Source organism: Narcine bancroftii, chromosome 14, assembly GCF_036971445.1.
Source record: "Narcine bancroftii isolate sNarBan1 chromosome 14, sNarBan1.hap1, whole genome shotgun sequence".
In the NCBI taxonomy this organism is placed as follows: domain Eukaryota; kingdom Metazoa; phylum Chordata; class Chondrichthyes; order Torpediniformes; family Narcinidae; genus Narcine; species Narcine bancroftii.
In genome coordinates this window covers 12,649,905-12,880,987 of record NC_091482.1, presented here as the reverse complement: position 1 = coordinate 12,880,987, position 231,083 = coordinate 12,649,905, and the positions used below count along the sequence as shown (strand labels likewise).

Sequence of the window (231,083 nt, the reverse complement as noted above, 5' to 3'; positions counted from 1 at the left end):
CTGGGGAACTCACCAGGTCACGCATCATTCACGGAAAGCGCAGGCAAACCATTTTTTTGGTGCACCTGAAGAAGGGCAGGGGCCTGAAACATTGACTGCCTGTCGTTTTCCATGGATGCTGTGCGACCTGCAGATTTGAGACACACTCCCATCTGTTTCCAATGTCTGGATATGATTGAAGTTATCAATTCTTTTGCCATTGCACTCTTTATGGTCATCTTTTATACCCAGCTTCACTCGTTTCTATTTAATTCACTCAGATGCCTCTTTTGGAAGTCACTCCATGCCTCCAATATCCTCGAGCTGGGTTTAAGCAGTCTTTTATTATTTGAGATTTATTATTTATTTGCTTGTACTGATAAAGTTATCCTCTGCTTTAGACCCTGGTATTATTTATCCTGATTATTTAGCAGGAACCTTAAACATGTTGAATTTTCAGTGGCTGTTTGTCCACGATTCCACTCAAACCTAATTGTTGGCTTCTCAGTGATTTTCCATCCTTCGTCAAGACATTCACACTGAAAGTAGGCTGCGCCAGATTTAATCATTACAGTAAATCTGGGGAAAGTGCTTTATATGAATGGTGGTTTATATAAATGTTATACAAATCATATAAACGGTGGCATTGTGAAGCCTCTGCCAAACAACACAATTTTTTGACTTGTTCACGACGATAAATTCTGATTCTCTTCCTGAGGGTCCATCTATGTGATTTGTCATTATCCCAGATCAAGATAGTTCATGGTATCTGTGGAAGGAAACATGACTTTAATCAAGACAGAAGGGGGGTGAGGGAGTAACTCACACAAAGTTGTTGGAATGTGATAAGGATGCGTCCTTATCTGTCTTGAAACCATACTGTGTGAGAGGGAGTACATATCCTGTAGCAATTGATTGAAGACTTGTTTGTTTCGGGTTATAAAAGCTTGTTCTCTGCCTGATACGGGCAGAGTCTCTGTTGTGGACTGTCCAAGGTTAATCTTGTCAATAAACTCTTCTGAAACAATCTCCCGGGCTGTGTTTTCTATTTAAATAATTATAGACTCCCGAAGAAATTGGCGACAATATCTCATCAAAACTGAGGGTAACATCCGTTGGCCCCAAACTGAACAGTGAAAGCTTTGGACATTCCAGCAGAATCTCAAGTGCAATGTCCATCATGAAGTCAGCTTTACAAAGCCAGGTTATAGATCAAAGCCCATGAATATTTTCTGGTTAAACCCCCCCCTCCATTATGTGATCACTTGGATTCCCAACAGTTCACTTCACAGCTTCTTGCTGGAAAATTCAACTTCTTCCAATCATTTTCTTTTTATCTAAATGGCCACCTGAGTCTTTGGGATCCGGCAAGGGGAACGTTCTCTGGGCCCACTGAGTCCACGCCCAACAGTAAACAACCATTCTTGCACTAATCCGAGCCACCCCCATGCACCCCAACCCCACCCCCTCCCGCCCAGACTCCGCCACTCGCAGGAAGGAGTAAACTAACATGCTAACCCACACATCCTTCGGATGTGGGAGTAAACTAGAAACAACCTGACTGTCACAGGGAGAACGTGCAAACACCACACAGGCAGCACCAGGGGCCAGGAAGAAAACTGGGTAACTGCCGAAGAGAGGTGGTGTGGCGTGACGTGTGCTCATCATCTCACTGTTCCAGCTGTCCCTCACATTCACTCCTCCCTGTGTGTCATCCTAAATGTCCCGACACTACCAGCACTTCTGTTACAATCTCCTTATTATTAACCTGCAAAGAGTGACAAAGCGGGCATTTTCATTCATTGGCAAATCATCATATCTTTATCAAATTCATTAGTGCGGATCTTACATCCATTGAAGCCTTTTAATTGTGTCACAGCACTGTGAAACTTGGATTCCACTGTTCATGAAGGTCTGTACCTGAAACTTTAACCAGTTCAGTCTCAGAAGCTGACAGATTTTCCAGGACTCAGTAAACCTATTCAATTATTTGCAAATGCAGCACAGAAAAGATGTACTGAATGAAAAACTACATCAATCTCACAAAATATCGTGAGGTTGAAAAATCACACGTCTTATTTTGAAACCCCTCTTCACCAGTGAAATGTTTTCTTCTGAAAAATCCCTTGGAGGAGTGATCCTGAGATGAAACTTCAGATGTTCAAATTCCAAATACACTGCTGCCCTTCCCCACAAATCTAGCCTTGCATTTCTAACCATGAGCTCCCATCCCCAGCATGGGATGACAACAATGGCCTTGTCGAGAGCTAGGTCACAAACTATCCATTTCAAACGGTGCCCCAACTCTTGATAAAATAATTCGGTATTGCAAAATCCACTGCTTTCTGCGTGGTTGAAGGATGTTACAAGGTCAAATGGATTTACCCAGTACTCTACAAAATAATATTCAGCTACAGGTCACACAACACCCTTTTAACCATCTGCAATATTAAACCCTATCACACATAGTAATAATTGTCAATCCACAATTAATACAAGCCATTCATCATTCCAGGGGACAAACTATCAGATACTTAACATCAATGAAATGAGGTTCCATGGGTCTCGTTGTTAAAATTACATTTAAACATGCATATCAGGCAGAACGAATTGAAGAAAAAAAAATTGGACCTTTCTCTGTTTCTCATTCCTTGGTCTGTTCGGAAGAGTTCACTGCGTGTCAGATCACATGGACAGTCACAGTATAAACAGAACGAGCAGAATTCTCGTCACAGGAAGCTCCAGCGCATCTCATTGCATTGCGGGATCTACCTATCTTGAAGTACAGAACCAATGGAATCCTGCTGAGCATTTGGGATCTAGATTTTTAAGGAAACATTGATGGCAAAAAAAATTTAAATTACGAAGTGTGTGAGTGAGAGAGAGAGGGAGGGAGGGAGGGAGGGGCTGAGGAATTGATGTAAAGGTAGAGAGAATAAAAACTGGGATTCATGTAGGATTGTCTATGTAAATGGACAATGGTAGGCTCAGACTTGTTAGGCTGAAGGGTCTGTCTCCCATGCTGTATGCCTCCAGGCCCATAATAATTCCATCTTTAACCACACATCGTTTTTTTCCCCCCACTTTTTAATGATTGAATACATGTCAATATTCGGCAGATTTAACCCCCACCCCGAGTTCCCCTTCCCTTGAGATGTAATGTCATCTTTTAAAGCCGTACACTCTAGTCTTGTGGAAATGGGAGTGTTGAACAATTAGAAAGCTTGGTTAAAATTGTTCTCTCCCCAACTCTGCATATTCTGTGATGTGACTCATAATGCAGGAGGAAGATCAAACAGAATATTTAATGACATCACTAGATAATAAAATATTCAGATCTTTTATGGAGTTTTTCCCAAAATAAGTACTTTGAGAAGTACAAACAAAATAGAATAAGAAAGGGAACATTTTAAAACTGATGCAATCCTCCCTGTTGGGTGTGGCTACTCTCACGTTATACTTCCAGTTCCTTGGTAATGTTACTGTGTCTGGCCAGTTGAAGGAGATGAGAATGGTGCAGATGAGTCTATACTCTGATAGACAATGTCATCAGGAACATCCTACCTGCAACAATTCTATCCAGCCATGTCTTAAAATTAGTGAATATTCACCCAATCATTTCTAATACTTCAGACCTAAAATGCTAACCTTCATGGCACTCTCTCCATTTTGCAAAAAAAATGCCCTTCCTCAGATAAGGAGACCAGAATCGCACTCAAATACTCAAAAGCAAAGTTCAAATTTATAGTCCGAGTACGTACATGACATCACATACAACCCTGAGATTCTTTTTCCTGAGAGCCAGCAGAATTTCTACTTACTGGTAGTACAAAAAAAGAAAAATTCTATGCAAAAGAGAGAAATGTCAACAGAAAGAAATGTTATCAAACTAACTGTGCAGTATCGAAAATAATATATAGTAATAAATAATGAGCTAAGTTAGAGTCCATAAATGAGCCTGTGATGGGTCTGTTGTTTAGGAGGGGTAGCAGTTGTTTCTGGGCCTGGATGTATGAGTCTTGTGGCACCCATGCGTCTTTCCTGATGGCAGCAGTGAGAACAGATCATGTCATAGGTGGTGTGGATCCTTGATCTCTGCTCTCTGACCGAACCATTCCATGTAGATGCTCTCACTGGTGGGGAGAGATTTGCCTGAAGGTCTTACAAGATCCTGTCTTTTCTTTCTTTCTTTTTAAAATATTTTATTCATGTTTATATTAAGCACAATTAAAGAGTATGGTTATATATTGTATTGTAACATTTTTAAAAAAAACATATAATTCAGGACCCTATCATTAAGCAAGGTTAAAAGTTGACATGTAGGAATCAAGTGACAACTACCTGGAGATGGGCAACACCAAAGCTTCAGAATAACCCAAATTCTTTAGATTTATGGTAATAGTTCCATAAATGGGCCCCACGTCTGGAGGTTAATATTTGACTCTTTAATAACATCTAATGTTTTCTAAACTTAAACAAGACATAATATCACTTAACCATTGTGCGTGGGTAGGTGGAGTGCTGTCTTTCCATTTAATCAAAATTGTATGTCTGGCTATCAATGAATTAAAAAATAAAATTCGGGTTTGAGTTGGAGTCAGTAAAACATCATCATCTTGACATGATCCAAATAGAGCAATTAAAGGGCAATTAAAATCTTTCCAAAATTTTTCTAAACTAGGGCTAGTCCAAAATATGTAAACCAAAGAAGCATCACCAATTTTACATTTGTCACATAGAGGATAAAAATGAGCCAATTTAACTTTTGACATATGTACTCTATGGACCACTTTAAAAGGCAACAAACAGTGTCATGAACAAAAAGAGGTCACATTAATCAGATTGCAAATAGAACCCTGGACCTCGTGAGAATGAAAGATTCAAATCCTGTTCCTAATCGTTCTTGATTTTATATAATGAGGCTATCCTAAAATCAAGCAAATTATTATAAATAAGAGATATGAAACCTTTATGAGAAAGTTGTGAATCAAAAAATGTATCATGGATGTTTGTCTGTGGTTCATTGTCTGTTCAGAAATCTGATGGCAGAGGGGAAGAAGCTGTCATTGCGCCATTGGGTGCTCGTCCTCAGACTCCTGTACCTCCTTTCCAATGGTAGCATTGTGAAGAGGACCTGTCCTGGGCGGTGAGGGTCCTGGAGGATAGATGCTGCTTTCTTAAAAACCACCTCCTGTCGATATCCTGATGGAGTGGAGACTGATGCCTGTGATGGTGCAGGCCGAGTTTACAACACTGTATTTTTTTTTTCTTGACTTGTGCATTGATACCTCCGTATCCAACGGTGATGCAACCGGCCCTTGGTGACATGCCACATCTCCTCAAACTCCTCACGAAGTATAGCCACTGGGAAGCTTTATTCATGACTGCATTGACGTGGAGGCTCCAGGACAGATCCTCAGAGATGTTGACACCCAGGAATTTGAAGATCTTGACACTCTCCGCTGCTGGCCCCTCATTGAGGACTGGGTCGTGTTCTGATTTCCTCCTGAAGTCCACAATCAGCTCCTTGGTTTTGCTAATATTTTGAGCACAAGGTTGTTGTTGTGACACCACTCAACAAGCTGATCTATATTCCTCCTGTACGCTTCCACATTGCCGTTTGTGATTCTTCGGACAATCGTGGCGTCATTGGCACATTTGTCGATGGCATTTGAATTGTACCTGGCCACAGTCATGGGTGCATCGTGAGTAGAGCAGTGGGCTAAGCACGCAGCCTTGAGGCTGCGTTGATCATCAGCGAGGAGACGCTATTTCCGATTCATACTGACTGTGGTCCTCCAGTGAGGAAATCAAGGATGCAGTTGCAGAGATGGGAGCAGAGGCCCAAGTTTTGGAGCTTGTTGGCCATCACTGAGGGAAAGCTGAGCTGTAGTCGATGGGCCTGACGTACATGTTGCTGTAAGACGAGGTGATCCAGAGCTGAGCGGAGAGCCAGTTTTATTGCATCTATTGAGGACCGATTGTGATGGTAGGCGAATTGCAGTGGGTCCAGATCATTACTTAGGCTCAAGTTCATTCTGGCCACGACCAACCTCTCAAAGCATTTCATCACAGTAGATGTGGGTGTTACTGGGTGATGGGTCATCGAGGCAGGTCACACTGCTCTTCTTGGGCACCACGATGATTGATGCCCTTTTGAAGCAGGCAGGAACGTCTAACTGCTGCAATGAGAATGAAAATGTCCGTGAACACTCTGGCACAGATTTTCAGTACACTGTCAAGTATTCCATCAGGGCCTGACACCTTCTGAGGTTTCATCCTCGTGAAGGACGTCCGAGTGTTGGCATCAAGAGTCGAACATCACAGGGTTGTTCACTTCTGCAGGGATTGTCATAGGTATCAGTTGAGTTCTCCTTCTCAAAGCATAAGTGGTGTTCAGCTCATCAGGTAGTGAAGCATCACAGGCATTTACAGTTTTTGGCCTTGCCTTGTAGGATGTCATGGTCTGCCATCCCAGCCATAACTGGTGAGAATCTGACTATTTCTAGCTTTACCTCAGAATTTCCTCTTTTTGCTGCTGAATTATCACTGAATAAGGATAAATTGTGAAAATATATTTCCGGTGGTCGCAAACCTATTGCAGTTCTATGGGTTACTGTAACTATCTTGTAAGCAATCAAGCTGATTTGACTCCCCTGACCTTGAAAGTTGAAGCTATAATATTTTTATGAGTTTTTTTTATTGTTATGTGAAATAGGCTGTATACAAGAAGGTGGACCGATTTATTGGCAGCCTTACAAGGGAATACTTTGCCGTATCGAGATTTGAAGAATATATCAGCATTTTCATATGAAATAATAAATCTCAAAGGTACCGTTAAACTTTTGAACTTTTGTTTTGACGATTGTAAAATAAAAACCTGTGAAGTCCTGAACAACATCACCAAGGAATGATAACCTTAGGCTCTTCATCAAGAGCGATAAACTCAGGGCTTGAACCCAGATGTGTTTGAACCCAAATTCTACCTTAACTTTGTAAGCTGTCTTAGTTGAATTAAGAGTTGCATGGCATTAATGCAATTAATAAATTCCCTAACAATTCACTGACTCCATTCTTTCCCTGCTGAGGCATTGGTAACAAAAATCCGGGTGCTGACCTGCAGCATATTTTGATCTGTCATGTTTTAATGGAGCAATGTTATCAGCTGAAACATGGGACGTGACGAAGCAGCTCTGACCATGTCCTGTCCCTTCACCCTATATCTCATTTTGGCATTCAACAAGGCATCAAACATGGAATTATTGCACAACACCTAATGGGGCTGAAGTCAACAATACTAGCATAGCCAGGGGATTAGTTAATGACTAAAACACAGCCACCAGCTTCAACTATTGATGATTTATGTGAATAGGTTGGATTAAAGGATCAATTCCATTGAAGGAAGAGCAAACTGTTGGAGGAGTATTACTATTCCAAACAACTCGCAAAAGGAAAGAAATAAATGATTTGAAATAAAAACCTAAATATTGTAAAATGGAACAGAACAAATAAATCAGATTTTTTGCAATTTTGTACATGGAAGTTATTGTCATGGCAACTCAATTTAAACTTTGGGGTTAAGGGCAACGCTATTACAGTACCAGTGACCCGGGTTCTGATCACGTGCTGTCTGTAAGGAGTTTGTACCTTCTCCCCATCTCTACGTGGGTTTCCTCCGGGTGCTCCAGTTTCCACCCAACTTCCAAAAACCTAAGCAGGTTGTAGGTGAATTGGGTAGCATGGGCTCGTGGGCCAGAATGGTCTGTTACTGTGCTAGTAATTGTATATCTTGAAGTGGCGCCTTTACAGTGGGTATTACATAATTCAATAACATTCGGAGAATTCAATTGATGTTATTGAACTGAGTTCACCAGCTGAAACATTTCATAAACCCTGGTCTATCCTGATTAACCTCCACAGTTATGTCTATGTATATCAGAATATACACACTTCCCAACTTATCCAGATTGAGAAGGTTATTGTTTAAAGGTGTATATGATCAGCACACACTTAACATTTACTGTTCAATGAGTTTTAGAGATATCGTATTTCAATTCCATCATGGTCCATTAAAGAGCAGCCAATTCACCAGATCACAAGATGGAGGAGCAGATGTAGACCAAGGGAGTCCTCACCATTCTATCACGAGATGGCCCATCCTCCCGCTCACCCCCACTCCCCAGCCTTCTCTCCTTAACCCTTGATGCCCTGACAAATCAAATACATGTTGATCTCTTGCTTAAATACACCCAATGACCGCACTTACACAGCTGCCTGTAGCAACAAGTTCCACAGACTTGGGGGGAGGGGGAGGGAGGAGGGGAGGGGAGTGGGGGGAGAGGGAGGAGGGGAGAGGGGGGAGAGGGAGGAGGGGAGAGGGGGGAGAGGGAGGAGGGGAGAGGGGGGAGAGGGAGGAGGGGAGTGGGGGGAGTGGGAGGGAGTGGGGGAGGGAGGGGAGGGGAGGGAGAGGAGGGGAGGGAGAGGAGGGGAGGGAGAGGGAGGGGAGGAGAGGGAGAGGGAGGAGGGAAGAGGGGGGAGAGGGAGGAGGGAAGAGGGGGGAGAGGGAGGAGGGAAGAGGGGGGAGAGGGAGGAGGGGAGAGGGGGGAGTGGGAGGGAGTGGGGGAGGGAGGGGAGGGAGAGGAGGGGAGGGAGAGGGAGGGGAGGAGAGGGAGAGGGAGGAGGAGGGAGGAGGGGAGTGGGGGGAGTGGGAGGGGAGGGGAGGGAGAGGGAGGGGAGGGAGAGGAGGGGAGGGGAGGGGAGGGGAGGGGAGGGGAAGGGAAGGGAGGGGGAAATGCCACTCTGGAGCATTGCTGTCGGCCTCCTGCTCGCCGCCCCTCCGCTCTTTCTCCTGGCGCTGCATTTGTGGGGACGTCCCGCCGCTTCCCGGGATGGGAGAGGCGAGGGGGCCCCGAGGCTCGTCTGCAAACAGTTCGCCCTTGCCACCTACCTGCTGAGAAGGTGCCCGAGCTTCTCCCTGGACTGCGGCTGGTGTGGGGAGGCTGGCCGCACCTGCACACGCTGGGGGGGGGGGGGGCTCCCGGCCCGTGGTGCCGCTCACCACCTGCAGGCTGCCCCCCACCCCCCTTCCCCCGACGGCCAGCGAGAGGTCGGGCTCGGCGCTGCTGCTCTCCTACCTGGGCCACATCAGGGCGGCCGCTGGCATCTCTCCTGTCTTCAGGTTCCGGGCTTGGTTGGAAGCCGAGCCCCTCGGTCTCTTGTACCGCAAAAGCCCCCCTGAGCAGGTAAGGAGCGACTCTGAGAATTGGATTCCTTCTGGGGGATGGTTTCTCCAACTGGGGGAAGACCTGCCGGACACAGACCTTTAGGACAGTGGTTCGCCACCTCCTCCATCCCACTCGAAGTGATCCCTCTGCCATCGGTGCTCTGTCAGTGGGGGGGTTGAGAATCACTGCTCTAGACCCAATTGTTCCTGAAGTATTCTGCATGATCCTTGGCCCCTTTCCTTTGGAGCGATGAAACCGTGCACATAACGAGTCAATGAGCTATGATGAAAACCGGGGTCTTCAAACTTTTGTCCACCCACATCCCATCCTAAACAATCCCTTACTAAACGCAGAGCACCCATGACATGGGAATACTTACGGGGGTCTGTGGCTGTTTTCATCGTCCCTCATTGACTCGTTATGTGCACGGTTTCATCACTCCAAAGGAAATGGGCCAATGACCATTTTTCTCAAGCAAGATAGTTCAGGAACAATTGGGTGTAGAGCAGAGGTTCTCAACTTCCTTTCCCACCTTAAGCAATCACAGAGCACCGATGGCATAGGGACACAGCACCCCACCCTGAGCACCCCTCTACCCAGTTCGTGGCAGCGACACATCATGGCACCCCTCCCCCCCTCCCACAGATCAAGGCAGCACCGCAAGAGCATCCTGTATTAAGCCAGCCAGGGGTTTCCCTGTGACGCACGCAAGCACAGGGGTCAGAGGAACGGGGTCCACCATTTCCCCTTTCAAATCACAGGAGCAGGCACCAGGGTAAGTTTTATTGGGTTCCCTGCCCACTTCTGAGGTAGGTCAGGAACCCGGTTGGACCCTTTCAAATAGCCATGTACCTGGGTTGTCAACCAAGTAAATTGCCCAGTTAACCCCATTTTAAATGGCAGTTTGAAAGGGCCTACTGGTGTCTCCTTAAACTTCCCTCCCTTCACTTTATGTAAAGATGTCCCCTGGTGTTTTTTATTCCTGTTCTGGGAAAAGAGCGCTGGGTGTCAACGTAAGGTCTCAGGATCTTGTAGATCTCTATTAAGTCTCCTCTCACCCTTCTTCACCCAAGAGGCAAGTGCCAACTCTGCTAACCTTGTCTCATAAAACAAATTTTCCAATCCAAGCAACATCCAGGTAAATCTCCTCTTTATCCTCTCCATCGCTTCCACATCCTTCCAATAGATCAGAAGTGAACACAGTATTCTATGTGTGGTCTCACCATCGATTTTTTTTAAGAGTTGCAACGTGACCTCTGGCCTCTTGAACTCAGTTCCCCCCATTAATGAAGTCCCACATCCCATAGGCCTTCTTGATTATCCTATCAACCTGCGCGGCCACCTTGAGAGATGTATGGATTTGGACCCAAAGGTCCCTCTGTTCCTCCACGCTGTTAAGTGTCCAACCATTAATCCTGTACTCAGCCTTCTCATTTGACCTTTCAAAGTGCATTACTTCACACTTAGCCTGTAAAGAAAAGCTGTCAACTAATTAAGAAACAATCAATGCAAAGATAAATGTATAAAATACATAAGATTAATCCTAGTGCAAAAAAGTGACTTGCCATCATGCAGTCCTTTTGTGATGTCTGAGTGATATACGATTGGCGAGCCAAAGGCAGTGCCGTGGGAGTTCAAATGAAGTTGCAAGTAGTGGTGGAGATCATCTGGTAGAGAGGAGGGTCCTTCCTTTCTCAGGTAACGCAAAGTGGCTCAATCAGAATGCAACCTGAAACGTCCACTCTTCTTCGTTTTCCTCCGGGGCACGGCCGTCTGGCTTGCTGAATGTTTCCTCACATTTGGTTTGTTTTTTTTTAAATTTCAGATTTACAGCATCTGCTATTTTCTTATTGCTTTTAGAGCAGAATTTGCTGAGATAAACTTGAGTTGATTAATTGACATTGATAATTGATCTTGACGAGAGACAAGTTTCTGATTTGAGCACATCACCGAGGCACTCCACTGTGGTGTCGTCCCGCAATTGTCTCAGATTCAAATCTGCTCACGCTGTTGGGTTGCGATGAAAAGATCCGAAGTTAGTCCCTGCTGGCATGGAACTTGCTGCGGTGGGCAAACCTGTTAACCAGAGAGCAAGAGGCTTCTCCTTTGACACTGCTAATTTGAAATCGGGCAATCCTGGTCATGCCATGCTTCATGAGGCTTTTGCGCATTGAATCTTTGGGAAAGCACAAAGACTTCAGGATGCCCAAGATTATTCTCTCATACCTTGTTGGATCTGCTGAAGGGTGAATAATAGCAAGTTTCCTCCAGCAGGTGGCTTCGTGTCTGACACGGTGTCCAGTCTGTACATTGGTCAGGCAGACCACAAATCCATTTTTTCCATCTGCAAATCCCCTCTTGTTTTTCATGACCAAATGACCAAAGCCCTCTGGAATACAGGAACAAACGCCAATGGTAACACAAGGGGATCACTTTCACATAGTAAATACATGTGCCCTGAATTCACTGCATGAAAAGGTTCTTGAAGACTATTGATAATTATGTCTTAAAACTGAATTAGTGAAGTGCTTTTGGAGAAAATACACGGCCATTTTGACATTGTCTTTTTTTTAAGGAAACGATCTTCAGAGTGTTATTCACAAAAATCTGTAGACACAGTGGTTGAAGTAAAAACATAAAATGCTGGAGAAACTCATCTCAGTGTCCTTTATGTAGCAAAGATAAAAATACATGACTGACATTTCAGGCTTGAGCCCTTCATCAAGGTATGAGAAAATGTTGGCAGGCGTCCAATCAAAAAGATGGCGGGGGGGGGGTGTGGTTGGCAAAAGTAGATGATAGTTTCCACCAACATATTACAAACCCTCTATCTCCCACAACTACCTTGACTACACTTCCTCACACCCTGTTCACTGCAAGCATTCCATTCCCTTCTCTCAATTTCTGTCTCCGCCACAGCTGTTCCCAAGATTAGGTCTTCCAGTCCAGATCTTCCGAAATGTCTGCCTTCCTCCACAAACGTGACTTCCAACCTGCATCTCCTCCATTTACTGGTCATCTGTCCCCAGATACACACGGAATCCCCCTTATCCTCAGTTACCATCTCACCAGCCTCCTCATCCAACACATTATCCACTGGAATTTCCAGCACTTACTACAGGATCCCACCACCAGACACATTTTTCCTTCTCCTCCCCTCTCGGCCTTCTGTAGGGACTTCTTTCTCCATGATTTCCTCATGCACTCATCTCTCCCCCATCACGGTCCAAGGCCCCAAACAGGCCTTTCAAGTGAAGCAAGACTTCACTTGCATTATCGACAGGAATGACTTACTGCATCTGGTACTCCCTTTGTGGCCGCCTCTACACCGGAGAGACCAGTCACAGATTTGGAGAATGCTTCAATGAGCAGACCACCCAGTAGCCAACCATTTCAATTCTGGGTCACACTCTCACACTCATGGCTTTGTGTACTATCCCAAACTGACCACCGCAGGTTGGAGAAACACCATCTTATTTTCTGTCTGGGCACTTCAGCCAGGTGACATTAACACCGACTTCTTTGCTAACTTGCTCACCTTTTATTTCCTCTCCCTTCCCCCTCCACCAACCTAGCCATCCCTCCTCCGCAATTGCTGCTGCCCCCTCCCTACCTCCTTATCATCTCCTGCCTTTGACACCCATCCTTTTGTTCAGATGCCTGCCAACATTCTCTCAGACCTTGAAGGACTCAAGCCCGAAACGTCAGTTATGTATTTTTACCGTTGCTACATAAAGGACACTGTTTGACCAGCTGAGTTTCTCCAGCAATTTGTGTTTTTACTTTAGAGTTTCTGGACTTGCCCTAAAACACAATCTGCTTCCAAAATTAATTTTCTGATTTTTATATTCTCTCAATGCGCTGAATGTTTCATTTTGGTTCCTTAGATTTTCTCTAATAGTTTTCAATGAAATCTGGCAAGGACGGTACTGCAGATTATCGAGCTTGTACTAAAAAGGTATGTCATGGCGGAGTTTGGCTTTATTACAAATTCAGTGTCACATCATTTCATTTTCCTTTCCAACTTGCCCTCAACTGAAAAGAAACACACTCATTTTCAATGCTACAAAATGCACCATTCTGGTCATGAATCTGTTATTTTTTGTTTTTATTTCCAGATACGCCACGGTCCTTGGAGAAAAAATAGATATGGATAAGTTATTCAGGAGCTGTTCACTCAGGGAGTCAGAGGAAGTGCTATTTCGTCAGCCCAGTAATTTGAGTTGGGTATCCTACTGGGAAAAGAATGATCCATTGAGGGATGTGGACGAGGTCACAGTTCCCCTCTTGTGTATTTGCAGCACTGATAATCCGTGCAGAGACAATTCAGCGACCTCAGTGCCCTTTGATTTATTTGAAACTAACCCCTATTTCTTTCTCTTGTTAACCAAACATGGAGGACATTGTGGCTTTTTGACAAGCAGATCCTCCTTCTGGAGCCATGAAGCTTTGCTTGAATACTTCAAATCAGTCACCAAATTTTTCAGGACGGAGGAAAGGACGAAAAGTATTGATAATATATCCCATAAACACAAAGGTATTGTAATTCACAAAAAGGAATTCACTTGTTCTCATAATAGTCATGAGATTTTTAACTGGCAAAGGTCATACATAAGATGAAAACTGCTTTTGGTAGCAATACTCGACTATAAATCGGATCAGAATTACTATATTTACAGGACAGTTGTGGTATCAACTTCTAATGAACTGTATAAAAATTAATTCAAAGCATCTGCAAAATTGGAAATACAAGCGGTACGTTACTTTCTACCAGATTTGCAAACAAGCATTTTTATGTGTACTTGTACTGCTTGCGGATAATTTATAGGTACTAAAGACAACGTGTAAAATGTGTTTCTAAACCTTGCAGTTATTACCAGCTAAACAATCAAGTTTTAGACTGGTGAATAAGTGCAGTTGATGTGACATATATGGACTTCCAAGACATGAGATAAAGTGTCACATGTTATCAACATTGAAGATAATAGAATAGGAAGGATCGCAGCAGCTAGCATTAAAAAAAAATTAAAAGAGATAACAGATTGCTGTAGAGATTTTGCTTCTGGGAGTGGAAGCATACAGCAGAATTCTCCATGGGCCAGTATTCACTGTATTGATTTTGACAGAGCATGACTTCTATATTTGCAATGGACCAAACTTGGTGCACGGTTAGCAACAATTATGCAAACGTAGGCATCAAGAAGATACCCATGCCATGCCAGTGTGGATGATGAAATTTAATGGTAAAATTTTGAATTGGGATTTCACTGGTGTCAACATCACATGTGTAATTTAAGTCATTCGAAATAAGGAAAAATACTCAATTTGTACTAAAATTACTTTATTACAGTTGATTTTAACATTTCCTTTGTAACGATGCAAAGGATAATTACAAACAAAATATTACATATGACCCTATTCTCTTTTTCTGACACTTGGTAACAGCTTAACTTCACAATCTATACAATTAATACAGGTTATATATGAGCTAATGTATGTTGAACCAGAAGTTACCAGAATACTGACATTTTTACTGTACAATTTTTAAAAGAAATACCAATAAGTGAAGGAACTTACTGGTAACCGGCTATGAACAACTCGAATAACATTGCTAAAAAATCGATTAAAGCAGATTTGGTTGTTAAAATTTAAAATACAGAATTTCTATCATATGTGTGCAAATAAGATTCAGAATTAGACAGAAAAAAAAACAATAGAATAGAAATGTAAGGATAAAAGCTGAAGAAGCTCAAACATACTGATTTTTTTTTAAACCAGCCACTTGCTCTAAGTTAGATTAGGTTATACATTCATGATGTGTTCTTTTCACCCCATGGGACTAATGTTAAAACATTTTTAATATTTATGTTAGAAATCTCAAGTTTTTGTCACAATTTCTGCAAGCTATTTAAAATGTACAATATTAACATTTCTCACAGTCCCTCATCCATTACTAATGCACATTAAACTATTTTTTGTTGCATACTAAAACAAAAGGGATTCTGATAGTAGCATTGTTAGTAATGAACATTTTAGTACAAATATCCTTTTCAAGTACTGCGTGGGTTTAGTGGTTTTCTGTAACTCTTTACACCATATAAATATTTTACTGCAAAGAATTTGTTAATAAAATTATGCATTTACAAAGATGTCATGTCATCAGGCCATCTTTCATTCTATGCAGTCTATAGAATAGTTTTAAAAACTGGAATTGCATTAATTTATTTGAACCCCCGGTTAAGAGCTGTGATTTTTCATTTTTGTTCAGCAAAAACTATAGCGAGAGAAAAAGGACTTTATATAACTAAGGACATTAGATGAGCTTACCAAACAGCATGAGGTCATTCCCTACCTCAGTGGTGGGTAAAGCTCAGTACTACACTTTAACAGATTTCTCCTATACCATTATAATCTACAGATGAATAGTCCACAGATTAGGTAGCACTCGTTTACTCTTGGTGAGCTCACTTTCCTTCTGTCCTGACTGGCGGGCAGTAATATAAGCCAATTATTGATTTCCCTCTAATAATGCATCAAGGCAAGGGGCAAACCAAAGGTTAAGGAAAGTTTATTGACAGTAGTCCGAAAAATTTACAATGGGTCGGGGTGGGAAGAGCTAAGAAATTTTGAAATTTAGGCCTGACTTATTCAAGGTGGAAGCTCATTTCTGTTTATTCACCTTCCCTGTTTATTTACTTCTTTCATTCATAACTTAATTTTCCACATTGTCCTCAGCTTGGAGTGCAGGTAAATCATCTTGTAGCCTTCTGTCGAACACATTATCCAAAGTTACATATAATCAAATATGGATTCTCAATTGGCAAAAATGGAAATACGATTTGTAAATAAAAATGTTAACACATACAGCCATTGCACCTGATCACAATATTCATTCAGATAGTCAATGCAAACATTTTGCATTTTAATGGTGAAATAGAGAATTCATGTTGCGAATATTTTTGATCATTGTATTTTACTTCCTTGGTTATTTAAAGTGGTAGATATGAATTATTTATAAATGTTAAGTATATTTTTCTACTAACTGTATGCAAGCCGTTTTCACCTATAAGCAGAGGAATTGGGCCTCAACCAAGACATGTCTGTACCTAGTCAGCCATTTCTATTGGAGACGAATAATCCATAGAACCAATCACAGCCTTGCTTCAATCTTATTATGTTCAAAAATCATACAAGGTCTAATGTTCCCAGCTAATATCTTGTGTGAAAACCAACAAAGCCAATCACGAACACTGCAGTATAAATCAATTGCAGCTAATTAAGATTGTGAAGTCACTGTATAAAACCCAATGTTACAATACCACACTGTAACATTCTTAATTTGTAATTCTACCATTCCTTCAAAAACCTTGCCAATTTTTTAAAAAAGCAACACTTGGCACACTTCTATTCTTGCTTCTCAAAACAAATAACATCCATGGCAATGACTATTTTAAGCTGTTTTCATTCTTGGTTTTGTTGTAGGATTTTGCACTATCACCTAACTTCTACTTAAAACATGCAGTCAAAATTTTGGAGAGAGCAATCTTGGGCAATTTCTACTTTCAAATGAAGTATTTAGTTCAGTGCAGTTTTTTTTTAAAAATGATATGATTCACTAAATTCAGTAGAAAGTTAAGGAGTTCAATATTTTTGTAACCTGTTACCAAAGCAGAAGTTACTTGAAAACCAGGTTTCCAATGAGAATTTTCATTAACAAAAATTAGAGTTAAGCAGTCAGAAACTTTTGCTTAAAAATCCTTACCAAATGGAAAACTGGATTTTCACACATTCATCTTAACTTCCACATAAAAGGGTGATATTTTCTTCTTTGCAAACCTATGTATATCTCGATCACACATTAACATTAACCATTACAGCACACTGCTCTACAAGTTTATGTTCCAAAAGCAAATACAGGGAGATAAAAGTAGATCACACAGATTCTGGAAACCAATTTTACATAATGAGTGGGTATGACTATTTAACAAAGAAAGTTGGCAGGTGCCATGTGTGTGTGTGAGAGAGAGAGAGAGAGAGAGAAAATGCTAGCAAATTGAACAAATAAAATGTTTTCTAAATAAGTTTTAGTATGTGTATTGAACTACACAGATCCAGAGGAGAAAATGAAAGAATCTGATAATGCACGAATGTTAATATTTATCATTGTTCTCAATCCTGAATCTTCTAACTTGTAAATGAATTAGTAAAGTCCGAGGAAGATGAAACATTTTCAGTTACTGTGCATAATGAATTTTAACAATCTCATTACAATAATTTTTCTCTGCATTTTTGCTCAATTTAAATTTCTAATTCATCAAAAGGGCAGAGGTAGCATATCAATGAGTAAAATGGAAAATAAAACAAATGGTTATATGACTTCATTCTGATCGCTCAGTCGGCTTAAAATTGCATCCATTAAGAGCCTGATAATGTGCAATATTTCAACATACAGTATGGCAGTTGCCAGTTAATCTCCCAGTGAAGTTGTTTTGATTCAAACTTTGCAATCAGATAGAGAATTAAGTGGGAACAAAGTACTTATTGCTTAGGGAATCGAAAGGGCCGCTAAATGGGGATTGAATCATTTTGGCACACTCTCACAAGCCTTCGAGAAGTTGGTCACAGAGAACTGGTAAAAGGCATTGAAAAGTTCACACTTTGCACAACAGGCAAGATTCCCAAATGATGTGCCAAGACCAAAAATTACAATTATAGATCTATAAATAAGTAACAAGTCGATCACTTTTTTTTAAAAAAGGGACATGTTCACAAAATAATGAAGGTGAATGATAAATTAAAATACCTTTGTAACAAATACTAAACCAGCACTATTTTAAAATGCATTTCACGGTGGAAGATGTTTAATATTGCAACTAAACTCTAACCTTAAATTCAATTTACAAATAAACATTCCTCACGTTTAATAAACATCAATATTTCCACGGCTGTTAAATAAGCTAAAAGCCAAATAAGCCTGTGACAGCGTCGCAAATTCTGATTTTGAGCCATGGATGTCTGAATAGGATTTGCAATTCTTTCACAGTGTAGCTAATCACAGAATAGAGGATATTCCTCAAAAATCTTAATCATTATTCTCCACCAAAGAGTATATAAATACAAGGGTCGGTATCTCACCGCCTGTGCAAATAAAACAAGGATATTTGAACCAGTGTGTTATCGCAGGAAACTGTTCTTGACCATTAAAGTATAGAATACTTATGGATTGCCTTTAAACAGTATTGACTATATCCATAATTTTGATATCAGTTTCCATCTCAAAATCATTCAAGCACCCTGGTGCTAATAATGGCACTACATTCTCTTTTTTTTGCTGAAAGAACCTAAATTTGGATTTTAAAAAGTAATTCAAGCACCCTGAAAAGTGATCTGTGTGAACACTGTCATCTCTCAAATGAAGAAACATGCTCAATTCTCAGCACTTAGTCATATATTGTATCGTTTGCCATTTCTTAATAGGGTGCAAACACCAAGCTACAGGTCAGGAATCCAGTATTAAATAAACAAGAGTAAAACAAATCAATCACAGAAGGTGATGAGGGAAACAATTCCAACTTTGCCCAAGTAACACTGAAGTCCAACATATGGAAACATTTAACCAACCTGCCTTGCTACTTAGATTACTGATTTTGGCAAAGTAATGACAACTAAAATTATTCTGTGACAAGTTACACAATGCAGCATGAAGGTAAAAAGATTATTGGCAAAATTTAATGTCACTTCAACATAAGTTTATACCAAATGTAATTTTTATATGGAATGCAGTATATACACGGAATTTTCTACTGCCCAGTCAGTCAGCACTGGAAGGATGCGAAGCAAGCATAGTTTTCAGATGTATTTTCTTGTCTGTTCAACACATTTAAGACTTGTTATATTATACTACAGAGTAGTAACAGTGATACAGAGAATGCTAAAACATCATAGGCATGCTCACTGGTGCTAATAATGGCACTAAGTTCTTTTTGTTGTTGATGAAAGAACCTAAATTCAGTATATAAAAAAAAAAGGTCAGGAACTAGGCCAGCAGCTCAGCAAGTCCAATTTACTACATATTTACAGAATCATACATTCCTCAATTAAAAAAAACTTTTCTGATGCAACCTGAATTTTAGGAAGATGTTTTACTTACTGCAGTGTATTTTGTGAAGGGACAATAATGTTCACAGCATAATGGCAATAGATTATTGTACAACTCATAGACCTGCACATTGTAACTTTCTTTCTGACACGTGCCCAAGGTCAGAGCACATTGTACAACAGCCTATTACAAAAACACTCTAATTTTTACTTATTAAAAAATTATACTATCTGTATAATTTAAAAATAGTGTTCTGTATCGAAACTGTTTAAGAACCATACATATGGGTTTCACTGATGGTAATGTGTTGTTAATTTTCATTTGTAGAGTTTAAAACCATTTTCCATGGTAGCTTGTAAATAGCTTAAATTTGGAGCATGTTTGCTATGGTCTAGTGTCACCATTTTGAGTCATGTAACATGCTCAGTAGAAAGTGTTGAAGTTCACCAAATAAAGTATGCTGCACTTTAATGAATTAAGTCCGAAAATTATGGAGCGGGAAAAATCAAAACATTTAGCAGAAGGCAATTTTTCCTTTCATCTATTTGGCGATTTATTTATGGCATCATTATTATGCATTAGTTAAAATTAATATTTTTCCTATTAACTAGTGTCCATATTTTGGACATGTTAGTGGCTAAATATTTCACAGATAAGGTAGCAAAGGGTTAATGCCAGATGAGTAACTGACCTGTGTTCACTAAACAAATGCAGGTTTGAGACTGTTGATAAATACCAAATGCTGTACCAGACTATAATTCGGTCCCATTTTCAAACGCAGCCCAACTTCCAGTCTGTTCACTGTGTTCATTTTCTGCTCATAGAGTCTAAACCTCTTCTCTTTTTTCCCATATATACCTATTTCAGCAATATAAATGCCTCAGGCAAACAAATATAACGTTGGTTAGCAGCTGGTGAGATTACCAGTTCAGCCCTTGAAAAGTCTATGGTATAATGGCCAGCAGAAATTAATGGCAATTAATTTTTTTGTTTTAAAAAGTAAAATTACTAATGCTTCAAACTAAAGCCACAATTAGGAAGTATGCTACCAAGGATGTGAAAGGGGATGTCACCGTGCCACATTACTACCAGCTGGAGAGAACCAGCCTCAGCAAGGATTTTCTTTTGGCCTTTGTTCACATTTTTCAAGGACTGATCAAATGAATACAGTATGAAATGTTGACAAATGAAAAATTCCATATAACACAAAAGACTTGTTTTTTTTTTCCTGAAATGCTAAACAAACATGCCTACACTCTGCATCGCAACCACAGTACCAATAGAAGGCTTTAATATGATGCAAATGGGCGGTTTCTGCAGAGCATGGAGGCATGACAGCAGTAACACATCTGTTCCCCAGCCAATTAAAATTATGTGTAAGACATATGTGAACCATTTGAAATTTGCGATGTGACGCTTGTACTTCTGCTCATGCCTTGCTCAGATCTGCCCCCGGAAGCTGTCCGCCTGAGAGCTTGGGGACTGTTGCGGACCCCCATACCACCTCCTCTGGGAACAGCAACAACTGGGCCAGCAGGATGTCCCCACGGCTGGGATACACCTGACATTGGGTGACCCCAGGCTGGATGGTGGCCACCCATAGGGTGACCCCAGTGATGTCCAGCTCCACCAGAAGGGTGATGAGACCAACTGGTGGCTCCAGGGTAACTATGGCTGAAAGCCTCTGGAGACAGATTAGAAAGGACCATATTGCTGAAGCCAAGTCTCATGCTCTCAGAGTCAAAAGCCTCTATTTCTCGTGCTTGACGTTCCAGTAAGCTTCGTATTCTCTCAGTGCGTTCATTCTGTAGTGCCAGCATCTCCTCTTCAATCTGGGAAAGGAAGAAACTAATGATGAATCCTTGAAAACAGTTGTCTGTTTGCTGCTATGAATCTTAAAAGCATTTCATATCCTTAAGGATTAACAGACTTACAAAAATCTCTCTCAAATAGTACAACTTTGAAGATCTATTTTTACATATACAAAATTTATATTTTGGCTATCACGATCTTCAGTTGATGTATCTTTAGCCTCCACACTGGTTTGAATGATTCAGCAGTTTCCAACTATTTATTCTGATTCGGAACATGAAGTCGTGATGTAAAATGTGACATTATAATATTGTTGCTGATGGATGCAATATCAGAACCATTTGTTCAATGGTGCAGCCAGGGAATACTTCCATCAACAAATATTTCCGTGAACATTACAACAGAGATTCTTGTACACATGCTGAAGCACCTGCTCTGCTGCCAGTACATGTTCGATTGTACAGTGGTTAAGACAGCCAAGCCTTTTCAACTAAAGATACATACTTCCAATTGGTTAATCCGGAGAAATCACCTACACAGCGATCAAAAACAAATCTTTAATCAACAAAGTCTCAGCGCTCCTCCACAGAGTCTATCTGCTCAGTCCAACTGCCGTCGGCTTTGCAGGCTTGAAATGGAGCAGACAGTGGTTTATTTTAAAATATGCTAATAAAATTAAAACCTTTTACAGGTTATTAAAATATTGTGATTTTCTTTTAACATTGGTGAGTGGTAAAAAGTGCCAGATTTGTTTTTTTGGGGGGGGGGGGTGGGGGGGGCAGGGTCATCTCACTCAAACCCTACATTTTAGGTGGAAATTCCAGGAACCATCGTCTACAGTCATCTACATGCTGGCATATACAGTTCAATTTGTTTTTTCTTTACAATACAGATAGAGGAGATTTGTACTGAGAGGATTTACTCACTTCCTCCGATTATATGGTTTTGCATGTCCTTGTATATTACACCACCCTCATGGTCCACGCATTAAACATTGCTATTTCTGGCAACTCAACTGGAATGCTGGCATATCTTCCTGGACTGTGTCACATTTTAGCACTGCAGCGCAACTATTATCGGTGACACCCGGATTTCATAATTATTTCACAGGGTACCTGCCTGTGCACGCAAAAGGTATAACACCTCTGGCACTTTCACCATAAAGGGGTTTAAATTCTTCTTCCAGATGAATTCTTTACAATTTATTATCCTCCAATGGGGAGACCAAACGTTTGTTGGGTAACTTTACTACTACTGTTCCGTCTGCAATTCTGACCTTTTGCTCCAGTAGGGCTCTGCGTAGCGAGACTCTCTGCTCCAATTCCTTGCGTTCACGCTCATGTTGTGCCTCAGTTTGCATTTTTATTTTGCTCTGGTATGCATTAAGCAGCTCAAGTTCCTGTTGCAATTGCATTTTCAGCACCTGGCATTCAGCCTCCTGTGCTTCATCTAGGCGCAGCTGTAATTTTTTTAAAAAGAACAGAAAAAATTGAATTAATATTTGGAATAAGGATGATCGCTCCAATTTGTTAACTAATAACATTGGAATGTACAAATGAAAGATATAAACCTTTGTGCAAACCATCTTCCTTTCATCTGTACCATCAGGAAAGCTGTCAATATATTAAAAGGGTCACGTTCTTCTCTCCCCTCTTCCTTCAGGCTGAAATAATTGAGCTTGAAAACATGAACCTCCAGCTTCAATGACAGTTTCTTTCCTGCTGTTAATACTTTTGATCAACCTCTCAAAAGATGATATTGCTGGACACGCGACCAGGTGTTTGAGGAGATTCGGTAGGTCACCGAAGACTCTCAAAAACTTCTACAGGTGTACCATGGAGAACATTCTGGCTGTTTGTACCTCTGTCTGGTATGGAGGTGCCAAATCTCAGGACAAGGAAAAACTCCAGAGGGTTATTAACTTGGCCTGCGACATCATAGGCACCAGACTCCATTGCATCACGGACATCCAGATTGAGGCGGTGTCTTAAAAAAGCAGCCTCTATCCTCAAAGACCCTCACCACCCAGGCTATACTCTCTTCATTCTGTTACCATTGGGAACAAGGTACAGGAGCCGAAAGACGAGCAGTTAGCGGCATAAGGACAGCTTCTTTGCCGCTGCCATCAGGTTCCTGAATAATCAATGAACTAAAGACACTGCCTTACTTTTTGTGCACTAGTATTTTTATATTATTGTTGTAAGATAGTTTATAATATGAATGATTGCCCTGTGATGCTGCCACAAAACACCGAATTTCGTGACTTGTTCATGACAATAAATTCTGATTCTGAGTGCCCAGGTGGAATATTAGGCATTATACCTCTAATTTTCAGGTAGCCTTGGTTTGTCAGTGCATGAGGTCATGGATAGAAATGTCAGAGTGGAAATGGTTTGTGGAATTAAAATGGTTGGCCACTAGGAGGTCCTAATTATTGCAGCAGACAGAATGAAGGTGCTCAACAGAATGATCTCCCAGTCTGTGTCCATTCTCTACAATGAGAGCACTGGATGCAGTAGACTACCCCTGCTGATACACAAAGCTCTGCAATTCTTCCTCCGCTGCATTGCCAACTAAATTAGTGCTGCCTCCTATACCCATGATGAGCTTTCAACTTTATCCACTTTGTTGCTAACTTTCACCTCGATCTCAAATTCATTTGGTCCATCTCTCGCAACACTCTCCCTTTTCTCGATCTCTTTGCTTCACCTCTGAAAACAAACTCCCCAGATATTTTCTGCAAACCCATCAACTCCCCCAGTTACTTCTTCCCACCCTGTCTCCTACAAGAATTCTATTCCATTTTCTCAATTCCTCCGCTTCCATGACATCTCTCCCATTGATGAGGTCTTCAATTCCAGAACATCCATGATGCCTTCCATCAAAAAACATGGCTTTCCTTCTATTGCCATCAACTCAGCTGTTAGTCTCATCTCCTCTATTTCCCATATATCTGCAGTGGACCCCTCTGCAACAAGGCCAGGATTCCTATTGTCCTCACCTACCACCCCACCTGCCTCATCATTCAACATATTTTCCACAATTTCCGCCACCTACGACCTGATCCCACCACCTTCCTCAAGGTCCTTTCCCTCTGGTACTCCCTCACCACTCATCCCTTCCAACTAATTGCTCTCTTGGTACCTATCCCTGTGACTGCAGGAAATGATCCACTTGAGCCTTCACCTCCTCCTCGCCACCATTCAGGCTCCAAACAGTTTTTCCAAGTGAAGCAATACTTCACTTGTGAATTTGTAGGGTTCATCTACTACATCCAGTGCTCCTGTTGCGGCCTCCTCTTCATCAGAGAAAGTGGACGCAGAGTGGGAGAACACTTGTTGAGCACCTTCACACTGTCCACAATAGTAACAGGGACCTCCAAGTGGCCAACCATTTTAATTGCACACACCACACCTGCAAATTGGCGGAACCACTCCTAATGATCCATGTGGGCACTCCAACAACATCAACTTCTCCAATTTCTATTAACTCTCTTCCTGAGGTCTCTCTCTCTTTCTCTATCCCTCTGTCTCCTTTCCTCCAGTTGTCCAGCCCCTTCCCTATCCGCATCACCTCAGCTTTTTTCTCTTCTACCTTCCCACTAATATCCATAAGAATTGGTTAGAGCTGAAGAATTTGAAATTGTGCTGTCTTCTGCTGCTTGCAAACATTACTGAGAATACAATGGTTAAAAAAGGAAATGATAACTTCCTGAGACTTCTGTAAACCAAAGACATTAGAGAATTTCAAAGCATAATCATTGAACTTGAAATTACAACTTTTGTTAGAATAAATTACATGTCCTTAATGCTTTAGATTGCTTAAATATCAACTTAAGTACTGAAATACAACCTTAAATCAGAGCCCAGTTATTTCTAAGACTCAATTTTGCAAAATTATCCTCCATTTTATTTTTGTGAAAAAAATTGGTATAACATTTCACAAATTAAACTTATATTTATGGATATTATCTCTGTGTGAATTAAAATGGTTGAGTTAACATTTGATGAAAACCCACAGTTAATCACTCAACTGAAAATTACAGATTACTGGTTTTTAGAGAAAAAAACCCAGCATTCGATTGATAAGAAATTTAAGACTGTCTCACCACTAATCATGTCCATGAAATTTCATGGCATGGCTTTTCATCTTTCTAATGCAACCGTGGGATCTAGCCATCCCCTCACAAAAGGCAGAAGAAATAATTGTAGATTCTGAGCAGCCAGTAATAGTGAGATGAAGTCTGAAAATTATCTGAAGAAATTGAACAGGAAGATCATTTCTGCATAACTCGTATCTTATATTTGTGTTTTAACTACACAAGGTACACACCCAGGTGTTGCCAGATATTTCAAAATTATTCTCAACTTGAATAATTTTGCACGTATTGCTCCATCCTGATAGGGTTTTCTTTGAGACAAATTAGATCATTCAGCCTGCCATCCAAACCCACTGTTTGCAGCCCCTGCCCACATTCAATCTGTCTGTCCTCCCGTTACGGCCCATGAGCAATCACCAGATCTCAAGAACAGCATCGCACAAGAACAAGGCTTTTGGGCATCAACATTTACAACAAACATAATGCCCAAATTAGATTAAACTCTGCTGTTTGCACATGACACATCTCCCTATTCTCCTTTCATATTCATGTATCTATCTAGAAGGTTCTTAAATGCAATTCAGTACCAGGTCACTCATCTGAGGGCTACTGGTACCATGTAATTCAGTACTGCCTATTGCATGGTTGGGATGTCTGCGATTAAACCGGCTCCCCCACCAAACTTGCCTGGCGAGGAGGGTGGCTAGATATCCTGCAGGATGAAAAAGAAGACCTGTCAAAGGGCAGACGAACCCTCTTGTAGGATTAACGCTCATTTAGCAAACACGTGGCATGTGAAGCACCAAAAGGGAATCCCTTGCACCAAAGCTGGGTCTGGCCATTCAGTGCAACAGGATTTCCCCCAGCCGTCTTGGACCTCACCATGCCATTGGATGCAGGAGGGAATGTTGAGGGGGTGGGTCTGGACCTGTCCAAACCCTGCTCACCTAAATCCATTCATGCATATGCTGTTCTTTTCTGAAGAGTGGGGTAACCTCATACCAAACCTCCACAAACTGACTGAAAGGAATCATCATCATCCTATGGGATGGAGAGGCAGAAGGAAGGAAATGGAATTAATGCACAGGCTTCCCGCACTACCTCTGGCAGATTATTCCAGGTACTAAACTTAACCCCTCATTTTAAACACATATAGTCTGCCTATCTATACCTCTCTTCATTTTATTAAACTTCTACCAGGTTCCCCCTCAGCCTCCAATACTCTTGCTTAGGTTTCAAATCATAGGTGAATAAGTTACACACAATGACTTGTGGGAAGGACCTCAGCAGCAATTCTCAACAAAAAATGCTTGTTTGAGGAAAGTATCATTTGAAAGACAGACTAGATTTTAAAACTTTTTTGAAAAGAATCAGCACTTGTGTGACTGACAAATCTATCCATCATGCCACAGCTGTCTCGATCACTAGATGATGGAAGTGGAAAAATTACACTTAATTGTAGAAGATTTTTACAAAACGATTGGACTGAACGGATTGGAGGTTTCAGCAGTTTCTCTCTACTGCAGGTCAAATTGCTTTTTGGAAGTTAACGCAATAAGGCCATAGATGGAGCAGAGTTTATGTGTCGTTCTGTCTTATTACAACACAGGAGGCCATTCTGCTCATCATGTCTCAGCAGAACAAACCCATTGCCTTCCTTAATTTTCCACAGCCACATTTTTCCTTAAACCATCTCAGAAGATGCCAGTTTGATTCATTTTGCCACATGGCTACTTTCAGGGGTAAATTACAGTGCCAATTAACATCACCACATCTTTCTACTTAGCTATGATCATTTCTCCAATTATTATGGTATTTCTTCATGAAAAAGATTGCTGGAAACAGAACTCCAGTGAGTTTAAATGGAACACAGGAAAGAGGGTCCCAGTGAGTTTAATGGAGCATAGGAAACAGGACCTGCATGAGTTTAAATGAGCACAGAAAACGTGCCCCACTGAGCCTGATAAGAACCATCACATGCTAGATTACCAAAGTTCTGTTGCAAAATACAGTAGTCATTTTTCTAATGCTTAAATATAAGAAATTAACATGTTCCACTTTTGCAAATGTTAATCTAGATTCTGCAACTATAATATGCTCTTTGTACCACAAAACTGGCATCAACTTAGTAACCTACAGACATGGATATTTTAAAATGGAACCTTGAAAGAAGATAAACAAGAAACACACGTGCAGGAATCTATGAGCACATAATGAGAAGTTGAAGGGACACAGGCCAGGCAGTATCCATGGAGAAAAATTATCAGTCAACATTTTTGGTTGGAACCCTTTTATTTTAAGACTTGATAAAGGTTCCCAACCTAATGAGTTATCTGACCATTTCTCTGCATGGATGCCATCTGACTTGTTGAGTCCCTCCTGTTATTCATTAGCCGTTTTCACACCACAGGTGAGTGGTGACCCTATTTTGCCCAGGTGAAATTCCCACGAATTCAGGACCTCCCAGGCCTTCTACACCACGGTCCAAATTCCTGGGAATTTGCCCTCCTCGGCAATTTAGGGGAGTCCCGCCCCAACACTCACAAGAGTAAGAGCAAGTTCACCCTCCTCCCCGTCTGTCGGTCAGTCACTCGCTCGTCCGTCAGCTCCCTCCCCGCACTGTGGGATGAATGGCCGACTTCACTTTCCATAATCCCTCATGCACCTGGATTTTCCAGAGCGGTTCCAGCTGCATGAGGGATCATGGTTGATGACAGCCATTCAACCCGCATTGTGCTGAAGCGGTTCGTTGTTTCAGGAGGTAGGTATCTTTTAATTCCCTATGTGACACAGCACGTAAACACTGACATCACAAAACTGCCCCTGCTTGGCCATCATAGGGAGAGGGTGGTCTGGAAAAATTACCCGGGACCCCAGCCTTACCTACGAGGAAGGGCCAAGGACTCGTTTAAAATTCCCAGGCCGACCTTTTCACACCACAGGTTCGTGGGGGGGATTCCCGGGAAAATTTCCTGAGAATTTTCATTTTTAGTGCAATGTGAAAAGGCATATTGTTTGTTCCTCCAAAATTATTATTTATGATTCAGTACTCCTTCATAATCTGTGCTGTCCTTTACCACACTCAAGAGAAATAGGTTGAAGTTTCACTGCACAATACCCTAACAACATTATTTTTTGCTGTTTCAGGCTTGAATGAGATTTATAGCAAAGTGAATTATACCTACTGCTTAACAAACTATTTGGCCCGTAAAAACTAATTTTGGGATGGGTATCTTTCTCATTGGAAGCCTTTTCTTCCAAACTGAATGGAATGTTGAACCATCAAGTTAGAAAATTATATAATTAGAACTCCAGTTAAATGCTTTCTTGCTAATGTGAATTAGTACACATCTAGAAATATACAATATTCTACTTTAGCAATAATTAATATCATTTTACAGCATATCATGAGATAATAAATATATGATGTGCTTCAGACAGGGAAAGGAATATTTTGGAACCCTGATCTTTGCATTCAAGACAGAATGTTGTACATGAATATGTCAAAAGTTAACAAAACGGATGTAGCAAGACTCACAATAATTGCATTGTTACTTTATTACAAAATCAAATTATAACCAAAAAAATGAGAGCATTGGTTGAACCAGTATTGGAGCAATTAGCAACTTTATTATTATAAATATATGCTTCAAAGATATTCACCATCATCATTCTGAAGCCAATCCTTGGTGGGCTGCTTCTATCAAGTGAAGAAGTCGAATAAAATTGGATTAAAAATACAAAATTTTTACTCACCGCTTGTGTTGACAACATTTCATTTATACTGTGATCATACTGTTCTGCAAGTATGGCTAGTTTCCGTGTCTGCTCATCCTTCAGTCGTTTCAATACAGCTTTATGTTCACTCTTAGGCGTAGTTTCCAACAAGTGGTTGCGAAGTGCCTTGTACTGTCGTGTTTGGATCTTGCAAGTATCCTGGAATTGCTTCTTGATTTGTAATTCTTTTGACTACAAAACATATAAATTCATTTCAAACATCTCATTCATTTCAAGTGTCCACAGAACAAAATTTTATATTTATATTTTGCTATTCATTTTTAAAACATCTTCAGAAGCACACAAGTTCAGCATAATTAAAATGCAGACAGGCCAATAAACATTGTGCACAACGTTATTGCTTTTGGACACGCATATCTTTACTCCACAATGGCTCAGGATTGCTGATCTTGGGAGAGAGATGCCTGGGAGTGAACAGAGAGATGGGATGTGGGAACTCAGCTGTCCAGCTGCAGGGTTTGCCACAGGATACTGGAGCATGATCAGGTCTTATGGTGGGGAGCTCGAAGCAGACCTGGTGAGTAGCGGGTGCTGTGTCGAAGGAATCAGGTTAAAATCTTCAAAAGGATCAGTTTAGTCCGTGGTGATGGACCAAGCAAGCTTAATACTTTTTAATAAGCAGAAGGCAACATCTAATCCAATGTGATTAGATTAGAGTGTACACATTAAATACCCATAAATGAACTTTGAGTAGAGTGCTGTTCAAATATGCATAAAAGCTGTCTGAAACCACCAAGACCAAGGGAAGCCTGATTAACTTGGCTTCAATTCCATGTCACAAAAGTTCAGTAGCAAACAGAATTGCTTTGAATTTACATGAATAACCATTCCACATGCAGAAACTTTAAAAAGTTTCAATAATTGAAAACTAATTCACAAAAATGGAAAGATCTTCTATTGCTGACCAGCAACTTTTGTTCTCTTTCTTTAGAAATTTGCTTGTAATAGTCATGTCTGCTAGTGAATTGGCGTGTTGGAACTGTCTGTCAGCAAATTTTAAGTTCAAATCCCTTCACTGGGATTTCTTGAGGAAGGGATGCTGACTTCGAAAGAAAAAGTTAAACACTGTTCAACATTTATCTTTTAGGATATTAGTAACACATTGTAAAGATAAATCTTATGTAAATGACAATTGCATGTTAGAATTTGAGATTTATTTCCTTTGGTGCAAATATTTTAAATGTGCAATCTTTTGATAAGCTCAATTGTTCCCACAATAGACTAGGGGGGGTATAAACACATGACCCACGGATATTTTACAATTGATAAACTGGATTATTGCGGCTTTGAATCTGGAAACAACGAAGACCCCTCCCAAATCGTAACCCCTGACAATTATAAAAACAGCATAATAAACCCCTGAAGACTATCAACACTAACCTTAAATTTAGAATGCAAAGCGAATAACTTAAATCGTAAGTAAGACAATATCAAGTTAAATCAGTCAAGTTTACATAGATAAGACAAAATTAATGTTGCAAGCTTATAAGAGATGGAAACAAAAATCTGCTTTCTACACCCCATCAGATCGCCAGTGAAGAGTGAAATCACAATGAGGTCATGGAGTGATCTTCTAAAGTGCAGAAAAGGTTACCCAAAAGCAGCAAGGATATTGAAAGCAGAATCCTTTTATAGCCATCCTCCATACCTTCAGGCTCTTGGGTTGCTGCCGGACTTCCATTCCATGTTTGCGCCGCAGCTCTCGCTCTCGACGTTTGTTGTACTCCAGTTGATTTGTGAGCTCGGTTTGATGCTGCAGCCTGATGAGCTCGCTGCGCATACGCTGAATGGTATTGAGATGGCGGAATTCCAGTTCCTGCATGGATTCATGATGACGCAGTAACATGGCATGTTCCAGATCTTTCTGTGTTTGTTTTTTGTTCAGCTCCTAGGAGGAAGATCATATCTACAGTAAAAACCCAAGGCACAGCCATGTACGATGAAATCCAACAATTTCTTTTTGATTAAAGATCAGTGACCGGTAGTTGGTTTGATTGCTTTTCCTTCTACAACTGTCACCTGGCATTAGTATTCCCAGCCTTTTCAGCTGAGCATTTGCTCAGTCTTTGTGGCAATCAAAGAATTCTGCCTTAAGCTTTTAATGAATCAGAACTATGGCAGAGCATGGCAGAATTTCTGTTCCTCCTGACCCTGGGTACTCATGCAATGCTTTTTACCTCTGACCAAAGAACTGAATAAGCCTGAGTTCTGATGAGCACCGAACATTTGACCATTCACATACTAAGAACATGATGACATTTAACTTTTTACTGGAACAGCCACTGTCAATCGAGCAGCGTACCTCTCGTGCTAGATCCTGCTCAAGGTTGTGACGTGAAAGCAACATTCTCCGCTTGAAGCGCCGACATTCCAGCTCTAAGTATTGGCGTTGGCGCCGCAGTAAGTTAGCTTCTTCTTCAGCCTGAAAATGCTGGAAATTTTCCTTCTGCTTTGACAACCATTCTTGTTTTTCCTTCTTTGGGGTACTCTGATTTTCACTCAGTTCCTGTCAAAAAGAATCACAAGTCATACAGCAGTGAAACAGCCTCTTTGGCACAACCCGCCGATGTCATCCAAACTAGTCTCTGATCTGATCATATCCATCCACTCTTTTCTTAAACATTCCAATAGTACCTGCCTCAACCAACCTCCTTTGGCGAACACACAATGGTTAGCAACCATTGCCTCTAAAAACCTGATCAGCACCTTCCCTCACAGGTAGTCTCTCTACACTGGCCCACACAAAACTGCTAAGGGAAGACCAGTGTCACAGCAGAAAAAAGCAATGGAGTGGGCAGGAGCTCATAGCAGGTTCCCGAAACAAAAAAAAGTCATTAATGCATCTCTGAACATAATGCTTTTAACATTCGTTTCCATTAGCGCTCACATTCCTGAGAGCCAATGTAAGGTTACAGTGTAAAGCAGGTAAGTGACCGAGAAATATAGTGCAGAATTAATAGCTGCTTCATTTTGGTTATGTTACATGGAACAGTCTATTCAAGTATAGAAAAGATAATTAAAGCACTAACTTTAGAAATTGGATAAAGAGTCCAGGGTAGGCTTAGTTTGAAAAATGTCAAGTGGGAAAAGTAGTTATCTTTTAGGTCTAAGAAGAACAAGTTTTTTTTAAAGTCCTTTAATATTGAAGAAATGGTGATAAATGAGGAGAATATAGTGGGGTGGGTGGAATTATAGGTTAATATGGTCACAACTTGCTTGACTGTTCTAGAAAGTTGCTGAGAAGCTTGAAAGTTTAATTGAGACAAAAAAATCTGTACAATTTAGTTAAAAATTACAATGTGGCCTAAATTACAATGGGTGCTGAACAAGAACAATACAGCACAGTACAGGCTCTACAGCCCTCGATGTTGTGCTGGCCCATATATTCCTTCCTAAAAGTTGCAATATGGCTGTAATGTGCTGACAAGCTTACACACATCTTTGGAAAATTACCAAGGAATTTCTTGCAGCAAACATGAAATTTGATCATGATGTTTCAAGCTCAGAATCTCTTCTGCACCTTTTAACAGTTGAAATGAAACAGTTTGGCGTACCAGAAGAAAATAAGTGCAAAATAGGTCATATGAAAACCTGAATGTAAAATAAATTCCAGAACGTTTATACAACTTTTGAAAAGAACCTTTGAACTGCAAAGTAACATTGAAATATAACTAACAGTATAAATAATTTTACTTTCTGGTAGAAGTATATCACAACTTGTAACAGTGTAAAGTAAAATGCTATAAAGCAATATTATTAAAGTTATCAAAATGGTGATATCAGAGAAATTGACCCAGTCAAGATTTTCAATGAACACAGGCTCTTTATAGACCTAATGTTTTTTTTTTGTAGAGGTTTTGCTTAATATCGCTACAGGCAATGCTGCAATAAATATTACTATTTCAATACTGCTAATAGAGCGGAGAATGCTTTAAGAACTGACAGAGTGTATTCAAAAGTCCCACAAAGTTATTTTTTCTTGAAAAGGATCCTTTAACAGCTTTAGCATTCACCATTAAGGAAGAAACTAATCTACTTTTACCTCTTTCAGTTGTTCTTTGCGTAGTTTATATTCTCTTTTTTGGGATTCTAGAAAGCTGCTCAATTCCTTCTTCTGCTGTGCTTGTATGTGTTGTTGAAATTTCTTTTCTTCAGTAGAAACTGCTTTGGTCTAACCACACAAATTAAAATATTTGAAACGAGCACATATACTAGCTTAAAAAATGCAGAACAAGTCTAGCATGCAGAAAGCTGGCATTCCACGAATATTTTGCAACACCTGCTGGCAATGTAACATTTTCTTATATGATATTTTCACGCTACCTTCCCAAACATCTACTTTAGTTGGGTTTTTTTAAATTATCTCTCTATTTTGCCAGGTCTTCTAATACAATTCCTAATGTTTTATCTGAGAATCCAGTTTTTTTTGGTTGATTGCACTATTTATTTTACGGTTCCAAAACTGTTGGTTGACCTATCCAACATTCAGTGCAGAAACTACCTCTAATTAAATCTCAGGTCCCTTAACTGGCAACTGCAGAACTGTCCACTTGCAATATTCTTGATTTTCCCCCATAACACCTCAATTCTACAAATTCAGTTATTTGAATAAGAGGAAGTGAACGTATAACACCTGGAGTTTGTGTTATCACAGTGCTCCAGATCACATGTGGTTCGGCAGGATGTGTGTTCATCTTGGACTGGAGAAAAGATGTTTCATGTACAGTCAGATGATAATATACTTGATAGTGGTCATGTTAGTGGATTGGCAAATCAGGGATCTACCCTAATGGTCTGGAGACCAAGGTTCTAATTACACCATAGCAGAAATAGAATTTAAAGGTTAGTCACAAATAGCATCTAAAAAAACTAGCAGAAATGTTGCAAGAAAATGTCCTTTAAATGAAGGACTATCTATCCTTATGTGACTTGATTCTTAAATGGTCTCTGAAATAGCCTAGCAAGCCAAATAACTGAATGGTGGCCTAAAACTAAACCTTCCAATCAATGAATTACTAAAAAAAGTTAATTTGTTTTGTTATTAACTTAGAAAAATAATTGCAATTCCTAGGAAAAACAGACCATGTTACAAATCCACTACATCTGAAAAAAATACCTCTTTTTCCATAATACCCAGATGTTTCTTAATGAGTTTCTCCATCTCAGCAGCAAAACTGTTGCGCTGTGTTTCTAGCTCCTTATCAAGACGTAGCCGGTGTTCATCCATCTCCGCTTTCAATTTGTTTTCCAGTGCCATGAGCTGCTTTTGATGCTGGCGTCGCATGCGCTTGTAACCAGACATCTGCTCTCGAAGTTCAGAATCTTGTTCATGCTCTTGAATTTGCCTTGTAACCTGCATATGTGATCATAGCGTAACACACCAAGTCAAAACCTGCGAACCACCAGGAAGTGGTCAAATTATCCTTGGAAAATTGTTGATCATACTGTATCTTTACAGATCATCAACAAGGCAATAACCAGTATATTTATTTCATGCAAATTTTAGATAAGGTTATTAAGATGAGTGCATCAGAGCATGAGAAATAAAAGCCATAGTTGGGACCCTCTTGCCTAATTCACCATTCATTAAGAGCACAACTTCATTTTCAATCTGAGCACCACTTTCCTACATGAGGCTTATATTCCCACATGTCCTGAATATCCAAAACCCAATCTCTGACTTTCAAAGTCCTCTTGGGTAGTGAACTCTGAAAATTCACACTGGGTGCGAATACATTTCATCTCACCTCTGCAGCTAACTCCTTATTGTCTGAACAACACACATGTATTGCACTAGATCTCTCACTTCATGAAGTGATTTCTGCAACCATCTGCTGGTCACGGCCATTTAATCTGAAAGTGACCCATTTATCCCTGTTCTCTTTTCTGTACATTAACCAATCCTCACTCCACATTTGAACTTTAACTATGATATTGTGTTCTAATTTTAACGGTTTCTTGTATGGCACTGGCCTCATGAAAGTCCAAATGAACATCAGTTGGCTTGTCCTCATTGACATAGCTAGTGAAATAATTTCAAATGTATATTGTTCACGGTGTAAAGCAGGGGTAGCCAAACCTTTTTGGTTGTGGACCACATACAGAAAAATACAAGGAGTCACAGGCCAAACAATAGTAAGCCCGGCAGTGTGAGTCTGCTGGTTGGGTATACTGCGTCCTGTGCTCCCGGTGTGGTCTTCTGTATATTGGCGAGACCCGACGCAGACTGGTAGACTGTTTCGTTGAGCACCTACGCTCTGTCCGCCTGAGGAAATGCGATCACCCAGTGGCCACACATTTCAATTCTACATCCCATTCCCAGTCTGATTAGTCCATCTACGGCCTCCTCTTCTGTTGAGATGAGGCCATACTCAGGTTGGAAGATCACCTTATATTCTGTCTGGGTAGCCTCCAACCAGATGGCATGAACATTGATTTCTCCAACTTCTGTTAACAACCCCCCCATCCTTTTTTCCCCATCTCACCCTATCCTCCCCTCTCTCCTTTTCCCCTTGCCTATTCTCCATATACCTCCTAACCTCCTCTCCCCCTCCAATAGGCTCTCTAAGCATTCCTTCCTATTATACGTCTTTCAGCCTATTACAGATACCCCCATTCTCTTCCTTTAGCCATCACCAGTCTCCCCCTCCTTCAAATCTCTGAACATCCTTTTCTTTCACCAGTCTTGACAAAGGGTCCCAACCCGAAATGTTGATTTACTGCTTCTACTAGATGCTGCCTGGCCTGCTGTGTTCTTCCAGCATTTGTGTATTTTAATTTTATTTATTCTAATTTGGAATGGTTTTAAAAAAGCAAGATGCATGTTGAAGACAGTGGAAAAGTTTGAATATCCAAGAGGATTAAGAAAATGGATGAAATCATCCCAGAAATCATCCTTCTCTTGGGGACAGAAAGCAATTGTGTTGGACTGTGCACATGCAAGCCTCTGTGTGAAATTAGAAGTTTGATTGCTATGGAAGAGGGAACATTCAAGCTACAAGAATTCCTTATCATACCACCTAACAAAAAAAGGAAAAGGAAGAGTGATGACAAAGAAGCAGAATTATTGGGGGTGGGGGGGGGGAGGGTGGGGGGGGAAGAGAAGAAGGCAGAAGAGGGGACAGAGAAAGACCAAGATAGGCAAGACACTCTAATTAACTGTATGCACCTGAACTTAGTGGAACAATAGACAATAGGAGCTGGAGTAGGGCATTTGGCCCGTCGGGCCAGCACCGCCATTTTAGATCATGGCTGATCATTACCATCAGTACCCCTTTCCAGCCTTATCCCCATAACCCTTAACTCTGTCACCCACAAGAGCATCATAATATTTAACTATGCAGAATGCATGACTTTAAAATGAGACAAATCCATTTGAAAGTCCAGATAATGCTACATATGCCTATCCAACCTCCTGTCTCAATTTTGTGTCATTATGTTATATTAAAACTTCCAGTTCCGAACAGAAATCTTGTCAAGTTCCTTTCGTGCTGGTCAGTAGGTGGTGCTGTGGGGTGAGATTTGAAATCTTTCCATTTCACTACCATTAATTCGTTAAGAGCAGTGTATATGGGACATTTAACAGAGATCCAAGCCATAGATATCTGCCAGAAAGGAATTTTAAAAGCAAAGCTAAATAAACAAAGGGTGGGGGGGCTTTGATACATCCAAATTTGAGTATTCTCACTTTGGTGAATAACCTGAAAATTATTTTAAATACTTCTTGAAAGTACACGCAGGAATGGATACCAAACCCACCACACTGCAGCCACCTGGTCCTCAAGTTACCAGGCTAGTCAGAGTTCAATCAGATTCATACAAGCATGGTTTTCACAGGAATAACTTTATATAAGGCCATAGCCAGTTTTCAACTAAATAAAAGTACTCACCAAGGAAGCTGTACGTATTGTGGCAAAATGTTCTCGATTCCGGTAGTGTGATTTATGCCGTGAAACTGGTGGTGGTGACTGTGGTTCTGAGCACCTGGGTCTGTGCTCAACCTCTTCGCCATAGTGATCGTGATCCTGACAAGTAGAATACAAAAAAATTAGGGTCAAAAAGTAAATACAAAAGTTGGTTTTGAACCAGGTGTTCTTTTCAAAATGAATTCCAAACATAATGTGGCAGGTACATCCTTGTTTCTTAATTCTAATTCTTACCTGATAACAATAATTGAGCCAAGCCAGCACAAAACTAACTTATCTATACGTATAAATGCTTATGGATCTACAAATGAGGGTTACATAATGTACTTTTTTGGACGGACATGCAATGTTCAAAACTGTGCAATGTACTCAAACAATTTTCCTTTAAAGGGTTACTTTACTGGAAGTCAGAACAGACAGAATATTAGAATATATATCTAGCACTTTTAAGACCAGACTCAACAAACTCTTCAACTCATTTTTGCTGCACTGAAACCAGGAAGTCCAATTGTTCTGCAATTTTAAGCTTGCACAGGGTGTGTACCAATCAAAAAGACCAAAATAAAGATCCACGTGCTCATATGACATGGGAGGCCACTACAAACTACCAAAACAAAGTCAATAGAACACAATTGAATTAAAGAGGCAATAAATATAAAGATAGATCATAAATATTCACTGTTTTCCTATGCAAAAAAGTGACTCATCAATAGTGCAGACAGTCCTTTTGTGGTGGTGGAGCAGTCCAAGATTCGTGTAAATTTGCCCTTTAATTAAATGCATTATTTAACTATGCCATTCACCTCAATTATATTTTTGAACTCTAACAGTAGCTAATGTTCCCCTTTTCCTTCTGTAAGTGCTTTGAAAATTTGTACTGTATTTGAAATCTTAAAATTCTACTTCTAACAAATAATAAATGGATAGATATAATTGCAAATAAATTAAGATTCAATAACTGACTGCTTAAACTTCAAAGTTTATTTCTCAAGCTGGACAGTGAAATGAATAAAAAGATGTAAAGATGACTCAATAAATCAACTAATAGAAGTAGCAACCCCAACCAGTTTCCAAAACAGCCACAAGATGGAATACTTTCAGTGAAAGAAGGAAAAATTAGTAAGGAGCATTCCCACTTCACATCATGAGTAATTATCGAAACAAGTCCAATTTACAGCACATACTAATGAAGGATGGTGGACATACCAAATTAGTTGACATGGGAAGAAAATAGAGAAAAGTATAAAAGAACCAGCTATAATCCAAAGGGCAGAGGTTTGGGGATGCAAATCAACCAGGCTGACAAGATAAGTTTTTATGAAGGCTCAAAAGAGAAAGAGGAATGAAAAGATGGACACATAATCAGAGAATCTTGGAATAGACGTGGAAGTGACAGAGGATGCACAAAACCTGGGACCACTGAAGGGTGACAGGAAGTTGGAGGAGTTGGTCAAAATAAGGTAGAACAAATTGATGGAGACATTCAAATATCGAGTACTGCTCAGGATAAACTTCTTCAGACAAGCAGAAGCTAGAACGTGGAACTTGCTACACAAGAGAAGTGAAGACAAATAACGTGCAAAGAGAAGCTAGATAAAAAAGTAGGAGAGAGGATTATGCCGATCGGCTTGGAGGAGTGGCTGCAAGGATGGGAGCAAGAACAACAGAAATGACTAACCAACTGCACAGAGAGAGGCTATGTAGTTCACCCACTACTGTGTACAAGTTGTCATGATGTGGCATTTCTCACATTAAGAATAAGGCAATGAAGAAGCAACACAAGTTGATCCTGGTTATGAAGGAAAAGAGGTTAGAATTAGAGGATGGGACAAAAAGGAATAGCTTCTAGAATTATTCTGAAACAACTGCAATATTGTATGCAAATTCAAAAGCAAAGAATTCCCACTGGAAGAGAAAGCAACAATTAGTGGTCTATAAAAGAATTACCAAGAGCACAGAGGGATGCAAAGAGGAATATGGATAACTACTAAGTAATTTTGAATATAAGGACAAAGGTTCTGAAACTGCCGGTGAAAAGCAAGGGCATCCCAGCAGATATAAATATATGATTTTGAGTGAGCAGCTATATAGTCAAGTCACCTTTATTTATTGTTCATACCATGTTCGCAGAGGGCAAGATCGTGTTTCTCCAGGACCATGGAGCATATTTATATAAATATACGTTAGAATAGAAGTTAAACACATTTAAAATATTAAGACTTGTTCATTAACAGTCCACAGAACCCTATCCCAAAATGTTCTGGGAGTTCGGGAGTCTGATGGCTTGGGGGGGGGGGGGGGGGGGGTGGGGGGATAAAGCTCTTGCCCAATCTGGATACAAGGACCAAATTGCTGTGGTATCTCCTATCAGATGGCAGAAGGGAGAACAGTTTACGTGAGGGGTGTGTGGAGTCCTTCACAGTGTTTATTGCCTTTCGTCAACATTGAGTGTTGTAAATGTCCTTCAAGGTAGGAAGAGAGCCCCCAATGATCTTTTCTACTGATTTCACTATCCTTTGTAGGGTCTTGCGGTCCAAGGTGGTACAGCTTCCAAACCATGCGGTAATGCAGTTGCACAGTATGCTCTTGATACATCCTCGGTGGATTATAGCCAGGATAGAGGGTGGAAGATGAACTTTCCTCAGCCTTCACAGGAAGTAGAGGCACTGTTGGGCTTTCTTGGCTATGGATCTTGTGTTAAGGGGATCATATGAGGTTCTCCACCAAGTACACTCCAAGGAACTTGATATTCTTGACGACCTCAATGGTAGAGCCATCAATGGTCAGGGAAGCCTGGTCCCCCTGGGTTCTCCTGAAGTCAATAACCATCCATGATGTTTTTTTTAATGTTCAGATACAGGTTGTTGGCAGTGCACAAGTGACTGCACTTCATCTCTTGTACGATGACTCGTCATTCTTACTGATCAGACCCTCCATGGTTGGGTTGTCAGTGAATTTGATGATATGGTTTCAGCTGTGTTTAGCTGCACAGTCATGGGTCAGCAGAGTGAACAGCAGTGGACTTGGAGATGCTGTTACCGATCCGGACTGCCTGAGGTCTCCCTGACAGGAAGTCAAGAATCCAATTGCAGAGGGACGTGTTTAGACCCAGCAGGCTCATCTTCCTTACCACATATGGTTTGATTGTGTTGAATGCTGAGCTGAATAAACAGCATTTGAAAATACAAGTCCTTGTTTTCCAGGTGGGTGAAGGCTAGACGGAGGGCAGTGGCGATGGCATCGTCCATAGAGCGGTTGGGTCTGTATGCAAACTGCAGAGGGTGCGGTGGCGGGGAGAAACAGTTGAAGCATGATAGATGGCTGGAAAAGAGAATGAACTGGATAGATAGGAAAATAAAGAAATAGATAGAATGAGGATGGGACTAAAGGAAACCAGCTTTTGAGTGGTAACTGAGAGGAACGATTGTTGGATAACAATGACTTTGAAAGCAGCACAAAGAATGGAATAAACTGCTGACAAAGGGCATTGAAAGAGTGATAAATGGCATCACAAGCAAGTAATATTGAGGATGAACTTTGACAAAGTATTTGTGGTCAAGGATGTATCCACGATCTCTGGCAGAGCACTAATGTGTGGCCAAGTAGCAATCAGATTAGAGCTTCAAACATGGATAAGTGGGGAAATGGTGAAGCAACAATTCATTTCAAGACTAGAGATGAGTAGAATGGGCTGAAGGCCATTCTAAAATTCTTTTGAGATGTTAGTGGATGAAGTAATAATGCTGGGCACAGGTGAAGGTTAAGGGGTGAACAACTCAAAACGAAGCATTCAAATACAAGCAAGAACAGACAATTTAAAATTGAGATGGGAATCACATTTAGAGAGAAGTGCAAAAAAAATTATTTATACATTGGTGCACACAGTACTTGCAATAAAATAGAAAGCTATACATTGCAAGGAACCAGGTGTAATGGGAATTATTGAGACACGGTTGAAGTAAAATCTTGGTTGTTAAATAAACACGGCAGTGTACCGGATACTTAGAAGAGCCAGAGAAGACAAAAGGGGTAGAGCAGCCATTTCAAAAGAAAATAAACCACAGACAGAAATGACAATTCTAACAAGAAAGACAAGAAGAATTAATGTTGCTAAAAACAGAACTGCATAAAGCATCAGACTATCAACCTGATTGTGTAAGGGAAGTGGAGTAAGAAATGCACAAAAGAGTAAAAAGCAAAATTATCGATGTGGATTTCAGCTAGCATAAAATAAGTAAGAGGACAGGAGCAATGGGTAAAGGGGAATGAAAGAATGAAGCTCATGGATATCCAAAATTTATTTTGAACCATTCAATTGGAGAGGACTTTGGTAATCAGGAATTACAGTTCAAAAGATCAGTAAAACTGGAGGAACATTTAAGAGAAAGTAACCATTAGAGTACAATCTGGGGAAATAATTTAGACAAGTCTTTCAAAGGCAAGTGGAAAGTATTTTATCCCACTCCTGAGATAACTAGTAGAGGATGAAAGTGACTAACCTGGTTTTGTAGCCATGGTGATTGTAACTGGTCCACCTAGGTTTCTGGTCATTGATGGATCCCAGCTCATTTCTTGTAGGTTATATAATCTCTTGGTGCCTGCCACATTGACCACCGCCAGTGGGCTGATCTCGCCTCAAACCGTGCATCTTGGCGCCTCACAGTTCGGCGGGCAGCAACCTCCTTTGAAGAAGACCGCAGAGCCCACCTCACTGACAAAAGACAAAGGAGGAAAAACCCAACACCCAACCCCAACCCACCAATTTTCCCCAGCAACCGTGTCTGCCTGTCCCGCATTGGACGTCAGCCACAAACGAGCCTGCAGCTGACGTGGACGTTACCCCTCCATAAATCTTCGTCCGTGAAGCCAAGCCAAAGAAAGAAAAATATAATGAAGGGAATGCATTGAATATCAAGAGCAGAAGCATTTGTCCGTCTTGTGAGAGATGGCCATTGCCTGTCACTTCTGTGGCACAAAGGCTACTTGCAACTTTATCAGACCATGTCCAAAGTGAACTAATGCTGAACATGGGCAAAGACTGCTTCATTTTATGAGTTTTTTAAAAAAAAAAGAATTGAACATTACCCAATCTTCAACAAACATTTCTACATGACTTTATGATGAAGGAAAGTCATTCATGAAACTCTTGACGGTAGTTTGCCCTGAGGATCTTTACGATATCAACCAGAGAAGTGCTTGCTTCTTGATATCCATTAACTTCAGTTTTACAGGATTCCCTGATGTCATACTTAGTTACATTTGGCTTTGATGTCAAGAGTAGCCACTCTAATCTCACCTCTGGAATGTAGTTCTTAGGTGTACATTTGGAGTAAGGCTGTGAAGAAGTTTGTAACTGTGTAATCCTGCTTAAACACAAACTAGCTTTGGTTAGCAAGTTATTGGTAAGTATTACTTGATAGCATTATTGATGATACAATCTATCACTTTGCTGATGAATGAAAGGTTAACTGATTTTGTCCATGGTCATTCACTTTGGACTTGGAAAAAAAATAGAATAGGCACTTGATAAAAGGTAAAAAGACAGAATAGCAGAAATCAGAATTAGCCTGAGGGCCGAGTTTGGAAAATATTAAAATTGGAATGCTGGCCTTTACAAGGTTGGGAAACAAGGCGAATGATGCTATAGCTAACCAATATCCGAGGCAGATCACACCTGCAATTACATGGGGGGGGGGGGGGGACAATTTTGTGCAATCCACGTCAGAAGGGAAGGATATACAAAATATATTTGTGTTTTTCATAAATCTATACAAATAGACAAATTTGGCTGCAAATTCTCTCAGTGGTGAAAGGTCTGTGTGTTAATTAACTTTATCTAAACCCAACTGTGAAATGTGACAGGACCTTTCATTCGCCATAATGCACATATAGAAATTTGATTTGAAGGGGTTGAGCGAGTTATTGCTCTGGCGTCCAGCCGACTTGTCATCACCTGTATAAAATTTTTTTTTGGCCCAGCTGTCAGCATCATTAGCCCCTGGTTTTGATTGAGGTGCACATGATTTTAATGAGTTTGGATATGGTAAATGGGAGGAGGCCAGTCACAAAGCCAATGGCTGAAAGTCTTGGTGTATAGGTTTGAAATGCGAGGTGATTTTTGTTTTAAACGTGGAACACCTCATCTTCCAACTGGGCTCCCTCCAACTGGATGGTATTAATATCGACTTCTCTGACTTTCGTTAACCACCCCCCCCAACCCCCTTGCTCCCCCCCAACCCCCTTGCTCCCCCCCACCCCCACCCTCCCCCCCTCGCCGTCTCTCCATTCCCTATCTCCTTTCACAGAGACATGATAAATTCTACCTCGTCCCCTATCATATCCAATTAACATCTTTTCTTGGTCGGGATTCCTCCCCCAGCCATCATTGTTTGAATTCTGAGACTTTCTGCTACATTCTGCTTCTCCCTTTTTTGATTTTTCCTTGAAGAAGGACTCAGGCCCAAATCAGTGGTAATAAATCTTTGTCTCCTATTGATGCTGAAAAGACCATCTGAGTTCCTCTAGTATCTTCAGACTATTGAGTTTCACTCATGGCTTTGAAGAATCTGGAACTCAGATGATGGAATAAGGTCTTTCTAAAAGATAGCTGAGTAAACTTTGGGTAGTCACAGAGAAACAATGGGGAAAGGAACGGTTGAGATTACTCTCCAGGGACCTAACATGGCCTCAATAGGACAACTGGACTTCTCTAATGCTATAACAATTCTTCAATTTAAAAGGAAATTGCATGAACTAATTGTTTTATTCCCCGTATTCACAAGGCTGAGGGGCAAGTTGAGTGAAGTCTTCAAGATATTAAACTGGATTGATATGATAGAAAAAAATACACCCATTGAATGAGCAGTCTAAACTACTGTATAAAAAATAGAGTGGGGTCTTTCAGGAGTGAAGTTTTTAAAATTATTCGTTATAAAAGCCTTTAAGGGATATTGGAAAAGAGGCAGACATTTGGACTTGGATCACAGATGAGTGTGAGCTCATAAATAATAGAATAGGCTTGAAGGGCTTGGAAACAATACATCAGTTAGCTGGAAACTGCTAATCGGCAAAATAATAAAATCCTGTCAAAAGGAGAGAGAAAAAAATAAAGAAATCTTTTGAGAGGGTAAATGTCACTCGACCAACCTCCGGTGAATTCTTTGAAGAGGTAACAATGTAAACACGGATGGAAACAATCAAATCACGCTGAGTTAGAAGAGAAGTGGCAGAATGGACAGCAGGTTAGCAGCCAGATAAAAAGCAGAAAGAGGTGAAGGGTAGCAATCAGTGTGACAGGAAATGGAAGTGGTTCCAAAAGAATCAATGCTGCTCACAAATGAAAACAATTTAGATATTGGTGCCAGAAATGTGATTATTGGATTTGGAGCTGGGCAGAAAAATACTGCTATAAATTATAAGGTAATATTAATAAAATTGTAGAATTGGTAAATTAATCTTAATTTGAAAAATAATTATATTTCTTGCCAAAATCTACAATACTGAGGCAAAGTTAAAAACAAAAAAAATGATAATAATCAGGAAAATAAGGCAATTTTAAAAAATTCTAAAGGGACATATTTTTTACATTGTAGTCAAATGTAAAAATGAACAAAGGATGCAAAGTTTTACAAGGATGACACAGAAATTAAGACTTTATGCCTCAGGAAGAAGATTCACATGTGCACATGCATGAGAGAGCGTGAGGGTAAAGGGGCAGCACTTTCTTTTAAAAAAGAGAAAGCCAAAGAATCCATTAACAGAGAACAGTAGAACTAGGAGCTATTAACATAATTCAGGTCACCAAAAAAAAAACAAATAAAGAACTCAGAAGGAAAAGTGAGAATGTGGAATTTCATTTTAGGCAATGGTTGACCTGAACCACATGATAAGCATATGAGGAGTGTGTAAGGATAGAAAATAGATGAGGAAGGACACCAAGGCATTCCAGTAAAGAATAAATTCCACCATGGCTTGGTCAAGCTGAATTATCTGTTCCTGTGATAAACGATGTAATATATTTTTTTTTAAATGAGCTCTTGTATATTCAGGTTGCCTTTGCAAACTGTTAGCACTAAGTTCCATCAACCTTAGTGACATAAGTAACATCAGTCTTATAGAAAACTTCAAATGCAGTATTTATCTTAGCCAAGACACAAGGCACACACGACATAGTGCATACTGCCATCATTAGACACAGCAATTGGAGATGCATCTTATGACACAACCTACTTCTACTGTTTACCAAAAACTAGCTACACAGAGGTATTTTTTTAACCATGTACACAGTTATTACAATGCCAGCGATCCATGTTCAAATCGGCTGTAAGGAGATGTTACGTTCTCCCTGCATATGCGTGGGTTTCCTTTGGGTGCTCCAGTTACCTTGCACCCTCCAAAAACTTATGGGGTCTATAGATTAATTGGCCACATGGGTATATTTGGACAGCACAGGCTTGTGGGCCAGAAGGCCGTGCTACTGTACTGTTTCTCTCAATTAAAAATTAAAATCTTAAATAAGTAACCTTGCTTATGAATTCCTCATTTCATTTCTTGCTGACTTTAATGAAGCAACATGATTAAAGCATTGTTGAAGACATCATCCAAATGGGCCTCTCTCAGTAATACATGCTTGCACATATTCAGTTTGGGTTTTACAGAACCATTTCACTTCAAACCTCATCACAGTCTTTGGCAAAATATGGATCAGTAAGTTGAATTTCAGGGGTGAAGTGAGTGTCCACTCTGCATCAAGGAACTTCTGTACAACTAAAGTCAACAGTCATCAAACATGAAGCATTCAAATTGCTGGAGTCATATCTTGCACAACAAAGAATGGCTGTGGCTGATGGAGACAGATAATCCCAGCCCAGGGTTATTAATACAAGGATTCCTCAGGACAGTGTCCTCAGCTCAGCCATCTTCAGCTGTTTCATCAATGGTTTTCCTTTGATCATAAGGTCATAAATGGGGATAGTTGTTGATGTTTGCATAATGTTAAACTTCATTTGCCACTCTCCCATAGTTACCTCGATTACACCTCTTCCCACCCTGTCCCCTGTAAGGATTTCATTCCATTCTCTCAATTCCTCTGTCTCCGTTGCATCTGCACCCAGGATGAGGACTTCCATGCTAGATCATCAGAGATGTCCTCCTTCTTCAAACAACATAGTTTTCCCTCTACCACCGTCAACTCGACACTCAACTGCATATCCTCCATTACCCGCACATTTGCCCTGGACCCATCACCCCTACTTGCAACAAGGACAGAATTCCTTATCCTCACCTACCACCCCACCAGCCTCCGCATCCAACACATCCTCCTCCGCCATCTACTACATGATCCCACCACTAAACACACATTCCCTTCTCCGCCTTCCGCAGGGACCACTCCCTCCCTGACTCCCTTGTTCACTTCTTCCTCCAGACCAATCTTCCCCTTGGGACCTATCCCTGTGATCATAGGAGATGCTCCATTTACACCCACACCTCCTCCCTCAGCACTATTCGGGGACCCAAGCAGTGCTTCCAAATGAAGCAACGTTTCACTTGTGAATCTGCAGGGGTCATCTACTGCATCCAGTACTCCCGCTGCCTCTCCGCTACATTGGAGACTGAATGCAGACTGGGAGATTGCTTTGTTGAGCACCTCAGGTCTGTCCACCACAATAATGTGGATTTCCCAGTAGCCACCCATCTGAATCCACCCGTAAATTGGAGGAACAACCTCATCTTCCGACTGAGATTTCCCCAACTGGATGGCATTAATATCAAATTTTCTGGCTTTCATTAGAACAACCCCCCCACCCCCTTGTTTTCCCCGTCATCTCTCCACTCCTTGTCTCCTTTCACACAAACATAAATTCTACCTAGTCCAGTGGTTCTCAACCTTTTTTCTTTCCACTCACATACCACTTTAAGTATTCCCTATGCCATAAGGGTGGAAAGAAAAAGTTTGAAAACCTCAGTTTTAATCATACCTAATTGACTCGTTATGTGCATGGTTTCATAACTCCAAAGGAAATGGGCCAATGACAAATTTTCTCAAGCAAAATATTTCAGTCACAATTGGGTCTGGAGCAGTGATTCTCAACCGTCCCTTCCCATTCACATCCCACCTTAAGCAATCCCTTACTAATCACAGAGCACCGATGGCATAGAGATTACATAAAGTGGTACGTGAGTGGAAAGAGAAAGGTTGAAAACCATTGACCTAGTCCCTTATCACATCCAATTAACACCTCTTGTTGATCTGGACTCCTCCCCCAGTTATCATCGCTTGAATTCTGAGACTTTCTGACATATCCTGCCTCTACCTTTTCTGATTTTTCCTTGAGGAAGGGCTCAGGCACAAAATGTTGGCCATATATCTTTGTCTCCTATAGATACTGAATAGACCAGCATCTGCAGCCTATTGTGTTTCTCTCTATAGCTTCCATAAGACAAGACCTAAACAGCCTGGCTGAGAAGTGGCAAGTAATAAATACCACAAACTTCCAGGCAATGACCATCTCCATCAATAGAGTATTTACTTACATTTGAGAGCATTACTATTTACCAAGTTCCCTGATATCAACATCCTGGGTGCTCACCAGTGATGGGAAACTCAAGTCGACCAGGCTACAAGAACGTACAGGTAATGCTGCGGTGAGCAACCCATTTTCTGCCATTCCAACATCTTTTCATCATCCACAAGGAATAAATCAAGAGTTTGATGGAATATGCTTCATCCATCTCAGAGGCACAGCGATGGCGCTGTTAGCAGTCCACTTAGCTGGCATCCTGCCAACCGAAAATATATGCACCAGTGCAGATTGGCTGCAATATCTGCAAAGTGCCATATACATCATCTACAAAATTATTTGCTCAGGCTACTCTCTCAACATCTCACAAACCTAGGATTTCTACCACCAAGGACAGGGGTGGTGGATGCAGCCACCCACTGCCTTGCCAAAGTGAATTCGGGATGGGCAAATGCAGGTCTTGTCAGAAGCTGAAAAATTAAAAGAAATTTTAAAAAAGCACCAGGTTTTGTGATGCTCAATGGATTAAACTCTATCAATTCCATCAAAGCCTTTAATTATTTTGAAGAACTGTGTTCTCAGCCTTGATGAGAAAAGAGCCTCGTTCCAACATTACACCGACAGCATTTCAGCTCTGATATTCCTGATGGATACACCCTCAACCATTTGGCTTCAGCTTTGACCACAATGATCGTTCAACACAAAAGGCAAACTTATGCAAACTATTTCTCGGTCTCATGCATTTGATTGCACATTGATCGATCAGCATTGGGCCTGCAATTGTTCAGTTTACACAGATTATTTACACAGTAGCACATCTTGTATCTTATCCAAGTTAGCTGATGATGGCATACAAAGTTAGATTTTAAAAAATGAGCTGTGAGGAGAAGGCAGTGTCGGCAAGGACAGAAGTTTAGCGACTACGCAAGCAGGTGGTTGCTGACGTGAGGCGTGAGGAAAAACAACATTGTACATCTTGGTAGGAGAAATAGGGCCAGAGATCTTTATCTTTATCCAGCTGCTCAGGAAACAAGTAGCAAATATTTGGTACAGCAACCATCTGAAAGGCAAATGTACAATGGCACTGGTTCAAAGGAATGAAGCACATATTTACAGGAGCGTCGATTACCTTATTTTGAGCTTCGGGAACATTTTGATGACTCTGGGACATTTTTGGCCTCCATACCCAAGAAAAGATAAACTGGACTTGGAACCAGTTTAGTGAAGATTTAAAAATTTGACCCTGGATTGGGGTTCCTACAATTTAGGAGAATGTAATGAATCTCATTGAGACATACAGTTTTCTGAAAAGGACCAACCAACTGTTTCCTCTTTATGAAAGCCCAGAGCCAGGAGATTTAGTTTGAGGGTATGGGTCAGCAATTGAAATGAGCAAAGATTTATTTATTCATGAGCTGAAAATCTTGCTACCTAAAATGCTGTGAATGCTCATCCTGGAAATACATTTGAGGATGCAATTATGAATTTCTGACAATGAAAGAATGGAGGCAAAATGGATTAGAAACACCAAATTGCCATGATATTGGGCAGGATCCAAGGACTTCATTCAGTATATTTTATGTTCTTATGAAATTGCTTTACAGCAAAAAGATGTTCATTTGTGTTCTCCTTTCCCTAGTGGTTAAAATTATTGAAATACATTGAATTTCCCTTTAAAAACATTTTCAATTTACTATACTAGATATGTCCAAAATAATAGAAACTTGCATTTTTCAATAAAACCAAAAATTCTGTGCTTCCATAGAACCCACAAACCCTAAATTCTTTGGCTTGGCTTGGCGGACGAAGATTTATGGAGGGGTACGTCCACGTCTGCTGCAGGCTCGTTGGTGACTGTCTGATGCGGGACACGCAGGCACGGTCGCAAGGGAAAATTGGAGGGTTGGGGTTGGGTGTTTCCCTCCTTTGTCTTTTGACCGTGAGGTGGGCTCTGCGGTCTTCTTCCAAGGAGGTTGCAGCCCGCCGAACTGTGAGGCGCCAAGATGCACGGTTGGAGGCGAGATCAGCCCACTGGCGGTGGTCAAACAAATTACAAACAAATGAAAAAGCACAAGGAGACTTACTGGCTTTAGGTGGATAACAGAGCTGTTTGACATCACCGTGTGATCTCCCTCCTGCATCATGGCAATCTCACTATTATCATCTGAGGTGTCTGGAAGACTATTGACACTGCTGCTTTGGCTACTAGCACTGATCGACATGCTTGGTATAGACTGATTACTGCCCACGCTGTTAACAGTGCCCGTTCTACCAACACTGTGCTCAGGTTCCTTTCAAATAAATCACAAGAACATCACAAGAAAGCCATTTTGTACCTGCTATATGAGAAAGGTAGAATAGTTAAAAAATTTTTCTTTGTCAATGTTTACAACGAACATCTGATGTTTATTATTTTAAGTATGAAGTTTATATTTAAAGAATATTTCCACAGCCCAGAATTTAATATACTTAAGAACATCCAGATTATTGCTGCAAACTGCCTTGCTACATTAGTTTAGCAAAAGAAAAGCAAAACCAAAAATTACAACTAAATTAACAAAATTACTCAACTTCTCCAAGGTGTAAAAAAATGAACACACAAAATTAACTAGAACACAATTAAAATGTAATTAGGATGAACAACAGCCCTCTTACCTCTTCTTCCTCTTGTGCCTCAACTGCAGGGCCATTATGTGCTTCCTGAAAAAGGATTTTCTTCATCTTTCTATACTGGAGATTATCAAGCTCTCTGACAGCATCTTTTGTCCTCTGTATTAAATCTATTAACACTGTTTCAGGGCGCTCTCTAATAACGAAAGCATGCTGTAAGTGAAGCAAATTAGCTAAGTTTATACTTGAATACATAACGAACAATTTTTCCACATGAGACTATTTTCTTACACAAACTTTGTATTCACATTTAAAGCAAAACTTGCAAAATAAACACTCACAATAAACCCATCCAATTGTTTCAGAATGAAACTAGCAGCATGTATATTAGTTGGAGGACAATCACACAATAAAGATCTCAAAGTTTCATCCTTGAATTTAGCTTTGTGACTAATTTGCAGATGATACCAAAATCGGTGGTGCCGAGGATAATGAAAGACTGCAAAGAGACTTGGATAGATTAGGGGTGGGAGATGAAATACAATGTCAGAAAGTGGATGGTCATGCACTTCAGTTGCAGATAGATGGGCAGATTATTATTCAGATGGGGAAAAAAAATGTTTCCACTTTTACATAAAAAATATAAATAGCGTGCACAAAATTTATTTTATACTTCAAAAAAATGTAGTGTTCAAGTTAATTTTTTCTTCATGACATAAACACTAATAAGAAGCATGATAAATCAAACCTGAATTCTGCACCTTGTAAATTCAAATAAGCATGATTAAGAAAAATGGAATAGAGAATTCTACTGACTTTCAGAAGTTCCTCTGAAGTAGGCCTATCTTGAGGAATTTTCTGGAGGCAGGAGTCTACAAAGTTGCGAAAATAGTCAGACCTAAGCAAATTACAGAGAGAGGGAAACCACAGAATAAGTATTAAAGGGAAACATGACTAATGGTTTCACAATAAAGTTAAACCATGGCATTCCGATCTGAAATTGACAATTCACAGTACTTGGAGAAAATTAATAGAATTGTGAAAATAAAATCAAGGCACAAGATACAAATATTTACCAAATCATAAAAGTGGAGTTTAGGCTATTTTATATTGGCGAACTAGTTTTCAGTTAATTGCCGTGATCAAATGCCATAAATATGATGTAAATAAGACTCTTGCAGTTGGCACTTCTGGAGACTTTGCTACACATGACTAAAATGATATACATGTGGCTAACCAATTGGTATTCAGTGAAAAAAATGTAATCTATGGAAATTTCAGTCACGATATTAAAACCATTTTCTAGCTAGCATTTTCGTGTGTGTCAGAGAGCTATGAATTCAAATTTCTCTGTAGAGATCAGATTCCAAAATTTAACCTGGAACTTCAGAACAAAACTGAGTGCATTTTCTGTAATACCATCTTTCTCATGCAACATTAAAATTTTGACACTTCATTTGCTCCCCTCCCTCTCAAATGGATATTAAATATCCCTGAAAGAAAGGAGATTTCTCATCATTATCATTTTGGGGATCTTTGTGTTTGTAAATTGTTGGCTACACTTGCTACATGACAAAAATGACAATGCATCTAAAGTAACTTACTGGCTACAGAACAGCTTTAACACTAAGTGCTTAGGGAGGCGTATAACATCTTTGTTAATATCATTAATGGCTAGAAGTTCATGGATGAAGTAGAGTTTTCAGTTACTCATTCTTTGGAAGATTAATGTGGAAAGATTGTTATTTGGATTGTGTGGTTCTATTTTTTGGGGAAAATACGGTGCTTGTGGAAAATTAGTGAAGATGGCCTCTAATGCGATTTTAATTAGGAGCTCAGTGGTACACCTTACTATGACTTAGTTACCCACTAACTTTCTATCCACATTTCCACTCAAGACTAGGCAAGTGTTACAAGAAATGTTAGTAAACATCTCACATCTTCCAAAGCTCTCTCCTGTACTATATACTTTCCTAAATTTTGATATACTGGATAAAATTCACTCTCACAGATAAAAGTGGTTTTGCATTGCGGAAAACTGAGATACAGCCATAATACCAGGGTCACCTGTGTATCCATTAAGGGGTTGTTTACAGAAGTCATTCTCAACAGGGGTCATATAGTTCCTTCCAGGGGCCGCACCACATTTAAGGGCTGGCCACAGAATAAGCACCTATTTTTTATGTAGTCGGTAGGAAAAAGGAGCAAAGGAAACCAAGTAAACCTGGCTGCTTCACAGGGAAGGGGGCTCATAACCTTTGAGCAGAGTCCTAAGGGGCTGGCAGGTAATACATTTGAAAATTATCGCATTATATAGAGAAAACATGGAAATTGTTCCTTTTTCCAAAAATGGTGAAGAATTCATTTTAATCAAAGGTACATTCTCTTTTATGTTAAAAATCCAATCCCACAAATTGAAAATACAAAATTTCAATTTTTTTGTTTGTAAATCATGTCAGAAGTACTTCTGAGAGGAGGGGTTGAGGGGGGAGGCATTGCAACATTAAAGCCAAATAAGAAGCACAAAGGTAAACTGAAATAAAATATTTAGATGAAGACACTTTGGACTGTATAATGAAGCCATCTGAGACATCCCCTTTTTAATTCAATCTTTTCCAATATATTCAACGAGTACTATTAGGGACCAATTTTATACAATGTAAATTGCATTGGTGGCCCATTGAGTGCATTTTGTTTGCGCAATCTTTAGCCTCATAAAAATGGACATGGAAAGCAGTAACTTTTCACAGGTGACAAAGATCACAAAGTATAATTGTCCTTCCTGTTGAAACTGAATTGGTTTTTAAATCTCAATGTTTAATGGATTTATGTTAAATAAACAAGCAAACTGAGAGACGTTGAAATAAGATACTTTGACATGTGGACAGCATAATGGTGCAGCAGGTAATTCAGCAGATGTTATACACATCTGCATCATCCATCAAATACTTACTGCACATTCCACAATGACTGTATTTGCTGATGCCAAAACTGTACCTGATGGCTGATGAATTACTGATTGAACGATGATTGTTTAAATATCTATCCTTACGACACTACCAAGATAGTTAATATTTACAGCCACTCCTGTTATCCAGTAGATGAAGGTGCCAAACCACCGTCTTCACCTCATGCAGTCTGCAAAATTAAGGGATTCCCATCTTGCTGTATGTAAGGTGGAGAGTTACAGAAATTTGACCCCAAATGTGAAGGTCTGTGACTTGGAGGGAAACTTGTTCATCGCTTCATTTGATGGAGTTCACAGATTTATTTAATTGAACAAGTCTTGATAAATTACTGCAGTGCATTCTCTGGGCAGTTTACAAAGAAGCTACCATGCAGTTTCAGAATGAATGGATGTTTAGGGTGATGGAAGAAGTACTGGACAGTCTAATTGTCTGAGATTTACTGCAGCTGCTTTCAACTATCTCATTATTTGACAAATGATCAGTACATGGTCATTACTTTATTGAGGTGGCCAAGGAGTGCCCAGCCTTTGACCTTTATATTACTTAAGTGGCTGGTGTAGTTGAGCTTCTGGCTGGAGAATTCTCCAAAGTTCAACAGAGTAGCATAAATTTGCAGGCCCTGAGAATGGGATATGTGCCCAAAGTAACAAGTACAGGATTCCCATTAAAATAATTTATAATTTTTAATCTAGATATACAGCACGGTAACAGGCCATTTTGGCTCACAAGTTTGTGCTGCCCAATTTACCTACACCCCCAACAGTGGTAGTAAACTGAAGCCCCTGGGGAGAATGTACAAACTCCTTACAGACAGCACGGGATTTGAACCTCGGTCCCAATCGCTGGTGCTGTAAAGCAGTTGCCCTACACCAAGTGTTCCGCCACAATGAATGGGAGAAATCTGACAGGAGAAAGGTGAATTCGCTCAGTTTAATTTGTTTTATGTGGTTGTTGAAAATCTTGCTCCCATAAGTTCTTAATACACCCAGGGAACTATCCTTAGATCTTAAAAGTAGTTCATAAAGGGCAGAAAGCAATTCTTTATGATTAGGCTTAAAATTATATACTTCCCAAATAAGGATAAAATTTAAATCCTGGGGAAGCTTCTAAATTAAAGAATTTAAGAAGTTCCTAATGTGTAAATAATGAAAAATTTGATATTTAGGTATTGTTACAAGCCTGGAGGATCCCAAAACACAGCAGCAATAGATATTCACCAAGACAAATGGTTACTTAAACAAAAGTTGCTTTTAATTATCTTTAAACATGAAAACAGAATCACACTTTAACTTATCGCTATTAACTTAACCTCCTTCTAATTCTAAGCGCATGTGTATGTAATGTGTGTATAAGTTCAGAAAAGTTCTTTGATTCACAGTCCAAACTCACTTCTCATTCCTCCAAGTTTACTGGTTGCAGGCAATTCTTATACTGAGCACAGAAAAGTAAATGGTTACCGCTCAGGAAGGTTCTTGTCAGTTTTCAGAGAGAGATTTGTTGTTCGCTGGACACCCACAACTGATTCCTTTTAATCAGCCACTTCAGTGTCTTGCTGAAGAAACTTGCCCCATCAGCATTTTCCAGATAACCTCTTTCTTTCAGGTCACCACAGAGTTCCTTTTTGTTTCTCTTATTTCAAGTAAAACATTAGGCAGCCAGTCCTCTCCTCAGGTATGAACCTCAAGGGCTTTGACCAGGCTGAACTAAGCACTCACAACCAGTCTTCAAAATGGGGTTTTTCCACAAGCTTGCCCTGTTTCAGTCCCAGCTGTTTCTGCTGACTGTAGAACTGCAGAACTGATCTCTCTCTCTCTCTCACACACACACACACACAGAAAAGCTTGTTTGACTCCCACTCTGCTTGCAAAAAAAACACATGACCCTCTTAGAACAGCAAGCAGCCCTCCCAGAGAGCCTGTGGCTCCAAACCTACTCCTCCGAGTTATTTCATCTGTTGCTTTACAAAACAGCAATCCATTAGTGAAGTCTCTTGGGCAAAGACTCTTGGAGTCACCCTGTTTAGCTTGAGCAGAGCTCCAGTATTTTAAATGAGATGTTTTGAAGTGTTTGTATATGACCTACACTAAAAAGCCTGTCCCAATTTATCTCTCAAAAACATATCTATAATCTGTCACAGTATTTTAAAATTTAATAGATAATTGTTCAAAAGAAGCCAAATTTTGGTCAATATATAGATCTAGAAAACATTGGATACCCAAGCTTAGCCACTGAGTGTAAATGTTTTCTAAATTGAAACCAAATTCTCAGAGCGTGTCTGACTACCAAATTATCAGTTAACTTAGAAGCCAAAAAAAGGCAAGGGTGCTCCAAGTATCGAAAGGAGAGAATACCTTTTGCCGAAACTACATGGGATACTATTTTGAAACGTGTTCACTCATCTTCTCTTTGTGTTAGGCATTCATTAATTCAATTTAAAGTAGTCCATTGAGTACACTTTTCTAAGGTTCAGTTAGCTAAATTTTAGCCTAATATTTCCTCTAAATGTGATAAATACATAACTGATGAAGATATATTGTATCATATGTTTTGGGTATGTCCCTCTCTCTTTAATTTCTGGCAAGGGGCATTTCACATCTTATCGTTAGTTCTTAATATTAATTTGACCCTTAACCCTTTCATTGTTATTTTTGGAGTGAGTGGGCCAATGGGTTTACTATAGACTTTTTCACAATTCAATATAGGGACTTTTGCTTCCCTTATTACTAGAAGGGCTATTTTGCTGAGATGGAAAGATGCTGTCCCTCCCACTCATACTCAATTGGTGTCAGATGTGAGGGCACGTCTGTCTCTAGACAAAAGAATAGGTGTTCTTCAACTGCAATGGATCTTAACTTACTTTCTCTTTGAGGTTCTTTTCTCAATTACTTTCAAAATCTGTAGATTAATTATCTTTTTTTTAATGACCCCATAGTTATTATCATGGACTTCTTAACTTGGCCAGCAACCCTCATAGGGTGGGATTTGATTCTTAGTTTAGGAATATATTTTTTTTTTCTCTTTTATTTTTCTCAATTTAATAACATAGTTCATATGAACCTTGTACATTGTTATTTGATACTTCTAACTTGATATTAATTTACTTTATTATTATTACCATTTATGCATTTTGCATATGCTAAAACCAATAAAAAGATTGAAAAAGAAATACATTAATTTATTTCAATAGTTACCGAGTGTTTTCAAATGACAGGAATTTCGCAGTACCCTGCCATTCCAATGTGCTATCAGTCTGTCTCCCACTGGAAGAAGACTGCACCTTGCACCATGCAAGAAGATCCACTGCAGGGCCTGGATAGGCTAATGTCAAACTTAGGACAGTAGAGGATAAATTTTGTGATTTTATTTTGCAATTTCTTTCCTTGATGCTGGCTTGATGCCAGTGATAATTTTGAAAAATTATAAGATTGTGGGAGTAACTTGAACATTATCCCAACTAATTTCATCCTGTATTCTTGAAGGCAGCAACTCTTGATTTTATATCAAATGTTATGATATTTTCATGCTTCCCTTTGCGATTTTACTTCATTCTTGGTAGCATCAGCTGATTCTAGCATACCCATCCCACCTGTCCTATCATCTTAACTCATTAGATTTCACCAGCTAATGCCTGCAATATTCTCCATCTTTATACCATTACCACATTAGCTCGTAACTGACTTCTTCTAGATTCCACTCCTTAAGGGTCCCATAATCTACCTGAATCCAGTTTCTTTAACTTGCTACATCTTTAAAACCGTTTTGTAATGTGGAATCAAGTTAGCTATCTTTTGTCAGGATAAGGAACAAGATAGCTTTGTGCTTTTTATTAAAGCTCCTTCAACTGTAGTATTGATGTAATCATTAATTACATCAACTCAAAAACTATTGCACATATATTCCTCATGGTTGAAATTTGCTGCTTAAATAAGTTCCTTTAAAAAAACAAAAATATGTATGGCTCATAATAAATAGGAAAGCCTGTTCCACCATTCACTAAGATCATGCATGATCTGGCCCCATTACCCTTTATTCAAAAATGTAACTGTGTCTTAATACAATTAATGAGGCAAGCATGCACTGCTTCATTGGGCAGAGAATTCCACAGATATTTAAAGAGTCAACAATCAATACTTCTATTTCACTGCGTCTGCAGAAATCCAAACGTTTCTTTTTAAAGGCTCAGGCTCAAAATATTGACCGCTTTTTACTTTCTATGCATGCTGCGTGACCTACTGAGTTTCCCCAGCCACGTAATGAACTGCACAAAACCCTAGGATTTTCAGATTTTCTTGCTTGCATCTATCATAGTCTACCCATTTATCATGGGTAAATCGAAGGGTCAAATTAATATTAAGAACTAACGATAAGATGTGAAATGCCCCTTGCCAGAAATTAAAGAGAGAGGGGCATACCCAAAACATATGATACAATATATCTTCATCAGTTATGTATTTATCACATTTAGAGGAAATATTAGGCTAAAATTTAGCTAACTGAACCTTAGAAAAGTTGTTTTTAAATGAATATGGTTCTCTAATATTTTCTTCTATCACCTTCTGATCCAGAAATAAAGAAAGGAGCAATTTTCTAACCAGGGAAGAATCTCAGTAAAAATATCTAAAATAGAAGTCACAATAAATTATTATTGCTGAAGATGAAATGTAATGGTATGAATATGTATATTAGAAAACCATCAGGAACTTGGTGCGTTGAAAATTAAGTGTGAACTATGCTTGGAAATTACCCAAATTCACTGATAAACAGAGAAATTAGTTTGAATCTCCCACAGAATATGTATTAATTAGGATATCAAGGTTGATGAATTGAAGTTACTGGTCTCATTCAAAATAATAAAAATATCAAGTATTTTTTAAAAGAGTTGAAAAGCTTAATTTTGTCTTCTGCCATTATCCAATATTAAAACTGATGGAGAGACAGATTATTAAATGCAAAATTGTCTGTTTAGAAATATCATGTCCACCTCAGGTGATTGTGAAGAGATCAGTTGAAAAGCAACCAGGTTATAAACATGATTAAAATTACAAATGCTGTCTCACAATAAAAACACATCTGACTTCCCATATAACTGATAACAAAATATTTATTTCCCCAGATAAGGTGTCTTGCACCTTACATTTTAATATGTTTATTTCCATATCTTTTTTTTAATCCTTGTCCTGAAAATAACTGAAAGCTCAATGTGATTTTGATATTAAAATTTAACCTGCAAAAATGATTTGGTATTAGTTGATCTTCCTTCCTCTTGGGAGGCAGCAGAAAGGAAATTATAGGCTGGTTAGCCTGATGTCAATAGTTGGAAGATGTTGGAGTCAATTGAAAAGGATGAGGTTATGGAGTACTTGGAGACACATAACAGGATCCAAAGCCAGCATAATTTCCTGGAGGGAAAACCTTGCTCGACAAACCATTTGGAATTCTTTGAGGAAGTGACAAGTAGGCTGGATAAGGGAATTCAGAGGATTTTGGGTATTTGGATTTTCAGAAGGCATTTGACAAGATGCTGCACATGAGGCTACTTAACAAGATGAGAGGCAATGGTATAACAGGAAACATACTATCATGGGTAAAACATTGGCTGATTGGCAGAAAGCAGAGAATTGGAGACAAGCATCATATTCTGATTGGCTGCCCGTTGCTAGTGGTATTTCAGAGGTCAGTGTTGGAACTACTTCTTTTTATGCTGTATATTAATGATTTGGATTATGGAATGAATGCCTTTGTGGCCAAGTTTATGGATGATATGAAGGTAGGTGGAGGAGCAGGTAGTGTTGAGGAAACATCAAGGCTGCAGAAGGACAGACAGATTAGGAGAATGAGCAGAGAAGTGGCAAATGAAATAGAACGTCGAACAGTGTACACTCATGCATTTTTGTGGAAAAAAAATAAACAGGCAAATCATTTTTTAAATGAGGAGAAAATTGAAAATACTCAGATGCAAAGGGACCTGAGCATCCTCGTGCAGGATAGTCTGAAGGTAAACTTGGATGTTAGGTGGAGTGAAGGCAGAAAATGCAATGCTGGTATTTATTTCAAGGAGAATATTATAAAGAGCAGGGGTGTGATGTTGAGGCTTTGTAAGGCACTCGTGAGACCTGAGCATATAGATATGTTTTTGGGAGATAAATTGGGAAAGGTTTGTTAGAGTAGGTCACATACAAACACTTTAAAACAGATCTTATTTAAAATATTAGAGCTCTGCCGCATAGTAGATGTATCAGCTCCAGAGCTTTTGCAAGAGTATTTGAAGAGTGCTCAAGAGACTTCACTAATGGATTGATGTTTACAAAAGGCAACAGATGTCAGAGTTGCTATGTCTGGAAGAGAACTTGCTGCTCTGAGACGATCATGTAGGAGAGAGAGAGAGAGAGCGAGAGAGAGATCACTTGCACAGTGTTATAGCCCGCAGAAGTAGCTAAGACTAGAATAGAACAAGCTGGCAATCCCGTTTGGAAGACAGCCTGGTCAAAACCCTTGAGGAGAGGACTGGCTGTCTAATGTTTCACTTGGAATAAGTGAAATAAAAAGGAACTCCGTGATGACCTGAAAGAAAGAGGTTATCATCTGGGGAACCCTGAAGGGGCAGGTTTTGTCAGCAAGACAATGGAGAGGCTGATGGAAGTACATCAGTTGTGGATGTCCTGGAACAACAAATATCTCTCTGAAAACCAACAAGTTCCTTCCTAAGCGGTAACCATTTACCTTTCAAGCCCCAAAGCCTAGTGAACTTTATAAATGTAAAATTCTGTGCACAGCATAAGAATTGCCTGCAACCAGTCAACTTGGAGGAATGAGAAGTGAAACTGGACTGTGAACCAAAGAATTTTTCTGAACTTACACACACATTACATACACGTGCGCTTAGAATTAGAAAGGGGTGAAGTTAAGTCAAGTAAGTTAATAGCGATAAGTTAAAGTTTGATTGTATTTTCAAGTTTAAAGATAATTAAAAGCAACATTTGTTTAAGTAACCATTTGTCTTGGTGAATATCTATTGCTGCTGGGTTTGGGGTCCTCTGGGCTCGTAACAGACCTCACTTGGAGTATTGTGAGCAGTTTTGGGCTCCTCATTTTAGAAAAGATGTGTTGAAGTTTGAGAGGGTTCAGAGGAGGTTCATGAGAATGATTTGGGGAATGAAAGGGTCATCATATGAGGAGTGTTTGACACCTCTTGGCCTGCATTTGTAGGAATTTTGGAGAATGGGGATCTCATTGAATTTTCCATTGTCGAAAGGCATGGACAGAGTATTTGTTGAAAGGCTGTTTTCCATGGTGAGAGAGTCTTGGACAAGCGGGCACAACTTCAGCATTGAAGAGTGTCCACTTAGAACAGAATTACATAGGAATTTCTTCAGTCAGTGGATGGTAAATCTGTGGAATTTGCCGCAGGCAGTTGGGTGTAGTTAAGAGATTGATAGGTTTTTGATGAGCCAAGGCATCAAAGGTTATGGGGAGAAGGCTGGTCAGTGGGGCTGAATAGCATATTTCTCCTCTTATGTCTTATGGTCTCTCATTTTTTTGGGTACTGCAGAGTCTAAAGTATTATTCTCCTATTCAGCTATTAAGTTGCTTATTAATTTAAACTGCTCTAATTAGATAAATCCAGGTATCTGAACCTACTTATAACCTACTGAGTTCAGTTGAAGGGCAGCTGAGCTGCTTAAAAGATTTAGATTTCCCCTTGTATTATGAGACAAAATTCTTGGAGAGTGATCATTATGCTGGAAGACATTTTTTCCTTATGCTAGTTAAACATGCATAGATTAGGAGAGGGATATGAATTTGAAACATTGTAGCTTACAATATATATTCTTGATTATAAGATGCCAAAGTACACATAAAATGAATGCATTTCCTGCAGCTTAGATAATATGAAGAATTGCCTGCATATAAAATTCAAATCAAACAAGCTATTACAGGATATTCTCTGATAATGAAAAAGAAACCAAATACATGTATGAATACTTTATATTTAATATGAATAAAATGTTTACTTTGGATCTCAATTATCACTGTGATATATTTGAAGCTTTAAAGTCTACTAAACTACTGTCCGCACACATAAATAAATCTTAAGCAACACGCTTCAGTACTATAAAAACAGTTTTTCAACACTGAAAATACTGAAAAATATATAACTCCTATTTTAGATTTTGGAATACATTTTACGATAATCATTTTAAACACTCAGGATTAGGTACAAACCTTTTATTGACAAGTATTTCTTAAAGTAGCAGTTATTTATAATTTAGAAACATCTGTTTCCATACAAATCTCGGGATTTCAAATATATACTTACCATTCATTAGACTGAAGAGCAGGTGACTCATTCTGCGCTATGTGGTATAAGGCACTCATTGCATTCATATTAAACAAAGGAGGCTTTCGCTCCGCTGTGGGCAAAGTAACAGTAATCAGATTTCAGAACTGATAACAATGAAATGATAATATTTAGTGTGTTACTTAAGATTTCATTCATGGTATAATTGCAGTTTTGAAATTCATTAAAATAAAAATGATTAAATCATATTTATTACATTTTATGGTGAAAAACTACAGCATCATGACAAAACTACATTAACCATTTCACATCCCTTAGGAACAGCAATGCCTTACCTAATTCAATGCATGTAATTCCTAAGGACCAAACATCAACTTTGCCATCATACTGTCCTTCATCCATGGCAAGAATCACTTCAGGGGCCATCCTATTTCAATCAAATGTGTAACACATCTTTATCAAGGTATGCAAGTTTTACTTTGTATTAGAAATGCAAAAATACCTCCAAAATCTAGATCAGTTGGCAAAGTGGGCCAAGGAGTGGCAAATGGAATTTAATTCTGATATTTGTGAGGTGTTGCACTTTGGCAGGGCTCTTTTGTGAAACAGAGAGACCCAGGAATAAAGGTGCCTAGTTCCATGAAACTGCCAACTCAGATGCACAGAGTGGTGATACAGGTGACATTTGGAACATTTGCCTTCATTGGTGGGATATTGAGTACAGCTGAATTATTGAGATGGGACCACATGGTACAGTTCTACAAGGCAATGGTGAGGCCACTCTTGGAGTATGGTGTGCAGTTCTGGTTGCCGAAAGGATGGAAGCAGTGCAGATGAGATTTGCCAGGATTTGTTGGGACTGGAGGGCCTAAAATTAATGAAGAGGTTACATAGGCTGAGTCTTTATTCTTTGAGCGTAAGAGGTTGAAGGATGACCTTGACAAGGTAGAGGTATATACAATCATGAGGAGTATGGCTAAAGTGAATCCTCACAGTTCTTTCCCCCAAATTAGACAATTCAGGAATTAGAGGGCATAGTTTTAAGTAAGGATGAGAGATTTAAGAGAGACTTGAGGCGTAACATTTTCAGACAGTATTTTGTGTGGAACGAGATACCAGATGAAGCTACAGGAGTGGCTAAATTGTTATATTCAAAATACATTTGGAGAGATAGGAGGATGTGGATCAAGCAGGTAAATAAGACTAGTCTCGAATGCCAACTTGGCCAGCATAGACAAGTTGGCTGAAGGACCTGTTCCGTGCTATACTGCTCTTTGATTCTAATCCTCCACTAATCCCTTTTATTCTCGCCACATTCTCATCCACAATCCCAGATACCACTCACCTACACAGTATGGACAATTTACAGCAACCAATTAACCAGCATGTCTTTGAGTTATGGGAAGAAGCCAGAGCACCAAGGAACCCACATAGTCACAGGGAGGTCGTGCAAACTCTACACATACAGCACTGGATGTCAGGATGACTGGAGCTGTGAGGCTGCAGCTTACCATCTGTACCACTTAATACACGCTGACATTCAATGTAGCCATCCACATCTGTAAACTCTGGTAGGTCCACCACATGAATTAGCAAAATCAATTTATTTACATCTTCACTATTCTCAATCATGAAAAGTGTATAAATGTCAAAATGACAAAGTGATAATTGACATCTTTCATGCTTTTAAAAAATAAATTCATACACCTTATAATGAAGAATAATTACTAGAAAGGAAAAATGCTTTCTGAAACTTGCCAAAGGGACTATGCCAGATTATTAAATCAATGCGATTTCTTCTCTTATGAATGTAACTGTATAACCCATTATTCAGAAGAATACATAATTAAAAAAATATATTTATTAACGTAACAACCAAATAACTTCCTCTGGCATCTGCTTCTGATAATAAAGAACATTAAAGAAGGCGCCTGCTTCTTGAGTAAAAAGATTTCTTACCAGTACGGTGTTCCAACAAATGAATTAGCAGGAGAAACTATGGAAGCAGATCCAAAATCAGCTAGTTTTACTTGGCCTGGCTCTGTCAGGAGGATATTACCTGCCTTGATGTCCCTGGTTACAAAATAAATAAATGGTATCCAATTGTCATCAAATTTAAACTTTAAATATTATTCATAATCAGTATGTAAATTCAAGCAAATATAAATTACTTAATGCTAATATTTCTTAAAATAGTACATGGTCAAAGAAAGTACTAGCCAAGACAGTACTTTGGCTGTGCAGTTTACACGAAATTCTGCCAAATTATTGTCTGTGAACATTTATGTCATAAAATGTATAAAATAAGAATAATAGGGAAAGTTATTGGAATAAAGGGAGACAGGATAAATCTGCAGTTGGAAAGGCAGCACTAGGGATAGTCAACAAGGCTTTGTTGGTGAGGGATCCTCTCTGACTAATTTAATTGTTTTATTTTTAAAAAGTAATATACTGATGACGTTCTCTACAAAGATTTCTGTAAGGCAAGATTCCCCATGGAAGGCAGGTCCAAAAGGTTATGGGATTCAAGGCAAGTTAGCAAAGTCACTGAGACAGAGGGCAATGGTGGAAGGGTGTTTTTTGACCAGTGATGCACCATTACATTTAGAACTAGGATTCTTAGGGTTTCGTGTACGGGAATGTAGAAAGTATGATTAGTAAGTTAACAGGTCGTGTAAGTATTGGTGATGGTGTTGATAGTGATAGTGGTAGTTTTCGATTGCAGAATCAAACTGATCAGCTCGTAAATCAGGGAAGCAAAAGCGTTTGGAATTTAATCCCAATAAATTCTAGGTTGATGCATTTTGGAGGTGTTTTAAGGTTAGGTATGGGCATAGGAAGAATTAAGAACGAGCCTTTGAATCACCAAAGCACAGAAGACTATGAGCCAATTACTGGTAAATGACATTTGCACAAATAGGGACTTGATGGTTAGCAGAGATAAAACTAACAACACATCAAGAGTAACTAATTATCAAATATTAGGCTGTTCTGGTTAAAGAAAAAGACACAAGTAAAGATATAATACTAAAAACCATTGTGGTTTATCCTTGGTTAGCTCATTTTGTAGCTTTCAGTAACGATGGAAATACATTAGATAGATAGATCTTGGCAAAGAATGTAGATATTCAGACCTTATAAGGGAAGCAATTTTCCGTACAAAATTTCAATTTCCGTGAATAGAATAATTTGCACAATCCATTGAGAACAAGTGCATGAAACCACTTTTACTCAGTTATTGACTTCAGGGACATTAAATTATCCAGTATGTATTCATGATTTTTTTTTTTCATTTCATCCCGATTGTTTCATAAGAGCATCTAATTTAAAATTTTACTAGTTGCATCTAGTCTGGTATAACACATTCTTCATCTTAGATAGTGGAAACAGAGACTTCCAACTGATGTTCATTTTTTGGATTTTGGGATCTACAATAGTCTGAGTCATGTTAGGCTACCAGAAGTGCTATTGTACATCAACTCCTACATCATGCTCTTGTGATAATCTTGCTTCAGTGATCACTTTCAATGCAAACAAACAGTACTGAAATATATGCAACAATATTTTCATGTAAGGCATCGATCCTTTGAACAGGCATACCTGTGAATCATGTTGTGAGAATGCAAATAAGCTAATCCCAACAAAGCTCCATGTGTAATGGCTGCAATCTCAATTTCTTGAAGTGGTTTCTTATGAACTGATTGGGGGGAAAAAAACAAACTTTTATACGAATATATAAGGTTGTAAACCACAACATATAAAAAAGTGACAAAAGCATTATGATAAACTTTATTTCAATGGTTCCTCAGGATGTGCGTGAGGTTGGCACCCATAACTGCCTCCTAGAAAAATAGGGTCAGATGCTTCCATGAACTGATTTAGTCTGTGCAATGAAGCGTAACAAGATGTTTCAGGAGAAGGGAGTTCCCAGAATCAGACCTGTCAATGAATTAGGACCAGGTGTGATGTGGAGCAAACTTTCCGACTGGCAATGTTCCCATACTGTGTGGTTAACAGTGTATTCATCAAATCACCAGGATGTGACTGGGCCATCAGTTGTAGAGAGAGGCTGGGTCTTCATTCCCAAGAATGTAAAATCCTGAGGGGCATGGATAAAATGAATGCTGACTGTTGGTTTTCCAGGGATGGATGATTCGAGATCAAGGTGACAGGTAACAAGTTTAAGAGGGACATGAAGGGCAACATTTTCAGAGGGTGGTCTCTATATTGCAAAAGGAGCCAGAAGAAGCTGCAGAAGTGGGTACAATCACAAAATTCAAAAGATATTTGGGCAGATAGATGAACAATGTTTCTAAGAGCATGGTCCCAATGCGACTAGCCAAGAATATCAACTTCGCCATCATGGAGTTAGGCCAAAGGGCCTGCTCTGCATGGCTCTGAGTATTTAATCTGAAAAATATTGAGTTGCTTAAGTGTTTATTACAGCTAGTCTAAGACGGATTTACACAGGGAAGTCTGCAGATGCTGTGATAGCAATACTATACACAAAAGTGCTGAAGAAACGCAGCAGGTAATGTAGCATTTATAGAACATAAAGGGTTGCTGAAGGGCTCAGCCCAGAAACTTTGGTTACCCTTTTCTTCCAAAAGATGCTGCGTTACCAGTACTTTTGTGTATTGCTCATACAGATTTAATGGTCCAAGTTGGAAGTGAAACTGAGCACTACATGATCAAAAGTAAACCTGCTTTTTTGATAATAGAAGACCCATTAATGCATCAGCTGGAGATGGTTTGGTCTAACATGATCAATTTTGAAGGATTGTTCGTCTTTACCAGCTTGATGAATCACTTCTGCTATCCACACCCTGGCCCATCGTTGTCCAGGCCAAGAGACTTGTAAAGCTAATTTCAATTTTACCAGAACTCCATTATTTCAATGGCTGCCCTGAAATCAAATCCAGTGTTCACTCTCACAACCATGGGAATTCTGCTCTTTTGCCAAACATATTATCTGATGTACAAACCAAGCAATCATAAGCGGATTAGTGACGCTCGTTTAATTCTTGTCGACAACGCCTTTCTTCAATACTCCAATTATCAAAAGTAATCTGATAAGGGTTTTTTTTTTTATTTTTCACACCATAAACCACATTAACCATGATACAAACATTTTCCTTTTCAAATATATACAGTGCCATTTTCTCCCCTCTCCCTCCTCCCATCCCACCCTCCCTACCTCCCTCCCCGTCCATTTAAAGTACAAAATCTAAGATACATTAAACCCGTCAAACAATGTAGTCATTCAATAAAAATAAACAAGAAATTCCACTGAGTCAATTCTTTTCATTTCCTTCTCCTTTCGTTAATTTAGGTAGTGAATGTCCCCGGTAGGTTTTCTCTATTGTGTTTCATGTAAGGCTCCCATATTTGTTCAAATATTTCAATATTATTTCTTAAACTATATGTTATTTTTTCTAGTGGAATACATTTATTCATTTCTATGTACCATTGTTGTATTTTCAAATTATCTTCCGATTTCCAGGTTGACATAATACATTTTTTTGCTACGGCTAGAGCTATCTTAACAAATCTTTTTTGTGCACCATCCAAATCAAGTCCAAATTCTTTGTTTTTTATGTTACTTAGGAGGAAGATCTCTGGATTTTTTGGTATATTGTTTTCTGTAATTTTATTTAATATCTGGTTTAGATCTTCCCAAAATTTTTCTACTTTCTCACATGTCCAGATTGCATGAATTGTTGTTCCCATTTCTTTTTTACATCGAAAACATCTATCAGATACTGTTGGGTCCCATTTATTTAACTTTTGAGGTGTAATGTATAGCCTGTGTATCCAGTTATATTGTATCATATGTAACCTCGTATTTATTGTATTTCTCATCATTCCAGAACATAATTTCTCCCATGTTTCCTTTTTTATCTTTATATTTAAATCTTGTTCCCATTTTTGTTTAGTTTTACCATTTGTTTCCTCATTCTCCTTTTCTTGCAGTTTAATATATATATTTGTTATAAATCTTTTGATTATCATTGTATCTGTAATCACATATTCAAAGTTACTTCCCTCTGGTAACCTCAGACTGCTTCCTAATTTGTCCTTCAAGTAGGATCTCAATTGGTAATATGCCAGCACTGTATCTTGAGTTATTTTCAGTTGGTTGTTTTTCCAGACTCTTTTGTGTAGTCTTCCAAAGGCGCTATTTGCCTTGGCGAGTCTGTTGTCTATCTCATTGTCGATCCTTGCATCTGATGAAATGGTGCAGCCGAGATAGGTAAACTGGTTGACCGTTTTGAGTTTTGTGTGCCCGATGGAGATGTGGGGGGGCTGGTAGTCATGGTGGGGAGCTGGCTGATGGAGGACCTCAGTTTTCTTCAGGCTGACTTCCAGGCCAAACATTTTGGCAGTTTCCGCAAAGCAGGACGTCAAGCGCTGAAGAGCCGTTGTCATACCCACACTCCTGTTCGGCTCCGAATCATGGGTCCTCTACCGGCACCACCTACGGCTCCTAGAACGCTTCCACCAGCGTTGTCTCCGCTCCATCCTCAACATCCATTGGAGCGCTCACACCCCTAACGTCGAGGTACTCGAGATGGCAGAGGTCGACAGCATCGAGTCCACGCTGCTGAAGATCCAGCTGCGCTGGATGGGTCACGTCTCCAGAATGGAGGACCATCGCCTTCCCAAGATCGTATTATATGGCGAGCTCTCCACTGGCCACCGTGACAGAGGTGCACCAAAGAAAAGGTACAAGGACTGCCTAAAGAAATCTCTTGGTGCCTGCCACATTGACCACCGCCAGTGGGCTGATAACGCCTCAAACCGTGCATCTTGGCGCCTCACAGTTTGGCGGGCAGCAGCCTCCTTTGAAGAAGACCGCAGAGCCCACCTCACTGACAAAAGGCAAAGGAGGAAAAACCCAACACCCAACCCCAACCAACCAATTTTCCCTTGCAACCGCTGCAATCGTGTCTGCCTGTCCCGCATCGGACTGGTCAGCCACAAACGAGCCTGCAGCTGACGTGGACTTTTTACCCCCTCCATAAATCTTCGTCCGCGAAGCCAAGCCAAAGAAGATCTTGAGTTATATTGTATTTATCTTTCATTTGTTCAAAGGATAATAATCTATTTCCTGAAAAACAATTTTCTATTCTTTTGATCCCTTTTTTCTCCCATTCTCTAAAGGAAAGGTTATCTATTGTAAAAGGGAGTAACTTATTTTGCGTCAATATTAGTTTCGGTAATTGGTAATTTGTTTTAGTCCTTTCTACATGAATCTTTTTCCAAATATTGAGTAAATGATGTAATACTGGAGAACTCCTACGTTGTACCAATTTTTCATCCCATTTATATAATATGTGTTCAGGTATCTTTTCCCCTATTTTATCTAATTCTAATCTAGTCCAATCTGGCTTTTCCCTTGTTTGATAAAAATCTGATAGGTATCTTAATTTTGCGGCTCTATAATAATTTTTAAAGTTTGGCAGTTGTAAGCCTCCTTGTTTATACCATTCTGTTAATTTATCTAGTGCTATCCTCGGTTTCCCCCCTTTCCATAAAAATTTCCTTATTATTTTCTTTAACTCCTTGAAGAATTTCTTTGTCAAGTGTATTGGCAATGCCTGAAATAGGTATAATATCCTTGGGAAAATGTTCATTTTAATACAGTTTATCCTTCCTATTAGTGTTAATGGTAAATCTTTCCAATGCTCTAAATCGTCCTGTAATTTTTTTCATTAGTGGATAATAATTGAGTTTATATAGATGGCCGAGATTTTTATTTATTTGTATACCTAGGTATCTTATTGCTTGCATTTGCCATCTGAATGGTGATTCCTTCTTAAATTTTGAGAAATCCGCATTATTCATTGGCATTGCTTCACTTTTATTTATGTTAATCTTGTAACCCGACACTTCTCCATATTCCTTCAATTTCTTATATAATTCTTTTATTGATATTTCTGGTTCTGTTAAGAATACTATAACATCATCCGCAAATAAACTGGTTTTATATTCCTTGTCTTTTTTTTTTATCCCTTTTATATTATTTTCTGTTCTTATCAAAGTAATCTGATGGTTTGATGATAATTAGATTGGATACGTCCTGGTTTTAATGGACAGGAAATGCCTGGTATGTCTTTTTTTTACAGTATCAGGCCAGTGCCACAATTTTAGAGAAGTGAAAAATTGACTATTTCTTGATTTTTACCCAATATTACACAAATGTTATATTCCCTATTCAAGAAACAATAATGGTTCATGCAGATAATGATTTTTTTTTTTACCTTCCAGAAGATCTGAAGCTGACCCTAAACAATATTCCATAACCAGCTGCAAAAGAAAACAGTTGATAAATCCAGATGCAAACATAACATTTTCCTCATAAACTGATTTTGTATTAGAAACCTAACATGGTTTCTGAAACTATAATTCTGCACTTTTTTAATAAAAGACTATTTTTGATAAAATATTCAATCGTTCGACCACCTTCATTGCTAATCACTGAAATCCAATGCGTTTCGGATTCATTGGATGATTTAAATTTTAAAGAGTCTTCTGGATCATTGTTAGATCTTTATGAACATATCTCCTACACATATCTATAATTTAATCAAGTCATCACTTCTGAATCTATCAAGCTCCTATCACATTGGTGGCTCACACAATGAGGCTTAGATTAACATGCCAATTATTAAATGTTAAAGGCTTCAACAATTGAAGACTGAAGCAAAAGCTGGATGAAATTATTAAAGTTCTTGAAAATTTTTTTGATCGTAAACAAGTTCAATTTCTTACCCATGCTGTATGTTCTCGCAGATAGCAACCTTTGTATTCAATACTATTTGGATGTCTTAACTTCTGTAGGAATTTGACTTCTTTGATAATGTCTTGCCATTTCTATAAGAAATATAACAGTTTATACTGTGAAAACAGTATTTTGAACATGATATAAAAGGCCTTCTGTCAGCATGCAAGATATCATTCAGGCAAATAAATACATATTTTAATCACTTTTTAGAAATGCTACAACATAGTGTAATGTTTGGTCTTTAAATAAATGAGCAATTATTTTGAAATTCTGGAATTTTCAAATGCAGTTCTGAATGGAATGACAAACCACAAATATAAAATTAGTTTTTCAGGACCAGAGCAGATGCACTGCAGAAATTAAATCTTAATATACTCAGTTAAATCTTGTGGAACAAAAAGCAAGTTGTCAGTACTTGCTGCACAAGTTGAAGTCTATGCAAAATCATTGGTTTACTTTTGAAAACATTAAACGCAAAAGTACATTCCATGGAAATGCAGAATATCTCCAACGGCAATCTTCCTTTTTTTTTATTGTGCACTTGCAAGTGTTAAGAGGTGCAATCAGCTTAACACTGCAGTATTATCTAGTCCGCCAACACTATGACAACCACAAATTCTGAACCAAAGATATTATCTAACCTTATGCTTAAATCCACCCTTAGTCATTCCCCTCCCTAACATGATAAGAATCTTTTTCTTTCGTAAATAAATATTTCCAAGCAATCGTTCGACCATCTTTCATTTCTGTTTCTCTATGGATGAGAGTTCATTCTTTCTTCATATTGTTTAGACCTCAAGATGCTTTTTCCCCATTAACAATTTGATACAAATTGAAAATAGTGAATAAACAATATTAAGACAATCAGTTGAAACAAAGCAAGAGGCTCAAAGGAAGTGAGGTGCTGAAGGTTTAGGGTAATAGACCAAGATGTGACTTTGTAGTTAGTTATGCCTCCTCTGTGTTTAGTGGATTTGGTAAGTAGTGGAGGGTAGAGCAAATAGTTGGGTATCAATTCATCAGCCATCAGCTAAATTTCAGTAAAGGTCAAAATATTGATGTTATTGTCAATTGTCCTTGTGGACAATATTCTGGTGTGAGATACGAAAGAAGGACAATGAAGGTCCATAAATCAGCACTGGGTCAAGTAAATGGGAAAGGAAAAAAGTTCTTCAGATTAGTTTCAAAGGCAGTGCAGGGAAGAAAACAAGGCAAAAACAAGTCATTTAACCTAAATTTTAAACAGAAAACAGGATTCTTCTAATTTATTTATGCCCAGAAAATTCAGTTCTCAAAGTGTTTTATAAATACACTATCTGAAATTTTACAGAGTAATGCAAGGTTTTTTTGTAAAAAGGAACACATTACAGGCTGTGATTTGAACAAAGAGTACATCGTCACTGCTCCTTCACTCAATCAGCTCTCCGAAAGTGATGCCAAAATCACACCTCTATCCACTTGCATATTGGTAAATTGAACAAGGTGATTTTTTAACCGATACATCCAAAGAGTTATCCTCCAGAAACCAGATTCTGGTCCATAGGACGATGTTATTTTTAAAAAGTCACAGGATGCCAACATTGAACAACAATGACAAAGGCAATAGAATCTTTAGCAGTGTACCAGAGAATATACTTGCATACAAAGTGCATTCAGCAAAACAAAATGTCCTGATGTAGAAAAAACAAAGTTATATACAAAACAATGTAAAAGCTAACTAAGATTATAATGAATAAATGAAGACTTATTTATTGAACTGTGCTAAATTGTTCTCGATCTACACAATAAAATACATTTAGGGAATAGCATCAACAAGAGAGAAATATCAATGTTTCTAGAAGTCCAAAGATGCTAAATGATGTTTAACACGAGATCACAAAGCATTATTTTCTCTTGAAAAGCATAATCAGCGACAGGATACTGGTCCAAGTACAAGATCCTTGTCAGCTGGTCACAGCTTCAAGCTGAATCAATGCTTGAATCCAATGAGGAATGACATTTCATTGCCATTTATAGGAAACACTGCATTTTCTGGAAACATTAGAGAATTATGGGACCTTCACATTCAATCAAGGCTACTTGGTCAGATGGAAGTGAAAGAACCAGAGCAGAAGCCTAGTCCTCTAACACCTATTTCTCAAGCAAATTGGTTATCTATTTTACTTGTCATGTAAAATGGCTGCTCTTTTTGGCTAGATTATATTATTCTTCAAATATATTAACTGGGTAGAAAGTACAATGGAATCCAAAAGGATGCCAAATTCCTTTAACCTACCCTGTCATTATTACACCATTGACATCCGGATATCATATTAAAAGTCTGAAAACTAGTCTGCAATTTATTGAATCAAAGATAAATGCAAAATCAGACTTTAACAGAAAATTTAACAGCAGTGATAAAGTTTCACTCTGGATAAAGTGTATCAGTGCATTTGACTAAACTGTGAGTTTTAAATTTCAAACAATAATTTGAAGAGATTAGAAAGTGTATCAAAATTAATCACATGAATTTGTTGCATATTTTGAGCACCAAGTACTGTGTTTCTCCATCTTTCACATTTCGGGGGGTATTTCATAACAGGACAAGCAGAGGGAATTGCAACAAACATTTCAGAATACCACCATCGGATGAAAAAGTTCAAAAATCCTTCTTGGGCTCTAACAACTCACCAATATCAAATGATATTCCTAATAAAATAAAGAATTTTAAAAAAATACAAAGAGGAGAAGCTTACTGAATTCTAACTTGGAGGCCTAAGCAAGAAACCCAAGCACCTATGGATATTATTGGCAGGTTCCGACACAAGATGAAAGCACCCCAAATCTTCCAGAATCTCCATCAATGTTTATGACTTCACTTTGGATTTTCTTTTCAACCCTTCTCCACAGTTTCACGATTTTGCAGATTTTTTTATCATATGGACACATATCTTGTTCTTAATTGATTACATGCCAACACATATATCCTCATTTCTTTCAATGCCCTTACCTCATTGGATTGTTTTCCACTATAGGACATTTTCTTGATAGCCACCACTTCATTAGTGCGAACATCTCGTGCCTATAAAATTTCATATCATATATTAGCATGTTTGCTGATAAACTAATTTTAATCACTGAGACAATTACTGTTGCAGTTAAAAATATACCACAATCCAAATTAAACTTTTGAGTATACACAAGTTGCTCTTTAAAACTACAATATTTAAAGTTGCCCCAATTTTCTGTTTAAAATCCAAAATCAAGTGCATTACTCATTTTATTATCATTTAAGTGTATATTTCTCAACTTAATTTTGATACTTTGATGAGAACTTTTGAATTCTTATATTTTATTTTGCAATCTTTAATGCAAAACTTCAAAAACAGCAAGTTATGAATATATCACATAATCTCAAAGAACGGTTATGCGACTTGAATGTGGCTGAAGAACAAGGACCAAAACACAAAAAGGATACTATTAAGAAAAATCTCAGAATTTTTTCCTCAAAATGAGAACAGGAAAAAACAATACAATTATTCAAATCCATTGAATTACAAAACTGTATACAGACCAATAAAATTCTCCTGCCAAATAATTAGCATGACATTGTTAGAGATGGTGGCTTCGCAGAGGAAGCATGATAACTACTGTGGGTTGGTTCCAAAATCACAAACAAATTGGATTGCAAAAAAGACAAGTATTTACATTAAAACGCCAAGATTATAGCTCGTAATCCATCAATAAAGCTGCAATGATGATGCATTTATTCATTGTAGTCGCTGCTGTTTATTGATTTTAAACATGGCAAAAAAAACCTGCTGGAGGAATGCAGCAGGTCAGGCAGCATTTGTTAAGGGTTTGATGCAGGGCCTCCAGTCAAAGTGTTAACAGTCCCTTGACCTCCACAAATGCTGCCTGACCCTCCATCTGGAAGATCGTTGAATACTCTCCCATGTCTTGAAACTGAATACCAAACAATACAAAACAAACCATTTGATTTGCACCTTGTGCATCGCCCTAAAGATTCACTTCCTCCCAATTCATCGCCTTCCCAAGATCGTGTTATATGGCGAGCTCTCCACTGGCCACCGTGACAGAGGTGCACCAAAGAAAAGGTACAAGGACTGCCTAAAGAAATCTCTTGGTGCCTGCCACATTGACCACCGCCAGTGGGCTGATAACGCCTCAAACCGTGCATCTTGGCGCCTCACAGTTTGGCGGGCAGCAGCCTCCTTTGAAGAAGACCGCAGAGCCCACCTCACTGACAAAAGGCAAAGGAGGAAAAACCCAACACCCAACCCCAACCAACCAATTTTCCCCTGCAACCACTGCAATCGTGTCTGCCTGTCCCGCATCGGACTTGTCAGCCACAAACGAGCCTGCAGCTGACGTGGACTTTTTACCCCCTCCATAAATCTTCGTCCGCGAAGCCAAGCCAAAGAAAGAAGAAAACATGTACAAGATGCAATGTGGAAACTTGCCAAGATTTTTACAACACCTTCACACTCATAAATCTGAATCACCTGAAAGGAAAGGGCTGCAGTGCCAATCCCACAGTCAACTCATCGCAAGGCCTACATTTACTTCCCTTCACTTCCAATTCAAAATCTTGGAAAATCCTAACAGCATTATAGGTTTACCTACACCACAAAACTGCAGTTCAGGAAAGCAAATCTAACCAATTACACATTGGCATTAATGCAATACCCTGTAGTTGGGGGAAAAAAATCTTTTTTTTTTCCAGGAACCATCCCATCACCTACTTTTCTGCAAGGTTCTTCCAAGTAACTTCACAGATTTGAAAAAAATCAAGTGTGTCTGGAGTTTGTTTTTTTACTTGTGTTTGCCCAAGAATTGGAAACACAAAGTTGGAAGTTGACTAAATCTACTGCATTCTGTGCTAATTTTGACAAATCTGCTCCACCCTCTGGTTTTCCAGAACTGAATTCATTCAAATAAACCCCAAACCCATAACCACTTTTACATGGAAAAAATAAATATTAATCTTCAATTTTAAATGTTGTCCTTGTCACGTGAATCGTACTGCACCATTTTAGCTTGGATGATGTGTTTATTTGACAAGGAAATAACTTCCTTAAAGTGCTTTTCCAAGGGTCTGCAAAAGGACCAAAAGGAAAGGTTTACTGAATACCATTGAAATCCATCAGTAATAAAGCATTAAAATTTGACAAAAAGAAACATGAACCTTCATAATAAATTACATAACAGCTAGTTTTAGTAAAGATGACTAAAGAAGGAGAGCTGCAAAATCCACCTTGTTCATTCAAGAGAGGAAGTATCATAATAAAGGAATCTTTCTACAAGTGCAGCTGAGTCCACTCAGATACTGATTGAAGGAGTAGATTCGATGGGCCAGATGGCCTACTGCTCCTCCTATTTTATGTTTTTGCATTCCCAGGTTTGGCATATATACTACTCCAAGCCCACAGCTGTGTAGTTAACTCTTAATTGCCAACTCTCATATCCATTGAAAACATGCTTGGGCTGTACCCATTACTTTGAAAGAAAAATTGATACAACTGGAAAAACATAGAACACTATAGCACGGTACAGGCCCTTCAGCCCTCGATGTTGTTCCAACCCATATATTCCTTAAAAAAAAGTAAAAGACCCTCCCTACCCCGTATCCATCTATTTTTCTTCCATCCATCTGCCTGTCTCGGAGTCTCTGCAAGGCATTCCAGGCACCCACAACTCTGTGTAAAAATCTTACCCCTGATCTCACCCCTAAACTTCACTTTGTATTCATGTCCTCTGGTGTTTTCTGCTCTAGGAAACAGGCACTGGCTCTCCACCCTAGCTATGTCTCTGATAATCTTGTAGACCTCTATTAGGTCTCCTTTCATCCATCTAAGCTTCAGCGAAAAGCCCCAGCTCTGCTAACCTTGGCTCATAAGATTTATTTTCCAATCCAGATAATGTCCTGATAAATCTGCTCTGCACCCTCTCCATAGCTTCGACATCCTTCTTGCAACGAGGTGACCAGAAATGAACACAATACTCTAAATATGGTCTCACCAGAGATTTGTAGAATTGCAATATGACCTCTCTACTCTTGAACTCAATCCCCTTATTAATGAAACTCAGCATCCATTGGCTATCTTAACTATCCTATCAACCTTGCGGCAATCTTGAGGATTGTATGGACTTACACCCCAAGGTCTCTCTGTTCATCCACACTCTTAAATAACTGACCATTAACCCTGTACTCTGCCTTCTGGTTTGTCCTTCCAAAATGCATCACCTCACACTTACCCGGATTAAACTCCATCTGGCACTTTTCTGCCCAACTCTGCAACCTCTTTTAACCTTTGGCAACCTTCAGCTCCATCCACAAGTCCTCCAACCTTCATATCATCCGTACACTTATTGACCCATCTTTCCACCTCTTCATCCAGGTCACTTATAAAAATTACAAAGAGTAGGGGTCCCAGAACAGATCTTTGCAGTACTCCACTAGTCACTGTCTTCCAGGAAGAACTTTCCTTCCTCTACTACTCTCTGGTTTCTACCTGCAAGCCAATTAATTTTAGCTCACAGCCAAGGTTCTATGAATCCCAGTCCTCAAGACTTTCTGAACTGGTCTCTCATGGAGGACCATGTCAAATGCCTTACTAAAATCTATGTAGACCACATCTATTGCCTTGCTCTCATCAATTTCTTTTGTTACCTTCTCAAAATCGTACTTCTCCAAATGTTCTTAGATTCTATCCTTAAGAATCCTCTCCAATAGTATGCACACCACTGACGCAAGACTTGCCAGTCTGTAGTTCCCAGGATTCTCCCTATTACCTTTTTTCAAACAAGGGGACTACATTTACCATTCTCCAATCCTCCAGCATCTCCCTTGCAGCTAAAAAGAACTTAAAGATCATAGCTACTGTCCCAACTATCTCTTCTCTCACTTGTCACTGTCAATTCAGCTAACATTGCAAAGGGCATCTCACAAACCTCGGGGGGGGGGGGGGGGGGGGGGCGGTGCTTAAATTGTGAGAGCCATTCCACAGATTAGTCAAGCTATAACATAATAAAATCATACTCACAGATTCATATATGGCAGACAATGAAACTGAAACTTAAGACAATGTACACCAAATAGCAAAAGTAGAATGAATTATCAGTCCTCATCAATTCCAATACCAGTAGACCATGTCAATACTGCAGTCCTTTCACATCTAGTTGTGAATTGTGGTAGATGAACAGCAACTGGAGGAGGCAAATCCAACTATGTTCCCATCTGTGATGGATCCCAGTACACGTGTTGAAGACAGGCCCCAGAACATTACATGCAGGAATTCCTCAACATTGATCTTGACTGCATCAATGAGTTTTCCTTCTATCTTAAGGTCAGAAGTGGGAACATTTGCTGATTCAATTCCATTCACAACTACAATAAATGAAGCACTCTGCAATACCAAAAGATCAGACAGTCACAAATACCAGAATCTCTAATGAGAGAAATTTTAACCACCCACTCTTGATATTTAATAGCATTACCTTTGCAAAGTTCCCTCTTATCAACATTCTGGGGTTCACCAACAACCATAAACTCGCCTGTACCAGCCACAAAAATATAGCGACTACATCAGCATAGGGCATGCTGCTGTGAGTGGCTCACTGCATGACACCCCAAAAGCCTTTTCATCATCTTCAAGGAACAAGTCAGGAATGGTCTTCATTTGCATGGACAACCACTGCCCTACCTTAAGGAGCTCATTCCATCCAGATCTAAACAGTCAGCTTGATTAGTAAGCCATCTGTAACATCAGCAATCAGTCCCTCCAACAGCAGTGCAATGTGGCTGCAGTATGTACCATCTATAAATTACACTACAGATATGGTAGTTATCCCACAACCCCTCCCAAAGAAGAAATGTCCACAAGGGAGACTGAGACACAGGAACAATGCCATTTACCCGATTCAGACCCTCCTAACTTGGAAGTGTATTACAAGCCCTTCAGGTCCAGGTCTAAATGGTGCAACTCCTCATTAGTATCAGAAAAATTTCACTCTTTCAAAGTGATGGCTCTTCACCAATAAATGGATAACAAATGCTGGACATGCCTGTATACCTACAACTAAATAAACAAATTAACACTGAAGATCTAGAAATGACAAAACTATATTGCAAAGGCCACTCATTGATCATCCAAAATAAACACTGTCACTGATGTACCTGAACAATGGAAACTGAACAGTTAATAAATTAAAGGTTTTTTTCCACCTGAGGATCAAGGTAAACTCCAATCTAATTTTGCTGTACAAGTAAATTTGGTACAAGTGAAATCTTAACGCATAGATTAATGCAATTTTAATATTGAATTGTAAACTTTGACAAAGAGCAAAATAGAAGAATTGCAAAATTCACTGTCATTTTGAAATCACCTGAAACTTGTGCACCAGCCACAAATGCTATCCAGAAAGATAAACAAATTGTATACTCACAAAATAAACAGCTCCAAAGCTGCCATGGCCAATTTCTCGCAAATCCACAAACAACTTTTCAGGATCTTCTCTATAGAATAGTTCAGCTATCTCCGGGTCCTTTAGACTTCCTGCTCGACTGGTTGACGGCATTCTACTGTGTGGTCAGCCGTCTATCTGGGTTCACGTTGTCTTAATTCTTGCATCGGCATGAATAGGGGCAACTATGAAAGAAATAGTACTTGTTATTACATATTCATCTTAATAAATATCAAGAAAATTATAGAAAAAACTGCACATAGAACTACAGAAATAAATTCCTTCCCCTATCAACTACGTCAAAATGACAATACTTAATAGGATCCAATAATAAAGCTGCAACCCATTACAGAGATTCCACATCAGAATTTTGGAGTTTAAACATGTGTCTTCAACCAAATACAGTAAAACCCCTGGTATTCAGCACTTATGTTGATTGGTAAATGCCAGGTGAGTGAATTTTCTGGTTGCTTGAGATTGCCGGTTGCATGATTGGAAAACTAATGGAGAGGCACGCCAATTTTAACTTACACATTTTTAACTTTTTTTATTTTCTGCAATTGTTTTATGCCAGTTGCTTGAGGTTACAGATTGTTGGAATTCTGGACAACAGGGGTTTTACTTTAGCTTAAAATAGTGTAGAACCATGCTGGAAAAAGGATGTATGGTAACTGAGGGCAGGAATGATCTTCCAAGACACTTTCTTTGACATGAAAGTGGAAGGAGATTAAAAAAAAGAGAAACAGACAACAAGACAGTGTAACCACTTCTGCTACATGTCCAAGAAAAAAACAATTTATCTTCACAAATGACATGAATTTAAATGAACCTAAGTCTTTGAATGCAGAATCTTCCATGATTTAGTCAACTTACAAATGAATTTTTAAATATAAATTACGTACATATTCATGCTTATGAGAATTTTGCTCATATTTTGTACCGCAAAATGAAATTTTTGATCTATTTATCGAGGCGAGGAACCTACATAGGCTGTGGGTTGCTGTCAGGGGGACTCACGCCGGACTGTGGACTGCTAGAGACTGGCTGGAAGCTGGCTGAAGGAGTACCAAGTATTGGAACTGGGATGTGAGGGAGTGCCGAAAGCACTGAAGGGTTTCTGACCATGTCGGAGGTTTGGATCTGGAGCTCGGGTTGTCAGTGGTTTGGACTGTACTCTGTGTGGCCATGGAGGCTGCGGAAGCGCTGATGGCAAATCTTACGGACAATCGGTGACTCTGGGGGGGGGGGGGGGGACACACACACAATAAGAACCACTTCAGGCAATTGCCTTACAGCAGGCAAAAGCAATTTTGCATTCTATGACGCTGTTTTATTACATGTCAATAAATCTTAAAATCTTTTTTAATGTTGAACAATGAAGGCTGTCCGTTAGTCACTCAAGCATTTCTTGCCTTTCTCTAGATCCCTTTCTTTCCAACATAAAATAATCATGATCTTTTGAGGTTATCACTTGCTGCATCTCCCATTAAAAGTCTTGTCTCATGTAATTTAGTAAGTTTAGCTTTGGATGTTCTCAACTATTCTGACAGGACATCTCGCCTGCAATTTAGTTTGAGGTTATTGGGTCAGGTCGATTAAATCATTTTCTGCGCAAGATATCAGCAAATGTTAAAGATTTTGGTTTCAACTCATTCTAAATAACATCATGTTAAATGTTGCCCATTTGCTTCCAAAGCCAAAATTCATCTTCAAAATTAAATTTCAAAAACTGCCACTATATTGGAAATGAAATTTGTTCTTCATAGGCAGATTCTCAGGATCGAGGATGACAGGCCTTCACTTTTTGAGTGCTTGATGAGGCTAATGTGAGAACTGTGGACTCGTCCACAGAATGTGACAGGAGTTCCTCAACAAGGAAACTTGGCAGGTAGCTAAGTGGTAGAAAGTAAAGTGAACCTATTGAGATTTTGTGTGTTCTCAAAGACATTCTGAATGCTCCTCCTCCTCCTCTTTTGCAAAGTCACAGGGCAGGGATTCCCAAGAGTCAGTGGGATGCTGGATTTTTTCCCAGAGGCTTTGAATATTTTCCTAATTATTAGGCAATCACTTCCCACACCAGAGCTCAGAATAGAATTTGCTTTGAGTGTCTAGTGTTGGGCATGCAAATGCTTTATGACGAACTTTGTTCTATTGAAGATCCAAACTTCTAACCTGGCACATAAATGGTCCTCAATCCTTCATCCACTTCCTTAATTTTACAACCTGTGCAAGAGTTCTGAATTTTTTAAAATCACTTTTTATGCCTGAAAGATATATTTAAAGGCCAGAATCCACTATTAATCTTTTATTATTTATCCCAATGCCTTGTGCTTCCGGTTTTGATTATACAGACAATTATACACACAACTATTATTCCCATCCATCTAGAAAAATGTTATATATTGAGTGAAATTCAGTAGACATGTTGGCAGTTGAATAGGCCAAGGTCAACAAAGGCTGACTTATCTATTCCAGATTCTAAATACTTTATTTGTAGACTTGCCTTAATGTAAATGAAATTGGTACTGGTAATACAATAAAAAGACAGTTCCATTTGAATAAAAATTCCTGATTTGACTCTTGTTCAGTCCATATTCTGCTGACAGCAGAGATTGATTGGATTCAATTCTACAGCTGACACTCTAAGCACCCACAGCTTATGACATCAACGTCATGAAATTCAGTGTCTTGCAAGTAACCTTCTGGATTCAACCCTCATCTAATTTTGCTGTAAACAAACCATGCAATTCATTTTGATGAAAGTTGCATCAAAATTTCTACTTTCATAGCAGTGTCATCCAACAAAATAAAATAGTCTCTTTGTATTTCAAATATTTTGTATTTGAACCGTACATTTTTGCCCATCTCTGAAAATTTAAAAATAATGAAATATGACATTCCCAATAAATCAGCAAATTCAATCACCAACCACTAGACTCACTTAACTAATTACTTATGCAAATTTTCTTTTCATTTAAGAAGAATTTGGATTAGTACATGAATGGGAGAGGTATGGAGGGCTATGGATTGGGTGCAGATCAATGGGACTAGGGGAAAAAAAAGGTTTGGCACAGACCAGAAGGCCAGAGGCGGCCTGTTAATGTGCTGTAATTGTTCTATGGTTCTATAACAAGAAACAAAATGGTGCAGCAGTTAGTGCAATGACCTTACAGCACCAGTGATCAAGACGGTTCGAATCCCGTGTCTGCATGGGTTTCCCAAGGGGCTCCGGTTTCCTCCCACTATTTGTAACGTACAAGGGCTGTAGGCTCATTGGGTGGCATGGGCTTGTGGGCCGAAATGGCCTGATACTGTGCTGCATGTCTAAATGTAAACTGAAAATTTAATGCCACCAGATTTTGCCTCACTTTGGGTCAGTTATGCTTTAGATGGGGTCAATTTCACCTGAATTAGAAAGATGTCTATTCAAGTTGCACGCCTGGAGATTTTGCAACAAAAAAAACAATTGCAGTACTTCAAATGGAATACCGTATGAGTGCTGGTTTTTCAGAAATGCTACGGCTAGTCATTAAATCAAGGGCCAATCTGTTTTTTTTCAGGTATTTTAAAAAAGGTGTTTGAATCTTCCTGAATAGCACCAATTTCCGGATGTCTTCCTTTGTTTCCTATTTATATTAGATATGCAAGTTTGCCTTTTTTAGAGGGATGGGTTTGATGATTAGGGCTTTTTCTTTTTTTGAGTTTTTTTTAAAATATTTTGATTTGAAAGGGTGAACACAATTTATACCATGTATAAATCAAGGTTTTATTTAAAATGTACATCTTTTTTGTCTTTTCTTATATTCCAGCATATCTATTGGATCTATATGTGTGCATTTTTTAATTTAACTCAATAAAAATATTTTAAAAAGGTTCAATGATATTATTTCTATACTCAAGTGGTGTTGTTCCCATTGTTTGGGCCAATATTTGCGCATGGGTGTTTGTTGTATGCAATTTCACGGCTGCATTTCTACATTAAAGCAGTGAATACATTGGAAAAGTGCTCAATTGGTTGTGTATTGGCACTTTGATATCTTACAATCAGGAAGATGCGGTATTAATGCAAGTCTATTGTTTGATTCAAAAATAATGACTTCCAAATAGCTTGCAGTTTTACTCTCCTGATGCACCAAAACACCTAAAAACAAGCACTTTGGAGCTCTCCTGCTTCATAAAATCTACCTAAACCCACTCCCTAGCCAAGTGCATGTCTTTGCCCAGTTCCCTCTGGTCCTCAGCCAACTCGATTAAACACTTTCCAATACAACAGCTGTGCAATGTTTCTTAAATTGCTGGCATTCAACTGAATTGAACAGTCTACAGGTGAATATTATTACTGCCAGCCAATTAGTGTCCGACTGATCTAATATCTGTTTTTGCTTTAAAAATCTAAATAAAAATTAAACCAAGTTCCATTTCTCTAATATGTACTTGTGGAAAATTGGTCAATGAAATATTAAAATACAACAGTACCACCTCATCATACATTCTGTCAGTCAAGAGAAAGCTTCACAGTCGTGCCCAAATTAGTCTTGAGCTTCATCCATGTGCATCATTTATTCAAGTCTCACTGGAAAAGTTCAGTGTACTTTCTCTTGCTGTAAAAGGTTATTAATGACAAATACTCAACTTCACAACTGCACATCAATAACAGTTAACCACTGAGTGCATTCTAACCACTTCATTTAATTCAAAATAACTAGCTCTTTAACACAGCTCTGTGTGGAAGACCTCAGTTAGTGCAAATTGGAAACAATGTCAACTCACTGACTATCAACACAAGTGCACCCCAAGGATGCGTGCTTAGCCCCCTGCTCTACTCATTATACACCACCACTGTGGCCAGGCACAATTCCAATGCCATCTACAAGTTTGTCAATGACATCACAGTTGTCAGCAGAATCACAAACGGCAATGAGAAAGCGTACATGAGAGAGATCGACAACAACCTTGCACTCAACATCAGCAAAAACTAAGGAGATGACTGTGGAATTCAGGAGGAAGTTAGGAGAACACGACCCAGTCCTCATCAAGGGCTCAGTAGTGGACAGGATCAAGAACTTCAAATTCACGGGTGTCAACATCTCCGAGGATCTGTTCTGGAGCCTCCACGTTGATGCAATCACAAAGAAGTCTCGCCAGTGGCTATACTTTGTGAACTGTCTGAGGTGGTTCAGTATGTCACCGAAGACTTCCATAAACTTCTAGAGATGGAGAGCATTCTGGCTGTTTGCATCACTGCCTGGTATAGAGGTGCCAACTCTCTGGACAAGAATAAACTCCAGAGGGTTGTTAACGCAACTGTCATCACAGGCACCAGACTTCGCTCCATGAGGCGGTGTCTTTAAAAAAAAAGCAGCCTCTATCCTTAAAGGCCCCTACTGCCCAGGCCATGCCCTCTTCACTCTGCTACCACTGAGAAAAGGTACAGGATCCTAAAAACAAGCACACAGCAGCACAAGAACAACTTTTTCCACACTGCCATCAGATTCCTGAATAATCAATCACTTCTCATACACTATTATTGTTGGGTTTTATACAGATATATATATATATATATATATAGCGAGCGCCTTTGGAAGACTACACAAAAGAGTCTGGAAAAACAACCAACTGAAAAACCTCACAAAGATAAGCCTACGGCTCCTAGAACGCTTCCACCAGCGTTGTCTCCGCTCCATCCTCAACATCCATTGGAGCGCTTTCATCCCTAACGTCGAAGTACTCGAGATGGCAGAGGTCGACAGCATCGAGTCCACGCTGCTGAAGATCCAGCTGCGCTGGGTGGGTCACGTCTCCAGAATGGAGAACCATCGCCTTCCCAAGATCGTGTTATATGGCGAGCTCTCCACTGGCCACCGTGACAGAGGTGCACCAAAGAAAAGGTACAAGGACTGCCTAAAGAAATCTCTTGGTGCCTGCCCCATTGACCACCGCCAGTGGGCTGATATCGCCTCAAACCGTGCATCTTGGCGCCTCACCATTCGGCGGGCAGCAACCTCCTTTGAAGAAGACTGCAGAGCCCACCTCACTGATAAAAGACAAAGGAGGAAAAACCCAACACCCAACCCCGACCAACCAATTTTCCCTCGCAACCGCTGCAACCGTGTCTGCCTGTCCCGCATCGGACTTGTCAGCCACAAACGAGCCTGCAGCTGACGTGGACTTTTACCCCCTCCATAAATCTTCGTCCGCGAAGCCAAGCCAAAGAGAAAGAAGAAAGATATCTATATAGTAATGCCGTAAGATGGTTATAATATGAATGTCTGCACTGTGACGCTGTCACAAAAGACCAAATTTTATGACTTGTTCATGACAATAAATCCTAATTCCAAAAAAAACTGGATTGACAATTCATTGTTATTAAACAGCACTGCTTTATCACACATGACAAATGTCCCTTCATTTTCTTCCCATGAAAGTTTGAAAACGGATCACACTATAATGTATTGGATTTAGTTGCATCTTTTATTAAAGAAAATTTAATAGGCATTTAACCAAGTGAAGTTATCCAAGTCTGCAGAACTTTGAATTTCTGCAACTCGGATTCAGTAAACTCCAATTGACTGGCGCAGAAAGCAATGTGCTTACATACCATTCAACCATTGAAAACATTATCAATGGTTAAAGTGTTCTCGGCACATACAAAAATAAGAATTAGAATGGATTTCTAGAGAGCTCATTTGTTTCTGAAAAATGATCAATTATACATTTTTAAACTGAAGCTCAAAATTGACTGAATTTTACTGAACCACAAAATGCTTATAAAATGGCGATAAGTTGCACCCACAGATTCCAATAATAAAAAAATACTGAAATTACTTCGTCCTTTTGCTGAACAATGGACAATATTATCACAGTCTGAATTTGGAACGATGGGGGAGGGAAAGTCTTAAACACAGTAAACCAAGAACAGTAAAGGAATGTTCCTGAACTAGGATGATGTCATACTGTGATATCTTTTCACAGCATTGCTTTCTACAAAAGGACACTGTTGTTTAAGAACAACTGCTGCTCTCCCAATATGCAGTTCTCCATACATCTGTTGATTTGGCTAGGAAAGCGAGCTACTAGAATGATATGAAGTCACATGGCACTAGGAGAAAGACAGCTGAGGGGATTATTCTTTGGCTTCCTCAGTGACTTCACTTGTGTTTGGCTTTATTGTTTGGCAAATGACTCCACAATGTCATCAGTGAGCGCAAGCTTTACTCACGGTAGAATGTCCACTCTGCTGATCCTGCGATTTGCACAGCGTGACATGTGACCCACTGCTGTTCATTGCTTCAATGCTATACTTAAAAAAATTCTCTACAGTGATCATATAGTTTGCATTTTGCTTCTCCTTTACAAGTCATTAAGTTTCTATGATATACATGTTTTGTAAAATTATTGTTCATTTGAAACAAAATACACAATAAAAATGGTTATGACAAATGAAAAGTCAAGTCCAGAATGACTCTTGTTCTCAGTGGCAAATACTAAAACAATGCCAATTAGTAAACTTAGACAAACTAAATGCAATTAAATACTGAAAAACATTCTTTTTACGCTGGTTATTCAAACTTTTTTTTAAACAAATCAAACAGTGCATGTCAACTAATTTCAATTTAAATGGTCTTTCAATACACAGAAAAATCAGATTTGCGAGCAAATTACTTCTAACATTTGACAGAAATTATTTGGAAGGGTAGGGAAAATATGATAAACCTAGATGAACTATATTTGAGATACTTTGATTTTTAAAAAATGTAGAATTAGTTTGGGCAACAGTTGAAAGATAGTTACACTGATGGAAGTTTTTGGCCAATGTGATATTGTAGGTCAAAGCAGAAATAGGTATTGTTAAACAATTCATTGATAATCTTATAATAAGTGGCCAACAAGGAAGAGTAATCATTATTTTGAGATGATCTAATGTAAAGATTGAATTAAATTATTCTCAGTCAGAATCAATCTTAAAACTAAACCCAAGATGTGCATAACTGTGGCAGATTGGGAAGCGATATTGAAAGGACTGGTTGCAAACAAGAACAGCTAATAATATAAAGAAAACAATACATATTCCTTTTGTGTGTAAAAATGAAAAAAGGTAGTCCAGATGTAGTTAACAATACAGTAGTAAAGTTGAAAACTGGGACGATTTCACAATTCAGAAAAATGCATTAAATTGATAAGGAAAAGAAAAGCAAAATACAAGAATGATCTAGTAAACAAAAAGGAATTATAATACTTTCTACTGATTGTGGAAAGGAAAAGATGAGCAGAAGTTAATGTGAGAAATTATATTGGAGAATAAGGAAGTGGCAGTGAAACAAGACAAATATTTTATGCTAGTCTTCAGAGAAAATGACACCACAATCTCAAAAATAATGGAAAATAACATGGCCAGTATATGTGATAAAAGAAATTGCTAATAGTTAATAAAATAACAACATTGGGATTAAAAGTCAATAAACATCTGAAATGCAATACCAGAGGAATTAATGGATGCAGATATGATAGCGATGTTTATGAAGTATTTAAATAGGGTGTGGCCCATTTCCCATTTTTAAGTGGGCCATTAGAACAGTCTCTAACAATTAAATTGCACTGTATGCACTTCTTAGTCTCCACACTAGATGCCGCTGCCATTTTGAACAATACGAGGCTACAATTTTATACTTCGTTTCAACGCGAGATGTTGATGCCATTTTGAGTCTCCACTCTTTCCTATTCCCTCTGTGCAAATGGATTCAGGGTTGGAGAGGGGGGGGGGGGGGGTTTCTCCTGTCTCTTTAAGTAGGCTTAATCTTGAGCTCAGCAGGCCACAGCTCTGTAGTTCACCTGTAGCTGTGGTGGGGTAACCCAGCTCAAGGAAGGACAGGGCTTGACTTCCTGTGTGTCAACCTGATGTTGGCCAGGACCCAGATCCAAGGCAGTTGTGATGTCTTCCCCATCTGAACGGTTCACTGGTATTCTCTGCCTGGGCTCTCACAGAGAGGAACAACTTTGTTTATTTGGGCTGGGCGAAGAGGATGAGAAGGGCAAAGTGGGAGGTCCTCCTCAACTCACCCTAGTCCAACTCTCATTCCAACGATCACCTGCTCTCCCATCCCGGGGACTGCAGTGGGATGAAACCAGAGGTTTTGAGATTGTAATTGTGCAATGCCAGATCTGGACATGATGAGCTAGGAAGCTCCAGCTGGTTCAGCATGTAGGTGCTCAAGAGGGCAACTTGTGAGAGGAACAGCCCGTGTACTTCTCCCCAAATCTCCCAAGGTGCCCTGTAATCCATACTCACCAGACATGGGGAAGCATAGAGTGTGTGACACCATGAGGTAACTGTGGGGTACCATTAGACCAGAAGGTATTTGGCCCGTATCTGCAGTAAACCTGTGGGATCTTGATATGTGCAGATTCGCCATACATTGGTGACCAGAACTGTGAGGTGTCGGAGGCAGCCGGGGTACACTGTCTGCTCTATCTATAGTTCAAACCCCACTCCATCCAGATCTTGGGGGATGTTGGCCTGGGCAGTTCCACATCTCTCAGTCTGCAAGACCTCCATCTTTGTGCTCGACCTATCGATGGCTACAGCACCTCTCTGTCAGTGGGTTCAACAACTCCAACCCAGTCCCTCTTGCCTCCTGCAGCTAACTGCACAACAAGATTCCAAAAACTAGATGGCCAAATAATCTTTCTGGCATTAATGAGGGTAGATACTGGGTAAGACAAGGCAACTTCCCCACATGGTGTCACACGAGACAACCTGCACAGTTGCAGAGAGAAGTAACATTGCAGTGGTTTGGCAGCCCTCTGACATCTCCAGTGATGAAGCCTCAGCCAGTAGTGCAGTTCTCCCTCGCCACAGGTCTGGGGTTTTCTTGTAGTGTAACTGGTTGAAAACTGCTAAGTTTAATATTGTTTGACCCGTGACTCCTATATTTTTCTGTATGTGGCCCACAACCAAAACAGTTTGGCCATCCCTAATTTAAATGGACACATGCAATCAGAAGAGTACTTTAAATTGGCATCATGGACAAGCCTATACCCATGTTGTATTGTTCAATGTTATTATAGGAGATAAATCCTGGACCTTTTATTTAAGCCGTAATAGGTCACTTAGATAAAAAAAAGATCAAAATCAAATAAAAGGGAAATTGCTTGTTAAATCTAGGGGGTTTCTTAGTATCTCAGCCAGAAAAAAATACCTTTATTCCCACTCTGGCTTCTGCCAGTCAATCTTCTATCCTAGCACCTTTAGTACCTTTCCTTGAATACCACAGGCTCCTACTTGTTTTGTAGCCTCATGTGGAGCACTTCTGAAAGCCTCTGAAAATCTAAGTTCACGGTTGTTTCATCAGTGAAACCCTGCCATCATCAGGACACAAGCGAAGATGCAAAATGTTTGCAAAGAATGTGCAATTCCACTTTTAACCTTTCTATTGAAGACTTGTATACCTATAGATATACACCTATAATTACAGTCATAAAAACTGGCATAGGGTGGTAGTTGCTCTCTGGCTTTTGTTACACTCGCCCCCCCCCTCCCACCTGAGTGAATTCTCACCCTCTTATATCCAATTAACACCTTTTGTTGGTCTGGATTCCTCCCTCAGCCAGCATTGTCTGAATTCTGAGATTTTCTGCTCTTGGTTAAGAAGGGCTCAGGCCAATATATCTTGGTTAAATCGTATGAATGCTGACAGACTGGCTGAGTTCCTACAATCACAGCAGACTTTTGATTCTCACTCTCATCAAGTAACATTTCACACGTGTCCACAAATTAGCATTTCCAACAAGAGAAAATCTAATTGCCCCTCAACAGTCTTATAATCATTCTGGAAATCAAAAACTTGACTGAACCAGCAACATCATGATTGCAGCCAGAAGCAGTGGTCAGCAGCTGGGTATTCTACTGGTTGTAACCCTTATTTCAGATTTATTGTCAAGAGTACAGTATCCATGCACACAAATAAAGAAATGTAAACCAACTGACTGTGCAATACAGAGAAAATAAAAATCAATAAAGTGCACAAGTCAGAGTCCTTAAATGAGTCCTTGATTGAGTTTGTTGTCGAGGAGTCTGATGATGGAGGGGCAGCTGTTCCTGAACTTACTGGTGCGAGTCTTTTGGCACCTAAACCTCTTTCCTGATGGCAAGAACAGAGCGTGTGCAGGGTGGTGTGGATCCTTGATGATTGCTGCTGCTTTCTGACAACACCGTTCCCTGTCGAATTCTTGATGGTAGGGATGGCTTTTACTGGAAATATCCACCATCTTTTGATATTTGTGTCCCCATACCAAACTGTGAGGCAGTCAGTCAGCACATTTGCACTATACTTCTGTAGAAATTTGCCAGGGTTTCCAATGTTATACAAAACCTCTACAAACACTTGAGAAAAGTGAGGCACTGACATGCTTTCTTCACAATGCCATTTGTGTGTTGGGTCCAGAAAGATCCTCCAAAATAGTGACTCCCAAAAACCTAAATTTGCTCACTCTCTCCACCTCCCCACTCCTCAAAAAAATGATCACTGGATCACACACCTCTGGTTTTCCTTTCAAGTCCCAACTTCACATGAATGATAGAGCACACTCCAATTGCTTAAATGGGTACTGCACCATCCGATTAGTTAAATGCCAATGAGATCAAATCAAGAGAAGGGAGGCCAAGCTGACCTAAGAAAAATGCAAATTCCAATCAATAAAACTAGCTGATTCAGACACAAGCTCAGGTTACTGAGATTGGGGCAAGAATATGTACCATTGACCACATGAAGACTCTTTAATTAGTGGATAGAACTTTCAACTAAATAGTAGGAGTGGATTCAACAGATTGGAGAAGGATGGATAAAGAGAAAGAGTGTGGATAAGGAAAAAGCAAAGATTTTAAAAAGTAGAGTGTATAAATGATTTTTCCCCCCTTTCCTATTCCTAATCTCTATCCAAATGGATTCAACATTTCATTCCTTAGATCTTGTATCACCTTTCTCTATTGCCCTGATAGATCTTGTATTATGTTTCACTACTTCCTTAATATCACCCTTAACTAAGAGCACCACTTCACTTCCCTTGCCTTTCTGTCCATCCTTCTGAATTCATGGTGGAGGATGTGTCTACCATGCCAAAGACAGAGTTATGGAGGCGATGGGAGGTGAGGACCTGGATAAAATTGCTATCACTAAAGAGGAAGTGCTGAGCAAACTTGTGGGCCTAAAGATAGACAAGTCCCCTGGTCCTGATGGAATGCATCCCAGAGTACTGAATGAAATGGCAGAAGTTATAGTGGAAGCTTCGGTGATAATTCACCAAAATTCTCTTGATGGGGAATTGGAAGATGGTGAATTTCACCTACTTTTCAAAAAAGGATGTAGACAAAAGGCAGGTAAGTATAAGCAGTTAGTTAACATCTGTGGTTGGAAAAATGCTTGAAGCTATCATTAAAGAAGAAATGGCAAGGCATTAAGGTTGGCTGCTCTCTTTTCCCAGAGTAGTGAATCTACACAATTCTCTGACCATTGAAGCAGTGGAAACTACCTCAGTAAATATATTTAAGACAAGGTTGGATAGATGTTTACATTATAAAGGAATTAAGGGATATGGAGAAAAGGCAAATAGTTGATGAGCCCATCATCAGATCCACCATGATGCTATTGAATGACAGAGCAGGCCCAACAGGCCAGATGGCCTCCACATGCTCCAACTTCTCATGTTCTTATTTAACACAATTATACTGTAGGTTCAGGAAGAGAGAAATACAGAGGAAGACTGAATGGGGCCTTGGATTCTTGCTCCTATATTGTCTATAGGGTTGTATTCAGGCTTGCCCCTAAACTCATTATCTTTTGCAGTGAATAAAAGTGGCCGCCCACCTTACCATCCAATTGGTCAAGTCAAGAGAAGTTTCCAGAAGGCTGCAGGATAGAACTGACCCTCCATGAACAAGCAAGAGAGTACAATAATTCTGCCCTGTTAGTCAGAAAACATCAGAGCCAGCCTATTCCAAACTACTGCAGGGTACGCAGAGAGCATCCAGCCTACTAAAAAATCCAACCAACCTTCATGAGGAGCAGTGAACAACAGATTTCAAGAGTGATTGAGATAGTTAGAGCCTAAGGTTTGTGTTTCTGTGACTACTGACGCATCGCAACTTCCCTTTTTGAGATTTACAAAGATCAATGCAAAAACCTACCAAATTTTCTCTGACAGCCTCTCCCAAACTGGAGTTGTCCATCTTCCAAAAGCAAAATATTGGAGAAACTTCCAATTGAACTAAGATTCAACTATCTTGCTGAAGCTATAAATAGTCATATAAAAGAGGTGCAGCAGTAGGCCATTCAGTCATTCAAGCCTGCATCACTTCCAACATAACTATGGCTGATCACATGACTTTAGAACCTATTCCTCCCTTCTCCCCGATCTCTCTTTTTTTTAAACTTTATTTATTCGTTCAAAAAACAAATAATATGAAATATACAATTAACCATAAACATGAACGTTATTTTCTATATATAAAAAGAGAAAAAAAAAAGAAAAGAACCCCCCTCCTTCAGCCAACTCTCCTAAGGAGAGCCATAAAGAAAGATAAAAGAAAAAATATTAAAGAAAAATTAAATATACACATTATGATCTAATCAATGTAAATATTCTGAATTTAACAACCACTTATTAATTAAAAAAATTATAATTATCACACGAAACATATGTAATTTTTTCCATTATTAAACAATATTTCATCTCATTATGCCATCTATAAATATCAATCATATTTGTATCTTTCCACGTACTAGCAATACATTTTTTCGCTACGGATAAAGCTAAATATACAAAAGCAAGCTGAAACTTATTTAATCCCAAACCTTTCAGAGGTTGAAAACTACCCAATAAAAATACTGTTGGATCGAAAACTATTTTAATCTTATACAGATATTCTAAAAACGATTGAATTTTCTTCCAAACAGATTGTATACATGTCATTATACATGACTCCCCTGATCTCTTTAACCATAAAACCATATTCAACTCATTTTTGAATACATCTAATGAATTGACCTTAACAATTTTCCATGGTAGGTAGTTATATAAATTCCCAACTCTCTCTGAGTGAAATTTTTCGACATCAGATCTAAATGGCTTACCCCTTATCCTTTGACTATGATCCCTTGTTCTGGACTTCCCAAATATCATGAACATTCTTCCTGCATCTAACATGTCTAGTACTGTCAGAATTTTATTCATCTTAATGCAATGCTCTCTCACCATTTTAAATTCCAATGAAATATAATCCAAATCTATCTTCATAAGTTAGTTCTGAAATTCCAGGAATCAATCTGGCGAACCTGTGGTAGTCTCCCTCAATGACAACCATATCCTTCTTCAGATTTCGAGGCCAAAGTGTCAAATGAAAAAGTTAAAATTATTACCTTTACATTGTATTTTACACTTTCAATGGAAGAAATTTATTTCAAGTTTCATTGGTTAAGAGGACTCTACAAGAACAAAATTATTTCAAATTTAACATTGGTGACAAAGAATGATCCTGTATGTAATTGATTTACAACTTCAAAGCAAGAACAGAAACCATGTAGTGTATGTTTTGCACTGTACATTAAAAACATCTTTGTGTTGATACTTGCCAAGTTCTCAGTGGCTCAACAGGTTAAGCAAGGTGTACATTAACACGCTGAGCTGTAGCTCAGCTAAACATCTGTGGAGATTGATTATATGCAAAACTTGGAGATAAAGTGCAAAGTATTCTTGTTTCTCACTAAAATAATTTGTCAATTTTTAAAAATTAATTGCAAGACTTGTCCTTTGAATATTATGTTGGGCTAATCTTCAAAACATATTTTTGGTCTTATGAAACCAATGTAATCTAGAGGAAATCATGCATAGGCTTCTACTGATCCTCCAAAAAAATTCCAGTGGAAGCAAATCATCCTTGAGATGGAGGGAATACCCAAGATGATTGATTGGATGAAGAGAGGTGCCAATAAGATTCCCAACAGAATTAAAAGGGATGAGAGGATAAAGTTGAGGCAATCAGTTTGATTTTATGAAAATGGTTTAAATACATTGTCCAGAAAAATAAAATTCAGATATTTTCTTTGGTTTTACTTCCTCGTTGTATAATAATTCAGTCAATAGCCATTCACATTATACAAAAACAACAAGGATTTTAAACTTTATTTCAGAAATACTTTGTTATTTTAAAAGATACAGCAAAACAAATTCCACCCTAACATTAGGCCTTTTCTTTTGAATAGGATATTTAAAATGCTTGGTTAAAAGTTGATAAACCAAGTTCATAGCCAAACAATCTGTATTTTCAAATCAACAGGAAAATTAGAATCTTAGATTTATATACTTTTTTTTAAAAATCAAGACATACAGCATGGTAACAAGGCCATTTTGGCCCATTAGACTGTGCCGTCCAATTACACCCAATTAACCTTTCAAATTATGGGAGGAAACTGCTGCTCCCAGAGGAAACCCATGCAGACACATGGAGAACATACAACCTCTTTATAGACAGCGCAGGATTTGAACTCCAGTCCCAATCACTAGTGCTGTCACCACGTTGCACGAAACACTACATTAACCATATGCCTAATGAAGATGCATCAATTACTGCAATTAATATATTAAGCAAACAAACTTCAGTTATAGTTTATCTAATGACACTGAATGATGATTTATTCCTCAGAAGTGCAATTCCATGGGCTGGAAAAGTCTTGCAAAAGATTTAAGAGAATTTAGTTTTTTTCTATAAACACAAATGACTTCAGGTTGAAGAACTGAATTGCCTCATACTCAAAGATAAATAAATGGAAAAACTGTATATGCCTGAGATGCAAGGTAAAGTTAGTCATTTTCAATTATTATTCTTTTTCTCTTTGGCTTGGCTTCGTGGACGAAGATTTATGGAGGGGGTAAAAGTCCACGTCAGCTGCAGGCTCGTTTGTGGCTAACAAGTCCGATGCGGGACAGGCAGACACGATTGCAGCGGTTGCAAGGGAAAATTGGTTGGTTGGGGTTAGGTGTTGGGTTTTTCCTCCTTTGCCTTTTGTCAGTGAGGTGGGCTCTGCGGTCTTCTTCAAAGGAGGTTGCTGCCCGCCAAACTGTGAGGCGCCAAGATGCACGGTTTGAGGCGATATCAGCCCACTGGCGGTGGTCAATGTGGCAGGCACCAAGAGATTTCTTTAGGCAGTCCTTGTACCTTTTCTTTGGTGCACCTCTGTCACGGTGGCCAGTGGAGAGCTCGCCATATAACACGATCTTGGGAAGGCTATGGTCCTCCATTCTGGAGACGTGACCCACCCAGCGCAGCTGGATCTTCAGCAGCGTGGACTCGATGCTGTCGACCTCTGCCATCTCGAGTACTTCGACGTTAGGGATGAAAGCGCTCCAATGGATGTTGAGGATGGAGCGGAGACAACGCTGGTGGAAGCGTTCTAGGAGCCGTAGGTGATGCCGGTAGAGGACCCATGATTCGGAGCCGAACAGGAGTGTGGGTATGACAACGGCTCTGTATACGCTTATCTTTGTGAGGTTTTTCAGTTGGTTGTTTTTCCAGACTCTTTTGTGTAGTCTTCCAAAGGCGCTATTTGCCTTGGCGAGTCTGTTGTCTATCTCATTGTCGATCCTTGCATCTGATGAAATGGTGCAGCCGAGATAGGTAAACTGGTTGACCGTTTTGAGTTTTGTGTGCCCGATGGAGATGTGGGGGGGCTGGTAGTCATGGTGGGGAGCTGGCTGATGGAGGACCTCAGTTTTCTTCAGGCTGACTTCCAGGCCAAACACTTTGGCAGTTTCCGCAAAGCAGGACGTCAAGCGCTGAAGAGCTGGCTCTGTATACAACTAAATCAACATCAGAAACTACCCAGTAAACATTGAAGTTTATTTCAATTGAATACCCTATGTAAAAACTAATGTCTTTTTCAGAAACTCCTCCATCATAAATGCCCTTTGCTTTGTTTCCATTCTGGTCAGCAGTTGCAAACAAGTAGGCCTCTCATAATATATTGAGACAACACAAATGATACCTTAAATCAGGCACTACCTTGCTTAGTGATAAATCATGGTGTTGAAGGGCCTATGCAGGATTTCTACAACAATTTTATTACAAAAAGATTACTATTATTTAATCACATAATCATTTACTAGGCAGAACCATCTACGTTGAAGATAAATTCTTAGTTTTTAAACATGAACAATTCATCAAATTCCACACCAAATGAGTACAGCAATTAAGAGAGTCTGTGAAAGTTCATCCAATCCCGACCACAGTACTTTTACTCTATTTCTAAAATCAATTAAATTTCAATACAGCAAAACACTAATGCTCAAATAGTCTTCATGATTGGCATTTCATGGCTTACTTCTGTCAACTTACTAGTTGCACATGCATTGCAATTTGACTTGGTACGGTGTCAATTTGTCATACTCTTATTAGATATTCAATATGCACATATATTAAAATATCAATGAGCTGCTAAAATTTTACTTTTAAAAATTCCTCAACTCTCACTTAGTGGGTAAATGCATTATGGGATGGAATCTTTCTTCTTTGGCTTGGCTTCGCGGACGAAGATTTATGGAGGGGGTAAAAAGTCCACGTCAGCTGCAGGCTCGTTTGTGGCTGACAAGTCCGATGCGGGACAGGCAGACACGATTGCAGCGGTTGCAAGGGAAAATTGGTTGGTTGGGGTTAGGTGTTGGGTTTTTCCTCCTTTGCCTTTTGTCAGTGAGGTGGGCTCTGTGGTCTTCTTCAAAGGAGGTTGCTGCCCGCCAAACTGTGAGGCGCCAAGATGCACGGTTTGAGGCGTTATCAGCCCACTGGCGGTGGTCAATGTGGCAGGCACCAAGAGATTTCTTTAGGCAGTCCTTGTACCTTTTCTTTGGTGCACCTCTGTCACGGTGGCCAGTGGAGAGCTCGCCATATAACACGATCTTGGGAAGGCGATGGTCCTCCATTCTGGAGACGTGACCCATCCAGCGCAGCTGGATCTTCAGCAGCGTGGACTCGATGCTGTCGACCTCTGCCATCTCGAGTACTTCGACGTTAGGGGTGTAAGCGCTCCAATGGATGTTGAGGATGGAGCGGAGACAACGCTGGTGGAAGCGTTCTAGGAGCCGTAGGTGGTGTCGGTAGAGGACCCATGATTCGGAGCCGAACAGGAGTGTGGGTATGACCCACACTCCTGGATGGAATATAAAGTCAATAAAAATCAAGGATCAATCTCATGCAGGACTCATTATGCATTTTCATTGTCCCAGATTTCCAGCTTCTTCCAGAATTTCTGATACGAATTCATCAAAGAGATGTGTAATAATTCTGGACCAAGGGCACACGGAGAAGAAAATCAGCATTGGCTCCTATTCTTTAGTGACTCAAAGTTCCTCTGAGATCAAACCATTTTAAACGAACTTGATGAGTATGTCAAGAGTCATTTACCAATGATTGAGCTAAAGGTACCAAATTTTGAATTTGCTTCTTATTGGTGAACTACAAGGTTATGATCATTCTTTAGAAAATTTACATCCTGTGCCGAGGCCTTGTTTTGTTTAATTTCACCTTGTTGATTCTTCTGTATAACTTTTGATTTGATGATCATCTTGAAGACCATATCTCTGCCAGTGGCGAATCTGTCTGCCTTGAAGCAGGCAAAAAGAAATTTTATGTAATATGACAGTTTTATTACTAATGATAATAAAGTGAATCTTGAAAGAGTATGCAAAAATGCAGGGTTACTCTTTCAAAATATCTGAGTAGCTTGGATCAAAAGTCGAGGAAAGTGTGCTGTTAGTGATGGAGCGCCAAGTTACAAAGTAGCATTGGCTTGTACAGAGTAGGAAAAACAACGAACACCTCGCTCAATGGGGAGGGAGGTGAACCAAAAAGACAAGAATATTTCCCAAAAGATGAGAGAACTGGAATTTTGGAGAACCAACAAGATTTGGGACTGTGCCTATTGTTGAAAGCAATAAAATAATTACAAAATAATAACCAAATGTCATTTACCTCAAAAAGATTGGAAATTGAAATATTTATTTACTGGCACTTTAATCAGACCCTAAAATACTTCAGAGTTTTGGACAAAAAATGCTAAAAAAAGAATTCATTGGTCTTGAGAGGTGTTCAGAGAATAATGTCAAGGCCTAAATTTAAATTATACATTAAGTTTCATGAAGCTTTATTTGTGCTCAATTTTATAAACAGGATTATCGAGTTTGGAATGTTTTATAAAAATTACATTGGTATTTAAAAAGCACAGAAAAGCACATTTTCTTTGGTTGTGGTATCTACATCACAGGGTCCTACAGTTAGAACAAGACCAGTAAAGTTCAAGTCATGAGATTTACACCCATCTTCTTCCTTCCCCACCTCCAAAATTAGTCTATCAATAGTGGGTAAAATTGATTTTAAGAATGGTGCCATATAGAGATAATCATTTTGTTAAGGTATGGCAAAAATATAGGGAGATAAAATTTTCAAAATGAATAAATTCACACTAATTTATAAAAAATATAAGCAAAAGAAACAACTGATTTGGTGATTTAGGATTCTACTACTATCTGACAAGTAACCCAAAGATATTCTTAACACATTTGTAATCACCCCTGATGCTACTTTATCTGGAAAAAAAACCCAAAACATTTTAAAATGAAATTTACAGAAATCAACAGAACTTTGACATGTTATTTATCATTTGTGGAGTACTAATTGCAAACCACTCATATTCCGGCTCTTGTTTCTATTCCGTGCTTTGCTTTCTTAAATTCCAGATTAGATACCTTGGGTTTACTGATTTTTACTTAACATCCTACATGCCACCTGTTGCGCATTCATGTGTTATGTGTTTCAGAAATAAGCTGAACCAGAGTAGAAACTTTCCTGGCCCGTGACCATTAATAGATTTTGGAAAATATGTGTTCTGATCTACTTTTTAAATGATGTATACATCATCATCTAGCAAATGACTGGCCATTTAAAACAAATTCCTCCTATCTTTGTTTCTCACTGAGCTAGGAACTTCTTACTAATCTGCACATTATTTAATAAAGTTGTAACATTTTAAAGAGGTCAAACTTATTTATAAAACTATACTGATTTCTTCTGACCTGGTGCTATAAAATTGTACGTACCTGTAAATCACTCAATAACAAAATTAACTCAGGATTTATTACAACCAGCCTTGGAAACTTTAAAAAGCATAGGTCAAGTGAAACTCGATGATATAATCTTGTCATCTTAAAAAACCACAGGCCAAGCCAAAAAAAATTCCAATAAAACTGAAGGGAATTTGGCTACCAAAATGATTTTCATCCAAGTTAATTCTATATAGCGTTATATCCTGATTTTGGGGGGAAATTATTAAAAGCATTCACGAACTGGAGCTTGATTTTGTCCCTTAATTCCATATGATCTTTCATTTTTGAAAGATTTTATGTCATTTGGAGAGCTTAAAGTTTTTTTTTTAAAAGTGTTGCATCAAACAGAATGCAGAAAATAGAGAAACAGAAAAAATGGAAAGATTAATGACTTACAGCCTTTCATAACATTTTAAAAACATAGCAGCTAATGAAATACTTTTTCAGAGTTCTTTTGTATGAAGGAAACATGGGAACAAATCTGCAAAGAAAATGATCCCACAAATGTACTAACAACTGAATACTTGGTGATCTTGTTAATTGGGATGAAATGGGAAGGAAATCAAGGTATTCCTTTGCTCTTTCTTGAAATTATCCCACAGAATAATTATACCATAGAATCATAGTTTTCCATCATGGAAACAAGTTCTTCAGTCCAATTCATCCAAGCTCAGCTAAGCTAGTCCCATTTGGGTGCTTTTTTCCATAACCTCTAAATCCTTCCTATCACATAGCTGTCTAAACGCAAGTCAAAATTGTACCTGCTTCTATAGCTTCCGCTGGCCCTTACTTTTAGATAGGGTCTCCCATCTGAGTGAAAAATATGCCCCTCAGGTCCTTCTTAAATCTCTACTCTCTCGTTCTAGAATCCCCTCGTCCTGATGAATCCCTAACCAAATATCAGGAGCAGTTAATGGGGGAACAACTATACTGATGACATTGTCAAGAGACAAGTCTAATGGTGGCTAATTCTGGAATGTGAGTCTTCAGCTAAGATTTTGTTTAATTCATTAGACTTTGTTCTACCCATTTTTCAGTAGTTCCTTGATTTCACATGCAATGAACAAAAAAAATTGGCTGGAGTCTGAATTCTATGAATAGCAAGAACTTCAGAGTACATATAAGGTGCCACTGTTCAATCCTGTTTACCTGCAGCTATGTGGGTTTCTGATGAATTCTCTGGTTTTCTCTCACATCTTAAAAAAAATATGCTGGTTGGTGAAGTAGCCATTCTAACAATCTAAATGTGATAAGCTGCAAAAGAATCAATGGGGAATCGATAAGCATGTGAGAGATGGGCAGGACTGTAGTGAAATATCTTCATTTCTACCTGAGAGGAAGGGTATGATGTGGCATCATTAGCCATTTTCAGGTGCATTCTCCACCAAGATTCAGACCTGTGGAATGGTCATTCAGATGGCATCGCTAAAAATGCAGCACTGGCCACCTGAAAGGGACAGCTGCACGGGAGGCTCCTCGGAGCGCATTCCGGCTCCTGTCCCTTCGGGATGTCAGGGTTGGGGCGGCGGCATGCCGGCTGTCCCTGCCCTGACATCCCGCGCTGGGGGGCAGGGGCAGCGGGGAGGGGGGCTGTCAGGTGCTCGCCAGCTGATTCTCATCCCCTTAGCAGCCGCTTTCAGGAGGCTGCATTCAGGTGCCTAGGGGAACTTCAGTGCTCCAGCGATTATCCCTCCTTGGAGGCGCCTCCCGACAGCCGCATCGGGGTAGAATATGCGGGTTTACATATTAGCCACCTGAAAGTACCTATGGAGATCACAAAACTTTCACAGTCTTACAGTGGAATGTCAGTGTAGACTGTATTTGTACCCAGAAAGCAATCCTGTGATATGGTAGATAATAAGAAAAACTGCTGAGTTTAGGTCAAACCTGGAATTTCCACTGAAGTTCTTGTCCAAAATTTATTTTCACTGCACTATCTCCAACTGAAAACAAAGCCCAGGAAAATCGCATCTTCCTAGGTTAATTTCTATTATGTTTGCTGAAGAACCTTTATTTCTTGTGATTCTAGTAAAAACACAGAAATGCTGAAGGAACGCAGCAGGTCTTGCAGTGTCCATAGGTAGACCTTGAAGAAAGGCTCAGGCTGGAAACGTCAGTTATACATCTTTACTTCCTATGGTTTTTACCTTTGTTGTTTCTTTCCCTGGATACCAATTAGTGCATAAATGAACTGATGAACAGGTGAGCTTCTCATGTTAGTAATGATATAAAAGCTGCAACAATGCAACGGAAAAAAATTGTAACCATATTCCCAGGAACTCCAGTATTAACTTTCTCATTCTACAGAAAACTTATCCATTTATTTTACCCTCTCCTTTGAATTCTGTATCCCAGAAATTAACAGCCAATTTTACCTGAGTTTTTGTACTTCTTTCCGTGCCTGTGTAACATTATGTAAAATTACCAGAGTCGATGCACATAGAACTAACCATCTTCAACGTACAATTTGCTGATATCATGTAATCAATTCCTGCATCATCCAGCACGTCCAACATCATTGATATCATTAAATAATCATTTTTCTAGCTGCAATGATCCTTTCAGCACCCAAATCTGGTAACTGCAATTCAACAACACTTGTGAATTACTGGTAGTGATACTCGTTTCGGTGCACAGAGGAACACAAATGTGTAGAACAGTTAAGTCCGTTTCCTCCCCCCCCCCACCCCCAAGAAAATCTTTTCTCATGAAATTGTCACTCAAAGAGGTTTTACAACAAGCCTTCAATTATTTCACACCTATATCCTCTGGAACTTTACAAATCTTGACTCAGCGTCAACTGTATCTATACAGAAAAAATAGTTTTCAAATGGATAAATTTTAAAGAGAAAAGTAAGCTGACACTCACTTTCTGAATAAGAACAATTCTACACTTACCTGTATATAGCTACACTGCTATTAATCAATTCACTGAATAAAGTATGAAAAAAATTCTCTTGGCATGAAGAGCAAACATAAAGCACTCTAATTTTTCTTACAAAAACACAGAGATATCATCTAATTCCCTTTAGAGATTTTTTTTGGTACAGCAAACAGTATTCTTATAGATGTGCTCTGAAAAAAGTTTTCAACAGTTGTCCTTGAGACCGGTATGAAGGACTTGCTTGTCCCAGTTAACTGGCCCAGATTCAATCAAATGAGTTCATACAGACACAAGTCCCCTTTCAACGCACAATGAAAAGTTTACCAGCTTTCTGCATTTAAATTTTCCTTCAAATTACATCCTTCCAAAAAACTAAACTTAGAACAATGATTAATGTCTGGCATATACTTTTTTAAAAATTAGCCAGCCACAAAAAATGTATTTAGTTATTCTATTGATATTCTATTCTATTATTATTCTATTGATATAGCAAAGAAACCACAACTTAGCCTAGATTGTCTGCTTCCGATGATGAACAAGTTGTCACTAGTTTTTCCACCTGTCAATAGGTATAACCATATAACCACTAACAGCACAGAACAGGCCAGTTCGGCCCTACTAGTCCATGCCGTAACAAATCCCCACCCTCCTAGACCCACTGACCAGCATCCGGTCCATACCCCTCCAGTCTCTCCTCTCCATGTAACTATCCAGTCCATCCTTAAATGTAACCAATGATCCCACCTCGACCACGTCTGCCGGAAGCTCATTCCGCATTCCCACCACCCTTTGCGTCAAGAAATTTCCCCTAATGTTCCCCTTATAATTTTCCCCCTTCAATCTTAAACCATGCCCTCTCGTTTGAATCTCCCCCACTCTTAATTGAAAAAGCCTATCCACGTTGACTCTGTCTGTCCCTTTTAAAATCTTAAACACCTCGATCAAGTCCCCCCTCAATCTTCTACGCTCCAGAGAAAAAAGCCCTAGTCTGCACAACCTTTCCCTGTAACTCAAACCAATTGGTTGTATCAAAAACAAAACTCATGGCAAATTAATTAATTACCAACACTGACACATCAAAACAAAAGTTCTGACCACACTTTTTAACCTCATGAATATACAAATTGTGCCTGGAGCATTAAAACAGAACCTGTCATGATACATTAGTTAATTTAAAAAGTAAACAAATTCATGTAACCCACATATTGGAGTAAATTTAATGGCTGTTAATTTTGTACAAATAATTTTTGAACGGTTAACATATTTATTAAAAGGATGCAATGTTTTATTAATTTTGATTGGTGCCGTAACTGATTGAAAATCCAGCAAACATTTTATCTGTAGATTAGGATCGTTAAAATAATTTTGTCCACTCATACCTCATTTATCACTCAGGAATAACAGTATCAGAATTTACTCCAAAATGGGTTATCACAGAAAAACTCCAAAAATCTGGCATGTTCAGGACTTGATGATGCCGGTCCTTCCAGGCTATTAAATGCTACTTCTCTTAAAGATCCTTCATGGCTTTAGTTCACTCTTTTAGATACAAGCTCTCACTGAGTGGAGAGGAAGCACAACAACCTGAGCCATAGCAAGTGGAGTGAGGGAGCATGGCAAATCACACCAGGTAAGTGAGACGCCAAAGCAAACTATCAAGATTTCCAATTATTCTGCCTTCTCACTTGCTGTTCACTGCTCGACTTGGAACAGGGTGCAACACAGCATTCTCAACGAACCACCTTCAGTGTGGATGAGTGGTCTTGACAAATAAGGTTTCTTCTTGATGGGAGTATCTCGAAGTTGTGGTTAACTATTTTAAAATAATATTGATCTTGTGTAGAAAGATTGAAATTATAGTCATGCTAAACTTTTATTCCAAGCACCTGTTTGGCCAAGATCAGGCAACTGTGTGTACCACACTCCATCAATATTAATGCCAGTAATCAGAAATTTGAAATGTGAGATCACTGGAAAGATGTACACAAGAATTTTGGAATTATGGTTAGTTTTAATAAAGTAAATATGTAATTATTATTTCCCCTGCGGGGAGAATGATGAAAGGCAAGGTTGAAGCATGAATTTTGCACAAAGCCAGGCGAGCACAAAATATAAGAGGTGTAAGAGCAGATTTCAACTGTTCTGCCAGCAGATAGTCAAATGGCTCTCTTCTACACAGAGGCTTTAGGATTGTACTGTTGCATGCCACACCAGTCCACTAACAGCAGTATAATATCAATTCCAAACCTTCTCTCTGCACTAATAACATATTTATCTTCAACTGGCCTGCTCTCAATGGATGCTAGTTTAAAAGATGTTTTCACATAGGTCTGTCTTGCTCATTCACACATGAATACAACATGCTGGCACTTGGAGTAGTTACTTCCCTTTGACAACATGAACTCAAAATCCAAGTTACTTTCAATATATTGAGACTAAATTGCAATACACGACAACATAACCAGTTCCAATTTCAAAATAACTCCATCGGGCCAAAGTCCACATCACCCAGTGTTCTCAGCTGCATCACACTAAAATGTGTACCAAGTTAATTTCCTCAGAAATGAGCAACAGATGCTGTTTACAATATATTGCAAACGCACTACAAAATGGGGTAAAGCATAGTGTTAATTGCAATTTTCATTAACATCGGCAAAAACAACTTTACCAACCTTATCTTGGAACCCTTGCCTCCACTTTTCCTGCATATTAGTCTTCTGAAACAAACTTATATATTTCTATCCACACAGAAAGATAACCCAATATAGTTCATAGATTCCAGCTACATTTTCAGTTCCTTTCAAGAGCAACTGAAAATCATTCTAGTTCAGAAACACTGATGCATGCCTTTCCAAACAACTATATTTCCTTTGAAGAGCTGAAATAAAAATAAACAAAATTCAGATTTCTTTGTAGAAATAAATTACAGAAATAATTTATCTTTTCATTCAATTGAGTGCATCCAAATAATTTGTTAACATATACATATCAGGGTAAGTTTGACTAAACTATGCATAGTTTAAAATAACAATCTAAATGCATCAAAACTGCTCAGACATACAACTGCAACATAAATGATAGAGAGTCCAAAGTTAAAAAAATTAAATTTCCCCAGGTCTTACATAATGTACCTGGGTGTATCTTGAGATTTTTTTTGTTATTTTAAAAAGTGATACAAATAATAAGCTTATATTTATGTACAGTGCAGATGTGCTATTACACAGTGGTGATTTTTTTTCTGGACATTGATTCTAAATGTCTTCTTAAATCTAACAGCTTTTACCTTCACAAGATATCTCTCCCTCTACCAGCATCTGCAATCTGTAGCTCTAGCCAAGTATCCCTTCTCTACATGCATGGCAGAATATGCCACTTCTTGCAGGACTGTAACCTAGGGTATGACCTATATACACTGTTCAACAACCAATGCCTCTCTCCCTCTACCCCTCTCAAAATCCACTTAACTAATCCATTTCAAACAACTACACATAACCATCTCCTGTCAAGTCACAGCCCTAACACATAGTTCCTCACTTCCCAGTTGCCAAGTGTCCCACCCAATCTGGATTAATCACTTTGTCTATGCCCAAATGCAGGGAAACAATGGGAGATTATCAATAGTACAAAACTGTGAGAAAAATTGGAGAGCATTAAAAAGCACCAAGCACAGAAGCAAATGAACCAAAAAAAAGCCGAAAAGGGACGTTTTTAAAAAATCAGGGTGAAGCAATCTGCAAATTCAACAAGATGTGGGGTGGCTGTTGGTCTTTCAAAATAGGGTTTAATCATTTATGAAGAAGATAAAAAGTATGTATCAAAAGGGTTTTGAATCTGGAACTCTACAGAAGGAGGGTGTGAATGCTCAATTTATTGAATGCATTCAACAGTCACTGACAGAGCTTCAGCTATTAAGGCAGAGGAGATTAGTGTTAGGGAGTGGTATTGTGATAAAAGACCAGCCCCCACACTGATCCCACCACCCCGTTCGTTCTCAGCTGTCCCCAGGTGTCTCATCACCTTGTGCGGTGAGCAAGCTGGTCTGTAAGTTTGTCCTCAGTTTGAACAGTCTGAAGCCCACTGCCCCATTCCACTCACCCCCAACAGCCTGCCAACAGCCCCCGACGATAGGTAGCAGTGATTAGTAAGGGATTATTTAAGGTGGTATGTGAGTGGAAAGGAAAAGTTTGAAATGCACAGCTATAGATCAATACTTGCAAAAGATTTTCCCACGCTCTTTTATACATTGTGCACGTATTTTCTCACTCTTAAAAATTGTGTGTGTATGTTTTATTAAATTATGCACACATTTTTCCACGCTTTTTATAATTTGTGTGCAAATCTGTTTTGTTCCCACTACAATTTTCCCATTCACTTCCATTAATTGTTGGGTGTTAATGAAAGTACTATCTGATTGCAAACCTTTGTGTCCAGACTGTCTCCCTCGAACCTGACATTTTCTCAACATAACAATAACCAGTGCAGGGAATGACAGCAGGCCACTGAGAGTCTCCCGGAAGCCTGCCACCAGCCCCCACACTCCTCTCCCCACCCCCCCCAAACAGCCCTAATTACAACTTAATGTAATAAGAATGTAACATTAAGCACAAATCAGCAAAATTATAAAATTCAAAGACGGTTGTTTCAATCTTACATGTTTTTTACACAGCCTTTTCGTTCTGGGATATTTGCTCCTTTTTAATGGAATGTCTGATGTCTAAAGAGCACAGAGACAGAATTGGGGGTGGGTCATTCGAGTCCCGGCTTTTATCCAGCAGAAGACCTAGTAACAGTCCTGGAATGCTGTCTGTGTAAAAGGCACTTCTGGCATTCAGGGTCCAACTGGGGAACGTAATATGACGTTTTGATATCGCATAATGTGTGTCATGTTTCAGTGCACGATTTGAACATTTTAAACCAACAGTCAGAACGGCCATGATGTCTGCGAACTGGGTGATGCTGAGATCCGCGAGCTCCTCACCATCTGAGCTGAGAACGAAATTAACCGCCACATAAGGGGTTCAGTGAGGGGGGGCCAAATATTAGAGAGGGTTGTTCTAGGGACAAGTCTCAATCATAAGAATACTGAAATGCCTGCGTAAGAAATACCACCAGGTAAACGACCACAATGGCAGGAGTGGCAGAAGACTTTTTGACTGCCCATATTTTGATCTATGCTGTACTGGTGCTCATTCAGCACACCTGGATGCTCTCCTGAGTAACATGGAGGATCCATCGTCCCTTGATATTGTTCCAACTGCATCTCCTTCCTTCAGCAGCAGACTTGATGCCAGGGTCCCGAGTGGCATCGATACAGAGGCCAGCAATATCGATCAGATAAAAATTTATTTCTTTTTGTGATCAACAATTTTTGTTATGTGTTTTGTAAGTGTGTCTGCCCATAAAGAGAGGTCTTGCTAATGTAGCTTGTGCTCCATTCTCTAAAGGTACTAGCCGGTTAAGAAAAAAAGAGACCTATAAAAGTTCAGGTGGTGACCCAGGATATGAAGGAAATGTTACTGTCTATGGACTGAGATGATGTGGAGAGGGAGGGGCTGAGGAGGGATGTGAGCCGACAGACACGACCAATCTGAAGAGATGAAAGGGTTTGGCCATGTTTAAAGACTTCCAACAAGAAATGCAGAACCAGGCCTCAATCATATGGGAGATTACTACTCTCATGTCATCTTCTGCATGACAGCATTATGCTCCTGCTGCAGTGCAACAAATGACAGTGCCATACCCCTGCACACCATAGCCAGTATTTCTCTCAGGCACCACAGCAGACTCAGACGAGGCAACTAAGTCATTTCAACTACCTTCTCCCTTCTCCTTCAGGTGCTGGAGTGATGTGACTTTTGCAAATGGTTATTGGCATTTTGCTTATTTGTAAATGGTTATTCACAACTGAATTTTTTTTTATTTTTGTTTACGTCTCCTGTTGACTACAATTCTCTGACAAATGCCATATACATTTACTAAAAGCTATAATGTACTAGCTTAAATTACTTAGAGAAAGGACATAATTGCTTCAAGGATCGCCTGGTGACTGTGCACTTGTGCACCCTGATAAGCAACCTGACCAGGCTCCTCAGGGAGATCAGCATTCCTTGTTGACTTCACATATATTGTGTAGAACACAACAGGCAACAGCAATGTCTGAATCAAAAGTGGTGCAAATATCAAGTTGCTTGGCCAGGCACCTCCAGCGACTTTTGAGATGTCCAAAAGCACTTTCCACCAGCATCTTGCTGAGGTGAAATGGAAGTTAAAGCTCTGCTGCCGTTGATCGAGTTAGTGAACCCCTTCATCAACCACTTCCTGAGGGGATAGGCTGGGTCTCCGATTAGATGCACGGGTATTTCCACTCCATTAATAGTTCTGGATTTCTGTGGACAGAGCAATGTAGATGTGTAAGTACTTTATGCAATGTCTGAGATCACAATCAGTTCACTAATGTTTTCTAGTGGCCGTTTTACATTAACAGGATGGAACCTTACCCTTCGACTTGTCATGAATATCATTTGAAGTAGATTCAGTCAGCCATTCACCGAGTTTAAACATATAAACATTTCAATGGCATTGTATCCTATATGGTGACATGTGATTAAAACAAAAACAGGTTTGACTGATCCACTCATAAACTACTGTACTTACTTCACATGGGAAGAGGTACCGCCTTGATCCTCAGTCTTTCTGTAGATGGGCAGGTTGGCTAAAACTCGAGCATCATGGGTGCAACCAGGCCAACCACATACACATCTGTGAAGCTGGAACCACAAAAAGTCTGTATTTAGATTGACTGAAACATTAATTAATAAATAGAAATAATTGTAACTCAGGGCATGATCCTTACCAGTAGTTGTGGTCTACAACAGCCTGGAGTCCCATTCTTTCTGATTGTAGTAAGCTAGTTGGTCCTCATGAAGGGCTCTGATGGAAATATGTGTGCCATCAAGGGTATCTGCACACATTGGATACCCTGTTCTGCAAATCTGTCCATTGTCTCCTGAAGTCATGCGCCACTCGGCAGGTCAACAAAACGTTTCAATGCTCCAATAACTTGGTGTACCAACACACACACACACAATGGCCACACTGACACTGAAATACAACTTATGCATTGATATTCACATCAGGTAGCATACTACCACAAAGCAACGGCGACTCTAAGCCAAGGTTGCAGAGGCTGTTACCAGTTTGTTGTCTTGTGCCTCAGGTGTGGATCAAGTTCCAAAACAAAGGCAAAAGTGTCCTGAGACATACAAAAATGACTCCTTCACTCATTTTCATCAAAATCTTTGAGGACATGAGACCAGAACTTGGGCCTGTGTGGTCTCTCTCTCTCCACATCTTTCTAACAGAGAGCAGAGCGAATTGACTCACAAGAATGAAACAGCTCCGTCTAAGGTCCGCATTCCTTTCTGCATCAAACAGCTCTCTGTTTCTCTTCAAATTCTCCTCCAATGTACTTCTGATCACACAAATATGTTGCTCGCACGAATTCTGCAACCATAGGCGCATCATGAAGTTGTGTATGATGCGCAGATGGAAGCAGAATTAGTCTGCACTCGAAGAGTGGTATACATGTTCACAGCTAGTATCATAAGTAGATCAAGATCTACCGCCATTTTTGTTTTGAAGGATACATCCGATGCATGTTAGGCATCACACGAGGCGCCGACGCACGTTCTATGTTCCACCTCTTTTATTCCTGCAATGCCAGCTTGCTGTGTAAAAATATACCCTGACCCAGAAAAATGCACACTTTGCTTGTTTTAGTGTAAACAACCAAAGTTGGCTTAATGGCGGGTATTCGTTACAGAAATATCGTGGAATTTATGTGTAAAACATATTAGATTTCATACGGACAAATATATCATCTTCAACCAGCATCTGAATGCATAGTTATTCCTGGCCTGACAATTCCTTAATCCTGTTTTTAGCTATGCTCATAGCAATAAGCTTATATGACACTGGTTATAGATTTCTGATTAACAGTACAAAAACCTGTTAAATAATATGGTCAAAAGCCCTAAACAAATATTTGTAGCTACCAAATTAACATAGAAATACTATTTTCAAATGCAATAACATTCACAGAATTGAGGCATCATTTACATAAACTCTTATAGCAATATATATTAGTGCAGATCAATAACATACCAAAGGAAATTGTGTAATGATTGTCCATTACCAAACCTGTTTGACATGAAGTCTCATGTCCTGAAGACATCAACCTCAGCTTGGTAATGCCGAGCCTTGCTCTAGAAGACCATAATTTAGTCCAGTTTGGAAGTTTGTATGTTAAAATAGTCATTTGATAGTTTAAATTTTAAAAATCTGAACAAACTCTACAGTATATAGTTGATTCATACAAGAACTATGAATCTACAACTCGCAAGGCAATCAGCAATATTCAAATCCACTGGTTACATCAGTTGTAAGTGCTTTTTTTCTCAAAATACTTAAAACAGAAGAGTTTCTAATCTTGAAAAATAAATCCGAACGCAAATGCCTTGTGATAAAAAGTATTACTTGTAAGGTTATTCAATTAGAACATATGAAGGCCATTTTTAATTCTAATTTCTTTAATTATCTGGGGATCAAGGCTCAGCAGATCGTCCTTTCTGATTCATGTTAATGCATGTAGGCCTGTACCCCAATTAACTCAGTATGGTGATGAAAGCATGAGCGCAGTACCTTTAATCACACAGCAAATGTAACTTGCATTCAGTTTCAATTAATATTGGTAGCGCATCACCTTAAAAATATTATATTTTAATATATAAACAGAATATACGGTAAATAGTGAAAAAAAACCATGCACAGATTTGTCAGGCTATTGACTGAGATTTCATTTTTAAATATGTTAATTTACAATGATCAGAGTTTAATTTCTAATCCAAATGTACTTTGATGGAGGGGTCATGCCTAAAACATTGGTTACCCATTACTTCCTGTAAATTCTACATTAACTGCTGTATTTCTTCAGCACTTTTGAGTATTGCTATGTAGTCTTGAGGGGTTAGCAATGGAAAGGGTTAAGAACAACAAATTCCTGGGTGTCAACATCTCTGAAGATCTGTCCTGGGGCCTCCATGTCAATACAATCATGAAGGCGGCTCACCACGATACTTTCTGAGGTGTTTGAGGAGATTTAGTATGTCATCAGACTCTTGCAAATTTCTACAGGTGTACCATGGAGAGTGTTCTGCCCAGCTGCCACGTATGGAGGTGCAGGAAAAGACAGTTGTGAACTTGGCCAGCATCATCTTGGGCATCAATCTTCACTCCATTGAGGACACATGCAAGAGGTGATGGCTATAGAAAGCAGCCTCTATCCTCAAGGACCCTCACCACCCAGGTCATGCCTTCTTCATCCTGCTACCATCAGGAAGGAGGTACGGGAGCAGAAAGGCACAAAAACGGCTTCTTCCCCTCCGCCATCAGATTTCTGAATGGACATTGAGCTCACTTCCTCTTCTTTTGCCCTAATTTATTTTTATTAATCAATATAAAGTAATATTTGCATTTGTAATGGTGCCGCAGAACAATGAATTTCATGATTACTCGTGACAATACATTTGAATTCTGATTCTGAAACCAGATTGGGAAAAAAAAATCAGTACCTTCTGCCCATTAAGTAAATTAGAACCATATTCAACTTCATACAATATCAGCTTGCCTATCTTTCTGGAACTAGCATTACTTTCCTCCACTTGGTGGAACATGCTCTCGCTCTTCATTTCTCTTTTGATTCCTCCCATTTTCTCCAAATCCAGAGTGCAGCCATACATACATGGACCTGTCATTTCAAATCGGGTACATGAAATAGAATCTGGTCCCGCTCCCAAACTTTATCTCTATCTCGAGAGATCAATTATCCAATGACATTTATTATAAACCTGCAGGCTCCCACAGCTACCTGGATAACAGTTCCCTAAACTTGATCACCTCATGAATATCTAATCCCATACACCTCCATTCCCCATACTGAAGGCCTCAAAGCCCTTTATTTCTTTCTGGATGATAGAACCAACCAGTCCCCTTCCACCACCACCCTCCTTCAACTGGTAGAATTTGTCCTCACCAATAATTTCTCCTTTGACATACTTTCGAAGTTAAAGGGGTAGCCATGGGTACCCGCATGGGCCCCTAGTTATGCCTGCCTTTTTGTTAGCTACGTGGAGCAATCCATGCTACAAGCCTCAACTCTTCCTCCACTGCATCAATGACTACTTTGGTGCTGCTTCATGTAACCATGATGAGCTCGTTGACTTCATCCATTTTGCTGCCAACTTCTACCCTAACCTCCAATGTGTTTTCTTGTTTTGCTCTTTCCTCCTCACTTATCCCACCACTCCTTAACCACCAGCTGATATAACTATATCAAGTGCAATATTTGTCCCTAAATCTCTGTTCTTACCTCCAACTGGGACTATAAACAGACATTCCAGACAAGTCAGAATTTTATCCAACCTGGTCTACTGTATTCAGAGCACTCAATGTAACCTTCTCTTCACAGGTGAGACCAAGCAAAGATTTGGTGAGCGCTTTGCAAAGTTCCTGCTCTCTATCTGCAGGGACTGTCTTTAACTCCTGATTGTCAGCCATTTCAATTCCTTTGCTATTTCCCCACACAGATCTGTTTGTCCTCAGGCCCTATCCATTGGCAGGGTGAGGATAAATGTCAAGTTTATTGCCAACTGATTGTATAAATAGAACCCGATGAAACAGCATTCTCCGTTCCTTGGTGCAGACATGACATACGTACAGACAAATAATACATATGCTTGACAAGTACAGGTATTAATATCTATTAAAATAAATATTGTTTTGTGCAAATGAGAGCCTCGGAGGGTTAGTGTGAGCGGTTCCTTTGGTCGTTCACCATTCTCATTGCCCCTGGGAGAAGCTATTCCTCAGCTTGGTGGTGCTGGCTCTGATAGTCCCCACAGGGAGCAGCTAAAAGATGCTCTGTGCATGTGGAAATGGCACCTAAATGATTTTGTGCATCCTTTTCTGACAACAATTATATAGATAAGGAGATTGTAAACTTGAAGAACACATCATATTCTGCCTAGAGAGCCTGAAACCCAACTGCATGAGCATTGAAATTTTACATTTTAAGTAACCTCCATGCACATCCAATTCCACTTTTTAATCTGTCATTTACCTGCTACTGAACTTGCTACTATATCTCAAACATCCATCTCCCCCTCCCCGAACCCATGCCCAGTGGTCTCTTCTCTTAGCTGTCTCTCCACCACCCCTCCCTTCATTTGTCCCACATTCTGTTAGCTCGCCCACCCGCCCCACCCCATTCCTTTTATGCTTTACGTGGCCTCCATTATAAAACCGGCATCCGTAGTTACAGGCCACTGCAGGATCGGGAGTTTCCGGTGGCCAGGGGGCACAAAGAACTCTGGGAGCCGCATGACTTCAGAGGGCGTTTGATTGTAATAACACGTCAACTGTAATTATTTAAATTCCTGTGAAGATTCCATTAAACAGTTCTGTTGGTTCAGCTCACAAATAACTTCTGTTGTGCTCTATTCACTGCACCATCTGCTACAGTGGTGACCCCCATGGTCCAAAATACATTTTGGACCCCACTATGGATGCGCAGAACGCCATTGTGCCCAAATTTCCAGTACTTTGGACCTCGTATCCACAGGTCTGGTTTGAGCAGGCCGAGGCCCAGTTCCATCTACACTGGATTACCGCTGATACAACGAAGTACTACCGTGTCATTGCATCGCTGGACCAAGACACCACAGGGCATATGCTCAATGTCTTAACCAGCCTCCAGCCAGCGACAAGTATGATGCCAAAGTCCTGCTCATATGTATTTTCTGCCTTTCCTGTCACAACAGGCAGCACAGCACGACTTCTTCATGTGGACAGCCTTGATGACTGTACTCCTACTAATGAACAAGATGCTCTCAGAGATGGACACAAGCCCTGTCTGCTTTTCAAGCAACTTTCTCTTGGCCAAAAACTTTAATGATCCCTGTCACTTAGCAACATGTGCTGATGAGTTGTAGCACTCTAAGCAGTAGACTTTTGGTTGGGTGTGCAGTGGATTCTCAGCAAACAGCACAAACTCTGCCCACTCCGGATAGTGGGGCGGCATCAGACTCGACCGGATGCAGCACAGTGGTGCTATTACCATCTGAGATGGGGAGCTACAGTCTACCGCTTCCATCGCCCCCCCCGCACGCATCCGGGAAAGGCTGGGCTTCAGTCGTGGCCACGACAGCTGGCCACAAGAACAATCTTTTTCTCTGGGAGCAACACTCAGGCCATCAGTTCTTGGTCGACACTGGACAGGAGGATAGCGTATTTCCCTCCTTTGGCCCAGACGTGTGTTCAGGAAAGAAAGGCCCTCCTCTCACGTCCACCAACAACAATATCCTGACATACGAGTCACATATAATTCCACTCAATTTCGGCTTGTCGCGGTTCAGCTGGTTCTTCACCATTGCTGATATATCACAGCCAGTCCTGGGAGCTGATTTTTTGCAAGCACACTCCCTTCTAGTAGATCTCAAAGGTCGCAGCCTAGTTAATTTGAAGACTTTTGAGTCCCTCACCTTGCAGCATGTGGTGTTGCCCGTACTTCGCCTCGACTCAATGACGCTCTCGGACCAATGAATACATCAGAATCCTCGCAGAATTCCCCAACATCATTACTCTGCAGTTCCGACTCATGGACGTCTCCTGCATGCTCGAGCGCACAGGCTTCCTCCAGATAAATTGCGATTGGCTAAAGACGAATTCTGACACATGGAGGAAATGGGGATTGTTTGCCACTCCAACAGCCCTTGGGCATCACCGATGCATATGGTACCTAAGGCGTCTGCATAGAGGAGACCTTGTGGGGACTATCAGCGTCTGAATGGAATCACTGCGGCAGATCACTACCCGGTTCCCCATGTATAGGATTTCTCTGCAATCTTTCACAGAGCTAAGATTTTCTCCAAAAATGACCTGATGCGCAGGTACCATTAGATCCCAGTTCACCCGGATGACATTCCTAAGACTGCCTTGATTACCCCGTTTGGGCTATTTGAATTCTTTCGTATGCCTTTCGATTTAAATGGCCCAGACATTTCAACACCTAATGTACACAGTTACCCGGGCCCTGCATTTCATATTCATTTATTTGAACAACATCCGTATCGCCAGCCACTCACGGCAGCAGCACCAGGCCCATTTCCGTCAACTATGTCAGCGGCTAGATGACCACGGGTTAGCAATCAATTTGGCCAATTGCTACTTTGGCCTCACATCAATCGATTTCCTCGGCCAGCACAGAACAGTTTCACTACCTTCCAAGGTCAAGGCCATTTGCAAATTTCCAAGGCCCTCGACCATTAAAGGTCTGCAGGAGTTTTTTGGCATGATTAACTTTTACCATAATTTCCTGCCAGCTGCAGCTAGTCACGCAACCACTTTTCAAATTCTTGACCGGACATCTCAAGGAACTGAAATGGAATGATGAGGCTGTAGCCGCATTTGCAACTGTCAAAGGAGCACTAGTGAGAGCCACTAAGCTGGTGCACCTGATGGTTGACATGCCCTGACAATGGATGCGTCAGGCACTGTGGAAGGTGAGGTCCAGGTACAGCTCATCAATGGCACATGGAAACCCTGAGGTTTCTTTAGTCGTCATTTGAGACCACTGGAGCAGTACAGTGCTTTTGACAGGGAGCTCTTTGCCCTCTGCTTGGCCATATGGCATATCTGCTATTTCCTAGAGGGCAGAGGGTTCACGGTCTACATGGATCACAAGCCGTTGACTTTTGCCTTCACCAAGATGTCAGATCTGTGGTCAGTATGACAACAACAACAACTCTCCTACATTTCAGAGTTTACAACTACAATAAATGCCAGGAAGGACAATCTACTCGACGACACGCTATCCCTCACCACCATCACTTCCCTCCATTCACCTGGTACCCAGTATAGACGACACTGCTGCCAGGAACCGCACTCCCATCTCGGGACTGAAATTAGAGGACATATGTTTTGGTCCAGCAAATGGTTCCCTACTTTGTGCCACATCCACCAGCCAACCCAGGCTCAATGTACCTGCTGCGTAACAACATAAGGTCTTTGTCGCCATTCATAGTTTGACTCACCCTTTGATTAGGACAGCCACAAGGCTCGTGGTGAGAAAACTTATGTGGCATGGCCTGTGCAAGAAAATCTGCACTTGTGCAAGAAAATCTGCACTTGGGCAAGGACATTCATCTAGTGCCAGACCCCAAAGCCCCACTACAGGTTTTTGCACCCATACATCACAGGTTTGATCACATCCACATGGATATTGTCAGGCTGTTGCCCCAGTCCAAGGGTGCTATTCACCTCTTCACAATAGTAGACAGGGTTCAAGAGATGGCCAGAGGTCATCCCACTCTCCGACACCTCCGCCTCACTTGTGAGAGAGCCCTCATCGCCAATTAGATAATGTATTTCGGATTACCCATGCATATCTCATCTGACAGAAGAGCTCAGTTTACTTCTCGGTTATGGTCCACAATCACACAGTTGCTGGGCAAGCAAATGCATTGATCAACGGCCTATCATCCTCAGTCCAATGGCTTAGTGGAATATTTTCACCGTCATATGAAAACAGTTCTCATGGCATGTCTTAAGGGACTGGACTGGATAGATGAACAGCCTTGGGTACTTGTTTACAACACCTAAGGAAGATCTAGCTACATCTTCTGCAGAATTGGTTTACAGAGTCCCCCTAACGGTCCCAGGGGATTTCATTTCTGGCAGGACATGGGCAGCAGGAATCTCCCACTTTGATACTCACAAGCTTAAGGGAGAAGATGGACACAACGGCACCTATCCCAGCCTGGCAGCATGGGACTACGACTTCATACATTCCACCTGAACTCAAGGACTGCCTTCATGTATTGCCGCACAGGGATGTGCATAGGACGATGTTGCAACGGCTATATGAAGGTCCTTTCAAGGTGGTACTGAATGACTGCTCCACAGGAAAGAAATGGTTTTGGTAGATTGCCTTAAGCCAGCACATGTGGTCCTAGGTCAGCCAGTATGGGTGGCATTCACCCGGCACAGGGGGCTTCTGCTGGCCTGTTCTCCTCCAAACTCCGATTTTGCGGTGGGGGGGGGTTTATGTGGTGAACCATGCCACTCCATTATCAAACCAGCGTATCCATGTCCCTCCATTGATGTTGTCTGACCTGCTAGACCTTCTAGGTTCTCAATGTTGCTCAAGATTCCAGCAAGTGCAGTTATTGTATTTCTATTGTCTATCATCTCGATTGACTTCAGACTCAGACCAACACCTCCAAAACTCTCAAAATGCTCTAATTATTTCTATTCAAATACTTAAATGTATTTGTGCTTTCATTCCTTCCTAACATTGTTATTCATTATCCTTGCACACTTGAGAGTTCACCTCTACATTTGACTCTGATCTTGCAAACCCACACATTTACTCCTATAGGTGGCATCCAAATACTCAACAGCCTCAGTCATGCAATCTACAACTCTTGCTCTGTGCCTTCCAACCATTTCCCCATCACTGCCATTCAACTTTTAAGCTTTTAGTTAACCATCCTATTTCTTCATAGTTAAGTTTCTATTTATTTTTAATAACACTTCAGGGAAGTCCTTTCCAATTTTACCCTATGTTGTATTTCAACTAGGCCATTTCATGTCAGGCCTTGTGACTGGCTACAGATCAGATGAAAAATGGGAACTTACCTTTCAGACAGTAGCCCGAAAAGGCTGCTCCAGCATCCCATTCATATCCAGAGGTAGCATCTTTTGGATCCGATGGAGGCGAGGTGACTGGTGCTGTAGCGCCACCCATCATAAATACGCAGCAGGGCAATGGCCGTCTTCCCTACCCATAATCCACCACGCAGCTGAAACCAAAGCAGTAGGGAAGACAGCCATTGCTCTGCAGAGAGCGGCCCAGTGTGGCTGGCCCAGCCTGCACTGGCCGCCCCCTGACGGTTCCTGCTGCCCAGCCGGCCCCCATCAGACCCGCTGTCCCGACTGCCCTGATAGTTCACGCTGCCCTGCCAACCTCCGCTAACAGCTCCCACTGCCCCATCGGTCCCCACTGCCCCGACGGTTCCCGCCGACAGCTCCCGCTGCCCCGATGGTTCCCGCCGTCCCGACTGCCGAGGGCTCCTCACCACCCCTGACTTGGAGGGAAAGAGGTGAGTGGGGAGATGGATCACGGGCTGACAATCAGATCAATCAGCGGAGGGTTGCACTGCAGAGATTATCCTTCTCGGAGAGTGGTTGGAATATGTGGCTCGGAGACTACCTCCGCAAATTCAGAAAGGTAGGTGATTATACGTTTCCACCTTTACATCTCAACTTTTGGGCTATCTGAAATGGCAAGTGTGAGATGCAGTGCCCACCACTTGCAGCCCTAATTAGCGTTTTCTGATTTGCTGAAGACCACCTGGTAAAAGCAGACTAAACTATAAGCATGAAGCAAAAAGGTTAAAGAAAACTAAATATAGATCTGCGTTGCATTTTTCTCATTTCATTAAATCTTTTACATTTAAGTATGGAAAATCAAATTCAGTACTTTTCATATACCTCTTGCCCCCTTTCCCACATATGCAGCATTTGAAGCTCATTTATTTCCAACTTACCCAAGTTCTAACAAAAAGAAATAAGATTTGAAATGGTAACTATTTCACATGCCAAAAATGCTGATGTTGAATATTTCTGAATATTTCTGACATTTTCTGCTTCTAACACGGCAATTTCACAATCAGTCTCTCAATTAATGCTATCAAAAGCAGAGTCTATGCTACCAAGCCTGCTTTGATAAATTAATTAGATTGTGGGTCAGTTCTGCATTCCTGTCTCCCCAAAATAACCTTTAATTCACTTGCTTATCAAGAGTCTATCTAACTCTGCCTTAAAAATAAAAGACTGCTTCCAACAGTCTTTGAGGAAGAATGTTCCCAGTACTTAACACACTCATTCTCAAATGGACAATCCCTTATTTTTAAAAGCATGATCTCTAGTTCGAGATTCTCCTACAAGAAGCATCCTCTTCACAAGTATATGTCAAGAGTTCTCAGGATCTTGTACAGTGCAATCAAGTTCTCTTAGATAAAATATTAATTTATACATCTTTTCCACACAAGACATCACACCAAGTTTTTGGGCTAGTAAGCCTCTGGAATACTTCCAGAGACATGCTTCTTAAAATTACTGCAATCAGTACTCCACATGTGATCAAACCAATACAAATGAGGCATAATCTTCTTGCTCTACCTACAAGGAATTATAAAATTGCAAAGCAATTATTGTGCAATAAAAAGTAAATTATATGCCCTTCCATTAACCACAAAACTGGCATCTACTGCTCTCCAATGACAATGCTCTAAATATTCTTCATTACTTCATAGTTAGAAAGTCCTTTTCTTGAAAAAGGGCAGATTAATATAGACATTTTACATTAGCTCATTAATACTTTGGCAATCTCCAAGAGATTGTGTGGCCACATACTAAGAGAGAAGATGGAAAGTAGTATAAATTATGATTTTTTTGGGTTGAATGTTCAACTTTGCTAATAGCAATTATAAAGCTAGCAATAGCAGGCAATTCAATGGTCTAATTTTACTAGTTTGTTCAATTTTGACTAAAGTAATAACTGCTGAACTATTAAAATATGATTAATTGCATTAACAAGATTAAAAGGAAAAATTAGTCAAGAGACAGTACGAACTTGATTTGTAAAATCTGTTAATTTTTCACGCTTTGGACAATTATTTCCATCACAAACAGTCCTTAAACTGAATGGCTTCTTAAGCCATTTAAACTTGCTGGTGGGTCTGAAGTCACACAGACTGGAAAGGATGGTAACATCCCAGATAGGCACGAGAGAATCAAATGGGTCCAATCTGGTATTTTTCTAGTCATCTTGCTCATGACTAATTTGTTCTTTAATTTCCCCATTATTAAATCATTTTAAATACAAAAGCTACCACAATTGGGATACAAACTCCCATCTTTGAAATACTACACCAGACAAGTGGATTACTATGGTTACTGAACAGCTCCACCACTACAATAATGACACTTACTCCACTGGTGAGTGGAGCTCCATTTTAATCTTACCAAGAACAAATACCTTCACACTTTTCTTCTTTGGCTTGGCTTCGCGGACGAAGATTTATGGAGGGGGTAAAAAGTCCACGTCAGCTGCAGGCTCGTTTGTGGCTGACAAGTCCGATGCGGGACAGGCAGACACGATTGCAGCGGTTGCAGGGGAAAATTGGTGGGTTGGGGTTGGGTGTTGGGTTTTTCAACCTTTGCCTTTTGTCAGTGAGGTAGGCTCTGCGGTCTTCTTCAAAGGAGGTTGCTGCCCGCCAAACTGTGAGGCGCCAAGATGCACGGTTTGAGGCGATATCAGCCCACTGGCGGTGGTCAATGTGGCAGGCACCAAGAGATTTCTTTAGGCAGTCCTTGTACCTTTTCTTTGGTGCACCTCTGTCACGGTGGCCAGTGGAGAGCTCGCCATATAACACAATCTTGGGAAGGCGATGGTCCTCCATTCTGGAGACGTGACCCATCCAGCGCAGCTGGATCTTCAGCAGCATGGACTCGATGCTGTCGACCTCTGCCATCTCGAGTACTTCGACGTTAGGGATGTAAGCGCTCCAATGGATGTTGAGGATGGAGCGGAGACAACGCTGGTGGAACGCTTCCACCAGCGTTGTCTCCGCTCCATCCTTCACACTTTAAGAGGTTGGTCAAATAGCAAAATAAACATATGGAACAAGTTTTTTGTGCTTCACTTCTATGGCTACTGATGCAATGGATAACCAATGCTTCCCCAAACATTGTAGGTTATAATGAACAGAATAATCACACTTTCAAAAGCAGCAAGCCTAACTGTAACAAAATAAAATAAAATTGAGGATATGACACCAAAAAGCATGCTGTATTCAAGTGGAATAAAGAAATGGGTTCAATAGATCTTGGGCCTGTATGCATTCTTTAGTTATTCTGATGAAGTTAAAGAACCATTTGCAATTAAGATACTGCTATTCTTAAAATGCAAACACTGGTCGAAGTTCATTTTGAATGGTGGCAGCAATTTATTTAAAAAATCCCAAAATATTTGCACCTTTACTGTTTATAATGAGCGCTTGGATAGTGACTTCTATTGGACAGCCCTATATTAAGCAGATAGCACGATGCATACATTTGCCAAACTAATAGTCCACCATAATGCTTAGACCATTGTCAAGAAAAGTTTTTTTTTATGACAAGATGCAATCCAACATTTTGTTGTTTAGCAAAGTGCATGAAAAATGCAAAAAAATTATATCCACTAGTGTCTCAAAGTTAAGGTGGCTAACTGAGGGTATCAATTCATCAATAAAATAGAAATGAGTCCTGCTGGAAGTCAACATTCAGATCTTGATGAACAATGGAATTCTAATTTATTACAAGATTTTAACAAAACTGAAAATTACAGCCAATATTCCTTAATAGCAATAGAATTCACAGTTCCGTTTAATATTTTTTGTTTAAAATAATATTCATAACTAGTCCCAGATCCATGCAAACATGGTAGAATGGCACAATAAATTACACCTTGAAATTTTCCTGTAAAAGATCAGCCCACTTAATATACTGAAGCAAACAGGTAGCAAAATAGATAGCCTCCTTTCCAAAAATCAAAACACAGCCATCAAGGTCATGAAGGTCATAGAGAAGCAGCTTTATTAGCATTCAATATATTATGGTACTTCTCACAACTAAAAAGGTGCATTTCAGAACATCACCATGCACCATGACAAAATATTTTGGCTGAAATCCAATACAGTAACACTGCAAGAAAATAAATGTGGATATTTGTACTGTATATCAAATGATCTAATGCAGAGCTTTCCACAGGGCTTTTTAATTGGGTGGAAATTCATTAGGAAAACAAAGTTAAGAAAAAATAGATATTTCACTTCTGGAAAAAAAACTAAATGCTGCATTTTCCTATCCTGCTTGCAAAGGATCAAAGAATAACACAAACGGCATTTTTTTAGGCTTGTTACCACCCCCTACATGAAAATAAAATACCGGTACTACAAAAAGTAAAAATTGCTCTTTGCCCTTTCTTCTGACACTATTGACTCTGGACAAAATAAAACCTAATGTAGGATGACACTAACATCAGCCAGGGCTGAACAATCTGGAAGGCAAAGCAGGGGTACACACAGACTCTCCACACAGACAGCTGTGCAACGCCGGTGACACAAGGTGCACGTGGCAAGGGAATAAGAGTATAATGGATCACGAGGCAACCTTGTGAGTTAAGGACAACAATGCCTCCCTTTTGGACAGACTGAACATCATCTATGCACGGTCTGATGAGAAGAACAGGATGACGCCAAAGAAAGCTCCAGGTTCCCCTGAGGAATGGATCCCCTGCGTAGCTGCGGCTGAGGTGAAGAGAACCCTATCCAAGGCGGTGGGACCAGACAATATACCTGGTCGGGTACTGAAGGACTGCACAAACCAATTTCCAGTGGTCTTCATGCACATCTTCAACATCTCACTGCAGCAGTCCATCGTTCCCACAGGATTCAAGATGGCCACCATCATCCCAGTACCCAAGAGGGCAACATTAATAGGTTTCTATGGCACTGACCTCCACCATTATGAAATGCTTAAGAGCGTCTGGAGATGGAACATATCAAAGCACACCTCCCAGAGATGCTGGACCCATGCCATTTTGCCTCTAGAAGAAACGGTTCCACAAATTAAGCTATAGCCTTGTCGCTTCAATCTGTCCTGGCCTGCCAGGCTATTTTCATTGACCAGCTCAGCATTAAATACCCCAGTGCCATTCCCCAGAGGCTGGTAGAGAAGCTGTCCTCACTGGGTCTCAACACCACTCTCTGTAACTGGATCCTGGACTTCCTAAAAGAAAGGCCACAGACTATCCAGATCGATAGCAAAACTATCATGCTGAGCACTGGCCCACCTCAGGGCTGCGCACTGGCCCACCTCAGGGCTGAGCACTGGCCCACCTCAGGGCTGAGCACTGGCCCACCTCAGGGCTATGTGCTCAGCCCGGTCTTGTTTATGCTACTAGCCCATGAATGCATCACCAGATCCTGCTCCAACAGGGTCATCAAGTTTTCAAATGGCACCACAGTAGTCGGCCTCATCAGCAACAACGATGAGTGGCAATACAGAAAAGAGGTAGAAGATCTCATGAAATGGTGCGAGTGTAACAACCGGAGTCTCAACATAGACAAGACGAAGAAGATGATCGTGGACTTCAGGAGAACCAGGAATGATGACCCTCCGCTACACATCAACAACTCTAATAGAGAGTAAAGAGCACCGAGTTCCTTGGAGTTCACTTAACTAGTGACCTATTGTAGACATTTGTCAGGAAGGCTCAACAGCGACTGCACTTCCTGAGAAGACTGAAGCCACCATTATGTCAACTTTCTCCAGGAGCTCGATCAAGAGCATCCTGGCTGGTTGCATCACAATGTGGCATGGTGGCTGCAGAGATATTAAACGGATGTCAATCCACAGGACCATAAGAGTGGCAGAGAGGATGATTGGATTCTTCCCCCCCTCCCCCACCCACCCCCATCAATGTAATGTACTGGGATTATTGTCTGAAGAGGGCATGCAAAATAATTGAGGATACATTCCACCTTGCATATAGCATCTTTTAGCATCTCCTGTAGGGAAAGAGACACAGCACCAGGCTGAGAAACAGCTTCTTCCCACGGGCAGTGAGAATGCTAAATGCTCACAATAACCATTTCATATAATACAAAACAATATTATTTATTTATATGGATGAAATACGTCATGTATGTGTTTTGTTTGTCTATTTGAGTGTTGTCTAGTTGTGTGTCTGCATGTTTAACACAAGGACTAGAGAACGCTGTTTCGTCAAGTTGTACTTGTACAATCAGATGACAATAAACTTGGCTTGGGCACAGATCATAGTTAACATGAAAATGTACACAGACTGAGTGAATTGTTATTCAACAGGGTTATATTTCACAACCACATCCTATTCTGACCTTAAGATCTAAACATCCATTGAAAGCAGGTATTACTGAAGAATGATTCGCTGACGACATTTGCCAAGACCAATATTTTATCCCGTCCTCTCCCAACCTTAAATCAACTTCAGCCTCTTAGCTGCTCATCACTTTTGGCCACAAGGAAACATTTCTGTTCTACTAAATGCTAAATGATAAAGATCGTTTGGTGTGCGACTAGTTCCAAAACGATGGAATTGGCAGCACTGTACTTCAATACCAGGAAATAGAACCAAATCTATCAGTGCATTTTTATTTTATAGCTAAAAACAGAGGATAAAGCCATTTAAACATTTCATCCGTGATTAACCAGAGATAAAACATCACAACACCTATTACATTGGTGTTGCAGTTAAAAGGCTGAACTATCTATACACGACATGCTTCATTTTTCCTCTTTAATCACAGGATAAACAATGAGATTGGTTGATGTTTTGAAAGGCAAGTAATTGCACTGAATAGGGATGGCTAAGCAAAGACACACAGCTTCCAATTGGAGTAACAGCTTGTATCTTTTAGACATGGAGATAACAGGTAGTAAGATCCAGATTAAAACAGCAACTACAGAGGTCTAGATTCTGAAAAATGTTCTTAGAACCTTCTTAGAAGCACCAAGAATATAGGAGGATGGACCCATTAGTAAAGGCACTTTCTAGCGAAAAGAGTCCAGAGATGAAGATCTTCTAATTCTAAAAGAAACCAAATTAAAAAGATTTTCATGGGTTGGGTAAACGGAATAGACAAATGTGAGATGGCGGAATGCCTGAAGGGAAAGCATGGTGCCTTAGGTTTTAGTTACATTTAAGATGCTGAGAAAAATGAAAGCTGGTAAGTTCACTTTCAGCAGAAGGCACGGAGATATGGCAAATTAATTAGTCATGTGTCGCTTAACGTCCACGATAGGTTCTGTGAAATAGGACATCATGCGAGTTGGATCGGAGAACGGGATGCAGTGAGCGCACTGGATAATTGCTTTGCTTCGATTAAATCGTGGATGGCCAACCTATGGCGCATGCACCAAATTTGACGCATTGCACCCCAGCACCTACTCATGCAAAAAAATTAACAGAAAAAAGATTGTAGAAAAAAATCTGTAACAGGAATTCAAATAGCTTAGAAATGTGTTTTACTGAGAATAAATCTAAAACTATTTTTAGTGATTTTATTATTTTATGCACCTATTTTAGTGAATGTTATCTTCTTTCACACTGAACATTTTTTTTTAAATTGAAAACGGATTAAGGAGTCAAACTCGGAAAGAAGGACTTTTGTTCTGCAGTTATAACTGTTCAATACACGCTTGATACTTGTTTGATCTGAGGCACCAGGCGTCTGCACCAGCATCACAGATTTTTGCCAGTCAATTTACAACTGACACTCGTGTGCCATGAAGTTGTGCTTTGTGTGGCTTTTGTACTTTTTTGAAAATTAAGCCTTGATTTTACATTCAGTTCCCCATCAGAGTGCAAAAGTAGAAAGTGATAGTAAGCATAAATTCAATGAACAATGGAAAATTAGTTTTTATTTATAGCAGGTCCATCAGGAACGCCATTGTGCATTGTTTGTGAAAACACTTTCTCACAAAATAGAAGACATGATCTTAATAAACCCAATAAAACACAACATCAGACTGAAATAGAAGGAAAACTGAAGGTAGAGTTTGGATACAAGTCATGGAAAGAATATGTGATTAATAAAAAGGAAGAAATCAAAAGAAGACAAAATATATTTATTAAAAGAAGTTCTCTGATAGAGAAGAAATTGTTAAGCCTTGTCTCCAAATACTTGCAAGATGTCTTGGTGATAAAAAAAAATCAAAAGGAGACAAAATTGCTCTGTCACAACAGTCACTAGATGCACCAAAAGAACTCTCCCATGATGTAATTGAGCACTGAAAGACCTTGTCCATGCTTCCACTTTCTTTTCTTCAGCTTTAGGCATATCTTTGATGTAGCCCAGTTAGGCATTTTTATAAGAGGAATTGATAATAATTTTAGTGTCTTTGAAGAACTTATCAGTCTTGAGTTGCTTCATGGGAAAAAAAAACAAGAGGATCGGACATATTTGACAAAGTAACATCATGCCTAGAAAGTGTATAACTAGATTCAATAGTGGTTGTACTGACAGAGCCTCATCAATGAGCCCCTGGGACTACAACTTTGCTTGAAAACCTCTTGAGTTGTCCTCTGCTATCACTGCATTATACACCAAGAGTCAATTTATGTTTCTGGTTGTGAAATGCATAAATAAAATTAGAGCAAGAGGATTAAACAGAAGAGAATTCAGAGAATATTGTGAAATGTTAGATTTTGAAATATGGCGATTTTGTCCTTCATTGTGAGGTGCGCTGGCTATCTAAAGGACATGTTCTGAGTAGATTTTGGAAACTTAGAAAAACTATTCATAATTTTCTTGGAGAAAAATGAGCTGTCTGAGGAAAGAACTCTTTTATGTGATAACAATTGGCTATTTGATTCAGCATTTTTAGTTGATGTTACCAGCCATCCTAATCATCCAAATTTGAAACTCCAGGCTAAGAACAAATCGTTTCCTAGCTTAGTAAATGATTTCAATGCATTTAAGATGAAGTTAAAACGGTTCACCTCTCAGTTAGAAAATGAGGATTTGAGCCACTTTCCGCACTTAAAAGAGCAGTGAATGAGAAAATGGCAATTGTACAAAATTGAAAAAAATTCAAGTTATTGCAATAGTTATTTGAAAGTCGTTTTTGTGATTTTGCTAAAGAAGACTGCACATTTGTATTTATAAAACCATTTTCACTTAGTGAACAAAAAATCATGAAGATGGTCTAGTAACATACAAATGGAACTTATTCACTTCAAAATAAATTCATTATTGAACATGAAATTCAATGAGCTTCCCTCAGTCCCAAATGTTCTGACATAATTAATTTCTGGCAATCATTACCCTGTGAATATTTTCTAGAACTCAGAACATTTGCCCAGAGTTATAGCTGTCATTTTAGAAAGGCGTACAGATGTAAACAAGCATTTTCAGCCATGAAATTGATTAAAAACAAAACGAGGTCGCGATTGACTGATTCAAATTTGAAGAATTCTCTGCTGCTCTCAGTAACTAATTTAACTCCAAACATTAAAAGCATGGCAAAATCAAAACAGACTCAAAAATCTCATTAAAGTAAGTAATGCTTAAATCAATATATCATGTAAAAATGCTAAATATGTCTGCATTCACATATTTTTACAAGAATTCAATGGAGGTACAAGAGTTGTATCCGCTAAACTCGTGCGTGAAAAAATTGATGCATGGAATGTAAAAGGTTGGCCACCCCTGGATTAAATCATTAACTCGTACAGATTTCAATTTGCAACCTAAAAATATGCACATCATAAATACTGAAATAGGTAATGGATAATCCATTATAACCTTATGGGACCCTAGACGTATATGCAATTGGATGTTACCAAAAGGATGTGATAGGGCGCATGATTGAACAGCTTTAAATTTTCAAAATAGAAGTAAAATAAATTTCAAGAGAAATCTAAAGCTAAAATAAGTTGTCCTAAATCTGAATACGTGTGTTCTACCATGACATTATATTGGCTAATGGATATCTAATTTCTATAAGCTTAAAGTATCTACATAAATCAGCAAAAATAGAGGAAATAAATAAATGAAAATTAAGATAAAGAACAAATAAAAATTTAAAATTGTAAAAGCAAATGAAGTAACATATTTTTGATGAAAATCATTGCTTGTTTTTTGCTCATAGCAACTGTTTAAATAAAGTTGTGTTTGAATAAAATGGCATCACCCAGGATGAAGAGCTGGTTGACGCTGCTCACCCTTGTAGGAATCGGAGTAAGAAGTTCACACCCGACTTAGTAAGAGTCTTCATCTTTATTAGTATATTATCAAGTATATTTTAAGGCTTTACCTGTATACTTGGGGAGGGGAGTTAATTATCTTTAATGTTATTGTTAGTCTTTCAGGTGGCTTCTTTAGAGATGCAGCGACAGTTAAATGTTTTTAAATAATGTGACTGAAAATAAAGTAAAATTCTTTAAGGTTTATATTGAAGTTTTCTCAGTGTAAGTAGTTTAGTATTTTGTCTTTTAAACTGTTTATTCTTAATGCTGATGTATTAGTTAGGCATTGTAACACTAAGTCTCAAGTAACCAGAAGATTTGCATATCCGGAATCCACCAATTTCCCCCTTAGGTGCTCGATACCAGGGGTTTTACTGTAGTTACATCAGCCTTCTTGGCTGATATACAATCATTTTCTCTTTCACTATCATTTAAATAAACAGATGTCTAGAGTGGGAACAGACGACATTTTTGAAATGCAGCAATGACGTTATTTAATTACAGAATAGTCAGGTGAATTACATTCAAATCATGTACAACAGTTTTCAAACATTGGTAGAAATAGGTCATCACAAAGTTCAAGGTTTAACATCTCGTTGAATGAATTTTTAAATCATGACGTAAACCCTAAAGGAATACATTTAAAACAGACACAACTGCCAAATCTGCACAACATGGCACTGTACAATCTGAAACCTCATAAGCTAGTGTGTCGCTTGTCTCCTGATACTAGCTCAAGAGGGAACTGCTGGTTAAATAGGTAGCACTGCTGGAAGGTGCTGTAACGGCAGTGCTGTCGCTGGTGCAGATCCGCAGAGAATGGAGACACGGCGCTCTGCAAAGTTCTACCACCTAGTCCAACTACCAACATCTCTGTATAGGCTTTAAACGGCCTGTTAAAGGAGCCGACGGAGGTTTATTTTAAAATCCTGTGACCATGGCAGGAGGTGGAATCTGGGACCAAGATAGCAGTGCCTGTGTTCAACAGCAACCTCGAGGGGTGGAAGACTCTGGGGAGCAGAGGATTGGCATAGGGCACCAGAAAATGGAGAGAACACCCCAGCCCCAGTTGAGAGAGAGAAAAGAGGAAATGACAGATAGTAAACACCATGGCTGACCAGTGAGGGGTGATGTGGCTGAAGAACAACAGGCAGTGAGATATTGGTGACTCGAGACTAGCTTGAAACTGGCTGAAGGTGGTACCAGGTATTTGAACCAGGAAGCGAGAAGGTGCTGAAAGTATTGAAGGCTTCCCGATCGTGTTGCAAGTTTGGATCTGGAGCTCGGACTGCCGATGGTTTGGACTGAACTTTATGTGGCTGCGGAGCTGTAGGAGCAAATCCACCGGCACTCAGTAACTCTGGGGGGGGGGGGGGGGGACTCTCTTTTGCTTCTCTTTCTCTGACTGTAAGCAGCACCTGGTAAATTCTGCTGATGGTGAATGTAAAGCCAATTTCATGAAACATTGCACCCATTTTATTACATGACAATAAAGGAATCTTGTATCAGATGCAGCAAGACCCACCTCTTTTTAAAAGGAACTACACCCTGACGAAGCTACAAGTAGGAGAATGTATATTGTGAACAAGGCCAACAGACAGAACTCAGCAATCCTACAAGGATAAAGAGAAATACAAAAATTGCTGATGCTGGAATTCTTTACCCATGTTGAGTAAAGAAAAACTGGAAGGACTGCAGATTAGAAACGACCACCAGTGAGTACAGGTGGTTTAAAAAGATAGCACTGCTGGAGCTGCTGCCACGCACCTAATATTCAGGTTGAATCCTTTTATCGTGACTTAAGTGAGAAGGAGTGATATCAGAAATATCAAGGGGGGGCAGAAGGGAAGGTTATTTCACCTCCATCTGGTTCCATCATTTCCATTTCTAACCGCTGCGTTAACCGTGCTGAATCCTGAAAGGAATGATCAATCTTCATGTGAATATTTATTTATATGTCCTTTTATATTTATATCCTATTTTTCTGTGTTTGTTTTTTTGGGAAATGTAATTTACATTATAGTCGAGTGTCGTAATCTGGTTTCAGATTCCCCTCCCCATCAGCCCCACTGGACCATGCCAACCAACAATGCCGACACTTCTTCCAAGGAAGAGAACCTCACGCTTCCGAAGATTGATGTCCACCCTCAAAAGTTTTAATGCTTGAACTGGGTGCACAGAGAAACCATAGAAAGGTTAGAGCAGTGGTTCTCAACCTTTTCCTTATCTAATCTTGCTCTTATCTTTCTCTTTCAATCTTCTCCCCTCCCCCCATGGTCTCCCTCTATCTCACTCCTCTCCCACCAATATTTCATCACCTCTTAACTACTCCTCAGCTTCTTCCCCCTCCCCATATCAAATATGTAAACAAACTGACTGCAATTCAGAAAAAAATATTCAGGAATAAATAATGTGCAAAGTAAGGGTCCCTAAATGAGTCTCTGATCGAGTTTGTTGCCTGAGCCGCTGAGTCATTGCAGCCTCTCATTGTCCACAAAGGAAATTATATGAATAACTTTGCAGGGATGTGATGAGCTGCTCAAGACTCAAAGAAGCAGAACTTCGATCTTTAATGATCCACATCTAGGTCATATTCATGTGAATTGATTAATTTAGTCTTTGACCAAAAACTAAATTGAAAAAGTCATACAAATCTGCCAAATGACTAACTTCCCAAGTTCATAAGGCTCAAGCAAGGAGTGTGAAGGAAGGAAATAAATGGTCAATATTCAATCTCAACAAGCCCTTTAATTTACTCCCAAGTGCACTATCCACACTTTCCACAAGAGGTACTGCCACAATTCACCAAGGCTTTTTCAATATTCTTCTGAAAGTTTATGACCGCTAATGCCCAAGGGGTCAAGGTCACATTTATGGACAAATCCAGTTAATGCATCCACATTTTCTCAGATATCACACATTGCTTTAACAATGAATCATCACTGGCAATTCTCTAATATCATTGGAACATAAATCACAGAACTCCCTACCTAACAGTACTATGGGATCACCTTCAAAGACTGTAACAGTTTTAAGTCGTCACGCCACCTCAGAAGGAAGGAGAGGCCTAGCCAAAAATTGATGGCCTAACCCATGCACACTGAATATAAAAAAAAATCTGTATAATTAACTTTCCGAGAATACCAAAAATGTCACATGCAATATACAATTGAATGAATGCTACCAGTTTAAGAATATCATTCAGATTCCGTTCAGTCATTGGGTCAATTACCTAATAAGGCATACTGCCACATTTTAAAATAACTGCACAATCTTAAACATTTGGAATATGAAGGGCTTCAGTTAAATTAAACCTATACCCAGATTTGGGGATTGGCTAAACAGGGCTGAAACATTTGGAAAATTTTGGTGTCCATATAATGAGAAAATAAAATTAGAACCGTATTTTATTTTCCGAAACTAACATGAAGAAAAACAAGAAAATCTACAATCTTACAAAATAAAATTAGTAAGTAGATTCAAATACAAACTATCACAGGTATCATTACCTGGTAACGGTATTCAAGACTTATTTGAAGTTCTTCGTGTCGCCATTATTTAGGATTACAGTTATTTTAAAACATTGAAGAATTTATCAGACAAGTGACCTATTGGCTGAACAGCTGCAAGATTCTTAAACTCGCATTCAACTATAAATTGTAATCTTATATGAACCTACTTTTACATTTCTGACTACAAATTATGTAATCTGTAAATGATGGAATCGTGCTATCAAAAACTCTCAAATACTACCATGAAATTCTCACCACAAACTTTTTAACTAAACCTCTACTACTAGGGTAATCATCCTAAGCTGCAAAGTTGTAGGTTACCCTTTAACAGGTATCATGGACATTTTATTGCATCATACAATCTCTGGAGGACAATTAGAAACTGGCTTTCCAGATAACAGATCATTCAGTGAAACTGAGTAATTAAAAAAAGCCTTTCACGATCTCAGGCTAGCAGTGCACTACATGTTCTTCACGCATTTCAAAAAAGTGTGTGTGTGTGTGTGTGTGCGTGTGCTAGCAGTGTACTACATTTTCTTCACGCATTTCAAAAAAGTGTGTGCGTGTACTACATGTTCTTCACGCATTTTAAAAAAGTGTGTGCGTGTACTACATGTTCTTCACGCATTTTAAAAAAGTGTGTGTGTGTGTGTGTGTGTGTGTGCTAGCAGTGTACTACATGTTCTTCGCACATTTCAAAAAAGTGTGTGTGTGTGTGTGTGTGTGTGTGCTAGCAGTGTACTACATGTTCTTCGCACATTTCAAAAAAGTGTGTGTGTGTGTGTGTGTGTGTGTGTGTGTGTGAAGGTCCCCAAAACAGCAAAGGAAAACAAATTTCATCTATTTTGTCTAAATTACAATAAGGAAACTTGAATCTTCAAGATGATGATCGAATCTTCTTTCATATGCTTCAGGTTTAGACAACTCCACATGTGACATACTTTATCAGTGTAATACCTCTATCACAGTGGTATACTAGAGCTACTATAATTTTTTTCCCCTCTCCATGAAATGCAGAATATCGAGGAAGATAAATATTTCCCTTTACATCTAGATCTCTCCATCTCCATTGACATTTGAATTAATGTTTTAGACGTGAGCTCTAGAAAGGCAATTTCAATCACAAAGGGAGATCACATATCATATCAAACATTTAGTAAAAGACCTAATGCAGAAGGACCCTGGCACTGATTTTCCAAATAGGGACTAAATGTTTCTGAACTACATCCATGCAGATTCAAAGCAGATACTTATTCCACTAATGGAAAAAAAATTACTTTGTTTTTCAGTAACACTCATTATATGTGTGTTATATGTGGATTGTGGAGGAACACGTGGCCTCCCAGACTGGAGCATTGTGGATTGCCCGGGGTGGTGGCGGGGGGGGTTCACGTAACTTCCCTGTCTGAGACATTCAGAACTTGTATCACCTGCCAATCAAGATTGGACTTCAGTGACATCATTTGGCCAGACACTTAACTCAAAACAGCATAAACACTGATGCACATCTTTTTTCTTGGTCCAAATGCCAGACATCGTTTCATGCAAGGTTGCTAGTGTGGACATCGCTGGAGGAGTCATGCATAAGGTGTGACCTATACTGAGTTGAGCCAGAGTATTGTAATATATCACTGCTTGCAAGAGCCACACCCACATTGATACAGGGAATTAGGATTGTGTTTGAAAGTCCTTGTCTGTGAAGTGTACACGTATGGTAGGATAAGCAGCCACCATTACTGGAGTCTCTTGTGCCCGCCTGCACTGTTATAGTTTTTGCTTTGTACCGTGTAGAAGATAAGCGACCACTGGTATCGGTCCAATGTGAATGTCTATATAGTTATCGTGTACCTGCTCAGCAACGGAGACAGCAGGAGGCGACCATCAGCAAAAAAAAAGAATCCTGGAGTAGGAATACAAAATCCCCAGTTGGACCGACGACTGCCAGGGGTTCAGCCATTTGGCGGTGTGGCTGGGAAACCACGCTATGCCAGTCTGGAACGATGGGCTGGACCACTCTAGTGCCCTTTGGCTTATGGTGTCTCTCCTGAGACACCAACACAAAATTGCAGAGAATTAGGCCAACAAGGTGCACATAAAGATAGTGAGCTATCTACAGTATTACTGGTGTGCACTACAGGAGGCAGCGCAGGCTACCCGAGTGCAAGCGACTAACCTAGAAATGGAAGTCATGGAGGCATCTTCCAAGCTGATTGAAATGCAGCAACTGCAAGCAGCTCACTGGTCTAACTGGCAGCTTAATCCACATCATCTAATGGAGAGAGGGGATCGACATCCTCCCCTCTGCGTGCCTGAGCCTTTGCAAGCCCAGCTAGTGACCACACAGTCCCAGGTCGACCACGCCAACCATCCAAATGGGGAGATAGTTTAAAAATGGGGGGAACCTCGGGTGGGCATGTATTTGGTCACTGTGAGATAATGGAGACCCGGGACTACTCTGCCAAGAAACTAACCAGTCTTGGGGTCCGTTATCAACAGCAGCCGGTTGAACACCTAGCCATGCCGCTGCCACGGCTGAGGAACAAGAGAGTCCCCAATATCCACCTCTTTCATCAGGAAGCGAGCGCCCTGGTCTGTTTGAACAAAAGACAATTGGCAATGCCTTGCGGGCACTGCCCAAAGGGGTCGATGAATGCACCACCCTATGAGAATGGGTGGCGACTGTGGTCTGGCCAAGTTCCCTGCTCTCCTAGAATGACATACACATCCAGCCACAGTAGTACACCGTTGGCGTGGGGATATGGGCTGTTAGAGAGTTGGCACTGATCATGAGTATATATGGGTGCACCTGTGAGCACTATTTCCCAGGGAGCACAAAAGTGACTGGTGTCTTGACGGCCTATTTAGTAACCACCACATCCCCTTAGAGGGATGGGACAGGTGACTGGGAAAACCTTCCAGGAAGCCATTACCCTTCTGGAGGGATCAGAGTACACGGAGTGGGAAGCACCTACTCAAGTTTGCAGGGCTGAGATGAAGTTCAGCGATGTCATTCTGCTGGCGACTTAGAGACATGTATGCTGTCCAGTGAGAGCATTGCGGGAAGAAGCCCCATGGGGGTGAAGTTTCCTGTGCGCTGCCCATTCTGACCTGGACCAGCCTCCCCTCTGGTCCTCACCCACCAGAGGTGGGCCCTGACTAATCTATCATGAATTCTCCCATAAACCCACCCCCCACACCTGAGAAGACTACCCTTCAAGCTGTTACTCTTCGCAATATGAGGGTCTACAAAACATTCATCAAAACAGGCTGCAGCGATCCCATCACTGATTCCAGCCATTAGCATCAGCTCGTTTAAGCAGCAAGAACTATTGCCATGGACACATTGTCACAGAAAATTCCAGCTTAATAAAGTCCACAACCTGTGTCATGCACCTTTCAATTACAGCCTTTATAATGGACCTTTTTACTTGAACCCTGAGCTGTGGTATTTACTCTTCACTAATGTCTCTCAGGAAATTATAGTTTCAGCTTTTAATCACAATGTCACAGATCATCTACTAGCAGGAAATATTGCATATATTTTGTGACTACTATATAAATTACAGAGTCCCTCCAGTCCCCCCACAATAATACAAAATAATTCCTCATGGGGTGGGTGCTTCAGAAGCATTTATTTAAAAGCTACTAATTTGGCCAACTTTCAGTCTTGTCTCTTTCTGATTATCATTACAGAGAACCAATGCAGGCATGTTCTTTCTTTTCTCTGGCTTGGCTTCGCGGACGAAGATTTATGGAGGGGTATGTCCATGTCTGCTGCAGGCTCGTTGGTGACTGACAAGTCCGATGCGGGACAGGCAGACACGGTTGCAAGGGAAAATTGGTTGCTTGGGGTTGGGTGTTGGGTTTTTCCTCCTTTGTCTTTTGTCAGTGAGGTGGGCTCTGCGGTCTTCTTCAAAGGAGATTGCAGTCTGCTGAACTGTGAGGCGCCAAGATGCACGGTTGGAGGCGATATCAGCCCACTGGCGGTGGTCAATGTGGCAGGCACCCAAGAGATTTCTTTAAACAGTCCTTGTACCTCTTCTTTGGTGCATCTCTGTCTCGGTGGCCTGTGGAGAGCTCACCATATAACACGATCTTGGGAAGGCGATGGTCCTCCATTCCGGAGACGTGACCCACCCAGCGCAGTTGGGTCTTCAGCAGCGTGGATTCGATGCTTGCAGATTCTGCCAGCTCGAGTACTTCGATGTTGGTGATGAAGTTATTCCAATGAATGTTGAGGATGAAGCGGAGACAGCGCTGATGGAAGCGTTCTAGGAGACGTAGGTGATGCCGGTAGAGGACCCATGATTTGGAGCCAAACAGGAGCGTGGGTATGACAACTGCTCTGTAAACGCTGATCTTTGTGTGTTTTTTCAGGTGATTGTTTAAAGGGAATGGGAGCAGGATTGGCATCTTGGTGTCAGATGACAGGCAAGAAAAATGGGGCGTTCCCTCAAGAATACAGGTACACCCTGGATGCATGCCTGCTGACCTTCCCCCTGCCTCATCAGGGATAGCCCAATGAAGGACATCTGGGTTCTCTGCCGAGGGAGCGCCCAAATGTGAAACCAAGGTGTGGGATACTCTACCCAAAAGGGCTTTGGCACCTAATGACCTCCACTGCCTGCTCACATATATTGGTGGTAAAAATGCACACATATGCCAGCTAAGCCAGAAAAAACAGGCATGCAAGCCAGTGAACAATTTTCTTTCTTTTCCCTCCCCTCTCACATTTGGGAGCAATTCCCACAGCACTCTGCTCCATCAGGAACACAATGATCGGGGGGGAGAGGGGTAGCTGGTGAGCCATTATCATTAAGTTTGATAATATGCCTTGTCCATTATACAGAAGACAGTTGTGAATATATCGATCCTCTTGATTTGTGTTGTTTTAGACGTTTTTACATTTGTAACATTTTACTTAGATTTTAGTTTGGCATAGCAGTTTGCTCAACGCCTTTACAGCGCCAGCGATTGAGAGTAAATCCCACACTGTCTAATTGGAGTTTGTACTTTCTCCCCATGTCTGCGTGGGTTTTTCTGGGGTGGGTGGATTCCTCCCTCCATTCAAAGCATACCAGGGGTGTAGGTTAATGGGGTGTAAATTGGGAAGCATGAACTCATGGGCCAAAATGGCCCGTTATCGTGTTTTATGTCTAATTTTTTTTTTAATTTAAAAACCAGTTATTCATTGTGTTTGGCGAGTGATGTGTTTTCCGAGGGATGGAATGTTATATGTGGATTGTGGAGGAACACGTAGCCTCCCTGTCAGAAACTTATTCAAAGGTTACATCACCTGCCAATCAAGGTTGGTCTCCCATTAGTGCACACCTTACCAGTGGTTTGTTTAAATGACTCAGCGTCATCATTGACCAGATGCCAACTCAGAACAGTATAAATGTCGATACATGGCACATTTCTTGCTTTCTGCCTCTTTGTCCAAGTCCCGGACATTTCACGCCAAGTTGCTACTGTGGACAGGTAAGGTATAACTACATTGAGTTGAGTTGTAATACTGCAATAGATCACTGCTTGCAGAGAGCGCACCCCCAATGGTACAGGGAACTGGGAGTGTCTGTTTAAGTCCCTGTCTTGTTAGAAAGCCTATTTTATATTACATAACACTAAGCTGCACCCTGAGGAACAGGGATTGGGAATGTCTGCTGAAGTCCCTGTCTAAGATGTGTCCATGTGCGGGAGAGTGTGGTAGAGCAAGCAGTCACTGGGTGTACCTAGTGCCCGGTGTGCCTGCTTGCACCATTATAGTTTTTGTTTTGAACCGTGCAGAAGATAGGCAGCCACTGGTATCAGAGTCTAACCTGGGTTTGACATGAATGTCTATATAGCTATTAAGTACAGGTCATCCTCGACTTCTGACCTATGCGAGTTACGTCCACCCACACATACAACCAAAATTTTTAAAATCTTTATTAAAACTACTGTACAAGTACATATTTTGTATTAAAAATACTGTATACAGTGGTCCCCACTTCCAGCGGCAGCCCAAGCCCCTGCACAGCCGCCCACCACCCAAGTCCAATGACTTTATTATTTACTAGAATTTCATATGTTGAGTGTCTTTTCTTAAAGGTACTACCAGCCCCCCCACATCTCCATCGGGCACACAAAACTCAAAACGGTCCACCAGTTTACCTATCTCGGCTGCACCATTTCATCAGATGCAAGGATCGACAATGAGATAGACAACAGACTCGCCAAGGCAAATAGCGCCTTTGGAAGACTACACAAGAGAGTCTGGAAAAACAACCAACTGAAAAACCTCACAAAGATAAGCGTATACACACTCCTGTTCGGCTCCGAATCATGGGTCCTCTACCGGCACCACCTACGGCTCCTAGAACGCTTCCACCAGCGTTGTCTCCGCTCTATCCTCAACATCCATTGGAGCGCTTTCATCCCTAACGTCGAAGTACTCGAGATGGCAGAGGTCGACAGCATCGAGTCCACGCTGCTGAAGATCCAGCTGCGCTGGGTGGGTCACGTCTCCAGAATGGAGGACCATCGCCTTCCCAAGATCGTGTTATATGGCGAGCTCTCCACTGGCCACCGTGACAGAGGTGCACCAAAGAAAAGGTACAAGGACTGCCTAAAGAAATCTCTTGGTGCCTGCCACATTGACCACCGCCAGTGGGCTGATAACGCCTCAAACCGTGCATCTTGGCGCCTCACAGTTTGGCGGGCAGCAACCTCCTTTGAAGAAGACCGCAGAGCCCACCTCACTGACAAAAGGCAAAGGAGGAAAAACCCAACACCCAACCCCAACCAACCAATTTTCCCCTGCAACCGCTGCAACCGTGTCTGCCTGTCCCGCATCGGACTTGTCAGCCACAAACGAGCCTGCAGCTGACGTGGACTTTTTACCCCCTCCATAAATCTTCGTCCGCGAAGCCAAGCCAAAGAAGAAGAGAAGACAAAGACTGCATGTATGTTGGCATGTAAAGGTTCATTTGCTGAAAACTTTTTTAAAAAATTGCTTTAAGACCTCATTAAGTCATGAGCAGTGGGGCAAATCCGACTTGCATGCAATCTGAGTTATGACCAATCCTTTGGTTCCAATTATGGTTGCAAGTCATGGACTACCTGCAGTAGAGTACAGTAATTAAGTACGGTCAGACATCTTCTCTTGTTCATTTCCCATGTGTTCAATAAATTTACCTTTAATTATAACACTTGTGTCCAGAGTCATCTCTCTGTGAACCCACCAAACCTGATACTTCCTAAACACAACAGGAATAAATACAGACAAGTAAACTAGTCCCTTTCAACACAGTGCCAGGACTTGTTTCATACCTCCTCATGAGAAGACAGACATGGAGTTCAGTTTAAAGATCTCACAAGAAAGGCAGCATCTCATCACCACTGTTCTCAGTGCAACACAAGAATCATCTTTGATTTCTCTGCTAATAACCTTCTGAGTTGGAGACAAAAAATTGATAAATGCTCAATGTTATCAATAAAAAAATTCATTCCAAATTAATAGCCATTGATCCTTATTGCAATACGTAATATAGGATATGACAACTTGCATAGATTAAATTCGCAGGAAAGCCAGTTTATTCAAGAGTGATCGAAGTTCGATGTTTTTAAAATCAAACCCAGAATAATTCTCCAACGTTCTATTAACAGCTATATTTCAGTAAAATGTATCATGTTATTGTACACATTAAAATATTAAATTCATCTGAATCTAAATCTTCACTATTGTTTTATTGAGAGCTTGCCACAATTTAAATGAAACCCTATTTGCCTGTAGATTCCCAATGTTATTATTATTAAAAATTCTGGGATCGAGTTCCTAAACTGGCTATAATTGGAAAATGGAGAACAGGTTTCAAAATATGATTTTTTTTTCTTTAAAAGTAATGCAAATAACTTTATAATTGTTAAATAATGTGACAAAAGATTAACAGAATTCTTTTCTGCATGATCACCCATTGCTGCATTGATGAGTGATAAAATGACAAAGATTTATTCAATTAGGTGAAAATTCGTTTCAAACCACTTTAATTCTGAAAAAGTTCCTCCTTTCCTTCCCTTCCACCATCAATCCCACCTCCAGACTTCTCCCCTTCTTTAAAAAAAAATAAAATACATTTTATAAATTTATGCCTAATCTCACACACCAAGTTTTTTTTATGAGCGAGATACTGGATTACTTTACCATAGAAAACATCAAAAGCCCACTTTACCCAAGAACATTGTGCACACTTTTATATGGGATGGCACACAACCTGAGAATTTTCTCCTCTTGCATACTCAAGGACATAGAGGCAAATTAGAACAACTCAAATGGCATCAGTGAAAGATTTCAGGTGAACCAATCTTGGACTGCTAGTCTATTTGTGATTTGGTGATGGTTGCTTATGTTTGGAATTCTCTATCCAGGAAAGTGGTTGAGGCTGCTTCATTAGACATATTTAAAATTTGGTTAGATACATGTTTACATGATAGAGGAATTAGGGGATCTGGGGAGAAGGCAGGTAGGTGGAGTTAGGTCATAAATTAGATCAGCCATGGTCGTATTGAATGGGAGAGCAGGCTCGATGGGCCATTTTTGGCCGACTCCTGGTCCTCTAACTCAACAATTCAACAGAGCGTGGGTTCTCAACACGGAACAGCCAGATCTCGACAGGAAACGTTCTCCCAAAGAATACGACATTATGTTTCCTTTGAACTATTTTTCATAAGATAGCAAAATGCCTTATTTTAGTTAATTACTACATAATGAACAAACCAAGCTCAATTACCTTTTAATATGAAATACCTGTGGTATCCAAGGCTTCTACAAAAAGTAAACGTGGAACTGCTAGAAGTACTCAAAGAAAATAGTATTTGGCAACCAGTGAACTTCCAATTACATTAAACGCCTCAAGTTTGTTTCTGCCAAGGAACTGGACCCTATCTTCTGCACAAGGTTTTCCATTGTTATTGTAGTATGTCAACATGCAGGCTGTGTTCATTTTCATTCAGTTGCATGTATCGAGACATTTTTAAAAACAGCAAAGAAAATTCCCAGTGGAATTTGTAAACTGTAGCTTGAATTGAATTTTTCTGCTTTACAGCTGTTCATCTGGTCATCCAGTCATGATCTTTGCTTCTGCTACTCCCAACTCTCAAAAAAATTATTTCCAACTACTCAGCATTTGAAATACTGGAAAATAATACCATCTTTTAACAATTCTATTTTATTAATAACCTATTTTAGAAAAGTGAGCAAAAACAATTTTAATAGAACCACAGAAAAAATAAAAAGAACCAAAGTAATCGATAAAAATGTGATTGACAGAAATACAAAACGTTGACAGTTCAAAGGAAATACTGCAGTCTAGCAATAGCCTTCGGATCCTGTCTTCTCAACTCGAGGGCCACAACAGTCTACTTAAAAAAGACACTAAATTGCTTTTCCTTCACTTTTATTATGAATCGTTAAGCAGTGTCAGTACCAAGCATTAAAACATTAAGCTTTTTTTTTCCAAAAAATAGAGCTCATATGATTCTTGGTACAAAACCGGAGAATATTAAAGTTATTCCTGGAATGTGAAGGAGTTAGCACTTAATTTAAAATGATGACTTTGTTTTTCAAATTAAATTGATCCATAGTCCAGGCTATCTAATTAATGTTTCATTGTTCTCCAAAATCTCCATACATACTGGTAAATTGATTATTCTACAGATTCTAGTGATACAAGAGCACTGCTTGATTTTCTGAAATTCAACTATTTACTATATTTTACAATTAAAATATGACCTTGTTTAATTCTCATAAGAAAAAAAATAGATTAAAGTTGAAGACAACTGGTTGTATGGAGTCTGAGTGGATCGATTCGAAGCTGATGCATTCCTGCTGTTTTCACTTGGTTTTGAAGTTCTCTATTTTTATCACTGACAAGCCAAGGATGCCAACAAGTCTGTAAGGATCTCATTATGTCTCAGGAGGCTTTAGAAGCTTCAATTAAACATCTCTATCCTCTTCATAATCTCTTGTCCCAGCTGAACTTGGAGTACCTATTTTAGGAATGTAAATAATGTGGCCCACCTATTGGAGCTAGCTGGGTGTGGTTCGTGTCTCCACACTGCCGAAGGTTTGCTCATCTTACCAATCGATTAAAAGGGCACTGATATTGGGGGGGTAGTAACTCTAGTATTTTGAGTACCCATTCATATACAGGAAGGAAGGAACCCCACTGCTGCTCAACTAGGAGTCACATTTGAAGAATTGATCCTCAAAACACAGATTTTTCTTGAGCAGGAGGACCAAGCAATATTTTGGACATTGTACAGTGATGCATTTTGGTATTGATGCCTCCTCTATACTTGTTGTTCTCTCAATTTTTATAAAGATGTGTGAAGAAACAAAACAAAGAACCCAAAAACATAAAACATCAATGTTGCAGTAGCTTAAAGAGGCATAGTAATCTTTTCAACATCCATTGATCTTTATTGTTACACATGATATTCTGCAGCAGGAAGAGATTGGTAGACGACCTTAGTTTTACAATTGTTTAGAGTAAGAGCCCACTCTATGGTATCCTTCAGTGAATAATTCAACAAAGAACATTCACATACACAAGCTTAATTTGGATAGTGCATCTTAATGTCTGAGACCAAAGGGATTGTGGTGCTGGAGTGCAACTGATAGATGTGTAGCAGCAGCTACTCTGCTCCTGCAATAACACACAACAAGACAGGTTGAGCTCAGTCAGCAGTCCAGTTTATTGCAGGCCGCTGGGCTGCATTTATACTCCCAGCCCGGACCTGGCTGAGGTCCGCGCTGGAGGGCGCTGACGTCACCCGGACGTGGGTTTCTGAGCCCCGTGCTGAAAGGAAGGGAACCCACCCCCCCGATGGTGCCATTTTGGACGGCTGCCCCACCGCGTGGCTCACTGCCTTACGGTGAGCCACCACACAGCCCCTCCCAGAATCAGCGCCAATGTCCTTTGTCGCCGGGCAGCCTCACTTCTTGGGCTGGGCAATGACCACAGGCTCGGTGGGATCGAGGTGCGCTGGCTTCAGCCTGTCCATGGTAAACAGCTCCCGCCTGCCACCAACCGGAACACTGCACAACCCTGTACGGCCCCTCGTATGGTCGCTGCAGAGGTGCCGTGGTTGGGCCCTGTCGAACGAAAATGTACTCCACGGAAAGCAGTTCACCGGGAACATGAGACGGGCGGGTCCCATGCCTGGGCGGCGGTGGGGGTTCGAACAAGTCCAAGTAGTTTGTGCAGCGACTGCTGGGGATTGTGAGGTGCGTTGACGAACTCACCAGGTAGTGCCAGTGGCACAGCGTAGACCAGCTCAGCTGATGACGCCTGCAGATCTTCCTTGGGAGTGGAGTGGATGCCCAGGAGCACCCAAGGCAATTCGTCTGCCCAGTCAGGGCAGGTAAGGCAGGACATGAGCGCCGACTTAAGGTGGCGTCCATTAGCCTGTGGGTGGTAGGACGTGGTGCAGTGTAGTTGGATCCCCAACCTGTTGGCAAGCTGTGCCCAGAGCGCAGATGTGAACTGGGCACCCCGATTGCTGGTGAGGTGACCCGGGACGCTGGGAGCAGGAGTCAGTGGAGGCGTCTGGCATCGGAATCACATCGGGCCAGCGTGTGGTGTGGTCTACCACCGTAAACCGGTAACGGTTGCCCCGGGAAACAGGTAAGGGCCCGATGATGTCCACGTGAATGTGGCTGAACCGTTCTCGGATGTGCTCAAACTCCTGTACGGGCGCCCTGGTGTGCCTGTGCACCTTGCCTTGGATGTTTGGCAATGGGTGCATGTTCTAGCCTAGCCTGCGATCTGCTTCCGCAGCCCGTGCCATATGAACCGTTCTTCCACCATCTGGACTGTGGACTTGATGGACGGATGTAAGGTCGTGAATATGACAGAAGACCTGCCTGTGGCACTGCTGGGGAACCACTGGCCGCGGGGTGCCCAAGGAGATATCGCTCAGGATGGTGCCTTCGCCGCTCGGAGTTTCGAAGGTCTTGGAACCGCAGGCCTGTGATGGCGGTCTTGAATGCTCTCGTCACCTCATCAGATTCCTGGTCCCAGGCAAGCTGGTCGAAGTCGAGGCCAGGCGTCAGCGCACAGATGGCCAGTCGCGAGAGTGCATCGGCAACCACATTGTCCTTCCCTGCCTTGTGCCGAACGTTGGTGGTAAACTCCGACTCGAAGGAGAAGTGACGCTGCTGGCAGGCCGACCATAGATCCTTTGCCATCGCGAGCACCTGGGTGAGATGTTTGTGGTCGGTGAAAATGGTAAAAGTCCTCCCCTCCAAAAAATAGCGGAAATACCGCACCACCAGGTACATGCCCAGCAACTCATGGTCAAAGGCACTATACTTGCGTTCCGGCAGGCAGAACAGGCGGCTGAAGAATGCCAGCGGCTTCCAATGTCCATTCACCTGCTGCTCCAGGACGGCACCGATGGCTGTGGCAGAGGCATGGACAGAGAATGCCATATGCAGGTCGGTGTGCGGGTGGGCGAGCATGGTGGCCTTCGCGAGGCAGGCTTCTGGGTTCCAAGCGATCGTCTTGTGCTTGGCTGCGATGAGGGCGAACAGCACCTGCATGATGCATGCAGCTCCCAGGATGAAGCAGTTGTAAAAGTTGATCATACCCACGAACTTCTGCAGCCCCTTGAGGCTGTTCGAGCGTGGGAACTCCCTGATGGCGGCAACCTTCACAGCCATGATATTATGGCCCAGGAACTGTATGGACTCTTTCCCGAACTGGCACTTGGCCGGGTTGATGGTAAGGCCAAAGTCGGCCAGCAGAGAAAAGGACACTAAGGTGGGCCTTGTGTTGTGCCTGGTCCTTGCTGGCGACGAGGATGTCATCCAAATAAATAAAGACGAAATCCAAGTCCCTGCCCACCGAGTCCATGAGGCGCTGGAACGTCTGAGCAGCATTCTTGAGCCCGAACAGCATGTGCAGGAATTCGAACATGCCAAAGGGGCTAATGATGGCCGACTTGCGTATGTCCTCAGGGTGCACTGGGATCTGGTGATATCTGTGCACCACGTTAACCTTGGCAAAGACCCTTGCACCATGCAGGGTCTTGGATGTGAAGGATGAGGTAACAGTCAGGAATGGCTGCCTCGTTGAGCCGTCAATAGTCTCCCCAGGGACGCCAGCTGCCGGAGGCTTTCGGGACCAGGTGGAGCGGCAAGGCCCACGGGCTGTCGGACTGCCGAATGCTCCCCAGCTCCAACAGGTGCGAAAACTCCTCCTTCGCTACCTGGAGCTTGTCAGGCGGGAGCCGGCGTGCCTTGGCGTGAACCGATGGGCTCTGCGTGGGGATGTGGCGGAACACCCCGTGGCGTGGCGAGGCAGCGGAGAACTGTGGCTTGAGGAGTGTCGGTAACTCATCCAGGATTTGCTGGAACTCGTATTCGGGTTGCTGATCATGGCCATCTGCAGTTGCTCTGAGCGGGAGGTATCGAGGCAAAAGGCCTAGAAGGTACGAGTGTCCACTAGGCACCTACCCCGAATATCCACCAGAAGCCCGTGTGTGAGGAGGAAGTCTGCACCCAGGATGGCAGTCGGGAGGAACGAGACGGTGAACCTCCACGCAAAATTCCGCTGGCCGATCTGGAAGTGGACTGTCTTGTCTCCATATGTCCAGATTGCCGTTGTGTTGGCCGAACGGAGGGGAGGTCCACGAGGTCGGTTCCTGGACTCGACGGCCGTGGCCAGGATGACGCTGATCTGGGCTCCAGTGTCAAATTTGGAAAATGCACAAAAAAAAATCCAGCATCAACCACTTGGTAAAACATCTGTACTAGCAAAATAGATCACCAATTTTTTAGTTTTTATTTAGATTTTTTTTTAAAGTCAATTGCACACAATTGCACACTAGGCATTCTCAACAGGGGCAACAGCATACTTAGGTGGGCCACCTACTGGAAACCCTAAAATATTTTTAATTTTTTTATGTAGTCAATAGGAAAGAAGTAACCAACTAAACTGTTTCACAGGGCAGGGGGCCCATAAACTTTGAGCAGAATCTTAAGGGGGCCAGGCCTAAAAAGGTTGAGAATGGCTGCTATACACCAACTTTGAAATATTGTTAAAATACTCAAGTAAGCATATCAACAAAGCTGCAGTGCAGAATATTACTTTAGAATAATTGCTGACATTGGCATTGCAGCATTTATTAATTCTAACAGACTCAAAATAGCAATGATATTATGGAAAATTAGACCAAACACATGACAACCAAGCCACAACCCAAAGCTGCTTAGATTTTTTTAATTCCCCAAATAGACATGGACCAAATGGAAGCAATGGGCAAGAATGAATGCAAAGTAGTATACCTTTACTTAATTAAACAAATTTCGAATTTGATTTCCTCAAAATATTTACAAACTTAACCAATTTCACAATATTTTGCGTGGATCACAAGAATTTAGAGAAGCTTGTTCAAGCAGAGTTTACAAATAAGGTATGTTTAAAAAATAAACATAGTTTAATAATTTCAATTATATTTTAAAAACTTATGTAAATAAACATATTATTGCTGTAACTAAAATTCAAGAATTTGTCATTTTGCGAATATGTAAAATCAGAATATCGTAAAAAATGCTCTTAAGTACTTTATAAAGTAAAAGAGTAACAAAACTACACGATCCAAATTCAGTAAAACCCCTGTTATCTGGAATTCAGTAAAACCCCTGTTATCTGGAATTCAGTAAAACCCCTGTTATCTGGAATTCAGTAAAACCCCTGTTATCTGGAATTCAAGCAACTGGCAAAAAAAAAGAGAAGGTAAATTTTAAAAATAAGAATAAAATAGTAGGTAAAAAATACACAAGATTAAAATTGTAAATCACATTCAGATTTATTGTCAGAGTACATACACGACATCACATACAACCCTGAGATTATTTTTCCTTCAGGTGAGGCAGCATTACCACTTATTGGCAGTGCAAAAAATCTGACTCATCGTACACATATAAACAATTTTTTTAAATGTAAACAAACGGTGTAATAGAGAAAAAAAAGTACAAAAATAAGAGTTCTTAAATAAAGTCCCTGATTGAGTTCATTGTCGAGGATTCTGATGGTGAAGGGGTAGCAATTGTTCCTGAACCTGATAGTGTGAGTCTTGTGGCCCCTAGACCTCTTTTCTGATGTTAACAGCGAGAACAGAGTGTGTGCTGGGTAGTGTGGATCTTTGATGAGTGCTGCTGCTCTCTGATGGCAGTGTTTCCTGTGGATGTTCTCAACAGTGGAGGGGGTTTTACCTGTATTGTTCTGGGTTGTATCCACTACCTTGTTTAGGGCTTTATGTTACCAAACCATGATGCAGTCAGTCAGCATACTTTTCACCACACATCTGTTAAAATTTGCTAGGATTTCCAATGTCATACCAAACCTCTGCAAATTCCTGAGGAAGTAGAGGCTCTGGCATGCTTTTTGCACAATGCAATTTGTGTGTTAGGTCCAGAAAAGCTCCTCTGACATAGTGACTCCCAAGAACTTAAATTTGCTCACCTTCTCCATTTCTGATTCCCCCAATGATCACTGGATCATACATCTCTGGTTTTCCCTTCCTGAAGTCAACAATCAGCTCCTTGGATTAGGTGACATTGAGTGTGAGGTTGCTCATGGCTTGTTCTCTGAAGTAACAAATAAACCTTTGGTGAAGGTGGGAGCAAATATTCAGCCAGTAGAGTGCCTTGTAGCAGCTTTTGAATAAACTTGTGTTAAACAGCAAAAGTGTCGCCCAGGATAGAGAGGTCGTTGCTGGGGTGACTCTCTTAAAAGTGACTCCATGATTAGTAAGAGCCACCCCAGTCAGAGGCTTTATCTGTAAACATGGGGGGGGGTGGGTTAATTATCCATATTATTGTTAATCTTTCAGGTGGCTCTGTGGAGGGGAAGGAACCTGCAGATGTAGCGATGGTTAAAATGTTTTCAAAGAAAATGAATGAAAATAAAGAAAAATTCTTTAACGACCAACACACCAATGGCATCATGAAGAAAGCCTCTACTTCCTCAGGAGTTTGCGGAGGAGCTAGTGGAGTTGTTCAAGTGAACCGGTACGGACTTGAAGGGCCGACATGGCCTGTTTCTGTGCTGTAAACGGTTATATGGTTTATATATTCATACAAGTGAAGTCTGTTCAGTGGAAGTACAGTATTTTTGTTTTTTAAACTGTTTATTCTTCATGCATTGTATTAGATCAGAATTGTAAAAGTAAATACAAACCCCATAGGTGAAAATACTGGAGGTTTTACTGTGTAAAATAAATATGCCAGGGTAAAAGATTAGTTGAAGCTACAATCTGGTCTTTTTTCTTTAAACAGCTTAATTGCGCAACTAATTATTTTTTTTAAATAAAGGCAACACTGGAAATCTCGCACCATGATCACATAAATGTTTCAGGATTTATCATAATACTGAGAAAATACTCTACTCTTAGAACCATGGACCATTACCAGCACAACTATTCTTCAAATTAATTTTATAATTAATTCTTCTAATTACTTTGAAATTTTATGTGAATCTTTTGTGCTGGTAACAGACCTTTGGATTAATGTTTCAACTGAAGGCAAACTTATGTGTTCGACGAACAACTGTTCATTCATTCACTGTGCAATGTTTCTTGTTTGTGGAAAAAAATACCATGAAGCATCTCCAGTTGAGCAAGTAAAGGGTGCTCCTATGTAACCCCTCAAATGAAAAAACAATTCCCACAATGATCAATACCACAAAGAAGTTTCAGCCAAAATTATTTGCTCAAATTCATTACCTTCTGATATCAGCAGAATTGATACCTTTGAGCCAAGAGACATGAAAGATGCAAAGCCAAAAAACTTTAGTGTTCCAGAAAGTAGGACTAAGGTAGCTAGCTGAAGGCACTGCCACCAATGGAGGGAAATTAATTAAACACTACTGAAAGGTTTAAAAGGGATGCACACTTAGAAATCAGTGAACAGAGAATGGAAGGTAGGCATAGAACAATGTGAAGAGGAGATGAGATAAAATGTCAAATTATATCAGTATAAACAAGGATGACTGATAGCTGATCACTTTTAGGACTGTTGAAGTTTGGAGAAAAGAAATGGATAACAAGCAATAACAAGAATACTCAGGGGCTCTTGGTGGTGGGTACATACCCTGCAATATATTCATACAGAACAGAAAAAGGTCCTTCAAGCACCATTTCAATGCCCACCAAGCACCTGACTACATTAATCCCATTTACAATCATTTGTCGCATAGCCCACTAGATTTAGATGTTTTGTCCCCACTGCCAATGCCACCCACTACTTATACTCATTGTTCCTGCATATTGCAGGAGGGGGGAGGGGGGCTGCAGACACCAAGCACAAATACCCATATCCAGCTGCCTACTCTCTAATGAGCTCCTTGATCCCTGGACTTCCCAAAGCCATCTGTGTTTCTATCCTATGTTTTAGTGATTCAAGAGTTTGACAAAATACTTTTTAAACATTTTGAAATAACCTTTCTTCAGGGAGCATGTTCCAATTTCCAATCACCCTCTGAATGAAAAAGATTCTTCCTTAGATCCTCTAAACTTCTTAACCCTCATCTTAAACCTAAGCCCAATGACCACAGGCAATTCTACCATGAGTAAATGTTTTTCCCCATCTATGCCTCTCGTAACCCCCTTTCATACTTGTGTCCCACTAAATCATCTGTTCAGTGTCCCAGGGTAGGAATGGGAGTTTGACTTTTCACACTTGACCACTGCTAACTGGGACACTGAATGTTTTCACAGTTGCAAGGAGCCATCCACAGGATTAAGACTGTTCTACCTTGTACCAGTGACATCATGACACATCAAGTGATTGTGGACCTGCCCCAAATCCTGATCGATGTATTATGATCTTATATTTGAATTAATCATGCCTAATTATAACAATTAAGCTTTATGTACAGCATAAAGCCCTTCAGCCCCATTGTTGTGCTGACCTACATAAACCTTCCTAAGTGACCGTGGGAAAGTGCTAGCAATAAAAGACCATTTTTAAACAGTACGGGAAAGTCGGTAGCACTATAGCGCACAATTTATACTGTGGGAAGTTGGCAGGGCTATCACATACAATTTATAAATATCATGGAAAAAATTCTGCTCTCCCAGAATTTCATGCGGCTGAGAAAGGGCTCTGTGCAGGGATGCTGACACGGAACACTCATGGAGGGGGTTTCTCTGCCACATGGCATTCTAGGAAGTCAAGTCCACCATCGCTCCCCCCCCCCTCAGTCTTTATAAATTGTGCGCTTACAGTGCTTCCATCTTTCCAATGTGGTTTTAAAAATGGTCTACTATTGCCGTTTATTATTATTTATTTCCTCTCTCTCTCTTGCTGCAATATTCCCATAACAAAGTTTATACCTTCATTGTAATTTTTTCTTCCTTCATGTTCCTTCACTCACACAAAAACTTGGGTCATTTCAATCCCACAATGCAATTTATCATTCCACATTTGGCTGATTGCAATGCCAGCATCTGCAGACGCCAGGGATTGTACTAGGGGTCGAGGCCATCAATCTCCAGTGTGAAATGACATCATCTAACACCAGTGTCGAGAGGTCTTCCCTTTCACACTAGACACTTCAAAGGCCGATTGGCCGTTAATTCCTGGGACCACTTGCAAGTGTGAAAGGGACTATGATATTCCACACCTTTGATTCAAGGAAGACAAACACAACGTATCTAGAATCACCATCACGGAAACATTCCATCCCAGGCAACATCTTGGTGAATTTCCAGTACAATTATATCCTTCTTGTATTTGGTACCAGAACAGCAGACAGTTTCCCAGGTCTGCCCAACATAATGCATTTTAAACTTGTACCAAGCTCACCCAGTCAATATTCTTATGTTCTCGTGAAGGCAGGCAAGCAAGCATCCCTCATGCCTTCTCCCCCATACTGTCTAACCTTGCTGTCATCTTCAGGGATCTTTGGACATACACCCTATAGAGTACATATCTTACCATTACTAGAACCTTCCCTGCCTGAAATAATGCATCACCTCACACTTGTTTTTTTAAGATTAAATTCCAAGCCTACCCTCTTCATTATCAATATTTTAAAGCAAACAGAAGCGCAAGTTCAAGGTATGTTGAAAATGTCGTAATGTCGGAGAAGATGCAACCAAATATGAAGCTCAGGCAAAAGCTGGGAACCCAAGAAATGCAAAACAGTCCTTGGAAGGTAGCAATCAGTCAATAAGTTAAATAACTGTGTGCCTTGACCAACTTGTGTTACAACATGAGAACAGACTATTCAATCCATTTTCCCATGTTCACTACTCAGTATTCACATCTTTGTCCCTCCCTTTCTTTCAACCATCCAACATGTTTCTATAAACTGTCATGTACCATTTCAATGGTTAAAAATCCAATAATGGAAGCCACAATATTTACATTTACTGTACTTCTCAGCCCTGCAATACTATTCACCCTTAAATAATGTGGAAATTGAGTGTTACTTTCACTTGCTGTTTTATTTTGGTTGTGGAATTAGTAAGAGGGACAGTTATTGTGGTTGAAAGGAAATACAATTATTCAGTATTTACTGATAAGTCAGTGCACTATATTAAAATAAAGCTGACAGAAAAAGGGTCTCAGGAAAAAAAACTGAAATTTCAGTTTCCAAATAAAATTTTATTTTCCAGCTAGATTACACAGAACTAGATATTTTACTGAATCAACCAAACACTAACTTTTGTTAATTTATACCCTAACCAATACTGAAGGAATGACTGGACAATTTCTAACATAACATTGACTAATCTTGCTCTTAAAAATGAATAATAATGAGTAAATTGTCATATAAATTGTACAATATACGTATGTACCAAAATTCTTACTTGCTACAGGAAAATGGGTGTTTCATAAAACACAATTACAATCATACAAATTAAATTAAAAAGATGATATCAGTTACTATAGGTGCAAAACAAATGACATAAAATAGTGCAGATAGAGGAATGTTGTAAGAAAGGTTCAAGTGATAGCCATTGGAAAGAAACAGTTCTTGAACCTAGAGGTATCGATTTCTGTACCATCATTCCAAAGGTAACAGCAACAAGAGGTTGTGACCAGGGTGATGGGACTCGAGGATAATGTTGGTGCCTCACATAGATAAAGACTGACGACCTTGGCTAACTTCTGCTTTCCTGGGCCCTTCAATTCTCAAACCAAGCTGTGATGCAACCAGCCAGTATACTTCCCACATAGAAAGGGACACTGATCTTGCTATTCAATATTAAAGGCCCTCCACAAGTTTCTGCGAATTCTTAGCAGTGCCATAAAGCAGACAAAGATGAGGACTAAACCATCAAAGATCAAAACTCTATGACATTTTTGAGCATAACATTCCAACCAAATATCCAATGTTGCTACCAAAAGCAAATAGCATTTAAAAATTTGGTTTGAAAAAAATTTGAGCAGTTATTGTCTGATAATTAATATTTGAAAACCCTAATGAAAGTGCATCTGATGGGCATTCTTCAAAATTGATTACCCTTTTGACCAGCAAAATATTCCAATGACAAATCCATTCAACTCAGAAATCACTGACCAGGGTAAATAACAAATTTGAACTAATTTTTGTAAATGCTAATATTCGCTCAAAACCATCACCAGAGAGGGGGAGTCATGTAATGGAGTCGTGGCGGGTCAGGTGGAACCAGCCCTCTCCAGAGAAAAGAAAAAGTGTTGAAAAATAGAGCTCGATAAACATAAAATACAGGAAGAGAAAGATAAAGTTACAGAGAAGAGACAGAAGATGGCACCCAAAAGAGAAAAGTAAGAATAACAGTGAAAAGGGAAGAAGGAAAATCACTGGAGAAGAAAGAAGAAGGCCTTACCTGCAAATCGGAGCAGAGAGCCACCATGGAGGGGAGCAGCCGATCTCCAGTGTTGGTGAGTCCCCAGAGGAGCGGTGTCCTCCCGACTGGTGGACTCCAAAAATGGCTCTCAGAGCAAAGAAGAGTTACGCATGCGCAGTGCGCAAGTAAAAAAGGTTGACGCCGGCATGAGGGGGACTCAGCTGAGGAGCGGCCAACTGAGAGACGCCCAGTATAGGGGCATTCGGCTGGGGGAAGCAAACAAGAAAGAAGAGTGGTGAGAAAGAGAATGAAGGGCAGGAAGAGGATGAGCGGCAATGGGACAACCGGCAGCGGGTCGACCTGCGGCAGGGGGCAACCGGCAGCGGGTCGACCTGCGGCAGGGGGCAACTGGCAGCGGGTCGACCTGCGGCAGGGGGCAACCGGCAGCGGGTCGACCTGCGGCAGGGGACCCAGCAAGGTTACAGAAGCAGCTCACAAAAGAAGGATGAAGATACCCAGATACAGAGAAGAAGACGACACAGACATAGATACAGACACAGAAGAAGAGGAAGACCAAGAATTTCAAAGGAAAGAAGGTAAAATAGTAGGACAAAATTTAGATAAAGCCTTTTTTGAAGAACAAATTAGGTCATTAAAAGAATGGCCATCATTAGAATTTAGTTCAATCAAAAGAAAAATGAAAAGAGCTGAAGACAGAATGCAAAGCTTAGAGTTGGTCATGACTGAAATAGGGAAAAGAGTAGAAAATGTGGAGGTATGAGAAGCTGCTATAGAAATGGAGATAAATGATTTAAGAGGGAAGTTGGAAGAGAGCAAAAAAAAAATTAAAGGGACACAAGATTTATTGTCACAAAAAATTGACATATTGGAAAACTACAGTAGGCGAAACAACATAAAAATAGTTGGCCTGAAAGAAGACAAAGAAGGGTCAGTTATGTAGGAATTTATAAAAGGATGGATCCCGAAGGTGCTGGGAATGACAGATTCACATGAAGAAATAGAAATCGAAAGGGCACATAGAGCACTAGTACCGAAACCGCCACCACATCAAAAACAGAGATCCATATTGGTAAAATTTCTAAGATATACGACAAGAGAGAACATAGTGGAGCAGGCAAGAAAGAAGGTTAGAGAAGACAATAAGCTGTTGGAATATAAGGGACAAAAAATATTTTTTTTACCCGGATACAAGCTTCGAACTTTTAAAGAAGAGGAAGGAATTCAACACGGCAAAAACAATCTTATGGAAGAAAGGTTATAACTTTATATTAAGACATCCAGCAGTACTCAAAGTATTTATTCCTGGGGAACAGAATAGACTGTTCTCGGACGCAAAGGAGAAGTGACAAGAAGGAAGACCGGCAAGAAAATATATAAAAATATAAAGATAATGTAGATATAAAGATTTAAAGATGGATAAGAGAAGTGGAAGAAAGAGAGAGCTTTGTTATATGTTTAGAAAATAGTGTTCTCTGGAGGGGGCTGGGGATGGGAGAATAACGGTCATTTAAAATCGGTTGACACTTGCGAGTAAGTTTGTAAACCAAATGGAAAGGGGAGTTGTGGCTGCCGTCAAGGGTCAATCCAAGGAGGGGAAGTTCATTTGGGGTTAAAGGGTTATTGCTTGTGGGGATTGTTGGGGTATTTCATGTCTTAAGTGCATTGTCATATATTGAGATTAAAAAGGAAAATTTAAAAAACTAATAAAAAAGGGGATGGAGGTGGTGAAGAGGTGGAAAAGAAGTGAAAATAAAGATATAAGATGGCCACGTTGGACTATATGACTATAAACATTAATGGAATATATAACCAAGTTTAAGTGTATCCCACTGGGAAAAAAAAATCACATATGATTTAAAAGACAAAGTTACAATGTTTGAAAAAACCTGGGAACCATATATGGAACATAACAGAAAGAGCAGGCCTCGGACCACCACCACCTAAAATGATAAGAAGATAAACACGGTCAGATTTAATGTGAATAAGTAGATGATACGTCTTTACTGTTTGTATTCCTTTTGTATAAAGATATTATTTTAATATTTACTGTTTTTGGAGGGGGGTGGGAAGGGGGAAAGGAGGGATGGGGGGAAAAAAAAGAAAATGTCGCTGTGAATATTTAAAGATCCATCTGTAAATATATTGGTTGATATGGTTCAGTGTGATAAATAAAGAATTACTCAAAAAAAACCATCACCAGAAAAATAATGTATTTTGTTTTCACTTGATAATAATTTTGCCAATGGATGATGCTATGGCAGTGACAGCCCAAAATAGTCACACTTTATAATGGATGTCAGCAAATGAGTCAACTGTGAAGTGCCAAGACTGATCGTATCTTCATATAATACCCATATATGTGGGACTTCCAATAATGGTTACTGCACAGTGGTCAAAAGGAAAACCTTGGCTTCCTCCAACCTTACCACATGCTTCCATCTCCAAGCAAACGACTACTGAAGCAAATCCAGATGCCAACTATTAACCCTGCTGAGATAAACTAACTTCTCACTGACTAGAAACTGAACAAATGGCTCGTCATCAATGAACATTCAAGATGACATTTTTTCCAATTAGATTACATTTTGTTTTCTCAAAGAAAACAAAAGTCCAAAACAGAGAAACAGCTAAAATATAAAATACTTAAGACTGGGATGTGAAAAACCACAAAAAGAAATTGGTCAGTAAATGTGAAATCAGAGCAGATACTATTTTATTTTAAAATTATTTTTCCATTCCTCATTGGCAACTTCAATGCTGTAAATATTTTTAAAAAACCAGTTTTCCCAAGACACATGTTAATGTATATTAAGAAAATCAGAACCTTTTGCTTCTTAAATAATTTGCCATTGCAAGTTAAACTATCTAACTTGAAACAAGCCTATAGAATCACTGCACAATTTACGACGAGGCAACAATATGTAAAATTGTTTGCTGCTACAGGTACACTGCATAACAACTATAAATGTCCTTCTCAAAACCATTCAGCTTACGCATTTGCATTAACTATTTTCCGTCTATGGTCCACTTCTGCTGGTAGGTTGATAAATATATTTCCAATGAGTCTATAATAATTTAAAGCTCTGGACAAGAATGAGATTTTTGTGGTAATACATAATTAATTTATTTTCTAACGAGTTTTCTTCCCTTCTCTATGATAATAAAAAAAATTATGAAAATATTTCATAAAGTGCAAAATTAAAGGTAAGAGTCAAAAGAATATAATGTCCACACTTCTGTAACGATGAAATATGTCAACTTATCAGGCTTTAATTACTGTTGATATATGAAACCGAAAATAACTTCAAAATCTAAAATGGCAATTATCAAAATTATTTTGACAATCTGTTATGTAATGCCATTAAGCATATACAATACAAAATGCAATAAGACAAAAAGTTGAACAAATTTGACCAATAATTTCAAGATAAAAGATATATATATTAAATGGCCCAGCATACAGTTCAAAATAAATGAGCATATCAAAACCAAAAAGCTTGCATGTACATAAAAAGCACTAGTGAGGGAGGATTGGAGATTACAATTCACAAACAAGCTAATGTTATTAATCAGATTAGTGAACATGCACTTAAAGTAAAATAGCTAAAATCTGTAATTTAACTTCTATACAGATATGCTTCTCAACTGCAAATAAAAATAATTCTTGAAAGCTGCTTCCATTGACTTACAAAGTCAGACCAACAATTTTTATAAATCCTTGATGGAAATTCCCATGTCAATTTCCAAGTTGCGAGACTCTTTACGGTGTGAGCTATACAAAGTAATTCATAGCAAATTTTCCTCAAACTTTAAAGTGCTCAAAGTTAGAATCCCACCACCACTGTTGTAAATATCCATCTCCCTCTCAAACCTCATCACCTAAAAAGAGAAAAGCAACAGATGCCATAGAAGACCACAGATTACAAGTTCCCCTACATGTTACATGCTATCCTGGTCCTAAGTGCTGGAATTCCCTTTCCAAAACTATGGAAAATGCCTTCATCAGACCACTACTAATTGAGCACGGCAGCTCACCAACACCTCCTCAAAAAGCAAAAGCAGGCAGGTAATAAATTTCACTTGTACCACCACCACCCACATACCATCATTTTAAAATTGCAACTTGAACAACTCCCATGACTTAACGCAAATGTACATCTGCAGTCAAGGACCACGACAACAGACCATGAAAAACAAGGACCACCTCATTGAGTAAAAGCACTGAAAATTACAGCAGTCAACGAATTGAAGGAGCCCCCAGTACGGCATCTTAAACTCTCGAACGTCTCCACCAGAATACCCTTTGGCATACATTATTCATCACACAAAAATATATTCTGGTTTTCACTCATTCCTTCCGTAACGGCTAACTGTGGCTTTGATAGCTAGCACGCAGAATTAAATACATCAACCTCCAGAATGTCATCGTCATTCTATTTATCACAGCCTGCATAAACACTTTGCAGGCTCAGAGGGTGAAAAACATTTCAGTACTCATCAGCTGGTACCAACAAAACATTCACTACCTATTGCTTTCCCACAACATCATAATCCCCACGTAAGCATGGATGAAAAGCACATTCAAATGTCTGGACTAAAATCACTTCTTATCTCAATTTATTTATTTAATTACCTCATTTTTTTTTTTCTCTCTCTCTTCTTGCTGCAGCTGGATGAAACAGATTTAAAATTTGCAAACATTTATTTGGCAATTTGTGCCAGTTTGCATCTATAAAAATGAATAATCCTTGTTATGTGTCTGATCAAGAACATCTTCCCCCCCCCCCCACCCATTGTCTAAAACAGTAAACAATTTTTTCTCTAAACAAATCCATGGCTTGTCATGACCAACAAATGCACAAGATTAGAACCGAATCAAGAGGTGCTGCAGCAGATTTTTATTTGATTGCACCTTTAACATTTGCAAAAGGACCCTGCCAGCCTAGTGACAATGGCATGTTAGTTTCTTCTCCCAGCAGAACATGACAGTCATTGCCCCCGTTCCTCAGAACTCCAGTTTATTAAAATGTAAATCACTGCCCATTCCAAATTCAGACCCCATGGAAGTGTGGCTGCTTCGTTTCATGGAACATCATCGATGTTTTTTTTGGGGGGGGGGTGCAGATTTCCAATGCCACCCCCCCCCCAGCATGCTTGGGGTCAGGGTGAACGTGGATCTGATTGAAAAAGAGAAGTGGGGGGGGTGGGAGGGAGGATACAAAAAGCAAAACCTCCCCCAAGGGAGGGGGGGGGGGGGAAATCGTAAACACCCACCTTCAACAAAAAAAAGAGAATGTCACGATCCTCTGCAGCTTGAGGAGCAGTGGGAAAGGGCTAGAAGTTGCCCATTTCCACGGGCACATCGCAAGGATTTATTTGTGTGTGTGCCCCTGAGCTTCAAGGCACGGCTCATCAAGCCTTTCTTTATCCTTGCAATGTTTTTCTGCCTCTCCCCTCTCTGACAAACACACATGACGGATGTACGCAAGCCCGTAGCAGCACTGCAGTCAGGGCAGGGAGAGGGAGGAATTTGGGGAGGGGGGGGGCAGAGGAATCCTTGATGGGGGTGGTGGGGGGGGGGGGATTGAGGGGAGGAAGCCCACTCACCGGATCGGGTGGGCCTTCGCCGGGAGACCCCCCCCCCCCCCGCAGGAGGAGGAGGGAAGTGAAGCACCGTACAATGTAGACCCCCCCTCTCCCCCCTTCCACCCCCCCACCCCCACCCCCCCCCGGCGGTTCCCCGTCCACACTCACTCACTCAAGATGGCGGAAGTGAAGGCAGGCGCGGGTTCTGCGCACACTTCCCTCAGCGACTCGGACGCGGCCCCCCCCCCCCCCTCCGAGCTCCAGCCGCCGCTTCCCGCATCCGTCCCGTCCCGCCCTCCACGACGTGCTTTTCGTCTTTCAAAAGGGGGGGGGTGGGTTTTCACCCCCCCTCCTTCCTCCCACGTCAAGGGCTTGGGTGGGGGGGGGGAGAGGGGGGGGATTCTCCTCGGCCCTCTCTCAGCCCGTGCCCTCCTCACCCTCTCCGTGTCGCTCCGACGGGAAGCCTCGCAAATCCCGTGCACCCGCCCCGCTCGCTCCCATCGCGAGATCTCCCCCCCCCCCCCCTCCTCCCAACAGCTGGAGGGCGAGAGTGCAACTTTCACTCCGCGCGCGCAACTTCGCCCACTGATGATGTCACTGCATCCGCCAGATAACATTGGGCTTTGCATCTGCATTCCCCCCCCCCGCTACAATTTCTCTTTGCTGCTTCCCCCAAAACCTTTGCTGCTTCCCCCTTTTAGGGGGGGAGGGTGCATTAGATTCCAACCATCCTTCCCTGCTGGTTGCATCCACCATGCAGTGCACCTCTGTGGCCATTTAAAAGGTAGGGTAGCATCCTTTGCCTTGCTTTTAAACCCCCTGAGAACTGCCTCTTTTATTTTGCATTCTCTGACACATTTAACTGCATTGCTCAATGCAACTCAACCTGCTTTTCTTTGTGCTGCCGGCATTTGATATTTTTCTTTTCCTTCTGGAATGTATTGCTGCATCCACGGTCCAGCTCCCTTTTTCTGCCATGTTTCATTGAATTGCTGTGTTGACTTGGTTTTTTTTTTGCTCTATTGAGCTGCTTTGCTGCAACCACGGCTTCTCATTTTCTGCTCCTTTTCCCTCCATTAACACGGCAACTTGACTTTCTTGTGCCCCTTCCTCCATAATTTTCAACCATGCTTTCAGTGACATTGAACTGCATTCCTGCCTCGACAATATAACTTTGTGTTAAGGACAGAACATTTGTCATTACAAAGTAGTATAAAATCTGATATGGTGGATGCAGTGATGCTGTTAAAGTGGCAGAAAATACAAAGTTATATTGGTTTCAGCTTCGCCACTCTTGTGTTGCTTTTCAACAGCATGGTCCGGTCACTTCAGCTTCCTAATGACATTGCTGTGATGACACTGCAAGTTCACCTTCCCTCAGCCACTTTTGGGTGGTGTTCACCATCCAACTGCACCTCCTGACAACTGGAAAATGCACAGCCTTGACATCAATGCAACGACTCCCTTCTTGACGAGGCACAATTCAAATATCATCTACAGATTGGCTGGTGACAGCACGGTCAGCGGCAGAATCACAGACGGAAATGAGGAAACGTACAGGAGTGAGATAGATCAGCTCGTTGAGTGGTGTCGCAGCAACGACCTTGCACTCAATGTCAGCAAAACTAAGGAGCTGACTGTGGAATTCAGGAGAACACGAACTGGCACTCATTGAGGGGTTAGCAGTGGAAAGGGTTAAGAACTTCAAATCCCTGCGTGTGAGCGTCCCGAAGATCTGTCCCGGGGCCTCCATGTTCTCCACGAAGAAGGCTCTGTAATGAGTTTGAGGAGATTGGACATGGCCCCAAAGACTCTTGCACAATTCGACAGGTGTACAGCAGAGAGCATTCCAACTGGTTGCATCTCCGTCTGGTATGGAGGTGTCAATGCACAGGACAAGAAAAGACTACAGAGAGGTGTCGTGGGCATCAGTCTTCACTCCATCGAGGACATCTACAAGAAATAAGAAATGACCCTCACCTCCCAGGCTGTCTTTTTCACACTGCTACCATTGGGAAGGAGGGACAGGAGCATGAAGATGAACACCGAGTGGGACAAAATCAGTTTCTTCCCCTCTGCCATTAGATTTCTACATGAACAACGAACCACAGACACCACCTTACTTTCTCTTCCTTTGCACAAATGTATTTATTAAATGTAATGTATAGCATTATTTGCACCTGTGACGCTCTTGCAAAACAACGAATTTCATGACAATAAATTCTGATGCTGATTCTAATTGCATTGCTGGCTCTGTAATTCAATTCCATCCTTCCTCTGTTGCTTTTCAACTGCAACTTCCCTACAATGCCTGTCCTCTGCAACATTTTAAACAGTGTTATATCACTGGTGGGCCTTTCATTAATATTCCAAACCATTTGGTGCTTATTCTTCATCTTTTCTCTCTTATCACAAGGATGGTCATGAAAACCGAGCAGATACCATGGGCACTTCGAGCATTCTTGCACAAGATCCGGTAGGATGTTGTCCAATTTCATCCAAGCCCTGACTCCGTCATCACCCAACTCAACGGAAGCCTGAAGTCCGGCACCTCTAGAGTCAAGAATAGTTTTTAACCAACGGCTATCTTGTGCCTCCCCTTACTACCCGAACCAGACATGACCCCAGGACCACAAAAAGATCTGTCTGCACTAAGGAAAGCACTTTTTTTTTCTTGAATGATAATTTATCTATATATCTTTTATATTTATTCTCTTTCCATACTTCGGTAATTAATGTATATTATAGTATTGTATTGTATTGCTGTATTTGGCTACAACAAGTACCTATGTACATTGTACTTGTGCGTATGGAAATAATCTCATGATTGTATCCAGCAATAGTCAGCAGATACATCTTGAGATGTGGAAATCCTAGCTCAGGATTTCCTCTATCCTGTCCTAGGATTGCTGAAGCCAATTGCAGTATTCATCCATCATCCACTTTCAGAGCAGACAATCCATCTAAATTGCTAATCAACCTTGGTGCACTGTCGTCTTCCTGATGCCATATTTGGCTTAGTTTGTAGTGAACTGTTGATTTCAGGAAATGAAAACCAGATGTGTATGATCCAGTGATCATTGGGGGATCGGAGGTGGAGAGGGTGAGCAAATCGAGTTCTTGGGAGTCACCATCTCGGAGGATCTTTCCTACAGCCAACGCACTAATGGCATCATGAAGAAAACATGTCAGTGCCTCCACTTCCTCAGGAGTTTGCGGAGGTTTGGTATGACATCAGAAACCCTTGTAAATCTCTACAGATGTGTGGTGGAAAGTGTGGTGACCGGCTGCATCAGGTTCTGACATGGGGACAGCAGTACACCTAAGCGTAAAACCCAGGACATTACAGGCAAACCCCTTCCCACCATCGAGAACAATAGAGTACGCTGTCATCAGAGAGCAGCAATAATCATCGAGGATCCACACTACCCAGCACACACTCTGTTCTCGCTGCTACCATCAGGAAAGAGGTCTAGGTGCCACAAGATCCAAGTTCAAAAACAGCTGCTATCTCTCCACCATCAAACTCAATCAAGGACTCCTACTTCTGCACTTTATTGTTCGTATTTTTTGGTTCCTCTCTGCATTGAAACTGTCACTTGTTTACATTTGTTTCTTTGCTTGTGCACAGTTTTTTTTGGCATCACCAATGTGCAGTAATTCCGCCTGGCCCGCAGGAAACAGAATCTCAGGGTTGTATGTGATGTCATTGTTCGTACTCTGACAATAAATCGGAATCTGAAATGCTTCTCTATTCGGGTGGCCCAGCTGGTACTGCACCAGAATCTGTAAGGAGTTTGTACATTCTCCCCATGTCTGCAGGGGCTTCCTCCCATCCTTCAAAACGTTTGGGGGTTGTAGGTTAATTTGGTGTAATTGGGCGGCACGGGCTCATAGGACGGAAGGGCCTGTTACAGTGATGTATGTCTAAATCCATAACATTTAAAATTAAAACTGCAGGACACAAAAGTCCTGGAGAAATTCAGCCGGTCATGCCTTAAACCAGCCATTCCCAATGCGGCCACAGCCACACATTCAAGAGAAGCTACGGACTGAAATCATAAAATATTTTTTATGTTTTTGATAGGAAAGTACAAAAGAAACCAACTAAACGTGACTGCTTCGCAGGGAAAGGCTCCCATAAACTCTGAGCAGAGTCCTGGGGTGGGGGGGCATAGAAAGGTTGAAGATGGCGGATTTAAATTATATATGTAATTATATTGTTTATCTCCATTAAAACTATTATTCGGCATCAATTACTGCTGTGATTGTTTTATCTGCCAGGTTGAATCTTCACTTATTTCCATATGAAATTATACCCATTTTCTTGTAATAATGCAACAAAACAAACACCTCATCTTTCAGCATTGTCGTCCTTTGTTCCTCTCTGCCCAATAATACAATTTGAACTGCTTTATCCACAATGCAACTGAACTAAAAGAACCTGCAATATCTCACAATCAGCATCCATCTTTGTACTAATCTCAAACGAGGTGCTTGTGTAAACACTAAAAAAAGTACAATTGATGTCAGTTCTCTTGGATAAGATTGGAGAAAAATCAAGCAAGAGTTTTGTTCTTGATCACTATCCACTGACCCCTGCTGGAAAATGACTGCATGTGAAATTCGAGCAAGAACATTTGAACTAAATAATGCATTGATACATTTTCAGTTCAAGTCGTATTCATGTCCTGCTCATCAAGGCACAACGGCAATATTTTAAACTTGGGAGAAAGATTGAATCCACAAATCAGATAACTTCGTGATGAGCAAACACGGCAGAAAATGAGGTTATTTTAAAATGTGCGAAGATCACAGGTGGAGATATTCAGGATAATACAGCATAAATGAAGAAGTTCCGCAAAACAGCGGCACTGTTAGTGCAGTGGTTAACGCAATGCCATTGCGTGGCAGCCTGGGTTTGAATCTGGTGCTGTCTGTCAGGAGTTTATACATTCTCCCTGTCGCCCTTTTTACACAGAGATCACACAATTCTGCTCTAAAGAAGACCCATCATTAAGCCGGCTTTGCTTGTTTTCACTGCCACCCAGTGTATCATTTTACAAAGCATGCTGACATTCTGGAAGCAAAATAGGCGTGACTCGTAACACAACAGTGTCGGCAGCGTCATCTAGTGTGACGTATTTCATACTTTCCCATCCTGCCAGCTCACCCTTTTTACACAGGCATTGATTCAGCACGGTGACTACCTCCGCTGCCAGCTTAAAGGTGGAATTACTATGACCCCCCCCCCATTCCGCATTTGTACCTTTTTACACAGAAGGCACAATAAAGGCCCAATATTCCCACCTTGAAGTGGCTGCGTAAAAGGGGCTCATTTCTGAAGGGTGCTCCAGTTTTCGCCCTTGCTCCAAAAAGTGGGGATTGTGGGTTACTTGGGCAGTATGACTCAGGGATTGGAAGTGCCTGTTACCATGCTGCATGTCTAAATTTAATAAAAAAAATCAAGGGTGGTGCAGAACTGCAACCCAGAGTTTCAAATCAGCAAAAGACACATTTCAGAAAGATACCTCAATGCTCTAAACTGAACACTCTTAACACATCGAATGGTGGAAGGAATGATGAAAAAATTGTTTTTAAAAACATTGGTGTTCTGCGCAGATTTGGAAAAGGTTTTTGAAAAAGCCAAATCGTCTACCTCACTTCCATCTTACGATATTGGGAAAGGGAGAGTACATTCTCATTTAAATGTTTTTTTTTTCATTTTCATGAGAGAAATGCCTCCTATTTATGTAATTATATAGTTCTGATAGAATGAAACAGAGAGTGGGAATGAGTCGCCTTCTTGCACACGCCACAAATCCTCATGCCACCGCTGCCAGCTCCCAGAAACTACTGCGCCTGTCACCCCGGCAATGGCACTGCGCTAATTCTGGCCCACAGTCACCTGCTTCACCCACGCAGCAAGTGTGAAATAATAAACCGAGACCAGACTACCCTTTACCTCATATAAGATGCTGCTCGACTTGGTCCAGCACATCTGTGTATTACACTACAATCACAGTGTCTGCAGTCATGGACACAGTAAACACAACCTTGTGGGGGGGGGGGGGGGTGGGTCGCGGTTCACGCCCCCTAACCCTCAAGGCCCCTAGACTTCAGCCTATTCAGTCTAATGGTTAATCTGCCATTACACCTACTCAAAATTAACATAAGCAAAATACTACCAAGCTGAAATGAAAACATGAAGTGCAAAATATACAGAGGAACATAAAAATTATGATGGATAAGATAGAGGCATGTAGATTGTTTCCACTGATAGGCGAGACCAGCACAAGGACATAGCTTCATAGCTACATCAAAGAGACAACATTTATACGCTTATGTAATGGATTAGAAAACCACATGACCAAATGCATTCCATCTGAATTGGAATGAATTAAAGAAAGAAGTTTTGCAATGCAACAAAGAAAAACAAGGGGAGAAGAAAAAACTAAATAGGAAGTCTCTGATAAAATGGAGTGCAGGAGAGATTAAATACTAAATGAGGTAATGATGCAGGCAGAATTGGACAATAAATGGGTGATAAAAGAATAAGAAAGGAAACAAATGATTGGCCTACAGAGAGTTGTAAATGAGTGTCGTAGTCAAATTAGTAACTGATTATTGAATGGGAGAGTTAGGACATGAGGTGTTGTTCCATGAGCTTCTGTACTCAGTCTGGTTATAGAGGTGTCTTGCTTGTTGACTTTTGTGGATGCTGTAACCATTCACAATATTTATATGCTTATGTAATGGGATAAAGCCACACGAGTACATTTACAAATGACTCGTAAGATGGGTGGAACTGCACGCAGTGCAAATGGAGGCATTTAATTACAAAATAGGCAAGACTGTGGTAAAATAGATTTCATCCAGGCAAATATTAAAGCAATCACATGGTATCTAAAATGAATAGAGCAGTGAACTAATAGCTGTCAATGTCAAATGCACTTGAAGATCAATCTGCATAGAGTATTAAAATATTGTTCAGACGATAATTAAAAAAAAAACACCTTGGCCTTTTTGATCTAGAGGACTGCATTACAAGATGTATTATAACAGCCAAGCAATCCTGGTTAAAATGCATAGAGGAGTGCAAATGTTGGAATCTAAAACCAAACACAATCTGCTGGAGGAACAGCTGGCCATGCAGCATCAGTGGTGGGGGGGGGGGGGGGGGTGGGGGAGGGGGAAGGGGGAAGAATGGTCAGGACAGATGAAGAGTTTTGGCTTGAAACACTCACCATTCTTTATCTCTCGTAAAGTTTCCCCCACCAGTGTGCAGCTGGTTGGAATGCACCTGAGGTACTCTGGACAGCTGTGGACCCCATATTTGTGGAAGAGTCTCCAGTTCCCACACTGTCCTCAATAGCCATCTCGGAACCCACCCCAAAAAAAACCAGAGCCTGAGGAATTGCATAAGCAGATGACCTGAGGAAGAACATATTGACATGGAATGTTTTCCATAATATCAAATGGAGATGATGATTGGGGAAACCAGAAGAGAAGTCTAAAAATTGTTGCCTGGCCTATTGGAAGAGAGGTTAGCACTTTTACACAGATGAAGAGGTTAAAAACTTGAAGTAAATACACAAAACTCCTGGAGAAACTTTGCAGATCCATATATTATTAGAGTCTGAGCCCTTTTCAAGGTATGACAAGGTATTCAGCCACCCGCCTACATTTTGTTCATGCTTTAATGAAGGGCTCAACCCCAAAACATTCGCTATGTATTTTAAATTTACATTTAGACATACACAAGGTAACAAGCCCAAGCCACCCAATTACACCGAAATGACTTACAAAACTCCGGTACATTTCGAATGGTGGGAGGAAACTGGAGCCCCCCGGGGGAAAACCCATGCAGAGACAGGGACAAGGTACAAACTCCTTACAGACAGCATGGATTTGAACCCCTGTCTGGTCCTGATCGCTGGTGCTGTAACTTCGCTAAGCATGCTGGTCCTTTATCTTTACTATATAAAGCACGTTGTGGGACCTGCTGAGTTTCTCCAGCTTTTTTGTGTCATTACTACAGTCACAACATCTGCAGATTTTCTTGATGCATGGTAAAAACTTGAATGCACCCTTAGCAAATGCAACTGGATACAGGTGAATTGTTCTCATTTGGTTGTCGATTAGTATTAATTTCAATGCTTGACTCAAGCCACCGAGTGGACACTTTGTTTTCTACCTGTTTGGCTCATCACCTTTCAGAAATGGTTCCAGTCTCATTTGTTTTTCATATATTGTTCTTTGGTGTTTTAAGACACGAGTTCCACTGCATTCAGACCATTGTTTACCGAAAGCAAAGATTCCAATTGGAATATCTCTTTGCTCATATCATACAAGAAGAATTCCTACTGTATTTATCAAAAAAAGAGCTGATTGAAATATAAAAGCAGTGGAATCCAAACAACTACAAGTGTCAACATTTAAATTTGACAGCTGTGCTCAATTTTCCGACAGTCTTGGTCAGAAGACAAAGAAGTGGGATTTTGCTGTCTCTGCAGGGAAAACTGATATTTTTCTCTGTCTTTTCATACCAAGACGATGCATGGGGAAAGAGAGCAATTTCAGCTCAATATGTTATAACACACCTGACAGGCTTTCCCCAGTCTCAGCGAGTACTTCCCTTAATGAGCTCTTCACCTCCGAGTGAGAGCTGATTTGGATGCTTAAGACTGATATCTGTGATCGAAATTAAAGACTAGTGATATAGAGTGATTCAGCACAGATAGACCAACCAAATCTAGTTTTATTTTATGCTCCACACATTCCTATCAATAACAACCAACCCCCCCCCACCCCCCCACTACACCCAGAATATTCTACCACTCATCTACAAATTAGTGGACCGGAGCTACATAATGGTTAATTAACCAAGCAACCTATGTAAAAATACAATGCTGGAGAAATTTCACAGGTCAAACTCTATGTAGCAAAGATACATAACCAACGTTTCAGACTTGAGCCCTTCATCAAGGTATGGCCACAAGGTATTTTTATGTATCCAGATCTTCGCTATATCAAGGACACTGTTTGACCTGATGAGTTTCTCCAGCTCTGTGTTCTACTTCAATCACGGTGGCTGCAGACTTTTGTATTTTACTTCAACCTACCAATCTACACCTCTTCAGGATGGGGAATGAAAATAGAACATCGAGAGGAAAGGCACATGGTGGCAGAGAGAGCGTAGAAACTCCACATGCACAGCACCAGTGGTCAGGATCAAGCCTGGGTCGTTGGACCGCTTCTAAATCAGGGTTGTGTACCTGGGTGAGCCTCGACATGATGAAAGACTCAAGGTTGAAACGTTGGTTATGTATCTTTATCTTTGCTATATAAAGTACACTGTTTGACCAGCTTAGTTTCTCCAGTTTTTACCTGGGTCATTGAACCTATGAGTTAGCAATTCTATCAAATGCACCTCTCAGGGTCAGTGCTGAAGGGGCATTGCCACCCCCCCCCCCCCATGAGGTATTGTGATCCTTCCCACCCTAGGGACAGTGCCAATCTCCCCATTTATCTTTGACTGCCATTGTGCTTTCACATGTATGGTCACTTTGTGGGGGATGGAGCAATCCAAATTGCTGGTCCCTTGGCCTTGAGCTGCTCTCTTCGGCTCTCCACCTCTCTGGCTCTGAGATCCCATGCCTCATTCACGTGCAGGTGGACATTCTCGAGGTTACCCCCAACGGCATCCGTGGATCATTCCCTGGATTCCCCCCAGAGCTGCCTCCCTCCTCCACTTCCAGGTGCCAATGCTTCTGAATAATTTCCTGATCTGGAACCTCGGAACAAGGCCTGGATCTTCATCGCAGCCTGTGCCTGGCCGGCGATTTCTTGCTGACCTTGGTGACCTCTCCAAGCTGCTTGGATGTTGGTGGCGGCTCTGGTTCTCTCCTGATGCTACTGCCTGGTTCGTAGGCAGCATTATGCCCAGTGGTCGATGTGCTTTGAACAACTGTCCCTGCAGTCAGCGGTTCTGGACACTGCCAGCCGGTGCACCGGGATTCCAGGGCTGCAGAACAGTGCAAGGACTGGCAGTTCCAGTTCATGTACTCCTGCAGTGGGGGAGGGTGGGGAGCCTAGTCAATATTACCCATCGTCTCCCTCTGTCTCAGCACTGTGACGGCCTCAGGACTGGGCGGAGAGGTGCAGAGCTTGTCTGGCGCAGAGATTTTGCACTCCCCCCCCCCCCCCCCCATGACCATCAGGTTGTGCCCCACTGGTTACCCTAATGCCGTCCCGCTAAGACTTGTTCTGGCACAGACCCAAGCACCACTGTGTCACTTCTGTTGGAAAACAATATCACAGTAGTTAATTTATTGTTCAAATTTCCCAATATCTGGATCATCATCCCTAGACAAGATTTTGTCCCACCATGAGAGCAGGAGACCATGAATATCTTTAATAAAAAATATATCAACGTTTCACTAATGTTTAACAAGAAAGAAAATCTGTCGCATCTTCCATGGTCATCTCTATTTATGACCTCAGAGGACAATAACATGGTTGATTCTTCATCTCCACAACAACTCAGGGGCAATTAAGGATGAACAATAAATCGCCAGCTTGCAAGCAATGTCCAAGACCAGTCAATAAATACAGCAAAAAAAAAGTTTAGAAAGATTTTGAGGTGGTTTAAACAGTTTTCATAATCGTTGATGACAGATTATTCTTCTCTGCCAAATTTAGTTTTCAAAAATGTTCCACAACCCTTACAAAAATATTTATCAGCGATAAGAGCAAATATTGAAAGTAAATTTTTCATGTCAATCAAATGTGCATCTCATTTCTGTTACAAGATTCTGAATTTCAATGTTGCATTGACACCTTGTCAATGTGCACGATAAAAAGAAAATATTAAAAGGATGTCAGGCATTCGTTCAAACGAAGATCAGACAACAGTCTGTCAAAAAAAAAAGATTAAAATGAGTAAAAGGACATTTCTCTTTGGGATTCTTTTTTCAATTATTTTCAAAATTTACAGATCAATTATTTTTGTTCTCTATTAAAAAATATTTTCTCTTTTTCTTCATTTTTTGAACTATTAGTATTGAAATTAGTAGTTGACGCCTGGCTTCGATTGTAATTGCTCAGATAATAGGTTGGGGTTAGAAATTACATTTGTTATAGGTTTTTTCTTTCTTTTCCTTATCTGTGATTTTAATTTACTTTTACCTAAACTTTATGTATCGATGTATTGATATTATTATTTTCTCAAAAAAGAGATAAAGCAGATTATGTTTTTTATGAATTATGATTAAAGCCAAAATTTGCAAGTGTAACTATTGAACACCAACATATGCAGTTGACTAAGTCAAAGTTAGCAAATGTAAAATAATAGTCATCCAGGTAAATTAATTTTTAGGTCTAATGGATGAATAAACTCGCAAAAGTATGTAAAAGGTAACATTTTCAAAAGGCTACACCAGGATGATACTGTCACATTTAAAATGCATACTATTCAGGCATACTATCCAAGCTTCTTTCAGTGCTAATTTTACAAATGTTGAATGACGATTTCCAGTGACTCATTTCCTTTACAAGACCACATATGTTCAGTTCATTTTTTTCCTCCCAGTTCTATTTCTTCACGGTGTGAAGCACAAGAACTTTACCGAAATGCATTATGGCACAACAGAAATTAAATGTTTTGTTGTAAAATTTTATGAAAGTAAATGGATACCGAATTTTTGCTTGTATGCTACAGAGTTTAGAGTTCAAGAAATAAGAGAAGAAAAAAAAAATCAGACCTTGGAGGTGGCATAGAGGCTCAGCTGAGCAGCTGCCACTTCACAGCTCCAGGGATGGAGGTTCACTCCTGACCCTGGGTGTTGTCTGTGTAGACGTTCTCCCACTTCCTCCAGGTGCTCTGGTTTCCTCCCACATTCCAAAGATCAGTGGATTGCTAGATTGAGTGGTCATTGTAAATACTCCCTGTGGGTAGGTGAGTGCTAGAATCAAGGGGAATTGATGAGAATATGGGAAGGATAATATATTAATGTAGATCTAATATAAATGGGTGGTTGGTGGTGGGTTGATGAGGCTGTTTCCTTGCTGTATTTTTCAATGGCTAATATTTTAGCTCATGGTGATAAAATTTAGTGATAAATCTTAGCATTGCTAGCTACACATTTCACAAAGTTTACATTTACAAGCATCATTTGTGGAGCAAATGCAGGTCCAAGTGCCCCAGAGTCACATTATTGCAAAATGTAAAGGAATTCTCCACTGGTGTTTAACCAAGTTTGATTGACCTTCAGACAATTAAACAACAGCAGCAGGATTTTATGTTCAGATTATTATTTTGATGCTGGCACATTAGTGCAATTAACCTGACCTCCAATGAAGTGACATACTCAAGGACAATGGAATACACCAAGTCAAAAATGGAAGGTCGTGGAGTCAGGCCCTTTGGTCTCCCATCGACTTTCCAGTTACACTCATCTCATTTTATTCCCCAGTAACAGCCTCAGATTCTACCATTCACCTACAGACTTTGGGAGATTTACAGTGGCCAATTAATCCATCAACCTGCATGTCTTTGAGATGTGTGGAGCTGGGGGGGGTGGGGGGGGGGGATGGTGCACCTCGAGGAAACCCATGCTGCCAGTGGGAGAATATGCAAACCCCACACAGACAACAGCTCAGGTCACAATTGAACCTGAGGGCCTGAAACTGAATGGTGACAAGCATAGCTTTCTTCTGATCTTTTTGTCTGATTCCATGAACACCAGGTCGTCTTCCTTTTACCAACACAAGACTAAAATGTCACAATACTGTTTTGTCATAAACTCATCTGTGCCATACAATGAGTGGAAACCCACCCCACCATCTAAGAGAAAATTCCTTCTTATTGTTACCAAGTCAGAGAAATATTTCATCACCTTATTGTACAATGCCTCTCCTGCCAACTGCTGTTAAAACTCTAATATCAATAACATATTCAAATAATAAAACTTGTGCAATCAGAGTTCTAATAATTTTATATGATTTGATACTGTGATATATGAAAAATCGCCTTACATTTTCAAAACAAAAAATTCCTGAGATCATTTATGCGCCTGGGGAAATCGGAATAGTAAAATGCGAAGATGTTCAGAATGAACGCTAATATCTCACCTGCTTGTGGAGTGCTAGTGAGGGTAAACATTAAAGTTTAACAAAGAATATTGTCTGGAATAAGCAATGCAGTTCACTTGATTCTCACATGTACTGAGAAGGCATTTGCCTCCAACCCAAAATATAGTTTTCTGAGCCAAGTATGAAAAATAACGATTTTATCTTGCAATTGCATGTCGCATCATATCCAAAATCCTCTCAAGGTTCCTGCATAAACTCTAATTATTTTACAATTTAAATTTTTAAATTTAGACATCCAGCGTGGTAACAGACCCTTCTGGCCCTGCCCAAATACCCTTATTAGCCTACAACCCACGTACATTAGGTGAGAAGAAACTGGAGCACCCAGAGGAAACCCGCACAGACTCGGCGAGACTGTACAAACAACCTGCAGACAGCACCGGATTCGAACCTGGATCACAGGCGCTGTAATAGCAGATGCCAACCGTGCCACCCCAATTGATGCAGAGTCCTCTCTCTCTCTTTCTCTCTGTTTTGCGCATGCAATTCACTCTTTTTACGTTTCATAGTGGAACATGTTTAGAAGGGACATATCAGAATTCCTGGCTGTAAATGTTCTTATTCTACGTATTGCATCACATTTTTCCATTACATCTACTTTGCAAAACATACCTGCCCTGATAGATTTTACATCAGGGGTGAATACTGATACAATATGATGGGAGGAAGAAGTAGCAACATCAGCCCAAGGAAATATATTAAGTAATTTTTCAATTAATGTCTTACCTGATGAATCAGGTGGAATCACTGGTGTCCAGGCACCGATCTTTAGAGAATAGGGACATTCCTGATTTAAATCCCCGAATTGTGCACTGTTAGCTTTTCTTCTCGTCCAGATTCGGAGCTACCATAATTCATCTTGGTTTCTGTCTAGAGCTGGGAGAATAAAACTTAGCTAATAGTGATTAGGACTGCACTTTAGTTTAGCAGAAGAAAATCAAAGGGTAGATCGAGGCATTGGGTGGGAGAGTAGATGAGACACATAATCAGCCACAACAGTGAGAGAGCCCGAGGGCCCACGTGGCTTACTCACAAGAACACAAGAAATAGGAAAGGATTAGAACACTCAGTCCCTCATATCAGTTTCAGTAAGATCCTGGCTCACGTTTTACCTCAGTACAACTTTACTGAGCTAACATTATATCCCTTAATTCCATTAATATCCAAAAATCTGTTGATCTGTGTCTTGAACATACTCAGCAACTGAGCCTCCGTAATCCCCTTGGAGAACAAATTCTAAAGATTCACAATCCTCCCTCTTCTCAAGTCAGTGCTGAGTGGCCAAAGCATTACTTTAGACTATGACACCCTCCCCCCGCCCACCCCATTAACTGCTTGTCCGCCCTTCATGCCCCATAAGAATTTTTGCAGGGATCATCTCTTATTCTCCTGCCATCCCAAAAATCAACCTAGCCAACCTTTGTTGCACCCCTTCTATCGCAAGGATATCCTTGCTTGGATAGGGAGACCAGAACTCACAATAATGCAGATGGAGTCTCATCAAGTTTCTATCCAAATGAAGCAAAATATTTCCACAGCTGGAAAAAATGATTTAACTACAATAATGTCCAGCATACTCTTTGCTTTCCTAATTTTTTCTGTTGAGACTGAATATTAACTCAGTGATTCACGAATAAGAATCCCTCAGGTTCCTAAAACACTGCACAATCTCTCATTAATTAAAAATAAAGCAAATTAATGACTTCATGCTTTTCCCATTTGCCTGTCTCAGCCGTTTCATGGAGCCTGTCTATATCCTAGAAGCTCCTCTTCATCTCCCTCACAACGCAGACAACCAGCGAGCCTTGTATTCAGCAAATTTCTTGATTCTCTTATCATTAATTCCTGCAGTACCTCATGGTTCACAAACTTCTAACCCAAAAATAACAACTTCTATTGCAATCCTCCCATTTTAGAACATTACTACCCACAGCAGGAATGTTTCCGCAATGGAGAAGAACAAGGCAGCACACTAATTTTGCTGAATCAGAGAACTGCCAATGTCTTCAAAAGGGGAAGGATATGCATACCACCATTTGTGCAGACTCAAACATTTTGCAAACATTTGAATAACTATTTTGTCTTTTGATCAAAGATTGCCTTTAGTAGAGCAAGTGATCCTGCAATGTCCTGGACTCCGTCTACCAGCTTTTGCAGGGCTTTCTGCTCAGGGGGATCGCTGCCATACCTTGATGCAGCTGGTCAGCACACTTTCCACCACACCTCTATAGAAATTTGCCAGAGATTCTGGTGTCATAACAAATCTCCACAAACTCCTGAGGAAGTAGAGGCGCTGATGTGCTTTCTTCACGACGCCATTGGTGTGTTGGGTCCAGGAAAGATTCTCCGTGATAGTGACTCCCAAGAACTTACGTTTGCTCACCCTCCCCACCTCAGATCCCCCAATGATCACTGGATCATACACCTCTGGTTTTTCCCTTCCTGGGTGGCACAGTTCGCATAGTAGTTAGCACATCGCTGTTACAGTGCCAGCGATCGGGACCTGGTTTTGAATCCCATGTTTAGATATTAATTAATTATACAGGTTTTTATATAATGCAATACTGAATGCGAGTCACATATCAAATGATATATTCTTATAATACTCAAAAAGTGAAATATCCTTTGAGAATTTCACCTATATTCAAATACTGAAATATACATTGCGATTATCTAAATAGACCAATCTCTTCTAGTTGTTAAAAAAAACCCAAAAAGGTAAAAAAAAACATAATAACCTAACCCCTCCCACTAAACACCGTCACCAGCAAATAAATTGTAAAGAATCGAGTTTCGGCTCTCAGACATCAGATAGAAAACCCCAGAGCACCCCTGCCTAAGTCATCAAATTATGGTCATAGTCCATGAATGGGCCCCATATCTTGTCAAATTCAACCTTGATCTCTTTAACATTAGATCTGATTTTCTCCAAACTCCAGCAAGACACAACATCCTGTAACCATTGCCTACGAGTTGGTGTTCTGCTGTCTTTCCATCTTATCAAAACTGCTCGTCTGGCCATCAGTGAAGTTAAAGCTACTATTCTGTTTTGAGTTGAATTCAAGGAAATCCTCCTCTCTAGAAAATATCCAAACAAAACAATAAAAGGACAGTTCTAATTTAATCCTAAGAATCTGTGAAAGAGTTTTAAAGAATTGTTCCCAACATTCTTGTAGTTCTGGACACTCCCAGAACATACGAATCCCATGCTGTTCTTTAAAGAGTTTATATATTCTTCCCATGTCTGCACGGGTGCTCCAGTTTCCTCCCATCAGTATGCTCAGAAACATCCTGTGAGTTGTAAGACAATTGGGTGTAATTGGGGTGCATGGGCCATAAGGGCCAGTTATCATGATGTATGTTTAAAAAAGTCAACAAAGGACAACAATTTTTTTCAGAAGGTTTGCTTCCTGATTATGATAAGCAACTTCAAGCTGAACACAAAGATAATTTCAGATTTGCTGTATCAAATAGGAAGTTGGAGAAACATCAACTTTTATTCAATTTAACATGCTTAATTGCGCAACTTCAACTGACTTAAAAATGTTTTGCCACTGATTTTCGCTTATACTTAGCATTTGATGTCTCTCCTGTCAGTGTCCGACAATAGTGAGCCAGCAATGATGGATGCCAGTTGCCATGGCCGCAATGTCCTGGTGACACCTTTCACCATGTTCGGCACTGACTGCACCGAGATCAGCAGGGAAGACGTCCAAGTGCGAATGCAGACAATTATCAGTTGCCTAAAATCCATAAAATGCACCCAAAAATATTCAGGAAGCAAAACCTTTGTTGTCTATTGTAATCAGCTCCTTGGTTTTGGTGACATTGAGTGTAGGATTCTTGTTGGTGCACCATTCAGCACCAAGTTTTCAAACCCCCCTCTTGCATTCTGACTCATCACCCATTTTTATACAACTCACTACCACTCAATCCACTCAACTGGAAACATACAAAAGGAAAATTCTAATATCAGGCTACACATTCTTCTATTTAAAGATAACTTTATAGAAATGGTAAGCTTCAGTATATAAAGCCTTACCAACTTATTTGTTGCATGAATTTAATTTACCAAATAAAAAGCAAATTTAATTGGCCTTTCACAGAGAAAATCAAACTTAACCAAATGATTTCTTTATTAATGCCTAGTGAATCAGATGTCCAGTGCTGCAACATGCACAATCTTATGTGAGTACTGTTCATTTATTTATAAAGTAAACACACATCTCTCCAGTCAAAAATCTTTCATAAGCTTCAATTTATAGACGAGAATTTGCAAAACAAACACTGCTTAAGCTTAATCTCAAAAAAGGCAGTCCAGCACATAAGGTATTTTTTATTGGTTCCTTGTTACCCACCAATGAGACATCAGAACTCGACCTTGTATCCAAGCAGAAAGGAAATTGAAGCATCCCCAGCAACCAATTCTCAAACTCTTCACTGTACTGCAGAACAAAATTGATCTATATTAAGTAACCAACTGATATTGCATGTTTTTTCTTTCTTTCTCTGTTTGAATTAAAAGCAGCATGGTACTTCAAATAAAATGCATAGAAATATGCTTCAACTGAATACGCCAGTATTTTCAAGGAAACATTTTTTAAAAAAAATCAACACATGATGTAAAACCTCGCCAGAGTCAGTTAAACAAAGAGAACACATGCTGATGGTGAAATCCAAAGGAACAAAATAAATTGCTGGAAGATCCTGATGGGTCAAGCCACATCCATGGAGGTACAGGAATAGCCGACCTTTTGGGTCCAGACCCTGACGCAAGGACTTGACCCAAAATATTCACCAACCCTTTGTTTCCACCAGTGCTTCTCATCCTTGCTGAATAATTTCAACAATTTAATTTTTTGCTCCAATTGAACAAATTTTACATTAAAATATCATAGTGTTACCCTGCTAACAATAACACATCAAATTATTAATTCCATCTGCTTTGAACATACAGAATGAACTACGTATTTTAACGATGTACAGGTTAAAAATAAAATACAGGAGCAGGTAAACAACAACTGAGACACAAAAAGAGATCTGAGATATTTACTAATCAAGTGTTCTTCTGTCTGAAGTACATTTTTAAATTCTTACACAGTAACACCAGAGCAGCTTTTATAATGGATCAGAGGAAAATTCCCTTCGAAGGCAAAAAAAAAAACTCAGTCAATTGATTCCATTTCAAGAGAGAATAAGCATTTGAATCATCTCTGGAATGATTATAAATGGATGGGCAATGCTAAAGACTCAAGAGAACCTTTTGGACCAGCTGATCCTGAGGCCAACAAAAGACCAATTGGTCAGTAACATGTTAAATATTTGCAGTCAGTGCCTGTATTGAGGCAGCTTTGCAATAACTCAGGTGACAACTTCACCCGAGATGATTAGCTGAAACTCGGGTGTTCAGGTTGGTTATAAATGATTGCACTGCAAGATCCGTTTGAACAAAGAATTCTCCCAGCACTCACTCTGCATTCCCCACTATTGAGAGCCATGCCTCAGGCATCAAGGTGGTAAGTTTTTTTTAAATTTCTTCCTCTGAGCCTTTTGTCTGTCTATCACTGCCTCTGTTTTCTCTCCCGATCTGCCATTTTCAAGACTCTCCTGTCAACCTCGTCCTCTAACCATACGTGCAATGAACCCAAAGATGTCAAACTTGGCTTCAATGCCAATTGTTTTGTATCACACTGATGAATTACATTGGGACTTTTACCGACAATAATGGGTGCCATGTATTTACATACAAGCCTCATGTATTGTTTGATGAGAAGGCATTCATTACAAATGCCACCACTTCTTTTCATGTCAATGATGCAAAGCGGCGTCACATTAATGCAAATTGTATTGAGAAATTTAGATTAACTACAACTAGTAAGACACAGCATTTGCAGACACCCAGACCATCAAGTTGATTCTCTGGAAACACCCTCACATTTATTGTTTAAAAAGGAAATCTTCCTCAAAGAATCAGCACGTTCAGAAAGTTCTGCCTCAAATGTAAACAGTACTCGGACACTAAAAAAAAATGTAGCAATTTTGGGCGGCATGGTTAGCGCCTTCAGGACCAGGGATTTGAATCCCGTGCTGACTGTACGTTCTCCCCATGTCTGCGTGGGTTTCCTTCAGGTGCTGCGGTTTCCTCCCACCATTCAAAATGTACAGGGGTTATAGGTAAATTCAGTGCAATTGGGCAACACGGTCTCATGGGCCGAGAGGGTCTGTTTACTGTGCTGTATGCCTAAAAAATTTTTATTTAATTTTTCCTGCCCAGAAAATGGAGTGGAAACATCAACAATACTGGAATCTTTTGGCTCCCCATAATATAATCTGGTGTCCGGGACAATTTAAAAAAAACTGCCTAAAGATATTTGAGATGGACCAGCTGGGCAGACTGTACAACAGAAATAGTTCACGATCCATTGGAAGAGATGGGGTGAATAAGTCTTTCATACATTTAGAGGCAGTTTCCGGGTTCCGAACACCCAGATTACGGGCCACTCGTACTTACGAACAGACTACGAGCAGCTGCAGCAATTTGTCGGCTCGAGGAAGGAGAACACCATCTGGATCACATTGCCGTTAACACTATTATTACGCTTAAGATGTTTTAGAAATATTGGGAAGTGTTGAATGTTTTATATGCACAGAAAGGTAAAATATATACTATACAAGAATCGAATGTACCAGTTTCTGACTGACCTACAAATTCGACGTAAAGACAGACTTAGGAACAGATCTCACTCATAATCCGGGGACCACCTGAGTATAGAGATAGAAAATTCACATTCAGCACCAACAACCCAATTCACAAAACCACTACAAAAGCAGTTAAAACCTTGCCTGTATTCCGAGATAATCTGTGCCATGAGCAAACGCAAGATCGTTGAAAGGACTTGTGCAGAGAACACTGGCCTCTCAGCAGAGATCCCTGGCTTCTACTTCCCTCAAACTGGATAGACATCAACAGAATCCACACTCGCCATGGCTGAGGAGACCACTTATTCTACAAATGGAAGATCCAAAGCCCAACAGAGGCCATGTGACCAAACCACATCAACATGGCTGTTGGGAACTGATGCAGATGGGACTCTATTTCTCCAGTTAACATCTCAGGAGGCCATCCTAATAAAATGTACAGTCAGGGAAATGTTTTTGAAATTTAGCTATGGTTGTAAGGTAAGGAACAAAGCTCTGGATTTCACAAAGCAAGATCTCAAACAGAAACAAGCTGACGATTTGTTGGAAATGTTGATAAAGGGTTAGTTTTCTTCAGGGCACTAGGGTTAACTCCCATCCCCCTTTTTATGTCTAGCTAAGAGGAGCATTACTTTATTTCACATATTCCTTTACAGCATGAAAGAAAGCCACTCAGCCCATTAAGTAAATGTTGGCTCTCAGAGCAAGCCCATGAATTCCCCTCATTTCTCGACGATCTTTTCTCTTTCCACATGCAATATCTGCAATGCACCTCCAATTTCCCAACCCATCACCCACATCAGGATAATTTGTGGCGGCCAACTAACCTACTGTGATGTGGGAGGAAACCAGAGCATCTGGGGGTAAAACACACAAATTTTCACTTATTTTTAATTGAGACATATGGCACTGTAACAGGCCAATTCGGCCCGCCAAGTCTGGGCCGCCCAATTTACACCCCATTAATCAACACCCTAGTAAATTTTTGAAGGGTGGGAGGAAACTGGAGCCACCAGAGAGAACATAAAGACCCCTTACAGAGAGCGCAGGAGTCAATCACTGGCACTGTAAAGGTGTGGTGCTAACCGCGACGCCAACAGTGCCGCCCATAATGTCAAGACTACAGAGAGAAGCTGCACATTCCACAGAAAGGAGCCTGGATCTCTGGAACTGTGAGGCCAACTGCAAACAATCTGACATCCCCTATGACATGCTGCTTTGTCGTTACATTTTCACCAAAGTAATGCTTTTATAACATTAGAACTCTGATCATATCATTTCAGTTTATCCACGTACACCAACAAGTACAAGTTTGAAAATCACAATTCTCAGCACATCACTTGAAGGCACAAGGCATTGCTGTGTTTGTTTGCACGGTCAATTACTGATCAGATGTTGAATGAAAATGGAAACGACCATCAATTTTGCAATATGTTTTTATATTCAGTTTACGCCCAATCTCAATTGATACCCTCTCATTATGTACATGTCATAGACAAAGTGGTGACAGTTAAATAAATGGTTCAAAACTTATTCCAAAGGCAAGTTATTGAATCAGTTTGAAGATACCACATGCAAATATAAAATTCTCTGGAAAGTAATTTCATTAATAACACTGGACAACAATTTCCCCCCCAAAAAGGTTTTCAAAAGACATTCCCCCCCTCCCCTGTGCCGCTTAATTAACTTCTTTTCACTCCCAGTTTTTTTTAAAAACTTTATTTAAGATTTTATAACATGAATAACAAAGAGGATTACATTAAAAAAAATTAAGAATAAAATAATAAAATTACAATACAGTATCAGTAATCTAAATAAACTATACCCTCCCCAATAATTATTACACATTAATAACCCAACTCAAATTAGTCCAACCCCCCCCTTTCCCCCCAAAATAAAGAGTGAAGAATTAATAAAGTTAATAATATGTGAGAAAAAAAACCCACTTACAAAAAAAAACAAAAACATAACCAATTAAAATACTAACAAAAAGAAAAGTAATTAATACTAAGATATCAGACAAAAAAGATATTTAAATCAAACTTAAATGCATATATTTAACAAACGGAGTTAAGATGAAACATATATTTAACTCAAACTTAATATAAAAAATTAAAGTTAGTAACATTATCTATCAGAAATTCTTAAACAATAATCAATTCTTAAAAAAAATTGTAGCATGAAAAAAAAGATGAAAAAAACTTTCTCTATAGAGATAAACCTTCACCAAATATCAACTAACTTCACATCTATCATCATATTAGTCACATAAACCACCATCTTAAAACAAAATTCAAACCTCATTAAGCATTGTACAATTCAATTTTAGTACTCTTCCACCATTTTTCCCTTTTACTCTTGAATAGTTATCCAATAAAAGCTCCAATACCACATTTAAATATCCCCAATCATTACGTTAAAATTCAGATATCCAAATAATAAAAACACATCTACAACAAAATCTATATATTCAACAAATGGAGCATAAACCACAAACAAAATTCAAGCCTCATTAAGAATTGTACAATTCAATTTATAACTTTCACCATTATTCCCTTCGTTCTATAACTAAAATAGCAAAATAATATACACCAGAATTACCACTCCTTTCACCTTAAAGTTAAAGAAAAAATTTAAAAAACTTATCCATCCCACACTCCCAGTTTTGATGAAGGAAAGGTCCCTTACCTGAAACTCCCTCTCCTCAGATGCAGCCCAACTTGTTGAGTGTTTCCAGCATCTTTAAGAAACAAAATACAGCTCACAACTCCCGAAATGTGGGTTTTAAGATGACTTACCATCACAAATGGTCTTCTAGCTGTAATCAAGGAGTTGTCCCCTCTCGGCCCATGTGGCAACACTGACCGAATACACTGGACAACAAATTTTTACCAAAGGTTTGCTTTCCAGAAAAAAATTGGGGTTAATGATAGACAAAGATCATTTCAGATTTGCTGTATCACATAGGAGAAACATTAAATTTTATTGAATTTAGTATGTTTGATTGCATAATGATGCTGACACATGACAGTTAAATAGATAACAATAATCCCAGAGTCAGATCACTTTCCACAGCTGGGTGAAAGCCAAGGTCAAAGTTCCTCGGACATGAAGACTGCCAGCAAGGAAGTGTTTATCCAGCATCAGCACTCCGAGAATTCCTGATCAAGGTGGGTCATGCACAACTGAAAGGAGCTGGGAAGGTACCAGAAACAGGTGTTATGATGAGGTCACTATTCCAGTCAAGTTTATTTCCTCCAAGAATTAAATGAGTGATCCTTTTTAATTACTGCAGATATGATTTACAGGGTCATTAGTTCTTTCAACAAATGAGTAGTCCAAACTTCAAACTATTTGCATTTAAACTATTACAATCTTTATGATAAGCTATTCGTAGATTTAACACGCATTGTTTTCCTCCTTCCAATTCAATCTATTTCAATCACTCTGTTGAAATCAAAGAAAATGCAGAGTGCAGTTCTCCAATTTTTGTTTTTTCCAATTGATTTTAACTATTTTATTGAAGAACAAAATATTAAAATAACATACCTGTTATAATAGCTTACCTCAATAATTTAAATGCTTGCACTTCCATTTAATGTTTGGTTAACATTTGTCGAGGAGAAACCGAACCATAATGGTTTGACAGTTCGATCCTAACAACAAAAATTTTGCTTCCTGAACACTTTACGAAAATCCCCTTAAAAGTTTCCTATCACGTGCCATTTTTCTGATATAGCCTATTTTTGTGATTTCCTGCCATATTTTAAGTCTACTTTAAGCAGACAAAACCGTGAAGTGGAACATGTCATGGAAAATTCATTTTCTGCATTCGTGCTTAGATTTCTTCCCAACTGATCTTCGTGCAGTCAATGACAAACATGGTGAAAGGTTTCACCAGGACACTGTGACCATGGAAAAGTGTATCATGGTAATTGGAATCCATCAATGCTGGCCGACTATTGTTGGACACTGACACGACATGTATCAGATGCTGAGAACAAACTAAAATCAACAACAAAACATTTTTAGGTCAGTTGAACTAACACAATGTGAAATTCAATAAAAGTTTATTTAATGATCCTCCAACTTCGACATGATACAGCAAATCTGAAATTATATTTGGATTCAGCTTGAGGTTGCCTATCATAATCCCCAATTTTTTTCAGAAAGCAAACCTTTTGGGAAAAAAAATGTTGTCCAGTGTTATTAATGAAATGAGTTTCCAGAGAATTTTACACGTGAATGAAGTTTCTTCAAGTTAATTCAACAGCTCACCTTTGGAATGAGTTTGGATCAAAGCATGCTGAGACATTCATAACAGCCAATCCTGCAGCAAATCAGTCACCTCTCTGTGGTGTCAGAATCAAATCCCACTTCATGACCACTGACAAATACAGGTATTCCACGATTTGCGACCTCTGCAACTTGTGTCCATCTGACTGAACATTTTTTTTTAACAAAGAAAAAATATATAAAATTTATGCAGCTTATGTCGTATTTGACAAACTGTAACAGGGATACAGGGCACGCAAGAGCCAAACCTACTTACTTTGCTAGTTGGCGTCCCAGGGTCCGTATGCTGGGCTCGGCCATCTTGATTCCTGAGTGCATGCTCAAGTCTTTGGATGGTGCACGCGCAGTGGGTTCATGCATTGGAGTTTGGTTGGTGCATATGTGAGAGTTAAGGGCACGCATTCAATATTGTTAGGGCGCTTAAATCTTGTTGTTTGTAATAATTCTGGGGATGGACAAACTCTGTAGCATTGATCCATTTCACTTATAGTGGATAACAGTTCATTGATCCAGGCACTACATTTCTTATTTAATAATGCTGAGTATGAAATTATTTGACCCCTCAAATAACACTGAAGTGACTCCCAGAGTAGGGAATAGGAGGTTGACTCTTTTTTGATTATGAGAGAGGAAATCACTGATAGAATCTAATAACTGGTCACAAAATTTTTCGTTAGCCAGAAGAAGAGAATTAAGTGTGGTGGGTTAATGGGATGATTAGGTAGCTGAGGGTCCTTATAATTATAATGCGTGATCAGAGATCAGAATACTGGAATAATCCAAGAAAACTACACATCGATTGAGAGAGCTATCCAAAAAGTCTATCCTAGATTATCAATTGTGAATTTTGGAAAAGAATTATTTTTTTTTTGTTGAGGGATTATGAAATCTCCAAGGGTCAATTCATCTGTTCTGTAGCATAAAATCAGAAAATGACCTGGCCACGGCAGATCAGGAAGTATTGCGGAGGTTAAATCAATCTCGAACTGGATCCATAACACAATTTAAATACCATCACCCCCCCCAAAAAAAAGTGACCTTGTGGATAAATAACAAGGGAAACCTACTTAATAGCATGTTAACAAATAAGTCGTCAAAGTTGAGTAAATAGACATTGACCAGTTGTACCTGTTTCTGAAAAAACTTACCTGCCACTTAAATTATGGTAATTCTTAAGAAGGATAGAGATCCATTAAAACCAGCTTCATATTTCATTGTTAAATGGTGACTATAAAATTATAGCAAATATAATTAATGATTATCTTCCTGAAATAATAAATATGGATCAAAGGGGTTTTCTTCCCGCAAATTTTAAATTAGATTTATAGGCACATTGCAAGGAATTTCGGTTGACTCTACTTTGTTCTGCCCACGTATAAATTTAACAGTAGTATTGTATGAGTCTTGGAATTCCGCCTCAACAACAAGTTTGGTGACTGAAGATTAAGTGGCACCGCCCCTTTGCACTTGCACTTTAATCAGTCGTTTTTCAACGTCTTGACATGTTCTCTCGCTTCTTCAACCAAGAGGAAGTCATAAGTGATCTATAGTTGGGCTAGGTAGATTAACCCGTATCTAACCCTCTCCAGGGTACACAGATCCTGTATGACATTGTTGAACGCCACCTGGTCTCGGGGTACTTTTGCCATAAGATCGGGAAGACTGAGACAGTCATCTCCTTCAGTTTTACCCTGCGGTGTTCTCTGGCACTGTGTAGGACATCCATGCAATCAGTGTAGTCTGGCTACTGTAGCCTGTTAGTCTTTAGCTAGGCTGAATGCCTTCCGTAACATTCGTTCAAGACCACCACTGCTCTGACTCGGTGCATTTTCTTGAACTGCAACTAAGTGTGAATATTTATTTTCCCCTTCCTTTTTATTATTTTTTTTAAAATCTTGTTTATCATGTGCTTCATTTGCCTGGGAATCTGCAACAAGACTTTCACTGCATCAACACTTTTACTCGTACATTTAAATTTAAAAATGACAAGTAACTGGTTTCATTCATTCATTCAAATCCATTGGCGGGATAAGAGAAGTAGATCCCCAGAATTTAGCACATAATTATAAAGCAAGCCAGGTTGTTTGCATACTTGAAACCAGAATCTGAAAGCATACGCAACTCTCCAAAGGTACAAGATTTTGAAGTGGATAGAGCAGGGGTGGGCAACCTTTTAATTTTTAACTTAGACATTCAGTACAGTAACAGGCCATTTCGGCCCATGAGAAGGTAATGGGGGATGTAGGTTTATTAGGCAGTATGGACTCGTGGGCTGAAATGGCCTGTTACACTGTGCTGTAAGTCTAAATTAAAAATTAAAAAAGGTTGGCCACCCTGGATAGAGGAAATTATGCAAAGACATTCTCAACATCCTTTTGAAAAATTGTAACATCTCCACTAAATTGTACTGACATTCTCTGGATAACCAATGGGCAGAGAATGTGTTCTTCGTAAAAGGTCGTCTCTACCATTGAGCCTCTCTCAATAGCCTTGCATCAAGATTCCTACATCACTTTTATTTTCTATATTGATGTACGTTTAAGACAGACTCAGCAGCATTGATATTTATGAGCTAGGACCTTCATGTTGAATTTTGTTACTCAAATGTTAGGATATTACATTTGACTTCCATAATATAATGGGATAAACAAACTAATCTTTTCTTTATTTCCAATGAATACACAGTAACCTCTTTGATGAAATCACCAGCGTTTGTCTCAAGGATATCAGTTTCATGTAATCTGACCTAAATGAACAACACTGTAAGAGCATTTTTATCCAAGAGAATGGGATTCTACTATTGTTCGATACTCAGTTGGCCAAAATGAGAATAAAACAAAGAGATGCCAAAGCAGATATATAATGAGAGAACCTATTGTTTTCAGCAAATTTGCACATGAATCTCTATAATTTTTTTACTGTCTACTTACACCAGCACTTCAAAATGGAAGCCATCAATCAACAGCATTGTTTCCTCCAAGACAAAGGCATGGTGTGTCAAATGTGCCACTGATTTTTTTTTTTGCAGAGTTTATTTGTGTGGAAGGACAAAATTGAGTGATTGCTCGAATGTACGCAGATACCTGCGATTGCTGAACGAATGCCAAATCTGACTAGGAGCAAAGAATGAACACAATTTGCATTTATATAGCACCTTTAACATTGCAAAAAAATATTCCGTAAAACTTTGCAGGTCTGCTAACTAATTTTTTAAAAAAATGATAAGGAGATGGTAATGTCCTATTGCTAAAACTTTGGTCAAAATGCTAATAGTATAAAGAGTTCAGGAAAGAGAATGTCTAGGTCTAATTATATTGGGCCACGGGCAAGACTGCATTTTGAATACCATGTGCAGGTCTGTACCCTCTACCTAAGGAGGTATATACCAGTAGTTGCTACCAAGATCGTCAGGAAATTTAGGAAACTTGCTAGTCTGCTATCTATTGGAATGAACAAATCCAGATGCAATGAAAACCTGTATGTATTTGGGTTGAAGTTATATTCAACCACATTGAATGAAGATGCATTTTCATTTATATTGCGCAGTAGGTAACCCCTATCTTCAACATTTACTTATTCAGAGAGGGAGAATGTGCAATGAGAGTAAAATCTGCAATACAGAGACATGTTCACTCAATACTGGGTAAAACCAGATAACACTATTAATTTGGCCTTCCAGAGGAAAAGACAATATTATTCAAGATTCAATTTATTGACACGTAACAATAAACAGCACAATACCACATGGAATTTGCTTTCGTCTGCTGTAAGGTAGACAGATTTGCTATTGGCAGAAATTGCCTGAAGCACCTCTTAAAGAGAGTTCCTTCAGAGTCCCTGAATGTCTGCAAAGCTTCCGCAGCTACACTGAGTCCAGTCCAAACCACCAGCAGCCCAAGCTCCAGGTCTAAACCTCTGATACAATCAGAGGGTGCCCTTCAGCACCCTCTCGCATCCCAGTTCCGATACCTGGTGCTCCTTCAACCAACCTTGAGCCAGTCTCCAGCAGTCCGCAGCCCGATGTGAATCTCTCGACCGCAGTTGCCAGCAGCCCAAAGCCTGCATGGGTTCCTCGCTTTGAATCACCAAAAGCCCACCGACTGTATGTTTCTTCACCGGCAGAACCCCTCACTGGTCTGCACCCGTGCTCACCATCCTGTGGGTTGTCTCCTCTGCTTCTCCTTCTCAGACAGGATGGGGGAAGGGTAGTCTTTCCATTTTCTGGTGCCCTGCGTCAGTCCTCTGCTTTAGGTCTCCAACCTCTCGTGGCGGCTGCCAATCAATGGCGTCACCTTCTCAGGCGCAGACCCCGCGGTGGCATAATTTTTAAATAAAGCCACCATCTGCTCCATTTACAGGCCTTTTAAAGCCTGTGTGGAGCTGACGGCAGTGAGACTGGGCAGTTGGACCCCACGGGAGTGCTGTGTCTCTGCTCCCTGCTCTTCCCGGGTCCGCCCCTGCGGTAGCACTACCATTATCTTAAACTACAAATGCCTGGAAGTTGAAAAACATTGGTCCTGAAATATGTGGCCAGATTCCTGCAGAAATCAAAATCGTGCAGAATTAAGCACCCAGGAACACACTATTTGGCTCAATAGGTCTAAGATGTAGTTTATTTTTCAGGTGAGCCTCCTCTTGACTGAATTCATCTGTCACCCTTTCCTCTCATGCAGTGGATAGATATTGATTGAAAACATCATCTGTGTTCCTCCCCCTTCCCCACCCCCACGCCCCATCATTTTATTTAGGTGACTCTGATTCTTGGCATCCTTGATGAAAGTCTCAGGCGCAAAACAACCTCCTTGTACATCCTATAGATGCTGTGTGAGCTGCCGAGTTTCCCCAGTATTATACTAAGGCCAAGAGGGTGGAGAAATGGCAACGAACCCTGGCTTTGGGCTGGGCACAAGAGATTGCACCCATTCACTCTTCATAATTTATATTATGGGACGCAATGAAAGCCTTCATTAGAGGGCAGATAATAAGTTATGTGACTAAGATGAAAAAGGATTACAATCGGGAAATAGAGCAGTTGGAAAGGGAGTTAGTAAGTACAGAAAGAAATGAGTAAAAAGGGATGATATAACGAAAAGGAGAGAATTGGCAGACAAAAAAATTAAATAGGAAACATTACAAATGTACAAGGTGGAGAAGAACATAATGAAAACAAAAGTGTTACGAACTGGGAGAAAAAAAACACAAAATATTAGCCTGGTAACTTAAAACAGAACAAGCTAAAAAACAATACTGGCATCAAGGGAAAAGGACAAACAAATTACATATAATCCAACAGAGATTAATGAAAATTTTAAGGAATTTTAAGAACAATTGTATCAAACTGAGAACGAGGGGAAAGATGTTAAAATAGAAGAATTTTAAGTTAAAATTGAACTGCTCAAATTGCAAGAAGAGGAACAAAACAAAGTAATAAAATCATTTGAAATAGAGGAAGTACAGGATATATTAAAAAAGCTGCTGAACAATAAAACACCAGGAGAGGATGGATTTCCGATAGAATTTTGTAAAACATTTAAAGGGTTATTAATTCCTCCTCTCCTGGAAGTAATGAACCAGATAGAAGAAACACAAAACTTGTCAGATTCATGTAAGACACTAATAATTACAGTAATACCAAAGATGGGGAAGGATCCATTAACACTAGCATCATATAATCTGAGTTAAGTAGAGATACTGGTCTATAAGATAATAGCGAAATTATTATCGAACAAATTGGCCGATTGTGTACCTTAAATAGTAAAACAAGATCAAACTGGATTTATTAAGAAAAGATGAACAGTGGACAATATCTGCAAACTTATTAATCTAATCCACGCAGTTCAAGGAATTAAGAAACCAACAGTGGCTGTTGCTCTAGATGCAGAAAAAGCCTTTGACAGAGTAGAGTGGAATTACTTAATTAAAGTATTACAGAAGTTCAATCTACCAGAAAAATATATAAATTGGATTAAAGGATTGTATAATGGACCATTGGCAAGGGTAGCAGTAAATGGATATTTATCGAATCACTTTAAATTAAGTAGGTCAACTAGACAGGGATGTCCACTATCCTCCTCATTGTTCGCCTTAGCAATAGAACATTTGGCAGAACTGATAAGAATAGAAAATAAAATAAAAGGGATAAAAATAAAGGAGAAGGAGTATAAAATCAGTTTATTTGCAGATAACATCATAGTATATCTAACAGAACCAGAGGTATCAGTAAAAGAATTACATAAGAAATTGAAGGAATATGGAGAAATATCAGGGTACAAGATCAACGCAAATAAAAGTGAAGTGATGCAAATGAGTAACGCATACTATACAGAATTTAAAAAAGAATCACCATTTAATTGGCAAGCACAAGTAATCCGATACCTAGGGATCAGGTTAGATAATAACTTAAGCCATTTGTACAAACTAAATTATCAGCCACTAATAAAGAAATTGCAGGAAGACTTAGAACATTGGAAAGAATTACCGTTAACGTTGATAGGGAGGGTAAACTGCATTAAAATGAAAGTGTTCCCAAGGATACAATACTTATTTCAAACGTTACCAATTCCTTTAACAGAAAAAATCTTTGAGGAACTAAAGAGAATAATAAGGAAATTCTTGTGCAAAGGGAGGAATCCAAGGGTAGCGTTAGATAAATTAGCAGAGAGGTATAATCAAGGTGGTTTGCAGTTACCAAATTTTAGAAATTATTTTCGAGCTGCACAATTAAGGTATTTATCAGATTTTTACCAGACAAGGGAAAAACCAAACTGGACTAAAATAGAGATAGATAAGATAGGGGAAAAGGTACCGGAACATATACTTCATAAGTGGGATGAAAAGCTGGTGCAATATAAAAACTCACCAGTATTGCATCATTTACTTAATACATGGAAGAAGATCCTCTTAGAAAGGAAAATATGAATTACCAAATACCAAAATTACTATTGATGCAAAATCTCCTAATCCCCTTTACAATAGACAACCATTCCTTTAGAGAATGAGAGAGAAAAGGAATCAAAAGAATAGAAAACTGTTTTTTGGGAAATAATTTATTAACATTTGAACAGTTGAAGTATAAATATGGAATAACTCATGGTACAATGTTTGCATATCATCAATTGAAACCTTATTTAAAGGATAAATTGGGGAACAGCTTGAGATTACCTGAAGGAAACAGCTTTGAATATGTGATTACAGACACAATGATAATTAATTATAACCACCATGTACATTAAGCTGCAAGATAAGGAAAATGAAATAAACTATAAACCTAAGCAGAAGTGGGAAAAGGATCTAAACAAGGATTAAAGAAAATGAAGTCTGGGAAAAGTTATGTTCTGGAACTACGAAGGATACAATAAACACAAGGTTACGCATGATACAGTATAATTGGTTACACGGGGTATATATCACCCCTCAAAAATTAAAAGAATGGGATCCAACATTATCGGATAGATGTTTTCACTGTAAGAAGGAAATGGGAACAACATTACATGCAACTTGGGCATGTACAAAAGTAAATACGTTTTAGGAAGAATTAAATCAGATACTAAATGAAATTATGAAAAATAACATACGAAAAAAACCAGAGATATTTCTTTTAAGTAAAATAAGAAGTAGAGAATTAGGCCTCAAATTGGATAAAGTGCAAAAAATTCATTATGCTAGCCTTAGCGATAGCAAAAAAATGTATAATGTCAACTTGGAAAATGGAAGAGAGCCTGAGTATTCAGCAATAGTCCATGGAAATCAATAAATGTATTCCATTGGAAAAAATAACACATAATAAAAAAAAATAAAGTCACAATGTTTGAACAAATTTGGGAACCATACATGGAACATATCAGAGAGAGCTTGCCTACAACCTCCATCCCCTAAAATGAGAATGAAAATGATAAGACAAAATGACTAGATTCAGTGCGTAATAAATAGATGACATATTTTTCTTGTTTATTTTCCTTTGTGTGAAGATATTATTTTTTTGGTTTTATTGTATTGTATATGTTGAATATTTATGGGTTTTGGAGGGGGGTGGGTAGAGGGGAGGGAGGGAAAGGGGAAAAAAGGGGGAGAAAAGACCACTGTGTAAATTTAATGAGAAACGTTTGTACATATTTTGGTTGATATGGTTGATAGTGTGGAAAATAAAAAAATATAAAAAAACCCACTGCTCTTGAAATATGTGCCTCTTTTTAATGGGTAATCGTCGTCGTCTGGCTATCCCTTACGGTCGAGGTTGATGGTCTTTATTCCATTGATCTATTTATGGGTTCTCAAGTAGCTTATATGTCCAATATTGGAAAGTGGCCCATAGAGCAAAGACGTCCTGTGCGTGAATTTGTTTAATGAATACTTGATGTTGCACTCCAAGAAGGGCACAACACTTCACAAAATCAACTAACTAATTCCAATGGCATGGAAACCATGACGATCGGAGCCAATGGATTTGTTGCAGCCTCCTTCATCCACCTTCACAGCCGTCTCGTTCAGAGCAACTTCATCAGCCTGTTCCACCGTTGAAGTCTTGGTTGGATTGTTGTTTGTAAGGGATCTCACCCTCAACCATGGGGGGCCCTGTCAGGAGCATAGCTCCAGATGGCATCGCTCTCGGGATCTCAGAACCACACAAGCTACTCCACCAGGACAAGGTGACAATCCACAGAGAGGAATGGGTAATTCCTTCAAGTGGACTAACTGGAAATCCACATTACCCATCCAGTAAAAGGCCATCAGTGCCGAAGTGGAGGTGAGCAACAATATTCTGGCCGAGATTGTTTTTGGCCCATTGGCTTGAACACCAAACCACTAGGCAAAATAAAAGATACAATTATTTTCGCCCCATGAAGATTGGAGGAGCTGTGATGCTTTCCTAGATCCTCAGTTAAGTAACTCACAGCACATATTCTAAGGCCAATCTGTTGGTATCCAGCTGACTATTATAATTATACACAAGTGCACTATCCAATTATATAGGCAATGGTGAGTCAGAGGATTTGTCAAATATTTCTCTGAAGTGTGGCAGTTAAATTAAAACAGGATGCAAGCTTGACTGGATGCAAATGTGACATTTCCAGGAAAATAGTATTGCACGTAGGATTTTTTTTTGCGTGTTCGTTAAGGGATGCAAACCATCACATTCAGGAGTAAAGCAAGGGGCAAGAAGTTTCAAGGGAATTTGAGGAAGATTTCTTTTCAGTCATAGGGTGGTGGTAATCTGGAACACACCATCTCAAAGGGAAGCAGAGACAGAGAACATTGCAGAAGAGTAAAGCCCTACTCTTTGGAGAGGAAGAGGATGAGAGATGAGATGTTAGAGGTATACAAGATATTTAGAGGAATAGATATTTAGAGGAAGGAGCCAGTGCCTCCTTCCCAGGGCACCATTGCTCAATACAAGAGGGCATGGCTTTAAGGTAATGGGAGGGAAGTTCAAGGGAGGAATTAGAGAAAGGTTATTTTACCCAGGGAGTGGTCGGTGTGTGGAGTGCACTACTTGGGTCAGTGGTGGAGGCATGGACATTTCAAGAGACCACTTGACAAGCATTGGGAAGAATTTAAAGTAATGTGGGAGGCAGGGTCTAAAGGTTAGCACAATATTGTGGGCAAAAGGGCCCGTACTGCGCTGTACTGTTCATGTTCTATAAGTATCTGAACCAGCACTTACATGGCAAGGCAAAGAGAAGTTGATGGGTGGGATGAATGCAGATGGTCAACACAAGTGTGATGGGACAGGTGGGCTCCTTTCCCAATCCCCCCCACCCACCCACCCATTATGCAAAGAAGATTAATTATATCATTATGCACACAAGATAGGTTGCATTTTTGCTCCTTCCTCCCGTTCCCCATTGTCACTCTTGACCAGGCACTAACAGAAAGAGAGGATCAGAAGTTTGCTTCTCCTGTAGTCAATTTTGTACTTGGTGGATCCAATCACGTCTCTCCTACACCAGGACAGACCTGGTGCTGCTTTGTTGGAGTTACTATCTCTCAGTTGCCCACTCAGAGGAACACAAACAAATCCCATGGCCTCTTTCGAGGTTCAAGGGAGTCCAGATTTTTATTTTTAAAGTTGCATTTTTGAACGTTTTAAAATTTAAATTTAGACATACAGCACACAACAGAGCCATTTCTGCCCACGAGTCCGTGCCCTCCAAGTACACCCAATAAACCTACCTCAGTACGTTTTGAATGGTGGGAGGCAACCAGAGCCCCTGAAGAAAACCCACCCTGACATGGGGAGAACACACAAAACTCCTTACAGTCAGGGCTGGATTCGTACCCCAGTCCTGATCGCTGGGGTTGTAATGGCATGACGTTAACCGCAACGCTAACAGCGCCGCCCCAAACAAGACCCAACAGGAATCAGTTTGTCTGATCAACATAAATGTGGCACTGCAGAATCTTGCTGCACAGACAGCAGCTGCCACATCTCTTGCCTTGCAACAGCAATTGCACTTCCAAAGTACCGCCTTGGTCATAAATCGATTTACGGACATTTGAAGCTGTGAAAGGCACCATATAAATCCAAGTCTTCCTTTGCAGTTTTCAAATGAAATCCCTACAATTCTGACCTATTGGCCTAGGGTTTTTTTTTTATTGTCACTGGAGTTCACAATAAGATCCCATCTCACCTTCTCCATCCTTTCCTTCTTGCTTTACTTCCCCCACGCTGGGAGAACTAACTAACATTTTGCGCTCATTCACAATGAGCAATTAACTATCTATTTATTTCCCATACACCCTCAAAGCTAATTACTACTCTGTACCAACACTGAGCCCTACAATTGTAAATGACTGAACTTTAAATGATTGAACTTGTGCGCCAGGCAAATGATACCCTGGGACTTCATCTGAACAAATCATTCCTCACAGTTTGCTTCCTCAATGGTGATCAATTAGTATATAGTTTTAAATACCCAGTGTTTTCCAGCGTTTCCTCTTCACACCACATGAAGGGGACAAGAAGGCAGGTTTGAGCTAATAAATACAGATGCGGACAGAAGAGAGGAGGCTTGAATAGAAAATAAGTGCTAGCATGCAGTGGTTGGACCAATGAGTCAATTTCTATGGCTTGTATCTTAAATCATATTTTTCTAGTCTTGTTGATGTCATTTCTCCATTATGAATTACTATCCATATTTTTTGCTTATTGTCGATTTGTTGGAGCTGCATATTGTCAACAGAGCTTGCTGTTGTAAGAGGGTCATGTGGTTTTGCAAGCAGGAAGAGAGACACACACACACAGATCACTTGTACAGTGTTACAGCCAGCTGAAGTAGCTGGGACTAGAATAGGACAAGCTGGCAATCCTGTTTGCAAGACGGCATGGTCAAAGCCCTTGAGGAGAGGACTGACAATCTAATGTTTCACTTGGAATAAGTGAAATAAAAAGGAACTCTGTGATGATCTGAAAGAAAGAGGTTATCATCTGGGGAACCCTGAAGGGGCAGGTTTCGTCAGCAAGACACTGGAGTGGCTGATGGAAGTACATCAGTTGTGGATATCCTGGAACAACAAATATCTCTCTGAAAACCAACAAGTTCCTTCCTGAGTGGTAACCATTTACCTTTCAAACACCAAAGCCTGGTGAACTTTATAAATGTTAAATTCTATGCACAGTATAAGAATTGCCTGCAACCAGTGCACTTGGAGGAATGAGAAGTGAGATTGGACTGTGAACCAAAGAATTTTTCTGAACTTGTCCACACATTACATACATGTGTGCTTAGAATTAGAAGGGGGTTAAGTTAGGTTAGTTAAGTCAATAGTGATAAGTTAAAGTTTAATTCTATTTTCATGTTTAAAGATAATTAAAAGCAACTTTCATTTAAGTAACCATTTGTCTTGGTGAATCTCTATTGCTGCTGGGTTTTGGGGTCTTCTGGGCTCGTAACAGTATAAAATCCAGGATGTCATATTAAATCATTACAAAGCATTGATCCATCTTCAGAGAGAGTGGTTGTCACCTTGTTGGGAGGGGAGATTGGAGAGGATCAAGAGAAAATTCACCATGAATGGTTCCTGTGGTACCACATTTCCATGGATAAATTGGAGAGACTGGGAAGAGATTTATTTGGAGGGAGCTGAGGGGAGACAGGACAGTAGAGGAGAGGGGATTATGGGGTCAGCACAGTGGTGAGAGGTTGTCCTTGTTGGTGGAGTGACTGAGGGTGAGAGGTCAGGGGAAGAGAATCAAGAGTGGCAAGACTCAGCTACTGGCTGCAATCTGAAATGCATGCCCGCAGATGAAGTGGAAGCAGATTCCATCGTGGCTGTCGAGGGGGCACTGAAGGAAAAGTTGGAAAGGCTTCAGAGAAAGGGCTAGTTGTGGGAAGGAGGGCAGATGAGATGATAACAGCGAATTGCTTGGGTAGAGAACTGCCACGAACATGATGGGCTGAATTACTTTATATGCTATAGCCATTCCAGGGTGCTGGTGAATTCCCTCTCAATACTGCAGAGTCAACAAGACCAGGATTTAAAATGATGAAAGAGCGTCGATATTCTGACTCCTCCTTCACACGTTCCTTCCAACTCGCTTCTTGGCCTTTTGTCCTGGGAAGTTCCTTCCAAGGAATGGTACAAGTTTCAAGATTCCTTTATTGCCATGTAATCGTACAGAACATGGAACATTACAGAAAATTGTCTTCTGCCTGTCATAAGGCAGAGTTGCATTTGGTGCTATCCAGTGCCCATTGCAGTAAGAGTCCAAAGAAACAAAAGAGAGTCCCTTCAGTGACGCTGAGCATCCATGGATTCGACTCCTGCGCTCCCACAGCCTCAGACTCCTGTTTGATCCATCGGCCACCTGAGCTTTGGAGCCAAACCTCCAATGCATGATCAAGAAGCCCTCAGCACCTGAGGCCCTCCGGGAGCCCCCCTTGCCCTCAGCGTTTAACAATAATTTTTGCCAGGTACCTTGCCAAAGCCACAAAATCTTCATTGGTGATTGTTGGCTTGTCAGAAGAACTGGACATGGAAAATGGAAGCAAAGGCACATTTTCAGAAGATTCCCTTTTATCAGTTGCAGACCATGAACTAGTGATTCCAAAAAGAAACAAAATATTTTGGAAGTTACGCTGGACTTCCAAGAACACAACAGCGTGTGAAATGGAGTTGCTGGAAGTATTATGAAGGGAATGGGGACTATTATCAACCATGCAGCAGTGTGGCATTTTATAATGATCATTTCTGGAGATTTTCTCAGTGGGAAATCAAAGGTGTCAACATACGGAAGGAGTGGGTTGATATCATCAGGGAGCTTTTTGACAAAACGACGTGCATGTAATATATTACTGCCTTCAACTACGGAGACCGGAGCAACCTGGCTTAGAATTATATAGCTACCCTTTCAAAAATCTCCTGCTAGAGGGCGGACTAATAACAGATGGCAGAGCAGATTGAATTTTATACAATAACCCTTTCCACTGGGTGTCTTGGAAAACTGTTGTCAAGCAGGTACATAAAGATGCTCCTATCTGTAACAGGTGAAATTTTGCACCAAGTAATATTCATGCATAGAATTCCTTTCTTTCACTACAATAATTATCTGTGAATGTGATCTTTAAGCTTGTGCGTGAAACAGCAGGACAGGCTTGTGAACACTAAACATCCTGGCCTAAATGTGCCTGATCGACTGGTTAACTACCACCCTCGATTAAATAGTCAGTTCTAAATATTTCATACTCACCACATACGCAGCAGGGAGATTCCACAAAGTGCAACTTCATAGGGTTACTCACCAACTCTATCCTGTGGAGACCCCCATAAAATTCCTTTGCAGTATTTTTGTAGACACAACCTGGGCACATTGATGGAATTTTTCTTGAGTGTTGGGGTATTGTGCGGCCATTCATTGCAGAAATGTTTTCTTTGCATTGCAGAATTTAAAATGTAATGTCGCAAGGTATTTCTTGCCAATGGCATAGTAGAATGTGAAAATTTTCAACAAGAAAGTCAGACAGAGAAAATCCAAATCAAAACGAATTAACCTCCAGCGAGCCAGTGATTTAAAAAAGGACCTTGGTCCAAGCAAATAGATCAAGGTAAAATACCTGGCAATAATTTGTTCTCCAAGTGATGAGAATTCTGGAAGAACACAAGACTGCACGTGCTTTAAATCTAAATCGAATTGACGCTAACGGTCAGGCACGACCTGTGGAGAGAGAAGCAGATCCATGACTTTCCACCAGTTCCGGGAGCACGTAGAAAACTTCAGTCCACACATAAGGGGAAGAGAGAGGGATAGCAAAGGAACTGTTTTCAGTCGAAGGGAAAGTAAGAAAATGGATGGCACAAGGATTGAGAGTGGAAAGACACCGGGATCTGAAGCATAAAACATTCTGCGGGAGGAACTTGTGGATCGAGCAGCATGGGTTGGAGAAAGCGAATCTTCCACACTTCGGTCAGGGCTGTCTAATTTGAAATGAAGGAGAAGGCTGGGAAAGCCATGTGACATTTGTGTGAGAGAATCTAAATTACACCCACCCGTATAAATTCCCCATCCCGTTCCCTTGCAGCCTCCTCCAGACAGAGACCAAATTGGAGAAACAGCACCCCATCTTCTGTCTGGGCACCATCCAACCAGATGATCAACTTCTCTGGTTTCCATTAGAAATCCTCCCCCCAGCTCAGTCTCTCTTCCCTTTTCCCTCAGTCTCCTTTCATGGAGCCAAAATCAATTCTCACCCATCCTGTTATCATATGAAATTAACACCTTTTGTCTGTTGGTCTGGACTCCTCTCCCTTTCTCTCCTCAGCCTTTAATTCAGTGGCTTGTCTATTTTCACTCACACTTAAGGAAGGCAAAACGTTGGTAAGTCTCTTTACCTCGTGTGGATGCTGCAAGACTGGTTGAGTTACTCCAGCATTTCTGTGCTTTGTCCAGGGGTGCAGTGCTAAGTTGGAGCTCACCAAAAACTGCGACAAAAAGGGGCCGGAGCTGCCCCATGAGGTGCCGGAGTGGTACTGCAGTGAGCTCTGGCAGCACTGCACCCTAGGAAACTCCTCGGTTTTAACTACATTAGCACAGACTAAAGACTGAAAAACAGAAAGCAGTTGAGGTGGAAAATATGAAGTAAATAGTAAACATCAGAAACACCCCAGCCAGCAGCACCTGTTGAGCAAGTAACAAACCTCATGCCCAGGGTGATAGCCCCCACCATGGTAAGTCATTGACCCAAAATGACATGGGTTCATATACTGCTGAACCATCTGAACCGGCCGTTCCCTGCTCTTGCACCAGAACTTGGCGAGTGCAGGTGAAAGCTGGAGAAGCTAATTGTCTGAAATTGTTGAATTGAACACTGAACCCCAAGGCCCTTAGCATTGCTCTTACACGACTGCGACCAAACCCAAGATGAGCCGAAGGAACAAAACTTTACCTCGTGCCCAGCTGCATGACAGCCCCCAGGGCTCAACACTGGATCCGAAAACCAATCATTCCAGTGTGTCAGTTCTGCTGCAAGGCAGCAGACCAGGTGGCATCTATGGTGGGGTGGGGACAAGCTTTTCAGCTGATGACCTTCTATGTTTGGAGACTGGGCACGCAGTCGTTGACTTGACTGAACTTCCCTCTGGGGATGCTGCCTCACCTGCTGAGTGTTTCCAACGTTTTCATTTTAGATTTTCAGCACTCTGCAGATTTGTTGTTTTTTTTTGTCCCTGGCCACATTTTTTTTATTTAGACCTACAGCACAGTAACAGGCCCTTCTGGTCCACAAGCCTGTGCCGCCCAATTACACCCAATTAACAGTACGTTTTGAAGGGTTGGAGGAAACTGGAGCACCCGGGGAAATCCCACGCAGACACAGGGAGAACGTACAAACTCCTCACAGTCAGCTGGGGATTATAGCTGGTGCTATAACAGGGTTGCCGCCTACATCTGATGTTACCCTGTTTTTACCTCCACAGATGCAGCCTGACTGCTGAGTTTTCCTATCCCTCTCCTTTATTTCATATTCCCAGCATCGTCTGGGTTATGTAGTTTCAGTATGGGTGTGTTTTTGTCTCCCTCTCCTGAATTCTACGATTTATACCTCCAGACAGATTAGTTACCACCACCTTCTCTCAGTCAACACCACTCTGTGCCTTCCATTTTCATCTGCTGTCCACCCCATCACGGACATTCTCTGAAACTCCTGTTATCCAGAATTCAAGCAACCGGCAGAGAGAAAAAAAATCACAGGAAGCAAATACATCAGTTTAAAATTGGCATGCCTCACTGTTAGTTCACCAATCACCCAACACACAATCTCAAGCAACCAGAAAATACACTTATCCGGCATCAACCAATCCCCATAAGACCCGGATACCAGGAGTTTTACTGTACACCTAACCCTGCCCATTTTCCTATAAGTTGAAGTAGGTCTGATTTCTAAATCTTCTGTGCTCAGACAAAAGATCGCCGACCTGAAATGCTCTCTTTCATTTTTTTTTCTCTCTCCACAGCTGCTGCCCAACCTATCGGGTATTTCCCATTTTTATTTATGATAGACAATCCTGAGCGGAGCATCATTCCTCCACTGTCACTCCATTAGCAGCTCATTATCAATGGCAGGACACACACTGCAAGGACGGCAGCGATTTAGGCAATGGTTTAGCATCATCTTTTCAGGCAACTAAAGAACAGCCATAGAAGTGGCTTATTTCCACTTCAAGGACACAATAAGAAAACAAAATCAGATGCCATCTTTTCTGCAGATTGCCCTCTTGGCTTCATAGAGCAACGTGGAAAAGGTCATTATTTGTCTTGTAGGTGTCGGAACGGAATGGAGAAACCAGGAATTACTCACAAAAAATTGAGCCATAAAATACGTAAATAGCCAACAGTCAAAAATGTTTTTAATTCCAAAGTTCTGTTTTCCTTTGGGGTTTGGACTTTATTTTTGAATGTATGTTTTGATTGCTGCTTGGGTAACTTCCTGAACAGGGTGTGTTCAGCAGGATTGGTAAACAGTGTCAAATAGCAGCATACAGTCCAAAGTTAGAGACTCCTTCCAGTTAGAAGCGTCTTAAAGATTTAGTTGTTCCAAGTCACTGGCAAATGTTTTGCCCCAGAGTGCTGGAAAACATACACGTGAAGGATGAGAGACAAATTCTGGTGCGCACTCGAGTTTTCTCTGCGCACCTCAAGCGTTAACCAGCTGCAATTGGAGTGCTTTCTGTTTTTAACACTCGCAACCAATAACGAGGTTCCATGAAAGCAACATTGTCCTTGTCACATACTGTGCAACACATGTTAATGTATGGTGTGGGGGTAAAGTCTGCAGACACAGTGACTGAAGTAAAACCACAAAGTTGGAGAAACTCGGCAGGTCAAACAGTGTACTTTACGTAGCAAAGATAAAGATAGATAACCAATGTTTCGGGCTTGAGCCCTTGATTTTTAATGACTGAAGCAGTTGACCACTTAGCTCAAAAATTTAGGGTTCAGACCCAATGAAAGTGCAGATTGAGATGCACTGCTGCAGCAGGAAGCAGACACAAAACTCAAGAAAGACTGTACAACAGGCTTTATTCGGTTAAAAGTCTCTGCTACAGTGGGAGCTGTACTGGTGGCTCCCAAGTGATTGGCTCAGGATTATATCCTGGATGGTTGATTGACAGCCGGCCAGGTGGAGTTATGTCTATTCAGGTCTGTTGATTGACAGCTGGCCAGGTATGGCTTGTCCTCCAGTGATCTTCCTGCAGGTACAGAGATCGCCCCCTGCAGGAGGCTAGTGGTGTATCACCACACAGATCGGCAGTTAGCTCTTGGTGCTGGCATCCTGACCCAAGCCCCATGATGCTCGAAACAGCAGAGCATCCACACTTCGAAAAGAACCAGGCAACGTGAACTGGATGGTTTTTCTGCTCCCCAAACTCTCGATCCTGGGAACAGAGAGATGGGAAGAGGCAGGGAACAGAGCTCGCGGCATCTTTTCAAAGTGACATCAGATTTTCATCAGGTGATGTGACAATAAAGGAGATAATGAACTGCATTTCATCAGAAAATTAGCTGACACCTCAGTCCTGTTTTCTCGCCGACTGTTTCCATCCCAATCTAGACAATTAAAGTTGACCAATGCAAAGCAGTGACAATAAGCCCATGTGAAAGTTCATAATTTTGGTTTCAGCTCCCAGTTTAGTATTTAGCCTCCCTCGGTTAATAGTAAGATCAATCTGGAAATGTAAAACATTCCTCCCACTTCTTTTCTCCTTTCACCCTCCCCCACCAATCGTTTCTCCCTCCACCTCACACTTTCTGTCCCATCAGCTCTGTGCCCCTTCCACAGGTTCTTTGTCCCCTTATGTACAAAATATCACCCCCTTACCTCTACACTAGATAGAGGGTCCTGATTCAAAACATTGACCATTGACCATTTCTACCCACTGGTTGCTGTTTTACCTGTTGAGTTACATCAGTAGTTCTTTGTCTGGTCAAGATTCCAACATCTGCAGTTTTTGTGCTTCTACGTCTGGGAATCAAGTTGTGTTTCATTGGAGGACAACGGGAGATATTGGGCTATGAATTTTGCTTTACTAGATGTTTACATTTATTTTTGGTCAATTCTAAGCAAATGCTTCTCTCCCCACACGTCTCCCTTTTTAAAGTTAAAAAAAAACTAACCTTGGGATTTTTGATCACTTTCCCTGCGTGATCTGCTGTCACCTTCCCAGGGACCACGAGAACCAGTACCTTCCTTCTCCCCAACCCCTGTCTAAATTTCAGTACCCACCGACATGCTTCATCTTCCCAACAAAACAACCACCAGCTTTGCCACCCTGGAGACATTTTCCTACCCAATCTGTCAACAGATTAGTTTATTCGAGTAAAAACACAGGGCTGGAGAAACTCAGCAGTTCAAGCAGTGTCCTTGATATAGCAAAGGTAAAAATACATAACCGATGTTTCGGGCTAGAGCCGTTCATCAAGGTATGGAAAATGCCAGCAGGCCTCTGAACAAAAGAGATGGGGAGTAGGAGGAGCGAGGGGAATCAGCAATCAAGGGGAGGAGCAGTGGCTAGGAGAATATAAGGGGAAGGGAGGGAGGAGAACTGGAAAGGGGACGGGAAGTGGGGGAGGGGGAAAGAGAGCAAGTTAACAGAAATCGGAAAAGCCGATGTTAATGCCACCTGGCTGGAGGGTGTCCAGATGGAAAATCAGGTGTTGTTCTTCCAATTTGCGGATGGTCTTGATGGGAGAGTACACAAGGCCATGGACAGACATGTGATTATGGGAGTATGCCATTAAAGTTGACATTATTTTTCTTCAGATCAAGACAGAATTTATTCCCAATGGCAACACTCAGGTTAACTTGTTTATGCTCCATAGAATGGCAATATCGTGCAACCACCCTGGTTCCTGGTGACTGACTTGTCCATCTACCCAATATATGGTCAACTGTTTCCCCACTGCCTTAGAGAGACTATTGCTGGTGTTCTTGGGCAATGCCATCCCCATTCTACTTAATTCATTGACCAAATGTTTCCCTTGTGCAACACTTTCTCTTTATTGCTAGATTCTCTCTTCTTGAGTGTTGCCAGCAAATCTGGCTGCTGCAGACTAGATGTGGAACGCCTCCTCTCAAGAATTCTAACTGGCATCACAGTCCCATGAATCGTCCTATTAGTAACTGGATTAGATTAGAGCAAGAAATCTGCCAAGAATGGAATACTCGAGCTTCAAACCCAAATGTTTCCATTGCTTAGAACTCGTGTTAGTTGATCAGATCCAAAATTCAGAAAAGACCTAGCATTAATGGAACTGGATGAGGAAGAGATTATCCCACTGAACTTCCACCCAGGAAAACACAGGCCACATCAAGCACAGATCCTCAATTTGGGCAGAGACAATAATTTCTCCATGAATCTCTGAACAGATTCATGACTGACCATGCTTAGGAACCAGTTGGCAAACCTGATTCAAATTGAAAGGTTTGAAGAAAAAACACTGGAGAAACTCAGCAGATCAAACAATGTACTTTATGCAGCAAAATTAAAGATACAGAACCAACATTTTGGGCTTGAACCTTTAACCTCGATGAAGGGTTCAAGCCAAAACCGATGGATCAGTATCTATCTTTACTGCATGAAGTGCACGATTTGACCTGCTGAGTTTCTCCAGCCTTGTGTTTTTACTTCAGTCACAGTGTGTGTAGATTGTCAAGTTTTACTCTTAAAAGGATTCAAGTCATTTTTATCATGAGAAGAGGTGAAATGTCACCTTGTTTTTGAGGAGGAGGGGAGGGCAGCTGTGGGAAATGGTTTCACTCCCAAGATACCATTCAGTGATTCCCTTTGTCTAAATACATAAGGCGTGCACACCTCGTGGAGAAAGACTGGCCAACTGTGGTATCCGCATGCCCATGGTCCATCAAGGACATGCACAGAGTAACAATCGCAGGGAAGGTACAGGATGAATGCCAGAGCAAGATTTTGGAGAATGGGGAACTCGGCAGCAGTCACAGAGGGAGAGAGGAGTGAAAGGGTAGTGAAGTCTTCAATGTTAGTTTGCTTCTTTTTTAAAAAAAATATAGAAACCGCTCTGCAGTATTTCTACAGGCAGCTTATTTGTTCAAGAATTCAGGTGGAGCTTCATGAGGCTGACCACAGTTTGAAACATTTCCAAATGGATTCAGTGTCACAGGCAGCAAGAGGCGATGTCAGAGAGAGTATTTATCAGATGCAGTCCTGCCACAGCATCTGGTCTTGACGAAGGCAACACCTTAACACTGAAGTTGCTGCAGTAGATTGTGGAACTGACAGTACGAGCTCCTCCCTAACAGCAAATAATAACTTGATACCATTTGGTCTACAGTTGGGCAACTCCAGAAACCATTTTCAACACTGCATCAGACAAGTTACAACACAAACATTTACGTCAGCGACTTTGTGATTATAAAACCGATACTACTTCTACTGGTGAATGTTAATGCCATCATATAATACTCAGGTTAACTTGTTCATGCTCTGCAATTACTATTCTGCAGTAGAAGACCCCCCCCCCACCCCCCACCCCCAAGTTGGACAAGGGCAAAATGCAAATTATGCAAATCCACTTACCTTCCACTGGATTGTGCCCAATGTAGTTAAGGAACCAGACTCACAATGGCTTCAGGTTTCCAATGCTTGAACCATTTGCAATCCACAATACCAGCTCCTGCTTTCCCCTTAAGATTCATGAACAGGATTGTGCATGAGGAGCAGCCACTCCCAACCACTTTTTGCCTATGGCCCCCTTAGCTCTCTGCTCAAATATTACAGGCCCCCTTCTCTGTGAAGCCATCGTTTAGTTGGCCTCTTCCATACTTCTCTTTGGCTTGGCTTCACTGACGAAGATTAATGGAGGGGCAATGTCCACGTCAGCTGCAGGCTCGTTTGTGGCTGACAAGTCCGATGCGGGACAGGCAGACACGGTTGCAAGGGAAAATTGGTTGGTTGGGGTTGGGTTTTTCCTCCTTTGTCTTTTGTCAGTGAGGTGGGCTCTGCGGTCTTCTTCAAAGGAGGTTGCTGCCCGCCGAACGGTGAGGCGCCAAGATGCACGGTTTGAGGCGATATCAGCCCACTGGCGGTGGTCAATGGGGCAGGCACCGAGAGATTTCTTTAGGCAGTCCTTGTACCTCTTCTTTGGTGCACCTCTGTCTCAGTGGCCAGTGGAGAGCTGGCCATATAACACGATCTTGGGAAGGCAATGGTCCTCCATTCTGGAGACGTGACCTACCCAGCGCAGTTGGATCTTCAGCAGTGTGGATTCGATGCTGTCGGCCTCTGCCATCTCGAGTACTTCGCTCCAATGAATGTTGAGGATAGAGCGGAGACAACGCTGGTGGAAGCGTTCTAGGAGCCGTAGGTGATGCCGGTAGATGACCCATGATTCGGAGCCGAACAGGAATGTGGGTATGACAACGGCTCTGTATATGTTAATCTTTGTGAGGTTTTTCAGTTGGTTGTTTTTCCAGACTCTTTTGTGTAGTCTTCCAAAGGCGCTATTTGCCTTGGCGAGTCTGTTGTCTTTCTCATTGTCGATCCTTGCATCCAATGAAATGGTGGAGCCGAGATAGGTAAACTGGTTGACCGTTTTGAGTTTTGTGTGCCTGATGGAGATGTGGGGGGGCTGGTATTCATGGTGGGGAGCTGGCTGATGGAGGACCTCAGTTTTCTTCAGGCTGACTTCCAGGCCAAACATTTTGGCAGTTTCCGCAAAACAGGACGTCATGCGCTGAAGAGCTGGCTCTGAATGGGCAACTAAAGCGGCATCGTCTGCAAAAAGTAGTTCACGGACAAGTTGCTCTTGTGTCTTGGTGTGAGCTTGCAGGCGCCTCAGATTGAAGAGACTGCCATCTTTGTGGTACCGGATGTAAACAGCGTCTTCATTGTTGAGGTCTTTCATGGCTTGTTTCAGCATCATGCTGAAGAAGATTGAAGAGGGTTGGTGCGAGAACGCAGCCTTGCTTCACGCCATTGTTAATGGAGAAGGGTTCAGAGAGCTCATTGCTGTGTCTGACCCGACCTTGTTGGTTTTCGTGCAGTTGGATAACCATGTTGAGGAACTTTGGGGGGCATCCGAGGCGCTCTAGTATTTGCCAAAGCCCTTTCCTACTCACGGTGTCGAAGGCTTTGGTGAGGTCAACAAAGGTGATGTAGAGTCCTCCTAAATAGAATAACACCTAGTGTCACCGAAAATGTTCTCCCAGAATCACAGTGCGGCTTTCGCGCAAACAGAGGAACTACTGACATGGTCTTTGCCCTCAGACAGCTCCAAGAAAAGTGCAGAGAACAAATCAAAGGACCCTAACCCTAACCTCACCAAAGTCCTCGACTTCTCTTCTACTGACTACATAAAAACATGTAATGATTTCAGTCTGTGGTTCCCCCCCCCCCACCTTAAATGAGAATGGCTGATGTTTATCATCTTATTTCACTCATTCTTCCTGTGTATGCCTTGTCTGGTTTGATGATCTGTGTGATTTTAGAAGTCCTTGTTCCCTTGTAGATACTCAGCCCTCCTTTACTACGGGACTTGGTTTCATTTTTTTTTTGTATCGGGTTTGATTTGTGCTGACACCCTTCAGGTAAGATCCTGCTGCAGGATCCACACAGTGCAATTATAGGCTCCTTTTCTTGTTTCATTTACCATCTCTGGAACTTTGCTCATTATTCATCAGACCTTTACTCAGATGTTTAAAATTAGACGGCTCTTGGACCCTTTTATATTCTGCATTGGAATGCAAGTTCACTCACTAGAGCAGCCACTCTTAATGGAGGCCTTACACTTCCAACCCCCTCTCCCGGGGGCCACAGCACATTCAAGTAAAGGCCTTGTTTTCTTTTCACCCCATGGAACATAAATATTTTTAACGCTTTTCATGGCGTCAAATGGAAGAAACCAGTTGAACAATGGTGTCAGAGGGAAGGGGGCCAATAAAACTTGAGATTGAGAATGGTTGAATAGACCATTCAATTAGATCATGTCATTTAAACTTTCAATCCCTTCATTCATTCACTATCAACTTGGAAATTTTCAAATGATCAAACTCTCAACAACTCAGAGGGAAGAAGGGGATGGGTGGGGAAATAAGAGGGGTAACATTTCTAAATTTTCCCCACCCTGTGTATGAAGAAATGTTTCTGAATCAACCACCATCACAGTTTTCTTCTGCCTCTATCACCTTAAACATCTCCATTACCTCACCCCTTCGACAAACCAGGAAAATCTTGCCTGACAAACTTACTGGAATTTTTTTTTGAGGAAACCACAAGCAGGCCGGATAAAGGAGATGCAGTGGATGCTGTAGATTTGGACTTTCAAAATGCCTTGGACGAGGCTGCTTCACCAAATGAAGGACCATGGAATTACAGGAAAGATGCTGGCATGGGTAGAGCGTTGACTGATCAATAGGAAACTGAGAGTGGGAATAAGGGATCCTGCTCTACTTTGGTCGAAGGAATAAAAGGATAGAGTATAATTTGGATGGGGAGCAAGTTCAAAACTCGGAGGTGCAAAGGGTCTTGGGAGGTGTCGTGCAGAATACCCTAAAGGTTAACCTCTAAGTTGAACCGGTGGTGAAGGTGAATGTAATGCTGTGTTCAGGCTTTATGAAGCATTGCTGAGGCTTCACTTGGAGTACAGGGTACAGTTTAAGTTCCTTACTTTTGAAAGGATGGGCTGGCGCTGGAGAGAGTTCCGAGAAGATTTACAAGAATGATTCCTGGAATGAAGGGATTAGCGAATGAGGAATGCTTGTCAGCTCTTGGACTGTACTTCAGGCAGTCCCCGGGTTAAAAACATCCGATTTCTGCATAACTCGTGCTTACGAACTGACAAGCCAGCCGGAAGTAGAATGCCATCAACTGGTTCAAGCGATGTCGAGGCAGCATCGCGAGAAAGTAGTAAACCACATATCAGAAGTACAGGAACAGATTCAAAATGGAAAAGTATGGATTTGAACATCACACCTGTACAGTACTCTTATTCCATCTGGTTTACAAGTAACTCATGAACCAACAGTTTGGTGACTCTTTCCTGCCTCCTTGGGTTAAAGGCAGTTAGAAATGAACAGATGCTTCTTTGGTGTTGATTCCACCTCCAAATTCCATATGGAAACAATCTTAATACACCTGTACTCCAGTAGTTAAACCCCACCCCTGCAGCAGAATCAAACCCTGACTCTCCAGCAGTAGCCATCTCTCCATCATCTTCTCCTACATCATCCAATTATGGACTGAATTATTATGTTGTGCATTTGGAAGTGTTTCTTAAGCATTTTACATGCATAGAAAGGTAAAATGTATACCTTCTCAACTTTTTTCTTTCCACTCATATACCACTTTAAGGATTCCCTAAAGCATAGGTGCTCTGTGATTAGTAAGGGATTGCTTAAGGTGGGATGTGGGTGGAAAGAAAAAGTTTGAAAACCACTGTTTTAATCGTACTTAATTGACTCGTTATGTGCGCAGTTTCATAACTCCAAAAGAAATGGGCCAATGACAATTTTTCTCAAGCAAAATATTTCAGTAACAATTGGGTCTAGAGTAGTGATTCTCAACCTTTCCTTCCCACTCACATACAATCACTTACTAATCACAGAGCACCGATGGCATAGGGATTTACTTAAAGTGGTATGTGAGTGGAAAGAAAAAGGTTGAGAACCACTGATATACTACGCTATATAATAAGATAAACATTTGACCAGCTGATGCTAAGGATTGTATGTACTTGTTCCGACTTACATGCAAATGAGAGTTAAAGGCAGATCAAGGTAACGGAACTTACTTAGAGTTCAGAAGAATGAAGGGGGAAACCTCCAGAGGCATTTCGAATGTTGAAAGGCCTGGATAGAGTAGATGTGGCAAAGTTGTTTCCCATGGTTGGGGAGTCAAGGGAGCATAACATCAGGATTGAAGGGTGCCCATTTAAAACAGAGACACAGAGGAAATCCTTTAGCCAGAGAGTGGTGAATCTCTGAAATTTGCCACCACGGGCAACTGTGGAGGCCTGGTCATTGGGTGTATTTAAGGCAGAGATTGACAGGTATCTGAATAGTCAGTGGATGAAGGGTTATGGGGAGAAGGCAGGGGAATGGGGCTGAATGGGAGAATGGATCAGCTCATGATGGAACAGTGGAGTGGACTCGATGGACCAAATGGCCTATTTCTGCTCCCATAACTTATGATCCAATACAAAGACAAATCATTCAGTTGTACCTCCATAATTACGTCTGCGAGCTTTTGTCGCTTTGGTGAAGCTACATTCAATCTCTCTGAGGCTAACACTTGAATCTATTTAGGAACCAGTGCACAATTTCCATTCCTTTAAATCCACTTACATTTAAGGCTATTTTTTTTTGCATCTGCTTCCCAGTTGTACAAGTTCGGTGCATTTAATTCCCACAAATGTCCTTGTCTCCCACCATCAAGTTAGATTAGCATAAGTACAAGTTATGAAAGTTTAGTGTTATATACTTAAGTAAAATACATAAATGCCCGAAATCCGTACTTACTGCAGCCACACAGGTGAAATAGACCAATAGCATAAATCAAACGACGGTTAGGGTAACACGATTACAGCGCCAACGACCCGGGTTCGAATCCGGTGGTGTCCAGAAGGAATTTTATGTACTCCCTGCGTCTGCATGGTTTCCTCCGGGTGCTCCAGTTCCCTCCCACCCTCCAAAAACATACGGGGTTTGTAGGTTGATTGGTGTATTTGGGCGGTGTGGGGTTGTTATCCTTCTACATGTCTACATTTTTTAAAATTTGATCAAAATGTCTTGTGAAAACAGAAAAAAAAATGATAGTTGAATATCCACTATTCAACTGCTGGTTTATTTAAGACCATCTTAAGTCCAAAGTCAACAACCTCAGTGTCCCACAATGGACAATAAATGTTAATATGGGCTACCCATTGAACCGATGAAGTCCTGTGCTGAAGCATGGTTAACAATCGTGGGCTTCTCTGACAAACCCCTGCTTGCAGTCATGCTCCCTATTGTGTCCACTGATTTTTGTGATTGTAGCCAAACTTCTAGCAATGCTGCCACCCGATGATGATTTGCAGCAATTACACCACATGTCCAACTAAAAAATCCCAATGTGCTTTGCAAACAATTACAGACTTTTAAAGTTCTGCAGAAGAAAACTTGTAGGGTCACTAATGTTTACTTACGTAACGCAAATCTCAAAGGGGCTTTTATTTTCATTTTCAAAGTTCAGATTTATTGTCAGAGTACATACGTGATATTGTAGCGACCTGCAGCCCGACACAAGTAGCGACATCCGAAGATGACGATCGAACAGGCAGCTCAGGCCTAGACAGATGGGTATATTTTTTAATCCCCTATTGTTGAAGAGTCTGATAATTGGGAGAAAGTAACTATTTCTGAACCTGGTGGTGTGAATCCTGTGGCACCTTACCTTCCTCCTGACAGTATCAGCGAGAACAGAGGGTATCCTGGGTGGTGCAGATCCTTGATAATTGCCGCTGCCCTCCAATGGTGCACTGCAGGGGCTCACCAGAGGCTTAATTGAACCGGCTCGGGAGGTTCCGAGTGATGTCACGATGTCACAATGCGATTACCTCATTTGGAATGTGCGGGGTTTTCAAAAGCTGCGCGTGACTTTGAACTTTGACTTGACTACGTCTGATCATTTTCTCGTTCTTCATTTCGCACTGCGGCACAGTTGCTACAGTACAGCATTTTTAAAATTAAAGGCAAGATCCTGAAGTGAAATAAGAGATAACGCATATGAAAATCAAAGAGACTGCAGCTGCTGGAAATGTAAAATTAACCCGGAGAATGCTGGACATACTCAGATCAGGCTGTATCCGTGGAAAGAGAACAGAGCCAACGTGTTTCAGGTTAGAGATCCTACATCAGATCCAGGAAGGAGAATCAAGTCAAGTTTACTGTCACCTGATTGCACAAGGACAACCCAACAAAACAGCGTTCTCAGTGCAAAATGCACAGACGCGCAACCAGACAACCAAACAGAGAAACAATACATATGCAGGAATACATAAATACAAATAAATAACTATTGTTTCGTAAATATGAGCGCCTCGGATGTTTAGAGAGAAGTTTGTTAAGCTGCAGGGAGGGTGGACAGGGGTTGCTTTTGATAGGGTAAAACTGGAGAGATCAGTCAGTGACTGCCTTCGTTTACCCAAGAGGCATTGCCTTCCCTCAACCCCACCACAACTCAACAAGCTTTGCTCTTCTTCCGAGTCCTCATGTAGGGTCCATATTAGCTCTTTCTCTTCCCACAGATGTGACCTGACCTCCTAGATATTTCCAGCATTTTTAATTTTAAATTTAGACATACAGCATGGTGACGGGCCCTTTCGGCCCGCGAGCCCATGCTGCCCAATTGCTCCCAAATGATCGACAACAGGTACGTTTCGAACAGTGGGAGGAAACTGGAGCGCCCGGAGGAAAACTACGCCGACATGGGGAGAGGGTGTGAACTCCATCCAGACAGCACTGGAATCAACCTGGCACTGTAGCGGCACTGCGCCAACCATTCTACCCTCCCATTTTCTGGATTGGTTTTAGATAATGCACCGGATTCCTCGCACAAAGGGTGGCAAATTTTCAGAATTCTCTAAGCTGGAGGAGTAATGAGGCTCGATCGTTGAAGGTGATGGGGAAATGGCATTGAAGAGAAAACTAGCCATGATCATATTGAATAAAGGGGCAGACTCAAGGGGCCGAGTGCCCACTTTGTTGTGTTCTTATGTCTGATGCGTAACATCTTCCAATACATTTATATGGGGACATACTTTCAACCTTTAGTTGCAGTTCCACCCTCCTGCTATCCCACACTGGATGGATGGCCATTTTTCATTGGGTCTCAATGACAGGGTGATGGGAGGCCACATAATTGGCAATTTGTGGTGAGCAGGGTACTGCCAGGGTCGGTGCTGGAGGGCTGTGTGTAGTTCTGGTCCCATTACTTGAGGAAGAATTGACTGGCTATGGAGGTGGTGCAGAGGAGTTTCACCAAATTGATTCCAGAGATGAAAGAGTCAGCCTTTGAGGAGAGATGAGCAAAAAGCATGGTTTGTAGAAAAGCCTTCCTCTGGGACTGTTTTGGCTGGAATTTAGATGAATGAAAGGGCATCTTACAGAAATATATAAAAATTATGCAAGGCATAGATAAGATAGAGGTAGGTTAGTTGTTTCCATGGTGATGGAGGCCTCAAGATTCAGGGTAGTAAATTTAAGACGGAGATGAGGAGGAACTGCTTTTCCCAGAGGGTGATGAATCTGTGGAATTCGCTGCCCATTGAAGCAGTGGAGGCAACCTCAGTAAATATATTTAAGACAAGATTGGATAGATTTTTATAAGGGATATGGGGAAAAGGCAGGAAGGTGGAGATGAGCCGATCATCAGATCAGCCATTATCTCATTGAATGTCGGAGCAGGCTTGATGGGCCGGACAGCCAACTTCTGCTCCTATTTCTTAGATGTTCTAACATCTGTTCAATCTAAGTCGACGCATGCAAACATTCCAGCTGGATTGCTGGCTGACATTTCATCCCTTTAATGCAAAACCACAATGGCCAATCAGTCTTCAGGCAGATCAGCAACTCCCCTCCCTCAGCGTCCTTTTTCTAATTTTATCAAAACCAGGTTAAATGTCAGATCTGGAGATAATTGCTCCCTAACATTGGATATGAAAGAACCTCAGCACAAAGCAGATCAGATTTCCTTCCAATCTTCCATGAGGAGAAACTTCAGATGGAATGCAGAAACTGCTGCCAACACTTTCCTACTACAGTTAAAAATCCCCATTATCTGGAATTCAAGCAACCGGCAAAAATAATCGTGGAAAATAATTAGGTTAAAAAAAAATACACGTTTAAAATTGGCGCACCTCGCCGTTTGTTTGCCAAACACACAACATGTGATCTCAAGCAACCATAAATTCCACTTATCCAGCATCTACCAATCCCCACAGGTGTCGGATAACAGTGGTTTTACTGCAATCCCTCCCATTGGCCTGGGCGAGAGCAGTTCCAGCAACATCCAAGCCACTCAGAACAAGAGAAAAGCTAATTTAGCACCCATCCCTCACCAAGTCCCAAACCACAGCTGCACTGTGACTGCAGAATGCCCCAGGCACATGCGAACTACTAAAGGTACCATTATCCAAGCCTGAAATCTTTACCGCTGAAAACCAGTGCTCAGATGAACGTGAAGATCACCAGACATATGCTCCTCTCTCAGTCATGGTTACCCTTCCTTCATCATCACTTTGACCCTGGACCAAACTTTGACAGTTACTGGTCTGTGGCCAGATCACCTTTCAAGGCAACACCAGCAGGCAGAGATGCCCATTTCAATTTCTCCCAGTCTTTACAGAGAAAGTAGTTTCTCATCTTAAACCAATTTGAATTAGGGAATGGAGAGAACTGGTCCAGGAATACAGCCATCGATTTGACATTTAACCAGTTTGCTCAATTTATATTTTTCCACCATTACTCTTTAGCAAGGTATCACCAGATACAGGGATTAAAGTCATTTTTACATATAAAGCATTATCCATTCTCTTTCAGATTGAATATTAAACTGGTGCAGCATGTTTGGCTTAGCGGTTAGTGCAATGCACAGCGATTGGGACTAGGGTTCGAATCCCGCGCTGTCTGTAAGGAGTTTGTACGTTCTCCCTGTGTCTGCATGGGTTTTCTCCAGGGGCTCTGGTTTCCTCCCACCATTCAAAACCTATTGGGGTTGTAGATTAATTGGGTGGCATGGGTTCATGAGCCAAAACGGCCAGCTACTATTTCTAAATTTAAAAATAAATTAAAAACCTTTAAAAGCTTCCTTCACCCGTCTTACGGCAACTCCAACCCAGTCTACAGACTGTGACTTTCAAAATTGCTGGACTTGCTTTGCTTACAATAATAAAATTAGAGAATGATGGGGTCAGGCAGTGTCTGTGGGAAGTTTCAGAATTTGAGGTTGAAGAACCAAGGTCAGAACTGGAAGGCTTTTCTACAAACCATGCTTTTTGCTCATCTCATTTTTCCTCAACTTCTGGCAACTTTTTCAACCTGGTGAAATGTTCACTTGTGGGAAATTATTTATTTCCACATCAAGGGATTGGAGCACGGTTATGAGGTCTCTGGAGAAGCTCTTGGCAAACCAACACCGCTGACACATTCGCTGTCAGTCAGATGAGGTGTGGAATAAGAGGGATCTGATTCTAAGCAAATAGAAACCAGCTCAATTGAGATATTGATGTTTTAAGCAGCTCTTGGGAGCAAAATAGGACCTTGTCAAACTGAAAGTAAGCTTATGGTCACATGAACATTTAAAAATTCAGCCAAATTCTGGCAAATTAAGCATGCACTTAATGCCTTGAGTCTTGTCAGTGACAGGCTGGAAGGAGCCGGTACACAAACAAGCCTCAGGATAACTCAGAATAAACTCAAGGCAGCACATTAGCGTAGTGGGTAGCACAACGCCGTCACAGAACCAGCAATCAGGTCCAGGGTTCAAATCCCATGCTGTCTGTAAGGAGTTTGCACGTTCTCCAAGTGATGCAAGGGTTTTCCCTGGGTGTTTCGGTTTTCTCCCACCGTAGGTCAATTGGGTGGCACTGGCTTGTGGACTGAAATGGCTTGTTATTTTGTTATATGTCTAAATTTTAAAAAATGTTAAATTTTAAATTTAAACCACAGAAGATTCATGTGAAATCAAGCCAAATCAAAAATATTTGAACTCAAAAATCATGCGAAATCAAGTCAAATCATGTAAAATCACACAGAAAAATCATGTGAAATCAAGCTAAAGCAGCAGTCAATCTTGAGTTAAAAAAGGTAAATGGGCATCAGAATATTCATAGAACTCATTTACTAAAACTATGTGGACAAATGAGTAATAAAAGCTAAATAACAATTCATTTTGAGGCTGAAAGATTGTAACATGTCCAGACAAATGAGTTTCTCAAGCTTACTTAGAGTCTGGTTGGAGCTGTGCAAGTCATCACAAAGGCCCCTGTGGGAATTGGATAAAGGATGAAAGATGCAGACCACAGGAAGGTGAGTGTCTCACCAGGTGCTCTGCGAAGCAGTCAGCCCACCTCGGTTTGTTTTTTCCAGTATAGAAGAGAGCACAGAATGAGCACCAAATGCAGATTGCTGAATAAACAAGTAATTTGTTTACTGTAACTGTTAAATTCAATAAGAAGCAAAATCCAGCACTTTGAAAGTCTTTTTTTTAAAAAAAGCTGAAATGTGATAATTCCCACCTGAGTTCACAACTTTCTACTTTTGAAAGGCAGCATTATGGCTTTGGATGAACGCAAACAAAATTCTGCTACCGTATCTACAAAATGATACATTCAACCCAGAGCCATTATCGGAGGAACCAAGTTCCAGTTGAGGCAACATTTCCTTTTACAAATAACTCATTAATTTTCACTGTTTTCCTGTAAGTTATTTGCCTGGAGGTCACTTTTGCAAATGTTTTTCTATCATTACCCATTGAAATAAGTTGTTTATACACAGTTATTTGGAAATTGCATCAGGACTGCATTTTATATGGCAAGTATTGTGGTTGAATTGTCCTGAATGAGAAGTTCAAACTATGTTCCAATTTGTTAATGCTGAGAAATGTTCTCATCCATGAACATTTCAACACTCATGAATAGTCTGCTTGTCAAAGTAGGTTACAATTTAGACCAGCCATTCTCAATTGGAGCCATTCGGCATTTCCCCCTGGAGGCCACAGCACATTCAAAGGGGTGGGGCTACGGACTGAATTCATAAAATATTTTTCATTTTTTTTATGTTGTCAATCGGAGAGAAGTACCAAGAAACCAACTCAACTTGGCGGCTTCACTTGACTGTTGGGCAGTAGTCAGTGTGTGTGCAAAAAAATCTTATGCTGTGTACAAATGTTTTTCCTGTGACAAAAGTATGTGGGCACTGAGTGCTTGTGCAAATGTAAACTTGAAATGGTTTCAAGATCATTTTGACCCAGCCTCTCTCCCATGGCTGATAAAACTGTATTGGCATGTTTTAATGCAAGTATGATTGCATTCTACAAAGTAATGTATACAGTTAAGATTAATCACTACATTATTTTAGGTAACTAATCTTTTGATCTACAACATTCCTCACTAGATCCCTCCTTTGGTCTTCTGGCACCTCATGACTAAATAAAATGGTGGAAATGAAAGGATACATTTTCAAGAACTAAAGTAGCCTCAGATTGCAGGATACCACTCTTGAGGTCACTTAGAGGGTACAAAATAAATGGAACTGAAGCACAAACATTGGCTCCCAATGCAAATGAAAATACCGTCGGCAAATACTTGGAACTTGTGTAGCTACATTACAATAACATTCAAAGCAATGAACGTTAACTGAATGCACAATAGAATATTTATGAAATTTTGGCTGAATCAGGGGCAGATGTTTTCTAAGCACAAAATAAAAATATTTAACAATTCTGCTGCTCACAAAGAAATCTGTGCAATAGACAAAGATTTATTATCAGAGTACATACAACCTTGAGATTTTTTTTTTACTTGTGGGCAAGGCAGAATTACCACTTATTGGTAGTGCAAAAAAAACCTGTACTCCAGAAGATATGTATACATGTAAAAAATGTAAACAAACTGACTGCAATCAATAAAGTGCAAAAGTGAGGGGGCGTGGCAAGATGGCGTAGAAGGAAGACGTGTGTTCCACCTCTCCACAGCTGGATCATTAAATACCCGGTTTTTCAATAGTATAAAAGTGATTAAAAGTTATTTAAATAACAGTGCTCTATGATGGCATTCAATGTGAAAAAGTTTAAACCTCAGCTTCAGAAAAAACTACCATATATAAGTGTAGAAGAATTGAGGCCTACCTGCATAGCTGAATCCATGGAGTCGTTGCTGGGAGTCTCCAAGCCTCAGAGGACTCCAGCCCGTTTGAGTTTGACTCCGGCGCCGATCCTGCAGCCGAAAGATGGTGCAGGCTCATCGGTGAGTTCAGCCGTTGCCGACCCGCGTTCACGTGAAGCCGTGCGCGCGGGCGGCACGGCCAATAAGGGGACCCGCAGATCTGCGGCCCACTGGCCTGGCAGCGCACAGGGCAGCGTTGGAGGATGCCTCTGCGCACCCGACGGCCTTGCCTGGCCTGCGTGTGGCATCACGGGCCCGAGAGCTGTTGGAGAAAGTTGGTGCTGTGGGGGAGCCCGAACGCTGGCGTCTCGAAGAGGTCGGGGTGCTGACGTCAGGTATGCAGACCTGCAGCCGTTCAATCAAAAGACCCAAGATGACTGAGGAAGAAGAGGAACTTACCTTATTGTAGTTCGTCCAGAAGGAGGAGCTTGCAGTTAAAGAAGGTGAATCTCAAAAAGTGGAAGTGGAATCTGGACTGGATTCAGTGTTCACTGTTTTGGAAGGGATTGCTTGTCAAATACAGCAAATGCATAATATGTCAAAACATATATCAACTCAAATGAATCAAGGATTTATGGAGATGAAAATAAAAATGAATACTTTGTGTGATGAAATGTGAACTGTGAAACAGGAAATGACTGTAGTTAAAATGATATTAATAAATGTATAAAATCAGTTGATACTGTGCAAGATAATTTTAAGAAAATTAAAACAACTTTCTCTGAGTGTCAAGTTCAGGTAGAATGTAATAGAGAAAAAATGGAGAAAGTGGAAGGTTCTTTTGTAGATTTGGGGATTCAGGAAAGAGATTTAATGAAGAAGATTGATTCATTGGAAAATCAAAGTCGGAGAAATAATGTGAAAATAGTTGGTCTCCCAGAGGATATGGAAGGTGCTGACCCTATAAAAAATTTTAAGCACTGGATCCCAGAGGTGCTGGGGAAAGAGCTTTTCCCTGAAGGTATGGAATTGGATTGGGCTCATCAATCTCTGAGAAGAAGACCACTTCCAGGACAAACACCGAGAGCGGTCTTGATTTGTTGTTTAAAATATCAAGATCGTGAAATGATTTTACGTATGGCGATGCAGAACGCAAGACAGAATCGACCTCCATTAATGGTTCAACATAATAGGGTGGTTTTTTTTAATGCTGATTTGAGTCAAGGGGGTATTAGAAGACGATGAGAATTTAATACAGCTAAAGACGTTTGGTGGCGAAAAGGCTACAAGTTTGCCTTTCGTTAACCTGCAATTTTGTAGGTTTTCTATGGAAATTTTCAATCTCAATTTTTTGAGAATGATTATGATGCTTTGGTTTTTGCTAATTTGTTGCTGGAATTGAGAAGAAATGGATCTTCTCCTTCGTTATCTCCTTAGAGGAGAGTAAATGGAAATGGGAATGGAAAGTATGGAAAGAAAGAAGTCTTCTTGATGTTGAAGATCCGGAGCAGTTGTTGGACTTGGAATCATTGGGATGAATATATGGACTATATTCGATTGTGTCTGATTAAATAATCAATATGTATCTGTCTGGGGGGTGGGGTGGTGGTGGATGACACTGAAAACTTTGACAGTCATCTGCCACTAGTGGGTTCACCACACCCAGTTTTTTTAGGGTACATGTTTTTTTTTTATTTTTCTTTTTTGAGGGGTTTTTTCTTCTTTGGAAGAATTGTCGAGGGGAGCATTATTTTATAGTGTGTAAATATATTAGTAGTTAGAAAAAGATGTCTCAATTGAATTTTGCAACTTTTAAATAATCCAATTAAGAGAAAGATAATATTGGCTTATATTAAAAAAATGAAAATTGATATTGCTTTTTTACAAGAAACACATTTGACTGAGAAAGAACATTTGAAATTGAAAAGGGATTGGGTTGGTCATGTTTTTTCTTCTTTTAATTCTGAGGCAAGAGGAATAGCGATTTTGATTCATAAAAATTTACCATTTGAATTGGAATACAGAGTATTAAGAGTGAATTGTAAAAAAATTTTTGAATTGTGGACTTTGTTGAATCTTTATGCCCTAATATAGATGATGAGCAGTTTATTTCAGAAGCTTTTTTATTGTTAACTCAAGCTAATGAAAATGTTTTAGTTGGTTATTTTAATTGTGTTCTCGACCCTTTATTGGATAGAAATCCAAAAAGTATAAGGAAATCAAAGATGACAACACAAATTAATGCGTTAATGAAAGATTTAAGTTTGGTGGATATTTGGAGAAAAGTTAACCCTACAGAGAAAGATTTTTCTTTTTATTTATTTGAGACATGATTCGTTTTCTAGAATTGATTTATTCTTGGTATCAGCACATTTACAAGGTAGACTATTGCGAGCTGAATATAAAAATAGAGTTATATCAGAGCATTCACTATTACATTTTTCTTGCGAAAGTTCGGAGGTAGTACGTTCGTCGTTTAGATGGAGGTTTAATGTAACATTATTGAAGAAACCAGTTTGTTATTTTTGTTAAAGAGCAGATTTCTTTATTTTTGACTGAAAATGTTAATTCTGTGGATAGTCATTTTGTAATATGGGATGCTTTAAAAGCTTATTTCAGAGGGCAGATCCACAAAAGTTAAGAAATATATGGCAGAATGTTTAGAGCTAGAAAATAAGATTGCTGAGTTAGAGAAGGATTTTCAGAAAGGTGCAACAGAAGATTTTTAAAAACTTGCATTAGAGAGGTTGAAATTACATTATAATACTTTACAAACTTATCAGTTAATTAATTGATCTAAACAACGTTATTATGAGTTGGGGGAAAGAGCTCATAAGGTATTTGCTTGGCAATTGAAAGCTGAACAGGTGTCTTGGACCATTAATGCTGTTAAGAAGAATTCAATAATAACATAAGCCTCAGGAAATTAATGACCAGTTTTATTCATTTTATCAAAAATTATATACTTCTGAGGGGAAACAGGAGAATGGTTCTATTGATTCTTACTGATCTAAATTAAAGTTACCGGTATTAGATGGAAATGATGTTCAGGAATTGGAATCTCCATTCACGGATTTTAAAATTAAGGAAGCTATTCAGGAAATGCCAAACAGAAAGTCCCCAGGGGACAATGGATTCCCTATGGAATTTTAAAAACTTTTTTTATGATGATTTTTCTAATGAATTTGAAGAAGTGTTGAATCAAGTTACTGAAGATCAGAAGTTACCAGAATCATGTTCCAGTGCTTTAATAACTGTCATTCCAAAAAAAGATAGAGATCCATTAAAAGTGTCTATATATAGACCTATTTCTTTATTAAATGTGGATTTTAAAATTATAGTGAAAGTATTAGCTAATAGACTTGCCAAATATTTGCCTAAATTGGTACATATTGATCAAACCAGTTTTATTAATAGAAATGCATCAGACAATATATTTCGATTAATTACTTTGGTCAACGTATATCGAAAGCAACCTAACCATCCTATGGTGGTTGCATTAGATGCAGAAAAAGCTTTTGATAGGGTTGAGTGGGATTTTTTTTATTTAAAATGTTAGAGAAATTTAAATTCTGCCCTTTTTTATTGGTTGGGTTAAAGCTTTATATATGAATCCGACTGCTAGGGTGGTGACAAATGGACAGATTCTTTACCATTTAAATTGACTCGTTCAACTTGACAGGGCTGCCCATTGTCACCAGCCCTATTTGCGTTGGTTATTGAACCATTGGCTCAGGTTATTAGACAAAAATGACAAAATTAGAGGGATGAGAGTTAAGAATGAAGAATATAAAATTAATTTGTTTGTGGACGACGTGTTGGTATAATTGACGGAACCGGAATGGCCATTGAAACAATTGCAAGAGTGTTTGTTGAAATTTGGAGAATTATCGGGATATAAAGTTAATTGAGATAAAAGTGAAATTTTACCAGTTGGAGTGGGAGATTATTCTGAATTTAAAACAATTACAAAATTAAGGTGGACAAGTAACATTAAATATTTTGGTGTGTTTATGGATATGAACTATCAATCATTATATCAATTAAATTATATATCTATATTAAGATAGATTAAGTGGAAAGATCTTCCATTAACTTTGATTGGTCGGGTTAATTGTATTAAAATGAATATTTTTTCTCAAATTCAATATTTATTTCAGTCACTACCTTGTTTACTTTCTAAGGGCTTTTTTCAAGATTTGAATAAAACAGGGTGAGTTTTTATGAAAAGGTAGATTAGCTCGAATGGTGTTGCATAGATTTACATGGAAGTATACATTGGGCGGACTACAACTACCACATTTTCAAAATTATTATGAAGCGGCCCAGTTGAAGTTTATTAGTAGATTGATGGGCTTCGATCTGCCTCCTAGCTGGGCTAAAGTGGAGATGGCGTGTATTCCTAGGGTTGAAATACATGAATTTATATTTTGTTGGAATTTGAAGTTGTTACAGTAATATAATATGCCGACATTGAAGCATTTATTAAAGATTTGGTTAAAAAAATAGGGTGTTAGGGTCGAAAGATAAATTATCTATTTTCACTCCATTGTATAACAATCAGCTTATTCCTTTTTCAATGTTTAATAATCATTTAAAGATTTGGGATTCTAAAGGTATAAAGACAATACAATATTGTTTTATTGAGGGGAATTTTCTTTCTTTTAACCAATTGAGAGAAAGATTTGATATACCTGTAAATTTCTTGTTTGTGTATTATCAAAGGGCTTTGATAAAAGATAATTATGGTAGAGAGTTGATTTTACCTACTTTGTCGAGATTTGAATCTTTGATTTCCTCTATACTGAAAAGGAGCGATATTTCAGTTATGTATAATTTGTTACAAGATAGTATGGATAAACCAGATTGGGAGAGATCTAAACTTAAATGGGAGAGTGATTTAGTATTTATTTTCCGTAAAGAATATTGGGTGAATAGGTGTCAAGACAATGTAACTAAATTGACTAATGTGCGACATGTAATGGTTAAATATAATTTTTTTACATCAATTATATTTGACCACTGAAAAGTTAGAAAAAAATGAGTTTAGTAATTCGGATTCTTGTTTTTCACGTATTGGAACTTTTTTTTACATGCTGTATGGAATTGTGTTAAAGTTCAATCATTTTGGCAAGGAATTAAAGTAGTTTTGGAGAAATTACATAATTTTATACTACCGTTAGATCCAATGATTTTCTTGTTGGGAAATTTATATTCATTAAGGGGAATGGGATTGGATAAAATTTAAATTGCTTTTGTACGTTTGGTGTTATCAGTAGCGCATAAATGTGTTACTTGGAAAGATGATACTGAAATTAATATAGCACGTTGGCATAATGAATTGAAAGTATGTGTTGATATGGAAAAAATTACCTATACTTTACATGATAATTATTCTTTTGTTAGTAAGTGGTCTTCGTATTTGAAATATATGCATTTAGATATACTTTGAAATGTTAACATTTATAATTTTTAAAATATATATATAATCAATATTTTTTTGCTCCCCTTAAGGGAGCTGGTTGTAGGGGTGGCGGGGGGGATGGGTAATAATGAAAAATTTTCTTTGACTATTTCTGTATTGTATGTTATGTTTCTGTAATTTTTTAAATAAAGTTTGGGAAAAAAAGTGCAAAAGTAAGATTCCTTAAATGGGTCCCTGATTGAGTTTGTCGTTGAGGAGTCTGATGGTGGAGGGGTAGCAGCTGTACCTGTACTTGCTGGTGTGAGTCTTGAGGCACCTAAAGCTCTTTCCTGATGGTAACAGCGAGAACAGAGCATGTGCTGGGTGATACAAATCTTTGATGATGGCTGCTGCTCTCCGAAGGCATCTTCCCCTGTAGATATTCTTGATGATGAGGAGGGTTTTGCCTGTGAAGTCTTGGGCTGTGTCGACTACATTGTGCAGGGCTTTACACTTGGGGGCATTGGTGTTCTGATACCAAATCATGATGCAGCTGGTCCTACTGGTTCTACTTTCCTGTAGAAATTTGCCAGATGTCATAACAAAGCTCGGCAAACTCACGAAGAAGGCGCTGATCTGCTTTCTTCATGATGCCATAATTGTGTTGGGTCCAGGAAAGATTCTCCAAGATAGTGACTCCCAAGAACTTATATTTGCTCACCCTCTCCACCTCAGATTCCCCAATGATCACTGGATCATCCACATCTGGTTTTCCCTTCCTGATCAACATCAGCTCTTCGCTTTTGTTCGCATTGAGTGTGAAGTTGTTGTTTATACACCATTCAGCCAATTTTCAATATTCCTCCTGTACGCTGACTCCTCGCTGCTTATTTCTGTGGTATTGTCAGTGAATTTGTTGATGTGTTGTCATATACCGAGCCACAAAGTCATAGGTGCATAGTGAATAGAGCAGGGGGCTAAGAACACAGCCCTGTGGGGCTCCAGTACTGATGGAGATTGTGGAGAAGTAGTTCTTACAAAAAGCACAAAGTGCTGGAGAAACTCAGCATCCATGGAAAGTAAAAAGCAGTCAACATTTGGGGTCTGAGCGATCTCTTCCATTTGTAACATCAAGGAAAATGCTCCATTGACCTCCATAACTCTGCATATTGTTGTCAATATTGGTTTTGTTTTAACAGGAGTAGCAGTGCCCACCAGGGAAATAAATAATATTACTGTATTGGATTTTTGCAGGTTAATGCAATGTTGGACAGCAGAGTAGTGCTCCCTAACAAGATGAGGCAAAGTTAACGTAGCGGCCAGGACAACACTTACAACGCCAGGTTCGAATCCCGCGCCATCAGTAAGAGATTTGTACGTTCTCTCCGTGTCTGTGTAGGTTTTTCCCAGGGGCTCCAGCATCCTCCCACCATTCATAACATACCAAGGGGGCGGCATGCACTAATGGGCAGAAAGGGCCTGTATGTCTCAATTTAAAATTTAAAGGTAAAATATCAGCTTGTGAATTGACTGGCAGTACATGGAAAATGTCTCATTGTTCAACAACTTTAAATTTAAAAAAAAATCATTTAATTTTGAATACATTGAACTGAAAAATTGAGACCACCATTTGTTATATATCCTTTACCGCATATTGTAATGACAGTGTACAACACACTGTGTTGTACTTGGTTATCTGAACAGGCCTGTCACACCGGATGGCAGTAACATCGAGTTCTCCGGTTTCTGTGAACCCCTAGCCCTTGTCTCCTTTCCTCTTGCTCTCTCTTCTCCTTTCCTCTTGCTCTCTCTTCTCCTTTCCTCTTGCTCTCTCTTCTCCTTTCCTCTTGCTCTCTCTTCCCCTTTCCCTCTGTCTCCTTTCACTACCCCCCCTCCCACCACCACCATCAATTCTCACCTTTCATCACATTCCATTAACATCTTTTGTCTGTTGGTCTGCAATCTTCCCCCTCATTTTTCTCTATTAACCAGCTTTTTAATATCTTCCCCTTGCCTGCTTTTTGCTCATACCTTGAAGAAGGGCTCAGGCCCGAAACAACAGTAATATATCTTTACCTCCTATGAATGACCTGCTGAATTCCCACAGGATCTGTCTTTTTACTACAGTGTCTGCAGACTTTCATTGTTTACTGTCATGCAAAATCAAGGATTTACAATCATGCAAATTTTATGTAAATATTGCAATGAACAATGTTATTTATATTTGCCAGTCTATTGATCTGCCATGGAAGCTATTTTAAATAAGCAAATTTTTGTTTGCTGGTATAGTCAAAACATTGATACAATGTTGATACAGCGTAGGCCATCGGTACCGAGGTTTCAAACCCGGCGCTGTCTATAAGGAATTTGTATGTCTGCATGGGTTTCCTTCGGGTGCTCCAACTTCCTCCCACCCTTTAAAACGTACATGGTTCATAGGTCAATTGGGCAGCACAAGCTCATGGGCCGAAAGGGCCTGTACGTTTAAATTTAAACCATTACCATACAACAATACATACAGCAAGTCCAATAACAGTTAGAAATGCAGAACAGTGGAAAGAATTTTTCAAAATTCAAAGTAATTTTAAAAACTCTCATCTATTGCTGATAGATTTCAATTCCTGTAGCAGAGGAAAGATTACACAAGCATTGTCATATCTCAAACAATCCACGAAGGAGTCTAGACCAACCTGAACATCTACCGTTGAGCGAAGTTTAGTTAAAGAACAGAGAGACGAGTGGAACAAAAATGACAGAGGTCTAACCTTGATGTAGAAGCTGCCAACCATGCATTTTATGTTAACTTTCTGCATTTAATTTACTTCCTGTCATTATCTGACCAGAACATATGTGATAGGTTGCATGGAAAGTTCTCTCACTTCCTCAAAAACATTAATTGTCACATTTGTCTCTTGTTGCATTATTGGGCTAAGATGCTGGCGCAGTGCCAACATTTTATACATCCCATAAGGACTGAGTTTGCAGTGACTGTTCCAGAAAGTATTTTGGTTTAATGGGATCCATCAATGATGTTGACCTTTCCCTTCCTTCCTCTCTATATTTGGTTTCTTTCCATGCCTTTGTGAAGTGGTACGAGCTTCAACTATCACCGAATCTTATTAAAAAGATGGTTTCAAATACTTTGTAGCACACCAGTTTTCCAGCAGAGGACTGGCTCTCTCTCAATAGCTTTTAGAGAATCAATTGGACTACCCAAAACAGAATACCAGGAAGATCAACAATTCTTCTGTGATGCAAATTTCTGATGAACTTTTGATCGTTAATCATTAAACACTATACATTCAAAGTGTCTCAACTTTTCATGAACAGAATAAAAGTACAAACAGAAAAATGCTGAAAAAAAAAATCAGACAAAAGCCTTGGAAAAAGAAACCATTAACATTTTAGGTTGAAGACCCTTTATCAGAACTGCAAAAAAGAGGGAAGAGTTTTAGTTTGCAGAGATTTTGAGGAAAAAATGGCTGGAAATGGGATTTCTCTGATAGTGTAGAATCACCGTTCTGGCATCTCAGAATGTCTCATTCCTCCCCCTCCCCCCCCACACACACATAATATCCACCCTACATTAACTGTGCTACCTCTTATAGGTACAGCATTTCCTTAAAGTGAGCAGGAAGGTGTTCAAGAGCACCAGGGCTCTTTCCTTTGCAATGGCCACTCATATGTCCCATTACCTCAGACCTATTTCTTATGTCATGGGTTTGGAACAGGGTTACAAACACCCATACAATACATTCAGAAGTGAGGACACCTTTTGGAGTTGTGATGTCTGCAAGCCAGAGTTATGAAGGTCACATGGTTTCCAAGAAACTGGAGCTGGCAACTGTTAAAGATTCCAATAAATGATCACATGGTTTCCTGGAATTGAGACTGATCTCATTGATGATTTCATGTCACATGATGTCAGAGAAGCATAGACTGAAGACTGACGAAGACAGAAGATTGAAGAAACGACATCCTGGAAAGACAGGATTAGGGCAGAAATCTCTAGAAAGAGATTGAGGTGCTTTATTGTATCATCTTTATTATAGGAGATACACAACATTTCCAACTGCTCTTTTAAGAAAAGAGAGGCAGACTCATGTACCCAGAAGATGGTCACTCCTGTTTAAGAAATAACTCATTGTGAAGATGACAGTTCTGCAATCTTAACAAGGGGGAAACTTGTGAAAACACTCATGAAGAATATCTTTCTTTTGTTTCATATAAACAAAATGATAATCCAGTTGTTCAGGATAGTTTGAGAATATGAGTGCAGTTTAGAAGGTATTTTGGATTTCAGGGCTTCTCTCTTGTAAGCCACATTTTGTCCAATCATGTTTTAAAGATCATTTTTTATTGATAATGTTTTTGTATCTTTTGAACAATTGGTTGGAAAATTCAATTTACCAAACACTCATTTTTTCAGATATTAACGAATCAGACATTTTATTTAATCTCAGATCCCCAATTTTACTAGGGCTCCTGAGGTGAATATTCTTGATACATTTTTTGGATTACAACCTTCCAGTAAAGGGTTAATATCTGTTATTTAACGAATGGCCTAAGACACACCCCTTTCGTCCAAATTAAGAATGCCTGGGAGCAGGATTTGAATCTATCGCTGTTCAACAAGGTTTGGGACTATTTTCAAACTGGTTAACACTACATCTCTGTGAGCTCGCCACTGTCTGTTCCAATTCAAAGTGGTTCATAGGGCCCTCAAATTACCTCAGATATAAATCCTTGTCCTGATAAATGTAAAATAGGTGACGCTTCTTTAATTCATATGTTCTGGACGTGCCCCAGATTGGAAAGATATTGGAGAGAAGTTTTTCAAACATTATTGATGATTCTCAATTTAAAATTAGGACCAAATCCCTTAGTTGCTCTGTTTGGAACTCTTGGAGAAGATGAGGTTTTATGAACTCCAATTAAAGGTCACATTTTATCTTTTACTTTGTTGCTAATTTGATGGTAGGAACCGAATACCCCACCTATTCATGCACAATGGCTAAGAAACATAATGTCCCATTTAATTTTGGAAAAAGTAAGATATGCTTCAAATGATTCAAACATTAGATTCCAAATGTTATGGGCCCCGACCATGGACTATTACCATAATCTCTAGGTTTAGTGTTAATACAGAATTTTGGTACCGTGTTGGCCCACTGTGGTGTTACTCCACCAACCGACTGCAGGAGGCAACCTCCGCGGCTGCAGGAGTGTAAGGGAACAGGACAACACCTGGCCGGCTGTCAATCAGTCGGCCTGAATGGATCAAGCCCCACCCGGTCGGGTGTCAATCACCCTCCAGGATGTAAGCTTGCGCCAGCCACAGCCAGCCTGGGTCTGTGGAAGTCTTTGTGGATAAAAGCCTGTTGTAGTCTTTATCTGTGTGTCTGATTCTGGCTAACAGTGCACCACACCCACTTCAGAATGAGCTACATCAACATTAACTTTCAACCTTGTTTATGGTCAGGGGTTTGAAAAATTTAAGTTTATTATGTCCACTTTTTATTATTATGGCTGTCCTTTTGGATTTTGTATGTATAATTATTCATGCAGTACTTTATTATTTTCCTGCAGCACCTTTTATAATTGTACTGGACAAGCTTATTACTGAAAAACTAATTTCAAATATTTTAAAAGAAAAATCATATTGGTTTCCTTTCACAGAATCAAAATCAATTCTCACCTTTCCTCTTATAATATTCAATTAACACCTTTTATCTGTTGTTCTGTAAGCCTCCCCCTTGCATTCTTCTCCCTTTATTTCCCCACCCTTTAATTCAAACACCTGTATTGTTTTCACTCATGCATTGAGGAAGGGCTCAGGCCTGAAATGTCAGTAAATATATTTTTACCTTCCTATGGAAGCTATGAGACCATCTGAGTTCCTCCAACATTTCTGTGTTTTGACTTCAAAAAAACTTCAACCAGCTCAGAGTGCTGCCAAGATAAAGAAAGCCATTTCATGCAGTGAAAAGGCCCAACTGTAAAGGCGGAAGTTCTCTGCCCTTATGTCGGGAGACTTACCTCCTTGAATGGGCCGTGGAACAGAGGGGCAGGTCACCGCAGATGATGCTACTGTGCAGATATGGACGTCTCCAGAAGCAACGACATGGTCGCAGAAATCAGAAAGGAGGGACTGTCACCTGAGGAGATAGGTATGATATGTCAAAAAGCATGCAAGTCCACTATTGATCCCCTTTTCCTGATTTGTTCCACACGAGCACGCCCAAGACGCAAGTGTCAGAGGTCGATGAAGGTTCAGCTTCTCTTAAAGGAGTTAGAGAATATAATGTTGTTAGGTTTAGATAAGGAGGACGGAGAGAGGGATCGCCTTGCTTGCTGAGATGCAGCTGAATCAGGAGAGAGCAATGCTTGCTGAACTGAGAGGAGGAGGATGCAAGACGTCAAGCAGATGCAGGCAGCATCTGGCCTGTCGTCTGCACTGCGTGAACTCGGTGCTAAAATGGACAGGCAGTCCACCATTTTCCAGAACGTGGTCACTCGATTCGAGAATACTTGCCCCCCTGAGCAACCGTACCCATAACACTACGGTTCTCCTCACGCCATGTACCAATCCCCGGCAGTCATCACGTTACATCATTCCACACCGGCACACTATGGTCATAGCCACATGGAGAGGGGTGAAGGAATGGAGTCCATTTCAGAGTTAGACGGGAGTAATGTTTACGTTGCTCAGTCATTAGCCACTTTGTACTTAATGTGCATTATTTATGGAATTACATACGGATTTGTGCAATGTGCTGTGCATTATTTAATGGAATTACACTCTACTGAGCGAGATATTGCAGGGATGGGTCGCGGTGTCAGCTATTTGCACTATGCATTTGTGCTTTGATGGTTGTTTGCAAGCAAATAGTCATTCACCACTTAGACGTAATTTGCACAAGTGATTGAAGGAAGCAGCCATATGTCAAAACGTTATATAATGTGGTCTGTTTAACATATTAATTTAACTTGAATATTTAACGAACCATACATGTGTCACAGACTAAAATTTTTATTAAACTTACCAAAGGTTGTGTCTCTTATGTTTCATTTCTTTCACACTCTTTGCTTCACAAGATTACAAGAACAGATAAGACAACATGCTTTACAACTCTCATGTCATGGGATTTGGGGTGAGGGGGGGGTGGAAACAAGTGGGGATGGTGGGTTTGGTGGTTGGATGGATGGGACATGCCCCGTCAATAGCAACAACTCAGGAGACCACTCCCCCCCCCCCTTTAGAGGATTGACATAATCACCTCATGGAGAGCCTGGTGACCACGCGCCTGTGTGTCATTGCAAACTGGGCGGTCGGGTGCAGGGAGATCAGTTGGAACAGACGTCCACTCTTGCAGAAGGTGATCCCTGTTGAGCTCACATATATTGTGCAGTAAACAGCAGACAAAGACAACATCTGGAACAAAAGCGGTACAAATATCAAGGCGCTTTGACAAGCACCGCTGTCGGCCTTTCAGCACCTTCACCACTCTCCTTGCGGAAGTCAGACATTTGTTAAATTTTCGCTGTCATGGATCCAGTGCGCAAAATCCTTCATCAATCGCCCACAAGATGTACTGGGACCTCCATTGACATCTCAGGATACCTGTGGGCACAACAATGAAGATAGTTCACCAATCTGGGTCAACACTGGGCACGACACTGCAGGCCTGGGAATCGCGGGACCTGTCAGTGTTACATTACACCCTATTTCAGCGACTGTGCACTGTAGATGCAATAGCCACCTGGCCGAGGAACAACCTGGTCCTCTGCCTTTCTGTTGAGGGAAGAGTTGGCAAGCACTTATGCATGCAGCCAGGCCACCCCACAAATGCATCTGTGAATCTGTAAAACAGAGCACAGGATGTAATGATGTGCATTGAGACACACCAGGAGACAAACATCTATAGCTCAACTTACCAGAACTGGTAGTCAACAACACCTTGCAGATCAGCCGAGTGCCACCCTTTATGATTGTAGTAGCCTGCAGCATCCACGCTGGGGGCCATAATGGGAATACGTGACCCATCAATGGTGCCAGCACACATTGGGTAGCTCCTTTCCGCAAAGCCATCAACGGTCTCCCGGAAACACAATCCACTTGGCAGGGAGGTTAAACATTTACCGAGGAACTTCTTCAAAGCTCCAGTCACCTGCCGTACCACCATGTACATGGATGGATCGATAATCACGTGGGGTGGTAGACCACCACCACCACAAAGCAACAGCGAATCGAAGTTCAGGTTCCAATGGGCACTGCCAGTTTGTTGTCTGAAGCCGCAGGTGAGGCGCAATGAGTTCCAGCAAAGTGACATAAGAAAGTGTCTCCTCCACTCATCATTCTCAAATTTGGTGAGGACATTACTCCAAAACTCAATCCCCTGGGATCCATCTAACCTGCAGAGGGTCCTATTTGTAACCAAAGCTATTTGACTAACAAGCAGCATGTGCCTCCATCTGAGGCACCTACGTTCTGCTTGCCTTTCCACCTCAAATTGCCGCCTGCTTCTCCACAACTTCTGCAGAAATCATTTCATGATTTCACGGATCCGATTCTCAGACCTTCTGACATCAGAGTTTTAATGGCCTTGATGACGTTGCACAGGATTCCTGCCTGGATACGAAGACTGGCTGCAAACATCACAATCATCTGTCTTGCCTGCTCCGGAGCCGCCGTGATCCACTTTAGGGCTCCTTCTGCGTCGGCACGTATGAATGGCGTCAACGCGGCAGGAGACCCAGTCACCCTGCCTCCATCGACTCCAGAGGGCGCCATGAGACGCCGCTTGACATGAATGTGACTCAGGAGCAGCTGCTTAATGAAAGGCAAGTTTATGTTTTCCCTCCGCGCTTATAGCCGACCTTCAGGTGCAGGCCTGGCATGAAAGAGCCTCTAGATTACAGGGAAATTAGGCAGAGACCAGATGCTGGCTGCATTCTGCATACAGCTGAGACTAGCATTTCTTAATTAGATTACTGTTACGAGCCCAGAGGACCCATACACCCAGCAGCAATAGATTCACCAACACAAATGGTTACTTAAACAAAAGTTGTTTTTAATTATCTTTAAACATGAAAATAGAATCAAACTTTAATTTATCACTATTGACTGACTTAACCCCCTTTCTATTAGTATTTAGCGAATGTAACGTACATGAAATTCTTTAACTTTGTCTAGTGTAAGGCAGAGTCGGCACTTTGTCCTTGCAAAAAAAAAAAGCACCTTACTAAAAGAAACTGATCCAGGAAACAAATCCCTCCTCAGTATAGAACCCTTTCCAATCCAAATTTTCATTATTCATAGGATTGTACGCCAATACTGAAATTAAGTTATCCCAATATCTTCCTGTCCTCATGAATACCCATGTGATATTGGGTATTACTTTATATAAAATGATGGCAAAAAGCTGGATACCAAGAACTCAAATAATTTATTTCCAGAATGGTCAATAAAAAAATTAAGTGTGAAGTAAAATGTAAATAAAATGTACTTTACATGAAATCACCAAATGGACAATTTGGCACAGTTTTAAGGAGTCTGCAGAGCAGGACTTAGCATACATCTGATAGTGACAGGTAGTTAGAAAGGCACACAGAATGTAAATATCCTAGAGCAGCGGGTTTTCCATCGTTTCTTTCCACCCATCCTATGTCATAGATAATTGGTGGTTAGCAAGGGATTACTTAAGGTGGTATGTGAGAACCACTGTCCTAGAGGGTCAAGAAAGATTTAGCAAGAATAATTCCAGGCAAGAGAAATTTCACATGAAAGCCAAATTGCAAAAAGGGTTATTATTAGACCAATTTAATTTTACACTGTACATCCTTTTTAAAATCTGCAATTATTATTGGTTAAGCTAGGGGGAACCAATTCCTGTGAGACAATTCCAGTTAAAAAGGGTGTATGCATGAGATTTGGGAGGCAAATGCAGATTTAAAAGATTGGATGGGAATTACAAGAGACGAAGGGTGAACAGGGAAAAAGACCTCTTGCTTCTCTCTCTGTACAAAAAAAATTATAAAGTGATAACCACTGCTTAAATGGATGGTGAAAACATTAAGGCTTTCCAGAAGTCAGAGAAGCTCTTAAGAGTAATTTGTAGTTATGGGGAAATGGGAGCGCAAATTGTGTAAATGGGTGGACACCCTGTGCCACAATGGCTAGTTGCAAAATTCAAAGCATACCCATTGTACTACTTTCAAGACAAAAAAATCCTCCTTCTGCAGCCTCTTAAATAAATGTTCTCTTTAAAAATATCTAATGCTATTTTAGTGTACTGGCCAGATCATTGCCTATACTAAAACGCACAGAAATGTGTTCCTCCAGCATTTGTGTGCTTACTAGTATCTGCACACTTTCGTGTTGCACCTCATTATAGTAGGTGTCAATTGGGTGGCACGGTCTTGTAGGCCGAAAGGTCCTATTACTGTGCAGTATGTTTAAATTAAAAAGATTATACTGCTTGCCAACACTATATTTTCATCTCTTTGGAAGACTTAAATGCTTTGTTCTATGTTACCATTGCCAAATTTACACGTCTCAAATTTATGTACTATGTAAACTCCATTTCTAATCAATTTGCAGTTTTGCTCTATACTACTGTTCATATGGAGATAAAATGATACCTCATCTGCGTTGAATGATTCTCACTCCAGAAATGCTACTCAACATA

At 40.4% G+C, this 231,083-nt stretch overlaps 1 protein-coding gene and 1 long non-coding RNA gene across 6 annotated transcripts; both read right to left on the bottom strand.

The window, feature by feature from the left end:
• Nucleotides 1–14,527: 14,527 nt before the first annotated feature.
• Nucleotides 14,528–158,016, bottom strand: taok1a (TAO kinase 1a). Of its 5 annotated transcripts, none has more exons than XM_069910999.1 (20): nucleotides 157,954–158,016; nucleotides 78,571–78,773; nucleotides 73,112–73,183; nucleotides 70,110–70,211; nucleotides 69,599–69,644; nucleotides 64,935–65,031; nucleotides 63,294–63,407; nucleotides 61,670–61,761; nucleotides 61,353–61,446; nucleotides 50,883–50,964; nucleotides 50,112–50,279; nucleotides 49,541–49,747; nucleotides 36,901–37,035; nucleotides 34,128–34,364; nucleotides 33,054–33,182; nucleotides 31,314–31,517; nucleotides 30,660–30,899; nucleotides 28,970–29,182; nucleotides 22,391–22,573; nucleotides 14,528–21,134 (listed from the first exon to the last, which is right to left on the bottom strand). In XM_069910999.1, exons 2-20 carry the CDS (start codon nucleotides 78,700–78,702, stop codon nucleotides 20,673–20,675), a joined length of 3,009 nt encoding a protein of 1,002 aa, XP_069767100.1. In that variant the 5' UTR covers nucleotides 78,703–78,773; nucleotides 157,954–158,016; the 3' UTR covers nucleotides 14,528–20,672. The 5 variants fall into 5 exon arrangements, with proteins under 5 accessions (XP_069767100.1, XP_069767099.1, XP_069767098.1 ...); XM_069910998.1 differs by lacking the exon at nucleotides 157,954–158,016 and adding an exon at nucleotides 157,685–157,942; XM_069910997.1 differs by lacking the exon at nucleotides 157,954–158,016 and adding an exon at nucleotides 157,689–157,942.
• LOC138749391 (uncharacterized) lies at nucleotides 107,413–109,898 on the bottom strand. Its single transcript, XR_011348604.1, has 3 exons — nucleotides 108,468–109,898; nucleotides 108,269–108,381; nucleotides 107,413–108,000 (listed from the first exon to the last, which is right to left on the bottom strand). It is a non-coding gene; the product is annotated as an uncharacterized lncRNA (long non-coding RNA).
• Nucleotides 158,017–231,083: the final 73,067 nt, after the last annotated feature.

Bases quoted from the DNA above. Each gene is read 5' to 3' on its own strand.
- taok1a (XM_069910999.1), bottom strand. From the start codon at position 78,702: ATGCCGTCAACCAGTCGAGCAGGAAGTCTAAAGGACCCGGAGATAGCT. The intron at 50,280-50,882 runs GTCAGTAGAATT...CTTCACTTACAG, and splicing joins CTTCAGAGGAACTTCTGAAA to CATGCTTTCGTTATTAGAGA. The intron at 31,518-33,053 runs GTAAAAGTAGAT...TCTTTTTGACAG, and splicing joins GCAAAGAACAACTGAAAGAG to GAACTGAGTGAAAATCAGAG.